The sequence below is a fragment of the Trachypithecus francoisi genome, unplaced genomic scaffold, assembly GCF_009764315.1.
Source record: "Trachypithecus francoisi isolate TF-2019V2 unplaced genomic scaffold, Tfra_2.0 Lachesis_group17, whole genome shotgun sequence".
In the NCBI taxonomy this organism is placed as follows: Eukaryota; Metazoa; Chordata; class Mammalia; order Primates; family Cercopithecidae; genus Trachypithecus; species Trachypithecus francoisi.
Genome location: NW_022681462.1, coordinates 37,739,706 through 37,990,037, shown reverse-complemented (window position 1 = coordinate 37,990,037; position 250,332 = coordinate 37,739,706). Strand labels below are relative to the sequence as shown.

General features: G+C 39.7%; 3 protein-coding genes, 1 long non-coding RNA gene and 1 other non-coding gene across 10 annotated transcripts; 3 read left to right on the top strand and 2 right to left on the bottom strand.

Moving 5' to 3' along the window:
* The first annotated feature begins 54,660 nt into the window (after window positions 1-54,660).
* RNF103 (ring finger protein 103) lies at window positions 54,661-75,204 on the top strand. Its single transcript, XM_033175374.1, has 4 exons — window positions 54,661-55,844; window positions 58,025-58,164; window positions 66,218-66,333; window positions 73,191-75,204. Exons 1-4 carry the CDS (start codon window positions 55,619-55,621, stop codon window positions 74,761-74,763), a joined length of 2,055 nt encoding a protein of 684 aa, XP_033031265.1. The 5' UTR covers window positions 54,661-55,618; the 3' UTR covers window positions 74,764-75,204.
* LOC117062161 lies at window positions 59,709-116,719 on the bottom strand. Of its 2 annotated transcripts, XR_004428230.1 has the most exons (4): window positions 116,631-116,719; window positions 73,174-73,366; window positions 68,427-68,580; window positions 59,709-61,305 (listed from the first exon to the last, which is right to left on the bottom strand). It is a non-coding gene; the product is annotated as an uncharacterized LOC117062161 (long non-coding RNA). The 2 variants fall into 2 exon arrangements; XR_004428231.1 differs by lacking the exon at window positions 68,427-68,580.
* Window positions 115,290-185,632, top strand: CHMP3 (charged multivesicular body protein 3). Of its 2 annotated transcripts, XM_033175375.1 has the most exons (6): window positions 115,290-115,556; window positions 140,991-141,051; window positions 159,370-159,549; window positions 178,628-178,749; window positions 181,502-181,616; window positions 183,166-185,632. In XM_033175375.1, the coding sequence occupies exons 1-6, from the start codon at window positions 115,305-115,307 to the stop codon at window positions 183,306-183,308; spliced, it is 873 nt and encodes a 290-aa protein (XP_033031266.1). In that variant the 5' UTR covers window positions 115,290-115,304; the 3' UTR covers window positions 183,309-185,632. The 2 variants fall into 2 exon arrangements, with proteins under 2 accessions (XP_033031266.1, XP_033031267.1); XM_033175376.1 differs by lacking the exon at window positions 140,991-141,051 and having other exon boundaries at window positions 115,359-115,556; window positions 183,166-183,668.
* LOC117063118 lies at window positions 173,309-173,410 on the top strand. Its single transcript, XR_004428738.1, has one exon. It is a non-coding gene; the product is annotated as a U6 spliceosomal RNA (small nuclear RNA).
* Window positions 185,633-197,093: 11,461 nt separating the features above from the next.
* KDM3A (lysine demethylase 3A) lies at window positions 197,094-249,594 on the bottom strand. Of its 4 annotated transcripts, none has more exons than XM_033175371.1 (26): window positions 249,298-249,594; window positions 248,538-248,753; window positions 240,901-241,056; window positions 239,757-239,867; window positions 235,458-235,560; window positions 234,098-234,222; window positions 233,859-233,931; window positions 233,665-233,753; window positions 226,532-226,695; window positions 223,885-224,399; window positions 220,383-220,587; window positions 216,013-216,227; window positions 212,945-213,097; window positions 212,712-212,807; window positions 212,267-212,394; window positions 210,640-210,835; window positions 208,927-209,099; window positions 208,330-208,566; window positions 206,789-206,960; window positions 205,921-206,008; window positions 205,116-205,246; window positions 200,367-200,486; window positions 200,145-200,284; window positions 198,751-198,927; window positions 198,539-198,673; window positions 197,094-197,779 (listed from the first exon to the last, which is right to left on the bottom strand). In XM_033175371.1, the coding sequence occupies exons 2-26, from the start codon at window positions 248,721-248,723 to the stop codon at window positions 197,699-197,701; spliced, it is 3,969 nt and encodes a 1,322-aa protein (XP_033031262.1). In that variant the 5' UTR covers window positions 248,724-248,753; window positions 249,298-249,594; the 3' UTR covers window positions 197,094-197,698. The 4 variants fall into 4 exon arrangements, with proteins under 4 accessions (XP_033031262.1, XP_033031260.1, XP_033031261.1 ...); XM_033175369.1 differs by having other exon boundaries at window positions 249,254-249,588; XM_033175370.1 differs by having other exon boundaries at window positions 212,945-213,092; window positions 216,056-216,227; window positions 249,254-249,588.
* Between the last annotated feature and the right edge of the window lie 738 nt (window positions 249,595-250,332).

Genomic DNA, 250,332 nt, shown 5'->3' with positions numbered 1-250,332 from the left:
TATTTGGGAACACTTTGAGGCCTATGGTGAAAAAGGAAATACCATCACATAAAAACTGGAGAGAAGCATTCTCAGAAACTGCTTTGTGACATGTGAATGCAACTCACAGGGTTACACTTTTCTTTTCATTGATCAGTTTCCTAACACTGTTTTCTTGATATCTGCAATGTGATATTTCTTAGCATAAGGAAGCTTATGGTGACAAAAGAAATATCCTCAGATTAAAACCAGAAAGAAGCTTTGTGAGAAACTACTTTGTCATGTGTGCATTCATCTCACAGAGATTCACCTTTCTCTTCATGAAGCAGTTTTCTAACACTGGTTTGTTGGAATCTGCAAAGTGATACTTTGGAGCACGTTGAAGCCTATCGTGAAAAAGGAAACATCCTCAGATAAAAGCTGGAAAGAAGCATTCTGAGAAACTGCTCTCTGATGTGTGAATACATCTCACACAGATACACCTTTCTCTTCCTGAAGCAGTTTGCTAACACTGTTTTCCTGGAATCTGCAAAGTGATATTTGGGAGCACCTTGAGGCCTATGGTGAAAAAGGAAATATCCTCAGATGAAAACTTGAAAGAAGCTTTCTGAGAAACTCCTTTGTGATGTGTGAATTCATCTCAAAGAGATATACCTTTTTCTTCATGAAACTGTTTCCTAACACTGCTTTTGTGGAATCTGAAAAGTGATATTTGGGGGCGTCTTGAGGCCTATGGTGAAAAAGGAAATATCCTCAGATAAAAACTGGAAAGAAGCGTTCTGAGAAACTGCATTGTGATGTGTAAATGCACCTCATAGAGTTACACTTTTCAATGATTAGTTTGCTAACACTGTTTTCTTGAATCTACAATAGGGTATTTCTTAGCACATTGAAGCTTACGGTGACAAAGGATATATTCTTAGTTAAAAAGCAGAAAGAAGTTTTCTGAGAGACTGTTTTGTGATGTGTGAATTCATCTCACAGAGATACACCTTTCTATTCATGAAACAGTTTGCTAACACTGTTTTTGTGGAATCTGCAAAGTGATATTTTGGAGTGCATTCAGGCTTATGGTGAAAAGGAAATATCCTTAGATGAAAACTAGAAAGAAGGTTTCTGAGAAACGGTTCTCTGATGAGTGAATTCGTCTCACAGAGTCACACTTTCTTTTCATGGAGCAGTCTGTTACCACTGTTTTTGGGGTATTTGAGAAGGGATATTTTGGATCACATTGAAGCCTACGCAGACAAAGGAAATATCCTCAAATAAAAACTAGAAAGAAGCTTTCTGAGAAACTGCTTTGTGATGTGTGAATTCAACTCATATAGTTACACCATTCTCTTCATGAAGCCGTTTGCTAACACTGTTTTCGTGGAATCTGCAAAGTGATATTTGGGAGCTCGTTGAGGCTTATGGTGAAAAAGGAAATATCGTCAGATAAAAACTGGAGAGAAGCGTTCTCAGAAACTGCTTTGTGATATGTGAATGCAACTCACAGGGTTACACTTTTCATTGATCAGTTTGCTAACACTGTTTTCTTGAAATCTGCAATGAGACATATCTTAGCACAAGGAAGCTTATGTTGACAAAGGAAATAACTTCAGATAAAAACTAGAAAGAGGCTTTCTGAGAGACTGCTTGTTATGTGTGAATTCATCTCACAGAGTTACACCTTCCTCTCCATGAAGCAGTTTCCTAACACCGTTTTCATGGAATCTGTAAAGTGATATTTGGGAGCGATTGAGACATAGGGTAAAAAAGGAAATATCCTCAGATGAAAACCAGAAAGAAGCACTCTGAGAAACTGATTTCAGTTGTGTGAATTCATCTCACAGAGTTACACTTTCGTTTCATGGAGCAGTCTGTTACCAGTGTTTTCCGGGAACCTGAGAAGGGATATTTTGGATCGCATTGAAGCCTACGCTGACAAAGGAAATATTCTCAAATAAAAACAAGAAAGTAGCTTTCTGAGAAACTTCTTTGTGATGTGTGAATTCACCCCACAGAATTACACCTTTCTCTTCATCAAAGAGTTTGTTAACGCTGTGTTCCTGTAATCTGCAAATCCTGTAATCAAAGATATTTGGGAGCACACTGAGGCATATGATGAAAAAGGAAATATCCTCAGATGAAAACTAGAAAGAAGGTTTCTCAGAAACTGTTCTCTGATGTGTTAATTCGTCTCACAGAGTTACACTTTCTTTTCACGGAGCAGTCTGTTACCACTGTTTTTGGGGTATCTGAGAAGGGATATTTTTTATCGCATTGAAGCCTATGCAGACAAAGGAAATATCCTCAAATAAAAATTAGAAGAAGCTTTCTGAGAAGCTGCTTTGTGATGTGTGAATTCATCTCACATAGTTACACCTTTCTCTTCATGATGCCGTTTGCTAACAATGTTTTCGTGGAACCTGCAAAGTGATATTTGGGAGCGCATTGAGGCTTATGGTGAAAAAGGAAACATCGTCAGATAAAAACTGGAGAGAAGCATTCTCAGAAACTGCTTTGTGATGTGTGAATGCAACTCACAGAGTTACACTTTTCATTGCTCAGTTTGCTAACACTGTTTTCTTGAAATTGACAATGGGCCATATCTTAGCGCAAGGAAGCTTACGGTGACAAAGGAAATAACTTCAGATAAAAACTAGAAAGGCAAGATGGCCAAATAGGAACAGCTGCAGTTTCCAACTCCCAGTGCCAGCGACACAGAAGACAGGTGATTTCTGGATTTTCAACTGAGGTACAGGGGTCATCTCACTAGGGAGTGCCGGACAATCGGTGCTGGTCAGCTGCTGCAGCCTGATCAGCGAGAGCTGAAGCAGGGCGAGGCATCGCCTCACCTGGAAGCGCAAGGGGGAAGGAAATCCGTTTTCCTAGCCAGGGGAACTGAGACACACAACACCTGGAAAATCGGGTAACTCCCACCCCAATACTGCGCTTTAAGGGAACAGGCACACCAGGAGAATATATCCCACACCTGGCCGGGAGGGTCCCACGCCCACGGAGCCTCCCTCACTGCTAACACAGCAGTCTGCGGCGATCTATCTGCAAGGCAGCAGCGAGGCTGGGGGAGGGGCGCCCACCATTGCTGAGGCTTAAGTAGGTAAACAAAGCCACTGGGAAGCTCCAACAGGGTGGAGCTCACAGCAGCTCAAGGAAACCTGCCTGTCTCTGTAGACTCCACCTCTGGGGACAGCCCACAGCTGAAGTCCAATCGGGGAAGCAGCGGGGGCCGGTGCAGACGCAAATGACTCTGTCTGACAGCTTTGGGGAGAGCCATGGATCTCCCAACGCAGACGTTGAGATCCGAGAACGGACAGACTGCCTGCTCAGGTGGGTCCCTGACCCCTGAGTAGCCTAGCTGGGAGACATCCCCCACTAGGGGCAGTCTGACACCCCACACCTCACAGGGTGGAGTCACCCCTGAGAGGAAATTTCCAAAGGAAGAATCAGACAGGTACACTCACTGTTCAGCAATATTCTATCTTCTGCAACCTCTGCTGCTGATACCCAGGCAAACAGCGTTTGGAGTGGACCTCAAGCAATCTCCAACAGACCAACAGACAGTCCTTCTGACTCTCAGACGGAAAACTATCAAACAGGAAGGACACCTATACCAAAACCCCATCAGTACGTCACCATCATCAAAGACCAGAGACAGATAAAACCACAAGGATGGGGAAGAAGCAGGGCAGAAAAGCTGGAAATTCAAAATATAAGAGCGCGTCTCCCCCTGCAAAGGAGCGCAGCCCATTGCCAGTAACGGATCAAAGCTGGTCAGAGAATGACTTTGACGAGATGAGAGAAGAAGGCTTCAGTCCATCAAACTTCTCAGAACTAAAGGAGGAGTTACGTACCCAGCACAAAGAAACTAAAAATCTTGAAAAAAGAGTGGAAGAATTGACAGCTAGACTAATTAATGCAGAGAAGATCATAAACGAAATGACAGAGATGAAAACCATGACACGAGAAGTACGTGACAAATGCACAAGCTTCAGTAACCGACTCAATCAACTGGAAGAAAGAGTATCAGCAATTGAGGATCAAATGAGTCAAATGAAGGGAGAAGAGAAACCAAAAGAAAAAAGAAGAAAAAGAAATGAACAAAGCCTGCAAGAAGTATGGGATTATGTAAAAAGACCAAATCTACATCTGATTGGGGTGCTTGAAAGTGAGGGGGAAAAAGGAACCAAGTTGGAAAACACTCTTCAGGATATCATCCAGGAGAACTTCCCCAACCTAGTAGGGCAGGCCAACATTCAAATTCAGGAAATACAGAGAATGCCACAAAGATACTCCTCGAGAAGAGCAACTCCAAGACACACAACTGCCAGATTCACCAAAGTTGAAATGAAGGAAAAAATCTTAAGGGCAGCCAGAGAGAAAGGTCGGGTTACCCACAAAGGGAAGCCCATCAGACTAACAGCAGATCTCTCGGCAGAAACTCGACAAGCCAGAAGAGAGTGGGGGCCAATATTCAACGTTCTTAAAGAAAAGAATTTTCCCAAGATATAAATGATGAATTGATGGGTGCTGACGAGTTGATGGGTGCAGCACACCAACATGGCATAAGTATACATATGTAACAAACCTGCACGTTATGCACATGTACCCTAGAAATTAAAGTATCATAAATAAAAATAAATAAATAAATCCCCCCCCAAAAAAAAAAGAAAAGAAAAGAATTTTCAACCCAGAATTTCATATCCAGCCAAACTAAGTTTCATAAGTGAAGGAGAAATAAAATCCTTTACAGATAAGCAAATGCTTAGACATTTTCTCACCACCAGGCCTGCCTTACAAGAGACCCTGAAGGAAGCACTAAACATGGAAAGGAACAACCGGTACCAGCCATTGTAAAAACATGCCAAAATGTAAAGACCATCGAGGCTAGGAAGAAACTGCATCAACTAACGAGCAAAATAACCAGTTAATATCATAATGACAGGATCAAGTTCACACATAACAATATTAACCTTAAATGTAAATGGACTAAATACTCCAATTAAAAGACACAGACTGGCAAACTGGATAAAGAGTCCAGACCCATCAGTCTGCTGTATTCAGGAGACCCATCTCACGTGCAGAGACACACATAGGCTCAAAATAAAGGGATGGAGGAAGATCTACCAAGCAAATGGAGAACAAAAAAAAGCAGGGGTTGCAATCCTAGTCTCTGATAAAACAGACTTTAAATCATCAAAGATCAAAAGAGATAAAGAAGGCCATTACATAATGGTAAAGGGATCAATTCAACAGGAAGAGCTAACTCTCCTAAATATATATGCACCCAATATAGGAGCACCCAGATTCATAAAGCAAGTCCTTAGAGACCTACAAAGAGACTTAGACTCCCATACAATAATAATGGGAGACTTCAGCACTCCACTGTCAACGTTAGACAGATCAACGAGACAGAAAATTAACAAGGATATCCAGGAATTGAACTCATCTCTGCACCAAGTGGACCTAATAGACATCTATAGAGCTCTCCACCCCAAATCAGCAGAATATACATTCTTCTCAGCACCACATCGCACTTATTCCAAAATTGACCACATAATTGGAAGTAAAGTACTCCTTAGCAAATGTCAAAGAACAGAAATTATAACAAACTGTCTCTCAGACCACAGTGCAATCAAACTAGAACTCAGGACTAAGAAACTCAATCAAAACCGCTCAACTACATGGAAACTGAACAACCTGCTCCTGAATGACTACTGGGTACATAACAAAATGAAAGCAGAAATAAAGATGTTCTTTGAAACCAATGAGAACAAAGATACAACATACCAGAATCTCTGGACACATTTAAAGCAGTGTGTAGAGGGAAATTTATAGCACTAAATGCCCACAAGAGAAAGCAGGAAAGATCTAAAATTGACACTCTAACATCACAATTAAGAGAACTAGAGAGGCAAGAGCAAACACATTCAAAAGCTAGCAGAAGGTAAGAAATAACTAAGATCAGAGCAGAACTGAAGGAGATAGAGACACAAAAAACCCTCCAAAAAAATCAATGAATCCAGGAGTTGGTTTTTTGAAAAGATCAACAAAATTGACAGACCGCTAGCAAGACTAATAAAGAAGAAAGAGAGAGGAATCAAATAGACGCAATAAAAAATGATAAAGGGGATATCACCACCGACCCCACAGAAATACAAACAACCATCAGAGAATACTATAAATGCTTCTATGCAAATCAACTAGAAAATCTAGAAGAAATGGATAATTTCCTGGACACTTACACTCTCCAAGACTAAACCAGGAAGAAGTTGAATCCCTGAATAGACCAATAGCAGGCTCTGAAATTGAGGCAACAATTAATAGCCTACCCACCAAAAAAAGTCCAGGACCAGATGGATTCACAGCTGAATTCTACCAGAGGTACAAGGAGGAGCTGGTACCATTCCTTCTGATAATATTCCAATCAATAGAAAAAGAGGGAATCCTCCCTCACTCATTTTATGAGGCCAACATCATCCTGATACCAAAGCCTGGCAGAGACACAGCAAAAAAAGAGAATTTTAGACCAATATCACTGATTAACATCGATGCAAAAATTCTCAATAAAATACTGGCAAACCGGATTCAGCAGCACATCAAAAAGCTTATCCACCATGATCAAGTGGGCTTCATCCCTGGGATGCAAGGCTGGTTCAACATTCGCAAATCAATAAATGTAATCCAGCATATAAACAGAACCAAAGTCAAGAACCACATGATTATCTCAATAGATGCAGAAAAGGCTTTTGACAAAATTCAACAGCCCTTCATGCTAAAAACGCTCAATAAATTCGGTGTTGGTGGAAGGTACCTCAAAATAATAAGAGCTATTTATGACAAACCCACAGCTAATATCATACTGAATGGGCAAAAACTGGAAAAATTCCCTTTGAAAACTGGCACAAGACAGGGATGCCCTCTCTCACCACTCCTATTCAACATAGTGTTGGAAGTTCTGGCTAGGGCAATCAGGCCAGAGAAAGAAATCAAGGGTATCCAGTTAGGAAAAGAAGATGTCAAATTGTCCTTGTTTGCAGATGACATGATTGTATATTTAGAAAACCCCATTGTCTCAGCCCAAAATCTCCTTAAGCTGATAAGCAACTTCAGCAAAGTCTCAGGATACAAAATTAATGTGCAAAAATCACAAGCATTCTTATACACCAGTAACAGACAAGCAGAGAGCCAAATCAGGAATGAACTTCCATTCACAATTGCTTCAAAGAAATAAAATACCTAGGAATCCAGCTTACAAGGGATGTAAAGGACCTCTTCAAGGAGAACTACAAACCACTGCTCAGTGAAATCAAAGAGGACACACACAAATGGAAGAACATACCATGCTCATGGATAGGAAGAATCAATATCGTGAAAATGGCCATACTGCCCAAGGTGATTTATAGATTCAATGCCATCCCCATCAAGCTACCAATGACTTTCTTCACAGAATTGGAAAAAACTGCTTTAAAGTTCATATGGAACCAAAAAAGAGCCCACATTGCCAAGACAATCCTAAGTCAAAAGGACAAAGCTGGAGGCATCACGCTACCTGACTTCAAACTATACTACAAGGCTACAGTAACCAAAACAGCATGGTACTGGTACGAAAACAGAGATATAGACCAATGGAACAGAACAGAGTCCTCAGAAATAATACCACACATCTACAGCCATCTGATCTTTGACAAACCTGACAAAAAGAAGAAATGGGGAAAGGATTCCCTATTTAATAAATGGCGCTGGGAAAATTGGCTAGCCATAAGTAGAAAGCTGAAACTGGATCCTTTCCTTACCCCTTATACGAAGATTAATTCAAGATGGATTAGAGACTTAAATGTTAGAACTAATACCATAAAAACTCTAGAAGAAAATCTAGGTAGTACCATTCAGGACATAGGCATGGGCAAGGACTTCATGTCTAAAACACCAAAAGCAACGGCAGCAAAAGCCAAAATTGACAAATGGGATCTCATTAAACTAAAGAGCTTTTGCACAGCAAAAGAAACTACCATCAGAGTTAACAGGCAACCTACAGAAGGGAGAACATTTTTGCAATCTACTCATCTGACAAAGGGCTAATATCCAGAATCTACAAAGAACTCAAACAAATATACAAGAAAAAACAAACAACCCCATCCAAAAGTGGGCAAAGGATATGAACAGACATTTCTCAAAAGAAGACATCCATACAGCCAACAGACACATGAAAAAATGCTCATCATCACTCGCCATCAGAGAAATGCAAATCAAAACCACAATGAGATACCATCTCACACCAGTCAGAATGGCAATCATTAAGAAGTCAGGAAACAACAGGTGTTGGAGAGGATATGGAGAAATAGGAACACTTTTACACTGTTGGTGGGATTGTAAACTAGTTCAACCATTATGGAAAACAGTATGGGAATTCCTCAAGGATCTAGAACTAGATGTACCATATGACCCAGCCATCCCACTACTGGGTATATACCCAAAGGATTATAAATTACTCTTCTACAAAGACACATGCACACGTATGTTTATTGCGGCACTACTCACAATAGCAAAGACTTGGAATCAACCCAAATGTCCATCTGTGACAGACTGGATTAAGAAAATGTGGCATATATACACCATGGAATACTATGCAGCCATCAAAAAGGATGAGTTTGCGTCCTTTGTGGGGACATGGATGCAGCTGGAAACCATCATTCTTAGCAAACTATCACAAGAAGAGAAAACCAAACACCGCATGTTCTCACTCATAGGTGGGAACTGAACAATGAGATCACTTGGACTCGGGAAGGGGAACATCACACACTGGGGCCTATCATGGGGAGCGGGGAGGAGGGAGAGATTGCATTGGGGAGTTATACGTGATATAAATGATGAATTGATGGGTGCTGACGAGTTGATGGGTGCAACACACCAACATGGCATAAGTATACATATGTAACAAACCTGCACGTTATGCACATGTACCCTAGAACTTAAAGTATAATAAAGAAAAAAAAAAAAATAAAAATAAAAATAAAAAAATAAAAAAAAGAAGTAATAGCTAAAAAAAAAAAAAAAACTAGAAAGAAGCTTTCTGAGAGACTGCTTTGTTATGTGTGAATTCATCTCACAGCGTTACACCTTCCTCTCCATGAAGCAGTTTCCTAACACCATTTTCGTGGAATCTGCAAAGTGATATTTGGGAGCGCATTGAGGCATAGGCTGAAAAAGGAAATATCCTCAGATGAAAACCAGAAAGAAGTGCCCTGAGAAGCTGATTTCAGTTGTGTGAATTCATCTCGCAGAGTTACACTTTCGTTTCATGGAGCAGTCTGTTACCAGTGTTTTTGGGGAATCTGAGAAGGGATATTTTGGATCGCATTGAAGCCTACGCTGACAAAGGAAATATCCTCAAATAGAAACGAGAAAGTAGCTTTCTGAGAAACTTCTTTGTGATGTGTGAATTCACCTCACAGAATTACACCTTTCTCTTCATGAAGGAGTTTGCTAACACCGTGTTCCTGTAATCTGTAAAGTGATATTTGGGAGCACACTGAGGCATATGGTGAAAAAGGAAATATCCTCACATGAAAACTAGAAAGAAGGTTTCTCAGAAACTGTTCTCTGATGGGTGAATTTGTCTCACAGAGTTACACTTTATTTTCGTGGAGCAGTCTGTTACCATCGTTTTTGGGGTATCTGAGAAGGGATATTTTTTATGACATTGAAGCCTACGTGGAAAAAGGAAATTCCTCAAATGAAAACTAGAAGAAGCTTTCTGAGAAACTTCTTTGTGATGTGTGAATTCATCTCACATAGTTATCCCTTTCTCTTCATGAAGCCGTTTGCTTACACTGTTTTCGTGGAACCTGCAAAGTGATATGTCGGAGCGCATTGAGGCTTACACTGACAAAGGAAATATCCTCAAATAGAAACTAGAAAGAAGTTTCCAAAGAAGCTTCTTTGTGATGTGTGAATTCATCTCACAGAGGTACACCTTTCTCTTCATGACGCTGTTTCCTAAAACTGTTTTTGTGGAATCTGCACAGTGATATTTGGGAGCGCATTGAAGCATAGGGTGAAAAAGGAAATATCCTTAGATGAAACCAGAAAGAAGCTTTCTGAGAAATTGGTTTCTAATGTGTGAATTCATCTCACAGAGCTACACTTTCTTCTCATGGAGCAGTCTCTTACCACTTTTTTGGGGGACTATGCGAAGGGATATTTATGATCACATTGAAGCCTACATTGACAAAGGAAATATCCTCAAATAAAAACTAGAAAGAAGCTTTCTGAGAAACTTCTTTGTGATGTGTAATTCATCTCACAGAGTTACACCTTTCTTTTCATGAAACAGTTTCCTAACACAGTTTTCATTTAATCTGCAAAGTGATATTTGCGAGGGCATTGAGGCTTATGGTGAAAAAGGAAATATCCTCAGATAAAAACTGGAAATAAGATTTCTGAGAGACTGCTTGTTACTTGTGAATTCATCTCACAGTGTTACATCTTTCTCTCCATGAAGCAGTTTGCTAACACTGTTTTCGTGGAATCTGCAAAGTGATATTTGGGAGACATTGAGGCATATGGTGAAAAAGGAAATATCCTCAGATGAAAACTTGAAAAAAGCTTTCTGAGAATCTGCTTTCTGATGTGTGATTTCATCTCACAGAGTTACTCCTTCTTTTCATGAAGCAGTCTGTTGCCACTATTTTTGGGGACTCTGAGAAGGGATATTTAAGATCGCATTGACGCCTACGCTGACAAAGGAAATATCCTCAAATAAAAACAAGAAAGAAGCTTTCTGAGAAACTTCTTTGTGATGTGTGATGTCCTGATTCCATGTGTTCTCATTGTTCAATTCCCACCTATGAGTCGCAACATGTGGTGATTGTCCTTGCGATAGTTTGCTAAGAATGATGGTTTCCAGTTTCATCCATATCACTACAAAGGACATGAACTCATCCTTTTTTATGGCTGCATAGTATTCCATGGTGTTTATGTGTCACATTTCTTAATCCAGTTTATCATTGATGGATATTGGGTTGGTTCCAAGTTTTTGCTATTGTGAATATTGCCAAAGTAAACATACGTGTGCGTGTGTCTTTATAGTAGGATGATTTACAATCCTTTGGGTATATACCCAGTAATGGAATTGCTGGGTCAAATGGTATTTCTACTTCCAGAACCTTGAGGAATCACCACTCTCTTCCACAATGGTTGAACTAGTTTACATTCCCACCAAGAGTGTAAAAGCATCCTATTTTTCCACATCCTTCCCAGCATCTGTTGTTTACTAACTTTATAATGATCGCCATTCTAACCGGTGTGAGACGGTATCTCATTGTGGTTTTGATTTGCATTTCTCTGATGGCCAGGGATGATGAGCTTTTTTTCATGTGTCTGTTGGCTGCATAAATGCCTTCTTTTCAGAAATGTCTGTTCGTATCCTCACCCACTTTTTGATGGGTTTTTTTTTCTTGTAAATTTGTTTAAGTTCTTTGTATATTCTGATATTAGCCATTTGCCAGATGGGTAGATTGCAAAAATTTTCTCCCATTCTGTAGGTTGCCTGTTCACTCTGATGGTAGTTTCTTTTGCTGTGCAGAAGCTCTTTAGTTTAATTAGATCCCATTTGTCTATTTTGGCTTTTGTTTCCATTGTTTTTGGTGTGTTAGTTGTGAAGTCCTTGCCCATTCCTATGTCCTGAATGGTATTGCCTAGGTTTTCTTCTAGGGTTTTTATGGTTTTAGGTCTAACATTTAAGTCTTTAGTCTATCTTGAATTATTTTTGTATAAGGTGTATGGAAGGGATTTAGTTTCAGCTTTCTACATAGGGCTAGCTAGTTTTTGCAGGCCCATTTATTAAATAGGGACTCCTTTCCCCATTTCTTGTTTTTGTCAGGTTTGTCAAAGATCAGACAGTTGTAGATGTGTGGTGCTATTTCTGAGACCTCTGTTCTGTTCCATTGTTCTATCTCTCTGTTTTGGTACCAGTACCATGCTATTTTGGTTACTGTAGCCTTGTAGCATAGTTTGAAGTCAGGTAGTGTGATGCCTCCAGCTTCGTTCTTTTTGCTTAGGAACCTGTTGGCAATGCAGGCTCTTTTTTGGTTCCATATGAACTTTAAAGTAGTTTTTTCCAAATCTGTGAAGGAAGCCATCTGTAGCTTGATGGAGATGGCATTGAATCTATAAATTACCTTGGGCAGTATGGCCATTTTCACAATATTGATTCTTCCTATCCATGAGCATGGAATGTTCTTCCATTTGTTTGTGTCCTCTTTTATTTCGTTGAGCAGTAGTTTGTAGTTCTCCTTGAAGCGGTCCTTCACATCCCTTGTAAGTTGGATTCCTAGGTATTTTATTCTCTTTGTAGCAATTGTGAATGGGAATTTACTCACGATTTGGCTCTTTGTTTATCTGTTATTGGTGTATAGGAATGCTTGTGATTTTTGCACATTGATTTTGTATCCTGAGATTTTTTTGAAGTTGCTTATCAGCTTGAGGAGATTTTTGGACTGAGATGATGGGGTTTTCTAAATATTCAATCATGTCATCTGAAAGAGGGACAATTTGACTTCCTCTTTTTCTAATTGAATACCCTTTATTCCTTTCTCTTGCCTGATTGCCCTGGCCAGAACTTCCAACGCTATGTTGAATAGGAGTGATGAGAGAGGGCACCCCTGTCTTGTGCCAGTTTTCAAAGGGAATGCTTCCAGTTTTTGCCCTTTCAGTATAATATTGGCTGTGGATTTGTCATAAATAGCTCTTATTATTTTGAGATACATTCCATCAATACCTACTTTATTGAGAGTTTTTAGCATAAAAGCTGGTGAATTTTGCCACTTTGAATTTGTTTACCTACTCAAGCCTCAGCAATGGCGGACACCCCTCCCCCTGCCAGGCTGCTGCCTTACAGGTCGACCTCAGACTGCTGCGCTAGCAGTAAGCAAGGCTCCATGGGCGTGGGACCCACCAAGCCAGGCATGGGATATGATCTCCTAGTGTGCCATTTGCTAAGACTGTTGGAAAAGCGCAGTATTTGGGCAGGAATGTCCTCATTTTCCAGGTACAATCTGTCCCAGCTTCCCTTGGCTAGGAAAGGGAAATCCCCTGACCCCTTGCCCTTCCCCGGTGAGGCGATGCCCTGCCCTGCTTCAGATCGCCCTCTATGGACTGCACCCACTGTCCAGCCAGTCCCAATGAGATGAATCAGATACTTCAGTTGGAAATGCAGACATCACCATCTTCTGTGTCAATCACGCTGGGAGCTGCAGACTGGAGCTGTTCCTATTGGGCCATCTTGGAATGGAATTGCCCTTTTTTCTTTTAAAACTATATATGCCTATAATCCCAGCACTTTGGGAGGCAAAAGTGGTTGGATCACCTGAGGACAGGAGTTCAAGACCAGCCTGGTCAAAATGGCAAAATCCCATCTCTATCGAAAGTACAAAAATTAGCCGGGCATGGTGGTGCATGCCTGTTATCCCAGCTACTTGGGGGGCTGAGACAAGAGGATTGCTTGAACCTGAGGATTCCTGAACCGGAGATTGATGTGAGCTGAGATCGTGCCACTGCATTCCTGCCTGGGTAACAGAGAATATATATATCGCTGGGCACAATAGTGAGCACCTGTAGTCCCAGCTACTTGAGAGGTGGAGGCAGTAGGCTCCCTTGAGCCCAGGACTTTGATTCGAGCCTGGACAACATAGCAGGACACCATCTCAATCGATTGATAGGTAGATGGATAGATAGATAGATAGATAGATAGATAGATAGATAGATAGATAGAAGCAATTTTACAAGATCAACAGCAAAAAAAAAAATATGCTATTGATTGCTTCATCTTTCCTTGAGTAGGCTTTTCACTTCTATTTCTTTTCTTCTATTTTTATCTTTTGGTTAATGTTTCATGCTCCTCAGCTCGGGATAAATCCATCTGCCTTGACCTGATTACCCGAAGTTGCCTACCCTAATCCCAATTTAGATGTACAAAGTAACCCCATTTGCATAGTATTTGACTGCTTGAAGATTAAAAGGTATACACTAGTAATACATGAATTTATTACAGCCTCCCCTTATGGATTTTATCTTAAAGTAACAGTATGTGCTCTGACAGTGAGAGTTGCACAGCTTCATTGATGGGAAATTGGAAATGCATCAAAAAATCTTTAAAAAGTTCCGACCCTTTGACTAGGCAATTTCTCTTCTAGACAGTTTCCACTAAGAAAATTGTCAGTCATGATAATTTGTCCAATCATGTGGTAGAATTAAAGATGGTGAGAAAAGCCCCGTTAGAATATCAAATAATTGGAAATGTCCACAATTAGGGGGTTAGTTAAATAGATGATGATATACCTATACAAAGATTAATGGTGTTTCAGAAATGCATCAATTAAAATGAAAAAAAATTCAGATTCTATCGTCAAGTTAAAAAAAATCAATTTACAAACAATACATATGTGTGCCATTATCCCATTTTTGTTTCTTGTTAAAACTGCCTAGAAAAAGTTCTGGAAAGATATCCATGAAGGCATTAATAGATAGGTGGGCTTGTAAGGCTTCTGTACTCTCATCTTGTTTGATCACATTTTTCTGTTTTTCTTTTTTTTATTTTTTTTTATTTTTTATTATACTTTAAGTTATAGGGTACATGTGCATAACGTGCAGGTTTGTTACATATGTATACTTGTGCCATGTTGGTGTGCTGCACCCATCAACTCGTCAGCACTCATCAATTCATCATTTATATCATGTATAACTCTCCAATGCAATTCCTCCCCCCTCCCCCCTCCCCATGATAGGTCCCAGTGTGTGATGTTCCCCTTCCTGAGTCCAAGTTTCCTCATTGTTCAGTTCCCACCTATGAGTGAGAATATGCGGTGTTTGGTTTTCTCTTCTTGTGATAGTTTGCTAAGAATGATGGTTTCCAGCTGCATCCATGTCCCTACAAAGGACGCAAACTCATCCTTTTTGATGGCTGCATAGTATTCCACGGTGTATATGTGCCACATTTTCTTAATCCAGTCTGTCACAGATGGACATTTGGGTTGACTCCAAGTCTTTGCTATTGTGAATAGTGCCGCAATAAACATACGTGTGCATGTGTCTTTGTAGTAGAATAATTTATAATCCTTTGAGTATATACCCAGTAGTGGGATGGCTGGGTCATATGGTACATCTAGTTCTAGATCCTTGAGGAATCGCCATACTGTTTTCCATAATGGTTGAACTAGTTTACAATCCCACCAACAGTGTAAAAGTGTTCCTATTTCTCCACATCCTCTCCAACACCTGTTGTTTCCTGATTTTTTAATGATTGCCATTCTAACTGGTGTGAGATGATATCTCATTGTGGTTTCGATTTGTATTTCTCTGATGGCCAGTGATGATGAGCATTTTTTCATGTGTCTGTTGGCTGTATGTATGTCTTCTTTTGAGAAATGTCTGTTCATATCCTTTGCCCACTTTTGGATGGGGTTGTTTGTTTTTTTCTTGTATATTTGTTTGAGTTCTTTGTAGATTCTGGATATTAGCCTTTTGTCAGATGAGTAGATTGCAAAAATGTTCTCCCATTCTGTAGGTTGCCTGTTCACTCTGATGGTAGTTTCTTTTGCTGTGCAAAAGCTCTTTAGTTTAGTGAGATTCCATTTGTCAATTTTGGCTTTTGCTGCCGTTGCTTTTGGTGTTTTAGACATGAAGTCCTTGCCCATGCCTATGTCCTGAATGGTACTACCTAGATTTTCTTCTAGAGTTTTTATGGTATTAGGTCTAACATTTAAGTCTCTAATCCATCTTGAATTAATCTTCGTATAAGGAGTAAGGAAAGGATCCAGTTTCAGCTTTCTACTTATGGCTAGCCAATTTTCCCAGCACCATTTATTAAATAGGGAATCCTTTCCCCATTTCTTCTTTTTGTCAGGTTTGTCAAAGATCAGATGGCTGTAGATGTGTGGCATTATTTCTGAGGACTCTGTTCTGTTCCATTGGTCTATATCTCTGTTTTCGTACCAGTACCATGCTGTTTTGGTTACTGTAGCCTTGTAGTATAGTTTGAAGTCAGGTAGCGTGACGCCTCCAGCTTTGTCCTTTTGACTTAGGATTGTTTTGGCAATGCGGGCTCTTTTTTGGTTCCATATGAACTTAAAGCAGTTTTTTCCAATTCTGTGAAGAAAGTCATTGGTAGCTTGATGGGGATGGCATTGAATCTATAAAACCTTGGCAGTATGGCCGTTTTCACGATATTGATTCTTCCTATCCATGAGCATGGTATTTCTTCCATTTGTGTCTGTCCTCTTTGATTTCACTGAGCAGTGGTTTGTAGTTCTCCTTGAAGAGGTCCTTGACATCCCTTGTAAGTTGGATTCCTAGGTATTTTATTCTCTTTGAAGCAATTGTGAATGGAAGTTCATTCCTGATTTGGCTCTCTGCTTGTCTGTTCTGGTGTATAAGAATGCTTGTGATTTTTGCACATTAATTTTGTATCCTGAGACTTTGCTGAAGTTGCTTATCAGCTTAAGGAGATTTTGGGCTGAGACATGGGGTTTTCTAAATATACAATCATGTCATCTGCAAAAGGACAATTTGACTTCTTCTTTTCCTAACTGGATACCCTTGATTTCTTTCTCTTGCCTGATTGCCCTAGCCAGAACTTCCAACACTATGTTGAATAGGAGTGGTGAGAGAGGGCATCCCTGTCTTGTGCCAGTTTTCAAAGGGAATTTTTCCAGTTTTTGCCCATTCAGTATGATATTAGCTGTGGGTTTGTCATAAATAGCTCTTATTATTTTGAGGTACGTTCCATCAATACCGAATTTATTGAGCGTTTTTAGCATGAAGGGCTGTTGAATTTTGTCAAAAGCCTTTTCTACATCTATTGAGATAATCATGTGGTTCTTGCCTTTGGTTCTGTTTATATGCTGGATTACGTTTATTGATTTGCGAATGTTGAACCAGCCTTGCATCCCAGGGATGAAGCCCACTTGATCATGGTGGATAAGCTTTTTGATGTGCTGCTGAATCCGGTTTGCCAGTATTTTATTGAGAATTTTTGCATCGATGTTCATCAGGGATATTGGTCTAAAATTCTCTTTTTTTGCTGTGTCTCTGCCAGGCTTTGGTATCAGGATGATGTTGGCCTCATAAAATGAGTTAGGGAGGATTCCCTCTTTTACAATTGATTGGAATATTTTCAGAAGGAATGGTACCAGCTCCTCCTTGTACCTCTGGTAGAATTCAGCTGTGAATCCATCTGGTCCTGGACTTTTTTTGGTGGGTAGGCTATTAATTGTTGCCTCAATTTCAGAGCCTGCTATTGGTCTATTCAGGGATTCAACTTCTTCCTGGTTTAGTCTTGGGAGAGTGTAAGTGTCCAGGAAATTATCCATTTCTTCTAGATTTTCTAGTTGATTTGCATACATGTGTTTATAGTATTCTCTGATGGTAGTTTGTATTTCTGTGGGGTCGGTGGTGATATCCCCTTTATCATTTTTTATTGCGTCTATTTGATTCCTCTCTCTTTTCTTCTTTATTAGTCTTGCTAGCAGTCTGTCAATTTTGTTGATCTTTTCAAAAAACCAACTCCTGGATTCATTGATTTTTTGGAGGGTTTTTTGTGTCTCTATCTCCTTCAGTTCTGCTCTGATCTTAGTTATTTCTTACCTTCTGCTAGCTTTTGAATGTGTTTGCTCTTAGTTCTCTAGTTCTTTTAATTGTGATGTTAGAGTGTCAATTTTAGATCTTTCCTGCTTTCTCTTGTGGGCATTTAGTGCTATAAATTTCCCTCTACACACTGCTTTAAATGTGTCCCAGAGATTCTGGTATGTTGTATCTTTGTTCTCATTGGTTTCAAAGACATCTTTATTTCTGCTTTCATTTTGTTATGTACCCAGTAGTCATTCAGGAGCAGGTTGTTCAGTTTCCATGTAGTTGAGCGTTTTGATTGAGTGTCTTGGTCCTGAGTTCTAGTTTGATTGCACTGTGGTCTGAGAGACAGTTTGTTATAATTTCTGTTCTTTGACATTTGCTAAGGAGTACTTTACTTCCAATTATGTGGTCAATTTTGGAATAAGTGCGATGTGGTGCTGAGAAGAATGTATATTCTGTTGATTTGGGGTGGAGAGCTCTATAGATGTCTATTAGGTCCCTTGGTGCAGAGATGAGTTCAATTCCTGGATATCCTTGTTAACTTTCTGTCTCGTTGATCTGTCTAATGTTGACAGTGGAGTGTTGAAGTCTCCCATTATTATTGTATGGGAGTCTAAGTCTCTTTGTACATCTCTAAGGACTTGCTTTATGAATCTGGGTGCTCCTGTATTGAGTGCATATATATTTAGGAGAGTTAGCTCTTCCTGTTGAATTGATCCCTTTACCATTATGTAATGGCCTTCTTTGTCTCTTTTGATCTTTGATGGTTTAAAGTCTGTTTTATCCTAGACTAGGATTGCAACCCCTGCTTTTTTTTTGTTCTCCATTTGCTTGGTAGATCTTCCTCCATCCCTTTATTTTGAGCCTATGTATGTCTCTGCACGTGAGATGGGTCTCCTGAATACAGCAGACTGATGGGTCTGGGCTCTTTATCCAGTTTGCCAGTCTGTGTCTTTTAATTGAACCATTTAGTCCACTAACATTTAAGGTTAATATTGTTATGTGTGAACTTTATCCTGTCATTATGATATTAACTGGTTATTTTGCTCGTTAGTTGATGCAGTTTCTTCCTAGCCTCGATGGTCTTTACATTTTGGCATGTTTTTGCAATGGCTGGTACCGGTTGTTCCTTTCCATGTTTAGTGCTTCCTTCAGGGTCTCTTGTAAGGCAGGCCTGGTGGTGAGAAAATGTCTAAGCATTTGCTTATCTGTAAAGGATTTTATTTCTCCTTCACTTATGAAACTTAGTTTGGCTGGATATGAAATTCTGGGTTTAAAATTCTTTTCTTTAAGAACGTTGAATATTGGCCCCCACTCTCTTCTGGCTTGTCGAGTTTCTGCCGAGAGATCTGCTGTTAGTCTGATGGGCTTCCCTTTGTGGGTAACCCGACCTTTCTCTCTGGCTGCCCTTAAGATTTTTTCCTGCATTTCAACTTTGGTGAATCTGGCAGTTATGTGTCTTGGAGTTGCTCTTCTCGAGGAGTATCTTTGTGGCGTTCTCTGTATTTCCTGAATTTGAATGTTGGCCTGCCCTACTAGGTTGGGGAAGTTCTCCTGGATGATATCCTGAAGAGTGTTTTCCAACTTGGTTCCATTTTCCCCCTCACTTTCAGGCACCCCAATCAGACGTAGATTTGGTCTTTTTACATAATCCCATACTTCTTGCAGGCTTTGTTCATTTCTTTTTCTTCTTTTTTCTTTTGGTTTCTCTTCTCACTTCATTTCATTCATTTGATCCTCAATTGCTGATACTCTTTCTTCCAGTTGATTGAGTCGGTTACTGAAGCTTGTGCATTTGTCACGTATTTCTCGTGTCATGGTTTTTATCTCTGTCATTTCGTTTATGACCTTCTCTGCATTAATTAGTCTAGCTGTCAATTCTTCCACTCTTTTTTCAAGATTTTTAGTTTCTTTGTGCTGGGTATGTAACTCCTCCTTTAGCTCTGAGAAGTTTGATGGACTGAAGCCTTCTTCTCTCATCTCGTCAAAGTCATTCTCTGACCAGCTTTGATCAGTTGCTGACAATGGGCTGCGCTCCTTTGCAGGGGGAGATGCGCTCTTATTTTTTGAATTTCCAGGTTTTCTGCCCTGCTTTTCCCCCATCTTTGTGGTTTTATCTGTCTCTGGTCTTTGATGATGGTGACGTACTGATGTGGTTTTGGTGTAGGTGTCCTTCCTGTTTGATAGTTTTCCTTCTGACAGTCAGGACCCTCAGCTATAGGTCTGTTGGAGATTGCTTGAGGTTCACTCCAGACCCTGTTTGTCTGGGTATCAGCAGCAGAGGTTGCAGAAGATAGAATATTGCTGAACAGTGAGTGTACCTGTCTGATTCTTACTTTGGAAGCTTCCTCTCAGGGGTGTACTCCACCCTGTGAGGTGTGGGGTGTCAGACTGCCCCTAGTGGGGGATGTCTCCCAGTTAGGCTACTCAGGGGTCAGGGACCCACTTGAGCAGGCAGTCTCTCCGTTCTTAGATCTCAACCTCCATGTTGGGAGATCCACTGCTCTCTTCAAAGCTGTCAGACAGAGTCGTTCGCGTCTGCTCAGGCCTCTGCTGCTTCCCCTGTTGTCATTTTTCTGTTTTTCTCAGAAGATCACAAATAACTGTGTAGTCAAATGACAACAAAAAAAAGTCTTGATGACTAGAAGGGAAATACCTTAAGTGAAGAGTTAATGTCCTGCCTATCCAGACAAGTAGTCACCTGCTTCTCTCAGACCAGTAAAGAGTGTTACACTGTGGGCCTGCCCTTCTGATAAAAGGAAATATGTCTTCAGAAAACAGATCTTCTCATGTTATACGCTGACCAGCTCCACTGTTATAACTGTGAAGGTGTGGGGAAGTACAGGTTTCTCATCTGGAGGCCCTGATGTGACAGTTTGGTCCTAATTCAGTAGCTTTGCCTGTTTCCTAAAGGAATGAAATATGCATACTTTCCTGCCTGCCTCCGGAATTCAATAATATTTTATTAAAATTTGTTACTGTTTGTTTCCTTACAAAACAAGCTCTTTATTTTTAACTTCTCTAAAATACATGGCAAAATATGGCAAAGAATCCTATATATCTTAGTCCTCTTAATTCTAGTCTCTGTCTACATGAATTTGGACTATCATTGCCCTACTATAAAATAACCATTTTCAGCGGCATCATCAATTATATTATTGAGAATATTCAACGTGCTCAGCACTGGACCGGGTACTCCATATGCACTATTCAATTTGAAATTCCCAACCCATTTTGAAGCAGGTGCTGTTATTGGCCCAGTTGGTGAACAGGTGTTAAGTGGCTAACTCAACACCTCCCCACTTCCTAACAATATTCTGGAAAATAAGGATATGGAGGCTACTTACTTATAGGATGGTTGTGAATTTTATATAAGTGAATACATGGCTGTAAGGACATGACTGCACTGCGGCCAGGCAGGCGTAGGTGGAGGCAAACATCCTGCATGACTCAGCAGGATTGGAGCACAGGCACACAATTTAATGCATTATATAATCACAGAAGATGGGAAAGCTCATCACCTGGCTCTGAGCCATTATTTTCTGTGAGGTGTATAAATGCAGCACCAACACTGTGACAGCCGGGCTGAATAAAGCCATGTCCCATTTACCTGCTGTGTCTTCCAGTTCCCTGCCCTCCTCTTCCCCACCTCATCCACCCATTCCCATTGGGCCTCAGCTGGGGCTTGAAACTGACAATGGCTAACACAAATAAAGCTGTTATGCACATTTATGCAAGTCTTTGTTTGGATATATGCTTTATTTTCTCTTGGGAAAATATGCAGGAGGGGAATGGCTGGTTGACACAGTAGGGATAGGTTTAACTTTAAAAGTAAAAAATAAATAAAACCTGCCAAGTCGTTTTTCCAAACTGGATATCCATTTTATAATTCCACCAGCAGTGTGTGAGAGTTCCAACACTAGGAACAGTGAGTTTTTTTTATCTTAGCCATTCTAGTGAGTATGTAATGGTATTTCATTATGGTTTTAATTTGTATTTTCCTAATGGCTAATGATGTTGAAAACCTTACTATATGTTTATTTGCCAACCATGTGTCTTCTTTAACTAAGGGTCCATTAAAATAGTTTTCTAACTTTTGCATGGGTTGTTGGTTTGCTTATTACTGAGTTTTGAAAGCTTTTATACAATCTGGATCCACAACTTTTTATATCATATATATATTTATTTATTTATTTTTGAGATGAAGTCTCACTAGGTCACTCAGGCTGGAATGTAGTATAGATCTCAGCTCACTGCAACCTCCACCTCCCAGGTTCAAGTGATTCTCATGTCTCACCTTCTAAGTAGCTGGGACTACAGGTGTGCACCACCACACCTGGCTAATTTTTGTATTTTTAGTAGAGATGGGGTTTCACTATGTTGGCCAGGCTGGCCTCAAGTGATCTGCCCACCTCAGCCTCCCAAAGTGCTGGGATTACAGGTATGAGTCAGTGTGCCCGGCCCAGATATATGATTTTAAAATATTTTCTCTCAGTCTGTGGCTTCTTTTTTCATTCTCTCAATGGTGTCTTCCAAAGAGTAGAAGTGTTTAATTTTAAGTCCAATTTATTAATTTGGGTTTTTTAAAAAATGAATTCCACTTTTGATAATATACCTAAGAAATGTTTATATAACCCAAGATCACAAACATTATCTACTTTGTTTTTTTTCTGGAAATTTTATAGTTTTAGATCTATTTTGAGTAAATTTTTATATATGGTACAGGCATGGATTGAAGTAGTTTTGTTTTGTTTTGTTTTTGCATCTGAATATCTCCTATTGTTCTAGCACCATTTGATGGCAAGGCTTTCCTTTCTCCACTAAATTGCGTGTACCTTTGTAAAAAATCAGTTGTCCTGGGTTTATTGCTAGTATCTCTATTCTGTTTTACTAATCTATTTTTCTGATTTTGTGCCGATACTACACTGCCCTAATTACTATAGTTTTATAATAATTTTTGAAATCAGGTAGTGTTAGTTCTCTAACTTTATCATACTTTTTCAAATGTTTTAACTATTTCAGATCCTTTGTATTTCCATATTAACTTTAGAATCAGCTTGTCAGCTGAGTGTGGTGGCTCATACCTGTAATCCCAGTACTCTGGGAGGCCAAGGTGAGTGGATGACCTGAGGTCAGGAGTTCAAAACCAGCCTGGCCATGGTGAAACCCCATCTCTACTGAAAATACAAAAAATTATCCGGGCATGGTGGTGCGCACCTGTAATCCCAGCTACTCAGGAGACTGAGGCAGGAGAATCACTTGAACTCAGGAGGCAGAGGTTGCAGTAAGCCAAGATCATGCCACTGCACTCCAGCCTGGGGGACAAGAGTGAAACTCTGTCTCAAAAAAAAAAAAAAATCAGCTTGTCAATTTTTATCATTAAAAAACTTGCTTGGATTTTTAAGATTCCGTTAAACCTGTAGACCAATTTTAGGAGAAATAACATCTTAACAATATTGAGTCTTCTGACCCATCAACACAGTGTATCTCTCTATTTTTAATTTTTAAAAATTTCTGTCAGTAATGTTTTATAGTATTCAGTGTACTGGTCTTTCATATCTTTTGTCAGATATATCTCTATTTGATTTTTTAAAATATTATTGTAAATGGTAACTTTTATTTCAATTTCCCATTGTTTACTGCAGGACATGTAAGATTTTAAAAAACATTGATCTTGCATCTTATGACCTAACTAAGCTTACTTTTTCTAAAACCACAATAGAATTAGATTCCCTATGTAGACTATGATGTCATCCCAAATAAAGACAATTTTACTTCTTCCTGACCAATCTGGATGCCATTTATTTCTTTTAATTGTTTATTGCACTGGCTAGAACCTCTAGCATAGTAAGGAATAGAGTGGAAAGCATCACATTAAGTGTGATGGTAGCTGTAGGTTTTCCAGATGCCCTTTATCAGGTCGTGGAAATTCCCATCAATTTCTCCTTTGCTGAGAGTTTTTATCACAAATGCTTCTGCTGTGTCTACTGAGATGAGAATATGGCTTTTCTTTATTAGTTTGTTAATATGACAAATAACATTGACTAATTTTTCAAATGTTACATCAACCTGCATCCCTGGCATAAATCCCATTCGCTCACAATATATTACCTTATTATTATTATTATTATTATTATTATTATTATTATACTTTAAGTTCTAGGGTACAGGTGCATAACATGCAGGTTTGTTACATATGTATACTTGTGCCATGCTGGTGTGCTGCACCCAAAAACTCATCAGCACCCATCAACTCGTCATTTACATCAGGTATAACTCCCAATGCAATCCCTTCCCCCTCTCCCCTCTCCATGATAGGCCCTGGTGTGTGATGTTCTCCTTCCCGAGTCCAAGTGATCTCATTGTTCAGTTCCCACCTATGAGTGAGAACATGCGGTGTTTGGTTTTCTGTTCTTGTGATAGTTTGCTGAGAATGATGGTTTCCAACTGCATCCATGTCCCTACAAAGGACACGAACTCATCCTTTTTTATGGCTGCATAGTATTCCATGGTGTATATGTGCCACATTTTCTTAATCCAGTCTGTCACAGATGGACATTTGGGTTGATTCCAAGTCTTTGCTATTGTGAATAGTGCCACAATAAACATACGTGTGCATGTGTCTTTATAGCAGCATGATTTATAATCCTTTGGGTATATACCCAGTAATGGGATGGTTGGGTCATATGGTACATCTAGTTCTAGATCCTTGAGGAATTGCCATACTGTTTTCTGTAATGGTTGAATGAGTTTGCAATCCCACCAACAGTGTAAAAGTGTTCCTATTTCTCCACATCCTCTCCAGCACCTGTTGTTTCCTGACTTTTTAATGATTGCCATTCTAACTGGTGTGAGATGGTATCTCATTGTGGTTTTGATTTGCATTTCTCTGATGGCCAGTGATGATGAGCATTTTTTCATGTGTCTGTTGGCTGTATGAATGTCTTCTTTTGAGAAATGTCTGTTCATATCCTTTGCCCACTTTTTGATGGGGTTGTTTGTTTTTTTCTTGTAAATTGGGTTGAGTTCTTTGTAGATTCTGGATATTAGCCCTTTGTCTGATGAGCAGATTGCAAAAATTTTCTCCCACTCTGTCGGTTGCCTGTTCACTCTGATGGTAGTTTCTTTTGCTGTGCAGAAGCTCTTTAGTTTAATTAGATCCCATTTGTCAATTTTGGCTTTGGTTGCCATTGCTTTTGGTGTTTTAGACATGAAGTCCTTGCCCATGCCTATGTCCTGAATGGTATTACCTAGGTTTTCTTCTAGGGTTTTTATGGTATTAGGTCTAACATTTAAGTCTCTAATCCATCTTGAATTAATCTTTGTATAAGGGGTAAGGAAAGGATCCAGTTTCAGCTTTCTACTTATGGCTAGCCAATTTTCCCAGCACCATTTATTAAATAGGGAATCCTTTCCCCATTTCTTCTTTTTGTCAGGTTTGTCAAAGATCAGATGGCTGTAGATGTGTGGTATTATTTCTGAGGAGTCTGTTCTGTTCTATTGGTCTATAGCTCTGTCTTGGTACCAGTACCATGCTGTTTTGGTTACTGTAGCCTTGTAGTATAGTTTGAAGTCAGGTAGCGTGATGCCTCCAGCTTTGTCCTTTTGACTTAGGATTGTCTTGGCAATGCGGGCTCTTTTTTGGTTCCATATGAACTTTAAAGCAGTTTTTTCCAATTCTGTGAAGAAACTCATTGGTAGCTTGATGGGGATGGCATTGAATCTATAAATAACCTTGGGCAGTATGGCCATTTTCACAATTTTGATTCTTCCTATCCATGAGCATGGTATGTTCTTCCATTTGTGTGTGTCCTCTTTGATTTCACTGAGCAGTGGTTTGTAGTTCTCCTTGAAGAGGTCCTTGACATCCCTTGTAAGTTGGATTCCTGGGTATTTTATTCTCTTTGAAGCAATTGTGAATGGAAGTTCATTCGTGATTTGGCTCTCTGTTTGACTGTTACTGGTGTATAAGAATGCTTGTGAAGATGGCTGAATAGGAACAGCTCCAGTCTCCAGCTCCCAGTGCGAGCAACACGGAAGACCGGTGATTTCTGCATTTTCAACTGAGGTATTGGGTTCATCTCACTAGGGAGTGCCGGACAATTGGTGCTGGTCAGCTGCTGCAGCCCGACCAGTGAGAGCTGAAGCAGGGTGAGGCATCGCCTCACCTGGGAAGCGCAAGGGGGAAGGGAATCCCTTTTCCTAGCCAGGGGAACTGAGACACACAACACCTGGAAAATCGGGTAACTCCCACCCCAATACTGCACTTTAAGCAAACGGGCACACCAGGAAATTATATCCCACACCTGGCCGGGAGGATCCCACACCCACGGAGCCTCCCTCATTGCTAGCACAGCAGGCTGCGATCTAACTGCAAGGCAGCAGCGAGGCTGGGGGAGGGGTGCCTGCCATTGCTGAGACTTAAGTAGGTAAACAAAGCCGCTGGGAAGCTCGAACTGGGTGGAGCTCACAGCAGCTCAAGGAAGCCTGCCTGTCTCTGTAGACTCCACCTCTGGGGACAGGGCAGAGCTAAACTACAACAAAAACAACAACAACAACAACAACAACAAAAAGCAGCAGAAACCTCTGCAGACGCAAATGACTCTGTCTGACAGCTTTGAAGAGAGCAGTGGATCTCCCAACACGGAGGTTGTAGATTTGGTCTTTTTACATAATCCCATACTTCTTGCAGGCTTTGTTCATTTCTTTTTCTTCTTTTTTCTTTTGGTTTCTCTTCTCGCTTCATTTCATTCATTTGATCCTCAATCGCTGATACTCTTTCTTCCAGTTGATCGAGTCGGTTACTGAAGCTTGTGCATTTGTCACATATATCTCGTGTCATGGTTTTCATCTCTGTCATTTCGTTTATGGCCTTCCCTGCATTAATTATTCTGGTTATCAATTCTTCCACTCTTTTTTCAAGATTTTTAGTTTCTTTGTGCTGGGTACATAATTCCTCCTTTAGCTCTGAGAAGTTTGATGGACTGAAGCCTTCTTCTCTCATCTCGTCAAAGTCATTCTCTGTCCAGCTTTGATCTGTTGCTGGCGATGAGCTGCGTTCCTTTGGAGGGGGAGATGTGCTCTTATTTTTTGAATTTCCAGCTTTTCTATCCTGCTTTTTCCCCCTCTTTGTGGTTTTATCTGCCTCTGGTCTTTGATGATGGTGACGTACTGATGGAGTTTTGGTGTGGGTGTCCTTCCTGTTTGTTAGTTTTCCTTCTAACAGTCAGGACCCTCAGCTGTAGGTCTGTTAGAGATTGCTTGAGGTTCACTCCAGACCCTGTTTGCCTGGGTATCAGCAGCAGAGGCTGCAGAACATAGAATATTGCTGAACAGCGAGTGTACCTGTCTGATTCTTGCTTTGGAAGCTTCCTCTCAGGGGTTCACTCCACTGTGTGAGGGGTGGGGTGTTCGTCTGCCCCTAGTGGGGGATGTCTCCCAGTTAGACTACTCAGGGATCAGGGACCCACTTGAGTAGGCAGTCTGTCCGTTCTCAGATCTCAATCTCCATGTTGGGAGATCCACTGCTCTCTTCAAAGCTGTCAGACAGTCATTTGCTTCTGCCGAGGTTTCTGCTGCTTTTTGTTGTTGTTGTTGTTGTTGTTGTTGTTGTTTTTGTTGTAGTTTAGCTCTGCCCTTTCCCCAGAGGTGGAGTCTACAGAGACAGGCAGGCCTCTTTGAGCTGCTGTGAGCTCCACCCAGTTTGAGCTTCCCAGCGGCTTTGTTTACCTACTTAAGCCTCAGCAATGGTGGGTGCCCCTCCCCCAGCCTCGCTGCTCTCTTGCCCTTAGATCGCAGACTGCTGTGCTAGCAATGAGGGAGGCTCCGTGGGAGTGGGACCCTCCCGGCCAGGTGTTGGATAAAATCTCCTGTTGTGCCCGTTTGCTAAGACCCTTGGTAAAGCACAGTATTGGGGTGGGTGTTACCTGATTTTCCAGGTGTTGTGTGTATCAGTTCACCTGGCTAGGAAAAGGGATTCCCTTCCCCCTTGCGCTTCCCAGGTGAGGGGATGCCTCGCCCTGCTTCAGCTCTCACTGATCGGGCTGCAGCAGCTGACCAGCACCGATTGTCCAGCACTCCCTACTGACACGTACCCAGTACCTCAGTTGAAAATGCAGAAATCACCTGTCCTCTGTGTCGCTCGCGCTGGGAGCTGGAGACTGAAGCTGTTCCTATTTGATCATGTTGCTCCGCCCCCTCTATCTTTTTTTTTTTAAGAGTCTCACTCCAGACTGCAGTGCAGTGGCATGATCATAGCAGGATCATAGCTCACTGCCACCTTGAACTCCTGGGCTCAAGCAATCCTCCTGCCTCAAACTCCTAAGTAGCTGGGACTACAGGCACATACAACCATGCACAGCTAATTTTTTTTATTCTTTGTGGAGACCAGGTCTTGCTATGTTTCCCAAGCTGGTCTCAGACTCCTGGCCTGAAGTGAGCCTCAGCCTCTCAATATTAGCCTTTTTTTAATTGTTGGATTTGATTTGCTAAGATTTTGTTTAGAAATTTTATGTGTATGTTCATAAAGGATATTTTTCTGTAGTTTTCTTTTCCTGTAAAGTCTTTTTCTGGTTTTGATATCAGGATGAGTTTGTACAATCCCAATATTATTTACTTCTTACATATTTGGTAGAATTCAGTAAAGTTATCTGGGTCTGGAGTCTTCATTTTGGGAAGGCTTTTAACTACAAATTCCATTTTTAATAATTAGTTATTGTTATTTTTGAGACAGAATCTCACTCTGTTGCCCAGGCTGGAGTGCAGTGGTGCAATTGCAACTCTTTCAGCCTTCACCTCTTGGACTCAACTGATCCTTCCACCTCAGCCTCCCAAGTAGCTGGGACCACAGGTGCATGCCACCACACCCAGCTAATATTTTTTCTATATTTTTTTGTAGAGATGGGGTGTCTTAATATGTTGCCTAGGCTGCTCTTGAACTCCTGGGCTCAAGCAAACGTCCCACCTCAGCCTCCTAAAGTGCTGGGATTACAGGTGTGAGCTACATCTGGCCCAAATTCAATTTTTTAAAGAGAGCTAGTAGCATTATTTATTTCTTCTTGAGTAAACTTTGATAGTTTGTGTCACTCAAGGAATTTGACTATTTCTTCTAAGTTGTTGACTTTATTCTAAAGGTGTAAAGATGTTTATAATCTTCCCTTATTATTTTTAATATCTGTAAAATATGTTGTGATGTCACTTCTTGCTCTGTGCTGTTGTTGTCATACATTTTACTAATACACATGGTATAAACCCCCTCATGCATTTTTATTATTTCATTACTTTCATCTACAAAGTTGTCTTTTAAAGAGATTTAAATTACAATAAAAAGTTATATATTTACTGTATAATGTTTCTAATGTACTCCCTTCCTTTGCATAGATCTGTATTTCTATCTGGTACCATTTTCTTCTGCTTCAAGTATTTTCTTTATCATTTCTTGCAATGCAGGTTGGTTCATGATAAATTCTTTCATCTTTTTTGTGTCTGGAAAAGTCTTTATTACGTTTTTCATTTTTAGCTTCTAAAAATTGAAATATAACTCATATCATCAAATTTACCATTTTTAAACTGTATAATTCAGTGGCTTTTAGTATGTTCACAAGGTTGCCCAACTATCATTACTATCTAATTCTAGGACATTTATCCCCCCAAAACCCTATAATCATTGATAGCCACTGACCATTCTCCCCTCCCCACAGATCTTGTCACACTAATCTATTTTCTGTCTCTAAGTCCTTCATGTTTGAAATATACTTTTGCTGGGTAAAGAATTCTAGGTTGACAGTTCTTTCCTTATAGTTTTTAAAATATTTTTAAAATTATCATCTCATCCTACTTTCAATAAGAAATCTGCTGTTATTCTTATAAATGTTCCTCTGTAATGTGTCTTTTCCCTCTAGCTGCTTTTAAGATGCTTTCTTTATCAATTTTTGTTTAGCAATTTGATTATGATGTGTCCCAGTGCATTTTTTTTCATATTTATTGTTTTAAAGGTTTACTGAGCATCTTGGATTTGTGGGTTTATAGTTTTCATCAAATATCAGAAAATTTTGGCCATTATGTCTTCAAATTTTTTCAGCTTTCCAGTTTCTTTCCCACTTCCTCTGGAGATGCCAATTACATATATATTAGGCTTGAAGTTGTCCACAGCTTACTAATGCTCTTTTTCTTTTCTTTTCTCTTTAATAAATCCACTTTTCCCTCTGTATTCCATTGTATAGTTTTTAGTGCTAGGTTTTCAGTTCACTAATCTTTTTTTCCAGCAATGTCTAATCTGCCATTAATAGCATCCAGTGTATTTTTAATCTCAGACATTATAGTTTTCATCTCTATATATTCAATTTGGGTGGTTTTATATCTTCATGTCTCTAGATAACTTTGAGCATATAGAAAGCAGTTATAATAACTGTTGTAATGTTATCGACTGCTGATTCTAAAAGTTGTGTCAATTCTGATTCATTTCTGATTGATTGATTTTTTTTAAAAATCCTCATATGAGATATATTGTCCTGCTTCTTTCCATGTCTGACAATCTCTGATTGGATGCCAGACATTGTAAATTTCACCTTGTTGGGAGGTGGGTATTTTTGATTTCTATAAATATTCTTGAGCTTTGTTGTGGCATGTAGCTAAGTTACTTGGCAACAGTTTAATACTTTGGACCTTGCTATCATGATTTGTTAGGTGGAACTGGACAGGTGCTCAGTTTGTAGCTAATTATTCCCCTATTGAGACAACATCCTTCCCTGTATGTGAGCCAATGCTCTGTAAATCATAAACTTTTTCAGTCTGGCTGGTGGTAAGAGGGACTACTCCCAGCCCTGTATGAATGCCAGTCACTGTTACCTCTAATCCTTTCAAGTGGTTCCTTACCTGACCTTGGGCAGTTCCTTCACAGGCTTGTGCTGATGAATACTCAACTAAATGCTTTAGGAGAACCCTTTGAAAATGTCTGGAGTAGTCTCTCCGTGAAATTCTCTTCTCTAGTACTCTGTCAGGCAAACTCTAGTCCCTTTGGTCTTCACATATTCTGAGCATCATTTCCTCAATTTAGGGAGACTGCTTGTCCCTGCATTAGCTCTACCTCGCTATGTCATGGCCTTCACATTTTCTTCACACAACCATCTGGGACAAGCATAGTGCAAGGAATACCCCATATACACACAATTGGTAAACTAAATGTTTAAGGACATGTAGGTGGCCTTCACATTTTCTTCACACAACAATCTGGGACAAGTATAGAGCAAGGAATAGCCCACATACACACAACTGGTAAACTAAATGTTTAAGGACATGTAGGTGGTTCTGAGGTATGGACTTAGCCAGGATGGGGATTCAGAAAAAAAATTGATAGCATAGGCTGACACAGCTGCTGGTAACTCAATGGATAACTATGTTGGTCTCAAAGGAAGAAGAGTATATTCCTTCAGAAGAGGTTGTCTCCTGGTGGGTAATACCATTAGCTGAGATGCCAGAGGCAGGAGAAGCAGCAAGAGAAGTACCTGAGTAGCTTCAGGGAGAAGAGAGGGAGAAATAAAAGAAAAAGCAACCTCAGGAATTATAAACCTGTAAATCATATAAACAATGAGGCTGCCATTATGTTTATCTCACAGTCATTAACGCCAGTTCAAAATACAAATACAAATCAGTGTTATCATTTCAGAGCCACATCTCCATCAGCATCAAAAATCTAGGTATCTCTTTTGTTTACCAATTTTACCTGGTAGACTTCATGTCAGATGAATTGTGGCTATTTCCAGAAATCAAAGCTGCCCTAAAAAGAAGCAAGATGAGATTCTGCTGAAGGTGTGTGAAATAATACAATGAAGTCATGTTCTGAAACAACTTCTCAAAAAAAGAAAGTCATGTAAATTCAACCAAGATGATTGACTATCTTCAAGAGCACAACTCTTGATTATATAAGTTCCAGCATAAAAATAATAAAAACTGTTATATGAAAAAAAGAAAGAAAAAAAAGCTGCAAATTTAAGAATGGTTCTGATACGGACAAATGGAGAGTAACGGAAGGGTATTCCAAGGAAATGGTTTGGAGACATGCTAAAGTGTGGCAAAGTAAAAGGTGAATGGAAAGGCGAGGTCACGTGTGGGAGACATTTCCAAGGAAAGCTCTGTGGGATGGAGGGTTGTGTTTGATATGGCCTATGAAGAATGAAAAGACAGTGGTGATTCTGATATTCAGAATTTTGTGCATGCCTGGGGAAGTCTTTGAGGTAGCTCTCCATGGCTATCCAGTTCAAGACACCATGGACCACCCACGGTAGCTGAGCAAAGAGTAGGCCTAGTATGGATGGGACACATTCAACTAACCAAGAGCTGGCAAACAAACCTATGCCTTAAAATAATTCCAAACATCAGTCTTATACCCCAACTGAGAATTTTCCCCCTCATCGGTCATCTCAGAGTAGCATGCACATGTGATCTTTAAATAAATTCTGTTTGAATTAAATCTGTTTGTATTAAATTTGAGGAAAAAAATGTCCCCAACATTTTTGTCATTGGCTTCATCAGTAACAATTATCTATGTGGAGCACCTTTAGTTTTTTCTCTCTTTTATTTGTTTCTAGTAGAATAATCGAAAACATAAATGTCCAGCTGAAAGCTGGAGGAATAAAGGATGTTCTATGTTGTGATAAATATATATTATGATATAGTGTGACAAACAATGGCCGTACATGGAATTCATACAGTGCTTGCTGTGAACTGACCAGTCCCCTACAAGTTTTCCATGGATCATTACTTGACACTTGCAGCAACCTTGTGAAAGAGATGCAGATATTTCCAGTATTACAGGGGTTGGTAACAGGCACCAAGGTAGTGTGAGTGCTTCTACATCGACGCATTTCACTCACAGGCTGCTCCCTATGTGATCCCTTTCATACCTCAGAGGCTTCTAAACAAGCCCAAGGTTCCGTGTTTTTTCCACTTCTATTTCCCATGGACCAGTATGTGGTTTTCATCTCCTCCCCCATCTCCTTGATTATTGTCTCCTTTCTTCTATTTTGCTTTAAGTATTTTTATTTTATTTATTTATATTTTTTTGTGGCAGCAAGGGCTTTGAACTCAGATAGACCTTGGTTTGAATCCCAGCTCTGCCACTTGCTAGTTCTGTGGCTCTGGCAAGTAACTTTCCTGATCCAAAAAGTAAAAGCAGACCTTGTGCTAAAACCTGAAAACAGCCCCAGGCCTTGTTGGCTGTCAAGGTTCTTATGAAAGCACAGATTATGCTTGGCTCATAGGATTTGGCTTTTCTGAACACCAGGAAATTTCTGGAGCAAGTATTTCAGAAACATTACTCCCTTTCATGTACTCACCAAGTACTTGAGCCAGGTATTGTTCTAGGTATTGGGGATAGAGCAGTGAACTAGCCAGGCCATTGCCCTACCTTTTAGGAGTCTGCATTCCAGTTGTGGGATGTCAGATAATACACAGTAAAATAATTAATTAAGGATGGTAATAAGTGAGATGAAAGAAAGAAAACAGGGCACCATATTAGGAAGTAACTTGAGGAAGACGGAAGACAGGGAGAAAGTTACTTTAGCCAGGGTGGTAAGGAAAGGCTGTTGAGAAGGTGATGCTTGAGCTGAGTGGTGAAGGATGAGAGCGAGCCAGCCATGTGTGTTTGTTACCTATTGCTGCATAACAACTTATCCCACAATGTAACAGCTTTAAATTACAAATATTTGTTCTCACAGTTTCTGTGGTTCGGTGATCGGGGCATGGCTTGCCTGGGTTTGCCTGGCTCAGGGTTTCTTTCTCATGAGGCTAAATTCTGGGTATTAGCTGGGTCTCCAGTCATCCCAAAGCTGTCCTGGAGGAGAATGGGCTTCCAATTACACCCACGTGGCTGTTGGCAGGCTCTGGGTTCTCACTGGCTATCGGCCAGAAACATCAGTTCTTTGTCATATGGGCCTGTCCACTGCAGCTGACAATAGGCAGGAGGCAGTTCCCTCAGAGCAAGCCAGCAGAGTGAGACACAGAGAAGGCAGCTTGAATACGAGTCGCCTCGTGGATGTGTTTGAGGAAGTAAGAGGAGGCTGATGGAAGCAGAATGTACTAAACAAAGTTGGGGGAAAGAAAGATAGGAAATAAGATAGTTAGAAGGCAAACCATGCAGAGCCTGAAAAATTTTGATTATCCTAAGTGCAGTGGGAACCAGTAAAGGGTTTTAAGCAAGGGACTTAGTGATGCAATCCAACCATTTGAAATTTTCCAGACGGTAATGGTTGATGTAGCCCCACCAGGGCCTGAAGGTAGAAGGTGAAGAGAAAAGATTCTTTTGCTTAAAAAAAGTCAGTGGCATGCAAATGCCTATCCAACTAAGTATAAAGATTTTAGGGTCTTATAAATATTCTCCAAGATATCCTTATAGCCTTATCTCCCACTACTTCCCAGAACTCCAGTCAAAATGAAGTTCCCCAAGCATACACTATGTTTTCCTGTCTCAGCTTATATACTGTTTCCTCTGGAGGACTCTGGAGGACTGCACCTACTATCTCCATCTGTCAAACTTGAGCTCTTTTTGTCCAGATCCTTCTCAAGTGCCACCTCCTAGGTGGTACCTTTCCTTATTTTTCCCTTTTTTGAATGCCCATTGCTCTTTGTTTAATCCGCTTTTTGAACTTACCATGTCTTTCCTAGTTGTAGTAGTTCATGTCTAGATTGTAAATTCCTTGAAAGCAGACACTTTGCTTTCCTTATTTTTGTAATCCACTCAGTAGTGAGAGCTTGAGCATTTGTAATCCGTGTTCAACCAATACTTGTCAATTTGAATTAAACTGGGAACTAAACCATGACAACAGCTTTGGTTGGCTGTGAGGGCTTCCAAGAAATAAGATAGTAACCAGTTAACACCCTATCACAACTCACAAATTTTAAAATTTTGCTTTCTAATGTTCAAGAAAAGTGTTGAGTGTATGCTACCTTTCATGTGAAAAAGAAAGGTTTATAAGAAATATACATGACCTTATTTTTGCAAAAAGAAATAAAGTAAGGATGCACCATAAACTAACTGCAGAGAGCAGGTGGGACCAGGACAGAAAGAATGGAGGAGGAAGAACAGGATAAGGGATTGAGGAGAAGTCACACTTCTCTGAGTATACCTTTTTGTATAGTTCTAACTTTTAGAACCATGTTGAGATTCCACACACTAAAAAATAAATACACTAAATGAAATTTGGGATATTCATACAATGGGATATTATTCAACTGTAATAAGAAATGAAGTACTGGTGCATTCTATAGGGTGGAGAACCTTGAAAACATTATGCTAGATGAAAAATATATAACATATCCAGATAGACAAATCCAGAGACAGAAAGCAGATTAGTGGTAACCAGAAACTGTGTTGGGGGTTGGGGGTTGGGAAGGGTAATATGGAATGACTGCAAATGGGTACTGGGTTTCTGCATTAGTCCGTTCTCACATTGCTATAAAGAAATAGCTGAGACTTCGCTGGGCATGGTGTCTCACGCCTGTAACCCCAACACTTTGGGAGGCTGAGGAGGGCAGATCATGAAGTCAAGAGATCGAGACCATCCTGGCCAACACGGTGAAACCCCATCTCTACTAAAAATACAAAAATTAGCCAGGCATGGTGGCACAAGCCTGTAATCCCAGCTACTCGGGAGGCTGAGGCAGGAGAATCACTTGAACCCAGGAGACAGAGGTTGCAGTGCACCAAGATGGCACCACTGCACTCCACCCTGGGTGACAGAGCAAGACTTTGTCTCAAAATAAAAAAAAAATAAAGAAAAATGAAAAGAAAGAAAGAAATATCTGAGACTGGGTAATTTATCAAGAAATGGCATTGGGAGTTATACCTGATATAAATGACGAGTTGATGGGTGCTGACGAGTTGATGGGTGCAGGACACCAACATGGCACATGTATACATATGTAACAAACCTGCACATTGTGCACATGTACCCTAAAACTTAAAGTATAATAAAAAACACAAAAAATTAAAAAATTAAAATTTATCAAGAAAATAAATTTAATTGACTCATGATTCCACAGGCTGTACAGGAAGCATGATGCTGGCATCTGGTGGCTTCTGGGGAGACCTCAGGAAACTTACGGTCATGACAGAAGGCAAAGGGGGAGCAGATAGTCACATGGCTGGAGCAGGAGCAACAGCTGGGGAGGTGGTACACACATTCAAACAACCAGATCTCACAGAACTCACTCAGCATTGCAAAGACAGCATCAAGAGGATGGTGCTAAACCATTCATTAGAAACCTCCCCCATGATCCAATCACCTCCCACCAGGCCCCACCTCCCACACTGGGGATTACAATTCAGCATGAGGTTTGGGTGGGGACACAGATCCAAACCATATCAGCTTATTTTTAAGGGATGAAATGCTCTGGAATTAGATAATGATAGTGATTGGCTAACTTTGTGAACATACTAATAACCACTGAATTGTATACTTTAAAATGGTGAATTTTATGGTATGTGAATTGTATCTTAACATTTAAACTAAATACATGATTAAAATCAGCCACAAGTGTCAGAGGAAATGCAAATAGGTACAAATGATAACAAATCAACCTAGCTGTATTATGTATGAATAACAATATTGAAGGTGTTAGGAAAGAAAAGAACTAACATACGTAACTGGAAAAGAGTATTTTGACTAGCTACTGTAAGGCCGACAGTAAAAGGAATACAAATATTGCATTCTAATTAGTAAATTTGTTTTTCACAGAGAAACAGATGAACAATTCTAAAACTACTTTATGGGTGTTCTAGGACTACAAAAATAAATAAATGTATTATGGATGATGACAGCCAGATTTCTCACTGTCAGAAGAGGGAAAAAGGAAACAGGGGAGGATAGAATGAACTTAATAGTGTTGGACTGGCAGTGAAGGTTTCAGAGTGGACTGTTGGTTTCCAACATGCATGCAAATAGATGAGTATAGAAATAAATGTAGATGTGTGCATATGTATGTGCAAACATACATATATTTCTTAGTTCTCTCTGTTGAATCTAGAAACAATGACACCCTAGAAGCAATGAGCACACCTAGAATTGAGATCTTGGTTTCAAAATTCCATTCTCCACTAAAGGAAACCAGGGCTTCTCAGAGAAATGTCTTATTCCAAAGTGAGGACAAAAAGTTACAAAAGCCTAGAACATCTTCTGGAAAAAGAAAGTAAGAAAGTGCTGTATTGGGAATACTGAAAAACATAGATGAGCCAATGTGAAGGTGCTCCCAGTGACCAAATCTGGGACAATGTGATCAATAAAAATTAGTAATAAATGTGACCAATAAAAAATCATAGAATAAAATAAATACCCTTGAGTACATACTAATATAAAAATTGAATAAGTAAATAATTGGAGGAGAATATACAGCTCTTCCTTGAAGGGGAATTCCAATTAACAAATGTAGATAGAAAGATGAAGACAGAAAATCACCATTTGGCAAATACCACAATAATAACTGTTGCAGACAAGCATCATTTTAGCAAAGAATGCTAAAACTCATGGACAAAGTATAATGAGGGTGTGGTGGCAGGCAGCTGTAGTCTCAGCTACTCAGGAAGCTGAGGTGGGACGATCACTTCAGGCTAGGCGTTTGAGTCCAGCCTAGGCAACATAGTGAGATCTGGTCTTCTAAAAAAAAAAAAAAAAGTGGGGGAGGGGATGGCAGGTGGCTCACACATGTAATCCCAGCACTTTGGGAGGCCCAGGTGGATGGATCACTTGAGGCCAGGAATTTGAGATCAGCCTGCCCAACGTGACGAAACCCTATCTCTACTAAAAATACAAAAAAAGAAAAATTAGCCAAACCTGGTGGTGCACACTTGTAATCCCAGCTACTCAAGAGGCTGAGGCAGGGGAATCATTTGAACCAGGGAGGCAGGGGTTGCAGTGAGCAAAGATCGAGTCACTGCACTGTAGCCTGTGTGACAAAGCAAGACTCTCTCACAAAAGAAAGAAAGAAAGAAAGAAAGAAAGAAAGAAAGAAAGAAAGAAAGAAAGAAAGAAAGAAAGAAAGAAAGAAAGAAAAGAAACAGGATGGTTTTTAAGTATCTCTCCACAGATAATTACTAATTACAAAGAGAACAATAACAACTTTTCATTTAAAAAACCTGACAGACACCAGCTTAACCAAGTGATCTAAGTTCAAAGTAAAAGAAGAGAAAACGATGAACCATAAGAAAGCTAGAATACTTGAACTAGTTTCAGACTAAGTAGATCTCAGAACAAAGAATATCACTGTGGACAATGGTTCATTTCATAATGATAATCAAAATGACGCACTTAGTGACAGAGCTTCAAAACACATGAAACAAAAATCGATAGTGTCAAGTAGACAAATCCACAAGTTGAATTGGAGATTTCAATACTGTTTGCAGAAATTCAGCAAGGATAAAGCAGATGTAAGTAATATTAACCAACTTGACTTGATTATCACTTACCAAACACCAATAACAGTCAAATACATGTTGTTCCCAAGTGTGTATGGAACATTCACCAAAATAGATCATATTCTGGTCATAAAACAAGTCTCAATAAATTCAAAAAGAGTCAAGCCATGCAAAGTATGTTCTTTGACAATAATGGAGTTAAATTAGATATTAATAACATATATTTTTAGATAAATTCCCAAATATTTGGATACTAAATGATATACTTCTAAATAACATATAGGTAGAATAAATTAAAAAGTGATTAAAATTATTTTGAATAGATAAAAATAAAAAACAAATTTTAAATTCAGCTGAAAAATTTTTAAAAAGAAAAACATAACAAGTCAGAACTTTTGAGATGTTGTTAAGGCAGTTTTTAGTGGGAAATTTATAGCACCAAACACTTATAGTAAAAGAAAGTTTTCAAATCAATAACCTCAGCTTCCACTTTTAAGGCACTAGAAAAAGCAGAGACAATTAAATAAAACTAAGCAGAAGAAAACAAAAATTAAGATCAAGGCAAAATTAATGAAATAGAAAACAGAAAAACAGGCCAGGTGTGGTGGCTCACATCTGTAATCCCAGCACTTTGGGAGGTCGAAGCAGGCAGATCACCTGAGGTGAGGAGTTCAAGACCAGCCTGGCCAACATGGTGAAACTGTCTCTACTAAAAATACAAAAGTTAGCCAGGCGTGGTGGCAGGCACCTGTAATCCCAGCTACTCGGGAGGCTGAGGAAGGAGAATTGCTTGAACCTGAAGGTGAAGGTTGCAGTGAGCCGAGATTGTGCCATTGCACTCTCGCCTGGGTGATGAGTGAAACTCCATCTCAAAAAAAGAAAATAGAAAAACAATAGATAAAATCAATGAAATCGAAAGATGGTTCTTTGAGAAAATCAATAAAATTGATTTAAAAATGTTGCTAGACATATTAGTGAAAGATGAATAAGCAAATGACAATGAGAGGAATAAGACAGGTGACATCATTTCAGATGCTACAGATATTATAAGAATAATAAGGGAATATTATGAACAATTTAAGCCAATAAATATGACAATTTAGATGAAATTAATAATTTCCTTGAATGTCACAAATTACCAGAACTCACTCAAAAAGAAATAAATAGTCTAAATAGCCCTGTGCTTATTAGAGAAAATGACATAGTTCAAAAACCTGTCACAGAAAACTCCAGGCCCAGATGACTTCGTGGGTGAATTCTATCAAACACTTAAGGAAAACAAGTAATCCCAATTCTACACAAAGTTTTTCAAAAATATTTAAAATAGGGGAATAGTTCCCAATTCTTTCTCCAAGGCCAGGATTACCCTTAAAACAAAATCAGACAAAAACATTACAGGAAAAGAATACTATAGACCAATATCTCTCATAAATGAGCCATATACAAAATGGTAGCAAATTGAATTCAACAATTATTAAAAGGACAATATATCATGTGGCCAAGTGAGATTTATCATTGGAATGCAGGGTTTAACATTTGAAAGTTAATCAATATAGGCCGCGCGTGGTGACTCACGCCTGTAATCCCAGCACTTTGGGAGGCCGAGGTGGGCAGATCACGAAGTCAGGAGATCGAGACCATCCTAGATAATACGGTGAAACTCCGTCTCCACTAAAAATACAAAAAAATTAGCCGGGCATGGTGGCAGGCGCCTGTAGTCCCAGCTTCTTGGGAGGCTGAAGCAGGAGAATGGCGTGAACCCAGGAGGCGCCAGAGCTCTCGGTGAGCAGAGATCGTGCCACTGCACTCCAGCCTGGGTGACAGAGCGAGACTCTGTTTCAAAAAATTAAATAAATCAAAGAAAGTTAATCAATATAATTCAACATATTAACAAACTAAAAAATATTATATGATTATCTCAATAGATGTTGAGAAAACATTTAACAAAGTTAAACATTCATTCCTGATAAACACTCTCAGAAAACTCAAATTAAAAGGAATCTTCTTCAACCTGAAAACAGGCAGCTAAGAAACCTATGGCAACCATTATACTTAATGATGAAAGCCTAAATACTTTCCCCCTATCACCAGGAACAAGTCAGGAATGTCTGCTATTAGCACTTAAATTTGACATTGTACCAGTGGTTTTAGCCAGTGTGATTGGGCAACAAAAAGAAATAAAAGGCATCAAGATTGAAAAGGAAGAAATAAAACTCTTTTTATTTGTAGGTGACATGATTGTCTGTGTAGGAAATATGATAGAATCTAAAACGAAATCTATTAGAACTAGTAATTGAGACTAGTACGATTTTAGAATAGAACAAAATACAAAAATCAATTATATTTTTCTATACTAGCAACAAATAATTGGAAATTGAAATGTTTACAAATATCACTTACAAAAATTAAAAAATGAAATACTTAGAGTTCAACTTCACAAAATTAGCAAAATACCTATACACTAAAACTTCAAAATATGGCTGAAAGAAATTAAAGAAGACCTAAACAAATGAAGAGATATGCCTTGCTCATAGATCAGAAGACTCAATGTTGTAAAGACATCAGTTGCTCTCAAATTGATCTATAGATCCTATACTATCCTACTCAAAGTCCCAGAAGGATTTTTTTTCAGAATTGACAAGCTGGATCTGAAATTTTTATGGAAATACAAAGAACCTAGAATAGCCAAACAATTCTGAAAAAGACAAGGTTGGGATGACACAACCTGATTTCAAGAATTATTATAATGCAGCATTAATGAATACGGTATGAAATTGATATAAAGTTAAAAAATAGCTCAACAGAACAGAATGAAAAGTACATAAATAAATCCACACATATATTGACAACTGATTTTTGACTGAGGTGCAAAGGTAATGAATTAGAAAAAGGATAGCCTTCTCAACAAATGGTGCTGGAGCAATTGCATAAGCACATGGGAAAAAGTGAACTTAGAACCAAGCTCATACTACATGCAAAGATTAACTCAAAGTGGATCATAGACCTAAATTTAAAAACATAAATCTATGCAATTTCTAGAAGAAAACATAGGAGAAAGTCTTTGTGACCTCAGATTAGGCAAATATCTCGTCTGCAGAAGCATATACTAAAGTGTTCAACATTATTAGCCATTAGGAAAATGCAAATTAAATCCACAATGAGATAGCACTACACACTTATTAGGCTAAAATTTAAAAGATTGACATACCAAGCATTATGAAGATGTGGAGAACTGCACTCTTGTGAACTTTTGTTACAATGTAAATGTTAGAACCACTTTGGAAAACAATCAGGCAGTTTCTTAAGAAGTTGAACATGGCCGGGCGCGGTGGCTCAAGCCTGTAATCCCAGCACTTTGGGAGGCCGAGACAGGCGGATCATGAGGTCAGGAGATCGAGACCATCCTGGCTAACACGGTGAAACTCTTGTCTCTACTAAAAAATACAAAAAACTAGCTGCGCGACGCTGCGGGCGCCTGTAGTCCCAGCTACACGGGAGGCTGAGGCAGGAGAATGGTGTAAACCTGGGAGGCGGAGCTTGCAGTGAGCTGAGATCCGGCCACTGCACTCCAGCCCGGGCGACAGAGCAAGACTCTGTCTCAAAAAAAAAAAAAAAGAAGTTGAACATGTAATGACAGCATGATCCACTCATTTCACTCCTGGATATTTACTGGAGGAAATTAATATATATAACCATATAAATACTTTTATGTAAATATTCATAAAGACTTTATTTGTAATAGCCGAAAGCTGGGAACAGCTCCACCGTCCATCAAGAGGTGAATGGATAAACTATGGCATATCTGTAAAATGGAATACTACTCAGCCATAAAAATAATGATTGCTATATACAACATATGGAGGAATCTTAAAATTATCATGCTGAGTGAAAGAAGCCTGCTTAAAAAAAAGAGTACATACTATATGATTAAATTTATATAAAACTAGAAAATGCAAACAGTCCATAGTGACATAAAGCAGATCAGTGTCTGCTTAGAGGTGGGAGATGAGATGGTGTGGGAGAGAGGTATTACAATGGCTTATGAGAAAACTTTTGGGGGTAATAGCTATGTTCACTGTCTCAGTTGCAGTGAGGATTTCATGGGTGTATACACATGTAAAAATTGTAGACTTGGGCTGAGCACAGTGGTTCACACCTGTAATCCCAGCACTTTGGGAGGCTGAGGTGGGTGGATCACCTGAGGTCAGGAGTTCGAGACCAGCCTAGCCAACATGGCGAAACCCCATCTCTACCAAAAATACAAAAAATTAGCCTGGCATGGTAGCAGGCTACCTGTAATCTCAGCTAGTTGGGAGGCTGAGATAGAAGAATCGCTTGAACCTGGGAGGCAGAGGTTGCAGTGAGCAGAGATCGTGCCATTGCACTCCAGTCTAGGTGAAAAGAGCAAAACTCCATCTCAAAAAAAAAGAAAATTGTAGAATTTAAACATGCAGTTTACTGTAAAGCTTATATATATATATAAGGCTTATGTATCTGAATATAAAATTTATGTGTAAACTTTAGTGTGTGTGTATATATATACACATATGTCTATCTTTATTGAGATATAATTGATGTACAATAAAGTGCACATTTAGAAATAAAGTTTTTTTTTTTAACTTCAGCCCAGAAGTGAAAAATGTCACTTCTGATGTTTCATTGGCCAGTGAAAGTCCACATGTCCACACCTAACTCCAGGTGAGTCAGGAGAGTACATTTACAGTAGGATAATCAGTTAATATGAACTTGTTTGCTATATGAGAGTGGTGGGATTATGCATATTTTACATTTTCTTCTTTTTGCTTATGTGTATTTTTGAATATTTCTATAATAAATATGAATTACTTTTGTAACAAAATGTACCCTTTATTTTATTTTTTTTACATACAATACTTTTATTTTAGACATGCAAGGAAAGCTATTTCAGAATCTACTATTTATTATTTTTTTAAGACAGAGCCTCTCTGTGTTGCCTAGGCTGGAGTGCAGTGGCACAGTCTCGGCTCACTGGAACCTACACCTCCCTGGTTCAAGTGATTCTCATGTCTCAGCCTCCCTAGTAGCTGGAACTACAGGTGTGTGCCACCACACCCATCTAATTTTTGTGTTTTCAGTAGAGACAGGGTTTCACCATGTTGGCTACACTGGTTTCAAACTCCTGGGCTCAAGTAATCCTCCTCAGCCTCCCAAAGTGCTGGGATTACAGGAGTGAGCCACTGCCCCAGGCCACAAAATATACACTTTAATCTTCCCCTTTTAATTGAGAGCAATTTCGCTATCTTGATGTTCTCTTTCTCTTTCTCTCCTCCATGCTAACCAATTCCAATTTCCTTCCTCTTTCCTTAGAAGACCTACTTTTCATACTGAAATTATCTTTATCGGGCTTTTTAAGACTTTATTTTTGCCTTGTGTTTAGCTAAATTGAGTTTACTTTCAGAATTACTCTACCTTATGACTTGAATTTTTGAAAAAGCTTTTTCTAGTCTCTCTTTAATTTAATAGACTTATATTTGCACTACATTTCATTTAAAATATACATTAGCCAGATTGACACTTAAAACATGTTCACCCTGTGTTCTTTTGTCTAAAGATAGACGTATTAAGTATGTTCTGTGTACTCTGGTACTGTCCGTATGCGTCATAACAGAGATGCATTCCTATCAGTGTATGTGGGCACGTGTGTGTGTGTGTGTGTGTGTGTGTGTTCGCATGCATAAAACATGTGCCTTGGCCGGGAACGATGGCTCATGCCTGTAATCCCAGCACTTTGGGAGGCTGAGGCGGGCGAATCACGAGGTCAGGAGTTCGAGACCAGCCTGACCAACATGGTGAAACCCCCATCTCTACTAAAAATACAAAAATTAGCCGGGCATGGTGGCGTGCGTCTGTAGTCCCAGCTACAGGGAGGCTGAGGCAGGAGAACAGCTTGAACTTGAGAGGCAGAGGTTGCAGTGAGTGGAGATCATGCCAATGTACTCCAGTCTGGGTGACAGAGTGAGACTCCATCTCAAAAACAAAACAAACAAACAAAAAAACATGTGTCAGACTCTGGGCTAAATGGCTTCTAAGCTTTACTTCATTTGGTTCTCACAACACTTTTATGAGATTATTGTTATTCTGTTTTACAGATCAGGGTTAGAGAGGGGGGCTCTAACATGCTAGAGATTAGCCTGAAAGCACAGGAGCTAGGCTATGCAGATGGCATCCAGCAAGGAAAGAGGGTAGTATAGAAATAAGACTATGTACAAGGCAGTGTATGAGAAATGCTACACACATGTTTTTAAACACACATTTTCTGGACCTTCACTGATTTCAGTAATTTGGTTGCAGAGGACGGACTTCATGGGTATGCGAACAGTGCAGCTGCACATGGCCCCAGGTTCAGAGGAGCCCTGCATGCTTGGAGTTCAATGCTCTGCAGTTGCTGTCTTGATATTCTTAATAATTTAATCTTTGAATTTGTGTTTTGCAAGTGAAGTCCAATGGACATTGGAGCACGTGCCATTAGCTTACATGTGGTTCTGCCTGCTGCCAGCTCTCCACCTCCCTGAGAATAGGTCCTTGGCAGCCTGTTCTTCATTGCCTGGTTCCTGGGACCCTGCCCAGCCACCCCCTCTCCACATCTGCTCTCCCCACTATGGCCCCTGCCTGCCTTTACCTGGGATAGCAACTGGGTTGTGTCTGGCAGACATGGGGGTTGGGGGGTAATATTCTGCTGTCATCCTCTGATTTCAATAGGGACCTGGGTTGCACCCGGGAAGACTTGAGGCTGGGCATCCAGGGTCTCTTTGCAGCAGGGCCTGGTAGCACAACCGTTAGGGGGCAACTCGCCTCTGCCCCACCCCCAATCCAGGCACTGAGCTTGTCCTGGTACTGAGGTTTCAATCCCTTCAGGGTCAACCATCTGCCGCAGGTTGGCCCAGCGCCAAGCATTGGCCTGTGGCTGGAGAGAGGGTGGCCCCTGAGCCAGTGAGGACTCACACTTACCCTGGGAGTATCCCCTGCCCAAAGACAAGCTATATTAAAGAGCAAATTTTAAAAGCACACCATGACCGACAGGTCGAGAGAGATGGTGAAAGAGAGGAAAAGCTTTGTATTTTAGCACTTTTAATGGCACTTTTTCTTCCTAGCCTTTGAACAAGGGCCTGCACTGTCATTTTATACTAGGCTGGAAAATTATGTAGCCAGTCCTGCTGTCCCGTGGTTGGCTTCAGGCAATCAGAGAAGGGAATGGTTTACTCCATGAGGAACAGTGACTTCTTATTTGTTTATTCCACCCTTCTTTATCTTTGCCTTCTAAGTGTTTATTCAGGGAGTCCTACTGCTGTTACTGGTGTTGGGAGAAGATAGCAGTGGTGACTGTTTCCGGCAGAGGAAGCTGCCAACCACTGATATAATTTCTTCTTTTCTTTTATTTATTTATTTATTTATTTATTTGAGACAGAGTTTTGTTCTGTCGCCCAGGCTACAGTGCAGTGGCACGATCTTGAGTCACTGCAAACTCTGCCTCCCGGGTTCAAGCGATTCTTGTGCCCCAGCCTCCCGAATAACTGGGATTACTACTGGCATGCACTAGCATGCCTGGCTAATTTTTGTATTTTTGGTAGAGACGGGGTTTCACCATGTTGGCCAGGCTGGTCTCAAACTCCTGACCTCAAGTGATCCCCACCTCAACCTCCCAAAGTGCTGGGATTCTAGGCGTGAGCCACCATGCTCAGCACTGATATAGTTTCTTGACTGTGCATGGGAAAAGGTGGTGGGAAAAAGGGAAATGAGAAATCAGGAATTTGAGATTATTAAACTGTGTGACTAACCATCACCTCCCGTAACTGCAGTCCTGTAACTTTCTGTTTTGACGCTGTGTATTCCTCATTTCGGCAACCTCATCTTCAAGGAAATCACACAAAAAGTTGACTAGCAGGCTGGCTGGCCAGAGTAGAAGAGCTGTTTATTATCAGGATGGCAATGTACAAAGTAAGCTACCCCAGGGTGCATTCCTTTCAGCTTTATTGAAAGCCAGTTTTTGCAGGTATCTCTCTGGAGAAAAGGCAGTCCCGCTTTTGAAGACACCAGTTCAAGTGCCAGATAGAGCTCTGAATAAAGCACTTGGCATTGCTCATTCCTGCAGATAATGGCCTTAATGCATTGGAAAAAGCAGCTTGGGACCAATGCTGTGGGGAGTCAGTCAACAGGGTCATCTCCACACAGGAAGAACAGGAAAGAGGCTCACAATCGCAGCAGGGGCTGTGCCTGGAGAAGGCATTCTGGGGCAAGTTGGATTTTCTCACAGCACTGATATAGTAGGTAGCTGAGTGCTGACAGCTTAATCTTAACCCTCCTTTTTTATTGACCATAAATGCCATATTCAAATCAACTACAAATGATACTATTATATACTGCCCAGTGGTAAGCTTTCAAAATGTAAATCAGTCTGGGAATACAGAAATCAATTATACGAATTTTCAATGATCTTTGTTTAACTGTTTAGGGAACTCCCCAGAAGTGGGCTTGTGTAAGTGTGGGAAATGTGGGAGGAAAGGGCTAGAAAAGGAAAGAGGAGCTTGGGCTGAAAGGGAAGAATCCAGGGGGAGTGTAGGTAGCAGGGTGTGTGTGTGTGCACCTCTTGGCTTCACCTTTTAACAGCTGTGGAACTGGCAAGGGGCCCCCAGGGCGAACTGCTGAAGGGCGAACTTTTCTAAGTCAAGGGAAACACATATCATACTGTTTATTATTAGTCACTAATGAAATTAACATTTATGTCCCCAAAAGAAATATCAAATATGTCTATATGCTGGAGACAGACTTAAAGTCACTTGCTTACCTGCCTAAAATCTGTGCCTAGCTGTGTTTATCAGCTAGATCTAAGATAACAAACCAACCCATCCCATCTATCTAAGTAGGATGCAGATTTCTAGCCTTTTTTTTAATTTTTACCATTTCTAGCCATTTTTACACTTTTTTTTAACCAAAATGTGTTCTTCATAATGCAGTTAGAGAGTGAAGTGAAGATAATAGGGTCTTTTCCTTTGCCTCTGTCTGCCACTCTCCCGCCACAACAGAAAGCAAACTAGTGAAGGATTATTTTTCCTATGCTCCCAATTCTCAGGTTCCTGGGAGCCCAGGCCTTGCTCCCCTGGTACTCTGAAATTGACTGTGTCTTGGATGCAGAGAGCTCTATAGCAAATATATATGTATGTATGTGTGCGTGTGTGTGAGGGAGAAATATGTATATCTCAGCTAAAGATAAGAAGAAATCCCAGGGGCCTCAGGGCCCAACTCTTTCATCCCTAGTTTAAAGGGCCTGCTATAGAGCAAAGGTCTCAGGGCTGTGCTCTGGGCCCACCCCACTCCCTACAGTCTGGAAAGGACTAGAGGCTGTTTTTTAGGGCCAGGTCTGAAAGGGGTGGACATCACTCCCACTAATTACAATTCAGTCACTTATCCAACCTAACTGCAAGAAAGGTCATAAACTCTGGTATGTTTAAACTCCTGGGAAGACACAATGACATGTTGGACCCATCACATGACCTCTGCCACACTAACCAGTTAGTGCCACAGAACCCAGGAAAAGTCAGAAATTGGAAGCATAGCACTTTAGAAGCCCAGGGTGGAGGGTGAGGCCCAAACCTGAGGATTTGCTCAAAGTCTCATAAAGTGCAGTTGGGCCCTGTGCAGCCAGGCACTTGCCCCTCTCCTACCCCAGGGGAAGGTGGGGGTTTATCCTCTGAAATTAACAGATTGGCTCTCCTAACTCAGAGCTAAGCAAGGGAGAGGAGATGAGACACCCTACTGAAAACCATGGGATTAGGCACAAGCCTAGTGGCTAAGACTTGATAACCCCAGCTCCTTTCCCACTCAGTCCCAAAATGCTGGCAGCCATACTTGAACCCTCTAGGCAGGATTCCTCCCTTAAGAAGGAGAACAGCGTGGAGAAAGGACTTATAGATAGATCCTCCCAGTGAAATGAGCAGAGCTCTTCTCTTTTACCTACAGTGAGCTCCATTCACTGTCAGAGAATTTCTAATGAGCTTTTCAGTGCCTCATGTTTATGGACCTGTGAATACAGACCCAAGAATTACCAAGCAATTATAGGGAGCCTGTAATGTGAAAGGCAAAGTCAAAAGTAAACAAATAGAAAATTAATCCAGAGGCAATGCAAAGGGCAAAAGAAACCTCAGGGGGGACCACTATACTTAATATCTTCAGAAGGATAGGAGAATAAACATATTCTATACATAAAAAGAATAGGATGCCACAGAAAAGGCACATCCCAGTAACAAGAAAGCTTTTGAAAATGAAAAAGGAGTATAGACAAAATTAGAAAGTTAGGCAGTCATGGTGGCTCACGCTTGTGATGCCAGTACTTTGGAAGGCTGAGATGGTGGGATCCCTTGTGGCCAAGGGTTCAAGACCAGCCTAGGCAGCATAGAAAGACTCCATCTCAACAAGAGGAAAATTTTAAAATTGACTGGTCATGATGGTGCATGCCTGTGGTCCCAGCAACTTGGGAGGACGAGCCAGGAGGATCACTTGAACCCAGGAGTTCAAGGCTGCGGTAAGCTATGATTGCACCACTGCACTGAAGCCTGGATGGCAGAGCAAAACCCCATGTCTAAAAAAAAAAAAGAATTTAATAGAAGGGGCAGAAGATAAAGGTGAAGACATCTCTTAGAAAATGAAATGAATGGCAAAGAAAGAAAAACTGGAGAAAAAAGAGAATATAATTATAGGATCAATTTAGGAGTTCCAACATCTTGCTAATAGGAGTTCCAGAAAAGTAAGAAAATGGACAGAGGAAATTATCAAAGAAATTCCCAGAACTGAACGTCATGAGTTGCCATATTGAAAAGTACTCAACACAATTAAGGGAAGGAAACTTGGATTAAGGTACATCATAAAAGTTCAGAACACCAAAGATGAAAGAAAGTTCAAAAAGCATAGAGATAGAACAAACAAGTCACTTTTAAAGGGCAGGAGTCAGAATGATGCTAGCCTTCCAACAGCAACAACAGAAGCCTAAGGCTAATAGATCAATGCTTTCAAAATTCTGAGGGAAAATGATGTCCAGTTTAGATTTCTATATTTGGCCAAACTATCATCCAACGTAAGGATAACTGCAACTAATCCTCAAATGGTTCACACACAAAAAAAGTATGCACTTACAATTTAGAGAAAAGATGTGATTCAACAAATATGGCAAAATGTTAACAATTGGCGAATTGGTAAGAACACTTTTTGTAATATTCTTGCAAGTAAAGTCTTCTCTAAGTCTGAAAAAAAAAAAAGCCCCATACAACTAATGGGGGTAAAATAAAGGAATTTTTAGACATGTAAGGCCTCCAAAGTTTATCTCCATGACCACTTTCTTACTAAGCCACTGTAGAAGTGGATGTGCTCATGCAAACAAGAAAATGAAAGAACTAAAGTGCAACCATGGGATCAAGAAAACAGAATCCAGCACAGAAGAGAAAAGGCAGGAAGTCCTGAGACAACAGCTGTGGGTGGGTCTGAATAGGAGCCAGACTGACCTGGAGTGGGAGGACTGAGGACAGAAGGTTTATTTCCAGTAAAATATGAAACTAATAGATTATTGCATCTATTTGATTCTTCTCTCTTTTCTTCTTTATTAGTCTTGCTAGCTGTCTATCAATTTTGTTGATCTTTTCAAAAAACCAGCTCCTGGATTCATTGATTTTTTGGGGGGTTTTTCGTGTCTCTCTATCTCCTTCAGTTCTGCTCTGATCTTAGTTATTTCTTGCCTTCTATTAGCTTTTCAATGTGTTTGCTCTTGCTTCTCTAGTTCTTTTAATTGCGATATTAGGGTGTCAATTTTAAATCTTTCCTGCTTTCTCTTGTGGGCATTTAGTGCTATAAATTTCTCTACACACTGCTTTAAATTGTGTCCCAGAGATTCTGGTAATGTTGTATCTTTGTTCTCATTGGTTTCAAAGAACATCTTTATTTCTGCTTTCATTTCGTTATGTACCCAGTAGTCATTCAGGAGCAGGTTGTTCAGTTTCCATGTAGTTGAACAGTTTTGACTGAATTTCTTAGTCCTGACTTCTAGTTTGATTGCATGGTGGTCTGAGAGACAGTTTGTTATAATTTCTGTTCTTTGACATTTGCTGAGGAGTTCTTTACTTCCAACTATGTGGTCAATTTTGGAATAAGTGTGATGTGGTGCTGAGAAGAATGTATATTCTGTTGATTTGGGTTAGCTGTTTGAGTAATCTTAGAGTTCAGAGCGTTTGGGGATGAATAAGTGGCTGGGGCCATAGAAAATAGAACAAACCAAAATTTGAGTTAATTATTAACTCCAGGGGCAATGAACAATTGCACAAGAAAGGTTTCTTATATGGTTCAGCTATGAACAAGATTTATATGGGCATATTAATATAAAGATGAACATATAATATAATCATGTTGGGAATGAGCGGAGGGAAATGGTGTGTGAATAGAGGGCATAAAAGACAGAATTCCTCATCGTCCATAGTAAGAAATCAATAGATAATGTATAAAATGGAAAAATCAAGAAAAGCAGTAAAAACCTATTCTTTGAAAATATAGAGGTAAACATGAAAAAATTGCTAAAATAATTGAAGGCAATGTCTCTGAGGAATGGGAAGCAGAGATGGTAGGGAAAAGCGGTGGATGTGGTCTTTGTTTTGTTTTGTTTTGTTTTGTTGAGACAGGATCTCACTCTCTCACCCAGGCTGCAGTGCTGTGGTGGGATCACATCTCACTGCAGCAGCCTCAAACTCCAGGGCTCAAGCAATCCTTCTGCCTCAGCCTCCTGAGTAGCTGGAACTACAGGAGGGGGACCACCATGCCTGGTTTATTTGTTTATTTATTTATTGTATTTTTTTTGTAGACACAGGGTCTCACTATGCTGCCCGGGATGGTCTGGAACTCCTGGGCTGAAGTGATCCTCCTTCCTTGGCTTCCCAAAATGCTACATTACAGGTGAGCCACCTCTTCTGGCCAATGTGTTTTTTTATAAGTAGGGTTTATCAGGGACATTCTCAGTTTTTCCTCCCTAGTCTGGCATAATTTCATTACCATTGCCTCTTTTACTCCCAAAGTTGTCCCAGTTTTGTATGTAGCCCTGAAATGCTACTTCATTTTTTAAACTGTATGCATGATATTTTGATAATAGTGAAATAAAAAGAGAAGGCTCTTTGGACCTTAAATAAAATAACTCTCGTTCATCAAGCTCAAAGACTTTAATTTTCTTTTTTCTAAAAACTAATTCTTGGGTTTTTTTTTTTCAATTTTTACCCTCTGTACATTAGAATGTATCCAAAAACTAATTCTTCATTTTAAATTAATTACAAGCCATGTGTATTTCGAAGCACTTTTACAATCACTCACTCATTTAATCCTTACAACAGCTTCATAGGGTAAGCATCCTATCTCATTTTATAGATGATAAAAATGAGGGGCCGGGCACAGTGGCTCATGCCTGTAATCCCAGCACTTTGGGAGGCCGAGGCAGGCAGGTCACGAGGTCAGGAGATCGAGACCATCCTGGCCAACATGGTGAAACCCCATCTCTACTAAAATACATAGAATTAGCCGGGCGTGGTGGCACGTGCCTGTAGTCCCAGCTACCCAGGAGGCTGAGGCAGGGGAATTGCTTGAACCCAGGAGGCGGAGGTTGCAGTGAACTGAGATTGCGCTACTGCACTCCAGCCTGGCAACAGAACAAAACTCTCAAAAAAAAAAAAAAAAAATGAAGTTAAGGAGGTCTTCTGATTGCCTACTAAGGTGACGCTAGTCCACTGGGCCAGGCCCTCTAATTGTAGTATGCATGCTCTTGCCACAATATCAAATGATAAGGCATTTAAGCCATCCCACAAATGAACAGAATCTGAGCTATAAAACCAATAACCCAGATTAATAGCCTATTAGAAAAACAGATTATGAAAATGAATAATTCAAACATTCTTCTGTTTTTGAAAATAAATTCTAATTTATTTCTAAGCCTAGCTAGGCTTAGTGGAAACTGAAATCAATCTCATGGGAAGACAGCCCACACCCCTAACTCCTGTCATCTTTGGAGTCCCAGAGGATGAATCACTGCTGCTAAACCTCCGGACCAGGAAAACAGCCCTAGTGGTTTTTTTGTTTGTTTGTTTGTTTGTTTGTTTGTTTGTTTTTAGATTACAAAGTAATACATGATTATTTCCGAAAACATAAGAAAATAGAGATATAGGATAAAAGAAAAAATATTCTAAACCCCATCACTTAGAGGCGAATACACCTAACAATTTAATGTATACATCTCTGTCTTTTTGTAATACAAATACAAAAATAGGATCATATGATGCAAACTTCTCAGTTACCTGCTTTTTTTTCACCAAACACTATATTTTGGACATGGTTCCATGTCCGTAACCATGTGTCTACATTTTTCTTTTTAGTGGCTGCCTCACGGTTCATCATTTGAATTACTGTATTTGATCAATCCTCTGTCACTAGATATTTGGGTTCTTCCTTTTTTCTTTCCAGCATTAACTCTGCAACGACCACGAAATTCTATACACACATCTTTGTGCCCATGTCCAGTTATTCCTCAGGATAAATTTCCCGAAGATAGACTACTGTGCCAAAGAGCTTGTATTTTACAGGGGGCTTCTAACCCACATTGTATACCCTACCAACATAGAATGTGCTTGTCCATACTCTCATATTCAGATGACCCAATGTGTTCTCTTATCAATGCTTTTATCCCTCCTGTGGGTTAAACCATGAACGAAACAAAGCAAGGGGGTTGGGATGGGAGGCAGTTGAAACAAATAAGAAATTTCAAAAGAGTTTCTTAATTCCTTCTTTCTAGTCCCTCCCACACTCTAATGCTAATGTTTTTTTTCCAATTTGGAACTCTGGCCTGACTGGTTCCACCCTCAGCTCACACACCAACTTTCCCTGCCCATCCCTCTTCTGTATTTTTGAGATTGGGTCAGTCTCTCCTCACTAGAGAGTACATACATTCCTTTGAGGTGAGGGACATCACCTTAAGTGTCAAGGTTTGGACAACAGTATCATCACAGGGTCACCGTGACATGCCCAAGAATTCTGAAATTTCAGAACCAGGCTTGTTAGAATGAATTGTTTAACAGAATCTCCCACACCGATCTGCCAGCCATGAGAACAAAGCCACATGGAAGCTAAAGACAGAGCGGCAGTGTCCAGTCGCTGGCTGGACATTCCTACACCTCTTTCTCTGATTCTCAATGCTCCCTGGGCCCATCCCCTTCCAACTCCTCCCCCACTAGCCCGGCACTGAAATGCCCTTGTTCACTTTATTTTAAATGGGTACCATTCGGAGGCTACATTCTCACAGTCCATTCTTGGCTTCCCGTTCCTCACTTGCTCCATGACCCGGGATCATGATCCCTTTCTTTCTAAAACTGTCATCCCTAGTTTCGGATAGTTGACAGTTTTGCACAAATAGTCACATTTCCCAGTAATTTCTGCTTTTTGTTTGTTTGTTTGTTTTCCTTCCTTATCAAAAGCGGCTGGTCAAAGACAACCTGGTTCAATTTATGAATCCAACTCCTTCCCCCCTCAAGACTGACAGAGATTGAGGTAAAGAGTACGCTCAGCCCTGTTAAATTTATAAGCACAGAACTGGGTATCTCATGCTTGTCCATGTGACTATTTATTTTTATTTTATTTATTTATTTATTTATTTTTGAAACGGAGTTTTGCTTTGTCACCCAGGCTGGATGGAGTGCAGTGGTAGGATCTCGGCTCACTGCAAGCTCTGCCTCCCCGGTTCACACCATTCTCCTGCCTCAGCCTCCCGAGTAGCTGGGACTACAGGCGCCCGCCACCACCCCTGGCTAATTTTTGTTGTTGTTGTTGTATTTTTAGTAGAGGCGGGGTTTCACCGTGTTAGCCAGGATGGTCTCGAACTCCTGACCTCGTGATCTGCCCGCCTCGGCCTCCAAAAGTGCTGGGATTACAGGAGTAAGCCACCGCGCCCGGCCCATGTACAAAATAAAGCACCCAGAACTTTGCACCTGGACGTATCAACATTCAACAACCTTTGTCCTAGGAACTCAGGGAGTTCACACCAGGCTTTTAACACCCCTGAGACTGAAGGAGGGAAAAGGCTATAACTGGCAGCGACAACTGGGCCTAGGATAACGCTAACTCCAGTTTTGGCCAAACCTCCTCCGACACACACGTGCAAAGCCACATTCTCACGAAGAGGGGGCAAAACATTTACTTTCTGGGTTTAACCTTCTACCATCTCAAACCAACTATGCCAAAAATTTCCCTCTTCACCAGGATTCATCAAAAAACGTATATTTCTATTTTTACCGATTCTAAGAGAATAATTAACTGCTCTATTTTTACAGAAAATACACAAAGTGATACAGTCCAAAGACTAATACTCAGACGAAATCAATTGCTAAACATTGGCGGGGCAAAAGAGGAGACCACGCAACAAAAGCACGGACAGGCAACTTTCGGCACCGCGGGAAGGCCCGGACCAGGCTGGGGCTCCGCCTCTCCGGCTTCTTGCTCGGTAGTCCGCGAGCCCCGCGGCTCCCCGAATTCCCCGCCCTCCGCCCCTGCTGGCCCGCCCTGGAGGCCCCGCCCCAGCCCCGCCTCGTCGCGACGTCAGTTGTTGTGTCTCAGCCCGGCCGCGGCAGCCCCTGATCTACGGCTGTGGAGGCTACGGCCGCGGCCTCCGGAGGTGGCGGGGGTGCTGGGGACCCGTGCCGCGACCGGCGCCGCCCATCCGAGCGGGGCGGGCGCTGAGTGGCCGAAAGACAGCCGGGTAGCCGCCTGGAGGAGCAGTCTCGGGGCCTGTTATTGGTTTTTTTCCCACCGAGACCGATTCCCTCTGCGGAGACCGCGACGCCCATCCTGGGCCGGGCTGCGGTGCCCGCCTGCCTGAGAGGTGCCGCCCGCCTGCCGGCCCGAGCTAACGTGGAGCCGCCGCCGTGCCCGCCGTGCCCGCCGCGCTTCTCGCGGAGCCTGGGCGGTCGGCGGGGCCTGGGGCCTGGGCTTCGGGCGCGGCGCTGCGGCGGCCGCTCCTCCCCGCGCAGGACACGCTGGGCCCCAGGCCTGGCCCGGCAGAGCGCCGCGCCCTCCTGACCCGCGGCCGCGGGAGTCCGGCCCGCACGGCCCCTCGGGCCCGGGCCTGCAGCCCGGATCCCCGCCTCCTGGGCGAATCTGAGTTATTTTTTGGTCCCTCCCCCTCGAGATCGCGGCACCGGAGGGCCGACCCCGCAGAAGGAAGCGTCCCTCGTTTTGTTCTTCCCCGCGAGCTCTCCCCGCGCCCCCTCGCCTTTCGGTGCTTAATGGATGGCGGTTTTGAGTTTTCCTCATTTATTTTTGTCGCCTCTTGACTGGGAGGCCCGGCGCGAGGCTCTGCGCCTCTGCGTCCCTCGTCGCCACCTCACACCCGCGCAGATCCCGTCACCTTCCTCCCCGTCGTGGATGGCCGGCCAGTGACGGCGCCGGGTGGCCCGCGCGTGGACACGGGGCCCTCGCCCAAGCTGCCACCGAGCCGCGGCCTACGCCCTCGACCCTTCTCTCTCCCGTATTCCGAGCTCTCTGGAAAGAGAGGAGACGCCAGGGAAGATGTGGCTGAAGCTTTTTTTCTTGCTCCTTTATTTCCTGGTCCTGTTCGTCCTGGCCAGGTTTTTTGAGGCCATTGTATGGTATGAAACTGGCATCTTTGCCACCCAGCTGGTGGATCCGGTGGCGCTGAGCTTCAAGAAGCTGAAGACCATTTTGGAGTGCCGAGGGTTGGGCTACTCAGGGCTGCCTGAGAAGAAGGATGTCCGGGAGCTGGTGGAAAAGTCAGGCAAGTATCGAGCTTCCCCTAGGGTCCCCTCCACCTGGGAGAGGGGACGACCTGTACCTCCTGGTACCTGGCTGTTCCCCCAGAGTGAGGCCTTCCCTGGAAGGGTTAAAGCTGCCCAGGTTTCTTCGTCCAAGCTTTCTACAATCAAGTATGCGGATCCCAGCTTTGAGGAGGAGGCTGAAATTACTTGGAGGGGTGTTGGTGTATCCTTTTAAGGTTATCGTAAAATGACAGTTTAAAGTGTGGCTTCTTAGCATTGTTTACTAAGTTGAGTGATTTTCTCAAAATTCAGGAATATGAACTAGTTACAAACTGGAAAGCATTATTTGTCAGTTGAAGTTCATAAAAACGTAAGAAAAACTCCAAAACGTTGTCTATCAATAGTAGTATTTGTCACGATAGTAATAATAAGGTACCCAGAGTGGGGACACATCTTTGGAATACTTACTTTCAGAGGCACTTGGGCCTAGGATTTGAATGTTAAATCATGAGTTTGAATATAGACAGTGTACACCGACTTTAAGTCTGAGAAGGTGAGTAAGTCTGAGTAAGACAAGCATTTTGTGTAAATGCTTGCCATGTTCGAGTTTATATTATATTTCTGTTAGGATTATTTTAATTTGCATCTTGGATGTAAAAGAAAGTTTTTTTTTTGTCTTCTGTGTCACAGGCACCCTTGCATTGTTTAATGGGTTGAGAAATATAAGTGAAATAGTGCTGAGAGAATATTCAATGTCTTAATGTGTTTTTAGTAATTGTGGGTTTTGGTAGGATTGGGTGAGAAATATGATTACTTTTTTTCACTGCTGGACAAAGTATATCTTTGTTTGGATATACTTCCTGAAAGTGGAATGTAATTTGAGAAAGGCTTTCTGCCTTGCTGTAGGGAGCAGCTGAAACTGATGGTTATCTTTTTTTGTTGTTTCAAGTATTTCTGTCAGCTGTCTTTTACAAAACAAATCTTTTCCTTCTTTAGTACGCTATAGACATGTAGCATGATAGACAAGAATATGAACTCGCTAGCAGTTTAACACTTGGATATTTGTAGGTTGTGGGTTATAAAACTCATATCTCACTGTTAGGATAGAGGAGAGGAACCCACTCTGCAAAAGTGATAAATATTTCTTTAGAGAAAATATAAAATCGTGTATTATTCTTGCCCCTTGTTTGCTGACTGGTTTATGGTGATTCTTATTTCTACCATAGGGGGAAGAAGTGGAGTAATTAGGGTAACAGATCTCTACTAAATAAACTCTCTTGGTTTAGAGATGAGAAGTGTCTTAATTACTAAAGCCATCATTTTTTTATGGAAAATAATTTGATCACACTTTTTTTTTCTTTTGACAGTTATTTATTATTGCCTTCTTTCGGGACTAAAAATACTTGGCACATTGAATGTATTAGGAGTCCACATAAAACTTTAAGACGCACAGCCCAGTATGACACAAATCACACATTTTATGGCAGAAAAGTCATGGTATAGCTGTTTAAAAATTTAAGTGTTTATTGTGAATGGTTTTGCTGCTATCATGGTGCAGTGCTTGGTTTCTCACTGTTTAATATTTAAGGCAAAAGTTAAAATAATTTGACTTTAGTGTTTTCCTTTCCTTTTTGTTTAATGATACAAGCTCTAAATTTACACTGTAAATTTGTATATGAATGTGAAGTTTGTTCTAACCGGTAAAGTTCTAACCTCCAAGTCATACAAACCCTGTTGCTCTTTTAAGCAGGGCTGATGGCAAATTCTGTGAACCCAATTCTACATCTTTTAAGTAAGAAGCATATGAGCCATACTGTTTAAAAATGTATATGAAGCCTGTATGTGTCATACGTAAAACTACATAATTAATAAAGTGGTGCTTTTTTGGAGTGGTACAAATTTGGTAATTTCCTAATAATTTTGTGATAACCCCACTAAAATATAAGCCCTATTCTATAAGAGATAGATTTTTTTCTATTTTGTTCACTTTTGCCTGACACGTAGGAAGTTCTTACTATATACTTACTGAATGTATGACACCTAAGTGGGTATATCCAGGTTCTACTAGTAGCTCTTGTCTATAGAATACAATGAAAGTACAATATCATGTGATTCTTAACAGTGTAAAAAATGGAATTACTGAAATTGGGAATCTAGGATTCTTGCAACCTTATTGGTGTTACTCTTTTCCTTTCTTTAGGTGACTTGATGGAGGGTGAGCTCTATTCTGCTCTCAAGGAAGAAGAAGCATCCGAATCGGTTTCTAGTACCAATTTCAGTGGTGAAATGCACTTCTATGAGCTTGTGGAAGACACAAAAGATGGCATCTGGCTGGTTCAGGTATGAAAAGCAGTGATAATTTGATATTTTGAGAACCCTAAAAAAATTATTTTTACTAAAATAGTATGTACCAGCCAGTGACACTTCCGTGTACTTGTGTCTTGTTTCTCACACATAACTCAGTTCTCTTAGGGAGATTCTAGTATCTTCTTAAAAAGGTTTTGGAGACTGAGGAAAATGAAAATTGACTAGTGGGAAAGAGAAAGTTGGGGGATGGGGGTCAATTTTTTGTTTAGAATCCCCAGAAGCAAATCTATTTTAATTATTGGACCTTTGTTGAATTGAGAAATACACATATATATCCCTTTTATTTAGTGATTTGCACTGTTTCTCTCAGTTTTTGTTACCTCCAGTTTTTAATTCAGTGGCCTGAATAATTTTTATATGTAAGTAAGAACCCTAAAGTAAAAGTAAAGGAATCATTTATTAGGGAAATAGCCAATTTGTGACTATAGAGAAGCTGTTGTGGAAAATGGTGGGGGTGCTCATTACATAACTCATGATGATGAGATTATAATTTTTTAACCCTCGTTTTTATGATAGCAAAACTGTGAGACTTACTTAGCATATTAGAATTTTAGAGCTATGAAGGACCTTAAAAATATTTTATACTTTCCAAGATGTAATTTATGGCGAGTGGGCATGCATTAATTATCGTTTACATATTTTAATTTAAATTAGAAAAATTATATTAACATGTAAATTTCATAAATTTTGCTTAGGAAGGACTAAAGTTATTTACATTTTAAAACTGTACATTCACTTAAAGTGATATATCAAGTAAATTAACAGCATGAATGTGGCTAAAATTATTAATGTAGTCTGTGAATGGCTGAAGCTTGGAAATTGTATCAGACTAGCCTTTTCTGAGACTCTGAGAGGTGAAGTAGCTTGCCCAAGGTCATGGAAGTAGTTGGTAATATTGAACCAGGGTGAAACCCGGATCTTCTGATTTCTTGTCCAGTACTCTTGTCATTTCACCCTGGAGTAGGCAAAGTTTGATTCAGGGCATGAAAATTAAAATAGTTTCTTCATGTTTCTTTCTGAGAGTAAAGACTGCAAATATGGTAGGAAAAGCTTTGAGTTCAGAGACCTTAGTTGCAGGTCTGGTACTGTCACTGACTAGCAGTATGATTGTGAATAGGTATATTTTTCTGTTGTACATGACCTCAAATAAATACATATACATCTAAAAAGGATAAAATATTACAGTAGTCCTCTGTGCTAAAGGGTTGAGGTTTGGGAATTCTTCCAGAGATGACATTGTTTATCCATGGCCTTTCTTTATTGTAACCTTCCTATTGCATTTGTCCTTTTACCTTCCAGATAATCTAATCCAGTAATTTTAAGTTCAGCAGTGGGAGAGAATGCGAGGGTATAGGTGTAGTCCATACATTATCTGTTTAAATTTTAATTTATTTCTGTGTTAATGAAGTTGAAAAATAAGCTGTAGCTTTTTTAAAGCTTTAATTTATAAGTATATTGTTATTCCATTTCTTTTCTCTGGTACTTATTTCTAATAGTCTGATTGAGAAAGACACTGGTTTTGATAATTTTAGATTTTATTACTGAGGATGAGTTGAATAGCCAGTCCCACTGCCCTGCGTTCAGTGTCTAAATGTTTGTCATCCACATTGACTGATCCCATGGAAATAAATGGTGAGGATGTTGCACACCCTTGAAACTTGGAAGGGCCATGTCAAAAATCTTGAGTTCTTTTGCTATATAGGCTGCTGCCTATAGACAACAAATACATTCTGGTTCAATAGTTAGCAGTATATTCTTGGCTTATAAATGATCTACTGTTTTTGATGTCCTGTTAAAGATATTCATGAATTAAGCTCCTATAATAAATATGTGACAGAATTCATCAAAAGTTTATTTAGCAGTTGTGGGTGTGTCAGGCCCTGTTCTGGGCCCTAAAGATATACCAGAAACACATACCAAGCTAAGTCCTTGCTCTGTCAGGTAGCTCACATTCTAGTTGGGAGAGGCAGACACCAAATAAATATCTAATATAACATCAGTTAGTGGAAAGTACTAAGAATAAAAATAAGCAGATTAAGGAGAGGAGAGTGGCAAGGAATTCTCTGGTAAGGTGGCAAATGAAGTAAAGAACAAATAATGATAGTAAATGGTAGCATTGTAAATTCTAGTTGCTAAATTTTTTTTTCTGAAAATATTTTTAAACCTCATAGGTATTAATAGCTGAAAAACAACTCTTAAAAAATAGAATGTATTTCTATGGTTTTCTGTATATGGAAATGATGCAGTAGGACACCTACTTAATTTTTCCAATGATGCTCAAGGTTTGCACTGACCACCACTGTCTGGCTTGTGTTCCTTGAGGCCAGTGGCTTACATCTGTCAAATGGCTGGCCTGGTCTGAAATAACAATCTCTGTCAGGACAACTGAGAAGAATGAGATTGAAACCTTGTCCGTGGCACTGTGAACTAGCCAGCTAAGCCAATCAGCACAGCCACCTTGGTTTAAGCCCTTAAAAGAGGGTTGTATTTTTTTTTAAACTATGCTTAAAATTGAAAATATCTACTAGAAACAGAAGAGAAATGTCTCCATTGCTTGCCATTCTTTCAGCTCAGATCATATATATTAATCTATTGTAAAGGATAACTTTCAAGAATTCAGTTTTTAACAATTTGAATTGTTGTTATTTTCGGTTTACGGTATTCCCTCCTTATCTGAGGGGGATACGTTCCAAGACCCCCAGTGGATGCCTGAAACCATGGATAGTACCAAATCCTATATAATCTATGTTTTTTCCTATACATACATACCTGTGATAAAGTTTAATGTGTAAGTTAGGCACAGTAACAACAACAACTAATGATAAAAATAGAACAATTATAACAATATACTGAAATAACATTTATGTAAATGTGGTGTCTCTCTCTCCGAATATCTAATTGTATGTAGCATTTTCGGACTGCAGTTGACTGCAGAAAGTGAAACTGAGGATAAGGGGAGACCACTGTATTTTAGAAGAAGCTGACTAATTTGTTCTCTGTCATTTGTTTTAAGTCTATGAGGAGTGTTTTCATAGATGAAGATGCAAAGATGCCAGCCAGTTCAATCCTCTTCACATTTTCAAGCTTTTCCAGGTCCATTTTACAATATAGTCTCTGTAACGTGAACAGAATTAATTTTAGTTTTCAAGGTAGCAACATACGTATGACATCTTTACCAATGACACACTGTGATATACATGAAGAACCAAGTGCTCTTTTTTCTAAGTTATTTCTAACATTGTTTTTCTCCTTTGTTCCTAACCCAAGCTCGTATCTTTCATTAGCTATTCATTTAACAGTTTTGTGGATTCTTTGGCCCCAGTCTTCATAGCATTACAAATAGAAGATGGTTACTTTTCTTTCAAAAGACCCTTAGTCAGAGAGGCAGATGGCACATTAGATAGGCTTCTGAGGTGGAGAAGTTAGCATAATTTATGGGTTTTATGGATTTATCCTCCTCTTAACATTTCTATTTCTCTGTTTTGACTTTTGTCATAGTTCAAAGAAGGACATATTTGTTGCCTACTGGCTGTGTTACATCATACAGAATTTAAAGTCACTGGAATTGTAGCAGTGAGAAGCATCGTATGATTTAAAATAAAGCTTTGGGTCAATATTTACTGAAGTATTATATCAATATATTTCCTGTTTGGCTTACAAGAGTTAATAGCTGATTTTAAACTTGTTTATCTTTGCTCCTAGACAATAGTTTTGTTCGAGGAGATTCTAAGTTACGTATTTCTTTCTTGACGCTACTATGGAGGTGAAACACATAGCAAGCCACTTTATCTTATATTTTGTAGTGGTAAAAAAAATTTTATAAATTCATAAAGTAAGAATACAAAAAATTAAAAGACCACTGTTTTGTTTTTGTCAATCACTTGTCCTTACTCTTAATGATTTTATATAGTTTGCATGTATATACTAGGTTGCCTTATGATTTTGAAAGTAGAGACTCCCTATTATAATGAAATACTGAGAATGCAGAAAATATCATAGCACAATGCTCTTATTGTTCCAGGGAGTTATGTTACTTAACTAAACCTGGATGTTATTATATGGAGATTAACAATATTAAAAGGGGTATGCCACATGGTTTGATCAGTGATAAACCTCACCTCTAAATAATGGGCATTTTAAAATGCACTGAATTAGACATCTTTATGTCTGACTGAGGTCAAGAACATTAATATGCAGTTGCTTAGCAGAGTACTATTTATGCCACTGTTTGTCCAGAAAACATCTTGGTACAGGTTGCTGGGGAAGGGACTTTGATTATAACAGAACTCAGAAGCTTAAGAGTCTTTCCTTTAGAGACTCTGTGTAATCAGAACTAGAAGAATGAGTTATTAAACTGTAAGAAGCTGAAATTGTTCGGTTTGACATAAATAGTTACTGAGCACCCATATGAGTTGGGCACGATATTAGCTGCAGGGACCACAGTGGTGAGCAAGTGTGGGGATGCCAGAGGCAGATATCCTGGGAAAGGGAATGGAAAGATTGCTTCACTTCTAGCCTGTGTTGCCAGGTCTGTTCCAGACCTGGAACTCAAGCTGTACTTCTAGTCTTTGAAAATGTTCCCCACATACAGTGTTCCTTCCTGAGCTGCTGAGGAAAATGTCTCTCCTTTTAATGAGACCAGCCATATGAATGCTACTCAGAATCATCATGCATACTTCTAGGATATGAGCTATAAGTTGGGGACTCTTACTGGTATGACATAGTGTGTGTGTTTGTGTGTGTGTGTGTGTATATATATATAAAATACATAATATATAAGGCATATATATGTATATATTAGGCTGAGAATATTTTTTGTGCTCTGTGACTCAGCTAGATTAGTTATTTTGTGAAAATATTAGCATTTTTATAGTGGTTGGTTAATTTAAACTCCACCAGATTTAATTTCTGCTAAACCTTCAGTTGAATTATATAACTATATAGGACATTGGACAAATTTTTAATTGCATAAATATAGCTGTAAAGTAATATAAAATGCTTTCATGCAATGCCTACAAGATTTTTCATTTTTGTGTAGCTCAGTCAGGGATCCTTAAACTCTTCAAAAACAAATGCTAGAACAGGTTGCTGAATAAATAAGGCCCTGGCATTGAACATTGTCTTGTACCTGCCCCAGGTACAAGTATGTTCCCAACTCTTTTCACAGGAAAAGAGTATGTTCCCAACTCTTTTCACTCACTTCTGCTATCTCTGCTGGAACCAGGCCGTACCTGGGAAGAACCCCTCTCATTCCTCCTTCTTTTCCTAACTTTGGAGCTCTTATCACATGTCTCAAAGATACCTGTGCAGTGAACAGGGTCTTCACTGAAAGCTGCCTCCAGACTTAGGAACTAAATATTTACACTGGCGAGGCAACCTCTAAACTCCTTGGAGCAGTGTCATTCTGCACACAGACCTGAACTGTTTGAGTTATTTGCAACCTTGATCAAGAAATGGGATAATGCCTGAAAAGTGAGTTATTTTTGAAAGAGGGCAAAGAGTAAAGAGTATGGTAGTATGCTTGCACACATACTTCTTAATCTTCCTAAGGAATCTGAAAAATAAATTAAACGTGTCTTTGATTGGTTGACCAAAAGAACTACCAGATTGACTCTTGGGTGGTAGCAATAAAAATTAAAAAAAAGAAAAGAGGCAGCAGCAGTCTGCTTTGTTTGATCTTCCTTATTTTCTAGGTACAACCTTTTTTTCTTTCTTTTTTTTTTTTTTTTGAGATGGAGTCTTGCTCTGTTACCCAGGCTGGAGTACAGTGGCACAATCTCGGCTCACTGCAACCTCTGCTTCCCGGGTTCAAGTGATTCTCCTGCCTCAACCTCCCAAGTAGCTGGGATTACAGGTGTGCGCCACCACGCCTGGCTAATTTTTGTTTTTTTAATAGAGATGGGGTTTTGCCATGTTGGCCAGGCTGGTCTTGAACTCCTGACCTCAAATGATCCACCCACCTCGGCCTCCAAAAGTGCTGGGATTAAAGGCGTGAGCCACCGCGTCCAGCCTCCTAGGTAAAACTTATAAAGTACTTTGGGGCCAGAGAATAATGTAAAAGCTAGGGACTTACTGGGTAGGGTAACTGGTATAAGCATCCTTCAAAAGAGCTTTCACCTATTAAGTCCATGTCCCCCAGATTGCCTTCTTCCTGGTTACTTCAACTGTCTGACTATTTGAATAAATTGTATCTGCCTCAATAAGACCACTTATTTTCATTAAAAAGTACTATCAAAACCATGGTTGGGTGCAGAGGTTCATGCCTAGAATTCCAACACTTGGGAGGCCAAGGCAGGAGGATCACTTGAGGCCAGGTATTTGAGGCTGCAATGAGCCATGATTGAGCAACTGCACTTCAGCCTGGGGAACAGAGTGACACCCTGTCCCTTTAAAAAAAAAAGTAATATCAAAACCATTTGCTTAATGCCCTAAATTGTGTATATGTATTCATTAAGCTTCAGACTTACGTGATAAGGTGTTATGTATGCATGTGTGTCTTGGTAAGTATGAGGATGGTAGTGGAATGTCACGGGTTATTTGGCACTTCAAGTCACTTGTCATCACCATGTGCTGTCTCTTCTGCTGCCCTCTGACATTTGTTAGACGTTCTAGCAGAGAGACCACAGATGAGGTGGCTGCACCACCTCTTGTATCTCCCAAGGAGTTGACTGTCAGCACTCATTTTACTCACCTACCTGCAACTTCACTTCCTGGAGGCTTTGTGAGTGTGAAAATGGTCCTTCCTCCCAGAAAGATTAGAGGTCCCCAGAGTATTATGTTGTAATTTTGAATTGTATAGTATCAGTAATATAACATTTATGAAAATAAAATTGGCCTATATACCCTGGACTTAAACAGATGGTTTCATGATGACTTTAGACATTTTTGGCTTTCCTTTAACTTCCCATTTAGTTATTTTTTATGGTCTTGTTTTTAATGTTTTTTGGTTTTTACTGGTATCTGCATTGAAATTCTGCCTTCATTAAAGGCAGGAAGATTAGGAGATAAAGAGAAAGGTATTAATGATTAGAAAGGCTGACATTGATAAGAGAAGTCTTAACATATTTTGAAGGTCTTGCTCTGTCACCCAGGCTGGATTGCAGTGGCACAATCTCTACTCACTGCAACCTCCACCTTGCAGGTTCAAGTGATTCTCATGCCTCAGCCTTCTGAGCAGCTGGGACTACAGGTGCCTGCCACCACGCCTGGCTAATTTTTGTATTTCTAGTAGAGACGGGGTTTTGCCATGTTGGCCAGGCTGGTCTTGAACTCCTGGACTCAAGTGATGCACCTGCCTCAGCCTCCCAACATGAGATTACAGGCGTGAGCCACCACACCTGGCCTCCTTTTCTTTTCTTAAGATTCTTTTTCTTTTCCTAATCCTAATTGTGTTTGAAAACTCTTGCAAATTTGAAGTACAAGTTCAATAATGTAAAATTCATTATGGTAATTATTTTTGTATGTTAGAGCCATTCGTGATTGTTAAGCAAAAAGCCATAGAAGTAGTAGTATTTATTGGTTTAGTCAAAACATCCTTTAATAGAAAACATGTGTTTGACTCTTGGCTCCATAATTATACTTTTTAAACAGTGAAATTTGAACTTGTTGAACCTACATGTAATCATTTTTAGTAAGCTTTATTTGGATTATTGTTTAAAATTTTCTTTTCAGAGCAAAGAGAAATTATTCCAAGGGCCATTTTCTTTCTGTGTAACTTAATTAGAGAGAAGAGGCCACGTGGTGGAGAACATGGCTAGCTTTTTAATACAGTTTTGACTTCCTAACTCTCTTTGTAACTGCCACAGAGTGTGGGAGAGTTTAATTTACTTTTCAGTGTTTTAAGTCTTTTTTCCTATTGGATAGTTGCTCCTTCTATAACAATTGTAATGATAATGTGATGATACAGTAAACAATAACTGGGAACAGAATATCTTTTTTTTAAGTGAAATTATATTGTTGATATAAATGGTTGGTTTGACTCCATTTTAGGTAATTCAAGTTCCTTTTTCTCTTTTTTTGGGAATAGGTCATAGCAAATGACAGAAGTCCCTTGGTGGGCAAAATTCACTGGGAGAAAATGGTTAAAAAGGTGTCAAGATTTGGAATACGTACAGGCACATTTAACTGTTCCAGTGATCCCAGGTAAGTTGATTAGGCAATTCTTAGAATTTGAGTCCTGACCAGCATCTTTCTTGTTTGAAAAGGACAATGATACTAGAAGCCTGCTTGAACTGAAAGCTTATTATAATGTGTAGCACACTCTTAGTTACACAGGTGCTTGATTAATAGTTTTTAATAAACTGGCAGTTAATTACTTTTACTCTAAGATCTGTCTCTGTCTTCTCTATTTCCCTCTCTCTCCCTGTCCCTTTCTCTGGCTCTTCTGTGTTTTTTCATGGCTTTAGGTGATATCTCTGTGCTGATCTAAATCTTCTTCTATCATTCTGACCTCTAGTTTGCATTTCTTTGCTTATTTCCATTGGCTCTGCAAGTATCCCTAGATATTTTCTTTTCCCTGAAACCTAGTATCTGAAATCAGATTCATTCTCTTTTTCTTTAATCATCCATGTATCCTTCTACCTTTCTTTTTTTCTGTCCTTCGCTGGTTTTCCCCCCATTTTCTCAAATAAGAATCCTCAGAGGTGTTTTTGTTTATGTTTTGTTTTTTTGTCATCATTTCCAGTATTCAGTCTGTCACATTATTTCTTGTTTTATTATTCTATTATTTCTTCTTTGAAATGCCTTTTTTTTCCATTTCTCATGCTAACAAGTTATAACTTAGACTCATTAATTCATTTGATTTTCCATTTGGTGAATATTTAATGAAAGATTAGCATGTACAGCATGTTTTTGTTTTGTATGGACGAGGAGGCATATATATATATATATATGTCAAAAACCCCACAATATTAGCTAGTTTCTAACGTAGGTAGATATGCCTGACTTACATCCTTTATATGTGTTAGCCGTAATGGGCAACCCATTGGTTGTAGAAAACTCTCCTAAACCATGACTATACCTCCCTTCCTTAGCCTTACATTTACTTCTCTTCTGCTTAGAACCCCTGTTTTGTCTGCTAGTAATATAAGGTGAGATCGATGGTAGAGTTCCCCTAAGAGTTGGGAATAGGAGGGAAGTTCCTGCATCTCTTAACTCACATTTAGTCTCCTCATCTACCTGCAAAGCTCTCATGCTCATCTTCACCACAGAGTCTTTTTTTCTTTTCTTTTTTTGAGACAGGATTTGGCTCTGTGACTCAGGCTGGAGTGCAGTGGTGTGATCATAGCTCACTGCAGCCTCCAACTGATGGATTGGCTCAAGTGATCTTCCCACCTTAGCATCCCAAGTAGCTGGGACTATATGCATGCATCACCACACCTGGCTAATTTTTATTTTTTTTTTTAGAGATGGGGTCTTGCTGTGTTGCCAGGCTGGTAACCACAGAATCTTAATCACATCCCATTGACTTTTTGTTGAAATGTCCAAAATAGCTTAAGTCTTAATGCTCTTTTGAAAAGGAAATCATTCTGATCTCCATCCATCATTTACCAAAGACTTAGGATTTGATCTGATTCCATCATTTCCAAATAGAGTCTAAGTGAAAGGTCTTTGTCTCCCTCACTGATTTTTACAATACTAGAACAAATGATAATGCTGATATTTAGATTTTTAAATTTATGTCAAAAGTCAGTATTCATATCACTATCTTCTTTTAAAATACTTAATGTATTTTTAAAAACTCAATGGAACTAAATAATATATTTCAAACATAGTTTATAAATATATTAGAAAACATCAAATAAAAACACATTTTAAAACTATATAAAGTTGAATACATTAATTAAAGTCTAATGTTATTAGATAATAAAGAATTCAAAAACACAAAGTAAAAATAATTGTTAAATATGAAAAACTGAAAGAATGATTAGGTGAAGGCAGACAGATCATAATCTTATAAATCAGAGTGCATCAGAAGTGTCATAATTCAGTCTAGTGGATTTTAGTGCAAATTTGTTTAGCTCTTCTTTTAAAAAGCTCTGATTCTGTATTAGCTGAGAAATGGTGAAGAGATACATATAACCTAGCTCCAGATGGTTTCCTCTAAATCCTTCATCTTCAAATAATCCTAGCTCTTATTTACAATTGAAGCAATGTTTTTTTTTTGAGTAACTTTTTGCTTTTTTGTTGATTGTAGCTATAGTTTTTGTTATTTAAAAAAAGTACTTCTACTCAACTTCATCAGAAAATGATTTTGTTGCACAGTGACTTGTACCAGTTCCAATAATGTGTCCATGACTCCTCATTTGGAAAGTCCTCCAACTGGAATAACAACTGTTCTTGCCATAGAAGCTATGCTTAGTCAGGGTCATTTTTTTCTTCTTTTGATGACTATGGAGATAGAGAAGAACAAAATTTAGAGATACAGAAAAGAATGTTCAGAATTTCAATGCAGGGTATAAGTGGGCAGAGAATAGTGTTATTCAGGAAGTGTTTTAATCACATATTTTGAGTAATTGAGTCATCATCTTGATTTTGGAGTTTTAAAAATACCAAAAGTCTGTGCTGCATTCTTTGACTGTAGTCCCTTCTCTGGGGTGGCCTCTGGGCAGCTGACTTCAATATGCTGGTCCCACTGTAGAGCTATACTTTCCTTACCTGTTTAGCTCTTGCCTTAGTCTGTTTTGTGTTGCTCTATAAGAATATCTGAGGCTGAGTGGTGGCTCATGCCTGTAATCCCAGCACTTTGGGAGACCAAGGCGGGTGGATCACCGGAGGTGAGGAGTTCAAGACCAGCCTGGCCAACGTGGCGAAACCTCGTCTCTACTAAAAATACAAAAATTAGCCGGGCTTGGTGGTGGGTGCCTGTAGTCCCAGCTACTCGGGAGGCTGAGGCAAGAGAATCGCTTGAACTCAGGAGGTGCAGGTTGCAGGGAGCTGAGATTGCACCACTGCACTCCAAGCCTGGGTGACAAGAGCGAGACTCTGTCTCAAAAAAAAAAAAAAAAAAAAACCTGAGGCTGAGTAATTTATAAAGAAAATAGATTTATTTAGCTCACTGTTCTGCAGGCTGTATAAGAAGCATGGTGCCAGCATCTGCTCAGCTTCTAATGAGGCTTCTGTGCTGCCAGAACATGGTAGAGAAGGTCAAAGGGGAAGTGACCACATGTGAAGGGCATGTGGCTTTATGTCAACCCACTGCAATTCAGTCTTGCCAGAGCTAGCACTCACTAACTTGAGAGCAGCACTAAGTATTCATGAGGGATCCGCCTCCATGACCCAGACACCTCCCACTAGGCCCCACCTCTCAACACTGCCACACTGGGAAGAAAATGTCAACATGAGGTTTGGTGGGGACAGACAAACCGTAACCAAACCAGAGCAGCTCCCTTAAGAACATTCAGGACTACCACTTCAGAGCAGCTTCTGACTCTGTCTAGTTGTAGCAACTTTAATTTCTTTCCCCATATACCCAAAAGGAGTGGCCTTGCCTGGCTTTATCTCTTCTCATTCCCTAACCAACAGATCGATTTCAGAGAGCTTTTCCTATGAGGTTCATACTCTGTAATTTTTTTGAGAAAATAGGAGATGAGGTGGTAATGATGTGTGTGGGTAGGGTTGGGGAGATGGGGGTTGGTAAAGAGAAGATAGAGGACATGGGAATTGCAGGAGGTGAGTGGTAAACAGTAAGCCTTATGGCAAGAGTGTCAGGGATAGTGGCCTGTGGAAAAAATGGGGAAGGAGAAGAGAAGGGATTGCAGAGAGAGCCAGGAAAGCCAAGGAGGCCAATGACCTTGTCTGAAAAAACAGCATACATAAACAGAAATGTTAAGGTTTCCCTTCCTTCCTTCCTTCCTTTCTTCCTTCCTTCCTTCCTTCCTTCCTTTTTCTTTCTTTCTTTCTTTCTTTCTTTCTTCTTTTTCTTTCTTTTTTTTTTTTTTGAGATGGAGTCTCACTGTATTGCCCAGGCTGGACTGCAGTGGCACGATCTCAGCTCACTGCAACCTCAGCCTACTGGGTTCAGGCGATTCTCATGTCTCAGCCTCCCAAGTAGCTGGGATTACAGGTGCACGCCACCATGCCCAGCTAGTTTTTGTATAGTAGAGACAGGGTTTCACCATGTTGACCAGACTGGTCTCAAACTGCTGGCCTCAAGTGATCCGCCTGCCCTGGCCTCCCAAAGTGCTGGGATTACAGATGTAAGTCACCGAGCCTAGCTCTTTTTAAATATAGCATGCCACATCAGCAACTGGAAGACCAAAACTCACAAGCCATGTTTCCTATCATTTTTAGTCTTAAAATTCTCTAAGAGATCTTAAAAGGTCTCTAAGAGAACTCAAAAGGTTTAGTTTAAAAACTAGAGGATATTTTCATGGTATTGTCATTGAATTTATTCAGATTGTAAAAAATAAATTTGAATTGGCAATAAAAGTTTTTATATTGATGTAAGGTAATACAACATTATTCTATCTGGAACGATAAAATTCTTACTTAGCTCTGAACTGAAAAGAAAGCACATAATATGTTTGTTTTCTTATATGAAGAAATGTCTGCACTTAGAACTTGTTCATTTTACAAAGTAAGTTTTCTGTCAGAAAGTCATCTAATTTATGACACAAATCAGAGGCCACAGTAGGAAGATAAAATGGATGGCCAAGAGTTGAAATGTGTCATCACAAATATCATGTGCAATGAAAACGTTAAAGATACTTGAAGATATTTAAGATATAAATAAGACAATTGTCCATATGCATTTGACTTGTAACTTTTTTGGGATAGGGTAAAAATAGAATTCATGTCAATCAATGAATTATTATTTTGCATTGAGTAGAAGATATTTATTTTGTAGGAATATATACTTTTCAGACCATTTCAGTTAAAACAGTAATGATATTAATGGAATCTGTCTTATTAAGGAAGTGAATCAACTCAACAAGAAGCTAAGAGTCACGGTCTGTGATTTTGAGTCACCTAGACAGTTTTCCAGAATCATCACTAACCTTGTCTTAAAACATAGCATCTTGTCATCATTTATCTTAAACTATATCACAAAATCCCTGAGATAAAATTAGTCATATTATCATTATAAAGCCATATGCTACCTACGTCAAGACTCTTCTCTCTTCATCTGATTATATCATGTGTAATATGCTTATTTAATAAAATATAATCCATGCTAAGTAAAGCATAATATCTATGAGTTTTACATCAATATTCTTAGTAGCAAAATGAGAAGTCAGATATTTATTACTATGCATATACAAATCTGTAACAAATAAAACGTATCCATGTGGTAGATTGTCTTTTTTTACAATTTTATTGAGGTAAATTTTACTTAAAAATTTCACATGGTAGGTTTTGGGAAAAAAAAATACTTTCTAAAAACGAAAGATTAACTCTTCTGTGTGGTACATGAAAAAAGAAACTAAAACGAGCTAAAACTAAAAACAAAAGGCAGCCTGGGCAACATAATGAGGCCCATCTCTACAAAAAATTATTTTAAAACTTAGCCTGGGATGGTGGCGTGCATATATGGTCCTAGCTACTCAAGGAGGCTGAGTCAGGAGAATTGCTTGAGCCCAGGAGTTCAAGACTACAATGAACTGTGATTGCATCAGTGCACTCCAGCCTAGGTGACAGGGAAAGACCCTGTCTCTTAAATAAAATAACTAAAAATTTAAAAATAAAAAACAAAAGGAAAATACTTTCACTTACAATCTCTTTACTGGGATACAACAGCTGTTTTCATTTTTCTTTTTTTTTTTTTTTTTTGAGACAAAGTCTTGCTCTGTCGCCCAGGCTGGAGTGTGCCAGTGGCGTGATCTCAGCTCACTGCAACCTCTGCCTCCCAGGTTCAAGCAGTTCTTCTGCCTCAGCCTCCCAAGTAGCTGGGATTACAGGCGCGCGTTGCCATGCCAGCTAATTTTTGTATTTTCAGTAGAGATGGGGTTTCACCATGTTGGCCAGGATAGTCTCAATCTCCTGACCTTGGCCTCCCAAAGTGCTGGGATTACAGGTGTGAGCCACTGCGCCCAGCCTGTTTTCATTTTTCAATATTTCTTTTCTCTCATTACCTAGTTTTCTAAGGGGAGATGGATGTCACAAGTCTCCTAGCAAGAACCTGTCAATAGACAGGTTTCCAAAAGGAAGACAGTCCTGACCCTACTAGATAAATCTAGTAAACGAATGATTGAATTTTAGTTAAATTCTTCTGAATATACTCTGCTGTAAAATGGGGATCATTCTTGAAGTGAACCTCTTAATCTAAATACTTCCTGTTTTTGTTTCCTCTTGTTAAATACTCCTCTTCATGATCTTCATTGAAGAAATAAGAGAATACAAACATATATGGGGCTTGCAGTTGCTCTTTTCTTGGTTGGCTTTTGTGCAGATTACTTTGTAGCAGTCAGGCATTGTGGTAGTTGTTAATTAAATGAGTCAGCATGACTGCTACCCTCAAGGAGCTTGTACCAAACCAATGACTCAGCCTTAGGATAATCTGTTTTCTTCTCTTTTCTCCACCCATCTGGATTCTAACCATCCTTCAAGACCTAGTTCAATTCCTGAACCATTCATGAAATCTGCACCATCCCAAACTTTGAACTTCTTTTGCATTATTTAGCAACAGAATATATAAAGTTTTATCTCTCTTTTGTCTCCTTAATAGGATTTTAAATTCCTTCTGAGCATGAATTATTCTTATCTTCTGGATCTTAGCACATAACGCAGTTGTAGGTACATAAGAGATGCTGAAGTAATTGCTGATTCCTTTGAATCAGGCTTTTCAAGATACACTTTATTAAAAAAAAAAAAGAAACATAGAAATACAAAACAAACTAAAACAACAGAGCTTGCTTTTCACAGCTGCCAAGTAGTGGTACTACTTTTTGATTATTTGGAGATTATTTGGTTTTGGGAACAGGTGCTAAAGAAATTTATCAGGGAAGATAAATTGATTGCATTATAGCCTAGCTGCTTACTTACAGTTTCCTCTCTTATAGATATTGCAGGAGAAGAGGCTGGGTCCGATCCACACTCATTATGTCTGTTCCACAAACAAGTACTTCAAAAGGGAAAGTCATGCTTAAGGAATACAGTGGACGCAAGATTGAAGTAGAGCACATTTTTAAATGGATAACTGCTCATGCAGCTTCTCGGATCAAAACCATTTATAATGCTGAACATTTGAAAGAAGAATGGAATAAAAGTGATCAGTATTGGTTAAAAATATACCTATTTGCAAACCTTGACCAGCCCCCAGCTTTCTTCTCTGCACTAAGTATAAAGTTTACTGGAAGAGTTGAGTTTATTTTTGTTAATGTAGAAAATTGGGACAACAAGAGTTATATGACAGATATTGGCATATATAATATGCCGTCATACATACTTAGAACTCCTGAAGGAATTTACAGATATGGAAACCACACAGGCGAATTTATATCCCTTCAGGCCATGGATTCATTTTTGCGCTCATTACAACCTGAGGTAAATGATCTGTTTGTTTTGAGCTTGGTTCTAGTTAATCTTATGGCTTGGATGGACTTATTTATTACACAAGGAGCTACCATCAAGCGATTTGTGGTTCTCATAAGCACTTTAGGGACATATAATTCTCTATTAATTATTTCCTGGCTACCTGTGTTGGGCTTTTTACAGCTACCTTACTTAGACAGCTTTTATGAATATAGCTTAAAATTGTTGAGATATTCCAATACAACCACACTGGCTTCATGGGTAAGGGCAGACTGGATGTTTTACTCTTCACACCCAGCCCTGTTTCTCAGTACATACCTTGGACATGGTTTACTAATTGATTACTTTGAGAAGAAGAGAAGGCGCAACAACAATGATGAAGTCAATGCCAATAACTTAGAATGGCTATCAAGTCTGTGGGACTGGTACACCAGCTACCTCTTCCACCCGATTGCTTCTTTTCAGAACTTTCCTGTAGAATCTGATTGGGACGAAGACCCTGACTTATTCTTAGAGCGCTTAGCTTTTCCTGACCTTTGGCTTCACCCTCTGATACCAACTGATTATATTAAAAACTTACCAATGTGGCGATTTAAATGTCTTGGAGTCCAGTCTGAAGAGGAAGTGTCAGAGGGATCTCAAGATACTGAAAATGACTCAGAAAGTGAGAACACAGACACTTTGAGCAGTGAGAAGGAAGTATTTGAAGATAAGCAAAGCGTACTTCACAATTCTCCAGGAAGAACAAGTCACTGTGATGCTGAGGCTTGTTCATGTGCCAATAAATATTGTCAGACCAGCCCATATGAAAGGAAGGGGAGGTCATATGGATCATATAATGCTAATGAAGATATGGAACCTGATTGGTTAACTTGGCCTGCTGATATGCTGCACTGTACTGAATGTGTTGTTTGCCTAGAGAATTTTGAAAATGGATGTTTGCTAATGGGGTTGCCTTGTGGTCATGTGTTTCATCAGAATTGTATTGTGATGTGGTTGGCTGGGGGCCGACATTGTTGCCCTGTTTGCCGGTGGCCTTCTTATAAAAAAAAGCAGCCATATGCACAACACCAGCCCTTGTCGAATGATGTCCCATCTTAACCATGTGCAATTTGTCCTTTATAAGCTTTGAGTATCTTACAGCTTGCCTTTTTAATGTTAGTCACAATGTTTTTGTGGTTTGAAGTTGTTTAATGTTAGTGCAGTGACAGGAAATACACATTATGCTAATGTTGATGGCAGAATTTATGTGGTTGCCTTGTGTGTTAATTGAATGCATACTTAATTGTAAAATTTTTTATTTACAACATTGGAAATTCAGAAGTTAATGTTTTTTGTAAGCACAAAAGAAGTATGATAGAAATTTATCCTAGCAAGACTTTACAAGATAGGATCAAATTCTAATGGAATTGAGCCGGTTTCTTATCCTAAATGTTTCCTCCCCTTTTACAATCTCTGTCCAACACCTCTTGGTTAAATAATGTATGCTGTGAGACATGAAATTAAAACAGACCTATGAAATAAATTATTTTAAAACCAGAAGATTACAGATTTTCCAATGTTAAATATTTTTTGATAAGGTGGCTGAATGATATAGGTGTTTTGCTGGTTTGTTAATTTCACAGGTAGATCAAACATGATTCTTGACTCGTTGGGGAGGAAGACAAAATGTTGCTGGCACTTGCTGGAAGTGACAGTTCACCTTTTAGCTTGGTTAGCTTTGATGGGAAAGAATTTCATGGTGGGCTTTTGAAAAAGTACTAAATAATTTATTAGTACTTAGCACATTCATCTAAATAAAATCAACTGTAGCATATTAGCCATGCATAAATTATGTTTTTTCTGACTTCTACTTTTGAAAGTTTTTAAAGCTACAGAAAGCTATAAACATAGTACAGTGAACATCCATTTCTTTTTATCTAATTTCACCAAGTGTTCATATTTTGTTACATCTGTTTTATCTCCTGTCTCTTATGTGTGTATTTCTTTTTTTTTTTTTTTTTTTTTTGAGATGGAGTCTCACTCTGTCGCCCAGACTGGAGTGCAGTGACACGATCTCGGCTCACTGCAAGCTCCGCCTCCTGGGTTCCGGTAGTAGCTGGGACTACAGGCGCCTGCCACCATGCCCAGCTAATTTTTTTTATTTTCAGTAGAGACAGGTTTTCACCATGTTAGCCAGGACGGTTTCGATCTCCCGACCTCGTGATCCGCCCGCCTAGGCCTCCCAGGTGCTGGAATAACAGGCATGAGCCACCGCGCCTGGCCACTGATCCTTTAGAAAATAAATTTCAGTCATCATGATGACTGAGCCATAAATATATCACCACATATCTAAAAACAAGGACATTCTTTTATGTAACCACTATACCATTATGACACTCAAGACATTTAACATTGACTGAAAAATAGCTAATGTATATAAAAATCGATACTCCCCAATTGCTCCTAAAATATCCTTTATATCTAAATGTTTTTGCTTTATTTTTATTGTGAACTCAGACATAGTTGATACATTAGGTTTAGTCTCCTCCTTTACATCCTTTCCTCTACAGTAATTCCCCCTGCCCCCACCTTTTTCTTTTTCTTTTTTTTTTTTTTTTTAAAGACAGTTTCACTCTTGTTTCCCAGGCTGGAGTGCAGTGGCACGATCTCAGCTCACCGCAACCTCCGCCTCCCGGGTTCAAGCGATTCTCCTGCCTCAGCCTCCCGAGTAGCTGGGATAACAGGCACCCGCCACCACACGCAGCTAATGTTTGTACTTTTAGTAGAGACTGAGTTTCTCCATGTTGGCCAGGCTGGTCTCAAACTCTCCACCTCAGGTGATCTGCCCGCCTTGGCTCCCAAAGTGCTGGGATTACAGGTATGAGCCACGGCACTTGGTCACTGCCCCCCTTTTAAAAAAGTAGACTTCTTTGATTTCTCTCTGGTGTTCTGTTTTATTTTTATTTTATTATTATTTTTTCTTTTTTTGAGACAGAGTCTCTCTCTGTCGCCCAGGCTGGAGTGCAGTGGCAAGATCTCAGCTCACTGCAACCTCTGCCTCCCTGGTTCAGGCGATTCTCCTGCCTCAGCTTCCCGAATAGCTGGGATTACAGACATGCACTGCCATGGCATGATCTCAGCTCACTGCAACCTCCGCCTCCCTGGTTCAGGTGATTCTTGTGCCTCAGCCTCCTGGGTAGCTGTGATTACAGACGTGCACCACCATGCCTGGCTAATTTTTGTATTTTTGGTAGAGACGGGGTTTTGCCATGTAGGCCAGGCTTGTCTAGAACTCCCAGCCTCATGTGATCTGCCTACCTCGGCCTCCCAAAGTGATGGGATTACAGGCATATGCCACCACGCCTGGCCAATTTATTTATTATTTTATTTTATTTTATTTTTATTTTATTTTTTAGAGACAAGGTCTTGCTCTGTTGACCATGCTGGAGTGAAGTGGCATCAGCATAGCTTACTGCAGCCTCAAACTCCTGGGCTCAAGGGATCCTCCTGCCTCAGCCTCCCAAGTAGCTGGACCTACAGGCTCGAGCCACAGTGCTACATTTGTTTGTTTGTTTGTTGTTGTTTTTTTCAAGAGTTGGAGTCTTGCTCTGTTGCCTAGGCTGGTCTTAAACTCCTAGGCTCAAGCGATCCTCCCGAGTAGCTGGGGTTACAGGCACAAGCCATCATGCCTTGCTAGTTGCCTTTTCTGTTACTAACATTTTTGGAGACTACAGGATGGTTGACTTACAGAATGCTCCACATTCTAGATTTGTTTGTTTCTTTCATGATTAGATTTAATTAAAGGATCTTGCACTAGAAGATATGTACTTTCCATTTATATGGCATCAGAAGGCACATGTGAGTTTCTCCCATTATTGGTGACATTTGGTTAAAGTGATATTTGCCTTATCTTCCCATTCTAAGATACTTTTTCACTTTAAGAAGGAGTCTGTTGAGACTATGCAAATATCCTGTTCCTCAACAATCTAGCCCAATGACTTTAACATCTGTTGATTCTTTGCATCAATCAGTTATTAAATAGAAGTTGCAAATGGGAATTTTATTTCTTTATTTCAAGACAGGGTCTTGCTCGGTCACACAGGCTGCAGTTGCAGTGGCATGATCACAGCTCCCTGCAGCCTCAAATTCCTGGGTAGCTGGGACCACAGATGTGTGGCACCACATCCAGCTAATTTTTGTATTTTTTTTAGAGACAGGGTTTCGCCACGTTGCCAGGCTAGTCTCAAACTCCTGGGCTCAAGTGATCCACCCGCTTTAGCTTCTCAAATTGCTGGGATTATAAGCATGAGCCACCGTGCCTGGCTAAGATGGGGGGTTTCTAATACCATCATTCATTCTACATTTATTGGCTTTTTGTGAACAAGAACTTTCCATTTTTCTTTCACACTTTTGATTCACAGATTTTTTTTAAATACCCTATGTGTTAGAATTTATTATTATTCTTGATTTTCAAATCATCCCAGATTTGGCTAGAGGGAGCCTCTCTAAGCCTACTCTTACTTCCTATTGACAGTCCCTTTAATCTTGAAGCACTTCCTTGACACAAGGTATCCTAAGTTCACTTTGTATTTTCCCTGAGCCAGCCCTGTAATCAGCCATTTCTTCAAAGTGCCCATTTCATGGTAGATTTTTAAAATCCTTAATTGGATGCCCCCCAAAATGTCAAGAAATTTTTTTCGTTCTGAATTGCTGTTGGACTACTAACAAACATTTTTTCCCCTTCAAAACGCATTGTGTCTCACTTTCATATGCTAAGGAATAATAAGGCCTAGCAGTTACTTTGTATTAATATTTGGGAGTTTTTAAATAAAAGTACAAGCACTGCTTCTTGTGCTCTAATTTTACTTTTGAAAAAAGTAATCATTCACAGTTCTTAAATATGAACAAAAAACAAATTAAAAAAATTTTAAGTGCCCATATTATTGTAAATGTTAGTGTTTCCCAAGATTCTGCCATTGGTTCATTGACTTTTTTTCTCTCTTCATTGGATGTCTCCTAAATCTACATATCTAAGCAAAGGTCCCTCCTAGATCTTCACTTTCATTTATAGCTATCTGCTGGACAGCTCCTCCTGGATGTTTTTAAGTACTTAATAACCCTAAAAGAGCTTTTTTATTCATTTATCCCATTCCCAGTCATCCTCTTAATTAAGGTCCTTATTTCAATGAATGAAAAATTATATACACGTGTGTATGTACATGTGTGTGTGTATTTATATACATATATACACACACATGCATGCATATGAAATGTACACAAAAGCATAGAAATTTTTTAAGAGAATTAAAATTTCTCCAGGATTCCAGGACATACGTTGGAGACTACTAACTTGGAAGATAAACCAATCTCTAACACTGGCTTTCAAGGTTCATAATCTGCAACTGGCCTACCTCTTATACTCATCGTGACACTCTATTCTGCTTGTGGCCCAGGCTCATGCTCTGATTTTTCCCCAGGTTGGTGCTTTGCTATTCCCTCTACCTGATATTCTCACCCCTTCCTCTGTGCTTTGCCTGGCAAATTCCCACATTCTCCAGAAATTCTGTCCCTTCCTACCCATCTTCTCCTTCCTCACCAGGCTTATAAAGAGACAAAAATATACAATGGACACTCAGGTGAATGTCACCCAAGTGATCAGACTTACCATCATCCTATGTGTGCCCTTCCTCCATATCCCAGTGATACCATGTACATGCCTGTCACGCTTAGGTGCATTGAATTAAAACTCTTGTGTATTTGGTGAGCTCCTTTATGGTAGGAACTGTTTTATCCATCCAAGTATCCACAGTGAAGGCACAAAATAGACATAATACATTTTCAACGTTAGATAAGCAATAAAAATACTACAATGAGATCACAGGGAAAATAATTGCCAAAGTTACATGTCTCCAGGCGAGCTTGACTCATCGCTTAATTGTCAAGCACAACAAGTAATAATGCTTTTGTCAGATTTTCCTGGAGGTGGAGCACTGAAGGAAATACTTAAGGTTGACAAACTCTAAACTTTAGCTGTGTTTAAAAGAAAAGTTTGAATTCTTAGAACAACCTATTTCATGTAATAAGCTATGGATTTCAAGTATGTGGGCTATGTAGTTACTGAACTCTATGGTTAACTCTAATAGTAGGTAGGACAGATTTCTTCTGATCAAGAGTCTTTCTTCCGTCTTCTCTAATAATTTCTTGTGTAGTCTTTTCTTTCTTTAAGGATAAGCTCCCTGAGGGCAGGAGTAACACTATAATCTACTCTTATATCCTTAACATATTAGACTCAGAGTAGATATTCAGTCAATAATTGTTGGCTTGAAATTTAAGAATCTATTTTATTTTTTCCCTTTACCAAACTGTTATTTATTTATTTATTTATTTTTGAGATGGATCTCACTCTGTCACCCAGGCTGGATTGCAGTAGCACGATCTTGGCTCACCACAACCTCCTCCTCCTGGTTTCAAGTGATTCTCCTGCCTCAGCCTCCTGAGTAGCTGGGATTACAGGTGAACACCACTGCACCTAGCTAATTTTTGTATTTTTAGTAGAGTCCCCCGATGTTGGCCAAGCTGGTCTTGAACTCCTGACCTCAAGTAATCAACCTGCTTCAGCCTCCCAAAATGCTGGGATTACAGGCATGAACCACTGCGCCAGCATTTGCCAAACTTTTTTCTATCCATTTAGAATAGGTGGAAAAGATTGAAGAAAACAGATTGTATTTTTAGTGCCCATTAAAAGTGACAAAAATATTTATGGCCTGTTCCAAGACGAAAATCTTAATTTTTCCCCATAGTTACATATTTCTTTTTATTTATTCCTTACATTGTTTGAGAGCCTAGCAGATTATTTATGTGATCTTTCTCCTTGTTCTCCCATGTTTTTCTCCTTGGCCATTTTATTATTCCTTAACATTCTACCAAAGGGACATGAGGTAGAGAAAGATGAGATGTTAGGTCCTTTTTGCTATTGGATCTGATTAAAAACTCAGAGAAGAATAAATTGAAATTTAATTGTTAAAATATTTTTGAATCATCTGTGTTTTAATCATTCTTGTTCTTTGTTGTCAATAATTAAATTTATTGACATGATCAGTTTAGGCAATCTTCTCTTTTCTTTTTTTTTTTGAGACAGAGTCTGGCTCAGTAGCCCAGGCTGGAGTGCTGTGGTGCCATCTCCGCTCACTGCGAGCTCCGCCTCCCCGGTTCACGCCATTTTCCTGCCTCAGCCTCCCAAGTAGCTGGGACTACAGGCGCCCGCCGCCACACCCGGCTAATTTTTTGCATTTTTTTTTTTTTTTTTCTTGAGGCGGAGTCTCCCTCTGTCGCCCGGGCTGGAGTGCAGTGGCCAGATCTCAGCTCCCTGCAAGCTCCACCTCCCGGATTTACGCCATTCTCCTGCCTCAGCCTCCCGAGTAGCTGGGACTACAGGCGCCCGCTACCTCGCCCAGCTAGTTTTTGTATTTTTTTAGTAGAGACGAGGTTTCAACGTGTCAGCCAGGATGGTCTCGATCTCCTGACCTCGTGATCCGCCTGCCTCGGCCTCCCAAAGTGCTAGGATTACAGGCTTGAGCCACTGCGCCCGGCCTAGGCAATCTTTTCATTTAATTTTTTGATAATTAAGTGTAATGATATAAAGTCATTTTTTTGTAATGATGTAAAATCTCATCAAAATATTTTATTGTTTTATATATACTAGATTATTCTACTTCATAAAATCCTTGTGCAACAGGTTGAGTAGAAGAATTCCCACTTTATAGATGATTAAGAACTCAGGACAATGCAGATAGTCACAGATGTGACTAGGATGCAGCTTTCAAATTTGCATGTCTTCAGGGTCCCAGGAAAGTTTAAGTCAGGAGTGATGAGAGCAGAAATGTGTATGCTCTACTTTTAATTTTTTTTTTTAGGTGGAGTCTTGCTCTGGTGCTTAGGCTGGAGCGCAGTGGCATGATCTCAGCTCACTGCAACCTCTGTCTCCCAGGTTCAAGCGATTCTCCTGCCTCAGCCCTCCGAGTAGCTGGGATCACAGGTGCCCACCACCACGCCCGGCTAATTTTTGTACTTTTGGTAGAGACAGGGTTTCACCAGTTTGGCCAGGCTGGTCTCTAACTCCTGACCTCAGACAATCCACCCGCCTCAGCCTCCCATAGTGCTAGGATTACAGGCGTGAGCCACCACTCCCGAATTGCATTGTGTCTTTTAAAATGTACATACCTTAATTTAAAAATATTTTATTGCTAAAAAATGTTAATGATCACCTGAGCCTTCAGCAAGTCATAATCATGGGCTGGTGCACAATGTTGATGGCTGCTGACTGAGCAGGGTGGTCGTTGTTGAAAGTTGGTGTGGCTGTGACAAGGAAGTTGACCCTATCAATTGACTCTTCCTTTCACAAAAGATTTCTCTGTAACATGCGATGCTGTCTGACAGCATTTTACTCACAGACCTTTTTTAAAATCGAAGTCAGTCCTCTCAAATCCTGCTGCTGCTTCATCAACTAAGTTTATGTACTATTCTAAGTCCTTTCTTGTAATTTTAACAATGTGCACGGCATTTTCACCAGGACTACATTTTATCTTAAAAAGAAAACAAGTCACTTTGCTCATCCATAAGAAGTGACTCCTCATCCACTCAACTTTTTTTTTTTTTTTTTTTTTTTTTTTTATTTTTTTTTTTTTTTTTTTATTATACTTTAAGTTCTAGGGTACATGTGCATAACGTTTATATCATGTATAACTCCCCAATGCAATCCCTCCCTCCTCCCCCCTCCCCATGATAGGCCCCAGTGTGTGATGTTCCCCTTCCCGAGTCCAAGTGATCTCATTGTTCAGTTCCCACCTATGAGTGAGAACATGCGGTGTTTGGTTTTCTCTTCTTGTGATAGTTTGCTAAGAATGATGGTTTCCAGCTGCATCCATGTCCCTACAAAGGACGCAAACTCATCCTTTTTGATGGCTGCATAGTATTCCATGGTGTATATGTGCCACATTTTCTTAATCCAGTCTGTCACAGATGGACATTTGGGTTGATTCCAAGTCTTTGCTATTGTGAATAGTGCCGCAATAAACATACGTGTGCATGTGTCTTTGTAGTAGAGTAATTTATAATCCTTTGGGTATATACCCAGTAGTGGGATGGCTGGGTCATATGGTACATCTAGTTCTAGATCCTTGAGGAATCGCCATACTGTTTTCCATAATGGTTGAACTAGTTTACAATCCCACCAACAGTGTAAAAGTGTTCCTATTTCTCCACATCCTCTCCAACATCTATGTTTCCTGACTTCTTAATGATTGCCATTCTAACTGGTGTGAGATGGTATCTCATTGTGGTTTTGATTTGCATTTCTCTGATGGCGAGTGATGACGAGCATTTTTTCATGTGTCTGTTGGCTGTATGGATGTCTTCTTTTGAGAAATGTCTGTTCATATCCTTTCCCCACTTTTTGATGGGGTTGTTTGTTTTTTTCTTGTATATTTGTTTGAGTTCTTTGTAGATTCTGGATATTAGCCTTTGTCAGATGAGTAGGTTGCAAAAATTTTCTCCCATTCTGTAGGTTGCCTGTTCACTCTGATGGTAGTTTCTTTTGCTGTGCAAAAGCTCTTTAGTTTAATGAGATCCCATTTGTCAATTTTGGCTTTTGCTGCCGTTGCTTTTGGTGTTTTAGACATGAAGTCCTTGCCCATGCCTATGTCCTGAATGGTACTACCTAGATTTTCTTCTAGGGTTTTTATGGTATTAGGTCTAACATTTAAGTCTCTAATCCATCTTGAATTAATTTTCGTATAAGGGGTAAGGAAAGGATCCAGTTTCAGCTTTCTACTTGTGGCTAGCCAATTTTCCCAGCACCATTTATTAAATAGGGAATCCTTTCCCCATTTCTTGTTTTTGTCAGGTTTGTCAAAGATCAGATGGCTGTAGATGTGTGGTATTATTTCTGAGGACTCTGTTCTGTTCCACTGGTCTATTTCTCTGTTGTGGTACCAGTACCATGCTGTTTTGGTTACTGTAGCCTTGTAGTATAGTTTGAAGTCAGGTAGCGTGACGCCTCCAGCTTTGTCCTTTTGACCTAGGATTGTCTTGGCAATGCGGGCTCTTTTTTGGTTCCATATGAACTTTAAAGCAGTTTTTTCCAATTCTGTGAAGAAACTCATTGGTAGCTTGATGGGGATGGCATTGAATCTATAAATAACCTTGGGCAGTATGGCCATTTTCACGATATTGATTCTTCCTATCCATGAGCATGGTATGTTCTTCCATTTGTTTGTGTCCTCTTTGATTTCACTGAGCAGTGGTTTGTAGTTCTCCTTGAAGAGGTCCTTTACATCCCTTGTAAGCTGGATTCCTAGGTATTTTATTCTCTTATGGAACGTACCTCAAAATAATAAGAGCTATTTACGACAAACCCACAGCTAATATCATACTGAATGGGCAAAAACTGGAAAAATTCCCTTTGAAAACTGGCACAAGACAGGGATGCCCTCTCTCACCACTCCTATTCAACATAGTGTTGGAAGTTCTGGCTAGGGCAATCAGGCAAGAGAAAGAAATCAAGGGTATCCAGTTAGGAAAAGAAGAAGTCAAATTGTCCCTGTTTGCAGATGACATGATTGTATATTTAGAAAAACCCATCGTCTCAGCCCAAAATCTCCTTAAGCTGATAAGCAACTTCAGCAAAGTCTCAGGATACAAAATTAATGTGCAAAAATCACAAGCATTCTTATACACCAGTAACAGACAAGCAGAGAGCCAAGTCAGGAATGAACTTCCATTCACAATTGCTTCAAAGAGAATAAAATATCCACTCAACTTTTAACATGAGATTGCAGCAATTCAGTCACATCTTTAGGCTCCTCTTCGTGTTCTCTTGGCATTTCCACCACATCTGCAGTTACTTTCCCAAAGTCATCCATAGGATTGGAATCATCTTCTTCCAAACTCTTGTTAATGTTGATATTTTAACCTCCTCCCATGAAGCATGAACGTTCTTAATGACATCTATAGTAGTGAATCCTTTCCAGAAGGTTTTCAGTTTATTCTGCCCAGATCCATCACAGAAACCACTATCTATGGCAGCTATAGCCTTAAGAACTCTATTTCTTTTTCTTTTTCTTCCTTTCTTTTTTTTTTTTTTTGGAGAGGGGGGGGATGGAGTCTCTCTCTGTCGCCCAGGCTGGAGTGCAGAGGCGTGATCTCGGCTCACTGTAAGCTCCGCCTCCCAGGTTCATGCTATTCTCCTGCCTCCTACTAGCTGGGACTACAGGCGCCCGCCACCACGCCTGGCTAATATTTTGTATTTTTAGTAGAGAAGGGGTTTCACCGTGGTCTCGATCTTCTGACCTAGTGATCCGCCTGCCTTGGCCTCCCCAAGTGCTGGGATTACAAGCATGAGCCACCGCACCCTGCCAAGAACTATATTTCTTAAATAATAAGACTAAAAATAAAAATTACTCCTTGACCCACGGGCTGAAGAATGGATGTTCTCATACATTAGCAGGCATGAAAACAATCTCCTTGTAGTGTTCCATCAGAGCTCTTGGGTGAATAGGCACATTGTCAAAGAGCAGTAATATTTAGAACTGAATGTTTTTTTCTGAGCAGTAAGTCTTATCAGTGAGCTTAAAATATTCAGTGAACCATGCTGTAAACAGATGTGCTGTTGTCCAAGTTCTGTTGTTCCATTTATAGAGCACAGGCGGAGTGGATTTAACATAATTTTTAAGGGTCCTAGGACTTGGGGGATGGTTAATTAATGAACATTGGCTTCAACTTAAAGTCACCAGCTGTATTAACCCCTAACAAGAGAGTCAACCTGTCCTTTGAAGCTTTGAAACCAGGTATTGTCTTCTCTCTGGCTGTGAAAGTCCTAGATGGCATCTTCTTCCAATAGAAGGCTGTTTTGCCTATGCTGAAAATCTATTGTGTAGTGTACTCACCTTCATCAGTGATCCTAGCTAGATCTTCAGGATAACTTGCTGCAGCTTCTACATCAGCACTTGCAACTTCACCTTACACTTTTACATTACGGAGACGGCCTCTTTCCTTAAACCTCGTGAATCAACCAACCTCTGCTAGCTTCCAACTTTCCCTCTGCAGCTTCCTTACCTCTCTCAGCCTTCAGAACTGAAGAGAGTTGGGGCCTTGCTCGGGATTAGGCTTTGGCTTAAGGGAATTTTGTAGCTGGTTTGATCTTCTATCCAGACCACTACAACTTTCTTCATATCAGCAATAAAGTTGTTTCATTTTCTTATCATTCATATATTCACTAGAGTAGCACTTTAAATTTCCTTCAAGAACCTTTCCTTTGCATTCACAACTTGGCTGTTTGGCACAAGAAACCTAGCATTCAGCCTATCTCAGTTTTCAACATGCCTTCCTCACTAAGCATAATCATTTCTAGCTTTTGATTTAATGTGAGACCTGCAACTCTTTCGCTTGAACACTGAGAGGCCATTGTAGGGTTATTAATTGGCCTAATTGGAGATGTCTGGCCAGTGTAGCAGCCAGAATACATGCAGCATTTATCAATTAAGTTCGCTGTATTATACAGGATCAATTCATGATGCCCCAAAACAGTTACGATGGTAGCATCAACAATCACGGATTACAGATCACCATAACAGATATAATCATAGTGAAAGAGTTTGATATATTGCTAGAATTACCAAAATGTGACATGGAGACACAAAGTTAGCACATGTTGTTGGAAAAATAACACTGATAGAATTGCTTGACACGGGATTACAACAAACTTTCAATTTGTTAAAAACACAGTATCTGGCTGGGCGCAGTGGCTCACGCCTGTAAGCCCAGCACTTGGGGAGGTCGAGGCGGGTGGATCACCTGAGGTCAGGAGTTCAAAACCAGCCTGTACAACATGGTGAAACCTTGTCTCTACTAAAAATAAAAATAAAAAAATTGCTGGGCATGGTGGCACACACCTGTAATCTCAGCTACCTGGGAGGCTGAGGCAGGAGAATCACTTGAACCAGGTAGGCAGAGGTTACAGTGAGCAGAGATCTTGCCATTGTACTCCAGCCTGGGTGACAAGAGCAAAACTCCATCTAAAAAAAAAAAAAAACCCACAGAATCTGTGGTGCACAGTAAGGTGTGAAGTGCAGTTAAACAAGGTATCCCTGACACTGACACTTATTACTGTCAAATTCCCTTCGTTTATGTGCATAATGGGATAGTAGACTCCTTACATTAGATGTTAAATGGTTTTCGAGTACTCTTATTTACAGCCTCTTTTAAAATACACTCTTGGTGTTGACATAAGAGGATACTTAACTAAATTTATAGCCTATTTATCTAATAATGAAGAACAAAAGTAAGCTTGAAAATAGAGAAGCACCTAAAGAGATGTCAAAGGTATGCAGACATTTTCTTATTCATAAGCATCTACTGAATGAATGAGGAGCCAGAGAGAATTTATTTTTACTTTGCATAGATTTCAGTGAGCTTATTGATCTGGCTTCCCAGTCTTCAGGAGTCACACCTATAGAAGCTATGGAGTAGGGGAGGGGCATGCCAGAGGCAGGCCAAAGAAATCATAGTTACACAACCTTTGACGTAAAGGATGGAAGTTATGAAGAAACAAAACAAAAGACAGTAGTTTGTGGCCAGGTAGTGTAGTAACAAATAATGTCTTGAAAGAATGTCATTATCTTGCCAACAATGATTCTGTGTCACCAAGAAAAATATTTTACCAGTATCATCTGCACAAGAAGTCAGGAAGATTCATTTTATAAAATTCAAAACAATTAACTTTGAAATGTTTTGGCAAAGTGAAAAGTTTCTGTTTCTAGGAAAACTCATTTTGGGTGGTGGAGTGAGAAGGACAGAAATCTTGTTCCTAGATTCCCTTATAAAAGGTTAATGGAGGCTGAGGTGGGCAGGTCGCATGAGCTCAGGAGTTCAATGCTAGCCTAGCCTGGGCAACATGGTGAATCTCAGTCTCTAAAAAATACAAAAATTAACCAGGCGTGGTGGCGCACTTCCCTGTAGTCCCAGATACTCAGGGGCCTAAGGCAGGAGAATCGCTTGAACGTGGGATGACAAAAAAAAGGTTAATGGTCGAACAGTCTCACCAATTTTGCCTTAAACCGTGCCATCAGTTGTATAATATAAAAATGATGTTCACATACAGTGTGTATTTAATGTCACTACTGTTCTAAAATTCTGTGAACTCTTTTCATTGGGGAAGTTGCTTTGACAATGCTGTCTATTTATCGACAAAACAGAGCCTCGGGCCATGTTTCCACATGCATAACTTAGTTTTGTGAAGTCTTTTCACAAAGATGAAGTAGTAGGGTTTCAGGCACAGCAAAAGGAAAATTAGAACTTCTTGATATTTTCAGGGTAGCTTTTGTTTTTTTGGTTTAAGTGCGCTTCATTTATTTTTACTTAATTTCTGAGCCAAGTGGCTAAAACAGTAGGTTTCTGGAACAGAATTCTTCGAGCTGACTCTTCGCTTTGTTGCCAGAGGCTTAGGTAAGAGATAACTCTCAAAATGCCAAACATGGCAATATCTTGGAATTTTAAAACCATCTTGTTAAAATTATTCATTAATTTTGAATGTGGTAGACTTGGTGTCCAATCTTGACATACATTGCTTTGTTTTAAAAGCATCTAGGTTTGTTTGGTGAGGAAAAAAAGAATGTGATTCTTATAGTTTTTCTGTTTAAAATAATAGAATCTGAGTGTCAGAAGCAAATGTGAAGGTCATTTAGTACAATTTTCTCTATGAATTTAGATTCTTTTATGTCCCAGTTACAAATTGGCACACTTATCATCTCACAAAAGGCATGCTACATTTGCAAAAATCTATAAACATTCCACCTGCCAGGATCCACAGAAAAGCGTGCAGTGAGCTGGCAACACAGCAACAGCAAGTGCTGAAAGCCCAGATCTGGACGCTTTGTTGGACACCTCCCAGTCATCATCTTTGGGAGGCAGGATGAGTCAGGAGTTTATCTTTTTAAAAAAGCTAGTCCTAATAGAACCTACTTGCTCTGAAATATATTTCCATTATTCATCAAAATGGCTCATAGTTAACCAGGATTTTTATTTAGAGAGAAATCTGTGAATGTAAGGCATTAAAGATCATCCTCATGAGTTCAGCACTAAACTCATTTTACTACCCTGAACATCTCCATAAAAGGGAACAGGAGGCATGAGAGCAGCTTTCTTCTGCTTCAGCAAGCATACTCTCTGCCATTACTGAACAAGGGCAGATTTACACGACTTCACTGTATTTCTGTGGCTATGGGAAGGATGAGAAGTAATACTACCAAAGCATGGAAAGGATGAGAGGTAACACTACCAAAGCAAAAGAGAGTTTGTTGCATAATATGCACTAAATTGGGCTATGCAGAAATTAAAGACCCTTTACAATTTCAAATATTTCTAAGGATGAGAAAAGCCTGCAGTAACTCATTCAGTTGTATTCCTTTAACCTAAGCAGAAATGTATCTAATTAACCTATTCTGCAAAAACATGTCTTCAAAGTCCTAGATTTTGTTCAAGCAGCTTGGAGCTTTTGTCAAGGAACATGTGATGTTAACTATAAGCCACATATTATCTGAGAATTATTCCACAGTCTGAATGGAGTAGTAGTGTTTTCTGAAATAATATTCCTATAGGGCAAACCACATGTAGGAAGTGGAAAGAGCTTTTGATGCCTCATAGCATGTATTCATTAGCTAAAAAGGAGAGGGCTGGGACAGGAAAGGGATGGAACAAATGTGCAGCATCCTTACCAACTCTTGTTTGGCCATTTCCAGCCATCTAAGGAAAATACATTATTTTATCCCTTTAGTTAAAGCTTTCATTGAAGGAAAATATATCTTCATGAAAGTATACAAGTTTCAAATATGAAGATCATTAATTTGTCACAAAGTCAACACCCTCATGTAACCCATTACCCAGTAAAAGAAACAGAACAATTGCACATTCAGAAGGAACCAGAGGGAAGTTCTACCCTTCATATTTCTCCCCAAATGTAATCTCTATGATAACTTCTACATTCATAGATTCATTTTGCCTCTTTTTTATATGATTTAACTCATATAGGATATAGTCATTTGCCTATAGTTTCTTTTATTTACAGTTGTGAGGTTCATCTCTGTCATATGTAGTAGCAACTTGTTCATCTTCAGTACTGTGTAGAATTGTATGAACACACCACAATTTATAGTTATTCATTCTATTATGGTGAGCAATCTAGGTTATTTTCAGTTTTTGGCAATTATAAATAGTACTACTATAAATAAATATAATGAAAAAATAAAAACAACAATAAAACAAAAAAACTACTATATGAATATTCTTGTATATAATTTTGGCTCATGTATATTCTATATTTCTCCTGAGGGTGTTGTGTTATTGAGTGTGCTATGTTCATTTTTGGTAAACATGAATAGTTTTCCTGTACCAATTTACATTTTCTTCAGTGGTATAAGAGAGTTCCAGTGTTTCATATTCTTACTAACATTTGATGTTACATATATTTTTTCATACTAGCATTTCTGGTGACTGTATAGAGGTATATCTCTTTGTGGTTTTAATTTGCATTTCTCATTCCTATACACCAACAAGAGCCAAGCCACGAGCCAAATCAGGAATGTAATCCCATTCACAACTGCCACAAAAAGAACAAAATACATAGGAATACAACTCACCAGGAAGGTGAAAGATCTCTACAATAAGAATAACAAAATACTGCTCAAAGAAATCAGAACTGACACAAACAAATAGAAAAACAGTCTATGCTCATGGATAGGAAGAAAAATATCATTAAGATGGCCATACTGCCCAAAGCAATATATAGATTCAATGCTATTCCTATCAAACTACCAATGACATTCTTCACAGAACTAGAAAAAAAAATTTTTAAATTTACACAGAACCAAAAAAGAGCTCGAATAGCCAAGGCAATCCTAAGCAAAAATAACAAAGCTGGAGGCATCACGTTACCTGACTTCAAACTATACCGTAGGGCTACAGGAACTAAAACAGCATGGTACTGTTACAAACATAGACACATTCTGTTGAACTTCTGTTGTACTACTCTACCTGATTTTTACCTAGTTCTCTGATCTTTCCTTCATAATTTCCTTCCTGAAATTTTCTTCCTCCCCTGCTTCTTCGGAGTTATTGTTTTCCTAGAGTTTTGTTCCAGTTTTTAATTCATTTGGGTGATTTCATCAATACTCATATCTTTGACTCCCACGTACATGCTGATGGCTTCTGAATCTACATCTCCAGTCCAGAACACTATTTAAGACCAGATCTGCAAGTAGACTATCTGCTGGAAGTCTCACTTAGATGACCCACAGGCATCCAAGACAGACTGCTGATTGCCTCACCCAGCTCCAATCCATTCTTCCATTGTACTAGATTTCAACGATTTTTAAAATTAGAACTTTTTTAGAGCTGTTAGGTTCACAGCAAAAGAGAGAAGGTATAGAGGTTTCCCTTACATGCCATACCACCACACATGTATAGCCTCCCAGGTATCAACATCCCCCACAGAGTGGTATGTTTGTTAATATTGATGAACCTATATTGACATGTTATACTCACCCAAAGTCCAGAGTTTACATTAGGGTTCACTCTTGGTGTTATACATTCTATGAATTTGGACAAATGTATAATGGCACGTATCCATCATTGTAGTATCATTCAGAGTCATTTCACTGCTCTAAAAATCCTCTGTGCTCCACCTGTTCAACCCTTCCTCCATCCAACCCCTGGCAACCACTGGTCTTTTTACCTCCTCCTTAGTTTTGCCTTTCCCAGAATGTCCTGTGGTTAGAATCATACAGTATGTAGCCTTTTCAGACTGGCTTCTTTAAATTGGTAATATGCATTTAAATTTCTTCTACCTTTTTTTTTTTTTTCAAGATGGCAACTGGCTTTGTCACCCAGTCTGGAGTGCAGTGGTGTGATCTCGGCTTAGTGCAACTTATGTCTCCTGAGTTCAAGCGATTCTCCTGCCTCAGCCTCCCTAATAGCTGGGATTACAGGTGCACGCCACTACGCCTAGCTAATTTTTTTGTATTTTTAGTAGAGATAGGGTTTCACCATCTTGACCAGGCTGGTCATCAAGCCTGACCTCAAGTGATCCACCTGCCTCAGCCTCCCAAAGTGCTGGAATTACAGGCATAGTCACCGTGCCTGGCCATCTTCTACATCTTTTCATGGTTCAATAGATCATTTCTTTCTAGCACTGAATAAATAGTTCATTGTCTGGATGCACCAGTTTATCCATTCACCTACTGAAAGACATCTTGCTTGCTTCCAAGTTTTTGCAATTATGAATAAACAGCTATAAACATACATGTGTAGGTTTTTGTTTTTACCTTCTTTAAATAAATACTAATGCTGGATCTTATGCTAAGAGTGTTTAGTTTTGTAAGAAACTGACAAACTGTCTTCCAAAGTGGTTTCCATCTTGGCTTCCCATGAGAGTTCTTGTTGGTCCACATTCTCACCAGTGTTTCCTGTAATCAGTGTTCCAGATTTTGGCCATTCTAATAGATGTGTGGTGGTATCTCATTATTGTTTTAACTTGCATTTCCCTGATGACTTAAAATGTGGAGCATCTTTTCACATGCTCATTTACCATCTGCATATCTTCTTTAATGAGGTGTCAGTTAAAGTCTTTGAACTATTTCTTAATTGAGTTGTTTGTTTTCCTATTGTTGAACTTAAAAAGCTCTCTTTTTTTGAGATAGTATCTCTCCATGTTGTCCAGGCTAGTCTCAAACTCCTGGGCTTAACAGACTTTCTTGCCTCAGCCTCCCAAATACCTGGAATTATAGCCTCATGCTACCATCCGCAGCTGAATTGAAAGAATTATTTGTGTATTTTGGATAATAGTCCTTTATCAAATGAGTTTATTGCAAACATTTTCTCCCATTTCCTACAGCTTGTCTTTTTACTCTCTTGATTTTGTCTTTTACAAAGCACAAGTTTTTTCTTTTAATGAAATTCAGCTTATCCATTTTTTTCATGCATTGTGCCTTTGGTGTGATATCATCACCAAGTTATACCATCACCAAACCCAAGGTCATCTAAATTTTCTCCTGTGTTATCTTCTAGTAGTTTTATAGTTTTGCATTTTACATTTAGGACAATGATCCAGTTCGAGTTAATTTTTATGTAGGGTGTAGTCTGTGTCCAGATTCCTTTTTTTTTTTTTAATGTGGATGTCCAGTTGTCCCAGCACCATTTGTTGAAAAGACTATCTCTTCTCCATAGTGTTGCCTTTGCTCCTTCATCAAAGATCAGTTGACTGTACATTCAACCTTTCATATTCGTGGGTTCCACATCCATGGATTCAACTAAACATCGATCAAAAATATTAGAAATATACTGAACACATTCCCTAAACAATACAGTGTAACAACTATTTATTAGGTTGGTGCAAAAGTAATTGTGGTTTTTTACCTTTGAAAGTAATGGCAAAAACTGCAATTACTTTTGCACCAACCTAATATATAGCATTTATGTTGTATTATTACAAGTAATCTAGAGATGATTTAAAGTACCCAGGAGGATGTGCATAAGTAATATGCAAATACTATGCCATTTTAAATCAGAGAATTGAGCATCTGTGGGTTTTGCTATCTGCAGGAGGTCCAGGAACCAGTCCCCTGTGGATACCAATAGACTACTTTATTTATATGGGATTATTTCTGGGCTCTCTATTCTGTTCCATTGGTCTATTTGTTTCTTCTTTTGACATTATCACACTGTTTTAATTGTGATAGTATTATTGTAGCTTAAAAATAATTCTTGAAGTTGTGTAATCTTAGTCCTGCAACTTTGTTCTCTTTCAATATTGTGTTGGCTATTCTGTCTTTTGTCCTCTACATAAATTTTAGAATTTGTTTGTTGATATTCACAAATTAACTTGCTGGGATTTTGAAATTTCATTGACTATTGATCAAGTTGGGAAGAACTGACATCTTGACAACATTGAGTCTTCCTATCCTATAGAATATCTCTCAATTTATTTAGTTCTTCTTTGATTTCTTCCATCAGAGTTTTGTAATTTTCCTCACCAGGAGGTTTTATATTTTCTCTCTCTCTCTCTTTTTTTTTTTTTTTTGTCGGTTTTTCTGGATTTTCTACATAGATGATCATGTCATGTTCAAACAAAGGCAGATTTATTTCTTCCTTCCCAATCAGTATACCTTTTATTTTCTTTTCTTGTCTTACTGCATTCACTGGGACTTTCAGTAAAACGTTGAAAGGAAGGATAAGAATGGACATCCTTGCCTTGATTTTGATCAGTATACTAGAAATTTAGCTGAACAAATACCCAGTTGTCAACTGTAATTCTCAACCCACATTGTAGCTAGGTATGGGCATTGTCACTAATTCTTGCCAATAGAATGTAAGCAAAAATAATGCATGCCGCTTTGGGGTTTTGACTTAAAACATTGGGTATGTGTGTTACCACTTTCTCTTCCTACTTCTAATCTGCTAGATATGTTAATAATGGATGCAATCTTGAAAGTTAGATATGACTGGCGGACAGAGTTGCTTAGTCAACCAATGTTTCTGCATGACTTCACAGAGCAGAGCTGCCCTACTATGGACATTACTGGATTATTCCACAAAACAGAAATAAACTTCTATTTTATTTAAGTCATTGTATTTTGAGGTATCTGTTATAGTGGCTTAGCCTTTAACTATGACAGCATCTTAGTCACACCATATCCAAAATTTGCTAGTCATCTTTCCACCATAGTATGCTATAATGCCAGTCTGAGTAAAGGCTCCTGTAGTCATCTAATCTTCATTCTGCTCTCAACCCCAACATCCAGTTTTCCTAAGTGCCGTTCTACCTCTTAAAAATGACTCAGGATTTCTACTTCTGGCCGTGATGAAGTAATTGGTACTGGACTAGTCCTCTTGCTACAAGTAAATGTAAAACTGGACAAAAATACATGAGGTAGTTGTTTTCAGGCAATGAATAATAGGAAGTACAAGATTGAGATCTTTGAGAGAAAGGAAACTAACAGGGTAAACTCTGTGATTACCTAGCTGTCTGCATAGGGCAGTTTTCTTACTGCAGTGCAAAAAGCTTGAGTCCAAGCAAAGCGTGGTGGTCCCTATGAGATTCAGCCATAATGCTGCATGTATCCATAGTTCTTTCTTTAAAAACTAATATTGTGTATATTATATTGTATAAATATCCCACAATTTATGCATTCATTTTGTGGCTGATGAACATCTGATTCCAGTTTTTGCTATTATGAATAAAACTCCCTTGAATATTACTGTACATGACTTTCAGTGGATATAACCACTTATTTATGTTGAATATATGTAAGGAATAGAATTGTTCTAGCAGAAGATTTAATATGTTTAGCTCTAGTAGACTCTGCTAAAGAATATTCCAAACTGCTTGTACCAATGTACACTCCAGCTAGCAGTGTATGAGTCCCTGTTGCTCCATATCATTTTCCAACATTTGATATTGTGAGTGCTTTCCATGGTATTTCAGTATGGTTTTTATTTTTATTTCTCTGATGAATATGATGTTAATCATCCTTTCATACTGTTACTGGCACTTTTAATATCTTATTTTGTGGAGTTCCTATTTAAGTATTTTGCTCATTTAAAAATTATGATGTTATTAATTTGTAAGAGTTCTATATGTATTCTTGATATGAGTATTCTGTTGGAAATATGTTAACAGTCTCTGGCTTCCTGTTTTACTCTCTCTCTCTCTCTCTCTTTTTTTTTTTCTTTTTGATATGGAGTCTCACTTTGTTGCCCAGGTTGGAGTGCAGCAGTGTGATTTCAGCTCACTGCAACCTCCGCCTCCTAGGTTCAAGCAATTCTCCTGCCTCAGCCTCCCAAATAGCTGGAACTATAGGTGTGCACCACCATGCCCAGCTAATTTTTGTATTTTCAACAGAGATAGGATTTTACCATGTTGGCCAGGCTGGTCTCGAACTCCTGACCTCAAGGGATCCACCTGCCTTGGCCTCCCAATGTGCTGGGATTACAGGCATGAGCCACCACATCCAGACCATTTTTACTCTCTTAATGGTGTCTTTTAATGAATAGAAGTTCTTAATGTTTAAGAAATCCAATTTAACAATTTTTATAGCTAATTAAAATTTGTGTTCTGTTTAAGTCACCTTTGCCTACCTCAAAGTCATGAAAATATTTTCCTGTTTTTGATGCTTTGTCTGTTTACCTGTCTTATTCCAGTTTGCAACCCATCTCAGATTAATTTTTTTTTTTTTTTTGATGGAGTCTCACTCTGTTGCCCAGGCTGGAGTGCAGTGGCATGATCTCTGCTCATTGCAACCTCCGCCTCCTGGGTTTAAGCAATTCTCCCGCCTCAGCCTCCCGAGTAGCTGGGACTACAGGTGCATGCCACCATGCCCAGCTAATTTTTTGTATTTTAGTAGACACAGGTTTTCACTGTGTTGTCCAGGATGGTCTTGAACTCCTGAAATCAGACAATCCACCCACCTCAGCCTCCCAAAGTGCTAGGATTACAGGCATGAGTCACCACACCCAGTCCATCTCAGATTAATTTTGTGTGTGGTGTGAGGTAGAGATTAAAGTTCACTTTTTCTTGTGAATATCTTTTTTTTTTTTTTTTTTTGAGAGGGAGTCTAGCTCTGTCACCCAGGATGGAGTGCAAGGGCGCGATCTCGGCTCACTGCAAGCTCTGCCTCCCAGGTTCAAGTGGTTCTCCTGCCTCAGCCTCCCAAGTAGCTGGGATTATAGGCACATGCCACCACACCCAGCTAATTTTTGTATTTGTAGTAGAGACGGAGTTTCACCGTGTTGGCCAGGCTGGTCTCAAACTCTCAACCTGGTGATCCGCCTGCCTCAGCCTCCCAAAGTGCTGGGATTACAGGCATGAGTCACCACACCCGGCTTTCTTGTGGATATCTAAATAGACCTAACAAAACTTAATGGAAAGAATATCACGGCTTCCACTAAATTGTGGTAGCATTTGTTGTAAATCAACTGACAGTGTTTATGTATCTTTCTGCTACTGGATTCTCTATTCTGTTCCATTGTTCTATACAATAATTTCACAACACTATTGAATTTTAGTTTTCAGAATTCAAAAATACCACTGATATCAGGTATCATGAATCTTCTGACTTTAGTATTTTGCATTTCCACATAAAATTTGTGAATTAGCTTATCAAAACCTACTACCAAAAGCCCTTCTGGGATTTTAACTGGATTGCATTAAATTTGTAGATCACTTTTGGATTGAATTGTTACCTTTACAATATTGAGCCTTCCAATATGTAGTATATTTCTCCATGTTTTTAGATCTTTAATTTCTATCATCAGTGTTTTGTGGTTGCCTGTAAAGGAGTCTTGTATATCTTTCTTTCAATTTATTCATAGGAATTTGATTTTTCTCATGCTATTACAAATGATTATGTTTTATAAATTTCATTTTGTAATTATTACTTGTGTATAGAAATACTATATATATATAATTTTTTTTTTTACTGGCTTTTGTTGGTAGAAATTATGTTAAACCTATATATGTCAATGTGGGGAGAACTGACATCTTTACTATGTTGCATTTTCCAGTCCATTAACATAGTATGTGTCTCCATTTTATTCAGATCAATAATTTCTTTCATTAGTGTTGTGTGATTTTTAGCATAGAAGTCCTGTACCTGTTTAGTTAGATTTAGATCCAAGTATTTCATTTTTGAGCCATTGTAAATGGTATATATTTTAAATTTTGGTGCTCGTGTATTCATTGCTAGTACATAGGATGATATATAAAATTATTATTTTTTGTGTAAATTTATCTTTATTCTGCAACCTTACAGAACTCATCTTTAGTTCTAGGAGTTTTTGGTAGATGTCTGGGAATTTCTACATAGACAATCATATTGTCTTCAAACAACAAAAGTTTAATTTCTTTCTTTCTGGTTGGTATTTTTAAATTTCCTTTTCTTACCCTATTGCAGTAGTTACATCTTCCAGCACTATGTTGAGTGGTGGAAGTGAATATTCCAATCTTTTGGGAAAACTTTCAGTCTTTCACCATTAAGTTTAATGTTAGCTGTGTTTTTTGTAGACAATCTTTATCAAGTTGAGAAAGTTCCCCTCTGTTTCTATTTTCTGAGAGATTTTTGTTTTGTTTTAGTTATGAGTAGGTATTGCATTTTGTCAAATGCTTTTTCAGCATCAGTTGATACGGTCATGAGATATTTCTTCCTTAGTCCATGAATAAGGTGGCTTACACTTATTTTTTAAAAATAGTCTGGGTGCAGTGGCTCACACCTGTAATTCCAGCACTTTGGGAGGCCAAGGTGGGAAGATCAGTTGAGGCCAGGAGTTTGGGACTATATATACATGTCTATCTATCTATCTATCTATCTATCTATCTATCTATCTAGATATCTATCTATCTATCTATCTATCTATCTATCTAGATATCTCTAGATCTCTCTAGATCTCTGGATATCTAGATATCTCTAGATCTCTCTAGATAGGTATCTATCTCCCTAGATCTCTCTAAATAGGTATCTATCTATCTCCCTAGATCTCGCTAGATAGGTATCTATCTATCTCCCTAGATCTCGCTAGATAGGTATCTATCTATCTCCCTAGATCTCGCTAGATAGGTATCTATCTATCTATCTCCCTAGATCTCGCTAGATAGGTATCTATCTATCTCCCTAGATCTCTCTAGATCGGTATCTATCTATCTCTCTAGATCTCTCTAGATAGGTATCTATCTATCTCCCTAGATCTCTCTAGATAGGTATCTAGATATCTCTCTAGATCTCTCTAGATAGGTATCTAGATATCTATCTAGCTATCTATCTGGATATCTATCTGTCTTATCTCTAGATAGATGGAGGGATCTAGATAGATAGCCAGATAGATAGATAGATAGATAGATAGATAGATAGATAGATAGATCTAGATAGATAGATAGATAGATGTATCTTTGCATCCCTGAAATAAACTCTACTTGATCATGGTCTATAACTCTTTTTCTATGTTACTGAATTCTATTTGCTATATTTTGTTAATTTTTATGCCTATACCACAAGGGATTTTAGTCTGTAGTTTTCTTATTTTATACTGTTTTCTGTATCTAGTTTTGATATAAGGGTAATATTAATTTCCTAAAATGAATTGGGAAAGGCTCAATTTTCTATTTTCTGGGAGAGATTTTGTATAACTGGCATTAATTCTTCTTTAAACATTGGTAGAATAACTATCTGTGCCTAGAGATTTCTTTTTGGGAGTTTTAAAATTATAAATTCAATTTTCTTAATTAAATATCATCTATTATATTATCAATATCTATTATATCACATATTTCATATTGGATAGTTGTGGTAGTTTGTGTTTGGGGAAAATCAGTCCATTTCATCCTTTAGTATTCCTTTTGTGTGTGCAGGATCTGTAGTGATATTTTATTTAATTGATAATGATCATTTATGTCCTCTCTCTTTTTCTTTGTCAGTCTTTTTAGAGGTCTGTCAATTTTGTTTGTCTTTTCAAAAAAACAGCTCTTTGTTTCATTAACGTTCTTTGTTGCTTTTCTGTTTTCAATTTTATTGATTTCTGCTCTTATTTTTCTCTCCTTCCTTCTGCTTGTTTTGGGTTTATTTTGCTCTTCACTTTTATGTTCTTGAGGTGTAAACTTAGATTACCGATCTGAAATTTTTCCTTTTTTCTAATATATGAATTTAGTACTATACATTTCCCTCTCAACACAGCTTTAGCTGTACCACACAAACATTGATATTTTTATTTTCATTCAGTTCAATGTGTCTTTAAAATTTCCCTAGGGGCTTCTCTTTGATTCATTGATTATTTAAAAGTGTATTGTTTAGTTTCCAAGTGTTAAGGGGGATTCTCCTGTTATTGATTTCTAGTTTAATTGCACTGTGGTTGAATAACATACTCAGTATGATTTCAATTCTTTTAATTTCTGGAGGTTTGTTTCATGGTTCAGGATAGAGTCTATCTTGATGTTTTGTGGGACTTGAAAAGAATGTGTATTCTTTTGTTGTTGGGTGGAGTGTCCTATAAATTTCAATTTGATCCTGTTGGTTGATGATGTTCTTCTATATCCTTGTGTATTTTCTATCTAGTTATTCTATTAATTGGTGAGAGAAGGGTGTTGAAGCAACCAACTATAACTATGGATCTGTATATTTCTTCATTTCAGTTCTATCAAATTTACTTCACATAGTTTGCAGTTCTGCTATTGGTGTATGCACATTTAGGATTGGTGTATCTTGGTGCACTGACACTTTTATCATGATGTGTGTGTCTCTTTGTCTCTGGTGAGTTTCTTTCTTCTGAGGTCTACTTTATCTGATACTAATATGGCCACTCACCTGTAATCCCAGCACTTTGGGAGGCCGAGGCGGGTGGATCGCTTGAGGTCAGGAGTTCGAGACCAGCCTAGCCAACACAGTGAAACCCCGTCTTTACTAAAAATACAAAAATTAGCCTGGCATGGTGGCAAGCACCTGTAATCCCAGCACTCAGAAGGCTGAGGCACGAGAATCGCTTGAATCTGGGAGGTGGAGGTTGCAGTGAGCCGAGATTGCGCCACTACACTCCAGCCTGGGGGAAAAAGTGAGACTCCATCTCAAAAAAAAAGAAAACAACAACAACCAAAAAAACACACACATATATATAGCCACTCCTGCTTCTCTTTGATTAATATTTACATTATAAAGTTTTTTTTCCATCCTCTTATTTTCAACCTTCTCATATCATTATATTTGAAGTGAGTTTATTGTAGATGATATATAATTGGGTCATATTTTTAAATCTACTCTGCCAATTTCTTCTATTGTTATATTTAAACCATTTACAATTAATGTGATTATCAACATGATAGGATTAAATATGTCTTTTATATTTTGCTTCCCATTTGTCCTCTTTGTTTTCTTTCCCTGTTTTCTTGTGTGTAACTTGAACATTTTTTAGAATTCCATTTTGATATATCTACAGGGTTTTATAATAGATTTATTGAGAGATAATCCACATACTGTACAATTCACCCATTTAAAGCATACAATTTAATGACTTTTAGTATATTCACAAGGTTGTGCAATCATTACCACTATTTAATTCCAGAACATTTTCACCACCACCCAAAAGAAACCCCATATCTTAGCAGTTACAATCCAGCTGGCCTTCCCCCAGGCCCTGGAAACCATTAGTCTACTTTCTCTCTCTGTGGTATCTATTCTAGATAATTCATATAAATGCAGTCATATAACATGTGTCATTTGGGTCTGGTTTCTTTCACTTAGTGTAATGTTTTCAATTTTTCATCAGTGTTGTAGCTTGAATCAGTACTTCATTTCTTTTTATGGTTGAGTAATATTCCATTATATGGATATACCACATTTTATTTATCCATTCATCAGTTGATGGACATTTGTGTTGTTTACACTTTTTGGCTACTTTGAATAATACAACTATGAATATCTGTATACAAGTTTTTGTGTGAGCATACATTTAAATTTCTTGGCAGTATATACCTAGTGTGGAATTCCTGGATCATGTGGTATCTCTATATTTAACTTTTTGAGGAACTGCCAAACTGTTTTCCAATATTACTGCAACATTTTACCTTCTTGCCAGTTTCATACAGCAGTGTATGAAGGTTCCAGTTTCTCCAGGTCCTTGCAAACACTTGGTATTATCTGTCTTTTTAAAAATTATTATACAATCCTAGTGTGTGAAATGGATCTTATTATGGTTTTGATTGCATTTCCCTGATAGTTAATATCTATGACATTTTTTAGTGTATGTCTTTGTATATGCTTTTTAGTAGCTGCTGTAGGTGTTACATTATATATACAAAATTTATTACAATCTACTAGTGCCATCATTTTACCAGTTTGAATGATGTATAGAAACCTTACCTCCCTTTAAGTCCCCCTTTTCTTCTCCATTTACAATATAATGATCTTAACTATCTCCTTTATGTATTTTTAGAACCACATTAGGTAGACAGTGTTAACATTTTTGCTTCAGTTGTCAAATGCATCTTAAAAAATTTGAAAGCAGAATAAAAACCTATGGTATTAATATTTATCCATATTTTTACCTACTGTGTTCTTTCTTCCTTTCTAGTGTTACTGGGTTCCTTCTTTTATCATTTTTTTTCTGTTTAGAGAACTTTCTGTTTAGAGACTACCCATTCTTTTAGGGTAGTCTTCTGATGACAGATTCTCTTAGTTTACTTTTATCTGAGAATGTCTTGATTTCCCATCAGTGTTCTCCAAAGCAATGGAATCAATAGGAGGTAAATTGATTGACTGATAAACACACACACACACACACACACACACCACACACACACACAAATACATACATAGATGGATGAGAAGTGATTTATAAGAAAATTGTCTCATGTGATTATGCAGTCTGAGAAGTCCCATGACAGGCCATTTGCAAACTGGAAACCCATGAAAGCTGGTGGCATGATTCAGTCCAAATCTGAAAGCCTCAGAACCAAAGAAGCTGATGGTATTAACTCTCGGTTCAAGGCCAAAGGTCTGAGAACCCAGGGAGCCACTGATGCAAGTCCTAAAGTCCAAAGGCTGGAGACCCTAGAGTTCTATGTCCAAAGACAGGAGAAAAAGGGGTCCCACCTCCAGGAGACAGAAAGAGTGAATTCACTTTTCCTCTGCCTTTTTATTCTATCAAGGTCCCCAGTCAACTGGATGGTGCTTGCCCACATTGAGGACAGATTTTCCCCACTGAGTGCACTGACTCATATGTCAATCTCTTCCAGAAACATCCTCACAGACACACCCAGAAATAGTGCCTTATCACCTATCTAGGTATCCCCTAACCTAGTCGAGTTGCCACCTAAAATTAACTACCACACCTTCCATTCTTGAAGAATATTTTCTCTGGATACAGGATTCTAGGGTGACTAGTTCTTTTCTTCTAGTACTGGAAAAATATTGTATCTCTTCCTGCTGTCCTTTACGGTTTCTGATGAGAAATCCACTGTCATTTGAACTGTTTTATTCTGTAGAGGTAAGGTGTTGTTTTTCTCTTGCTGCTTTCAAGTACTTTTTTAGCCCTCCCTCTTTCTTTTCTTCTTCCAGTTTTCTGATTGTATAAATGTTATATCTTTTGTTATAGTCCCACACATTGCTGAGGCTCTGTTCTGTTTTGTTTGTTTGTTGTTTTCCAGTCCGTTTTATTTCTGTTGGTCAGATTGGGTGATTTCTTTTTTCTTTTTTCTTTTTTTTTTTTTGAGATGGAGTCTCACTTTGTCACCCAGGCTAAAGTGCAGTGGCATAATCTTGGCTCACTGCAACCCCTGCCTCCCCCACCTCCTGGATTCAACTGATTCTCTTGACTCAGCCTCCCAAGTAGCTGAGATTACAGGCACCTGCCACCATGCCCAGGCATTTTATTTTTATTTTTAGTAGAGACAAGGTTTCATCATATTGGCCAGGCTAGTCTCAAACTCCTGACCTCAAATGATCCACCCACCCTGGCCTCCGAAAGTGTTAGGATTACAGGTGTGAGCCACTGTACCCGGTGGGTAATTTCTATTGTTCTATCTTCTACTTCACTGATTTTCTCTTCTGTCTTCTCCAATATACTGTTGAGCCCATCTACTGAGCTTTTTTATTTTGGTTATTGTATTTTTCAATTATAAAATTTTCATTTGGTTTTCTTTATATATTCATTTTCATTGCTGAGACTTTGTATTTTCTTCAGGTTTTAAGCATATTTTTAATTGCTTGTTGAAACTTCTTTTTTAATTGTAGCTGTTTACACCTTTGTTAGAGTACAGTCATATGGAAAACAACAGTATAGAGGTTGCTCAATAATTAAAAATAGATCTACTATTGGCTGGGCACAGTGGCTCACACCTGTAATCCCAACACTTTGGGAAGCCGAGGCCGGCCAATTACTTGAGGTCAGGAGTTCGAGACCAGCCTGGCCAATGTGGTAAAACCTCATCTGTGCTAAAAAAAAAAAAAAAAAAAAAAATTAGCCAAATGTGGTGGTGCATGTCTGTAGTCCCAGCTACTCAGGAGGCTGAGGCAGGATAATCGTTTGAACCTGGGAGGTGGAGGTTGCTGTGAGCCAAGATCATGCCACTGCACTCCAGTCTGGGTGAAAAAAAAAAAAAAAATAGATCTATTATCAACCCAGCAATCCGCTATTTGATATATATCCAAAGAAAATGAAATCAACATGTCAAAGAGATATCTGCACTCTCATGTTCATTGTAGCATTATTCACAACAGTCAAGATATGTAATCAACCTAAGTGTCTACCAAGGAATGAATGGATAAAGAAAATGTCGCATATATACACAATGGAATACTATTCAGACTTAAAAAAAAAAAAAAGAAAGAAAGAAAAAACAACAACAACAAAAAACAAGGAAGCCAGGTGCAGTGGCTCACGCCTGTAATCCCAGCACTCTAGGAGGCTGAGGTGGAGGGATAGCATGAGGCCAGGAGTTTTGACCAGCCTGAGCAACAGAGTTACCTGATTTCCTAAAAACAAAAGAAGGACATCTTGTCATTTCTGACAACATGGATGAATCTGGGGGACATTATATTAAGTGCAATAAGTCAGGCACATAGATATACTGCATGATCTCACTGATATGTGGAATCTGAAAAAACATCAAATTCCTAAAAGCAGAGAATAGAATGGTAGTTACCAGGGATTTGGGGTGTGGGGAGGAGGATGGGGAGATGTTAGCTAAAGGATCCAAAATTTTAGTTATATATGAGGAATAAGCTCAAGAGATCTATTGGACAATATAGTAACTATAAGTCAATAATAATGTATTATATACTTGAAAATTGCTAAGAGAGTAGATTTTAGGTGTTCTTGGCACACACAAAAATGATACAAATGAGGTAATGCATATATTAATTAGTTAAATTTAGCAATTCTACAATGTACACATATTTCAAAATATTGTTGTACACATAAATACGTACACTTTTTATTTGTCAATTAAAAATACACTTTAAAAATCTTTATTAGATAATTCTAATATCTCTGTCATCTAGGTCTTGTCACCTATATTAGTAAGAAATTACTATAAACTACATGGCTTAAAATATATCTATTTATTCTCTCATGGCTATTAAGGCTAAAAGTTTGAAATCAAGTTGTTGGCATGGTCATACTCCCTGTGAAGGTGCTAGGCAAGAATCCTTCCTTGCCTCATCTAGCTTCTGGGGGCTGCAGATAATCCCTTGGTGTTCTTTGGCATTTAGATGCATCACTCTAGTCTCTGCCCCTGTCTCTACATGGCTTTCTTCCCTGTGTGTGCGTAGCCAAATTTCCCATATAAACTCACCAGTCATATTGGATTTATGGTGCCACCATGCCTGGCTAATTTTTGTATTTTTAGTAGAGACAGGGATTCACCATGTTGGCCAGGCTGGTCTCAAACTCCTGACTTCAAGTGATCCACCTGCCTTGGCCTCCCAAAGTGCTGGGATTACAGATGTGAGCCATCGCACCTGGCCCTGTATGACATCTTAACTTTATTTATCTGCAAAGACCCTATATCCAAATGAGGTCACATTCATGGGCTCCAGGTGAACATGAATTTTTAGGAGACATTATTCAATCCGCTAAAGCATCTATTGATTGTCTGTTTTCATTGAGTTTGAAATCTTCCTGGTTCTTGGTATGATGAGTGATTTTCATTTGAAATCTAGACTTTCATATTATGTCCTGAGATTCTGCATTCCATTCAAACTTCAGTTTCTGCTGCTCTGACGCTGCTTTGGTAGGGGAAGTTGGGGAGCCACCTTGTTGCTTCTAGGCAGACATAGAAGTCCAAGTTCCCTGCTTAGTTCCAGTGAGATCTTGGAGAGCTTCCTGCTTAATGCTGAGCAGAGGTGGGAGCTCCAGTTCTCTACACATTTTCAAAAGTCACAGTGGTAGGGATGCTCTCATTACCACTGGGTGATGGTGAAAGTTCTGGGTCTCCACTAGCCCTCTCTGACACCACCCCATGGTTGTCTCATTACTACCAGATGTGGTAGAAATCCAGGTTTCCCAATTTCCATTATTTCTTTGACTTTTGAGTTATTTGGCAATGTGTTTTATGTTTACAAAATATTTGTTTTGATTTCTTTTTTGTCATTGATTTCTAACCCAATTGAAACGTGGTCATGAAATGCAATGTGTATTAGAGTGATTTATTCACTTCCTTTATATTCTAGTGTGCAGTCCATTTTTATAAACATTCCGTATGTGGTAACTTATTATTTACTTGATGTGGACAGGATGTGACAATTCAATGAAGCATATCTTGTTATCATGTCTTCTCTGTACCAAATGTTTGTCTTCTTGAGCGATTAATGAAAGAAAAATTTAAATATTTCCCTTCATGATGGTGGGTGTTATGGACAGAATTGTGTACCCCTGAAATTCAGATGTTTAAGCCTTAACCCCCAATGTGACTGTATTTGCAGATAGGGCCTTTAGAGAGGTAATTAAGGTTAAATGAAATCATAAGGATGAAGCCCTAATCTGATAACTGATGGTGCCCTTATAAAAGGAGGAAAAGATTCCCACAGATCTCTCTCTCTCCATCCCTCCCCCCCACCCCTTTGTGGGTACACAGAGAAGAGGCCACATGAGGTCACAGTGAGAAGGTGGTCATCTGTAAATCAGGAAGAGAGCTCACACCAAAAACCATATCGCTGACACCTTGCTTGTTATTGCTAGCACCTTGCTTGATCTGGGTCTTCCATCCTCCAGAATTGTGAGAAAATAAATTCTTGTTGTTTAAGCCATTCAGTTTTTGGTATTTTGTTATGGCAGCCTGAGAAGACTAACACAGTGGGCTTATATTTCTCCTTGAAATTCTGTCAGTTTTGCTTCACTTTTTTTGAGACTACATGATTAGCATCTGGGTAAACTGAAAAATTTATCATTATGTAATACTTTTTTATCCCTAAAAAGTTATTTTGCCTGAAACTCTATTTTATCTGATAATAATATAGCTATAACAGCTTTATTTTGGTTAATATTTGTCTGGTAAATATGATTTTTCATGTCTTTCTTTTTTGGTTTCAGTCTTGCTGTATCCTATGTTGCATGTGTGTCTCTTTTAAATAGCTTAAAACTAGATGTAAATAAATATCTAGTTTGAAAACCTTTTTACTGGAGAATTTAGTCCATTTTGTTATGAATACAAATGTATCTTTAACTTAATTAATTTAATTGTGTAATTGTCTTTTGTGTCTTCCACTTTTCTGTATTGTCCTTCTTACCTTACTTAGAGTAATATTCTTAATTCCATTTTTTCTCTACCATTTGGAAGTACTGATTTTATTTTAGCAGCTATCCTTAAAATTCTAACAAACTTAATATATAAATGAGTCAATATCTTTACCTTTTCTCGAAAAAATTAGAGTCCAGAATCATTTTAACTTCAATGACTTCTCATCTATGTTTTCATATGATTGTGGTAAAATGCTTTACTTCTCTCTCTTTGAACTTCTCGAATTAGATAATTTTTATATAATCAACTTTTTAAAGATTAACCACAAGTTAACTAAATGGTCATGATTTCTTCTTATATGTAAGGGCCTTTTTTTCTGAGATCATGGTTATTACTTCTAAACTACATTCTTTAGAATTTTGTTTAGTGTTGATCTGTTGGTTTGTGGGGTTTTTGTGTCTGTTGTTAGGTTTTTGTCCCCATTAAAGATGTCTTTATTTTGCTTTCACATAGGGGTGATAATTTAGCAGGGCATGACTATAAGTTATTATTTTGAGGATTTTTAAAATGTTTTAATTTTTAATTCTTGTGAGTACCTAGTAGGGTATATATAGTTACGGGACACAAGAGATGTATTGATACAACATGCAATGTATAATAATCACATCCGGGAAAATTGGGTATCCATTCCCTCAAGCATTTATCCTTTGTGTTACAAACAATCCAGTTATACTCTCTTAGTTGTTTTTAAATGTACAATTAAATTACTACTGACTGTAGCCACCCTGTTGTGCTATCAAATGCTTGGTCTTATTCATTCTTTCTAATTTTTTTTGTACCCGTTAACCATCCCCACCTCCCCCAAGCCCCTCACTACTTTTCCCAGCCTCTGATTACCATCCTTCTGATCTTTATCTCCATGAGTTCAATTACTTTGATTTTTAGATCTTTGGGGATTTTTTCTCCTCAGTAATTTGAATACGCTCTTTCCCTTTATTTTAGCTTCCATTGTTGCTATTGAGTAGGATGTTGACAGTGTGTGTTGTCTTCTTGTATGTATTCCATCTTTTCTCTCTGGTTGCTTTTAAAATCTTGGTGTCTTCGATGTTCTGCACTGCCACTATAATGTGTAGCTGTTTGTGTTGAACCTGCCTAAGGTTTATGTACAGTTACACACTGTATGACAACCTTTCAGGCAACAGTGGTCCCATAAGATTATAATATCATATATATTTTTCCTCTATCTTTTCTATGTTTAGATACACAAATACCATTGTGTTACAACTGCCTACAGTATTCAGTATAGTAACATGCCATATATGTTTTTAGCTTAGTAGCAATAGGTTATATAGCCTAAGTATCTAGTAGGCTATATGATCTAGATTTGCGTAAGTACACTCTATGAAGTTTGCACAACGATGACATCACCAATACATTTCTCAGAACGTATCCCCATCATTAAGTGATGCATGACTACTTCCTGAATCTTCAAGATTAACATCTTAATAAATTTGGGGAAATTCTTAGCCATTATCTTTTCAAAATCTTGTCTCTTCCAGTTTCTCATGTCAATCTTTCTGGAACTTCAATTAAACATGTAATTGATATCCATATTCTAACATCTGTATGTCATCTTCTTTCTTATATATTCATGTCTTTGTGTCTTCAGGCATTATTATTATTTTGGATAATTCAGATCTATCTTCTGATTTACTTATTCTTTCTTACGTGTAATCTGTTGCTTAATTTATTCCTTGAGGTTTATTTGGTGACTATGTTTCTTATTTCAATTACTATATTTTTCATGTCTACAAATTCTTTTATTTTTAATTTTACCTGGTCAATTTTTGTTTGTTTTTTCTTTCTTTTACTTTGTCATTTTTTAATGGTCTCTTGTTTCTTTCAAGTCTCTCTTTTATTTCTGTGAACATTTTAAGCATAACATTTTATACTCTACATTTGAGAATTCTAATATCTGAAGTGCTTTGAAACATAAATGTGATGCTTTTAAAATTTACTCCTGGCCATTAATGTTTATCTCATATATTTGGTAATTTTTGTTGGCCATAATTTGTAGAAATACTACAGTGTCTGGATTTGGGGTATGTTCATTCAAAAAGAGTCTGTACTGCTTTCACCAGATCCCCAGGATGTTATCAACCTAAGAACAGTTTAAGATTTCCAATACCATGAAAGTAGAATAAATTTAGACGTAACAAGAGGACAGCCTTATGATTGTGGTTTCTCAAGGAAACCTGTATTTTTATTTTTTCACCAGAGCTACACCCTAAAACAAACATTTTCTGGTTGGCTCCCTTTGTTGGCAGGTAAGTATTTTTTTTTCCTCTAGCTTGTCTTTTCACTGAGAATGAAGTCTTCAAAACTCCCAGCTTTAGGGCATCTCAATTTTGCTTCACCATTTTGCCCAGCCAAAAGCCTTGCCTCTTGTTCCCCTGTCCAAACATTAAAACCAAGCACTATTTTATTTTATTTTTATTTTTATTTTTATTTTTTTGAGACGGAGTCTCGCTCTGTCACCCAGGCTGGAGTGCAGTGGCGCGATCTGGGCTCACTGCAAGCTCCGCCTCCCGGGTTCACGCCATTCTCCTGCCTCAGCCTCCCGAGTAGCTGGGACTACAGGCGCCCGCCACCTCGCCCGGCTAGTTTTTTGTACTTTTTTTTTAGTAGAGACAGGATTTCACCGTGTTAGCCAGGATGGTCTCGATCTGACCTCATGATCCGCCCGTCTCGGCCTCCCAAAGTGCTGGGATTACAGGCTTGAGCCACCGCGCCCGGCCTTTATTTTATTTTATTTTTTGAGATGGAGTTTCGCTCTGTCGCCCAGGCTGGAGTGCAGTGGCACGATCCCAGCTCACTGCAAGCTCCGCCTCCCGGATTCACACCATTCTCCTGCCTCAGCCTCCCAAGTAGCTGGGACTACAGGCGCCTGCCACCACACCCTGCTAGTTTTTTTTTTTTTTTTTTTTTTGGATTTTTAGTAGAGATGGGGTTTCACCATGTTGGCGAGGATGGTCTCGATATCCTGACCTTGTGATCCACCCGCCTCGGCCTCCCAAAGTGCTCGGATTACAGGCATGAGTCACTGTGCCCAGGCAAAACTAATCTACAGAGGTAGAAATCAGAATAATGGTTATCTTTGAGGGTACTGCCTGAGAATGGGCATGAAGGAGCCAGTTTAGATTTAGAAAATGTTTTAAATATTTACAAATATTACACATTTGTAAAAATTAATCGTGTTTTACACTTTAGATCTGTGCATTTTACTGACTATAGGCTTTATCACATCAAAAAAAATATGCAAACAAGGTTCTGGGTTCCTGTTATTGGCAGATATTCCTGATTTCTCTTACTTTTTAAAAAGAGATCATCCATGCACATAAAATAATTCTGGTTATATTTTACCAAAATTCTGTGTTTGTAGTGGGTTTTTCATCCACTCCACCATAATGGTGATGTGTATCTCACATGCCACTCTTCTAATTCTGATACTGTTTTTGGAGACTTTAGTATTGTTTAAATATTCCAGTTGGATTTTTAAATTAAACGTCAGGCTTTTTCTCTGCTGTGAGGGAAATAAGGCAAGGTGTGTGAATCCTCCATGAGAGGACCTTTAGTGGTAGAAATGGTGCTCTACAGGGCAATGTGAGGCGGCCACAGTGATTTTTATAATTCCCAGGAGAAGGTGCCACTTCCAAGCTAGGGTCAAGCCTGACAAATCGACTTTCCCTTCACAATCATGGAGGACAGAGGTCTGTTTATTTTAGAAGGATTCAGCTAACCATTCTCCCCTCACCCTCTATCACCCTCTTTTTTCTTTTCTTTTCTTTTCTTTTTTTTTTTTTTGAGATGGAGTCTCACTCTATCTCCAGGCTGGAGTGCAGTGGCGCGATCTCAGTTCACCGCAACCTTTGCCTCCAGGGTACAAGCAATTCTTCTGCCTCAGCCTCTTGAGTAGCTGGGACTACAGACATGCACCACCACACCTGGCTAATTTTTGTATTTTTAGTAGAGACAGGGTTTCACCATATTGGCCAGGCTGGTCTCAAAGTCCTGACCTCAGGATCCACCGGCCTTGGCCTCCCAAAGTGCTGGGATTACAGGTGTGAGTCACCGTGCCTGCCCACCCTCTTTTTCCTTTAAAGTGAGGCACCCATGTATGTCTATGACAGTTGTTAATAGATTGAATTGTGACCTGTTAAGATTATGCTGAAGTCCTAACCCCTAGTACCTTTTAATACAACCCTTATTTGAAAATAAGGTATAATAACTGCAGATGTAAACAGTAAGTTAAGGTCATACTGAATTTAGGATCGGCCCTTAATCCAGTATGACTGGAGACATATGGGGAGAACATATAATTGGGTTATATGTTCACAGCAGATTGGAGCGATGCAGCAGCAAGCCAAGGAATGCTGATGATTGACAGCCATCACTAGAAGGTAGGAAGAGGCAAGGAAGAATTCTATTCAGAGTGTCAGAGGGAGCATGGCCCTGCTGACACCTTCATTTTGGACTTACAGTCTCCAGAACTTTGAAAGAATACATTTCTATTGTTTTAAGCCACCCAGTTTGTGGCATTTTGTTATGGCAGTCCTAGGAAATCAACACAAGGATTATTGTAAGTTTGGTGGAGAAAGGTTGCAAATGGACAGGAGGTGACTCAAGGTCTGTCTTTGCCTTATCTCAAGTCATAAGTTGTGGGTTGGGAGCCCCTTGGTCCTGAAGTTTAGTCAGGAACAAAGATAAATCCACTCCAAAATTATTACATAAGTCATGGGAGAAAGTTCAATTTCCAAACATTGATTTATATCTAACATTTCCAGGGTCCATCTGTTGTATAAAACAAGGTGTATCTTGGCTTTAGAAAGCCAAAATTCTTGCCAGGAATTGGGTTATGATTTTCCTGCCCAAAGCATTTCATTCAACAATCTACCTGGCAAATGGGGAACAGTTGTGAGCCAGGAAGCTCCTAAGGCTGGATATCTTTAGTGAAATGAACAAGGAAAACTGGAAAGTGGAGGAAAAACAGTCCTTTCTATTTTTCATTTAAAATTCAGGGAAGGATTTAAAGCATAGGCATTGAAGTACCTCTCAAGGATACACATCTATTTATATTTTTCAGAGATCAGGAGGAGAATGCACATAAAGCCTTTGAAAATGTGTGTGAACAAACATCTATGTGAACATATGGCAGGGGAGTGTGATCCTGTTAAACACTCGCTGTGTTTGGTAGGAGTAAAGAGCTAGCATGCCTGCTCACTTAGTTCCTCCCACCCCCTCAGATGTGTGAGTCTTAGCAGGTGGGAGGATCTGTGGTTTGCTTCCTGAGGTCCATGTAGGAAGGACAAACTTCAGCCCTAAACTCAACTAAGGAGTGCTTTGTCCAATGCAAAAGCAGTATCAGGACACAAGTGGAGAGTACATGTTACTCTAAAGATAGAGCCTAGAAAATGTGTGGAAGCAAGCTGCACAGTGCAGAGGAACTGCACTGATGTGTTGATAGGGCTGTCAGTACCTATGAGCTCTGTATGACATTGAGACGCCATGTGCCAAGTCAAACCTTCCTCCACACCCTGCCAGGCCTCTCTGCCATTGATGGCCAGCTTTAGAACAAATGCAGCTTTAGGATCTGAAATGGCTGTGACCTAAAACCTCCACCCAGAAACTGGGAAGGCTCTTTGACACATGCTGTTTCTTTTACTCTGGATACTCTTCCTCTCTCTGCTAGCTCATCCTTCAGGCCTCAGCTTATTTGTCATCTGCTCAGGGAAGAGTCACTGATCAGCACGTTCTTCTTATAGTCAGAATTTTGCACATCTGTAGTAACACAATTTCGTTTACAACCATTGTTTAATACTATTGTCCTTCTCATCAGATTGTAGGAGATTCTTTTCTGCTCACTGCCATTTTCCTGAAGCCTATAGAATGCCTGACATATAGTAGGCATTTGAGAAATACTGTGGACTAATTGGCTATCCAGTATCCACCCACTTGAAAAAAATGCTTATAGTTTATTCTCAAAAAAAGGAAGAAGGGTGTGGTGAAAGAGACTTAAAAAAATTCCACATTTTCAAAGAACTCCTTCACCTTTAAAATGGAAGGAAGAAAGGAAATAAGGAAGGGAAGAAGGGAGATAAATGGAAAATGAACAAGGGTTATGAAGAAGCAAGTCACAGAAGAAATTCAAATGGCCAACAAATATATAAAAAGATGCTTATCCAGACTAGTAGTCTGGGAAATTAAAGTTAAAAACAATATTTTATGCCCTTAGATTGGCAAATTAAAAATATCGATAACATTCACTTTTAGCATGGATTTAGGGAATAAGATTGCTGGTATACACTATTGGTAGTTCACAATAGTGCAATGTATATGGAAGATACTGGTATTAAGTTTAAAATTTTTAACTGTGCCTATATTTACAGGATTATTTACTAGGGAAAAACTAGAAACAACTTAATCTTATATAATAGGGAAGTAGTTAAATAAATTATGGTACATTCTTGCTATGGCTTGCCAAAGGTATTGATACTGATGAAAATCTCTATAAAATTTGTTTAAAAGGAAATTGTAGGACAATGTATACAACATAATATCAATTAAATAAAAATAGGGCTGGGTGAGGTGGCTCAATGTATATAATATAATCTCAATTAAGTAAAAATAGGGCCGGCCAAGGTGGCTCACACCTGTAATCCCAACACTTTGAGGGGCTGAGGTGGGAGGATCACTTGAGCTCAGGCATTTGAGACTGGCCTGGGCAACATGGCTAAACCTTGTCTCTACAGAAAAACTACAAAATCAGCTGGGCGTGGTGGCTGGCATCCAGCTACTCAGGAGGCTGAGGTGGGAGGATCGCTTGAGCCTGGGAGGTGGAGGCTTCAGTGAGGCAAGATCCTGCCACTGCACTCTGGCCTGGGTGACAAAGTGAGACCCTGTCTCAAAAACAAATACATAAATAAAAATAAAAGTATATTTTCCAAAGGAAAAGGTTTCAGAAGAGTCACACTATATTTAATAGTTGATGTGAATCCTTTGAGACTTTTTCCCCTGAGGAAGTGAGAATGGGGGTTTAACTTTTCACAATGAACAGGTAGTGCTTTTTTAAAAGAGAACTTTATTGAAGTATGATGGACATAAAATAAATTGCACATACTTAGTGTCCAACCTGTTAAGTTTTGATATTGTATACATCTGTGAAACCATCATCACAATCAAGATATTATCCATCATCCTCCTCAACTTCGTGTCTCTTTGTAATCCCTCTTTTCTGCCCCTTTCTGACCCCACTCCTATCCGCTAGCAACCGCCAATGTACTTTCTGTCACTACGTATTAGTTTGCATTTTCCAGAATGTTATATAAATGGAATCACACGATTCTGGCTTCTTTCGGTTGGCAGAATTATTTTGAGATTCATCCATGCTATTGCATTTATCAATAGTCTATTCTTTTTTATTGCTCAGTACTATTCCTCCGTATGGATCAATCACAACTGATTTATCCATTCACTTGTTGACAGACATTTGGATTGTTTCCAGTTTACGGCTATTACAAATAGAGCTGCTATGAGCATTTGTGTACAAGTCTTTTTAAGAACTTATGCTTTTTTCCCTCTTGGGTAAATAGCTAGGAATGGAAGGCTGGCTTTGTTTAGCATTTTAAGAAATTGCCAAAATGTTTTCAAAGCTGCCGAACCATTTTATGATTCCACCAGAGACAGGAGTATGGGGCTGAGGTAACAAATGGTCCCTTCACCATCCTCGGATGAGGTAATGACAGTAACCATCAGCTCACCGTATAGGCCTAATCAGGGACTGTCCGTGCTAAAATGTGTCTAGTTCTCTTTAGTCAGATTCCTTTGAGAGTGTGATTACGCTCACGGTCGGTGTGGCGTGTAGGACGGCACACACATGGACAAATGCTAGGCAGGAATCGCCCACACTGTAAAGGGCGATGCCTAAACAAAAACTACCTCAGTTGGGATGGAAAGGAGAGGGCTGAAGTTCAGACATACTGAAGTTAGAATGGTTGGGAGTTAGTAAGAGGGGAGAGAGGGGGACGCCTAGGGTTTAGTGACCAGGTGATGGTGGTGCAAGCAGACGGGAGGAGTGGGTTGGCGGGAGGAAAAAGAGGCTATTTTTGGTTTGTCACCTGTGAGTCGCCTACTGGACACAAAGACGAAGCTGTCAGGAAAGTAATGGTAAGTGTACACGTTTGCGTGGAGATCCAGACTTCTGGTGCAACATCTAGGTTTAGGTGAAGTATGAGAAGCAGTTATAGTCAACACATTCGTATCTTTCAGAGCAATCATTTCTACACCCCACGAAAAACACCGAATCCGTGGTCTCCCCTACATAGACTCGCCCAGAACATGCACAATGACGTCAGCCTTGTTGACTAGTCTCCCACGCACTCAATTCTGCGCATGCGTACAGCGCACGCGCACCATCCTCTACTGCTGCCTTTCCCTACTCTGGGCGTCGGGACTACCTCCCTCTCCGCGGGCCCCGCCCAGGCGGCTGCCCGTGACCTGCCTGGGCGCGGGGAACGGAAAGCCGGAAGGGGCAAGACGGGTTCAGTTCGTCATGGGGCTGTTTGGAAAAACCCAAGAGAAGCCGCCCAAAGAACTGGTAAGGGCTATGGCGGCGGCAGATAAGCGGGTGGATCTGTGTGGGGCGAACTGGAGTTAGTAATTGACAGGACACTCTTCTCCCCACCGCCTGCCCGATACCGACCGGCCCCCATTTCCGGGGCCTCCCACTCGACGGGGGACCCGGAGGAAGAGTCTTTAGGAGTTGGCTTTGGGGAGCGAGAGCTCCTGGTGCCACCTCTCGACCAGGTAGCCGAGGGGTGGATGAAGAGTTTCTTCACCTCGCCACCGAGCGCGTAGGCAGCGACACCGTCCTGGCCTCGGAAACCCCTTCCCCCTGCGCGCGTTGGTACGACCCGCCCGGAACCTTTTCCCAGCGTAGGCCCCACCCCTCACGCCCGTCTGCTGACCACCGGGAGAACCTTCCCCTACCCGGAACGTTGTTTGGAGCTGGCCGGGTCGCCTCTGCCGGAGGAGCCTGGCACCTGCCGCCTGTTCTCGGTCCTCCCCGTTGTATTGAAAAGGAGACTGTTTCCTCTTTCCCCAGCCCTACAACCTTGTGTTGACCCTAGTTACATATTATAGCAGGGCAGGGACCCGAGCCAGAAGAATGTTACAGAAGATAGCTCTGGACCCAGCTTCGAATTCTCGTTACCTATTAATGGAGATAATATTGGGAGGCAAGCAGTTGAAAGTTCCCTGCAGTCAGTCAACCTAAGTTTGAATCCTGCCTTTCCACATCTCAGCTCTGTGATCTCTGGAAAGTTCACTTCTCAGTGCCTTAAGTCTTCTCGTCTGTCAAGCCAGAATAATAGTAGTGTTATCTCAGAGTAATTGAAGATTCAGGGATGTAAAGTTTTCATATTGGTAGTTAGGGCTAATTCTTTAAATACGGCACAGCCTTGCTACTCAAGTGCCAACCAGCAGCATCAACATCACCTGGGAGCTTGTTAAATCTCGGACCCCACTCCAGACCCACTGAGTCAGATTTTGAATTCTGACAGGCTCCCTAAGATGGGTGTGCACATCAGTGCTTTCAGAAGCACTGCTCTACAACACTTAGGCTTCTCCATAATGGAAAAAAATTCTGAAATCCTTTAATAAATGATCTTACCTGTTCAGCTCTAGCAGGCACATTTTAAAAACCAATCTTATGCATCTTGCAATTCCTGGCACGTAATGTGCGTTAATGTAAATTATTTGTTGTTGTTGTTAATCAAAGGCCCTAGAACAGTAGACACTCATTTTCGTCAGGAAACACTCAGTTTTGCTCCTTGGTAAAATAGAAATTGTGGCGCTTAAATGAAATAACAGTGTAACATCACTTTGGAAACTGTAGAACATTATATAGATGCACATTTTGTGACATCTGTATATTCTAAGATTCTTGTTATTGTAGAAGTGTGGTAGGGAGAGATTATTTATTGCCTTCATTGTTTGACCTTGGCATTGCCATTCGTAAATTGAGTTAAGATTATGGAGAAACAAAAAGATCATGGGGAAATGGTTGCTTTACTGTTTAAACTAGTCTCTAGTATATGTATTACTATACTACTATAGTATATTATACACTTAGATTGCTTTTAAATGATAAATACAGTTCCTAAGAACACGATGTTAGTACACTCTTCAGTAGGGTAATCTACCTGAGAAAGCTGATTGACACTGGAAAATGGCAGGGTTGATGCATGAGATTGGTTTATAAAACTATGCTTGCCAGAGCCGAACAGGTAAGATCATTTATTGAATAAACATTTTAGGTTTTTTTTTTTCCCCATTATGGACAAGTCTGGGTATTGTAGAGCAGTGCTTCTCAAGCATTAATATGCACACTAATCATTAGGGATCTTGTCAGAATTCAAAAATCTGATTCAGTAGCTCTTGGATAAGGCCTAAGATTTCCAATAAGCTCCCAGGTGATGTTGATGCTGCTGGTCTGCACTTGAGTAGCAAGATTGTAGAGTGAATTAAGATTAGCCCTAACTACCACCACCTTTACCTAACATATTGAACCAGGCGTTGTGTTAAGCATTCTGCAGTGTTGTGAATTAGGAACTATTATTATCTCCACTTTACAGGTGGCAACCGAGGCATACAGTATTTAGGTAATGTGCCCAAGGTCATATAATTTGTGAATTACAGCACCAGAGGTTATGTATTCTAAGGCCTGTACTTAGAACTACCATGCCATTTATGCTGCATCCCAAAGAGGGATTATAAAGGTGAAATAAGAAGCCAAAGAACTTAATTTCTAGCAAGTAAGATAAGCATTTTAAGAACAAGTTTGGATAGGGCACCTGATACGGTTTGGATCTGTGTCCCTGCCAAATCTCATGTCAAATTGTCATCCCCAGTGTTGGAGGTGGGACCTGTGTATGAGGTGATTGGATCATGGGAGCGGATTTCTCATGAGTGGTTTAGCACTATCACCCTTGGTACTGTCCTTGAGATAGTGAGTTCTCATGATATCTGGTTGTTTAAAAGAGTGTGGCACCTTCCCCCTCATTTTCTCTTGCTCCTGCCATGTAAGATGCCTATTTCTTTGCCTTCCCCCATGATTGGAACCTTCCTGAGGCCTCCCCAAAAGCAGAAGCTGCTGTGCTTCCTGTACAGCCTGCAGAACCGTGAGCCAGTTAAACCTCTTTTCTTTCTTTTTTTTTTTTTTTTAATTTTACTTTAGGTTCTGGGTTACATGTGCAGAACATGCAGTTTTGTTACATATATACACGTGCCATGGTAGTTTGCTGCACCCATCAACCCATCACCTACATTAGGTATTTCTGCTAATGTTATCGCTTCCCTGGCCTCCCACCCCCAACAGGCCCTGGTGTGTCATGATCTCCTCCCTGTGTCCATGTGTTCTCATTGTTCAACTCCCACTTATGAGTGAGAACATGTGGTGTTTGGTGTTCTGATCTTGTGATAGTTTGCTGAGAATGATGGTTTCCAGCTTCATCCGTGCCCCTGCAAAGGACATGAACTCATCCTTTTTTATGACTGCATCATATTCCATGGTGCCACATTTTCTTAATCCAGTCTATCACTGATGGATATTTGGGTTGGTTACAAGTCTTTGCTATTGTGAATAGTGCCACATTATTTTTTTGTTTGTTTTCGAGATGGAGTCTCGCTCTGTCGCCTAGGCAGTGCAGTGGCACGATCTTGGCTCACTGCAACCTCTGTCCCCCAGGTTCAAGCAGTTCTTCTGCCTCAGCCTCCCGAGTAACTGGGACTACAGGTGTGTGCCACCACACCTGGCTAATTTTTTTTGTTTTTAGTAGAGACAGGATTTCACCGTGTTAGCCAGGATGGTCTTGATCTCCTGACCTCGTGATCCACCTGCCTTGGCCTCCCAAGTGCTGGGATTACAGGTGTAAGCCACCACGCCTGGCCCTCTTTTCTTTTTATGAATTACCCAGTCTTAGGTATTTCTTTATAGCAATGTAAGAACTGACTAATACAGTACGACATACACAGGTATAGGAGTTCAGTGGTTGGAGTGATTATCTCCAGGCTGCGATGGTCAGAAACAGTTGACCTTTCACCGTTGTGTGTTCCGTCCCCTTCCTGAATGGGTTCTTGATTATTTAGTAGAATTTTTAGTGTTAGATGATCCACTTTATCTGGTGCTGGAGATATCCAGCCCAAGATTTTCTTCAAGTTCCTCCTCAGTTCTTCAAGGTACCCCTTCAGTTTTGATGATATGTTTTAGTTTGTTAGAAGAATGTCCATCTGCTTTAGGGTCAGCTTCTACCAAGTGCTGCTAGGCTTTCTCTCACATTTGTGACTTGTGACCAAAGAAAGCGTTTTGTCACCAGCCGTGGTTACTTAGCATGAGTCTGTAATTCAAGAAAGTGCCAGTAAAGCAGGGATGGTGTCTTAATCAGGGTTTTCCAGAGAAGTAGAACCAACAGGATGGATAGATAGATAGGTAGTTGAGAGGGAATTTAATATGGAAATTGGGGATTTTGAAGGCTGAGAAGTACTGTGATATGCTTCACACCCAGAGAAGCCAGTGGTGTAGCTCAGTCCGGTGTTGAAGGCTGGAGAACGTAGTGAGTTGGGGTAGCACTGATGGAGGTCCCAGAGTCCAGAGAGTAGAGAGCCTACGGTTCTGATGTCCAAGAGCAGAAGCAGGCTATCCCAGATTCAGAAGAGAGCAAGAATCTGCCTTCTGCCTTTTTTTATATCCAGACCCTCAACTGATTGGATGGTGCCCACTCACATTGGGTGGGGGCTGATCTTTAGTTCACTGATGGAAATGTCAGTCTCTTCCAGAAACACCCTCATAGACATATTCAGAAATAGTGCTTTACCGGCTATCTGGGTATCCCTCAGCCCAGCTGAGGAGATACCTAAAATTAACCATCACAGATGGGAAATACTTTTTTCTCTGTAGAACTGCTGATGCACTGATAAAGTATTGAGAGCTGTATATGAATAAGAAGCCAAGTAATGTTAGTTTGGCTTTTTTTTTTTTTTTTTTTTCTTTTAAGGGAGAAAGAAAATACTTAAGAGGCCAAGTGAAGGAAACTTTTTAAAGATAAGAAAAAGTTGGCAGAAACAGAAGAGGCGTTAGAGAGAGAGGGAATTGACTAAATGCTGTAGTCTCAGCTGGGCATTTTTGAGTTGGGATAAACTTATAAGACAGCTCCTTCCGTTGGGGGCTGAAAGATGCAGACATGTGGGTCTGGGTCCTGGCACAGTATAAGCAGAGGCTAGGTGTAGTCATATCACACCATATGATTGTCACACATGGTACCATTTAGGCCATGGTGACAGGTCAATTCGGGCAAGTAAGATACATTATAGGTGGTTTCTCCAGAGCTCTGATATAACATGCAGCATACAGTGGGTGCTAAGTAAATATTTGTTAAATGACGAGTCAGTATCAGAATAAAGTTTAGTAGGGTTTAAGGTCAGGTAGTCCCAAGATGAGCAATATTTCAAGGAACTCTCTAGGGAAACATTAACTATATTAGGAGTCTCTACAGACTAAAGTCTCTGCCCCTGCACAAACTTTGATGGAGACATCTTAGTGGTGAAACCTATTTTGTTTTAAAGGATGCAAGTAAAGATCAGACAGACTGGGCCTGCTGAGGATGAGGATGCTTTAAAATCCATTTAGAAACCTGTGACAATCTTGGGGTGGGAATCAGGAGGACGTGGAATTCTGCTGGAAAGAGATTCTTCTCTTAGACTTGAGGTTCTGCTGGGAAAATTGTTCTGTCTTAGGGACCTCACTAATTTAGTCTTGGGGTAGAGAGAGTGCCCCCTTCCGTGTCATCCGAATTCTTAAATCATGTGACTAACTTATGTTCTTAGACTGGGTCGTGACTCGTGGTTGTGGGATTCTATCAGAAAAGGGAAGAAAATGAGAAGGGGAGATGGAGAAAAAGATAGAGCTTCATTCACTTAGTTCGTACAACAAATATCAAGAGATTTTGGTGTGCATTGGATTGGAATAAGGTTTACAAAAATAAGACACTATATAATGACTTAAAAGAATGTAGTTTACTGGAGGAGACTGACATGTAAATAAACACTGTAGGGAGATAGGAGCAATAATTTAAGCATGTACAAAGTCTTTGATGCCATAGTGGAGGGAGTGATTATTCAGAACGGGGAAGGGAAGCTGGTCAGGGAGGGTCTCTGGGTCTTGTCACAAGTGGCATTCACCAGGTGGACAGGTAGGTATAGGATCAGGAAAGGGGAGGCATCCCTAGTAAAGTGAACTGAATATGCAGGGTTTAGAATTGTGGAACATATGTTAGAGGAACTAGGGAAAAAATTCAGAATGGTTGGAGGATGAAATGCTATTCTGAGTGGAATGCAAGAGGAGTGACGATAGTGGTAAGATGTAACATTGGAGAGGTAGTTAGAGGGCAGATTAATAAAGGTCTGTGTGTCATGCCTACTAAAGATAGGGAGCATTCAGAACAGTGGGTTAGGGCAAAAACTAGAAGTAAGAGATTTAGGTAGGGAGGCTGGTTAGTGGCCCAGGTGATAGATGATGTGAGCCTTAGGATGGCAATGGGAATGGAGAGGATAGGATGAGTTTTAGAAATATTTAGCATAGATAGTCAGAATTTGCTGAACTACTGCATGTGGGATGAGTGCAAAGATGATTCTTAGGTTTCTGTTTAACCCTACCCCAGTCAAACCTGTTCATCCCCCTGAATGGCAGTGCCATGAGCTGAAATGGAGAGAATTCAGGAAAGGAGCAAGTTTTATGGGAATGGTGATAGTGGAGAAGGAGCCAGAGCTTAGTTTTGGACAGCATTTAAGAGATGAGAGAAGATAGACACAGGGAAATCCTGAAAGAATATTTTTCTCTTCTGCTTTGTGTCCTCAGCAAAATTACAAACTTCTTAAGAGCAAGGATTATATTTCTATTTATTCTCTGTCATCCACTGGGCTGGCATAATGTTGAACTTTCTCAGGAAGAGTAAAGTGCTCGTCAGGTGCTTGTTTCATGGACAGAAGTAAGGATGTCCCACATAGCCAGGATGTGCCGTGTCCCACCCGCGTATCCTGGCCAAACAACGGATGAAAGAATGCACTCGGACACAGGTATCCAGTGAAAGAGCCTAGGGGACCAGGCTGCTCACAGACCCTGAGGAGGGTGTTGTAGTAACCGCGGCCCTGACAAGCCGGCCCTGCAGGCATTTCACTACAGATTTAATGACAAAGGCTTTGAGCCAACACACTTGTGAGTAATTAACACCCCCACCTTCCTGGAGAGAGCAGTTCTGCTGGCGGATGATTAAAGGCCAGCTTCCCAGCTCTAAGTAAACTAACTTATCTAGATCAGTTTCTTTACATCCCCTTGTTCTAGATCAGTTTCTTTACATCCCCTTGTTATCTAAACTAAGCTTTCAGGCACCAGATAAGAGAATCTGGCTGCCTTCAGCCAAATCCTTTTCTGAAGCTTTTGTAAAACCTCCCGACCTTCCATGAAGGTTTGTGTCTTTTTGCAATTTTTCCCACCACCGTGACCGTTCTCCTACAATGGTGAGAGAAAACACTTGGACAATTGAAATATAGCATGATCAAGCTGATATATACTCAGCTGACAGTGACAGGAATAGGCAGATTTTGATCTAAGATCACTTGTATTTGTTGCTTTTGGCTGATTTCTAGTTTTATGTATATTTTAGATTGTCTTGAAAGATATACAAAATCCTACATTGCCTCCAGGAGAGGAGCTAGGTAGCTGAGGGTCAAAAATAGGAAGGAAACTTACTTTTCACTATTTGCCTATTGAATTTGTTCCATTTAAATGCATTATCTAGTCTGAAATTGTCTTAAAAATGTTTTCTGGAGTCAGTATTTTCCTATTTTAAATTGATTTTATGTATTTCTGTTTTTTTTTTTTTAAGGATTTGCTTGTTATATTTTTCCAGTCCTTTAATTTCGCTCTTAAATATGTAAAAAAAACTTTACTATTTTAAATTAAAAAAAACAGAGGATAACATATCCATTGTGGCAGGCTGAAAAATCCCCCCACCCCCAAAGAGATCAGGTCCTAATCCTTGGAACCTATATATGTTCCTTATTTGGAAAAAGGGTCCTTACAGGTATGAATAAATTAAGGTTCTTGAGATGGGGAGTTATTCAGATGGCCCCTAAATGCAATTACCTGTATCCTTATAAGAGGGATTTAGAGGGAGATTTGAAATACACAGAAGAAGAGAAGGCAATGTGAGGATGGAGCAGAGAGACAGCATTGAAGATGCTGGCCTTGAAGATTGGATGATGAGGCTGCAAACTAAGGATTACTGGTAGCCATTAAAAGTTGGAAGGCAAGAAATGGATTCTTCCCTAGATCCACTAGAGGAAGCATGGCCTTCCTGCTACCTTGATTTTGGCTTAGTGCTACTCAGATTTCTGGCTTTAGAACTGTGAAACAGCACATTTATTATTTATTTATTTATTGAGACAGTCTTGCTCTGTCACCAGGCTGGAGTGCAGAGGTGCCATATCAGCTCACTGCATTCCCCACCTCCCGGGTTCAATTGATTCTCATTTATATTTTAAGTACTTTGTTATGGCAGCCTCAGGAAACAATACACTTATATACATGCTTACTCTCTTTATCCCATTTTCTTACATCAGCACACAGAATGACAGTCACTGTCCTAAATTTGGTATGATTCCTTTCTGCTCAGCATTGTTTGTGTATTTTGAAAATGAAGTTTATTCATACCAATATATGTAGATGTATTTCATGTATTTTAACTCCATGAAATTTGATTGTATAAATTTATGACAATATATTAGTTCTAAGGCCGGGAGTGGTGGCTCATGCCTGTAATCCCAGCACTTTGGGAGGCTGGGAAGCGGATCACTTGAGGTCAGGAGTTTAAGACCAGCCTGGCCAACATAGTGAAAGCCCGTGTCTACTAAAAAATACAAGAATTAGCTGGATGTGGTGGCAGGCGCCTGTAATCCCAGCTACTCAGTAGGCTGAGGCAGGAGAATCGCTTGAACCCAGGAGGCAGAGGTTGCAGTGAGCCGAGATCACCCCACTGCACTCTAGCCTGGGCAACAGAGCGGGACTCCATGTCAAAATACACACACACACACACACACATTTATTCTATTGATGGACTTCTAGGTTGTTTCCTTGTGTAATACAACAATGCAGTGAACATTCTAATACCTGTATGCTTGTGTATTTGTGAGAGAGTTTCTTTAGGCTATATACACGGGAAGTTATTGGATCTTAGGATATGACTTCTTTGTACAAAAATACTGCCAAATTGGTTTCTAAAGGGTTGAACTGATTTATACATTTACCAGCAATGTATGAAAGTTGCTTGTCTTTAGATCTTCTCTAGCACTTGTTATTAACTGAATTTTTGACTTTTGCCAGTCTTAGAGGAATGAAATGAATATCAGGCTTTTTCCTGATTACCAGTGAGCTTGAACATCTTTCTATTCTCCAATTATGTGGCTTGTCATTTCACTATTGTATATATTATCATAGAGACCTTGTCAAGTTTAATTTCTTCTTAAAATAGAACACCTATGAAATGCCAAGTACTTTATTTTAAAATTTTATTATGAAAATTTTTAAATTTTTAGAAAAGTAGAAGTAATAGCAGTTGTTAGTACATTTGGGCTGCTATCACAAAATACTACAAGCTGGGTAATTTATAAACAACAGAAATTAATATTCTACAGTTATGGAGACCAGGAAGTCTGTGATTAAGGCAGTGACAGATATAGTGTCTGGTGAGGGCACTGCTTTTTGGTTCATAGATGATGTGTTCTTGCTGTCTTCACATGGTTGAAGGGGCAAAAGAGCTCCCTTGGGTCTATTTTATAAGGGCATTAATCCCATTCCTAAGGGACCTAATCACCTCTCAAAAGGCCCCACCTCCTGATACTATCACCTTGAGGATTAGGATTTCAACATACGAATTTGGGGACATGCACCAACATTCATACCACAGCAAATAGTATAGTGAAAACCTGTATAATCAACTGTTGATAGCACTTTGCTGTTATTTGATATATATTTTTCAGCTGAGTCATTTTGAAGTAGATTATAAATATAACACATTTTGCAACATTTCATATTGTATCTCTAGAATATATGGAAATTCTATATAATGAAAATACCTTCATATCATTGAATATCTAGTCCCTATTTAAATTTTTGCAAGTGTTCCCAGTATGTCTTTTATAACTTTTTAAAACTTAGGATTCAGTGAGGTTTGTGTTTGGCTGTTACTTGATTTTATTTAAAAATCCCCTGTTTTGGGTCAGGCTCGGTGGCTCACGCCTATAATCCCAGCAGTTTCGGAGGCCGAGGCAGCTGTATCATGAGGTCAGGAGATCGAGATCATCCTGGCCAACATGGTGAAACCCAGTCTCTACTAAAAATACAAAAATTACCTGGGCGTGGTGGCGCACACCTATAATCCCAGCTACTCGGGAGGCTGAGGCAGGAGAATCGTTTTAACCAGGGAGCGGGAGGTTGCAGTGAGCCAAGATTGCACCACTGCACTCCAGCCTGGCGACAGACCAAGACTGCATCTCAAAAAATAATAATAATAATAATAAATAAAAATCCCCTGCTTTCTACTTATAGCATTGTAAGAATAAAGACTTGTTTGTAAAGTAGGGCATTTGTTTTGTAGAATGTTCCTTGTTCTGGATTTGTCTGTGTCTTGTGGTTAGTTTTTTTTTTCCCCCCAACTTTTAAGTTCAAGGGTATATGTGCAGGATATGCCGGTTTGTTACATAGGTAAACATGTGTCATGGTGGTTTGCTGCACACATCATCCCGTCACCTAGGTATTAAGTCCAGTATCCATTAGCTGTTCTTCCTGATGCTCTCCCTCCCCCACGACCCCTCAAACTGCCCCCCTCCCACCGGCTGACAGGCCCCAGTGTGTGTTGTTGCCCTCCATGTGCCCATGTGTTCTCATCATTCGGCTCCCACTTATAAGCGAGAACATGCGGTGTTTGGTTTTCTGATCCTGCATTAGTTTGCTGAGGATAATGGCTTCTAGCTCCTTTCATGTCCCTATAAAGGACATGATCTTGTTCCTTTTGTGGTTAGCTTTTTTCTCTACCCTTTGCGTTTTCTATGAAATGGAAGTTGGGTCTACGTTTGACAAGATCCAGGTTAAACAATTTTAGCAAGAATGTCTCACAGGCAACCTGTGTACTTCATAGTGTATCACATCAGGAGGCATATAATGTCTGTTTGTCTCGTAATTAATGATGCTAATAACTTTGGCCACTTGGTTGAGTTAGTGACACACCAGATCTCTACATTATTTTCTTCCTTTTTATGCTAGTAACTAACCTGAGGGGTGATATTTTAGCGCCATGTGAATGTCCAGTTCTTCAGTAACCCTTCACTTAGACACATTAACGTTTATAGATGTCCCTTTCTGGAATCAGCTATTCTAGAAGAGTTTTTAGAGTGGTTATTTTTCTAATTCTCTGATTTCTTTCTCATTTTTAGCTGGCAGTCTTCTGTAAAGATCTGTCTCTTATTAACTGGGGCTATTTGGTTACCTTGACATATAGTTTCTATTGAAAATGCAGGATAAGTGCTTAATGCTTTTTATTTAATCACTAATATTTAGAATAAAGACTTGGTATGATAGTATCTGGTGGTATCAAATGCATTCTCTCTCCACCCATGCCTCTCAGAAGCACCATTTTGGACTCATGGATTTTTGTATATTTAGTGTGTTATAGCCCTAACCATTATTCTGTTTGATGCTGAAAAACTTACACATTTGGTCAGCGGGAGCTATTTCAAGCCAGTTCCTATCTGCTTTAGCATAACTTTACTAATCTTTGAATACTTCCTTGTTTTCTAGCATATATCCTGGTGTGATTTATGAATTCCTTACCTGAGACCTGAAATCGGCCATTTCTCCAAGATGCAATGGTTTCTTTTAGCGGGAATGCTATTTAGAAACCAAAATTTGAGTGCACATGATGCTTCTTGCTACTTGAGTGTCCCTGCTTCTAAGCCTTTTTATGGAACAGAACTAGGAAACATGTTCTTTAAAAAATCATGAAGGTGTTTATAGACCAAGTTGCTTTGAACCAACCCTTTGCCAAAAATAACTAAAAGAGCTAAACAAAAAGTGTAACTATTTGAAATCACTGAAAGCTACCAGGGCAGTGAGAAATTGCAAAATCAAGATCTCAGCGAAGAGGGAAGCTCAGTTACATGAGCCCAATCTCTTGGAACTACCTTCACCCTAAAGAGATCCTCTAATTCCTAATGCAGTGGCTGGCAAATAGAATTTGAGTAGAGTTTTTGACAAACCCTGTGATTGGGGAGTATAAAAATTGGAGTTCATGGCCGGGCGTGGTGACTCACACCTGTAATCCCAGCACTTTGGGAGGCTGAGGTGGACAGATCCCCTGAGGTCAGTAGTTCAAGACCAGCCTGGCCAACATGGTGAAACCTCACGCCTACTAAGAATACAAAAAGTAGTTGGGCATGGTGGCGGGCATCTATAGTCCCGGCTACTCGGGAGGCTGAGGCAGGAGAATTGTTTGAACCTTGGAGGCAGAGGTTGCAGTGAGCACTACCGCACTCCAGCCTGGGTGACAGAGACTCCATCTAAACAAATAATAATAAATAATAAATGGGAGTTCATAAGTAGATATTCAGGGCTTTTGGTTGGGACTCTGAAAGAATCCCCTTTAGCAATAATAGTGACCTGGAAATAGACTGACTTTCACAAAGACTGAAGACCAGTTTCAAATAATCTCTATCCCCTGATAGGATTAATTATGATTAGTTAAGAACCAATTGCCAGGACACTTAAGCTGTATGTTTGCCAGAAGCAAATGTAATTCCTCTTTGGGAGAAGACAATATCATTCAGAAACTTAAATTATCCCGCAGATTTTCATATGTAGTTGTTTCTCAATATCTGAGGAGGATTGGTTCCAGGATCCCTCCACCCATACCAAAGTCCATAGATGCTTAAGTCCTTGATTTAAAAAGAAAAAGGTAATATTTGCATATAATCTATGTACATCCTCCTGTGTACTTTAATCTCTAGATTACTTATAATACCTAATATCTTGGGGACCGTGCTGGGGGTGGTGGAGAATGAACAGACACAAGAGACAAAGACAAACAGAGAACATGGCGGCCGCACCTAGAGCCTCCGCCTCACTTTATTTATACTCCATAAATCCCACGTCAGCAAAAATAACACAATGCAAAACAAACTTTCTGCACCCAGATATAACCTTCTGCTTAGTTCCTTGTCTCTAAGTTCTTTCTTATTTTGTCTGCCTTCTTGGCGCCTACTAGAGTTCATTAAAAGTTCAACTAGAGATACTGTCCTTGGCTACTGGAGTTCATTGAAAGTGCAACTAGCTAGAGATACTGTCCTTGAGCCTTATCTATTCTTAGCATATTATTTTCAATGGCCCCTGCATAATACAATGTAAATGCTATGTAAATAGTTGTTGCACTGTATTTAGGAAATAATGATAGGATCTACATGTTCCATACAGATGCAGCCAACCATTTTTTTTTTTTTAATATTTTTGAACTGTAGTTGGTTGAATCCACACCTGCAGAACCCATAGATATAGAGGACTGACTATATTGAGAATTCCATTCTTAAAAAATAAGTAAATGCCTTTTATTTATTACCATTTATATGGTTACAAATATTATCTCCCAGTTTGTAACATTTTTCTTTTTTTTGTTTGTTTTTTGAGATGGAGTCTCGCTCTGTCACCCAGGCTGGAGTGCAGTGGCGCGATCTTGGCCCACTGCAAGCTCCGCCTCCCGGGTTCACACCATTCTCCTGCCTCAGCCTCCTGAGTAGCTGGGACTACAGGCGCCCGCCACCACGCCTGGCTAATTTTTTGTATTTTTTAGTAGAGATAGGGTTTCACTGTGTTAGCCAGGATGGTCTCCATCTCCTGACCTCGTGATCCGCCCGCCTCAGCCTCCCAAAGTGCCGGGATTACAGGTGTGAGCCACTGCGCCTGGCCAACATTTTACTTTCTTAATGGAGTCATGGTGAATAAAAATTTGTAATTTCTTTTTTTTTTTTTTTGTAATTTCAATATAGATAAAAATAACAAGCCTTTTCCTTTTGGTGGTTATTGCTTTTGTGTCTTGTTTAAGAACTCCTTCTCTAACCTGAAATCATAAATGTGTTCTCCTGTACTGTCTTCTTAAAGCACCACAGTTTTGCATTCCATATGTTTTCAGTCCACCTAGAATGAATTTCAGTGAAGGATGGAACAGGAATTCAATCATTTTGTTTTCTATTTGTCTTAAGCCGTCTCTCAGCATTATTTGTGGAAAATACCCTCTTAATGGTGTTAGTTTCCTTTGCCTAGTTTGGCATATAATAGACTCTCTATGAATGACTTTGAATAAAGGATAATATTTTGGTAGTGTGAAACTCTAGAGGTTCCTTGTGGTTTTCAAATATATTGTATAATTTACTAATTGATTTTTTATTCTGTACTCCTTATGTTCTGTTTTACTGATTAATTATAAGGGCGTCTCATACTACTGAAATCCTATTGGCACCAAATTAATATTTGTCGAATTTTCTTTACATTTGTTTTAAATTTCCTGTTGTTTATTGTAGTGGTCTTTACAGTTATGAGACTTGCTTGATACATTTTCTTGAGCTATTTGTCTTAGACTGTGTTTCTTAACTCGAACATAACATTACAGTCAACTGAAGAGATTTTAAATGCTACCTGTCATTTGGGCTCTACCCCTGGTCCAGTTAAGTTAGTATTTTTAAAGGTTCCCAGTTGACTTTTGTGTAGTTCAGGTGGAGAAGCACTGGTCTGAGACATGACTGGATACTTTGGTTCTTCAGATTTCTCTTAGGTAAGTTTTTCTTTTTTGTAAGCCCCTTTTGATTTTATAAGTTTAAGAGGAATTTCTCTTTTTGACGGATTTTATGAAACTTTTACTCTTTGACATTTAAAAACATACATAGAAAGTTTCTGAAGATTGTTACATAAGTGTTATTTATGGCTGAAATTTTTTGTCCCATCACATTTTGTATTCCATGCAATTAAATTCAACAGATATTTATTGTCCTTTGTGCCAGGTATTATGCAAGGGCTTGGTGAATAAGAGAAGGTCTTTGACTTTCTGGAGCTTATAGTCTATACTTGTAAGTAATCATAAGTACAATGAGCTCTCCAAAAGAGGTGGGGGTATAGGGTGCTGTGCAGTTGTACTGCCTGGAGGGTTGAACCTATTCTGTGAGTCAGGGAATGTCTCCCTGAAGTAACATTTAAGCTGAGACTTTAAGAACAAGTTCAGAAAACACATTCTTTAGATAACCTGCACTTTTTCAAAGTTGAAAACTTTTGTGTTTCAAAGGACATTATCAAGAAAGAAGACTTTCTTGAATGGAAGAAAATATTTGCAAATCATGTATCAATGAAAGGTCTACTACTATCAGAATGTATAAAGAACTTATACAGCCCAACAAACAGACAACTCAATTAAAAAATGGACAGAAGATACGAATAAACAATTCTCCAGAGGAGATATAGAAATGACTAACAAGCACATGAAAAGATGTCCAACTTCAGCCGGGCGCAGTGGCTCATGCCTTTAATCCCAGCACTTTGGGAGGCTGAGGCAGGAGAATCACTTGAATGCTGGAGGTGGAGGTTGCGGTGAACTGAGACTGCGCTAACGGAGGAAACCACCCCTCATATCGTCTTATGCCCAATTTCTGCCTCCAAAGAAAGAAGAAGTAAAAACTAAAAGGCAGAAATGAAATCCACAGGCAGACAGCCCGGCGCCATACCCTGGACCTGGTAAAGATTGACCCCTGACCTAATCGGTTGTGTTATCTATAGATTACAGACATTGTATAGAAAGCACTGTGAAAATCCCTATCCTGTTTTGTTCCGATCTAATTACCGGTGCATGCAGCCCCCAGTCACGTACCCCCTGCTTGTTCAATCAATCACGACCCTCTCACATGCACCCCCTTAGAGCTGTGAGCCCTTAAAAGGGACAGGAATTGCTCACTCGGGGAGCTCGGCTCTTGAGACAGGAGTCTTGCCGATGCCCCTGGCCGAATAAACCCCTTCCTTCTTTAACTTGATGTATGAGGATTTTTGTCTGCCGCTTGTCCTGCTATATTTCTTGGTTCCCTGACTGGGAAGCAAGGCGATTAGTGGATGGTCAAGGCAGCTCCTTAGGCGGCTTAAGCCTGCCCTGTGGAACATCCCTGTGGGGGACTCTGACCAGCCTGAGTGACGCGGATCCTGAGAGCGCTCCTGGGTAGGCCTTTGCCCCAGTGGGACGCTTCGCCAGAGCAGTGTGTGGCAGGCCCCCGTGGAGGATCAGTGCAGTGGCTGAACACCAGGAAGGAGTGGGCACTTGGAGTTTAGACATCTAAAACTTGGTAAGACTAGTCTTTGAAACTTGCCCACTCCATTTGAGTGGAAGCATGGCCTGATCACCCATGGCGTGCCTTTATTGGCACTTTGGTTTTGGTTTTGACTTGGTTTGAATTGCTTGACAGGATTTGTCTTGGGAACCTGCCTACTCCATTTGAGTGGAAGCGTGGCCTGATCACCCACAGTGTGCCTGTACTGGCACTATGGTTTTTGTTTTTGACTTGAGTTGGATTGCTTGATACTTTGGTTTTGGTTTTGACCTGGCTTGAATTTCCAGATACTCTGATTTTGGTTTCGATTTGGGTTTGGTGTAAACTTTTGTTTGGTTTCTCTTCTCTCTTCATTTCATTCATTTGATCCTCAATTGCTGATACTCTTTCTTCCAGTTGATCGAGTCGGTTACTGAAGCTTGTGCATTTGTCACGTATTTCTCGTGTCATGGTTTTCATCTCTGTCATTTCGTTTATGACCTTCTCTGCGTTAATTATTCTAGCTATCAATTCTTCCACTCTTTTTCAAGATTTTTAGTTTCTTTGCACTGGGTACGTAACTCCTTCTTTAGCTCTGAGAAGTTTGATGGACTGAAGCCTTATTCTCTCATCTAGTCAAAGTCATTCTCTGACCAGCTTTGATCCGTTGCTGGCGATGGGCTGCGCTCCTTTGCAGGGGGAGATGCGCTCTTATTTTTTGAATTTCCAGCTTTTCTGCCCTGCTTTTTCCCCCTCTTTGTGGTTTTATCTGCCTCTGGTCTTTGATGATGGTGATGTACTGATGGGGTTTTGGTATAGGTGTTCTTCCTGTTTGATAGTTTTCCTTCTAATAGTCAGGACCCTCAGCTGTAGGTCTGTTGGAGATTGCTTGAGGTCCACTCCAGACCCTGTTTGCTTGGGCATCAGCAGCAGAGGTTGCAGAAGATAGAATATTGCTGAACAGCAAGTGTACTTGTCTGATTCTTACTTTGGAAGCTTCCTCTCAGGGGTGTATTCCACCTTGTGAGGTGTGGGGTGTCAGACTGCCCCTAGTGGGGGATGTCTCCCAGTTAGGCTACTCAGGGGTCAGGGACCCACTTGAGCAGGTAGTCTGTCCATCCTCAGATCTCAACCTCCGTGTTGGGAGATCCACTGCTCTCTTCAAAGCTGTCAGACAGAGTCGTTTGCGTCTGCACAGGTTTCTGCTGCTTTTTTGTTGTTGTTGTTTAGCTGTGCCCTGTCCCCAGAGGTGGATTCTACAGAGACAGGCAGGTTTCCTTGAGCTGCTGTGAGCACCCAGTTCGAGCTTCCCAGCGGCTTTGTTTACCTATTTAAGCCTCAGCAATGGCGGGCGCCCCTCCCCCAGCCTCGCTGCTGCCTTGTGGTTAGATCGCAGACTGCTGTGCTAGCAATGAGGGAGGCTCCGTGGCCGTGGGACCCTCCCGGCCAGGTGTGGGTATAATCTCCTGGTGTGCCCGTTTGCTTAAAGTGCAGTATTGGGGTGGGAGTTACCCGATTTTCCAGGTGTTGTGTGTCTCAGTTCCCCTGGCTAGGAAAGGGGATTCCCTTCCCCCTTGCGCTTCCCAGGTGAGGCGATGCCTCGCCCTGCTTCAGCTCTCGCTGGTCGGGCTGCAGCAGCTGACCAGCACCGATTGTCCGGCACTCCCTAGTGAGATGACCCCAGTACCTCAGTTGAAAATGCAGAAATCACCAGTCTTCTGTGTCGCTCGCGCTGGGAGTTGGAGACTGGAGCTGTTCCTATTCGGCCATCTTGCTCCGCCCCCGGGTTTGGTGTAAACTACAAAAGTGTGTGTGTGCCCTTTTTAACCATTGTTTTGTGATGTGTGTGTGGTGTGAGTGTGGTGTTTTGTCTCAAGGAAACATGGGTAAGCACAAAGTAAGCCCACCCCACTAGGAACTATGTTGAAAAATTTCAAAAAAAGGATTTAAGGGAGACTATGGAGTATATGAAACCAGGAAAACTTAAAACTTTGTGTAAGATAGACTGGCCAGCATTACAGGTAGGTTGGCCATTAAAAGGAAGCCTGGACAGGTCCCCTGTTTCAAAGATATGGCACAATGTAACCTGTGAGCCAGGGCACCCAGACTAGCTGCGGTACATAGACACTTGGTTACAGCTGGTTTTAGACCACCCTACCCCCAACACACAGTGGTTGAGAGAACAGCAGCATAAGCGGCTGGCAGAGGCAAGGAAAGACCAGCAGAGAGAGAGAAAGGAAAGAGACAGAGGAAAAGAGGCAAAAAGAGAGAGAAAGAGACAAAGAGGGAGTCAAGGAGAGAGAGAGAGAGATTAAGAGAGGCAGAGAGAGAGAGAGAGAGAAGGACAGAGGCAAAAGGAAAGTCAAAGAGAGAAAGATGATTTAACATTAACCACTGAAAATTCCCTTAACCCAGCAGGCTTCCTAACAGGAGATCTAAATCTTAATTGCCATACGGGTGTCTGACCGGACCTAGGAGGAACTCCCTTCAGGACAGGACGATTGATGGTTCCTCCTGGGTAATTGAAAAAAATAAATAAATAAAACTAAAAGTCTTTTAGCACATACACCACCCCTAGAATTTCTAGTAAACCAGCACCAGCCTGAAGATCACATTCTCATCAAAGGGTGGAAAGAAAAAAACTTGAGCCAGCCTAGGAAGGACCCTACCTTGTGCTGCTAACCACCGAGACTGCCGTTCGTACAGAAGAAAAAAAAAAGAGAGGATGGACTCATCACACCTGAATCAAGAAAGTGCCACCCACTCCAGAGTCGTGGGCCATAGTCCCAGGGGAAAACCCTACCAAACTAAAGCTAAGAAAAATTAAACTCTTTTCATCTATTCTATTACTCTTTCTTCTTTCCTTGTTCTATTGCTGACCATCTAGTCAGCAACATAACCAAGTCAATTTCACCTCAAACTATTGCATTTAATGCTTGCCCTGTTATACCCTGTGAGGACTTGCCAAGTCAAAGACAGCTTTCTACTTCAGAAAAGCACTTTTGTCCCTCCTGACTCTCCTCAGACTGGGCATTAGTAAACTAGGACCATTTAATCCGGGGAGATTTTGATAAAGACCCCAGTGCCAACCAGGAGTCTTGCCCCCCAATGTAGAGCTTTCATGCCATAGTTGGTCCAGCGTTCGATGGCCCACTGAAGAGCAAGGATGGGTAAACTGGGACCATTTAATCAGGGGAGATTTCGATAAAGACCCTAGTGCCAACCAGGAGTCTTGCCCCCAATGTAGAGCTTTCATGCTGTAGTTGGTCCAACGTTCTATGGACCACTAAAGAGCAAGGATGGGTAAACTAGGACCATTTAATCCAGAGAGATTTCGATAAAGACCCCAGTGCCAACCAAGAGTCTTGCCCCCCGATGTAGAGTTTTCATGCTGTAGTTGGTTGAACGTTCTGTGGACCACTAAAGAGCAAGGATGGACCGCCCCAGCCGGTTTTTGTAATTTCCCTAAAACCATACATTCATTTTACTAGAGGATCATAGAAGTTAAAGACTTAAAACAAACTTTAGCAATTAAGACAGGATACTAAGATGCAAATACTTAGTTAAAATGGATCAAATATTCCATCTGCATGTTAAACAAAAGCAATTGTTATGCTTGTGCACATGACAGGCCAGAGGCCCAGATTGTCCCCCTTCCACTAAGGTGGTCCTCCAGCCGACCAGGTGTAGGCTGCATGGTAGCTGTTTTCCAGGATTCTATAGCTTGGAGTAATAAGTCATGCCAGGCTCTCTCTCTGCTATATCCTGAAGTCCGGCACCCTGCGGTTCAGCCCCTGAGGGCCTCTAGCTTCCATCTCCCAACACTAAGTTCAGTTCGTGTCTCTCGACAGGGAGGAAATGTAGCATTCCTGGGAGACCTGAAGGGATGCGATGAGCTTAAGAATTTTCAAGAGCTTATCAATCAGTCAGCCCTTGTTCATCCCTGAGCAGATGTGTGGTGGTATTGTGGTGGACCTTTACTGGGCACTCTGCCGAATAACTAACGTAGCACTTGTAGTTTAGTCTAATTGACTGTCCCTTTCATCCTGGCATTTCATCAACCAGAGGGAGAAAAAATAAGACATTGTAAAGTGAGAGAAGCCCCTTGTGGGCCTTTCGACTCTCATGTCTATTTAATACAATTGGAGTCCCATGAGGAATACCAGGTCAATTTAAAGCTGGAAATCAAATAGCTGCAGGATTTAAGTCAGTATTTTGGTGGGTGACAGTTAATAAAAATATAGATTAGATAAACTACATCTATTACAACCAACAGCAACGAGGTTTTCATGAGTTAAAAGAAAAACTCATATTGGCCCTGGCCCTAAGGCTACCTGATCTGACAAAACTCTTTACACTCTATGTGTCAAAGAGAAAAAATGGCAGTTGGAGTTTTAACCCAGACTGTGGGACCCTGGCCAAGGCCAGTGGCCTATCTCTCAAAACAACTAGACAGGGTTTCCAAAGGCTGGGCCCCATCTAAGGGCCCTAGCAGCAACGGCCCTGTTAGCACAAAAAGCAGATAAACTAACCCTTAGGCAAAACCTGAATATAAAGGCTCCCTATGCTGTGGTAACTTTAATAAATACCAAAGGACATCATTGGTTAACAAATGCTAGATTAACCAAGTACCAAAGCTTGCTATGTGAAAATCCCCACATAACCACTGAAGTTTGCAACACCCTAAACCCCACCACCTTGCTCCTGGTATCAGAGAGCCGAGTTGAACATAACTGTATAGAGGTGTTGGACTCAGTTTATTCTAGCAGGCCCAACCTCCGAGACCATCCTTAAACATCAGTAGACTGTGAGCAGTATGTGGATGGGAGGAGCTTCGCCATCCCCTGCAAAGTGACTCTGACGAAGACGACAAGCCCTGCTCCAATCACACCCAGAAGCTGACTGGTCCATGCATGGCCGAAGCATGAGGAAACTCATCATGGGACTCATTTTCCTTAAAATTTGGACTTACACGGTAAGGACTTCAACTGACCTTCCTCAGACTGAGGGCTGTTTCTAGTGTATACATCAAGTCACTGAGGTAGGACAAAAGGTTGCTATGGTCCTATTAGTTTACGGTCATTAGAAGTGTACTAGAACTCTAAAAAGAACTTGTTTGTATAATGTTATTCTATGCAAGATATGTAGCCCAGGGAATGACCAACCTGATGTGTGTTTTGCCTCATCTGAGCCTCCCATGACCACAGTTTTTAAAACAAGATTAAGAACTGAAGACTGGTAGGTACTCATAAATGATATGAGTAAAGTGATAGCCAAAACAGAAAAAAAAAAAAAGGGTGCCCAAACAAGTCACCTTGAAATTTGATGCCTGTGCCGTCATTAATAGCAATAAGTTAGAAAGGGGATGTGGCTCTTTTAGTTGGGAAAAAGGCTATATGACCAAAAATAAGTATATTTGTCATGAATTAGGACTGTGTGGAAATGAATGTGGATACTAGTCTTGTGTCATTTGGGTCACTTGGATAAAAAAATGAAGAGGATCCAGTCCACCTTCAGAAAGGAAAAAAATGGCCCTTCCTGTACTAAGGGACAGTGTAACCCCTTAGAGCTAGTAATAACCAATCCTCTGGATCCTCTCTGGAAAAAAAGGGGAGTGTGTGACCTTAGGAATTGATGGGGCCAGACCGGATCCTCAAGTAAATATCTTGGTTCGAGGAGAAGTTCACAGACGCTCTCCTGAACCAGTGTTTCAAACTTTCTATGATGAACTAAATATATCAGTACCAGAAATTCCAGGAAAAACAAAAAATTTGTTTTTGCAATTAGCCAAGCATGTAGCCCAGTCTTTCAATGTCACTTCATATTATGTATGTGGAGGAACTGTAATGGGAGATCAATGGCCATGGGAATTCCGAGAATTAGTACCTACAGACCCAGTTCCTGATGAATTCCCAGCTCAAAATAATCATCTTGATAATTTCTGGGTCCTAAAAGCCTCAATTATTGGACAATATTGCATAGCTAGAGAAGGAAAAGAATTCACTCACCCTGTAGGATGACTTAGTTGTCCGGGACAGAAACTGTATAATGGTACCACAAAAACAGTAACTTGGTGGAGTTCAAATCAAACAGAGAGGAATCCATTCAGCAAATTCCCAAAGTTGCAAACCGTGTGGACCCACCCGGAGTCCCACCGGGACTGGACAGCCCCCCACAGGATTTATATTGGATATGTGGGCATAGAGTTTATGCCAGATTACCTGACTAGTGGTCAGGTAATTGTGTTATTGGCACTATTAAACCATCTTTCTTCCTACTGCCCATAAAAACAGGCGAACTCCTGGGCTTCCCTGTCTGTGCTTCCCGTGAAAAGAGAACATAGTTATAGAAAATTGGAAAGATTATGAATGGCCCCCTCAGAGAAGCATACAATATTATGGGCCTGCTACTTGGGCACAAGACAGCTTGTGGGGATACCAGACCCCCATTTACATGATCAAACGAATCATACGGTTACAAGCAGTCTTAGAAATAATCACTAATAAAACCGGCAGAGGCTTGACTATTCTGGCCTGGCAAGAAACTCAGATGAGAAATGCTATCTGTCAACATAGATTGACTCTCGACTACTTGCTAGCAGCTAAAGGAGGGATCTGTGGGAAATTTAACCTTACTAATTGCTGTCTACAAATAGATGATCAAGGGCAAGTAGTTGAAGACATAGAAACATGACAAAACTGGCACATGTGCCCAGGCAAGTATGGCATGGATTTGATTCTGGGGCCATGTTTGGAAATGGTTCCCAGCGCAAGGAGGATTTAAAACTCTTATAATAGGAGTTATAATAGTAATAGGAACCTGCCTACTGCTCCCTTGTTTGATACGTGTACTTCTTCAAATGATAAAAAGCTTCATCACTACCTTAGTTCACCAAAATGCTTCAGCACAAGTGTGCTATATGAATCACTATCAGTCTGTCTTGCAAGAAGACATGGGTAGTGAAAATGAAAGTGAGAACTCCCACTAATAAAATGAGGGAGAGTCTCAAAAGGGGGGAATAAGGGAGGAGACCACCCGTCATATCATCGTATGCCCAATTTCTGCCTCCAAAGAAAGAAGAAGTAGAAACTAAAAGGCAGAAATGAAATCCATAGGCAGACAGCCTGGCGCCGCACCCTGGGCCTGGTAGTTAAAGATCAACCCCTGGCCTAATCGGTTATGTTATCTTACAGACATTGTATAGAAATGCACTGTGAAAATCCCTGTCCTGTTTTGTTCCAATCTAATTACCGGTAAATGCAGCCCCTAGTCACGTACCCCCTGCTTGCTCAATCAATCACAACCCTCTCACATGCACCCCCTTAGAGCTGTGAGCCCTTAAAAGGGACAGGAATTGCTCACTCGGGGAGCTCGGCTCTTGAAACAGGCGTCTTGCCGATGCCCCTGGCCAAATAAACCCCTTCCTTCTTTAACTCGGTGTCTGAGGATTTTTGTCTGCCGCTCGTCCTGCTACAGTACCACTGCACTCCAACTTGGCCAACAAAGAGCGAAACTCCGTCTCAGAAAAAAAAAAAATGTCCAACTTCACTGGGCATTAAGAAAATGTGAATCAAAACAGTGAGATGCCACTTCACACTCAGCAGACAGCTATCATAAAAAAATTAGAAAATAACAGGTATTGGTGAGATGTGGTAGAAATGGTAACCAAAAGGTATAAACAACCCAGACATGCATTAACAGTTGAATGGATAAACGAGTTGTGTTATACACATATAAAGAAATAATACCCAGCCATAAAAAGGACTGCAGTACTGATACATGCTACAACATGGAGGCACCTTGAAAACATCACGTTAAATAAAAGAAACCAGAAACGAAAAGTTAACACATTGTGTGATTCCTTTCATATTCAGAATAAGCAATCCCATCGAGACAGAAAGCAAATTAGTGGTTGCCAGGGAACTGGGGAGGGGGGGATAGGAAGAGATTATTTAAAGGGTATAGGGAGGTGGTGGTTGTATGACATTGTAAATGCAGTAAATGCCAGTGAATTGTATACTTTAAAATGATTATATAAATTTCACTTTGAAAAAAGTACATAAACCTGATTAGATTTTTAAAACTTGTATGAGTATACAGTTTTAAGTGCTTAAGTATTTCTTCTGAGTGGAGTTGGTCAACCTAAATAACAAGCAGGGAGAGGTTCCCTAGAAGAAAATGATGGTTCTTTGGCAACAGCATTGCAGTGGGAATGTGCTTGCCATGGTAAGCTATGTATATATTCAAGGATGGAAAGGAAGGCAAAGATTTTTAAAGGGAAAAGGAGGGTTATGTAAATGTATTGAAATGATTATCCTTGGCTACAGAGATCAGTAACAAGAGTGATGCCAGTCCAAGGTTGGACAGGCAGTTGCTGGGCAGATGTCCTTGCGAAAGTATTTTTTGTGTAAGATTGCAGTGCCTCTGAGCAAGCAAGGCTGTGGTTTTTGCAGAGTCTTTTGTGATAGTTTTTGTCTAGGTATACAAGTGTGAGAACCCTCTTAGCCTTTCCAGCTGTATATGTCAGATTTTTTAATACACTAGTGACTTCATTTTGATTCTGACAGCTTTCACAAATTATTACAGTTGTTGTTGCATAATAGTTTACAGGTTTTGTTCAATATTAAACATTAAAAATGAAATTTATTGGAAATACATCTTCTAATGGTATGGACTTTTAAAAAATGCCATTTAGTCTGTATGTCCATGGATGACTGCTGCATGAATGAATGCTACAAGGGTTCAGCATAAATTCTGTTCCTGTTTTATGATTTATTAGACTCAAGTGCTGAGAAACCTTGTTGATGTAATAAAAGGGTAATGGAAGGAGTTTAGTTATAGCAGTGTCACTCATTTTTTTGAACTTCTGAGTCATGTACTACTAAAAAGCACATAGTAATTTAGCATAAAATTGACTTTTAATGATTGACTCACAACTCAGGTTTTCCTACAGGGTTTTTGAAATGTGAAGAATTGGAAAACAGTTCACTTGCATAACAATTTGGTAATCATTAGAGTAATTTACTACTTCCACAATACCTCCATCAGCATTTCCAGTCCACCCTCTGTTTAGTGCTTCAGAAATGTTTGCCTGTCAGGGAACTACCATGGTAATAAGAGACATAGGTTAGGGGAATGCTTTTCTTTTGTAAAATGGAAAAGCATTATTGTTAAAGGGAAAAAGGGAAAGATGAGTTCTCATGATACAGGCAGAGTAGTTTTTGAAATGATTACCTGTGAAAGATGAAAATTTTCTGATGCTCTTAAAGCTAACTGTGCACTTGGACTTCTTCAAATCTTTGTGTACCTAGAGAGTATCATACTCTTTCTGAGGTTTTATATAAAGTGCTGCTTACAGCCTGCTCTCAGCTATGAATCTTTGAATAAGTTGAAACTCCTGTGCACTGTGAATAAAAAGAGGTGAAATTTTTAAAAAAGTAAAATTTGACCCTAAAGCTCTGTCTTTGAAAATGGCTTTTTTTTTTTTTTTAATTTTGTATCTGGAATAAATGTGGAGCTAATACAAAATTCTCAAATTAGATTGAGTTAGGAGTTTCAGCTTTTCTTCTCATTGCTTTTCTAAAAATTTTCCCAGGTCAATGAGTGGTCATTGAAGATAAGAAAGGAAATGAGAGTTGTGGACAGGCAAATAAGGGGTAAGTTATTTTATGTCTTCTATTTTTTACCTTCTTGGTATATTTTGCTTCAGTTCATAAAAATAAACTGCATTTATATATCATAAGACATAGTTTATTCCTATATCAGTTACTTATAGCTGTCTGACTTATTTTGCTTTTTAATTCTGTAATGAGTATTAAAAAAAAGATCATGAGTTAGAAGAAACTTTATGTTTTGGAAGAGCAAAAGAAACCTCTTGCTACTTATAAAGAATTGTCTTTTATGGAATTCAAATTAAATAAATTATATATAAGTAAGGGATACAATTCCATTGTCACTGCTCTGTTTATCTTAGCATGACTGTAAATTGAGGACAGTATGTTTATAAATAAAGTTGATTTTTTTTTTGTTTAGTACCATTTAAGGTGACTTACAAAGGGATGGTAATATTTAAAACTTTTAAGGTTTTTAACACTCTCGTGATTGGAGAAGAGTTAATATCATAAAGGTATCCCAGTATCACTTTCTTTAAAAAGAACTGGAGAGGGAAATTCCACTCCCAGCCATGAAGGAGTAATTGCTTTTCAACTTGCATTCTCATTGTAAATAAAAATTTGGACAAAGCAAGAGAGAAAAAAAACTGGACAAAAATCTGTGAAACAGCTGTTTTCAAACATTGGACAGCTGGCAGTACAGGGTTGTGATCACTGAGAGAATAGAAACAAAGACAGAGAGCCTTAATATGACCCTGTCATTCTGCTTGGAGATACTTTCTGGATTATAGCCCATGGAAAGACATTCCAAGCAGAGCATAGTGGTTTCACTGGGTTGAGAATAGAGATAAGGGTTCAGAGAGTGGCTGGAATTTGTGGGGCAGAGTATCAGAGAGAAGGGAAATACTCAGAGAAAGAACTTCAAATGTCTCCATAGGATCCATTGGAGTCTTTGACTGAATACTAAGCTGTGCATGCTTAGAGTGAAATTTTGAGAGACTGGGCAAATAACAATTACTAGGAACAGAACAACTACCAGGAAGCTGTAAGGTGAATAATTCCTAGAGCTAATAAAGGATTGAGAAGTGGTTGAGTTCTGATCAGACACAGAAAAGAGACTTTGTTGAACCTCTGGGATGTTCAGTAGAGACCTCAGAAGAGTCACACCTTAATAATAAGGATCAGGTAGGTAGTCCTAGAAAAAAGGCTACCACAAGCCCATACCAACTAACCAACAAGACTTAAAAGACTTGAAGGCTGATTTGCAGGTAATTTGCCTGCCAAAGTAAAGATTAACACTCTTTAAGGGAAGACTACAAAATTCAGACACCCAACAATGAAACATACACAGTGGCCAGCTTCCAATGAGATGCTATTATGAAGAAGCAGGAAAATGTGACCCCAAATCAGGAGAAAAGCCAGGTAATAGAAATAGATTTTTTTAAAAAAACAAAAATCCAAAACCCCCACACAAAAAACAGATGATTGAATTCACAGTCAAGGATTTTTAAGCAGCTGTTATAAATATGTTGAGATTAAAGGATAATGTATACATAATGAGGAGATAAATACAAAATACAGAAAATAACAAAATGGAATTTCTAGAGGTGAAAGATCTGAAATGAAGTGAAATTAAATGAAGGCTCACTAAATGGTATTTAACAGCAGAATAGACACTACAGAAAATGAGATAAGTGAAATTGAAGAGACACAAAATCTAAAATGTTCAAATGAGCATTTCCCTGGAGTGTCCTATCAGCAACCCAAATATTTCAGATTTTGGATTTCGGATTTTCTGATTAGGGATATACAACTGGTATGATGCAAACCTTCCAAAATCTAAAGCCTGAAAGACATTTGGTTTCCAAGCATTTTGGATAAGGGATATTCAACCTGTAATACAAATTATCCAAACTGTAGTACAGACAGAAAAAAGAAAAAAAACACAGAGCTTTTAATATCAAGTGAGCTAATGTGTGTAATTTGAGTCTCAGGAGGAGAGGGGTCAGGAAGGGATCATATGAAATAGTAACTGAATGTTTTTCAAACAGGATGAAAGCTGTTAAGCTTGCAGATCCAAGGAACTCATCTCCAAATCGAATAAACACAAAACCATACAAAGGCAAAGCATAATCAAATTACTGAAAACCAAAAAGATAACCCCCCAAAATAGACAAATTTAGGTCCAATAAACAGTGATAAGAATGAATTTTAAATTCTTATCAGAAACAATGCAAACTAGAATATCTTTCATATGGTGAGAAAAATCCAACAAAACAACCCCATTTTATCCTAGACTTAAGTCCAATGAAAATAACATTTATAAGTGAAGGTGAAATAAAGATAATTTCAAACAAAAGCCAGAAAGAATTTGTTGCCAATAAAATAAAGTTAAAAGAGGTTGTAGGCTGAAGAAAAATCATACCAGATACAAACTTGGATTTATGTGAAGGAATAAAGTATGCTGGAAATGGTAAATATGTAAGTAAATATAAATTATTTTTTCCTCTTAAGAATGTTTTTAACTTACTGACTCTTGAAAGTAAAAATAATAATGTATTGTGGGGCTTGTAACATGTAGAGGTAAAAATGTATGGCAATTACAATAATTGATTTGTGTCAAAAATAAATGTTAGAAACCTCATAAGTTTCATTAGTGTCTCACAGCATCGCATATTCCTTTTTTGTGCTATGCTCACTGTATTTCTTCTCATATCCATAGCTCATTTTGCCTTTTAAATGACGATCTTCAAGCCCAATATCTTTCATGTATGTTTCCTATTATTTGTCATTAATAGTAATTTATTAATTTACTAACTCTAACATGATATCAGAAAAAGATCATGGATTTTGGAGTCTTAACATTACCAGGTTTAAACTCTGATATCACCTGTCCTTATATAAAATTCTTTGAATCTCATAGAATTGTTGTGACAGTTTACATATGTAAAATGTTTAGGGCAGTACCTGGCATACAGTAGAGACTTCACTACTTGATGTTGATACCAAAAAGGGGGATGGGGCACTTTGATAAAGTGTGACTCTGAAGTAATGTGATTGCTAAGCATATGAAGGTTTATCATAGAAACACTATCAGGATCTTTCATTTGGTTTTATACTAGCAGTCAAGGTGAATGGATTTAAAAAGAAATACTAGTATAAAAATGAGCAACTGCAAAATGAATTTATGTTCTCAGAAGTCAAGCTATTGGCTATGCTTATTGGGGGGGAATGGTGGATTAAAGGTGACATAAGGGGGCCTTGTGGCATATTGGTGATACTCTGTTTCTTGATCTTGGTCCTGGTTACATGAGCATGTTTAATTTGTGAAAATGTATATAGCTGTACAGTTATGTTTACTTTTCTCTATATATGTTATACTTAAATAACAAGTTAAAGAAAAATAATAGTAACTTAAAGCAAAATGTAACTATAGGGTGTTCTCAGCTTCTCATGGAAGATTTATGGTAGTCCACATGTTTAGCTTTCAGTCAAATGTAACACATTTTGAACACTCATTATAGGCAATAATTGGAATGAATTTAGGTAATTCATTTCATCCGCGCCTCAAATGAAAATAGCTTGGGTGAGTACTCATGACTATAAAGGTGAAATATACACATGTGAAAATTCAGAAAAGTAGAAAGAAGAAAGTTAAAATCACTCTGAAGTTCGACCACTTAGAGATAACCACCACAAATACTTTTTATGATCATCCTTTTCCAGATATATTTCTCTCTGTTTTTGTATTTATACCCAAACGTTTGTTTGTAAGTGAGTCATACTAGTCTTGCTGCTGATTTTTGTTTTTATTGTAAAATTTACATAAAATAAAGCTGACCATTGTAACCATTTTTAAGTGTACAGTTCAGTGGCAGTAAGTGCATTCATAATGTTGTGCAACCATCATCACTATCCATCTCCAGATCTTTTTCCTCATCCATACTGAAACTCTGTACCTATTAAACAATAACTTCCTATTTCTCCCTACCCCCAGCCCCTAGTAACCACTATTCTACTTTCTGTATCTAAGTATTTGACTATTCTAAGTACCTCATATAGGTAGAATCAAATATTTGTCTTTGTGTCTGGCTTATTTCACTTACCATAATAGTTTTAAGATTCATCCATGTTGTAGCAGGTATCAGATATTCATTCCTTTTTAAGGCTGAGTAATATTCTGTTGTCTGTATATACCATATTTTATTTATACACTCATCTGCTGATGGACATTTAGATTGTTTCTACCTTTTGGCTATTGTGAATAATGCTGCTATGAAGATGGATGTACAGATATCTGTTTTGCTTCCAATTCTTTTCAGTACTTTTGCATACATAAACGAAATCATTACTGGATCAAATAATAATAGTATTTTTAATTTTAGGGGGAACCATTTACTGTTTTCCATGGCCATTTTACATTTCTGTCATCAAGAGCTAGGCTACTCAAAAGTAGCTGTATATATGAGGGAATATGGAAGTCACTGTGCTTGCCCAGGGAATGGTACAGGCTCATAAAATAGCTCAGAAGACCTTGAGTTTATACCTTGTGCTGATCTTTACCACAGAAACCCTATGCCAATTTTAGAAAACAAAACTAAACCTGACGAGCCCTGGGGAAGAGGCAGCATCTGATCTCCAGAGTTATCACATTAGAAGATTCAAACATTCAGTAAAATCAAAGAAACAGGAAAATATGGCCTCCTCAAAGCAGGGAAAAATAAGTCACTAGAAACTGTTGCTGAGAAAGACTAGATGGTAGATTTTCTAAACAAAGACTTAAAGCACGTATCTTACAGATGTGCAAAGAACTAAAGGAAGAGGTGGATTAAGTTAAAAAAAAATGGGAACAAAATGGAAATATCAATGGAAAGATAGAAAACAAGAAAAGAAACACCAAAATTCTGGAGCTGAAAAGTGTAATAACTGAAGTGAAAACCTTACTTGAATGATTCAAAAGCATATTTGAGCAGGTAAAATAATCAGCAGACTTCAAAATAGAACAATTGAAAATATGAAGTCTGAGGAACAGAAGAAAAAACTGAGACTGGCTGCATAATCCTAACGCTTTGGGAGGCTGAGGCAGGTGTGTTGCTTGAGGCTGGGAGTTTGAGACAAGCCTGGGCAACATGGCAAAACCTCATCTCTGCAAAAAATAAAAACAAAAATTAGCTACGTGTGGTGGTATATGCCTGTAGTCCTACCTACCCAGGAGGTTGAGGCAGGATCACTTGAGTCCAGGAGCTTGAGGCTGCAGTAAGCCATGATCATGCCACTGCACTCCAGCCTGGGCAACAGAGCAAGACTCTGTCTATAAAAAAGAAAAGAAAAAAGAAATGGACAGAGCCTAAGAAACCTGTCAGACATCATCAAGTAGACCAACATGCATTGTGGAAATTTTAGGAGAAAAGAGAGAGAAAGGTGCAGAAAGAGTATTTGAAGAAATGGCTGAAAACTTCCTAGATTTGATGAAAGATATGAATATAAACATCCAAGAAGTTCAGTGAACTCCAGGTAGGATAAACTCAAGTGAGATCTTGCCAAGAAAGACACATTATAATCAAACTGTAGAAAGCCATAGACAATGAGAAAATCTTAAAAGGAGCAAGAGAGAAACATCTTGTCACATACAAAGGATCCTCATAAGATTTTAGAATATTTCTCATCTGAAACATTAGAGGCCAGAAAGTAGTGGGTTCAGTCGCTTGAACCCAGGGGACGGAGTTTGCAGTGAGCTGAGATCTTGATACCACTGCACTCTAGCCTGAGTGATAAAGTGAGACTCAAAAACAAAGAAGCTCATGCAAATTCACATTAGAGTGTTATAAGTTTAGGATGTTAAGTGTAATCCCTGTGGTATCCACAAAGAAAATGGCGATATAAAAGGAAATAGGAAGGGAATTAAAACATTTCATTATAAAAAAAATCAAGTAAATACACAAGAAAACATTAATGCAGGAAATAAGAGACAAAATAGCTATGACATACAGAAAATAAATGACAGGTTGGCAGAAGAAAATTTGTCCTTATCAAGAATTCCTTTTTTTTTTTTTTTTTTGAGATAGGGTCTTGCTCTGTCACCCAGGCTGGAGTGCAGTGGCATGACACAGCTCACAGCAGCCTCGACCTCCTGGACTGTAGCAATCCTCCCATCTCAGCCTGCCAAGTACCTGGGACTATAGATGCATGCCACTGCACCAGCTAGTTTTTGTATTTTTTGTAGAGATAGGGTTTCATCATGTTGCCTAGGCCAGTCTGGAACTCCTGGACTCAAGCAATCCTGCCTTGGCCTCCCAAAGTGCTAGGATTACAGGCATGAACTACTGTGCCCAGCCCACAGTAATTACTTTGAATGTAAATGGATTTAAAGTCTCCAATCAAATAACAGACATTGGCAGAATGGATTTTACAAAACATAATCTTATATTTAAAAACATATATGCTGTCTACAAGAGTAAGACTTTAACCCAAAAATGCAAATAGATTGAAAGCAAAAGGATGGAAAAAGATATTTTATGGACATAGTAAGTAAAAGACAGCAGAAACGGCTATGTTATTATCAGATAAAACAGACTTTAAATAAAGATTATATGAGACAAAGAAGGATATTATATATTAATAAAAGATTAAATACAGCAAGAAGATAAAACAAGTGTACATATTTTTGTATATAATAACAGACTGTCAAAACATATGCAGCAAAAGTGGACAGAATTAGAGAAATAGTTCTTCCGTAATAGTTAGACAATACCCCACTGTCAACAATGGGTCTATTAACTAGATAGGAATTAGGTAGGAAAACGGGGTCCTGAAGAATGAAGGCAGAGCACAGTGGCTAACACCTGTAATCCTAGCACTTTGGGAGGCTGAGGCAGGTGGATCACCTGATATCAGGAGTTTGAGACCAGCCTGGCCAACATGGCAAAACCCCGTCTCTACTAAAAATACAAAAATTAGCTGGGTGTCATGGTTTGTGCCTGTAATCCCAGGTACGAGAGGCTGAGATAGGCAAATCGCTTGAACCTGGGAGGTGGAGGTTGCATTGAGCCGAGATTGTGCCACCACACTCCAGCCTGGGAGACAGAGCGAGACCCCATCTCAAAAAACAAACAAACAAACAAAAACGGAAATAAAACAATTAGATCTAAAGATGTATACAGAATACTACCCAACAGCAAAATACACATTCTTCTCACATATACATGAGACGTTCTTTAGGACAGACCATATGTTAGACTTAAGTCTCAGTCAAATGTAAAAGATATATAAGCTATCTTCTCTGACCACAACAGGATGAAATTAGAAATCAGTAACAGAAAGAATACTGGAAAATTCACAAATGTATGGAAATTAAGCAACACATTCTTAACCAATGGGTGAAAAAGGAAATCACAAAGGAAATTAGAAAATACTTACAGACAAGTAAAAACCAAATCAGAACATACCAAAAGTTAGACGGTGCCGCAAAAGCAACACTCAGAGGAAAATTAATAGCTATAAATGCTTACATTAAGAATGAATGCCAGGTGTGGTGGCTTAATCCCAACACTTTGGGAGGCCAAAGCGGGCAGATCACTTGAGCCCAGGAGTTTGAGGCCAGCCTGGGCAACATGGTGAAACCTGTCTCTATCAAAAATGCAAAAATTAGCTAGGTGCTGTAGTCTATGGGTAGTCACAACTACTTGGGAGGCTGAGGTGGGAAGATTGCTTGAACCCAGAGGCAGAAGTTACAGTGAGTTGTGATGGTGACCCACCTTGCACTCTAGCCTGGGTGACGGGAGTGAAACCATGTCTCAAAAAAAAAAAAAAAAAAACCTCAGGTGAATAACCTAGCTTTCAACTTAAAGGAAATAGAACAAGAACAAACTCAACCCAAATCTAGCAGAATGAAGAAAATAATAAAGATAAAAGCAGAGACAAACAGAACAGAAAAAGAATAGAGCATTAACAAAGTCCATAGTTGGTTCTTGAAAAAGACAACAAAATGTATACACCTTAACTAGATTGACTAAGGAAGAAGAAAAGGTTGAAAGTACTAAAATCAGAGTTGAAAGTGGAGACATTTACTACTGATTCCACAGAAATAAAGATTATAAGAATACTATGGACAATTGTAATAAATTGTGTAACCTAGGTGTGATGGACAAATTACTAGAAACATAAAACTTACCAAGATTAGAACATGAAGAAATAGAAAATATGAACAGATTTATACCTAGCAGGGAGAGTGAATCAGTGATCAAAAATATCTTGACAGAAAAGCCGTGGACCTGATGACTTCACTGGTGAATTCTATCAAACAGTTAAGAACTAACACCAATGCTTCTCAAACTTCAAGAAATTGAAAGAAAACGCTTCCTAATTCATTCTGTGATGCCAGTATTGTCTTGATATAATATCAGACAAAGATGCTGCAAGAAAACTATAGACCAGTACCTCTTACGAACATTGGTGCAAAAATCTTCAATAGAATACTAGCAAACCAAATCCAGCAACACATTAAACACATCATGGCCAAGTGCGATTTATCCTGGAATGCAAGAATGATTCAACATACAAAATTTGATCAGTGTAATATATCACATTAACAGAAAGAAGAGGAAAAGAAACTCACATTATCATCTCGATTGACGCAGAAAAGGCATTTGGCCAAATTCAGCACCTTTTCATGCTAAAAACAACTAGGAATAGAAGGAAATCACCTGAACATAGTAAAAAACCATGTATGAAAAAAACCACAGGGACTATCATAGTAAATGGTGAAAGACTAAAAGCTTTTCCTCTAAGATCAGGAACAAGGCAAGGAGACCCACTTTTGCCACTTCTCTTTAACATAATACTGAACTTGGACAAGAAAAAAATAGTTAAAAGTATCTAAATTGGAAAGGAAGAAGTAAAAATCTGTTTGCTGCTGATACTATAAGTGTAATACCCTAAAGATTTTTCAGAAAAGACCTATTAGAACTAATAAATTCAGTAAAGTAACAGGATATAATATCAGCACCAAAAAAATCAAGTGTATTTCTCTGTATTAACAATGGACAATCTGAAAAGGAAACTAAGAAAACCCATTTTCAATAGCATCAAAAATAATCAAATACTTAGGAATTTACTTAACCAAGGAGGCAAAATACTTGTAAATGAAAATGATGAAATATTACTGAAAGAAATTAGATATAAATAAATGGAAAGATATCTCATTTTCATGGATTGGGAGATTAAATATTGTTAAGATGTCAGTACTACCCAAAGCAATCTTATACATTCATAGTGCTATCCTTATCAAAATCCCAATGACATTTTTTGTAGAAATAGAGATATCTGTCCTAAAATTCTTATAGAATCTTAAGAGACCCTAAATAATCAAAATAGTCTTAAAAAAAGAAAGTTTGACAACTCTCTTCCTGGTTTCAAAAGTTGCTACAAAGCTACAGAGATAAAATCAATGTACTTAAACTGACATAAAGACAGACATATAAACCAATGGAATAATATAGGTATCCAGAAAAACTGTGCCTGTTGTCAACTGATTTTTGACAAGGGTAGCAAGACCATTCAGTGGAGGAAAGGACAGTTCTGAACAAATGGTGCTGGGAAAACTGAATATCCATATGCAAAAGGATTTACTTGGACTTTTACCTAACAATGTATACAAAAATTAACCCAAAATGGATCAAAGACCTAAATGTAAGAGCTAAAACTATGAAACTCTTAGAAAAAAACATAGGACAAAACTTCACAACATGAAGAACAAACTGCTGGGCATGGTGATGTGTGACTGTAGTCCCAGCTACTTCGGAGGCTGAGGCTGGAAGATCAGTTGAGGCCAGGAGTATGAGGCTGTAATGTGCTATACTCATGCCTGTGAATAGCCACTGCACTACACCCTGAGCCACATAGATCCATCTCCAAAAAATAGAGTAGACAAACTGGACTTCATGAAAATAAAAAATTTTCATGCATCTTAAAAAGATTACCTGGGAGGGCACAGTGGTTCACGCCTCTAATTCCAGCACTTTGAGAGGCTGTGGTGGGTCAATTGCTTGAGCCCAGGCGTTTGAGACCAGCCTGGGCAACGTGGCAAAACCCTATCTCTACAAAAAAAGAAAAAGAAAAATTGTATATTAAAAAAATAAGAAAATGTTACCAACAGAGTAAAAACGCAACTCATAGATTGGGAGAAAGCATTTGCAAATCATTTATCTGACGAGAGATTGTATTCAGAATATACACACAACACCTAAAATGCCACAACAATAAAACGACTTGACTCAAAAAGAGGCAAAGGACTTCAATAGACTTTTGGAATTTCTCCAGATAAGCTGTACAGATAGTAAGCACATGAAAAGATGCTCAACATCACTAATCATTGGGGAAATGCAAATCAAAATGACCTCATACCCATTAGAATGACTACTATTAAAACAACAACAAAACCCCCAGAAAATAACAAGTGTTGGTGAGTATGTAGTGAAATTGGAACCTTTGTATACCGTTAGTGAGAATGTACAATGATGTACCATTGTGAATAAAAGGAGGGGGTGGAGCAAGATGGCTGAATAGGAACAGCTCCAGTCTCCAACTCCCAGCGCGAGCGACACAGAAGACCGGTGATTTCTGCATTTTCAACTGAGGTACTGGGGTCATCTCACTAGGGAGTGTCGGACAATCGGTGCTGGTCAGCTGCTGCAGCCTGACCAGCGAGAGCTGAAGCAGGGCGAGGCATCGCCTCGCCTGGGAAGCGCAAGGGGGAAGGGAATCCCTTTTCCTAGCCAGGGGAACTGAGACACACAACACCTGGAAATCGGGTAACTCCCACCCCAATACTGCACTTTGAGCAAACGGGCACACTAGGAGAATATATCCCACACCTGGCCGGGAGGGTCCCACGCCCACGGAGCCTCCCTCATTGCTAACACAGCAGTCTGCGGCGATCTATCCGCAAGGCAGCAGCGAGGCTGGGGGAGGGGCGCCCGCCATTGCTGAGGCTTAAGTAGGTAAAGCTGCTGGGAAGCTCGGATTGGGTGGAGCTCACAGCAGCTCTAGGAAACCTGCCTGTCTCTGTAGACTCCACCTCTGGGGACAGGGCACAGCTAAAAAACAACAGGGGAAGCAGCAGAGGCCTGTGCAGATGCGAACGACTGACAGCTTTGAAGAGAGCAGTGGATCTCCCAACACGGAGGTTGAGATCTGAGAACGGACAGACTGCCTGCTCAAGTGGGTCCCTGACCCCTGAGTAGCCTAACTGGGAGACATCCCCCACTAGGGGCAGTCTGACACCCCACACCTCACAGGGTGGAGTACACCCCTGAGAGGAAGCTTCCAAAGTAAGAATCAGACAGGTACACTCGCTGTTCAGCAATATTCTATCTTCTGCAATCTGTGCTGCTGATACCCAGGCAAACAGGGTCTGGAGTGGACCTTAAGCAATCTCCAACAGACCTATAGCTGAGGGTCCTGACTGTCAGAAGGAAAACTATCAAACAGGAAGGACACCTATACCAAAACTCCATCAGTACATCACCCTCATCAAAGACCAGAGGCAGATAAAACCACAAAGATGGGGGAAAAGCAGGGCAGAAAAGCTGGAAAATCAAAAAATAAGAGTGCATCTCCCCCTGCAAAGGAGCGCAGCCCATCGCCAGCAACGGATCAAAGCTGGTCAGAGAATGACTTTGACGAGATGAGAGAAGAAGGCTTCAGTCCATCAAACTTCTCAGAGCTAAAGGAGGAATTACGTACCCAGCACAAAGAAACTAAAAATCTTGAAAAAAGAGTGGAAGAATTGACAGCTAGACTAATTAATGCAGAGAAGATCATAAACGAAATGACAGAGATGAAAACCATGACACGAGAAATACGTGACAAATGCACAAGCTTCAGTAACTGACTCGATCAACTGGAAGAAAGAGTATCAGCGATTGAGGATCAAATGAATCAAATGAAGGGAGAAGAGAAACCAAAAGAAAAAAGAAGAAAAAGAAATGAACAAAGCCTGCAAGAAGTATGGGATTATGTAAAAAGACCAAATCTACGTCTGATTGGGGTGCCTGAAAGTGAGGGGGAAAATGGAACCAAGTTGGAAAACACTCTTCAGGATATCATCCAGGAGAACTTCCCCAACCTAGTAGGGCAGGCCAACATTCAAATTCAGGAAATACAGAGAACGCCACAAAGATACTCCTCCAGAAGAGCAACTCCAAGACACATAATTGTCAGATTCACCAAAGTTGAAATGAAGGAAAAAATCTTAAGGGCAGCCAGAGAGAAAGGTCGGGTTACCCACAAAGGGAAGCCCATCAGACTAACAGCAGATCTCTCGCCAGAAACTCTACAAGCCAGAAGACAGTGGGGGCCAGTATTCAACGTTCTTAAAGAAAAGAATTTTAAACCCAGAATTTCATATCCAGCCAAACTAAGTTTCATCAGTGAAGGAGAAATAAAATCCTTTACAGATAAGCAAATGCTTAGACATTTTCTCACCACCAGGCCTGCTTTACAAGAGACCCTGAAGGAAGCACTAAACATGGAAAGGAACAACCGGTACCAGCCATTGCAAAAACATGCCAAAATGTAAAGACCATCGAGGCTAGGAAGAAACTGCATCAACTAACGAGCAAAATAACCAGTTAATATCATAATGGCAGGATCAAGTTCACACATAACAATATTAACCTTAAATGTTAATGGACTAAATGCTCCAATTAAAAGACACAGACTGGCAAACTGGATAAAGAGTCAGGACCCATCAGTCTGCTGTATTCAGGAGACCCATCTCACATGCAGAGACATACATAGGCTCAAAATAAAGGGATGGAGGAAGATCTACCAAGCAAATGGAGAACAAAAAAAAGCAGGGGTTGCAATCCTAGACTCTGATAAAACAGACTTTAAACCATCAAAGATCAAAAGAGACAAGGCCATTACATAATGATAAAGGGATCAATTCAACAGGAAGAGCTAACTATCCTAAATATATATGCACCCAATACAGGAGCACCCAGATTCATAAAGCAAGTCCTTAGAGACTTACAAAGACACTTAGACTCCCATACAATAATAATGGGAGACTTCAACACTCCACTGTCAACATTAGACAGATCAACGAGACAGAAAGTTAACAAGGATATCCAGGAATTGAACTCATCTCTGCACCAAGCGGACCTAATAGACATCTATAGAACTCTCCACCCCAAATCAACAGAATATACATTCTTCTCAGCACCACATCGCACTTATTCCAAAATTGACCACATACTTGGAAGTAAAGCACCCCTCAGCAAATGTCAAAGAACAGAAATTATAACAAACTGTCTCTCAGACCACAGTGCAATCAAACTAGAACTCAGGACAAAGAAACTCAATCAAAACCACTCAACTACATGGAAACTGAACAACCTGCTCCTGAATGACTACTGGGTACATAACGAAATGAAAGCAGAAATAAAGATGTTCTTTGAAACCAATGAGAACAAAGATACAACATACCAGAATCTCTGGGACACATTTAAAGCAGTGTGTAGAGGGAAATTTATAGCACTAAATGCCACAAGAGAAAGCAGGAAAGATCTAAAATTGACACTCTAACATCGCAATTAAAAGAACTAGAGAGGCAAGAGCAAACACATTCAAAAGCTAGCAGAAGGCAAGAAATAACTAAGATCAGAGCAGAACTGAAGGAGATAGAGACACAAAAAACCCTCCAAAAAATCAATGAATCCAGGAGTTGGTTTTTTGAAAAGATCAACAAAATTGACAGACCACTAGCAAGACTAATAAAGAAGAAAAGAGGGAGGAATCAAATAGACGCAATAAAAAATGATAAAGGGGATATGACCACCGACCCCACAGAAATACAAACTACCATCAGAGAATACTATAAACACCTCTACGCAAATCAACTAGAAAATCTAGAAGAAATGGATAATTTCCTGGACACTTACACTCTCCCAAGACTAAACCAGGAAGAAGTTGAATCCCTGAATAGACCAATAGCAGGCTCTGAAATTGAGGCAAAAATTAATAGCCTACCCACCAAAAAAAGTCCAGGACCAGATGGATTCACAGCTGAATTCTGCTAGAGGTACAAGGAGGAGCTGGTACCATTCCTTCTGAAACTATTGCAATCAATAGAAAAAGAGGGAATCCTCCCTAACTCTTTTTATGAGGCCAACATCATCCTGATACCAAAGCCTGGCCGAGACACAACAAAAAAAGAGAATTTTAGACCAATATCCCTGATGAACATCGATGCAAAAATTCTCAATAAAATACTGGCAAACCGGATTCAGCAGCACATCAAAAAGCTTATCCACCATGATCAAGTGGGCTTTTTCCCTGGGATGCAAGGCTGGTTCAACATTCGCAAATCAATAAATGTAATCCAGCATATAAACAGAACCAAAGTCAAGAACCACATGATTATCTCAATAGATGCAGAAAAGGCTTTTGACAAAATTCAACAGCCCTTCATGCTAAAAATGCTCAATATATTCGGTGTTGATGGAACATATCTCAAAATAATAAGAGCTATTTATGACAAACCCACAGCTAATATCATAATGAATGGGCAAAGACTGGAAAAATTCCCTTTGAAAACTGGCACAAGACAGGGATGCCCTCTCTCACCACTCCTATTCAACATAGTGTTGGAAGTTCTGGCTAGGGCAATCAGGCAAGAGAAAGAAATAAAGGGTATCCAGTTAGGAAAAGAAGAAGTCAAATTGTCCCTGTTTGCAGATGACATGATTGTATATTTAGAAAACCCCACTGTCTCAGCCCAAAATCTCCTTAAGCTGATAAGCAACTTCAGCAAAGTCTCAGGATACAAAATTAATGTGCAAAAATCACAAGCATTCTTATACACCAGTAACAGACAAGCAGAGAGCCAAATCAGGAATGAACTTCCATTCACAATTGCTTCAAAGAGAATAAAATACCTAGGAATCCAACTTACAAGTGATGTAAAGGACCTCTTCAAGGAGAACTACAAACCACTGCTCAGTGAAATCAAAGAGGACACAAACAAATGGAAGAACATACCATGCTCATGGATAGGAAGAATCACTATCGTGAAAATGGCCATACTGCCCAAGGTTATTTATAGATTCAATGCCATCCCCATCAAGCTACCAATGAGTTTCTTCACAGAATTGGAAAAAACTGCTTTAAAGTTCATATGGAACCAAAAAAGAGCCCTCATTGCCAAGACAATCCTAAGTCAAAAGGACAAAGCTGGAGGCATCACGCTACCTAACTTCAAACTATGCTACAAGGCTACAGGAACTGAAACAGGATGGTACTGGTACCAAAACAGAAATATAGACCAATGGAACAGAACAGAGTCCTCAGAAATAATACCACACATCTACAGCCATCTGATCTTTGACAAACCTGAGAGAAAGAAGAAATGGGGAAAGGATTCCCTATTTAATAAATGGCGCTGGGAAAATTGGCTAGCCATAAGTAGAAAGCTGAAACTGGATCCTTTCCTTACTCCTTATGCAAAGATTAATTCAAGATGGATTAGAGACTTAAATGTTGGACCTAATACCATAAAAACCCTAGAAGAAAATCTAGGACATAGGCATGGGCAAGGACTTCATGTCTAAAACACCAAAAGCAACGGCAGCAAAAGCCAAAATTGACAAATGGGATCTAATTAAACTAAAGAGCTTCTGCACAGCAAAAGAAACTACCATCAGAGTGAACAGGCAACCTACAGAATGGGAGAACATTTTTGCAATCTGCTCGTCTGACAAAGGGCTAATATCCAGAATCTACAAAGAACTCAAACAAATATACAAGAAAAAAACAAACCACCCCATCAAAAAGTGGGCAAAGGATATGAACAGACATTTCTCAAAAGAAGACATTCATACAGCCAACAGACACATGAAAAAATGCTCATCATCACTGGCCATCAGAGAAATGCAAATCAAAACCACAATGAGATACCATCTCACACCAGTTAGAATGGCAATCATTAAAAAATCAGGAAACAACAGGTGTTGGAGAGGATGTGGAGAAATAGGAGCACTTTTACACTGTGGTGGGATTGTAAACTAGTTCAACCATTATGGAAAACAGTATGGTAATTCCCCAAGGATCTAGAACTAGATGTACCATATGACCCAGCCATCCCACTACTGGGTATATACCCAAAGGATTATAAATTATTCTACTACAAAGACACATGCACCCGTGTGTTTATTGCGGCACTATTCACAATAGCGAAGACTTGGAATCAACCCAAATGTCCATCTGTGACAGACTGGATTAAGAAAATGTGGCACATATACACCATGGAATACTATGCAGCCATAAAAAAGGATGAGTTTGCATCCTTTGTAGGGACATGGATGCAGCTGGAAGCCATCATTCTTAGCAAACTATCACAAGAAGAGAAAACCAGACACCGCATGTTCTCACTCATAGGTGGGAACTGAACAATGAGATCACCTGGACTCGGGAAGGGGACCATCACACACTGGGGCCTATCATGGGGAGGGGAGAGGGGGGAGGGATTGCATCGGGGAGTTATACATGATATAAGTGATGAATTGATGAGTGCTGACGAGTTGATGGGTGCAGCACACCAACATGGCACAAGTATACATATGTAACAAACCTGCACGTTATGCACATGTACCCTAGAACTTAAAGTATAATAAAAATAAATAAAATTAAATAAAATTAAAAAGTGCAGCTGTTCCTCAAAAAATTAAAAATAGAATTACCATGTAACCTAACAGTTGTACTTTTAGGCATATGCACAAAAGAAATCAGAGTCTCAAAGACATGTTTGTACATTCATGTTCTTCAGAATAGCTAAAAATTGGAAGTAACCCAAGTGTCCATTGACAGATGAATGGTTAAGTAAAATGTCGTATATACATACAATAGAATATTATTGAGCCTTAAAAAGAAAGTTCTGACGTATGCTACAGCATGGATGAACCTTGAAAATATTATGCTTAGTGAAATAAGCCAGTCAGAAAAGGAAAAATATTCCACTTAAAGGAAGTAACAAGGGTAGTAAAATTCTTTTTTTTTTTTTTTTTTTTTTTTTTTTTTTTGAGGCGGAGTCTCGCTCTGTCGCCCGGACTGGAGTGCAGTGGCCGGATCTCAGCTCACTGCAAGCTCCGCCTCCCGGGTTTATGCCATTCTCCTGCCTCAGCCTCCCGAGTAGCTGGGACTACAGGCGCCCGCCACCTCGCCCGGCTAGTTTTTGTATTTTTAGTAGAGACGGGGTTTCACTGTGTTAGCCAGGATGGTCTCGATCTCCTGACCTCGTGATCCGCCCGTCTCGGCCTCCCAAAGTGCTGGGATTACAGGCTTGAGCCACCGCGCCCGGCCGTAAAATTCTTAAAGACAGAAAATAGAACGGTGGATGCCAGGAGTTAGGGGAAAGGGGAAATAGAGAGTTACTGTTCAGTGGGTGCAGAATTTTAGTTTTGGGAAAGTTGAAAAAAGTTCTGGGCCGGGCGCGGTGGTTCATGCCTGTAATTTCAGCACTCTGGGAAGCCAAAGCAGGCGGATCACCTGAGGTCAGCAGTTCGATACCAGCCTGGCCAACATGGTGAAACCCCATCTCTGCTAAAAATACAAAAATTAGCTGGGCATCGTGGTGGGTGCCTGTAATCCCAGTTACTTGGAAGGCTGAGGCAGAATCACTTGAAACCCAGGGGATGGAAGTTGCAGTGAGCTGAGACCGCACTGTTGCACTCCAGCATGGGCAACGAGTGAAACTCCATCTCAAAAAAAAGAAAAAAGTTCTGGGTGGAGGTGATGGTTGCACAACAATGTGAATGTTACTTTATTCCACTGATTGTACACCTAAAAATGGTTAAGATGGTATATTTTATGTATTTTGCCACAGTTTAAAAATTGGAGAAAACACTAATGATCATAAAGCATATAATAAAGACATATCTTACCTTTAGCTGATGCTGGTATGAGACTTATAATATGTTCAGGCTTTCCTTAAGTTGCAGGTTTCTAGAAATGATTAGTGACTGTATAGAAATTGTACTCTTATGATTGTGGGAATATTACTTATTGATTATTGGAGCAAGCTCTGGAATGCATTTACAGTATTTTTTTTTTTTAAGTTCTTAGGGCCAGTACCAACAAATGTAAGAAGGGTGTTTTGAAATTTTGTCAAGTGTAATAGGATCGTACTTTTCTTTTAAACTACTTTGATGTTGTTTCTGGAAATGATGAATATGTTATTTTGATTTTATGTTTGTCCTTCTATATGTTTTTCTACTTAATAGACACATTTAGATCACAATAAGAATGTATTTGAGTGCCAATAAACCTGACTTACCCTTGATTTTTGGTGTTCTGTTCTAAATTTAGATATCCAAAGAGAAGAAGAAAAAGTGAAACGATCTGTGAAAGATGCTGCCAAGAAGGGCCAGAAGGATGTCTGTGTCGTTCTGGCCAAGGAGATGATCAGGTCAAGGAAGGCTGTGAGCAAGCTATATGCCTCCAAAGCGCACATGAACTCAGTGCTCATGGGGATGAAGAACCAGCTGGGTAAGGCTGCACTTAACCTTACAGTCAGCTTGTAATGCCAGTGTTGCTGTTATTATCAACATGGGTTCCTTGAATAGGAAAAACTCTACTCTGGTTTTTATTCTTTGTATTTTCTTAGTGTTGAGTGTCGTACAAATGCAAAATACAATAATGTTGATTTCTTTTGTTAGTATTTTCTAAATAATAATGAAATCTACATATAAATCTGCTTTGTTTAGAAGTTAGAATGTATTGAACAATGTTATCAAGTGACCTGAGAATTCAGTTGTAGAAGTAAGGGGCCAGCTTAGATGTTTGGAGGGAGACTGAAGAAAAGAGCTTTCTACCTTTGTCCTAGTCCCAGAGCAGCCCCAGGCAAAATGTTACAACAGGCTGTGGGGCTTTGGCTCATCTCCTTTTCTCCTTCATCTCTGTCTACCTAATGCTTCGTCACATCTTAGGAATCTGTAAACCACATTATGGGTATTCAGCATACATGTGAACTGTCCATTTTCGATGACTTTTAGGAACTCATGATATTTAAAATAGGAATAAACATTGTTTCCTTTCAGTGTCCAGTACAGTACTGTTTGTGGTCATTCATCTAGTTGGTTTCTTTTCTTAATTTCCATTAAATTATGAAGTAGTTCTAACTCAGAACTATAATTCTTTAGTAATGGCAGCAAATGACTGTCAGATACTTAGATTGAATACAGACTCAGAAATCATGGAGAGCCAGGCATGGTGGCATGCAGTTTTGTAGTCCCAGCTGCTAAGGAGGCTAAGCAAGGAGAATTAAGTGCTTGAGCCCAGGGGTTTGAGGCCACAGTGAGCTATGATTACACCTGTGAATAACCATTGTGCTTGAGCCTGGACAATATATATAGCAAGACTGTGTCTGTAAAAAAGAAAGAAATTATGGAGAAATTTTTCACTAAAGAATATTTTCAACTCTCTGTCAGATACTTCATTGATCACACTCAAAAGAAGTTAGAAGATGAAGTGATTTAATTTATAGAATGGTGCCAAATGAGTTTCTAATGCATTATTTGGTTGTATTTCATTCTGAAGGTATTTTCTTCACATTCAATTTTAACATTCAAATGTGGCTTTAAAATATGCCTAACCATTAATGTATCATTAGTTTCTTTCTCCAGATACTGAAGAGAATAATCATGGGGTGGGAAAGAGTAAAGAAAATGACAAAATGTTTGTACCACATCATCTTTTAAAAAATCTATCAAGATTATCTTTTATTTATTTACTTTTTGTTTTTTGAGGTGGAGTCTGTCACCCAGACTGGAGTGCAGTGGTGCGATCTTGGTAACTGCGACCTCCACCTCCCAGGTTCAAGCGATTCTCCCGCCTCACCCTCCCAAGTAGCTGGGATTACAGGTGCCCACCACTACGCCCCCCTAATTTTTGTATTTTTAGTAGAGATGGGGTTTCGCCATGTTACCCAGGCTGGTATCAAACTCCTGACCTCAGGTGATCTGCCTTCCTCGGCCCTGCAAAGTGCTGGGATTACAGGCATGAATCACCACTTCCAGCCTATCTTCACTTTTAAATACCATGTTATTTCAGCCCTAAAGTGATGATTTTAGGTTCTTGAAATACTGGATATATCACCTAGATATGACTTTTGACCAAACTGAGTATCAGTGCCATAAAGAAATAGTTTAATCTTGTCATGTTTGAAAGCTCAAGTATTCTTGTCTTTTATAGCCAGCTTGAAAGTTTCAGATTTATTCTCAATTTTTCCTGCAACATGCTCAAAAGACACATGTTCAGTTGACCATGATAAGCTTGTTTAAAAATTTTTCACTCTTTCCTTATTGCTTATTTTGCCTTTTTTCCTCTATGAATAAAGCAGTGTATGCACAGCCTCTTTTTTCCAATTGTGGAGATGAAAGCAGAGGATAATGTAATAAATCTTTATGTACCTATCATGCAGAACTAATAAAATTTATATTTTATTTATTTATTTTTTTGGTGGAGACAGGGTTTCGCCATGTTGCCCAGGCTGGTCTTGAACTCCTGAGCTCAAGAGATCCACCCACCTCAGTCTTCCAAAGTGCTGGGATTATAGGTGTGAGCCGCTGCACCTGGCCCAGAACTAATAAAATCTAACGTTTTGTTGTATTTGCCTGCTTCTATATTATAAAAGAAATAAAGCATTATTACAAAAGTTGAAGCTCCTTTACTACCCCTTTCCAGTTTCATTCTCTTCTCTCCCATCCTCTCCAGAGAAAACCACTGTTGTGAATCTTAAAATTTATATGAATGGTATCATACTATAGATACCATTCTGCATCTTTTTTCTCCATTTATCATTGTTTTTGAAATATGTTCATATGGATAAATGTAGGTGGGGTACAATGGCTCACACCTGTAATACCAGCCCTTTGGGAGCCTGTGGCAGGAGGATCACTTGAGCCAGGAGCTCAAAATCAGCCTAGGAAACATAATGAAACCCTGTCTCTATAAAACAAGACAAAAAAACCCAACAGCAACCACAATAAAATGATCTATGTATATATAGAGAGAGAGGGAGAGCATGCTGTAGTCCATTGATTTGAACTACTAGATGAAATTACATTGGTGTATCACATTTTATTTTTCTGTTCCCCTTTTGATGGATATTAAGGTTATTTTCAGGTTTTGCTATGTGTAAAGATTTAGGACAGTTGTATACTCAGAAGTAGAATTGCTAAGTAAATAGTTGGGTTTAAATTTTACTAGAATTACAAAATTGCTCTCCAAAGAAGCTTTACTAATTTATATTTCCAGCAGCAGTTCATGAGTTCTTTTTTTCATACCTTTTTAATTGGTATTGTCATACTTTTTTATTTTTGAGAAATGTTATCTTGTGTTAATAGTTCTCTCAGAGCTACTAAACTAGAGCATTCTCTTTTCTTTGCCCTTTCTTCCTGTATCCTGATTCCAAAATACCTTTTCAGCCAGTGATAGTAAGTAATCATTAGTCTGCATGGAAAAAATTCTTTTATCATACACTTTCAGCAGTATACATAACAAAAGCTCCCCTGTGCACTGCACATAAGAGCCTATTGTTTAAATATACACCCATAACAATATGTTGTTTGTTTCATATATACTGTAGCTTTACCAGAATTGAAAAGTGAAGTATTTGCTCTTTGGCCTCTGAATGTTAAGGTGCTAGGGTTCTATTCTAGATCCTCTGCTCCTTTCCATCTTTACTCCCACTAGTTGATCTTATCTAACCCCATGCCTTTAAATGCCATTGATTTTTAAATTTGGGTTCTATTCTAGATCCTCTGCTCCTTTCCATCTTTACTCCCACTAGTTGATCTTATCTAACCCCATGCCTTTAAATGCCATTGATTTTTAAATTTTTATCTTCAGGGCTGACTTTATCTCTAAGTGCATAATTGACATCTCCACTCAGATGTCTTAAGGGGTATCTCAAAATTGATATGCCTATAAAAAAAATCTTGATTTTCCTTCTCCCACCACTTTCTCTTCTTCCAGTCTTTCTACTATGAGAATTTTTTTTTATTTTAATTTTTGGCATCATTAAAAAATTAAACATATGTATAGTCTGGGTTACATTATAATTGATGAGTTTCATGAGACTTCAACCCCCCATTTGCATTTTTGTTTTTGAGGTTTGGTGTCAAATTTCACTGTGGCAATCCAGTGTGAAAAGAGGAAAACCCAACTTACTATGTAAATGTCCTTACCAAAGAAATCCCATCTGATGCAAGGATTTTAAGTAGTCTTTTTTTTATTTTATTTTTTGAGACAAGGTCTCGCGCTGTTGCCCAGGCTGGAGTGCAGTGGTGCCATCTCGGCTCACTGCAACCTCAGTAGTCTTAATGGAGAAAAGTGGGAAAGGAGTCGCCAGACAGATAGATGAGACCAGTATATATATATGCATAGTTCTCAAGTATTTTATCTGTAGCATAACCCACATTATAAGTGGTGTTTTAGTTCAGCAAAGTATCACATGAAATTTATGTTGTTAATGTGAATTTTATTGATTTTGAAGTTTTTTTTTATATTTAAGTTTGTTTTTGAAATAGTTTTATAATTGTACAATTATAGGCATTGGGCATTTTTACCCAATTAGTAAAATACACATCAGTAAAGCCAACAACAGAAAGTTGTTTGTAACAGGGGAACTGTTAACATTTTATTTTTCTTCAGTGAAGGATTGAATTAGTAAATTATGATTTATTCAGGTTTCAGCATAGTATTCAGCTATAGAAAGATGTTAATGATGCATCATTTAATAAATCAAGTTGCAGAACAGTATTATAGCATGATAGCACTCTGTAAATAAGTAAATAGAGGATGTGTTTGTGTAGATGTGTAAATAAATAAGTGGATAAACAGAGGTCTGAAAAAGGTTTATTCTCAGGAGAGAAGTTGGATTGTTTGAATTGTCCTTATTGTTTTCTCTTTAACTTCTTATCATGGAAATTTTAAGCATATGCAAAAGCAGAGTGAATACCCAAATGAATCTCTATGTACCTATCACTCAGCTTAAACAATTTTCAACTCTTGGCTGATTTTACTTAATTTATATTTATCTCACCTAGTCCCTATGTTTTTGCCTGGGAATCCATATACATTTATCCCTCGGTGTCCACAGGGGGTTGGTTCCAGGATCCCCACAGATACCAACATTTGTGGATGCTCAATGAAGTAGTATTTGCATATAACCTACGCATATCCTCCTGTATATTTTAACCGCTAGATTAATTATGTAATATCCAATACAATGCAAATGCTATGTAAATAATTGTTATACTGTATTGTTTAGGGAATAATGACAAAAAGCTTATCCGTGTTTGGTACAGACACAGCCTTTCATTTTCATTGTGGTTGAATATTTTTGATATTGAATATTTTGTTGTCTTTGGTTGGTTGAATTTACAAACACTGAACCCACAGGTATGGAGGACGAACTGCAATTTCATCTATAAGTATTTCCATATGGATTTCTAAAAGAAAAGCATTGTCTCCTTCTATTCCTTGGTGCATCTTTTCAGTCCTGGGGACTTCTATCCTACAGTGCTTGGATGTGTGCATGTACATTGCCTTTGCACTGTTATTTTCTGTTTCTTTCTGAAAGCAAACAGTCTTAGTTATTGGATTTCTCAGACTAGTCCTTTAATTTTCTTATCTTTTCCATGTTCCATTTTGAGGATAATAATAGTTAGTGCCTTCCTCATAAGCAGGTTGTGAGGCTCACTTCATTGTCTGGCATAGTAATTGCTGTATAGATAGGTTTTAAATATTATCATCATTATCATGATCAATTTTGTCTGTGTAATTACTTTTTGCAAAATTTCCTCAACTTTATTTTCCATTTTTTCTCATGAATTCTTTATTTTGGCTATCTTAACTTTAATTTTCAAGAAAGAGTTCTCAGTTTCTTATTTTAAAAAAAAAATCATTCTGTTCTTCCTCGTTGGTGCAGTATTTTCTTTTGTTAATGATAGTTGTCTTTTTGAAATTTTCATACGTTCCGTATACTGTTTCTCAGAACTTCTCCCAATCATCCTCTTCTTTCCTATCCCACTTCTCTTTTTAAAGAAAGAGGTGGGTGGGAGGGAGGGAGGCAGAGGAGAGACTGGAAGGGAGGAGGGTAGGGGAAGCTAGATTTAAGTATAGGCTTTCTGAGTACCTGCCCTCCCTAGTCTTTTCAGGCATATAGACTGAATTACAAAAACCAAAATGTTAATTCATTTAATAAATATCTCTTAAAAGCCCTATTATGTGCTAGGCATACTGCTGGGCACTGGGGTTAAAATCGTGAATATTACAGGCACAATCACTGCCCTCTAGGTATGGGGTAAATTGCAGATAATTGAAGAAATATAAAAATTAAAAATAATAAATTTAATAATCAAATGGATATTTATAATTGCAAACTGTGATATGCACTGGGAGAATGTAAAAGAGAAATGTAGAATCAGGGATGGCTCCCTTCAGGCACTGATGAATCCTGAAGGAAGATGAACTATTAAGTTTGTGGGGGCGTGGGAAGCGGTATGCCAAGTTGGATGGCTAGCGTGTGTGAAGGCCCTGGGGCCAAAAAGAACTGAGCATTCCTGACACAGAAGGAAGGTCTAGGAGGTTGAGTACTGAGCAAGTGGGAGGGATGGCTGGAGAGGATGAGCAAGGAGGTGAAGATGACAGTTTTTACAGCTGTTAGAAGAGCAAGGTTTCTCAAAGACAAATTCAAAATAAGACGTGCTGTAGCAATGCAGATAAAGTGCAATGCGAGTTAAGAGGAAAAGTATTTTGGGGAGAATCAGGGCAGCATCTGAGTCTAGAAGGATTAGGTGTACTAAGGCACAATTGAAATATTTCAGGCTGTGTTCAGGAAACAGTTTGACAGGAATGCATGAAGGGGAGCAGTGAGAGGTGAGGCTGGAAAGGTAAGTTGGAGTCAGAGTTCTGAGATATCAGGCTGAGGAATTTAAATTATTTTGTAGACATTTGAAAGCTTTAGCACATTATAAGCACAGAGCACAGGTGCAGGGCGGGACAGTCCATTGTGATTGGAGGCAGTGGGACCTGAGAGGTAAAGGAGTGGAGTAGGGGAATGGTTAGTCTAGTGAGAATGGAGTAGAAGACACAAGAACAGGTGCAGAGTGAAGGTATAAACAAGGCTGAGATGCTCTGAGCCTTTGAGCCTGGAAAGAGACTGCAAGGCCATTAACAGACACTGGAAATACAGGGAGAGGAACAGGTCTAAGAGAGGAGTCTTCACTTGGGCTGATCAGACTAGCCCCAGGAAATCAGTGGCTATTTGGTTCACCTGGCCTCTGCAGCACCTAAGCTTTTGCTGGCAGGAAGGATTCCTAGACAGCATTGTTGCGTTGGTTAATAGTGGAATGTTGCTTGTTGGGAGATTAAATACAGCAGAGTAGGTACCAGGATAGAACTTGGGACAGGGCAGGAAGGAAAAGACTACATTTTGGGAGTGGAAAAAGAGAAAACTAACCAAAGTTCCTGAGATGTCTTTGCTGTCTTTCCATGGCCCCATCCCACCCCTAGCCTGTTGCTGCTTTGAAAAGCCAAGATTTAACAAAGTCATTCCTCTTTCTTAAGATGTTCCCCTATTAAAATGCAGATGCCTCTGGGGAGGGGTAATCTGTTCAGCCTTGTCACGTATTAATACATTGTCATGATTAGATGCTTTCCAGGTGACAGCTTTCTGACAGCAGCTCCTTGTAGTGTAAGACAGATGATGAGTGTGTTTTGATTGGAAGAGAGGGTTAAGGGAGAAGTTCAAAGGTGGGGCAGGAAATAGAATTACCATATGCTCCAGCAATTCCGCTTTTGGGATCTACCTGAGAGAATGGAAGGCAGGGACTCAAATAGGTATTTGGATGCCAGTGTTCATAGCAGCAGCATTCACAATAGCCAAAAGGTAGAAGCAACCCAAGTGTCCATTGACAGATGAATGGGTAAACAAAATGTGATGTATCTGTATAATAGAATATTATTCAGCCTTAAAAAGGGAGGAAATTCTGACTTATGCTACAACAACATGGATGAATCTTGAAGGCATTATGCTAAGTGAAATGAGCACTTCAAAAAAGGATGAATACTACACGATTCCACTTACATGATGTACCTTGAATTCTCAAATGTAGATGCAGAAAGTAGAATGTTGGCTGCCAAGGGTAAGGGGAAATGGGGATTGAGTTGAGTGACGGTACAGGGGTTCAGTTTGGGAAGATGAGAAAAGTTCTGGAGATGGATGGCGGTGATGATTACACAAAAATGTGAATGAATGTACCTACTTCCACTTAACTATATACTTAAAAATGGATACATTACAAATTTTATGTATAATTTTGGGTTAAAATAATGTATGTATATTTTACCATTAAAGCAGTGGGGCAGGTGTGAGTGCTGAACTATGGTGGGATTTTGAGTGGCAGAGATGCATGAGAGCTCCAAGTTCTTATATATTGATGACAGTGTGTCTAGAGGGGCAGGCCATGCAATAAAAGGGAGGCCCAGGTAGGGTAGTACATCCACCTAGCTACCTTTGTCCTTTTATTTTGTTTTCTTCTGTGCTTTGATTGGAGTACCTGAAAGTGAGTTTGCAAGTTATGGATCTTTGGGGTCAAGCATAATGTTTGTGAAGTTTAAACCAATTTGTTGAATCAAAACACATTTTTAAATAATTTTCTAGTATTTTTAACTTAAGTGTTACAGATTTTGATATGATGTGGCTCTGTGTCCCCACCTAAATCTCATGTTGAATTGTGATCCTGAGTGTTGGAGGTGGTCCTGGTGGGAGGTGATTGGATCATGGGGGTGGTTTCTAATGGTTTAGCACCATCCCCCTAGTGGTGTCTCATGATAGAGTTCTCATGATCTGGTTGTTTGAAACTGTATAGCACTTCCCCTATCTGTCTCTCTCTCTCTCTGTCTCCTGCCTGCCATGTGAAGATGTGCCTGCTTCCCCTTTGCCTTGTACCATGGTTGTAAGTTTCCTGAGGCCTCTCCAGAAGCCAAAGCCTATACAGCCCACAGAACTGTGAGCTGATTAAACCTCTTTTCCTTATAAACGACCCAGTCTGAGGTGTGTCTTAATAGCAGTGTGAGAACATACTAATATAGACTTACTGTTTTTTAAAATGCTATAGAAATATGTAAAATAAAAGTAATTGTTCACCAGTTTCTTTGTCTTGGCCTCAGCCCCCTTACCCACTGGTAGCTACTATTTGAGTACTATACGAACTGTCCTGCAGTTTGCTTTTGTTAGTCTAACATTATGTCATTTTATACATACCACACACATTTATTACTCAGGTCTACAAATTAGAGCCCTTAAATAAACAAATTTTGCATTTAATATTAAATTATGATCTAGCATATGCAAGATTAAAATTCAGTTTCTTTAAGGCTTGCTGAATAATAAGTAATCTTCTAAAATAAATACATATCCGTGTCATGTGTTGTTCATGATGGTGTTTATTCAAGGATTTTAAGTTTTCCCCTCCAAAACTTTTACAGATTTCAATTCTATAGTGCATGATTGTCTTTTTCAAATGAAATATTTGCCCCTACATAAGCAAAATACAACATTAAATGAAATTTTTAAAGGGAGTGAAAAAGTCATCTACCTTCCTCACAAATTGATTGTTTCATATTTAATTTTAGTTGTTATTCATATGAATGTTTATTTTATACTCTGTAAATACCATATAAAAACACATCATTGGCGTTAAGTGAGAGTGACACTAGGCAGTCATCCCTCTAGAATTTTAAAGTCCAATTCCTGTTAACAAGCTGGATCCTCAGAAACCCTTCTCCATCCTCCTGTTTTACTTCCCACAGCAGTGCCTTTGCTGAGCTGTTTTCATAGTATTCCTTTGCTTTTTGTTGTTGTTGGCATTGCCCAGGATGGAGCACAATGGCACAATCTGCTCACTGCAACCTCTGCCTCCCGGGTTCAAGCTACTCAGCCTCCCAAGTAGCTGGGATTACAGGCACCCGCCACCATGCCCAGCTCATTTTTGTATATTTAGTAGAGACGGGGTTTCACCATGTTGACGAGGCTGGCCTTGAACTTCTGACCTCAGGTGATCCACCCGCCTCGGCCTCCCAAGGTACTGGGATTACAGGCGTGAGCCACCCGCCCAGCCCTCCTTTGCGTTTTTGTGGTGGATAAGAAAACAGCCACATGAAGATTATTTCTATAACTTCTATACAATTAGTGGTGCAGTCAATAAAGATTATATACTTTAATATTCCTTAATATTAAAAGCCATGGAAGAAATTTATCTTAGAAGCTAGCCTGAAAAAAAGTCTTTCCTAGTGAAACAGTGTTGCTTTTACCAGTGAATGTCCTACAGCCCAAAACATGATTAACTTTTATGTTTTAGCTGTTGATATGCTCACAGCTAAACTTAATCTCAGTTGCAGTAGCTTTTATTAGCCTAGGCCACTGATTCTCAACTGGGGCTTGGGAGACATTTGACAGTATTTGGGGCCATTTTCAGTTGTCACAACTAGGAGGAAAAAGGGTGCTGCTACTGGCATCTAGTGGGCAGAAACCAGGGTTGCTGCTGAACACCCTAGAATGCATAAAACAACTGCCTCCAACAAAAGAATTGCCCAGTCCAAACTGTCAATAGTGTGGTTGCTGAGATACTCCAGCCCACATTTATGGAATCGACTCACACTTTTGAGCGTTTTAAATTTATTTTATTGTATCTGCCATATACATCTTTTTGATAAACTGCTTCAAGTTATTTTTTTCAAGTGGAGCATGTAAGTCATAAATAAACATGACTTTAAATTTTTAAAGTTTCTGAAATGTACATGGTTTCGATACTCTTTTGTGACATCCTTTTGGTTTTGGTTTACCATATTATAGAATGTTTGTACTATCTCCTTTTAATTTTTATCTTTCTGTTCAATATTATTATGTGTTAGAGATTTTTTGGAAATCATGATGTACCCTTAACTGTTTTTTTTTTTTTTTTCTTGTTACAAGGAAAAAGTGTCTTACTCTCAAGGGATTTTTACTTTTGAGGCTCAAATGTTTTTAATATCCCTTCTCTGAGCTTTCATTTATCATTATTGTGAAATGTTATAAGATTTCATATTTTCTTATAATCTGATTCATTGTGTTTGTAAATGCCGGTTTTAAGTTGGCTTTTAAAACCCACACTGTTGGTCTATTGAGTCAATGTATTGCTCCCCTGGGCTCTTGCTACCAATGAGCTGCATGTTTTTGATGCTGTTTTTAACATTATTTTTACTTCATTTTATTTTTATTTTATTTTTGAGATGGGGTGTGTTGCCCAGTCTGGAGTGCAGTGGTGCGATCATGACTCACGTAGCCTCAACCTCCGTGGCTCAGGTGATCCTCCCACCTCAGCCTCCTGGGTAGCTGGGACTACAAGCATGAGCCACCTTACCCAGCTAGCTTTTTGTAGAGAAAGGGTTTCACTGTATTGCCCAGGCTGGTCTCAGTCTCCTGTGCTCAAGTGATCCGCTTGCCTGGGCCTCTCAAAGTGCTGGGATTACAGGTGTGAGCCACTATGCCTGGTCCCATTTGTATTTGCTAATTTTAAAAAATTTTAACTAAAATTTTAATAATTCCCATGAGAGCCTGTGATAGGTAGAAAGAGTTCTCTGTTTTTGTTGCTTTCATTATTGGTGACCAGATTATTTTCAGAATATTTTCACTGGGTTCCACATCTACTGATTATGAAACTAATTTTTATTTTTAATTTTATTTGAGATGGAGTCTCACTCTGTCTCCCAGGCTGGAGTGCAGTGGCACGATCTCGGCTCACTGCAAGCTCCGCCTCGTGGGTTCATGCCATTCTCCTGCCTCAACCTCCCGAGTAGCTGGGATTACAGGCACCTGCCACCACGCCCAGCTAATTTGTTGTATTTTTAGTAGAGACGAGATTTCACTGTGTTAGCCAGGATGGTCTCAATCTCCTGACCTCGTGATCTGCCCGCCTTGGTCTCCCAAAGTGCTGGGATTATAGGCGTGAACCACCGCGCCTGGCCATGAAACTAATTTTTTAGTTACGTTGCTTCCATCTTTAGTTGTTGATATTATAACATGGTCATATTTATAGCAGAAATTGTTTTTATGTGTATAATATCCCTTTTTCATTTGTATCAGGTGTGGGGTTGTAATGTAACTTCATTTTTACATGCTTTAATGTTTTTTAAATTAAGGTTTGTGTTTTTAGAAACTACTAGTAGACTCACATACATGTGGTATACCTGTATTTGCAAGAAATAATACAGAGAGATTCTGTGTACCCTTCACCTACTTTCCCCCCATGGTAACATCTTGCAAATCCGGAGTACAATCTCACAGTCAGGATATTGGTATTGATGCAGTCAAACTACAGAACATTTCCATCAATACAAGGATCCCTCATGTCACCCTTGCATAGCCACACCTACTTTCCTCCCATCTCTGCCTTAGCAGCCACTAATTCTCCATTTCTATAATTTTGTCATTTTAAGAATGTTGTAGGCCGGGCGCGGTGGCTCAAGCCTGTAATCCCAGCACTTTGGGAGGCCGAGACGGGCGGATCACGAGGTCAGGAGATCGAGACCATCCTGGCTAACATGGTGAAACCCCGTCTCTACTAAAAATACAAAAAAACTAGTCGGGCGAGGTGGCGGGCGCCTGTAGTCCCAGCTACTCGGGAGGCTGAGGCAGGAGAATGGCGTGAACCTGGGAGGCGGAGCTTGCAGTGAGCCGAGATTGCGCCACTGCACTCCAGTCTGGGCAACAGAGCGAGACTCTGCCTCGTAAAAAAAAAAAAAAAAGAATGTTGTATAAATGGAGTTATATAGTTATGTAACTTCTTGGGATTGGCTTTTTTCACTCAGCATATTTCTATGGAAATTAACTCAAGTGTTTACATGTATCCATAGTTCATTTCTTTTTATTGCTGAGTAGTATTTCATTATATGGATATACCAGTTTATTTAACCATTCACCCATTGTAGGACTTCTGAGTTGCTTCCAGTTGTTGGCTATTATGAATAAAGCTGCTGTAAAAGTGTACAGGTTTAAATTTCCACCAGCCAATGTATGAGTGATCCTGTTTTTCTGCATCTTCTCCAACATTTGTTGTTGTCACTGTTTTTCATTTTAGGCATTCTGATAGGTGTATGGTGCTGATTGTGGTTTTAATTTGCATTTCCTTCATGGCTAATGATTAAGAACATCTTTTCATGTGCTTATTTGCCACCCGTATCTCCTGTTTGGTGAAATGATACTTCTTTACTTTTCTGTGTCTTCAAAATTCTCTTTGATGAAATGTTTAAAAGTGAACCTTTTTTATTTCTGGTTTTTAATTTCTTTTCCTACATCAGTTGCTTTTTGTCATCAGTATGTGGATGTTCTGTCTATAATTTAAAACACTGGGAGAATGAGCTTCTATTTCCTTCTCCCTGCTATTTGTCATATGAATTTTTGTTTGTTTGTTTGTTTGTTTTGTTTTTGAGACAGAGTCTCACTCTGTCATCAGGCTGGAGGTGCAGTGATGTGATCTCGGCTCACTGCAAGCTCCACCTCCCAGGTTGAAGTGATTTTCCTGCCTCAGCCTCCCAAGTAGCTGGGATTACAGGCGCACGCCACCACACCCAGCTAGTTTTTGTATTTTTTAGTAGAGAGAAGGTTTCACCATGTTGGCCTCTATCTCCTGACCTCGTGATCCACCCACTTTGGCCTCCTGAAGTGTTGGGATTACAGGGGTGAGCCACTGCACCCAGCCGAAACTTTTTTTTAAATAAAGAAATGTTCTGGAAGTTTTATGATCAATACAAGAAAGAAAAAACATATTTCTGACCCAATACTAAATCTTTCATTCTATGTAGGAGCACTTGAGTCTTTATAAAACCACCTCAGTGTTAAATTCATTTATTGGTTTTTTCAACAAATGCTTGATTGTCGGCCGTGTCAGGCACAGTGCTAGGCACTGGAAATAAAATAGTGAGTCTTCCCCCAAATGAATCTAGTGGCCAGGCACAGTGGCTCACGCCTGTAAATTCCAGCACTTTGGGAGGCTGAGGCAGGTGGATCACCTGAGGTCAGGAGTTCGAGACCAGCCTGGCCAACATGGTGAAACACTGCCTCTACTAAAAATACAAAAATTAGCCAGGTGTGGTGGCATGTGCCTGTAATCCCAGCTACTTGGGAGGCTGAGGCAGGAGAATCGCTTAGAACCCGGGAGACAGAGATTGCAGTGAGCTGAGATCACACCACTGCACTCCAGCTCTCTTGGGCAGCACATATACTAAAATTGAAACACTACTGAGAAGATTAATGTGGCCCTGCACAAGGATAAATACAAACTTTGAAGCATTCCTTTTTTTTTTTTTTTTTTTAACTTTGTCCACCAAGCCTCTACAGTATGGAGCTGTCAGTGGGACTGGCACTCCACACTGAGGGAGGACCACGTGGAAAGGCCCTGAAGTTGGAGAAAGCCTGAATCCAGAGAGATCTCCAGACAGGCCTGGGGTAGGGAAGGCATTTCAACAGAAAGAGCTGTGACCAATGGAATGCTGCTCAGTTTATTTCATATTCCTCTCTGTGTAACTTTGATCTCTGTAGTTTTAAATGTGATCAACTAATTTTTACATTGCTGACTTCGTAATGTTTTCTGTAGAATTTTAACCTATTTGGGGGGATGTGGGAGAAGTTTTTTATTATAGTTAAATATACATAAGAAAATTTGCCATTTTAACCATTTTTAAGCATGAAATTTTGCATTTTAATTAAATATATAATGATACTTTGAATGCTGTGGTCTTTTGAAGATTTTAGATAGGAATTTCTTTTTCAGTCTAACACATGCTTTCTGGGACTTTCTACCATTAAATGATGCTTTGTTTATGGATTGATTCATTTATTCATTCAGCATCTATTTGTTGATTGCATTCTGTACATTCAGCATACTGTTAACATAGTGGGACGCAGTCACTACTCTGCCATTTATATTTTAGTATATAATATGTGTTCTTGGTTTTTGAATGTGGTATTTTTAGATTAAACCACCCATGCCTATTGAATGTGAATCTACTTTGGTCTTAATGGGTTTCTACAATCTATTTGAGGATAGTTTTAGTATTTTAAATAGCACCTGAGTTCATTAGAATACTATCTGGCAACTCTATGATTAGGGTTTTGTTCAAACTTTAGAATTAGTGTTACATATACTTCATAAAATATAATGGGTGATATTTTTGCTTTTTTTTTGTAGTATTAGCTAAAGAATATGTTCGGCAGCAAATAACAGAAAACTTTACTACAGTGGCTTATATTATAGCAGAGTTGTGGAACTAGGCCTCTTTCACCTCTCATTGCCTGTCCCTGCTTCAAGCTGGTTATCTTGTACGTGTGACATGGGCCTTTCCATCAGTGCTTTCTCAGAGTCAGGAGCTGACCAGCAGCACACCAAGGTGTGGTCATGCATCCTAACCAATTCCCACTCATCTGGGACATTCTTAAGATACATTTATAAACCGCTTCAGCAGTAGCACTTTATATTTGTATGTGTGTGAGAATTTACAAAGCTCTTTGACATGTGATCTCATTCAATCTTCACAAATAAGGAAAACAGTTCAGCTTGCTGAAGATGACAGTGAGGAAATGGCAGAGATGGGGTTCAAACCCAATTATCTCTAGTCTAAGTAATATGTACACTAGAACAACCAGGCAGAAAAAAGCCCAACGACTCTTTGGCATGTTGGTTTTGTAGATTCTGGAGGAAACGCCTGATGCCAGGTGTTGCTGCATTCTACTGATATTAAGGACTGGAGTCCTTCCAGTCTCATCATACAAAATGGCAATCTTGAATACAGACGGCCCTTCTATTACTCTTGATTTCACCTTCAGGGTGTAGTTGTTTTTATTTTTTAGTAAATTTATTTTTTGAACAGTTTTAGATTCAGAGCAAAATTGAATAGAAAGTACAGAAGATCCATGTACCCCTGCCCTCACACGTGCATAGCCTCCATCACTATCAACATCCCACACAAGAGTGATACATTTGTTACAATTAGTAAACTTCTATTTACATGTCATTATCACCCAAAGTCCATAGTTTACATAGGATTCACTCTTGGTGGTGTACATTCTATGGGTTTGGACACATGTATAATGCTATCCACAATTATAGTATCAGTAACTACAAAGTAGTTTCATTGCCCGAAAAATTCTCTGTGCTGTCTTTATTCATCTTTTTTCCCTACTAACCCTTGGCAACCACTGATTTTTTTTTTTTTTTTACTGTCTCCATAGTTTTGCCTTTTCTAGAATGTCGTATAGTTGGAATCATACGATACGTAGCCTTTTCAGATTGGCTTCTTTCACTTGGTAATATGCATTTAAGTTTCTTCCATGTCTTTTCATGGCTTTTAGAGCTCATTTATTTTTAGTACTGAATAATATTCCATTGTCTGAATGTACCAGTTTGTTTATCCATACACCTGCTGAAAGACATCTTGGTTTCTTCCAAGTTTTGGCAGTTATGAATAAAGCTGCTATAAGACATCCGTGTGCAGGTTTTTCTGTGGACATATTTTTAATTCATTTGGATAAATACCAAGGAGCACACTTGCTGGATCATATGGTAGGTGTGTGTCTGGCTTTGTCTTCCGAAGTGGCTGTGCCATTTTGCATTCCCATCAGTAATAAATGAGAGTTCCTGTTGCGGCACATTCTCACCAGCATCTGGTATTGTCAGTGGTCTGTATTGGGCCATTCTAATGGGGTTTTGGTGGTATCTCATTGTTTTCATTTACAGTCCCCAAATGACATAAGATGTTGAACATCTTTTCATATGCTTACTTGCCATTTATATTAATATATCATCTTGGTGAGTTATCTGTTCAGGTCTTTTGACCATTTTTAAGTTCAGTTATTTTCTCATTATTGAGTTTTAAGAGTTCTTTGTATGTTATGGATAGCAGTCCTTTATCACATATGTCTTTTGCAAATATTTTCCTGCAGCCTGTGGCTTGCCTTCTCATTCTTTTGAAGGTCTGGCTATTTTTATTATGAAATAATTTTTACCTGCCATACCTTCTTATTTCATTTTTCCTTTTGGAACATAGGAAATACATTTTTTTTATACCTTAGTTTGTTTTGTGCTGCTATAGCAGAATACCTGAGACTGAGTTATTTATTCAGAGTAGAATTTTATTTTATGCAGTTCTGGAGTCTGGGAAGTTCAAGATCCAGGTGCTGGCAGGGTTGGTTGTTTGGTAAAGGCTGCATTCTCTGGAGGGTAGGCATACTGTGTTCTCACATGGCAGGAGGAAGGGCAAGGGAGAACAAACTGCCTCCTGCAGGCCCTTTTCTAAGGGCACCTGATCCATTCACGAGGGTGGAACCTCATGGCCTAATCACCTTTTTTTTTTTTTTTTTTTAGTTACCCCTATTTTTATTGTTGCATACAACAGTAAAACAACATAATTTTAATAGTGTTAAGTTAAAAAATTAGAAATGGAGTTAAAAGATTTTTAAAAAGTGAAAAGACATATAATTCCCACTACTCAGCTGAATCTGTCATTTGAAGCTAGAGTATCTCAAAAGCTGATTTTCTCCCCTTCTAGGCAGTTTGTACCAATATTTCAACAAATCTTGAAGATTTGAAATGACTTATCTCCCACAATTATCAAATCTTGAAAGTGTTTGCAATAAATTCTAACATATTGTGCTTTGCATGTTTACTTCTTTACACTTTCTTTCTTTCCAACGAATTATTTACCAAGTTCACTGCTTCTGCACTGTTCCGAGCTGAGCTGTAAGCATACACCATCGCCCTCTGCTAGGTGAACATTTAGCATCCTGTGAAGAGTAAGGTCTGATTTCCCTGAGTTCTAAAGTTAAACTTTATATTATGATTAACTCATAAAATATCAGTATTATTAAAGGCTCCACCTCTTAATACTATCACAGTGGCAACACCTGAATTTTGGAGGGGACATATTCAAACCATAGCAACCACCTTTGTCTTGAGTTTCAAGTGTACAACATAAAATTAGTCTGGCCTTTTAAAAATCCACTTACCTAATCCATTTTGATTGGTTATCAACTTGAATGTTTTTGTAGTAAGTTTTATTTCTAAGTTTATTTTTGTGTCCTCTTTTTCCTACAGCATTGACTCTTCCTTTCTTGTACCTTCTAATAATGAGAAATTTATACCTTTTTCAAAATACAAATGACTCAGTGTTTAAATACTTCTCTAGTCATAGTTTTTTCCATGTCTCCCATCTGTTTACTTATTTTCACTAATTCAGCTCAAAGAAGTTTATTGAACACATACCATGTTCAGGTACTCTCTCTGGGTTACAGACTCAGGATGCAAATAATAATGCAACTTATAATATATATAAGGATGTATCAGGACACAAATTATAAAATAATACAATTACAGGCTCATGTAGACATCAGGCTTTATAAACAAAACTGTATGGAATTTGCTTTACTTTTACCCTTTTCTTCCCATCTTTATATAATCAATAATAACTTTTAACATTCTATAACTTTTTATATCATCTTAATGGCATATGTAATTTATTGCTTATTTCAGCCTCACAGATTCTTGACACTTCCTCTGTCATTCTACTAATATTAATAAATATTTTATTTTCCCATGTCAGTGTTAAGAGAAATGAAGTGTTCTTTGCAACTAGCAAACTCCCTTACTCCTTTAGAAAATACATAGTACTATAAATGTCAGACAGGCATTTCTCTGGTCACTCTTGCTTTCCCTTAGATGTGAAAGCTTCCTAGGGTCTGGATTCCACCAGAGGTAAACCTATAGTGACTCCTGATTTAGCCAGGAGGAAGGAAGTCTGTGCGCCAGTTTTAGGGAACAGCTTGTATATGACAGCTCTCAGAACTTCAAGTCTCAGAAATTCCAAAACAGGTTTGGATGGTTGCCAACTCTTTGACATGTTAAAGACATTGAGGGTGGGGCAATGATCTTTTGATACTACCATGATTTCTTATAAAGAAGATTGTAGTAGGCATATAATCTCAGACTACAGAAGGTTTTTCTCTAGTAAGGAACCACCTCACACTGACACACATACACATATTCACTGTATCTATCCTAGTTTCTCTCATTTTTCTGAGGAACAGTGATAAGCTGGCTCCATACCAAACAGACACTGTCCATAGGCTGGTGAATGGGGAGCTCTACTTGGGTTCTAAAGCCTTCTCTTTTCTAGTGTGGCCTTTACAAGGTCTGGAGCTGTTCCTCCTATTTGTGATTTTCCTGGGTGTCACAGTTACTCCAAGCTGGTTTCTTTTCCTAAAAGTCAAGAGTGGCTTCAGGCCACTCTCCAGATTGGTCATCTGGTGTGCATGCTCACTGAATTCACATCAGTAGTAACCCAGATAGCATACAATTTAGAAAAGTCAGTCTCTTGGTCAACAAGGACAGTAATTAATGTAAAGGCACACAAATAACCTTGGGAGTCCATCTGCTACTGCTGTTATTTATTGGAATGGCTCATAATTTGGCTGTGTCTCTTTATTCCATCCTGTTGAACAATCCTGACTGTACACATTATCTTTCAGCGGTCTTGCGAGTGGCTGGTTCCTTGCAGAAGAGCACAGAAGTGATGAAGGCTATGCAAAGTCTTGTGAAGATTCCAGAAATTCAGGCCACCATGAGGGAGTTGTCCAAAGAAATGATGAAGGTGACTTAGGGCTAACCCTGCTTTCCTTTCCAAACCCCGGAGTCACTCTAAGCAAGTAGCAGTGGTCCAGGGATGAGGGTGGGTGGGGATGAACAGACTACACCTGCTAGACAGAATTAATTTTAAGGAGTAGCTGTTAACATTGATCGAAACCATTTGAGCTCAGCATGGCAGAGTCTGGGTCAGATTGCCAGAGTGTTCTGTAGAAATAGCAAAAGTCTACCCAGAGCTCTAGAGGAGGTGGGGGATCCAAGGAGCAACCATTTAGGGATCAAGGAAATAAAGTTTGTGGGCTCCAACATAGGCAAGGAGATGGAAAGAAACTTGATTTACAAAAACAGGCAGAGACCATATTTGGCCTGCAGCAGCTGTAGTTTGCTGATCCCTGTTTTAAACTAAAAAGGGAGAGACTGAGAATCAAATAGAAAGCATGTAAATACCTGCCACCCCCAGGATCAGAGTCTGGCAAGGACCTGTACTCGTGGCCTTCAGACAAGGACAGGGATAAAGAAGGCATTGCCGCCAAGCCCCAGCAGCCACATACTGTCCTATCTCCTAGTCTGTTCTTCTAGCCATCTTGAGAGGCAGGGATTTTTGTCCTCTTTTTACATAGACAGAAACTGAGCCTTTGGGTCATCAGGTAGTTTTCCTAAGGTCACCTTGGTTGTAAGTGAAGATCTGGAGTTGGGGCACTGATGTCTGATGTTGTCACCGTGGAAATGAGGATGGGAGGTCCCTCACACAGATGCTGTTTCCTGCTGCAGACCTGTGGCTGACAACCAAGAGTGTACACCTCAAATCTTGTATAGAGGCTGTGCATAGAAATCGCCTCCCTTCGTCTCAGTGAATTTCATTTATGAACTTGAATTGTATACAGGGTTTAGGGCATGGGAGAGAGGGGCTGGAAAAGAAAATTGCAGAAAAACAACATAGAAAGCCCAGGGCCCAGGTTGTTTGAATGAGAAGTCCTTGGGCAGTAGCAGTAAGGAAGGAATGGGTCAGGAAGGTATGTCCTTTACAAATAGCATGTGTCTTGCCCCCAAGTTGGTGATCACTGTTCATCTAGAACCAGATAATAAGATCATTCTTGGAGTACCTTCAGGCTTGTTCATTTTAACTCAGAGCCACCAGGATCTGAGAGGGAAGCCTTTTTCAGAATCTGGGATCTTTTTCATAATGGTTTCTGAATACTGGGAGTAATACAGATTTGGAGGAAGGCTTGCGTCTGGTAGATTCTGAAGGCCCCAGTAGGGGCTCAGCTTCACAAGGGCAGGAACACATCTTAGTCATTCTGTTTATCCCCAGGCCTATTGTGTGGCACAGAGCAGGACTTTGATGAATCGTTGCTGATTGAATGAATAAAAAAATGACAACTTCTACCTCCAGAGTGTGAAGGGCTATTACAGTTAGGATTCTGGTGGACTCTGTTTAACCAATTAACAAGCATTTATTGCACTTCTTTTACAGTAGCTCCCAGTACTAAGATGATCCCATTCAGGAAGGCCCTAGGGTTCCACCTGGGTGAACATGAATTTTAATTTATTTGTTCATTTTGGTTGGACAGAACGGATATGAGGATGGGCAGAATAGGGTGCTAGTTAGATTCAGGCAGGCAGGATAGAGGGTTGCTTTAAATCTGAACCCTTCAGCATAGTCACTGAGAACTGTATCCTGGCTGAGTACAAGGGAGCCAGGGCCGGAGCTGCTACATGTGACTTTCTGCTCCTTGAATCACCAGAACGTCAAGGTACAAAGCAAGGGACTTAGTTTTTTCAGGTGGCAAGACAACCAGGATTTTCTTTTTCTAGCAGCTTCTCAGAAACCTGAACCCATTCCCTCCACCACAGCCACTCAACCCCCCAGTACCTGTTCTGCCCAGGGATGTCAGCAGCCCCCTTGTTGACTTTGGAGGTTGCTGTTCCAACCCTTTGCTTCAGTAACAAACAAAGAACATTCAATAGGGCCCTATCTGGGAGTTGAGGAACTGCTGAGCACAAAGACTGCAGGGCTAGGTTGGGTTGGGCCAGTGTTAAAGCCATTTGCTTGTGTCCTGCAGTGGTGCTCTGCTGCCTTGAGAACAGAAGAGGCTAACTGGCTGGCTCCTGCATGCTGCCAGGCACAGGACTTCCAGAAAAGTGTCTGGCCTTTACCTTGTTGGGTCCAGAAATATTGTCTTAGTCCTCCCAGGAGTGGGTGATCAGATTTTGGTTAACTGATCCTTGCAGACCTACCAGATTACCCCATTCTGGCAGATGTAACCTGGACAAGTTGGAGTCCTCTCCAGGCCTTTTTTGGCTTCTGCCCTGCTGTTGGCATTTGTTATCACAGCGTCTACTACGGCTCCAACTACTTTTCATACCATATTCCAACCCCTGCGTTCACGGATTATATTTGTAGTGTTAGGGCAGATGCTTTCCAAAACGGCACTGGAAATACACTCATCTGTCAGCGAGCTGTTTCTCAGGTGCTGCCATTATATTGAGTCTGGGTTACTTGAGGAAGCTCTGCTGACAGCCAGTAGTAGCAATCCCCACCCCTAGGGTGTTAAATTTAGAGAGCCGTTTCCCTTTGGGGCTTTTGCATTTCTGCAGAGAGGACAACATCCAGTGTTTCCTTTGGCCAGCTGTCTTGTGTGACAGCCCTTAAGAGGATGGACTAGACTTAGGCTCAGCTCAGTCTAGGTGATGTGTCGGGTGTCTGATGGGAACAGATTTAACAGTTGACCGAAGTGACATATTTATTCTGTGTTTAGGCTGGGATCATAGAAGAGATGTTAGAGGACACTTTTGAAAGCATGGACGATCAGGAAGAAATGGAGGAAGAAGCAGAAATGGAAATTGACAGAATTCTGTTTGAAATTACAGCAGGTATGACCATGAGATCCCTCCTTTCTTCTTTTATGGCCATTCTTCCTGCATTCACTAAATTAGCTAGTAGCTTTTTTATTTAGGCATTAACTCCCTTCTACATTTTTAACATTTTAGAGTATGCAGCTTATTTCTTGAAAAGCAAGCACAATATCCATAACCCTCTTTTAAAAAAACACAAATAATTCTTTAAATTTTTAGAGTTTTCATGATTTTAAAGGAAGATACTGCTCTCATATACTGCTGTTGGGATTTTAAATTGGTATAGACTTTCTTGAAAGCAATTTGACCGTAGCCATTCAAAAGCCCTTGCCCTCGCCAGGTGCAGTGGTTCACGCCTGTTATCCCAGCACTTTGGGAGGCTGAGGTGGGTGGATCACTTGAGCTCAGGAGTTTGAGACCCGCCTGGGCAACCATAGTGAGACCCCATCTCAAAAAAATATGTATTAAAAAAAAAAAAAAGTATTTGACCTAACAGATTGACTTCTGGGAGTTTAATGAAATAATTAAGAATGTGCTGAAATATTTAACTCAACGATGTCTGTAGTAGCATTCTTTATAACAAAAGTTTGAAGGCCAGGTGCAGTGGCTTATGCTTATAATCCCAACACTTTTTGAGGGAGGCCGAGGCAAGTGGATTGATTGGTTGAACTCAGGAGCCCAGCCTGGGCAACATGGTGAAATCCTATCTCTACAAAAAATATATAAATTAGGTGGGTGTGGTAGCACATGCCTTAGTCCCAGCTGCTTGGGAGACTGAGGTGGGAGGATTGCTTGAGCCCAGGAGGTCCAGGCTGCAGTTGGCCATGATCATGCTACTGCACCCCAGCCTGGGTGACAGAGAGACATCCTGTCTCAAAAAAAAAAAGAAAAGAAAAAAGAAAAGTTCGAAACAAACTAAATGCCTAATAAAATCATTTGTGTTATATTTATTTTAATGGTATACTATATATTGTGATAGATGATATAGAAATATACTCATTAACATGGAAAGATACTTACAATATGTGATTAAAGCCTTTTTACTGAAATACATACTTTTGTGTAAAAACATGTCTATAGAAGTCTGGAAGGGAGATGATAAAAATAGTAATCTCCAAGTGATGGTTAATGAGTTTTTAAACTTTTTACTTGTAGATTTTCTGAGTTTTATGTTTAACTTTAAATATGGTGGGGTTTAATTTTTATTTGTTCATTGTTGGTTTTAAGTTGTTGGGGAAAGGAAGACAATTACTCCAAGAAAATATTTTGTGAAGATTTACAAATAGTTTAGTTTTATTCAGAAAGAAGATTTAAAGTTTTCAGTAGCATTTAGGAATTTAGATTAGGAGCTTCAGAACCAAGATTCTTATACAATTATTATGACTTTGGCATCATTACAGGTAGCTATTTGCACATTTCCCAGAGTGAGTAAAACCCCCCCAAAACAACTTGATTTACGGTCCCATTTTTGTATCTGGTCAGATTGGTCCAGGAATGAAAGGCAGGGAAGATTGAGGGGCTGCTTCCTTAAGCCAATGTGGTGTTCATCTTTGCTCTTTCTTTTCAGGGGCCTTGGGCAAAGCACCCAGTAAAGTGACCGATGCCCTTCCAGAGCCAGAACCTTCAGGAGCGATGGCTGCCTCAGATGAGGAGGAGGAGGAAGAGGCTCTGGAGGCTATGCAGTCCCGGCTGGCCACACTCCGCAGCTAGGGGCTGCCTACCCCGCTGGGTGTGCTCACACTCCTCTCAAGAGCTGCCATTTTATGTATCTCTTGCATTACACCTCCATTGTGAGGACTACCATTTTGGAGAAGGTTCTGTTTGTCTCTTTTCACTCTCTGCCCAGGTTTTGGGATCGCAAAGAATTTGTTCTTGTAAAGGTGGTGTAAATAAATGCATCATTTTTAGGAGTATAGACAGAAATATCTTATTTTGGGGAGGAGAAAGAAATCCATCTTCTCATGAAGCAGTTCTGAAAATACAGGTGATTGCGTGAATGTCGAAGATTCTACTTTTGTCTATAAAACACTGTATAAATGAATTTTAATAAATTTTTGCTTTAGCACTTGGCCCCATTGTAGATTGCCCTGTGCAGTAAACTTTCAAGGTGTTGGCTCTCCCAGATTGCTTCATTTGTTGGGCGTGGAAAGAGTTGTGATGGCCAGGCATATGGGATTTGGAAGCTCAGCAGAACTGATTTCTGCTCTGTGGATGCTGCTCCCCAGCCTTCACAGACATGGTATGGCAGCCATTCTTTTATCTGTTTAACCAAGAGGATGCTTGGGAATTGTGCTGCTTGTCCTGTTGGCTGGTGGCTGTATTATGTCCTGGGGTGTGTATGTGGGTCTATTTAGAGCTTCTGTCCCTTCCTTCCCATTGCAAGTTGCACCCAGATCAGACAGCTGTAGGACTAGGTCTCTTTCACCTCTCATTGCCTGTCCCTGCTTTGAGCTAGTTGTCTTGTGCATGGAACATGGGCCTTCCTCTCCGTGTTTTCTCAAAGTCAGGAGCTGACCAGGAGCACACTAAGGTGTGGTCATGCATCCTAACCAACATTCACTCATCTGGGACATTCTTAAGATACATTTATAAATCATTTTAACAGTAACACTTTGTATGTGTTGAGAGTTTACAAAGCTCTTTGACATATGCGATCTCATTTAGTCTTTACAAATAAGGAAAACAGCTCAGTTTGGGAAGTATCAGAGCTGGGATTCAAACCCAGATCCTCTGGTCCAAGTTGTATGTGCACTGAACTAATCAGGCAGGAAAAAAGCCCAGCCACTGTCTTCACAGATCGGTTTTTGTATATTGTAGCAAAATCCTGAAACAATGGGGTCCTTCCAGCCTCATCATACAAAATGGCAATCTTGGCTGGGTGTGGTGGTTCATGCCTATAATCCCAGTGCTTTACAAGGCTGAGGCAGGAGGCTGTCTTGAGAATAGGAGTTCAAGACCAGCCTGGGCAACATGGCAAGATCCTGTCTCTACCAAATAAAAAAAAAAAAGAAGTCATTCTTGAGTCCAGAGGACCCTCCTATTACTCTTGATTTCATCTTTAGAGTATAGTTTAAAAAGTTTTTTAAATAAAGGATTTTTTTAAATCAGTTGTAGATTCACAGCAAAATTGAACAAAAAAATCTCATATATCCCGTCCTCACACATGCACAGCCTCCCACCACTATCAGTATCCCACACCAGACACATCATTATCGCCTGAAGTCCGTAGTTTACATGCGGATTCACTCTTCGTGTTTTACATTGTATGGACTTGGACAGATGTATAGTATCTTCTACAATTATAGAATCATATAGAATAGTTTCACTGCCCTGAAGCTTCTATGTGCTTCACCTGTTCATCCCTTTCTTCCCTAATCCCCCAGCAACCACTTAAAAAAAATTACTTTAGGTTCGGGGGTACATGTGCAGGTAAACTCATGACAAGGGGGTTTGTTATACAGATTATTTAGTGACCCAGGTACTAAGCCTAGTCCCCAATAGTTATTTTTCTGGTCCTGTCTCTTTTCCCACCCTCTACCCTCAGGTAGGCCCCAGTGTGTTACTCCTTTGTGTCCATGTTATTTCGCTCCCACTTGTAAGTGAGAACATGCAATATTTGGTTTCCTGTTCCTGCATTAGTTTGCTAAGGATAATGGCCTCCAACCCATCCATGTTCCTGCAAAGGACATGATCTCATTCTTTGGCAACCACTTTTTACTGTCTCCCTAGTTTTCCCTTTTCTAGAATGTCATATTAGAATCATACAATATGTAGCCTTTTCAGAATGTCTTCTTTCACTTAGTAATATGCAATTAAGGTTCCTCCATGTCATTTCATGGCTTAATAGTGCATTTATTTTTAGCACTGAATAATACTCCATTGTCTAGATGAACAGTTTATCCATTTACCTATTGAAAGACTTCTTCGTGGTTTCCAAGTTTTGGCAATTATGAATAAAGCTGTTGTAAACATCTGTCTGCAGGTTTTTCTGTGGGCATGTTTTTAATTCATTTGAATAAATACCAAGAGCTTCAGTGCTGGATCATATGATTTGTCTCGTTTGTCAAAGTGCACCATTTGCATTCCCGCCAGCAATTAATGAGTTCCTGTTGCTCCACACCCTCACGAGCATTTGGTGGTGTAGGCGTTCTGGGTTTTGGCTATTCTAATAGTTGTGTGGTGGTACCTGATTGATTGACATTTGCAGTCCCCTCATGACATGTTGAACGTCTTTTCATATGCTTGCTTCTCAGTAAGTTGTCTTTTCAGGTCTTTTGCCTATTGTTTAATTGCGTATTTCTGATTATTGAATTTTAAGTATTGTCTATTTTGGAAAACAGTCCTTTATCAGATGTGCCTTTTGCAAGTATTTTATCCCAGTCTGTGGTTTGTCTTCTCATTATCTTGACAGCGACTTTCACAAAGCAGAAGTTTTTAATTTTTATTGAAATCCAGCGTATCTGTATTTTTCATGGATTGTGCCTTTAGTATTGTATTTTAAAAAATCATCACCAAACCCACAGCCATCTATATTTTCTCCTGTTATCTTCCAGGAGTTTTGTGTTTTACATTTAGGCCTGTGATCTACTTTAATTTTTATGAAGGGTGTTAAAGTCTGTGTCTAGATTTGTTTTTTCTTGCTTTTTTCTTTTTTTTATTTTGCATGTGTGTGTCCAGTTGTCCACCATTTGTTGATGTTGAAAAGACTTCTTTTGAGACAGGGTCTCACACTCTGTCGACCCATGCTGGAGTAGCGTGATGCCACTTTGGCTCACTGCAATCTCTGCTTCCTGGGCGCAAGTGATCCTCCCCCGGTGCATGCCGTCATGCTCAGCTAATTTTTAAAGGTGTTTTTGTAGAGATGAGGTTTCACTATATTGCCCAGGCTGGTCTCGAACTCCTGGACTTAGGCGATCCTTCCTCTTTGGCCTCCCAAGGTGCTGGGATTAGACATGAGCCACTGCCTCTAGCGAAGACTGTCTTTTCTCCATTTATTGCATTTGCTTCCATGTCAGAGATCAGTTGACTGTATTTGTGTGGGGCTATTTCTGGGCGATTTGTTTCCAGTGATCATGTCTGTTTTTTCACCATTACCACCCTATCTTGATTACTGTAGCTTTATAGTGAGTCTTAAAGTTGGGTAGTATCAGTCTTCTGACCTTTTTCTCTTTCAACATTGTGCCAGCTATTCTGATTTTTTGCCTCTCCATGTAAACTTTAGAACCAGTTTGTCAAGATCCACAAAATAACTTGCTGAGTTTTGATTGGGATTGCATTGAAACCACAGGTGAAGTTGGCAAAAACTGACATACAGCAATGCCAGGTTGTTTTATGATAGCCTTAATCCATCTAGTTTCTTCACAGGATGATGTTGGAATTATGGGATGCTCATAATCCCTGAATATTTTTTAGGTGGATAATTAAACTTTATCTCGGTAGATGGTTGGATAGCCAGAATAGTGATAACCTCTCTTCCAGCCACTCAAATAAAATGATCTAAACATAGGGTTGGTTTAATTGTTGAGAGGTCATGTTTTTTCCATTCTTGCTCTCAGGTAAGGAAAGAGCACTGTTGGTTCATGCATTCCTTTATCCCTCGTACACTTTGTTGGGCACTGATGCGGTTTGGCTCTGTGTCCCCATCCAAATCTCATGTTGAATTGTGATCCTGAGTGTTGGAGGTGGGGCTTGGTGGGAGGTGACTGGATCATGGAGGCGGATTTTCCCCTTGCTGTTCTCATGCTAGTGAGTTCTCATAGACGTGGTTGTTTAAAAGTGTATAGCACTTCCTGCTTCACTGTCTCCCACTCCACCATGTGACGAAGGTGCCTTTGCCCTTCTGCTGTGACTCTTAAGTTTCCTGAGGCCTTCCCAACCATGCCTCCTGTACAACCTGCGGAACTGTGAGTCAGTTAAACCGCTTTTCTTCATTAATTACCCAGTCTCAGGTAATTTTTTATGGCAGTGTGAGAACGGACTAATATAGAAAATTGGTACCAGAGAAGTGGGACATTGCTATAAAGATACCTGAAAATGTGTAAGTGACTTTGGAACTGGGTAATGGGCAGAGGTTGGAACAGTTTGGAGGGCTCAGAAGAAGACAGGAAGATGAGGGAAAGTTTGCAGCTTCGAGACTTGTTGAATGGTTGTGACCAACGTGCTGACAGTGATATGGATGGTGAAGTCCAGGCTGAGTTGGTCTTAGATGGGAGATAAGAATCTTATTTGGAACTGGAGTGAAGGTCACTCTTGGCTGTGCTTTAGCAAAGAGAGTGGTGGCATTGTGCCCCCGCTCTAGAGATCTGTGAAATCTGAACTTGAGAGGGTACCTGGCAGAAAAAACTTCTAAGCAGCAAGGTGTTCAAGATGTAGCCTGACTGCTTCTAAAAGCCTATGCTCATTTGCATGAACAAAGAAATGACCTGAAAGTAGAACTTATATTTAAAACGAACGCTGAGCTTTTATAAAAGTTTGGAGAATTTGCAGCCCAACCATGTGGTAAAAAAGAAAAACCCATTTTCTGGGGAAATTCAAGGCTGCAGAAATTTGCATAAGATGACTCTCATGCTAATAGCCAAGACAGTGAGGAAAATGCCTCCAGAGCATTTCAGAGACCTTCACAGCAGCTCCTCCCATCACAAGCATAGAAGCTTAGGAGCAAGAAATGGTTTTGTGGGCCAGGCCCAGGGCCCCACTGTTCTGTGCAGCCTTGGAACATGGCACACTGCATCCCAGCCACTCCAGCTCCAGCTGTGACTAAAAGGGACCAAGGTACAGTTTGGGCTGCTGCTTCAGAGGGTGCAAGCTCCAAACCTTGGTGGCTTCCATGTGGTGTTAGGTGGGTGTACAAAGGCAAGAGTTGAGGTTTAAGAACCTCTACCTAGATTTCAGAGGATGTATGGAAACGCCTGGATGTCCAGGAAGAAGTTTGGTGCAGAGGCAGAGCCCTCATGGGTAACATCTGCAAGGGCAGTGTGGAGAGGAAATGTGGGGTTGGAGCCCACATACAGAGTCCCCACTGGGGCACTGCCTAGTGAAACTATGAGAAGAGGGCCACCATCCTCCAGACCCCAGAATTGCAGATCCACTGACAGCTTGCACTGTGCACCTGTAAATAATGCCAGCCTGTGAAAGCAGCCATAGGGGCCATATTTAGAGCCACAGAGGCAGAGCTGCCCAAGGCCTTGGGAGCCCACCCCTTGTGTCAGTGTGGCCTGGATGTGAGACATGGAGTCAAAGATCATTCTGGAGGTTTGAGATTTAACGACTGCCCTCCTTGGTTCTGGACTTGCATGGGGCCCATAGCCCCTTTTTGGCTGATTTCTCCTGTTTGGAATGGAAGCATTTACCCCTATGCCTGTAGCCCCGTTGTATCTTGGAAGTAACTTGTTTTTTATTTTACAGGCTCATAGGAGGAAGGGACTTGGCTTGTCTCAGATGAGACCTGACTTGGGACATTTGAGTTAATGCTGGAATAAGAATTTAGGGGGCTGTTGGGAAGGCATGATTGTGTTTTGAAATGTGAGGACATGAGATTTAGGTGGGGCCAGGAGTAGAATGATATGGTTTGGCCGTGTGTCCCCACCCAAATCTCATGTTGAATTGTGATCCTGAGTCTTGGAGGTGAAGCTTGGTGGGAGGTGATTGGATCATGGGTGCAGATTTCCCCCTTGCTGTTCTCATGATAGTGAGTTCTCATGAGATCTGGTTAAGTGTGTAGCAGTTCCCCCTTTGCTTGCTCTCTCCTTCTGCCATGTGAAGAAGGTCCTTGCTTTCCCTTCGCCCTTCTACCATGACTAAGTTTCTCGAGGCCTCCCAGCCATGCTTCCTGTACAGCCTGCAGAACTGTGAGTTAATTAAACCTCTTTTCTTCATAAATTTTCCAGTCTCAGGTAGTTCTTTATAGCGGTGTGAGAATGGACTAACGCACGCATCACTGGGGACAAAGTGAGTCGGACACTTAGTCCTAGAAGGGCATATAATGTGGAAGGCAAATAATGGTTGTATAGACGTGCAATAAAAGTTTCTCTATCTTCAGGTACTCAACTTGAGTCCAGCAATAGCAGCATCAGCTCCCGCCCACCCTGCCTCGCATCTTACCCCAAACACATATAGGATCTACTTGGTGCCTTAATTTTATTCATTTCCAAGGGCACTCAAAATATCATTCCATACCACCATCACATTTGTTTTGAAACATAGCTTTTTAAAAATCACTTTTCAGCTTGAGGTGGTCACCTAGTAGTTCACTCCAAGCAGGCTATAACCTGACTATCCCTGTCTCATTTATCAAAGATGTCTTCCACAACACTTAGCAATCATACAGCTCATATGGCTTTAGGCACCTTGGTTTTATGTATTTCCAGGTGTTTGTCTTGGAACTCCTGGAGAGATGGGGTTCTGACTCATTTGTTTCCAAATAGTACTAGTCATGTCTGCTTTGGGCCTTTTTCCAGTCCCACAACTGACAAATCATACAGCTTTCAAAGCGCTCACTAACTGGGACCATTTTTCTTGTCCTACTGTAGTGACAGGTGCTCTTCAAATGGTAATCTTTATTATCAGTAATAAAAGGATCTTAGACTTGGAAATGTTTGGTTAAAATAAACATAAAACAGGTTTTCTTGAAAACTTTTCTAAGGCTTTCATATGCTTTTCCCAAATTTATTTGACTAATACAGTTTTGAGACATCAGAATTAACATCCCCCAGCCACTGAACCATCTCAGAAACGCAGATCTAGGCCATAGTGGGGAAATACCTTGTTTTTTAGAGTAAGGAAGTTCTTTCCTGTACATAATTATAGTTTCAAAAATAGATTTATAGAATATCAGCAAGATGTTGGAGTAGACAGCTTCAAACACCCATCCTTCCAGAGAGGGGAACACCCCTGAACCCAGTTTGTCAGAGCTCTGGAAAACAAAGGTTACTATAAAGCAACCAAGCAAATCTGGATTAAGAAAAAGGAAACTTAATAATGGTAAGAAAACTTTGTGTCATTTTTACTTGCCCCTCCCAGCATGGCAGTGGTCTTGAATACAGCAGCCCACAGACCCTGGTTCTTGGTTCCAGAGGGAACAAAGCAGGCCTTATTCACAAGTTATATGTGTCTGCCGTAAATCTGTCTGGGAGACTGACACAAGGTGTCATCTCTGGTTTGCCTGAGAACCTCCTTGGCAGAAAAGCGCAAGCATTGCTTGAAAACACGGTAAGGCAATGAGGAAGAAAGTGCACCTTTTATCTGAGGTGAAAGATTAAAGTTGAAACATACAATGGACTGCCTAAAACCTGGGAAGAAAAGCTGGGGAGGTAAAAGAAAACCATGGACAAATGAACTAAAAAGGAAACCAGGAAAACACTACTAATGAAATGAGAATATCAATAAAGAGACAGAAAGTGTAAAATAGAACCACAGAGAAACACTGGAGCTCAAAGGTATACTAACTGAAATTTTTGAAAATACACTAGAGGGGTTCAACAGCAGGTTTGAGTAGGTACAAGGGGGAATCAGCAAACTTGAAAACAGAATAATTGAAAAAAATACAGTCTAAGGCTGGGCTTGGTGGCTCATGCCTGTCATCCCAGCACTTTGGGAGGCCAAGGCAGGAGAAATGCTTGAGCAGAGGAGTTTGAAACTAGTCTGGCAACATGGCGAGACCCCATCTCTACAAAAAATAAAAAATTAGCCAGGCATAGTGGCATACACCTGTAGTTTCCACCAACTTGGAGGCTGAAATGGGAGGAGGATCACCTCAGCCTGGGAGATTGAGGCTGCAATGAGCTATGATCATGCCACTGTACTCCAGCCTGGGTGACAGAGTGAGACCCTGTCTCAAAAAAATCAGTCTATGGAATAGAAAGAGTTAAGAATGAAGAAAAGCCAAAGGACTTGTGGAAGCCCATCAAGCTCACCAATATACACATTATGGCAGTGTCAGGGGTAAAAGAGACAAAAGGAGAGTATTTGAAGATATAATGGTTGAAAACCTCCAAAATCTGAAAGATAAGAATCCAAGAAACTCAATTCCAAACAGGATAAACCCAAAGGGATCCACCATGAGACACGATAGACAAACTTAAAAAAAAAAAAAAAATTTAAAGCAGCAAGGGAGAAGTGACTCATTATGTACAAGGGATCCTCAATGTAATTTCTTATCAGAATCCACGAGGGCCAGAAGGCTGTAAGGATAACATATTTAAGGTGCTGGGGAGTAAAAAAGCTATCAATGAAGAATTAATTATATTCCAGGGAAATTATCCTTCAAGAATGAAGGAGAAACTGAGACGTTCCTTGAAAAGCAAAAATGAAGGCAGTCTATTTCTTAGCAGATCTGCCACACAATAAATACTAAAGTGAGACCTTAAGGCTGAAATGAAACAACACTAGACTAACAAAGTCATACAAAAAAAGTAATAATTACGAACACTAGTACAGATAATTCTAAGTAAATATAAAAGCCAGTTATACTTCTGGTTTGTAATTCATTTTTTCCTATTTTTTGCCTTAAGGCAAATATGCATAAATAATTTAAAATCTAGGCCGGGCGCAGTGGCTCAAGCCTGTAATCCCAGCACTTTGGGAGGCTGAGATGGGCGGATCACAAGGTCAGGAAATCAAGACCATCCTGGCTAACCCGGTGAAACCCCGTCTCTGCTAAAAAATACAAAAAACTAGCTGGGCGAGGTGGTGGGCGCCTGTAGTCCCAGCTACTCGGGAGGCTGAGGCAGGAGAATGGCGTGAACCTGGGAAGTGGAGCTTGCAGTGAGCTGAGATCCGGCCACTGCACTCCAACCTGGGCGACAAAGTGAGACTCCGTCTCAAAAAAAAAAAAAAGAAAAAGAAAAAATCTGTGTTAATGGCCACAATATATAGAGATGTAATCTGTGACAATAACACTATAAATAAGGAGAGATGAAAATGTATAGGAGCAGACTTTTTGTATACTATTGCAGTTTGTAAGCCAGGCACAATGGCTCACGCCTGTACTCTTAGCACTTTGGGAGGCTGAGGTGGGTGGACTGCTTGAGCCCAGGAATTTGAGACCAGTCTGGGCAACAGTGAGACCTCGCCTCTACAAAAAAATAAAAAATAAAAAAATTAGCTGAGTGTGGTGGTGCATGCCTGTAGTCCCAGCTACTCAGGAAACTGAGGTGGGAAGATCACTTGAGCCCAGGTGGCAGATGCAGTGAGCCAAGACTGTGCCAGCCTGGGTGACACAGTGAGGCTCTGTCTCAAAAACAAAACAAGAGAAACTCCTGAAGTTTGTAAAGCTTAAGATGTTAGCTGCAGTTCCTGAGGGAATAACCAATAAAATAACTTAAAAATATACACAAAAGGAAAGAAAAGGAGGTACAGTACAAAGTTTCAACTAAATATGAAATAAAGCAGTAATGGTGGGATTTTAAGTAACAAAAACCAGATAAAACATACAGAAAACAGCTAAAAAGCAGAAGTCAGTCATCTAATTACTCTAAATGTATTAAACTCCAATTAAAAGGCAGATTGAAGGGATAAAAAACATGATCTAGCTATATGCTGACAATTTAGATACAAAGAAAAAAAGGTTAAAAGTAAAAGGATGGAAAAGAGCCCATAGAAATGGTAACCACTAGAAAGCTGGGGTTATCTATATAATTGTCAGACAAAACAGATTTCAGTTTAAGATTTCAAGACACCAAAGAAGGACATTATATGTTGATAAAAGGACCAATCCATTAAGAATATATAATAAACACATATGCAGTTATAAACATATATGCACCTAACAACAGAACTTCCAAAAGACATGAAGTAAAAATTGCCAGAACGTTCTACAGTAATAGTTGCAGACTTCAGTATCCCACTTTCAATAACAAACATGACAACCAGGCAAAACATCAATAAAGAAACAGAGGGCTTGGATGACACTATATACCAAACAGACCCAACAGACATACAGAATGACCCACCCAACAACAGCAAAATATACACTGTTCTCAAATGCAAATGCGACAATCTCCAGCATAAACTATATGGGCACAAAACAAGTCTCAAGAAATTTAAAAAGACTGAAATTATACAAAGTATCTTTGCCAACCAGGATAGAATAAAATCAGAAATCAGTAACAGAGGAAAACTAAAAAATTCACAAATATGTGGAAATTAACAGTCTTAACCAAAGGGTCAAGGAAGAAATCACAAGAGAAATTAGAAAATACCTGAGACATGGCTCACGCCTGTAATCCCAGCACTTTGGGAGGCTGAGGCGGGCATATCACGAGGTGAAGAGATCGAGATCAGCCTGGCCAACATGGTGAAACCTCGTCTCTACTAAAAATACAAAAATTAGCTGAGCATGGTGGCATGCACCTGCAGTGCTAGCTACTCGGGAGGCTGAGGCAGAAGAATCGTTTGAACCCAGGAGGTGGAGGTTGCAGTGAGCCAAGATCACACCACTGCACTCCAGCCTGGTGACAGAACAAGACTCTGTCTTAAAAAAAAAAAAAAAAAAAAAAAAAAACCTGAGATAAATGAAAATGAAAACACAACATGCCAAAACATAGGGGATGCAGCAAAAATAATGCTCAGAGAGAAATTTACGGCTATAAATACCTATATTAAATGAGAAGAAAGATTTCATATCAATAACTGTCATAGTCCATTCAGACTCCTATAACAACATACTTAAGACTAGGTAATTTAACAAACAAAAAAAATGTATTGCTCACAGTACCACAGGTTTTCCAGAGGCTGGAAAGCACAAGACCAGGGCAGCAGCAGATTTGGTGTCTGGTAAAGGCTTGCTCTCTGCTTCATGGATGGTGCCTTCTAGCTGTGTTTTCACATTCCCGAAAAGTTAGAGGAACTTGCTTGAGCCTCTTTGATAAGAACTAATCCCACTCATGATGTTCATGTGAAGCCCTAATAACTTATTTCCCAAAGGCTCCACCTCTTACTACTATTTTTTTTTTTTTTTTTTGAGACGGAGTCTCGCTCTGTCGCCCAGGCTGGAGTGCAGTGGCCGGATCTCAGCTCACTGCAAGCTCTGCCTCCTGGGTTCACACCATTCTCCTGCCTCAGCCTCCCGAGTAGCTGGGACTACAGGCGCCAGCCACCACGCCCAGCTAGTTTTTTGTATTTTTTAGTAGAGACGGGGTTTCACCATGTTAGCCAGGATGGTCTCGATCTCCTGACCTCGTGATCCGCTCGTCTCGGCCTCCCAAAGTGCTGGGATTACAGGCGTGAGCCACCATGCCCGGCCTCTTAATACTATTACATTGGGCATTAGATTTCAATATATGAATTTTGAGAGTCAACAACATTCAGACCATAGCAATAACCTAACTGTACACCTTAAGGAACCAGAAAAAAAGAGAAACAAACTAAACCCAGAGCTGGCAAAAGGACAAAGATTAGAGCAGATATAAATGAAATTGGAAACAGAAAAACTACAGAAAATCAACAAAATCAAAAGACAGTTCTATAAAAATACCAACAAAATTAACAAGCCTAGAGCTAGACTGACTATAGGAGGATGAGGATGAGGGCAGAAGTTACTAAAATCAGATACGAAATAGGAGAAACCACCACTACACAAATAAAACGGATTTTAAAAGAATGCTATAAACAATTATATCTCAATATATCAGCAATATCCTGATACCAATTTCAGACAAAGATACCACAAGAAAAACTACAACAAACCCTTATGGTTACAGATGCAGACATCCTCAAAATACTAGAAAACCGAGTCCAGTAGCCTGTTAAATGAAGTATACACCACAACCAAGTGAGATTTATCCTCGGAATAGACAGGTGGTTCAACATATGAAAATTATTCAGTGTATATGCCACATTAATAGAATGAAGAACGGAGGAAAAACGTGATTTCTACTGTTGCAGAGAAAAACATATGACAAAATCCAACACCCTTTCAGGATAAAAAAAGAACAATAAAAAATAGAAGAGAACTTCCTTAACAGTATAAAAGCCATAGATGAAAAATACACAGCTAAGTCACTCTGAAAGCTTTCCCCTAAAGATGAGGAACAAGACAAGGATGCCCACTTTTACTACTTTTATTCAACATGGAACTGAAAATTCTAGCCAGAGCAATTAGGCAAGAAAAAGAAAGGTATCCAGATTATATACAGGAGTAAGTAAAATTATCCCTGTTCACAGATGGCATGATTTTATATGTATAGTTGCAAAATACAAATCAATGCCAAGAATCGGTTGCATTTATAAATGGTAGCAATACAAGAAGAAAAATAATTTCACTTATCATAGCAAAAAAAGAATAAAATACCTAGGAATAAATTTAACCACGAAGGTACAAAACTCATACAACTGAAAACTACAAAACATTGCTGAAAGAAATTAGACACCAATAAATGGAAACACAACATCCCATGCTCATGGATTGCAAGAAGTAGACTGTTAAGATGACACACTACCCAAAGCAACATACGGGTTCAATGCAATCTCTATCAATACCCAGATGGTGTTTCTTGCAGAAATAAAAAAACCTATCCCAAAATTCATATGGAATTTCCAGTGACCCTAACTAAATCAATCATGAAAAAGAAGACCAAAGTTGGAGAACTCACAGTTCTTGATTTTAACTTACTACAAAGTAACAGACATCAAAACAGTGCAGTATTGGCATAAAGACAGATACACAGACCAATGGAATATGAGAGCCTAGAAATATGCTTTCCCATCTGCGATCAATTGATTTTTAACTAGAGTGCCAAGACCATTCAATAGGGGAAAGAACAGTGTTTGACAAATGTTGCTGGGAAAACTGGGTATCCATATTCAAAAATATGAAGTTGAATCTTTACCTTACACCATATTTAATTATTAACTCCAAATAGGTCAAAGATTTAAGAGCTAAAATTTTAAAACTCCTAGAAAACATAAGAGCCAATCTTTTGACCTTAGATTTGGCAATGGGTTTTTAAATTTAATACTGATCCTCTGGCCTCCTACTCAGCTCACAAGTTAAAACTCAGGTTCTAGGGTTTGTCTATGTACTACCTGATTTCAATGTTTAATTCCTTTTTTTTAAAGAAATTAAATGAAAGAGTGGCCTCGGAGAATCAGTGGGCTAACAAAAGGTGCTTCTTTGTGAATTTTTTTCCTTCACAGGTAGTACTGTCATAGAACTTAATTTCATTTTCCTTCATAAACTTACATTATGAAGGGCCAGAAGACAAAGTGTTTCATTACTTACCTTTTTAGAACCATTTAACCTGGCACTACTTGGTTTCTTGGTTAATTCCTGTTTCTAAATTTAACTGGTGGTGTTTCCTTGACAAAGTGTGACAGGGTTTCTACCTGGCTGAGCAGGAATTTCCATGTTAGCTTTGTAATAATCACTCAGAAAATCACTACAGCATCAAACTTCTTCACTTTTGAGAAGAATTCTTGGAGCAATTCATTACACCTGCATTTGAAGAAAGTTGTGTTGAAACCACAATGAGAGGATAATGCCAATAAACTGAGCCAAAATATTATACGAATATTTTAATGCAAAATGCTTAACACTTAAAATTAGCAAAGCTTCATTTAAATTAAAATTCCATTTAACTAAAGATGGTTAAACCCAAGAAATTGTACAGTAGTTGATTTCTGCTATATAATCCCAATCCTATGCCATACAATAAGAACTGCAACATGAGCTGTCACTTCCTCCATTGCTCTTCTGGACCCTAAGGGATGAGGGAGAGGGGACTCAGACACAAAACAAAATACAACCCAAGTAAACTGTGCAGTGATTCCTAATAGTTATAAACCCAATCTAAGTTGTCCAAACAGCTGGAGAATAACTGCAGGTATTGTTCCAGAGCTGATATGAGGTTTTGCTTTTACAGCCTGGTAAAAGTTCTGCACTAGGTGAGAAGTCACAGTTTAAGGATGCATGTTCTGTAAATAGTTACCACATATACACATTTACTGTCTGTAAACACTAGAAATATACGTTAGACAGAGTACCCTCACAAGTTGGGTACAGTTTAAAAAAGAAGATGAGGTAACATGAATCTCAAAAGTCCACAGGAATCCTGCCTGAAGAGTTTGAACAGCTGCCTGTAATTCATTTCCAATGTGCAGGGAGATTAAGGTTTGCCAAAACTGGATTCACTGGCCTTTAGCATAGCAACTGCATCTTTCACTGCATGGTAGATAACATTCTTCACCTAAAAATAATAGAAAATATGGTCATTTTACATTTAAATCTGAAACCTGTCACTAAGAATAAACTTCTACCAATTTTATTACCTTCTCGCAAAATTTAAAATTCAATATTCGTATGAGATGTCAACACTGCAAAGGTCCCTGGGCTCCTTCAGACCAGTATTTCATATACATTTTAAACCCATTAATTTCAATAACTTAAAAAGCTCATTTTCCCCCTTTTAAAGGTTTTGATGCCACGTAGACCTACTCACAGTGAGTACAGGGAGAGGCAACTCCAAGGTACAGCTTTATTATTTTTCCCTAATTTTCCAAACATGAAATTATGTTACATAATTCATTACTGAAATCCTTTTGAAAATACCACCCCTTCAGACCTCTTTCAGTCTCAGAGATTCAGTTCTGCTCTACCTAAGGGTGATGAGAACACTGCAGCACTGAAGGTTAAGAACTGTGTTCATGACCCCTGACAGGCAGCTGGGCCAAGGTCAGAAGACAAATCTATCCATTTTCAGTACTAAGGCCTTTCTCTGTGGGGACAGTTCCTTACAGATTCTAAACAATATTAAATCAAACCAAGGTGAGATTTCCTCTTGTTCCTCCCTCACTTAAGCAGATAGTGGTACTAGATATAAAGTAAGTTCATCAACTCACTGTGCTACTAAGTACGATATGGCCAAGTCCACTGACTCTCTTTAAAAGGTCAAGAATGGGCCATGAAGCCATAGCCAGAGAATGCTAGGAATTGGTGCTATTTTTACCTGTAATTTATCTTCATGATTGGTATGAGTCTGTGACAGATAGCGGAATTCCTGAGTAAGCCAGAAGCAGTGTTTAACATGCTCTGGAGAAACAAAATCTTCAGCCACTTTGATGCAGCTATACAAGTTATGAACCTGAAAAACAGCAAGTGATATCAGTAACCCAAAAGTTCATACTATAAAGAGAATAAAGAAAAAGTAATGATTCTTGCCTGATGTGGAGCTCCTGCTGGGATAAACACCACATCCCCAAGAAACTGCACAATAGCCCAGCCTTGAACTCCATACTCTTGATGAAGACGCTTTCTTAATGATCGGTCTAAATACCAGCTTTGATCATGAATAGGATCGTGGTCTGCTGGGTTTTCTTGACCTTGCTCTTCTGACACCTAGAATACACTCAAAATGTTATGCAACAGTAACATGCTAAGGCCCAATAAGCCATTTTTTTCCTCTAAACAGTGTTGGCAGTTCATAAATGTCAGGCCTTCTTCAACTTAAGTGCCCCCATTGGCAGAAAAAGACAAGTAGTACTGGAAGACTTCAGCTGAATGAACCAACAGAAGGAGGACGAGGAAAATGTGGCTTCTCTGATGTCAGTTCCCATAAACCATGACTGGCAGGCTCTGTATAAGTTTGTAAATACTGTATTTAAACAATATTTTAGTCTAGACTTTTAAACATAAGTAGGCTCAGGCTCCTTATAAATGAACTTGTTTTAAAGTTATTAGAAACCTGTCTTCACTTAATCTGACTTATGAAACAGTCCCAAAGACAGCTGCAGATTAGACCCGTTTATCCTTGATCCAGTAACTGGTAAAGCAGAGACTCAGAGTGACAATATCAAAGGAACAATATGGTGACCAAGCCAGTTTCCTGCAAGAGCCAAATGATCCTTAGCCAGAAACACTTTGATTCAAACAAATGCTTGTTAAAGACATACTTGGGGCCAGCTAACAGGTTAGGAATGTTCATATCCAAGACTCATGAATGACTGAAGCATATTAGCCAAAGACACCCGGGTTGCAACTGGCAGCCTCAGTGCCAAACAAGTTTAAAACTGAACATGTCTCATCTTTCTAGTTGCCTAGAATTTCCACACATAGCCCTTGCTGAAAAAACCTGCCAACTACAGGGGAAACCTAGAATCTTCTGAATCCCTGCATCCCTTGCTAATGACAAGTAGGGTCACTTGCTACATAAGAGTGGACAAAACCAAACTTAGTAACTCACTCAGAACATGGTCACTCAGGGCCAAGGATACATGCACCTCTGAAGTGCTCAGATTCTTAAGGCAGTAAAAACAAATACATGCTGGGAGATGATCAGATACAGTAACTTGAAAGCAGAGAACAAAAATCTCTAAATGCACTGTAACACAAAACACAGCCATAAAAGACAAGGCCTGCTTTTTTTTAGAAGTGTAACCCTAATCATTTAGAATCCTTGTTCCTTAGCAACCACCTTCAGCCTATTCAATCTGACAGGTACAGATTTAACTTTTCAGGTCGTGACAGTTCCCCTAGCCAAGCCAGTCAGTTCACCACATGTAACTTAATACTGCTATTCTCTATTCCTCTGTTCACACATGCCATAAAAAGCACACCTTTTTAAGAAATTCCCTTATCTTCTCTGTGTCCTTCGCAGCATATATGTGCCACAGTGCTCCCGGCTTCTCTTTTCCTTCAATAAATCGCTTTATTGTGAGTTCGTCAGAATCTCCATCTTGGATGGTCTTAAGGACTTCTAGAGCAAGAAGAGAAAGCAAATATCAGACCACAGGCCCTGGCTCAAAGAGTAAGCCCTCCTTTTATGCTCAGCACCCTACCTTCTTCTTGCTCACACTGTCCTTTGGGAATTCCCACATAGACCATGACATTAGCTGCATCAGATACATCTAAGTGAAGATTTGTTGTTCCATATTTCCGATCTTCAGGAGTAATTAATCCTGCAAAAACAAAATGCCTTAAGTTTACGGAAGACAACAAAGGCTGCCATAGTCTTTCCACTACCTGGGGGATGGTAGGTCCCTGATTGACTCTTCTGCTGAGAATAGAAATTCTGGATCAAACTATTGCAAAAAAAAATCTTTAACCTATCAATGTGCTAGCAAGAAAAGAAGGAATACTCAGAAGCCAAAAACAGCAGGAAATGGAAGTGGTAAAGCAGGCTTCTGAAGGTGGGATTTGCCAAAAGGACATCTGCTAAATCAAGTGAGCTCAGGCTCTGATTGTTGCCATTGCCTAGGAGTTCTGGGACAAGAGGCAAAGCCCAAGGACCACTCAAGATGGGGAGTCCAAGGGAAAGCCCCCACCCACACACACACACATAAACCTGGAACCTCAAATGGCTATCATGAGTATAAGAAGGAACACTGCCCAACGCATTCCTTGGTTCTCTCAACTGTAAAAGAGGAGGGGTGAGGAGTGATTCAGAACGACAGGTCCCTCCAATGTTCATAATCTGTGGCTAATTCCTTGCTCACAGGAGAAGGCTCACCTTGCTCAGCAATCATCCTGAAGCTTACCCTGCAGTCACGTTGGGTAACCCATTCTAACACTAGGACTCTGCTTCTTAGGCTGGGCAGTAGAGAGAAGCACAGCTTGTAGTGAGCAAGCAGCGGCTGTTTTCTAACCTGCCAGCCTCTGAAAACGCCCCACAATACTGTTTTGGAGGAAGGCTTTATCTCTGGCTTGCTGGGGCTGTGGTTTTAGAGGGGCTACGCTTTTGAGAGGGCACATTTCTTCATTCCAAGTTGGGACCAGGGCCCCAGAACCCTGTTGTACTTTTTCTTTCCAGCTTGCTGAAATATCAGCCCTAGGAATAGGTAAAGCATTTGGTATTAGGGTGAAATCAGTATAGATGAGAGGATGATGAAAAAATTTAAGGAGAGGAGACAATGAAACAATTATGGCAAAAAGCTGAAAGCTCTTACATAACTGGGTGATGAGTTATATGGAGTCACTACTATTGTGAGAAGTCAGGGACCCCCAACGGAGAGACTGGCTGAAGCCATGGCAGAAGAACATAAATTGTGAAGATTTCATGAACATTTATTAGTTTCCCAAATTAATACTTTTATAATTTCTTATGCCTGTCTTTACTGCAATCTCTGAACATAAATTGTAAAGATTTCATGGACACTTATCACTTCACCAATCAATACCCTTGTGATTTCCTATGCCTGTCTTTACTTTAATCTCTTAATCCTGTCATCTTTGTAAGGTGAGGAGGATGTATGCTGCCTCAGGACTCTGCGTTAAGTACACAAGTTGTTTGCAGAGCATGTATGTTTGAACAATAAGTGCACAAATTGTTTGTAGAGCACGTGTGTTTGAACAATATGAAATCTGGGCACCCTGAAAAAAGAACAGGATAACAGCAATGTTCAGGGAACAAGAGAGATAACCTTAAACTCTGACTGCTAGTGAGCTGGGTGGAACAGAGCCATATTTCTCTTCTTTCAAAAGCAAATAGGAGAAATATCACTGAATTATTTTTCTTAGCAAAGAACATCCCTGAGAAAGAGAATGCGTCCCTGAGGGGAGGCCTCTAAACGGCCCCCTTGGGGGCAGCTGCCTTTTGTGGTCGAAGCTGAAGGGATGACATAAGCCCAGGTCTCCTATAGCACTCCCAGGCTTATAAGGACGAGGAAATTCCTGCCTAATAAATTTTGGTCAGACAGGTTGTCTGCTCTTAAACCCTGTCTCCTGGTAAGATGTTATCAATGACAATGCGATGTTATCAATGACAATGACGATGTTATCAATGACAATGGCAATGTTATCAATGACAATTGCGAACTTCATTAGCAATTTTAATTTTGCCCCATCCTGTGGTCCTGTGATCTCACCCTGCCTCCATTTGCTCTGTGATATTTTATTACCTTGTGAAGCATGCGATCTCTGTGACCCACACCCTATTTGTACACTCCCTCCCCTTCTGAAAATTGCTAATAAAAACTTGCTGATTTTACAGCTGGGGGGCATCACAGAACCTGCCGACATGTGATGAGTCTCCCCCAGACACCCAGCTTTAAAATTTCTCTCTTTTGTACTCTTCCCCTTTATTTCTCAGACCAGTCGACACTTAGGGAAATAGAAAAGAACCCACGTTGAATATCAGGGGTGGGGTTTCCCCAATACACTACCAGACTCTCAAGTTTTCAGTGTGTTTGAAAAATAGTTCCACAGTAAAAAGCCAAATTTCAGAAAAAAGCAATTAATGTAATAGAAATAAAATGAATAAAATGAACACATGAATGATATATTATTATATGACAGCATGGGTGAATATAAAAAATCTGATTCTATTTATATGAAGTTCAAAAGCAGGTTAAAAACAAAGAATATTGTGCAGGAATACAAGTATATATGTTAAAAGTATAAATATAAGTGAACGATAAACACAAACTTGAAGATGATGGTTAAGACTAAGGGCAATAGGAAGAGGATGGAGCTGGGAAGAAAAGTAAGGAAAGGAGACTAGGAGGCAAAGCCTTGGCAGGGACTGGCTGCTTGCTGATCCGGCCAGTGCCACACTGCAAAACGGGGAAGGAAAAAACTGCTGTCCAGCCACTGGCCCAAAGTCCATCAAATCCCAGTCATGGGTAACTGTACATTGATAAAACCAGACTCTAAACTATGGTAAACTCAGATGAAACCAAAATTGTAAAAACACAATGGTCAAAGGGAAAGGAGTGCTAGACAACAAAACATCCTGAAACAAAACACCATGGACTTTTAAGGGAGAAAAAAGCTGAAATAGTAGGGGCTGTTGGGTGATGGGGAGTTAGAGTAGAGGAAGAGTAGGAAAATGGGCTCTAGCTTGGAAATTAGGAGATCTAAGTACTAGTCTCAGACCTGCCACTAGCTGCCCCCTAGAGATCCTGAACAGGTCAATGTCCCTTCTACTGTCCTCAAGTCCTGGTCCTCATTTGCAAAATGGGCGGGGGGGTGTTGCAGGAGCTGAAGAGAGGCTGGATTATATGATCTCTCCAAAGAGCCTTTGCACTTACTCTGATTGAAGAGTCACAGCTCAATCACCCAACCTTTGAAAAGACCACTCTTCAATGATGTTTACAATAAGATATAAGGTGTTTGAAAATGAACACATCTTCATTATTTTCATTCCCTGAATGCTTACTTCTGGATGGGAACCCTTTTGTCATAGGAAAAGCTTTTATAGAGTAACATTGCCATCTATTAGTGTCTAGGGGAAAAGACCTGCTGCCAAGCTAGTTAAACCACACAAGCAATTCTTTTGAAAATTTCTCAGATACCCACCTTTAAAGCTTCAGGATTTCTACAATGCATGGATAAAACTACAATATCACATGATATTGGAAAAATGCTCTCATATACGTAAGTTTGCTCAAGATCCCAACCAGCTGCTTTAATCAGTCTCTGAAGGGCTCGAGGGACAGGACCTCGAGAGAGCACACTGCAGACCCACAGCACATGGAGGACTCACTGAGACCTGAGAAGTGAGGAACAGGCAAAAGGCTTTGTGCCCACCGAGTCTTCTGACCCACACACCATTTCTCACTCTATCCCTGCCCTGGCAGAACTATCTTGGGCATGGAGACTGCTGGGATCTTGCAAACAAAAACACTCCCCTGTCACAACAGTCCCCAACTACACTCCTGGCGGTTCCCTGAGCTGACTCAACATAACAGAATTGTGGGGCTGGAGTCCTTGCCCCTCTTCTTCTCCCCTCCCCTAACAGTCTTTGGAGAACACGGTGAAGACAACAACAGACCTTGTCCTTTTTGAAAAGGACACCCACAGGTCTAAGGCTAGAAATGGAAAGTGACATGAAAGTAATTATGGGAAGAATAAATAAATAATTTCCAAGAGGACTGGAAAAGTAGGGGCCAAATAGTAAAAATGAGTAAATAAAATTCACTGAAATATTCAAACAACTAGAGCTGCATTCAATAACAAATAATTCCTTCAAAATGGCCAACTCGAATCCAGCCCTAATTAAAGGCCATGTGTAAAACTGATAAAGATCACAGTTATAATGATGAAAGAAGGCTCTGATAAATGGAGAAACCAATCTTTATCCCAGGCATCCTCGTTAGACAGTATTGAGTCATGTCAAAAGAATAAAAGTCCAATTCAAAGGGTACTTTGAATCCTAAGTAACTAACTTCTACTCACCAATATAGAACACTGCATTTAATTGTAGCAGATGTTAAGACAGCTAGAATGCTAGCAGACTGACCTAAATGTCCGAACACTGAAATCACTAATAAAAGTACATTCTTTCAATGATGTATCACACACCATTAAAAGTGATCTAAAGACTATTACGTAACATGTCAAGAGTTTACAATGTAAAATTAGGTAAAGGGAAAAACACAAAATTGCATATGCCCTACAACTGCAACTATGAAAATGAAATACACAAACATGTGGCCAGGGAATGAAAAGAAATATGTAAAAGTGAAGGTTGTGGCTGTATTAAGCATTAAGATTATGGGTGTTTTCCACCTTTCCCTCCCACAAAATCAATTTTCCAAACATTTTCAGTTGTTTTATTTCCAGTTTAAAGTTAGCCATCTCCTCCTTACCATAAGCATTATACATCTTGGGACCCAGATCTGGCCGAACAAAGTAGTTGGGCAGCCTAGAGGCCAAGTTCAGTTTGCCATCTCGCCTTGTGTACTCGGGCAGTGGAATGTTGGCCATCAGATCATCAAACCTAGAACAACAGAACCAGGAATTTGCAAAATAAGATTGCTTTTCTAATTCATTATTGTGTAACCTGTTTTGTTCCTTTTACACCAAAAGGAACAAATATATCTGTGATCATGTAGACAGAGAGAGCCATCAAATATTTAAGATTAGAATTACAGTAGTTACAAACAAACATGTCTTCTCTCCTACAACACACAAATGTGTCAAAATCGGCTGTAACAGTTCAGACAAAAGATGTCAGCAATAAATTCTAGACAAAAAGTTACGCTTAGAGATACATCATTGATTAGTTATGATACCCTTTTCAAGGTTTCAAGCTCAATCAGGAAAATAGATCCACCCAATAGATGTCTTCTTGTCTAACTCAGTGCTGTGACTATACTGTTCTGACCCTTACACATCAGATTCCACAACTGCCTCCAAATCAGCCTTGTAAGAAAAAGTGAGCCTCTTCTCTAGTAGGGCCTACCACGGAAAATGTGTGGTGTTCCATTAGCCAGGCCTAAAAATAGGCCTCATCTCATCTAAAAATAAACATGCCTCCAATGACTACAGACTAGAAATGAAAAATCAGCAGCAGTATAACTACAGAACTTTTGTTATTTCCTTGAAAACTATTTTCTCACTATCCTACCAAGTCAAGGACAGAATCATCTCTCCCCACCTTCATAATCATACCTGGAAGGCATCATATCTCTAAAATCTTCTCCTGGTGGCCAGTCCTTAAGTTTCAACACCATTGGTTCTTTTTCATTTTTCAAACGATCTGAAAGGTAACCAGAATGAACTGTTACTATTTATGACTCAGAAACAGACCAAAATAAATGACAAAGTAGCATTTTATGCTTCAACAATACAAAGAAATTTATCTCTGCAAAATTTTCATAACCTGATAAATTTAGTATACAAATATTATTACTCCTTATTTTTCCCCTCTTACCAACTATCCACCATTTTATTTCTGCAGTGTAAAGAAATCCATTTGTACCCAGAAGGCAGCAAGGTGCAGCAAAATAAAGATCACCAACTAACGGATTTGTGTCAGTGCCTTGTCTTTCCTAGAAGCTTATTAAGCTGCTACTCGTTCTTGGGAGATTCAGCCGCTCCCTTTTGCCCACTGCAGGTAGGTGGTATTTCGACAGCTGTCATCGATCCAATCTGCTCCTCCTCTACAGTGTTCTGGAAGAAGTGAGCAGCATCCCAACTAATCAACAGCAATGCACATCAGCAATCAAAGGTCACAGGTGTTTAGTAAACCCAGTTTTCTGAGGTCAGCATGGAACAAATTACTTATTCTGCTCGGAGAGAGAGAGTGACCCTATCTGATGTTCTGTCCAGGGACAATAAAGACAAACAGAACAGGTAATAATGCCTCAGAGTTTAAAAGCATAAACATTGTAACAAGGAAGGGGAGGAGAGATGTTAATTTTAAACTCCAAAATCCTGGGAAATGCTGCAGCTGCCACTGATGGGTCTCAGACTCCTGCCATTCCTGTGTTCCCTCCTTTCACATCCTCAACCCCCTTAAAAGATCTTTTATACATACTTGGAACGTCTTCAAATCCATCCCAGAAGTCTCCTACTGTGGCTCCTGTGATGATTTCATTGGTCCTACAATTAACTAGGTCTACTTCCTGCTCACCAAACTCTTTCCTGAAGGATTCAGGTTTCCAAAGTTCAGAGTTCAATTTGTGATGCACTCCAGACACCATCACTGGCTAAATGAAGAGAAGACAACTTTAGTCTGAACTCTGGCAGCTCTGTCCCCACTCCCGAAGGCAGTCCCTCTTCACACTGCTATTGGTGTATTTCCATGGAGCTGGTGCTCCATCTCAGATGGTGATGTGACAGTTTAGGCTTAGTTCTCTGAGCTCCCGAAGCACCTCCAACCTTCACCATTCATCTGCTTACACACCTCTTGCTCTCAAAACTACATGGGTAAGCATCTAGGACAAAGGATCACCTTTCCATTACTCACAGCAAGACGGACTGTGAAGAAGACAAGGGCTGGAAGGAGTGTCCAGTGACACCAGTCACTGGTGAAACAGGGTGACCCCACTATACTTGAGCCTGTTACTGCCAAGCAGGAATATGGTCGGTGACACCCCTCACTACTACTGGCTGTGTGAGGGTGCCAAATCTTTTGGCTGTCTAAGACAACCCAGAAGCTCTAACCTTTATGAGAAATAGTCTAACTTTAAATGAAATAGTCTAACTTTACGTGACTTTATAGTTTAATTTTATGTGAAATAGTCTAACTTTATAGTTTAACTTTATGTGAAATAGTCTAACTTTAAAATATTGGCAACAAGCAAGAAAGCCTGCTGATGCACTGTATTCAGCTCATCATTTTGTTTCTTGTCTATATATGATTAAAGGAGCAAATCCTATTAGTACACTAGATGGAGAAAAACATTTTTGAAAATTTATTTTTGGTTAAACACTCACATTTTTCTGTTGGGCAATTCTCCCAAATCCTTGTCCAAGAGAGCAGAGTATTCCTTTAGCAAAGACCCTATCTGGCCAGAGAAGCCAAAGATCCAGAAAACAGAACCAAAACAAGAAAGCACAGAAGCAGGCCTAGAAATTCCCCTAAAGATATTAACCAACACTTAAGATCCAACAACACTGCCCTTTAAAGCAGGCAAATGGGGACTATATGACACTACACGGCCCTAGCCTACCTAGAATTGCCTTCAGCACAGGCTTTCCATTCAGGTAAGAGGGGTGTATGATTTTCTACCACATTTTGTCTAATCTCCCAAATCCCATCAGCCTGTAGTCACACTCACTTCCTCTGCTGAGGTTTACCATAGGAATCACCAAGCCTGGATGCCCTCATCAAAAACCCAACGGGGACTGGTAGGAAGCAATAAAAACCTGAATGGAAAAGTCAATTTAGGACCATCTGCTTTAAAAAGGAAGACCCACAGCCACATCCTGACCTGATTATATTCACCTAAACAATAAAGAATAAAACAGAAGGCGAAGGGGTGGGAGAAGGCTGGGGTGGTGGTGTCAGAAGTCTGCCAAAGGAACTGAGAAGGGGGTTCTGAATAGGGCTGGAGGAAGGGAGGCCTACATTACCTGTCCTTGTTTCCAGCACTCCCTAAACACATTCCAGTTGCTCTTATTGTTGGGGTCTTGCAAGCACAGCAAGCGATTATCACAAAGCCAATAGTGAGGAGTGTCAAAGCCCAGAATGCTGGGCTTGATCGTCAGTCCTTGAGGCCTCTTAGACAAATCAGAAGAAGTCTTATTTTGCACCAAAGAGGCAAAGATGTCATCAAGGATTTTTGGTGTATTCTTGAGTCCATTTTCTGTCTGAATTGGAGAAAGAACAAAAGTCTCAAATATGTCATTCCCCTACCATCAAGAAACCCCATTCCCATAATGATGAGTATATATTACACATCCAGAAGATTCTAAGCCAGGTCCCCCAGGCAAAGAGGCACGTCCCCTGTCCCCACTTGACAACTCACAGAAGTGAGGTAACATGAGAAAGTGGCCTGGCCCAGAACTATAGTCCCATAAAACCTATCCTCCAATGACTCAAGCCTTCTGAACCCACAAAGGTTAAGTATGTGATTCAGTCTCCTTTCTACTTTCAGTTCCAATTTCTCTACTCTCTTCCTGTTCTGTTTTCAACTTTACAACATGTAGTACCAACAAACAAACATATACCTTTCCTGTAGAAGAATTCAAGAGATTCCGGAGGAAACCAGAATTATTGTTGCTTACGGGTGTCAAAATTGTGCTGTTAAACGTTTGGAGGACTGTGCTGGATTTGCTTAAAGGCGGGAGGGGTGGAAGGCATTTGATTTCATTCTTTAAAATTGGCATCGTTGGTTGTTTTTCTAAAATAAAACCAAAACATCCAGATGAAAACATATTCTGAAAGGCAAATCCCTTATTAGTATTCTACAAACAGAATTACTTCAGAACTTGCTTTCTATTTACTGGAACAAAAAAAAACTTTAGGAGATAAGTATGAATGATATGACTTACTTAGACAAGGATTCCTCATTGAGGTTAAAACAATAACTATCCAGTACAACGGAATTTTGTAAATTGACCTTTGTATCTAGCAACCCTGACAAATGTTTAGTAAATGTAGATTCTTTTGGATTTTTTGCTTGTACTGTCTACAAATACTGGCAGCATTCTCTTTACACTTTTTTTTCCCTCAATGCACTGACCAGGACTTCCAGTACAATGCTTAATAAAAAGTGGTAATAAATATCCTTTGTCTTGAACATAGAAACTGTTAAAATAAAACAAAACAAAAAAACCTCAAAGACCAGCTTGGCCAACATGGCAAAACCCCGTCTCTACTAAAAATACAAAAATTAGCAGGGCGTGGTGGCAGGCATCTATGATCCTAGCTACTCGGGAGGCTGAGGCAGGAGAATCACTTGAACCTGGGAGGTAGAGTGCAATGTGAGCCAAGATCGTGCCACTGCACTCCAGCCTGGGTGGACAGAGCAAGATTCCGTCTCAAAACACCTCAAAAACAAATTTTTTAAAAAATTCAATGATTATTTATGATGTCTCCAGTTTTTTTGCTTAAACTCTTAAGAATGTTCTTAAGTTTTTTGTAAATCATAAACAGGTACTGAATTTTACTTAATGTTTTCTTGCATCTTGTCCCGTGATTCTTCTATATTTTTGAATGTCAGACTACATCTTCATTTCTGGAAAAATCTTGAAAAATTTAAATTCTTTTCCAGCCACTTGCTAATTGTCTTACTTCGGCTCAAATGTGCTGGTTTCTATGCTTCAGCTTCCTCATCAGTAATACAGAAATAATAACAATACTGATGATTGAGCATCATGGAATTACATCACATGTAAAGAGAGGGCCTGGACCACAACAGGAGTTTGAATATTCTTTTTCCTCTTTCTAAGGTATATATAAACTCACCAGCTGTGCTCTTGCTAGCTTTTCAAATTATTTTTTTCTACAACAGTCCTCTTAGACCTGATTTATGAGTTCTTTTAAGAGCTCCTTATCACATTTTTAAAACTATATAAAGGTTTTTCCAGAAATTCAGGTGTAGTCTAACATTCAAATATTCCTTCATTTACAGTGTCAAATTTGATTCATTACGATTTTGTTCCAGATCTTTATATGAAAGAAGTGGCCTGCAATTCTTCTCTTCTGTAACACAGCCAGAAGGTAGAAGTCTCTACATTTTAATGCAGAAAAATTTCTCCTCTTTGGTACTGCATTTCAAAAACACTTTCATTTGTGGCAGGTTCCAGGATGACTCCAGAGAAGCACTTTCCATTCCACAGGACTTCTAACCACTGTCCTCCCGGCAACTGAGGTTGCCAAGTCCTTCCATGAATGGACTAAAATACTCAGCAACAAACAAGAAAGCAGGAAACACTCACCCTTGTTTTCCTTGTTGACATTCCCACTGGTTAGGTCTGCCAGCCAGTTTAGAGGAGATGTGCTGGCTGGACAGGCAGGCTTCATGCTGCCGGCTGGCTTGGAGACTGCTTCCCCACCCACAGCTGCTGGCTCCAACACTGAGGGATTCTGCTGGAGCACTGTACCAAGAGTCGGTTTTTCTCCAGCTAAAGAAGTCTGTGTTAAGCATTAAAGGACGATTTTACATAAGCTGAAGAATGACAGCTTCCTTTTCTTTTGTTCTCTCCTAATAGCCGACTGACAAGTGAGATAAATATCCAGAACAAAACCACCTAATAGCTAGCCCTGGGTATCCCCACAGCTGCAGTAATCCTGCACTAGTAGAGAGTAACTACAAGGTAGAAGAGATGTTAGCAACTTAAAACACAGCAAGCTATTACCCCGCGCACTCTTTTACCAGCCCCTGCTGGTACCTATCCCTATTACTCTATGTACCATGCTGGTTTAAAATGACCAGTTTGTGCCTGTCTCCCCTATGAACTCATCCCAGAATCCAGGATAGGCACAGAAAACATGGTTGAAAATGAATAAATGAGGCAGGCAGGAAAGGTAAAGCTGTGATTTCAGAAGGAAATAGGATGCAGAGAAAGAGAAAATGCTATTTTGACTTAGCTTTAAAAATGTGATGAGGAGCTCTTAAAAGAACTCATAAATTAAATCTAAGATGACTCCTGTAGAAGAAAATAATTTTTAAAACTGGCAAGAGCCAGTTTATATATACATAAGAAGGAGGAAAAAAAATATCCAAACTCCTGTTGTGGTCCAGGCCCTCTCTTTACATGTGATATAATTCTGTGATGCCCAATCATCAATATTGCTTATTATTTCTATATTACTGATGAGGAAGCTGAACCACATAGAAACCAGCTCACTTCAGCCAAAGTAACACAACTAGCAAGTGGAAGGAAAAGACTTCACATTCAGTTCTGACTCCAAATATTACAAGTCTTCTGTTCTCCCATCCTGCCTATGACACCACAGCTTTATAGAAATGTAAATTTCTGATTATTAAACACAATGCGGCATACTGATTACTGCAACAAGGGGGAGAAGGGACAGCAAGGCATACATGTGATGGTGGAGAGGAGAGGGATGCTACCCGGGAGACATATGAGGACTGAGAAAATTATCATTTTTTACATTGCATGATGGGCAACTAAAGGTTCATTTTATCATTATTTCCTTCAACTCTTCATAAACGTAGGCAAAATATATTTAGTAATTTTTAAAATGTTAAGGCTTATCTGAATAATTTTAATTCTGCAAAATACACAGAATTCTTTTTAAACCCTTTACAAACTCGACAGCTACTTATTAGATAGACTACTATAGAACCTTTTGCTTTTTGAAGAAACAAAAATGTAAAACCTACTAAAAGAGGCCACAGAAGAGTCTACAAAAGTAATGTGAAAAGTCAGAACAGGTCTCTGAACTGCCACATGAAATGTATGAATTATTTCTCTCTCTCTTTCCACTGATTACTATCCCCAGGTTCCTTTCAAACGCACTGATAGAAATCCTTGGGTTATTTGAAAAACACAAATGACAATTACAAGGGATGGTGAATTTAACATAAGCAGTAAATACCTGTTTTAGGTCTTCCTTTGAGGCTGGCTTTGAAAAGAGTTTGAATTGCCTGTTTGAACAAGGGCAGTTTGCCTTTATTCCCCATTTCGCTCTTACAGAATGAACAATGTCTCCAACATCATACAGGGCTAGAAAGGGCAGAGGCAAACATCTGAACAAGGGTATTAGGTACTTTCAACCTTAACGTTACACAGCAGAAGCTGGCATTCCCCACAGGATTACTTTTGCCACTCCCTCCTTTTCATCCTGCTCCAGAGGCCTTCCCCAAAATACATTTTCTTTTCTTCTACAAAATTATCCTACAAAACTTTAATCAAAAAGTGTTGGAGGAATTATTTAATACACTTCTGGACAAAAATAAACTTAAGCGAGTAATAAAGTAAAACCAAACTACCAGCCCCCATGAGTTAACCAAGACAAAGGGAAAGAAAAGCACATGAAATACCTTTTCCAGGAATGATCTGTGTGGGCATTAAGTTCTCTGGTTCATGTATCTGACTCTTCACGCATTTTAGCCAAGAGAAAGTCTTGTAAGCAGCACCTGCAAATAACTGATTTGTAGTAACTGTTCCTTATAGACTGGCTCCACATGCTTCAAGAAACCCACCAAACACAAATCAACAAAAAACTTGATTTAACTCTGTAGAGGGGCTGGAGGAGAATCAAATCGGTTCTCACCCTGTTGGCAATTCTTTCTCTTCATCCGATAGCAATCCACACATACTCCAAACCCACACCGAGGACACACCCAGTGCAGGTTGAAGATGGTGGTGTCGCACACATCACACATTTCTCGAACACCTTTGACAGCTCGCTTCCAAGCAACCTGTCCTGCAAAAATCAGTAAATCACTTAGTCTTTGGAAGGAGAGGGCCTCTGAAATCAAACATGAAAGGTAGGGGTTGTTGTCATTCCTCCCTGTGACTAGACTTTAGACTTCAAATTAACTTTGTTCAGCTTTCATTGCAAATGCTGTCCTCCGCCCCATGAAGTGCTCCGGGATCCCCTCAGCATTCCTAGTAACTTTAATTTGTACTTCAGATTCATGCCTCTTCTCACTGTATATATTCAGGCACAGTCTCACCTCCCTCCAGGAGACTGAACTCCAAGCAGAATCCCTATTCAGACTGTGCAGCAGTAGTTACACAAGTTGGAGCTCAGACACAGGTATCACACAACAGTGGTTCTTAACCTCTGAGTCATGAGTCACTTTCAGAATTTAAAGGCAGCATGTTCCAGGCTTTCTCCAAAGGAAAAAAAAATTTACTCAGATCCACAAACCCAGTAATCTGCATAGAGCATCAGGTTATTCAGATACCCTACATCCACTCAGACTGCCCATTAAAAACTCCAAGGTGCTCAGCGGGCCTGGAGGGAGTTGCACATTAACTTTGTGCAGGCACAATGGTCCAAGGTCAGTTCCTTCACCAGTCAGTCAGAAATTCGATTTAACCAGTGCCAGAAATGATGCAGGCACCCAGGACTGACTCACACTAACCAAACATCCAACAGATTAAGGCAGGATCCAGGATTCCACAAAGCAGCATTTTCTGTTCCAGTGGCCAAGACCTAATAACTGCAGAGAGAGGTCTTCCAAAACAGGACAGGCCATTGGACCCTTCCCCCAGATGGAGGAGTGCCAGATCAGGGAACCAAACCAGGTATCAGCAAGCTTTCAGAAATATGAGCAAAGGGAGGAAATTTTTGTGGGTCACAGAAAAGCCCAAGGTCTCCTGACTAGGAGACTCCTGGCAGTCAGTCTGTGTGTCTCTCCTGAACAACACTGGATCAATGCTGCTGTACTCCTGTCCTATGGAGAACATCTTCTTCCTAATCCAGTTTGGGGTTAACTCATTCCTTCTTCAGACTGAACAGTATCCAAATGACCAAGCTTTAGCTTATACAAAATCAATCCAATTGCTGAATGAACTTCTGTCATTACATTATAATGTAATAGCACAGGACACAATACATATAGCTTTAGGCATCTTATGAGATTTTATGAACTTCATCTTGGACACTTGGATTAGACTGTTTTATCACAAGTACTCTTAGATCTCTTAGCCACCCATTTAATGACTATTTGTCACTGAAAGGACAGAATAAAAGTAGTAATAGTCGAGATCTGCTCCCTAATCTCAGGATCAGAGGTAAACTCTTCTGGGTATGGTGGCGTATTTCAGTGTCACTCACAGTGGGTTTCTCTCTCCAATCTGACCAGCTTGTCACAGAGAAAAGAAAGAGCAACAGGATAATCAAAAAGGCAAGGAGGAAAGGTTAATCACATTTAAATCTTCAAGGAGGAGAGTTTCTTAATTATGTTCTAAAAGATAACTGTCTATGCCTTTTCTATATTAAAAAAAAACCCCACATTTTTCAGATGACTCACCATTATCGAAGACAAAGCCATCACTTGCTTAAAACAGCTCTGCTGATTCAGGAACAAAGCTACTAATACATTCCAAAAAAGTATTTCCACATTGCAGTCATGTATGTACCACTGCCAGATCAGTTACTTAGGAATTATTCTTTCGATCTACTACTCTTACTTAAATATATTTAATAAAGAAACTTTGTATCTCTACTGAAGTGGAAAACTAATATTGCTTGTCTTAAACAGACTACAGGGGGGGAAAGTATAATAAGACTTTTGACTTAAGAGTCTCCATCCACTACCCTAGCAGAATGAAGTAATTCTAAAGAATGACTCTGGTTGTTCCAGGCACTCACAATTCCCTTTCTCCCAGGCAGCTCTGGATTCCTACAGTTGGGAATGCCCTAGTCCTGTTCCTTGGACTCTGAGAGAGTATCCACATCTATTCACTAAGTTATTTTTGTGCTTAAGCTAGCTTCGGTTAGTTGCTGGTAATAAATCAAAATTCTTAAGACTGGCATGGATGCTTGTATTCAAACATACTTGGGAAGCAGAGTCTAAAAAGAGACATACTGGAGGAATGGAAAGGCTTCACTTTTAACTTTCAACCACTGGTAAAGATAAAATGATGGAAGAAAATATGAGGCTTACAAGACAGATAACCCATGGTGCTTCTGGCTGGATAACTCATTTCCACAGAGAGACATGGACAGGAAGAGGCTGTACTGTCCTCCAAACATCCTAGCTTAAGATGTCATGAAGGAGGTCTGGCTCTAATGTGGCACCTACCCTGATTCCTGTGGCTTAACAGGCTGCCAGATCAGCATAAGAGTGCTCCCAAAGAGCAGAGGACACAAGCACATGCCCATCTAGAACCTCCAAGTATTCCCTTCACACCTTGACTCTAACAATCATTTCCATTCTGAACCTGTTCTCACTCTCATGTCTGGGACCCAGCCCTGCAGACTCTAACCCAGTAGGTCTAAGAGTTAGCCTTCCCATTCTTTCTTTCCTTGAAATGTATTCATGATTAAGAACCTTTGTTTTAAAATAAACCAATCTGAGACCTCATCCCCTTGTAGTGTGCCTGCACTGCTGGTGAGGCTGTGCAAATTCCACCATTACTGTACCTTCACCTTTCCTAACAAAAAAGGAGTTCCACTCCTTTGGTAATTGGCCCAAAATAAACCCCAAAAATAGGTGGCTAACTCTGATCAAACCTGTTACAAAAGAAAAACTGCAACCTCATTACATCAAAGTTATCTAAATTTTTGGGTGGAAAAAAAAATCCAAGCAATTAGGACTTAGGTGTCACTCAGGAACAAAAATCAAGTTGGGCTCAAAAATCCTACCCCCTAAGAGATGCTCTTACTGTGTGGCTCAATAGTTGACATAGCTTCCTTTTCAGAAATCACCATTTGACAGAAGTGGTCTCCAATATTGGCCAAGATGTACTTTGCTGTGTCCAAATCAATCCCCACAACGTTTTTGGTTAAAGGTAACCACAAGCCAATTGCTTCATTGTCATACTTGTTTGGTGTTAAGAATCCTTCTACCCGCAACACACCATGTTTGTTGAATTGTAACCTAGGGAAGCAGGGGAAAAAAAGATATAATGCACAAACACACACACACAAAACTGATTTACAACTTGTAATTACTTTTTGGGGGGGCGAGGGGGAGATGGAGTCTCACTCTGTCACCCAGGCTGGAGTGCAGTGGTGCCATCTCGGCTCACTGCAACCTCCGCCTCCCAGGTTCAAGCAATTCTCCCTGCCTCAGCTTCCCCAGTAGCTGAGATTACAAGCGTGCGCCACCATCCTGCCTAATTTTTGTATTTTTAGTAGAGAATTTCGCTATGTTGGTCAGGCTGGTCTTGAACTCCTGACCTCAGGTGATACTCCTGCTTCAGTCTCCCAAAGTGCTGGGATTACAGGCATGAGCCACCGTGCCCATCCACAAATTGTAATTACTATTTAAATCAACAAAGTCCTTCCTAGTTTTCTGTAATCTCCATGGCTAATCACAGCCAATGATTATTTGGCAATGTCAGTAGGAAGATTAAAAACACTTTTCCCCCAAAAGACCAGCTAGACAGGGGGAAAGAGGAGTGAGGAGAAGGGAAGAGAGGTATATTTTGCACTCAAACCAATATAATCATACTGCCTCCAGGGATAGTTGTTCAACCTGCTGGACTTGGCACTTAAGAGCAGGAAAATCTTAAGTTACTACAAAGGTAAGTCGTTAACAAACAGAAGGTGATAAATAACCTGATCAGATTTAAATACAACTACTGCTTCAAGACAAAAGCTCAGCTAAAGAAGGGTAACCACTAGACAGTCACTGAAGCAATGGCCACACTGGTCTGTGAGGTACTTGGTGCCTATATGAATTCCAGCCGCACGTTACTGTCCAAGCTTCTAGAAAGAGAGAAGCATTAAAATGGGCCTCAGAACCTAAGAAGTGGAACAAAGGGCAGACCATTTGTTCATTATTTGCCTTCAATACTCTGTAACACTTCAATGTTTTTTTCATAAGCTATGTATTTTAAATTTTTAAAACACAAAATATTTTTGTCTTTTTTTGAGACAGGCTCTCACTCCAATGCCCCAGGCTGGAGTACAGTGGTACGAGTATGGCTCACTGCAACCCCCACCTCCCAGGCTTCAGCAATCCTCCCACCTTAGCCTCTCAAGTGGCTGGGAAGGCAGGCATGTGCCACCACACCGAGCTAATTTTCTTTTTCCATTTTTTGTAGAGACAGGGGTTTGTCACATTGCCCAAGCTGGTGTCAAACTCCTGGGCTCAAGCAATCCTCCCACCTTGGTCTCCTGAAGTGCTGGGATTACAAGCATGAACCACCATGCCCAGCCTAAAAATATAGTATTCTGGCTAGGCACAATGGCTCACTGTAATCCCAGCACTTTGGGAGGCTGAGAGGGATCCAGATCGAGACCAGCCCAGAGAACATAGCAAGACCCTGTCTCTACAAAAAAAAAATTTTTTAATTAGCCAGGCATGGTGGCAGAAGCCTGTAGTCCTAGCTACCTTGGAAGCTGAGATGGGAAGATCACTTGAGCCCCGGAGTTTGACATAACAGTGAGCTATGATCATGCCAATGCAGAATCTTACTCTGGGCAGCAGAGTAAGATTCTGTCTCTAAACATAAGTAAGTAAATACATACATACAAATATTTCTACTAGGAGACATAAGAAATAGACATAAAACACAATGAAGTAGCCTGTAACATATCGTAACAGTCATCAATTCTTGTTAAGAGCAGAGGACGAAGTGCTGACTGCTGACTATGAGTTTTGTGGGCCAATATGATGAGGACTTCACAGTAAAGAGAGTAACTGAGCTTGCTTCGGCAAGAAAAGGTAGACAATTACGTGAAAGAAGGTATGTCCAAAAGACAGTATTTCATATAAAAGCAAGAAAACTAAAGGTGAACAGGGTGACAATAGACTAATTAGACTAAAGGGTTTATTCAAATAGGTAAGAATCAGGAAGAAGTTGCAGAGGTAAGTCGGAGTCAATTGCTGAAGCCTTCAGTATTTCACTGGGGATCTTGACTTTGCTAGGCACTGGGCAGCTATCAAAAGTCATCATGTGAGACACACGCGAAGTTGTGTTTTAGAAAAACCATTCGTCCAAAAGCGTGTAGAATAAACTGGAAGGACAAGACACTGTTACCTAACATATGCGAATTATTTCAAGCAGTCCAAATGAGAGATGCAAGTTTTTAATTGACGGTCCAAATTAAAGATAGTCATAACACTAAAAAATAAATTTGAAAGCATTTCAAAGTGGGACGTAATGGCTACAGGACCTAGCAACTGAGCCTTACCACTGAGATCCTACCCCTACTCCTATTTTATTTGCAAAAGAGTTTAATGAGATACAAACTTGATGAGGAGGCTAATGACAACCTCAATCTTCACTCTAAACATCAGGAAAAAAGTTAAATTATGATATTCTTTTAACAAGATATGAGTTTTTTCTAGTTTCTACTACACTGGCTTCTACTATGCAGCATTAGACAAAGGTACTTTCCCCTTTAAAGAAGTCAAAAATGAAAAAAACAGCTAAGTCATAAAGTCAATGACTTCTAGACTGTTACAAAAATATAGTGGGTTTAAAAAATAAAGAGCTCTAATCATATTACAAAGAACAAAACAAAATAAATTATCCTTTCCCTAAAATACCTTTGCAACTTAAACCAATCTCTCATCCAATCCAGTTATACCTTTCATAGCAGAGGAGCCATAACAACATGAAATCAAGTGCATAATAGAAACACAAAGACCTGTACAAAGCACAACCATTTCAGTTTCTTCAAAATACATACACATACAAATGAACATGCACTGTAACACACCTGTTTAAGAAAAAAATTCTCGAGAGGAAGGGAAATAGAGTTACCCTCTACTGAGAGCTTATTCTGGGCCAGGAGTTATTCAGAATATATTAATATAAGCATATGTTAATATATGTTAACAGTATTACAGCTCTAAATGCTACTCACATGCTTTATGATGTGCTTTTGCAATTTACAAAGGGATGAATGGGGCAAACTAGTATCTAAAAAATTCTTATTTTGCTAAATAAGCCTGAATCTGAAAATTACAAGCATATATAATTAATGATCTAAATTCCCGGTGCATTTAATTCAGCTCATCAGCAATCTTTTCACTTAGATAAAATGAAAGGAGAGGGGGAGAATAGGAAGAAATTGAAGTCAACTCTTCTGTTTATGATTAGAGTTAGTTCAACCTGAAAGCACCTAGATTTCTGAGAAAGTGAATTCTACCTCAAGTTCAACTATGCCAACACTTCATTTCTATACGAACAAAAGAGAAGATAGGGCTGCTTTTTTCTTCACTCAGGATAGAAGAATTTAAAGAAAATTATTTTGAATTTATATGTATAAATATATATACACGAAAATTTTGCCTATAAAATTGGAAAAGATTTTTTTAAAAGATATGCCTCTCCCTGCTGCCAATGGTACAGAGACCATGGGAGCATGTTCAAACACTGCAGTGGGCAAGGACACAGGTGCAACCTTCCTGGAGGATAACTTGGCAGAACATGTGTATCAAAGTCTTAAAACACACACACCTTCTGATCCAGAAATGCCATTTCTAGTAATCCTCCCAAAGCAAATAATCAGGGACATGGACAAAAAGATCATTTCTGCATTATTTCCAGTCACAAAAAATACAAAATAATCTTAATACCAACAAGGGAATTGGTGAAATAAATTATCAAACATTAATATAACATGCTCTTACACAGAAATTCAAAAGTATTTTAAGAAAAAGGTTATGATCAAGTGGTCCCTACTACATAATGGGAAAATAAAGATTCAAAACAGAATGTGCAATATACCAACTAGGTATGCCTGAATACATTTTATGATCATACAATGCACTGAAAAGTTAACCGTAGTTATTTGTAGTGGTTTTTCAGAACCTTCAACATTTTTCTATAATGACTGTTACTTTCAGAAATAGAAGTTTATATTTTTAAGCTTCGTTACTTTAAAAAAAAACAAAAATAAGAATGAAAAGTCACATGCAATAAGATCTAGATTCTCCAACCTAGAGATTACAAATGCAACATCTACCACCTTTTTACTTCTAGATTTACTGTTGATAAGAGTAAAAAAGGTATGCTAGATGATCTAGCATAAAAAGTATGCCCAGATTATCTGAACTTTTCCCAAAATGCCTCACCTCCTGAAGTGAAAGAAGCGGCAAAACACAGGTGAGTCCTTCTGTTGCTCCTTATCCTTGCGGAGACTGTCCAAGCGACACTCTCGGCACTTAGGCAACTGTGCCACAATGTTCACACAAGAATCATCCTGTACGAAGGCCTCGCCACTCTGTTGCAGCTTTTTGAGTTTAGCTGGGTCTGTCAAAACCGACTTCCTGGATGGGGCTAGGAAAACAAAAGATAAAGGAGACAGGACCTCAAATTTTTTAACACCACATTCATATGCGACTGAATTCTATTCAAAAAGCCAATATTCCCTTAAAGAGAACTCCCTTCTCCATTCCTGGTTCAACTGTAATTTCCAAAAATGGCTCAACAGAAAATAACTATCAGAATAACTGGAAAAGTTTTACTCTCTTTATAAAACAATTCTTATTTGCTGAATCCATTTGGCAACATAAAACCCAAAATTAAACAGCCAGCCTCACGATTTAAAGTTAATGTATACTTCTATTCACAACCCTACATTTTACAATGTTTTCAAATCAGGTATTGAATTCAAACTCTGTTGAGGTTCACCTCCGCAAAGCCTGACTTTGTGGACGTCCATTCTGTCATGTTCCAAATGCAAAAAAGACTGGTTTAAGGTGTGTTTTTAAAAGTACAACGCAAAAACTAACCATTCTAAAAATAACAATAAACAAATCACTTTCCTACATAGCCCCTGGGTCTATGGGGTTAGAGCATCTTCTAAATGCCTGTCACTTGACTCCTGACATGTCTTCCACTTCTTCTGCACATGTGGTCTATGCAGGATTAAAAGCACTGGCTACAGACAGGATTATAATTCTAAGTAAATGCAGATTTTATGTTTTAACTTGTAATCAGCCAGAGAACTTGAAATGTTAATATGGTTTCTAAAGAAAGGTAGAGATGTATTAGGAAAGAGCAATCACCGTGTCAGAGAAAAAAGTAAGCAATCCATTTGTATGCCAAGAGCCTTAAGGAATATTTAATAGAAAACAGAAAAGACCTTTTCTTAGGGTCCAAGAGAGCTGAGAAGAGGGAAGTGGGTTTTTAGGCAAACAAACAAAAGTCAAACACCAACAACAGCTTCTGGGGAACTAGCTGAGAGATGGGTGGGAGAGGTCAGTCTTGGAGAAAATGCGAAGATCCCAAACCAAAGAAGGTTTTAAATAAAGTAAACATCTTCAATAATTACCTTAGAGGTGATCTAATCTTATCTCTCTTTTAAAGCAGGACTAGACCACATGTAAATTTCTACATGATGCTGTTAGTCCTTGATCCCTTAAACACTCTTATTCAGTTATAGTGAAAGAGAAGGTAAAGTAAGAAAGGAGAGAAAATAAAGAGATTAGTAGTTCAAGGATGTAATTTTAATTACTCAGATATTGAAAGACATCATCCTTTGAGTTGGGCCACGCTTCCACAGATCACAGGCAAAAAAGGTTATCTTACCTGTTCTATCTTGGCTCACAAGAGGAAATATCTAGAAATAAGACAGTTGAACTGTCTAAATCTAGCTCTTTACCGGGGAGAGCAACAGGTGCTACCAACGGGTGATTCTCTGAATTCAAAGCCAAGTCAAGAGAAAAATGCAATGCCCACTTCTGAGGAGCCACATTATCTATCTGAACAGAAAAAAAGGCAGCTGTTTGACTCCAGTTTGCTTTTATTTTCTAGACCCAAAGTGCAAGAAAGGAGCAGAAAAGTTTTCCAAGCCTTCTGTACCAACATGCATTACTAGTGGACACAGATTAGAAGTCACGGAAGGCTTCTGATCACACTCTCACACCTCAATCAAAAAAACAGACACAGTAGATAGCAGGATGTGCTAGTCCAGGATGTAAGTAGGTATTTCACTTCTTTTACAATCCATTTGGAGAATAGCTGCATAATATATTAAATGAGACAAAGCTGGACTCCATTAACTCACTTGTGTATCTATCATGTGCTTACTGCACTAGAATCTTTACTGCTTCTTCACATATTAATTTGCTTCAAAAACTAGCTGAGTGTGAGAGCTCATGATTCAAAAAGAATAAATAGAACAAGGATATGGTTATGAATATGTACTTTCTTTTGAGTGTTACATAATTTCTGAGAACACGATAATCTTATGCAATTAATTTTATGCAAATTAACAGCTATATTAACTAAAACCTCAATGAAGAAGCTAGGTTAGAAGTATTGCTAGGCAAAGAAAGTTCTATTCTTCCAATGCTATACTAAAAAGATTCGCAAGTCAAATCCAGCCATCTTGCCCTCTAATTTTACAGAGGCCTGCAATTAAAAAGGTCAAGTGTAGATATACTCATTTTTACTGATCCAAATAAATAAGTTGTTTTCGTAGGTTGTTTTCGTTCGTTTTGTTTTTTTTGAGCCAAGCTCTCGCTCTGTCACCCAGGCTAGAGTGCAGAGGTACAATCATAACTCACTGCAGCCTCCAACTCCTGGAGTCAAGCAACCCCCTTGCCTCAGCTTCCCCAGTAGCTAGGAATAACAGGTGTGTACCACCATGCCCGGTTGATTCTTTTAAAAATTTTTTGTGGAGATGGGATCTCACTATGTTGCCCAGGCTGGTCTCAAACTCCTGGTCTGAAGCAATCCTCCCACAGTGGCCTCCCAAAGTATTAGGATTACAGGTGTTAGCCACTATGCCCAGCCTAAAACATTAACAAAATCCATACCAATTTCCCACATAGCTAACAGTGATCAAAAGGCATCTTTAAATTCTAATAGCTCTAAACCTTTTGACATGCTGAAACCATTCTGTTCTTCTAACTCTAGTAAGAGCTTCTGAAACTACCACCATCATAATGCCTCCTCGAACTTCATGTAAGTAGCATCAAGTACAATGTACCATTTTTCCTATAAGAAGAGTAGTTTTAAACTGTGGGTGCAGCAGGACCTCCCCTTAAGCAAAGAGACTCTTCCTGGTATTTCAGCCCTATCCTTAACAACTTCAACCCAAGTCCCTTTTCCAGAAGTGATACAATTCTGCATCTTTTCTAAAATTTCAAATCTCAGCTACCTGTCACAGATCACCTCTTCTACTCCAACCTGGAAGTCACAGAAAGTGACAAGCTGAAATAAAGTAATCACTAGATTACTTTAGATTTTGTTTCAAAATTTTCTTAACCTAAAAACTGGGAACCACCTAATAGGAACCAGTTAAATCATATGGTAAATGAATGTAACAGAATCCTTGCTTTAAAATACTAATAGACATCTACACTAATTCACAGGGTAAAACTGTTGGCATGAACCCATTTGTGTAATACAGTTTATCTGTATTTCTATATACATGAAACTAGGTACACCAAAATATTAACAGTAATCGTTTCTGAGATTTGGGGATTATACCTTCAACTTTTCTGACTGCATAAACTATTTCTACAAAGTCATTTTCACATAGTTTCTCATAGGACAAGAAACAGATATATATATATATCTACCATTTCTTACCTTCTACCAATAAAGATATTGAGAAACACTCACCATTCTGGATTTTATTGTTGCTTCTTGTACAACAGCTTTCATTATCTACTTTTACTGAAGATTCCTTTAAATTCTGTGATTGGCAAGCTAAAGCTGAAGGTTCTACCTTTTTTCCTGAACAGTTATTTGGGCTATCACTATTGACACCTGCTTTCACTTCTGGTGTATTAGAAACATCCGATGGGGAAGGTGCATGTTCTAGGTGCTTCTGCCGTACAGGAGGATCAGCAATTTCCAATTCTGCCCTAGAAGAAGCCTTTGTAGGTAAGCACTCCTTAGGAAGGCCAGTCAATGGTTGTGGAACAGACTCCAATCTGTTTTCCTGATCAGTGTTTGTCTTAGGCTGAGTACAGCAGCTGCCTTTTGGCTCACTCAGAATTTTCAAGTCTCCAGTTCCAATCTGAGAGGACTTTGAGAGCAACCCTGCTTTGCAGACATCTGGTTTTGTTCTCAGAGCTTCAGACTTTGTATTTAGACAGGAAGAAATTTCCTCTGGTAAACTCTGTTTATGACATCTGAAAAAGATAATATAGAAAGCTAGCATCCAGGCCTCTTTTTCTCTCTCCATTATCTTCCCAAAACAAACTGTTTGGTTCCCTAATGAACATGAAAGAAAAAATAAAATTTCTTATATGTTACAGAATTTAGGATAGGTTTCTGTGAGCTGGAGTTAAAAGTCATCAGTCAACAGTTCTGCAAAAATATCATAACCACTCAGAAAAATACAACCCTAAATTCTGTCTGCATGTTCTCAGAAATCTTTAACTTCTTACATTAGCTCTACTTCTCACAGCACAACGAACCTTAGCTTTCTCTCAAAACAAAATATTGTATGAACCAAAAAATACACTCAGCAGATGAGCTCTGTGGTTTATAAATATCAAAACTAGAACTCTGTGTAGGGGCAATTCTGAAAGTTTCTTCTTTTTTTTCTTGTTAATTTCAGAGAAACCTCTGCTAACTTTTTTCTATGATGAAGATTACGTTTGAATTTCAAAGATAAAACTAGCATTCTTACTACTTGCCAAGAGTCAAAAATTGAACCTCTAGTAAAAGTCAATGTGTCAAGACAAAAATTCTAAAATATGTATGTATATAAGAAATGTTAGAAATCCCTTCAAAGATATTCACACAAAATCTAATTAAAAACGAACAATGGGCAAGGCACAATGGCTCACACCTGTAATTCCAGGATTCTGGGAGACCAAGATGAGAGCACTGCTTGAGGCCAGGAGTTCATGACCAGACTGGGCAAAATAGCAAGTCCCCCATCTCCACAAAAAAATTAAAAATTGGCCTGGTGTGGTGGCATGTGCCTGTAGTGCCAGCTAGTTGGGAGGCTGAGGCAAGAGGATCAATTGAGCCCAACAGTTCAAAGCTGCAGTAAGCTTTGACTGTACCACTGCAACTGCACTCCTCTCTGGGCAACAGAGCAAGATCCTGTCTCTAAAAAAAGAACCTCAAAAAACAAAAAATCTAACAAACTGGCAGCAGCACAAAACGCTTTTCTGCTATGAACATGTAACCAGCCCTAACAGGGAATAATTTCATTCTTGTTTGTTCAGTGATCAGGACACATAGCAAATAGAATAGCTGATTACTTGCTTATTCAAAGAACAACTTGGTATTTTCCCTGTACATCTTACTAGAGACAGTCTTGAAGAACTTTTGTTTCTTAGAAATTCATCCTAGAGTTCTTTCTCGAGAAAAATGCAAAGTCCTTTTTTTCTATTATACCTTTTTGTTCCTGCCTCTACCAAATGATTTCATTCCGGAGAAGAATTTTTCATTTAAACACTCAGATGAAAAATCTTTCCCTTGGATATCACTGAACTTCCTAAAGTTTCCTCCCTTTCTATTTTGAAGACTGCTCCTCCTCCTGTCTGACTGCCACATGGCCATCCTCCAAGCTCTATCCCAGGCTGCCTGCTTTTTCCCAGTGAACCAGTGTGCTCAGCCACTCTCCCACCTTCCAAACCTACTTTTCTATACCACAGTCTCTCTGACCTCTATCTTATGTCTGTATCAACTGCCTGCCTATATAGGCCACCACCACTTCCCAAAAGAGACCCTTCCCTTAAAACTACTTGCACTGTCAACCTTGTAACTACTTTAAATTTCTACTTAAACTTTACATTTCATACTCATTTTCTTCCTCTACAAGTTAGTAACAGTACCACCTACAGCTATTGCTTCCTCATCTCTATTCTTCTTAGAACCCTCTCTACTGCTATATTTCTCAACTATACTTGGGTCAACTCATGTACAGGCTGAGGAGAATCTCTCACTGTAACCACGTCTCACTGCTTCTTCACACTCCCACTGACCTCAGTCTTCCATGTACGACCACTCTGTTCCCTTTTCCTTCAAAGAAGACACCTGTTTTACAAATGTCTGTACTATTTCAATTGATCCTTCTCACTGTATCAAGATAGTCTCTTTTCTCATGCCCCCTTTCACTTCTACACCATTTTCCATGTTGCTCTGTGTGCCTTCTATACTTTTCACCTCCAAAAGCATTTATCTATCTTTTCTCGGAAACTCTAATGAAAAATCTCCCTGGACAACCAGGGATAAAAACAATGAGCCATGACTAAAATAATTTTGTATTATTATAATTAAACATCTTTAACAGATCACTACTCACCCTTGAGGAATTTTTGCTCCAAGGTTAGGTGGAGAGTTGGCAGCCTGGGGAGTACTTTGCTGTCTCGGGTCCTTACTAGGTGGAGTTGCTGCAGTACAGCCAAGCAGTATCTCCTTAAAAACTGTTGTAGGTACAGACTGTACAGGACATATACTGGGAGAGGCCTAGAAGATACCAAACCAACAGATATTAAAAGGAAGTCCCTAGTTAGGAAATAATAAAATGCTACCAAATTTAAGATCATTTGCTTAATACTAAACAAGCATAATACTACTGCCAAATAAAAAGAAAGAAGAAAGTGAAACAAGTGATAAACTATAAAATTAAGGGCTTAAGACTGTAAATATATCACTCCAACTTTTCACAAAAATTATGTCTCCCTACAAAGGATCACAAGCTTATCTTTTTCAGACCTCTGAACCATTGTGCCAGGAAAACAGGTGGCAATTACTTTAATAATGCAACGCAGAGGTGAACTTTTTTAAGTGACAATTTTAAACGGTGGCAGCTTCACATGCATTCACTTTGGTATGACTTGAGTGCCCACCACGCACTTACTGCGTAGTTTGGCAGGAGACTAGACCACATAGGACTCTTGTGTTAGGCAGTGATGCCTATCTGGTACCCAGAAAAGCCTATGCAATGCAATAAAAGTTGAGGACAGTTCTTGCTCTTATGTGGCTCATCAAGTCACAAAAGTCATCCCAAGCTGCAAAAAATATCAAGTTATGACAGGCCTGTGGGCAAAGCTGGGACACCTGTCCCCATTCCCTTTTCAGGTAATTTTATCTTCACAAAAACGTAAGTATTGAATCCACTTCTAAACAGTTTATACCATTCACAAAAATAAACTTCCCACCATGAAAAAAGAGCATAGATAAAATCAAGACAATGAGTCTATGGCTGAACCAGGCGAAACCAATTCACCCATCTCACTGGGCTCCTCACATGTGCTTAAATTTTTAAGTCATATACCTTAAATGTTTAAGTCATATACCTTTCTCAATCATCTTGCCTTACCACCAAATCTAAACTTGAAGAATCTCCAAAGTTTCTTCATCATCTAGTTACTAACTTCTAAAGTTTGATTACAACTTCCATTAACAGGTTTTTTGTTTTGTGTTTTGTTTTTTGTTTTTGAGATAGTCTCGCTATTATCACCCAGGCTAGAGTGCAGTGGCGCCATCTCGGTTCATTACAACCTCTGCCTCCCAGGTTCCAGCAATTCTCATGGCTCAGCCTCCCGAGTAGCTGGGATTGCAGGCATGCACCACCATGCTCGGCTAATTTTTCATATTTTTAGTAGAGACAGGATTTTGCTATGTTAAGGCTGGTGTCCAACTCTTGGCCTCAAGTGATCTGCCTGCCTTGGCCTCCTAAAGTGCTGAGATTACAGGCATGAGCCACTGCACCTGGCCAGCAGGTTTTTAAAACCTGGCAATTTTGAATATATTTATATGTACTCTACTTATGAATGTTTTTCTCAGAAATTTACTATGACAGCCTTGAAAAGACTGGCTAGCATATACTAAACAGATACATCTGAAAAATAAGAATTTAATCACTGGCAAAGTTTTGGCATAGTTTCAACTATTTTTAGGCACAAAATTATCTGATCATATATTATACTATTTCAGTCAACTCAATTTTGGTTAAATAGAACCTTAATGTTCTCCAGAAGGTGTTATGGTTGGTTTGGGGTGTTTTTTGAGTTTCCTAATCCTTTAAATGAGGAAATTAGTTTATTCCTAAAGTCCCTTTTGCTTATAATAGCTTACAATTCCCTGTTAATCTGAGGTTAGTCTCCCAAAGTTTAATGCCAAATCATTTTGAAATGCTTATTCAGGGCTCAATTTTACCAATTATCTTTCCTCATATAGGTCACCATCCTTATTTTGAATATGTTTAGAGTTGATACACTGATAACTTTCCTTACTCTCCCAAAAGCAACATACTTAAGAAATTTGGATTATAAACCTAAGCATAAATTTTTACTCTGTATAAAATCAAGCCGCTCAAGTAAAAAAAAAACCCTCCATCGCTCTAATTTCCCATATGTAATCAATGAACCAATAAATCTTGCCTCTATTTGCAAAGTATGTATTAAATCTACCCATTTCCTTCCATGTCACTACTACTACCATCTTTCCCCTAAGCTACACATCTCCTAACCAACCTTCCTTCCATTTGTGTTGAATCCTCTGCATCCTACCCAAGATCTCTCCTACCACAAAGCAATCTCTATAAAACATAAATCAAATAAGATCATGGCAGTCCACTGCCTACAAGAATCCCATGTGGTCCAGTCTCCTACCCACTCCTGCTCCTCCTCCCGCCATCTTTTTCACTGCCTCCCTTGCTCCCAGTACTCCAACTACACTTGCTTCCTTTCTCATCTCCTAGTGTTCTAAGCCCTTTCTTGCCTGGGCCTGTGTGCTTGTTATCTCTCCAGCTACATTGTTTCCAGTTGCTGGTTGGTTCTCTCTCTCCACCCTCAAGTCTGTTAAAATGTCACCCTCTCAGAATTTCTGATTACTCTTTCTAAAGTAGCATCCCAAAAGCTGTCCCTTACTCTTTATCATTTTTCTGTTTATACCTTTCATAGCCCTTATCACGCCATGAAAGTACCTTTCACTTATTTATTATCAGTCTCCTCACAATGGGACGCACACTCTTTATGGGCAGAGGCCCTGCTCTTATACCCACTGTTATACCTCATGAAACCAAACATACAGTGGATGTTCAATAAATAAGACTGGTGGAATGAACATACGAATGAGTGAATGCTGTTAGCACATAACATTCCTAAATAGCTATAAATCAATAAGTCTTATGAGTTACTTCAAGTGATAGGAAGTGATGATCACCACTGTAGATCAGTCTAGCATATACTAACTTGTTGGAAGGAGGGATGGAGGAACAGAGGGAAGGAGGGAAGAAAGGAGAAATCTGCTATTTATACAAAGGTAATTCACCACACCAAGGAGAAGATTTGGAGAGCAGTGGCAACAGCACAGTGATGAAGACTATTGGATTTTGGTGTTAGCCTTTGGTTTGAAATTCAGTCTCTAACACTTCCTAGCACTTTCTTCCTATGAAGTATACTTTACAGGGCTGTGCTTTACCATAGTGCCTGGTGCTAAAATAAATTTTAGAGATGAGCTGTCTTAAAGCAGAAAAACATTGTGAAAACTTTCTTAATTCTGTCACCGTGTGTTAGAATCAGCATAACTTAGCGTGCTTTTCCTTTAAGAAACTCAAGTATTTCCTTCTACAACTTTCCTAAGGTGTAGCTCAACAGGAACAGGATTCCAATTCCCAAACCCATGTTCACAAGTGCACCTCTGCACTGGCCTCTGACTCAACAAAGGGTCAAAGTTTCTTCTTACCTGAAGAGTTTTCCCTGAAGGTCTTCTATACCAGTCATGGCAATAGTTCCTCCCTGCCAGCAGATGGAGATAATATAATTGAGTGTATGATAAATTCTAAAAAGGACACTGCTGGCTCACACTCCTCAGCAGACTCTTTCCCAACTAATCAGGCAACATTGTAACTCTGAGGAATAGTCTGCTAGGCAGAGAAGACCTTCAAGGAGCCAGATATCACTGGCAAACAGGTTTAGCTTAACCAAAAGTATTCACCAAGAGAGTCAAGAGTCTTGACTACCTAATCCCAAATGCCTGTCTTCCAAAGACCACCCTAAAAGTGCCTGTCCAACACATCTAGGAAGTGCAAACACAGTAAGAATCGTGCTGAGTGTGTTACTGTACTCACCTTTCACTCATACATTTTCAAATACTTTCCTTCCCCACTGCTCCCTTTATCTTTCTAGCCCTCCTGAAATCTAGGCCAGGCCAGTGTATCCAAAACTTTTCTGATTACAAGAATCACCCAGAACGAAAGATATTTGCCGATATGGAATAATAGTTATAATACATTGCAAGGGAATCAAGGAGGCTACAAGACTATGGTTTTTAGTTTTAAAAAACTAACAAAAAAATCAGGTCTCTGTGATACATACGGGGGGGGAAAAAGAGATAGGAGATAAGTATTTCAAAATGTAAACAGAGAGTCTCTGAGAAGTATAATTACAAGTGATGATTCTATTCTTTACTATACTTTTCTAGGTTAACCAAAAATTTTAAAATGAGATGAGCTTAATAATCAAAAAAAATTTTCAAAAACTTCTAAAACCCAGGTAAAAATCCACCACTTTCAACTTCCTTTAGAATGACATGACTAGCATAAAGCTCAAGAGCTGCAACGTACATTTTTAAAACACTTTATTTAGTTTATCATTTTAGATACAGAAGTTAAGAAACTTATCTCCAGGCTAAAGTGCAGGCTTATTTTTTTTTAATAGCTTCTAATGTGCTCATCAATCAGCTCAATAGCACATTGGTAATATGGGCAACATGCTGAGAAAGATAAAAAAGTAATGCTCCCTGCCTTTTAAGAATTTGAGTCAAGGAGACAGGATCACATCATGTATGTCTATATACCCACATTTTACAAGTACCTCCTTGAAGGTTAGAAATTTACTTGCTCAAACGCCTTTCCCATTGCTGACACACTCAACACTCTGAAGGCACCTTCCCCCACAGGAGGTTCCCACTGACCTCAGTTCTGCTTGCACCCCAGACTGATCACTCCACCATCCAACAGGATATGCCATTCCTATTCCTGACCTCTCTTCCTCAGCACACCTCGCCGCTCACTCAGCTCTCCTTTTCATCATACTCCAATTTACACTGATACATTCCCCATGACAGGTAACACATAACCAACTTCTCCAAACTGATATTTACTAACTCTAGACTGCTAACAATTTCTCTAATGTTAAAACCTGACATAAAGAAATTATTATTCTATCCTGTTTATCTCTCAGCTTCTAATACTACGGATTACTTGACAATATTGTCTCTGAGCTTGACATCCTCTGTGTAGTCCTGGCCACATTACTTACCCAGAGCCTTACTATCTATTCCCTTCTAGACCAGGGACCCCTATTCCTCACCAGCTCAGCCCCTTTCTATACCGGGAGACTATATAGTATCATAAATAATTGCCTGACCATGTCACTTGGGATTCCTAAGTTAGAACTGTCATGTTCTTTGAGGCAGACATTCCATTTGTTCTACCTACTTCATTAGCTAGGTTCCTGTGCTTCCTCAGTCCTAACACCTAGTCTTCCACCAAATTCAACTAATGCTGTCTCCTAAATAGCTCTCCACCCCCTTAGCTACCGCCTCACCTCAAGCCTATTTATGATGTGCAATACAACCTAATCAGTGCCCTCATTTCTATTCTCACCTCCTTCTCTCATCCATCATCTACAAAGCTTAAGTCAATCTCCTGAACTTAAAACCCCTGAACACCCCAGACACCTTCTTCATCTGCAGCATAAAACCCAAACTTCCTATCTCTGATCCTGCTTCTCTTTTTCCACACCTCCTGTGCCCCAGCCACAATGAAACATTTGCCCTTCACCAAACAAGACATGTCCTCTCTGTCTCACAGGTTCTGCCCAGGCTGCTTCTTGAGGCACCTGCAGAGCTCCTGCCCAGAGCACTCCCCCTGCACTTGTGGGAGCCCTTTGGAAGTCTGTCTCCTTCACTATGCTATAGACTCTGAGACAGGAACTCCAGATACCTTTCAATCTCCAGGACCAAGTATCCACCACACAGTGAGTACTTAATACAGTAACTGTGGTTTCTTGGATGGATGTACTTGAAATTACCTTGTAAACTTTAAGGCAAAAATGAAAAGTAGTAAGACTAATTTCCGTAATTACTTCTTCATTCTTTCCTAAACAACCTGAGCCTCCACTCAAGAGGTTAAAGCCTATACCCTTTCAAAGGAGGACAGAGGCTTCAGACACAGGTTTACAAAGCTTTTGGTGAAGTATCAAAGTTCCTGTTGCCTGTACACAGGCAAAGATTCAAGAAAGCCAATTAACCATCCTAGCTACATAGACTCAAGTGTTTGTGTGGCACAGTGCTAGCTTCGGTTCCAGTAGATGCTGTAGTCCAGTCTGCCCTTAATCAAAAAACCTAGATTTATTCATTGGCTTCCTGGCCCACTCCTCATGCCATTTCTCCTGGCCTTGGTCAGTTTTTAAATTTTAAACTCCAGCCTGGGGCAGAGCATCATAAAGGAGTTTTTGATAATTATAACACAGGAAACTATCCATGTGACAAGTGCATTTGGATTCCGAAGGTGCAAAAAAGTTATCTGTACTGTAATAGGTCCTAATGATTTAATTCACCTAAAAAAAAAATAGTCTTGGTCCAAATGGTAACTATTTCAGAATAGAATTAAATGTGGTACGTGAACCCATGGTAGCATTCACAAAAGCCTATACTTTTCTGAGCAGAAATTAGTAATGGCAAACCAATCACTTCCCTTGAAATACATTTGTTTACCCAATCATAAACAACCAATTAAAATTCCTTATTATTCAGAAGGTGAGGGTCCTATTTCAACACCCAAACTACTCAGAATTCTAAGGCTCCTTCCCTTTTTTCATGCCAGGCACTGACACACACAACTCAATTTACCTTTAAGAACACTTCCACATGGTGAAATTGTCAAATCTATTGAGAATCTCCAGCAAATACCAAAAAATGAAATTTTTTTTAAATAAAATAGTAAACCATAAACTTATATTATCTCCATCTGCTTCAGCGTAGAAATTATGGCCAAGATCTGGAACTAGCAAAGAAGAGCAGACAGCAATATAACACTAAAAAAATTGGCCATGCAGCCAGGGGCAGTAGCTCACTCATGACTATAATCTCAGCACTTTGGGAAGCTGAGGCGGGAGGACTGCTTGAGCCCAGGAATTCAAGATCAGTCTGGTCAACATACCAAGACCCTGTCTCTACAAAAAACACAAAAATTAGCCAGACGTCGTGCATGGCACATGCCTGCAGTTCCAGCTACTCTGGAGGCAGGAGTTCAAGGCTGCAGTAAGCTCTGACTGCACCACTGCACTCCAGCCTGGGTGACAGAGTGAGATCCTATCTCTAAAACAACAAAAATAATTAAATAAATGATTAAAAAAATAAAAACTAGCCATGCAATGTTAGAGTTAAGGAAAGCTTTACACAAGTGACATAAATAAAGGTTACCTCAGAGCAAGATTTTGCTTGTTTGGAAACCAGGGTTCCATTATTCTCAGAAGACTTGCGTTTTACAGCTCCAATTCTTGCAGAATTACCTAAAATATTTAAAAATAGGTTAAGTTGGCTTCCCTGTTTCTCTTAATATGAGAAGAAAGGAGGAAAAGGAAAAGGAGAAGAAAGATTTTAATAACGTATCTTACCACATGTCACAAGGTTATCGTGCACAACTTCAACATGAATCAGTGATGGATCAACAATTTTCAGTGCTGGAATCTTAAAAATAAATGAAACAAAGATACAGGAAAATAAAAATGCTCAAGAACATACTGAAAATCAGTTTCAAATAATAAAGGTATTTAGTGCCTAGAAAATCATACATGCTTTGTATAGTTATCATACTTTGTCGAGTTATCTTACAAGGAGTTATTGTTGTCTTTACCTCCTCACAGTTGACTTGAAGAGTTTTTGATGCTGGGTTTCCACTTACAACGGTTGCTGAAAACCACTGAGTAGACGGGTCCAAGCTATAAATTTTTACTTCTGAACCAACTAAGTTTTTGTCACCTTAAAAAAAAAAAAAAAAAAAAAAATTAGAGCCATTTGCATTATCTCCCAATAGCAACATCATCCAGGACTATCTTTTCCTAAGTCCTTTTTTTAAAAAATGCAAAAGTAAATATTAAAAGAATCACTACAAACATAAGATGACTGACATTTCAGAAAAGATAAGAGAAGATTTAAACTTTTTATTTTGTATCAGACCAAAGTCGTATCAGACAATTCATCAAGACCTCACTCACTGTCCTGTGTAGTTTTAGAGGAATCAAATTCAGGAACCCCAACAGAAATACTATGTCTGATAATCTAAAAAACACAGAAAAAAATGTATGATTGTAGAAACTCAGTAACATAAATGGGAAGGTAAGGAGTATCAAATTAATGCCTTATCCGTTTTATATGGCTGATATTCCAAACATATCAAATTCCACATCGAAATATAGCTGAGCTTTACAAATATCTACTTTTTTTTTTTTTTTGAGACAGGGTCTTGGTCTCTGTCACCCAGGCTGGAGTGTAGCAGTGTAATCAGGGATCACTGCAGCCTTGACCTCCTGGGCTCAAGTGATCCTCCTGCCTCAGCCTCCTGAGTAGCTGGGATTACAGGCATGTGCCACCATACTGGGATAATTTTTTAAAAAATGTTTTGTAGAGATCGGTGTCTCCCTGTGTTGCCCAAGCTGGTCTTGAACTCCTATCCTAGGCTCAAGCAATCCTCCCACCTTGGATGTCCCAAAGTCCTGGGATTACAGGCTTGAGCCACTGTGCCTGGCCCTACTTTACTGTTAGTTTCATATAATCTCCAAACTTTCCCAATTTCAGAGGTTTTAGCAACACACACATTTTTTGAATTTCACATTTTAAAATTCTTAAAAATTTATTTGAGCAAAAAAGAAAGAAATGGCTGGGCGTGATGGCTCACACCTGGCAGGCAGATCACTTAAGGCCAGGAGTTTGAGACCAGTCTGGCCAACATGGTGAAACCTTGTCTCTACTAAAATACAAAAACTAGCCAGGTGTGGTGGTGCATGCCTGTAGTCCTAGCTACTTGGAAGGCAGAGGCTGCAGTGACCCAAGACAGCACCACTGCACTCCAGCCTAGGAACAAGACTCTGTCTCAAAAAAAAAGAAAAGAAAAAAAGAAATTTCAATGAGCAAATGAATGAGAGGCTAAACCCTAATTTCTCACAAGCTAATTATTGGTCAACTCATGAACTATCAACACTAGATAATGCATATACCTTTTAAAAGATGGCTTTCATCTAAATGCTTCACTATCAAAGCTTGAAATTCTTTGCTGACAATCTGATTATCCGTAAGAGAAAGTCGAAGACTGTTTACATCCTGAAAAACGAAAGATCATTACATGTTAAGGGTTAACAGTTAATAAGAAGAGTTATTTAAATTCCAGTGGGCTATTTCAATTGGTTAATCAAATGGGTTAAAGTAGTGTCAACAAACCATGTGATAGCCCAAATCATTCCAATTCCAGTAAACCAGATGGCTCAAAAAGTCCTAAACCATCAAATGATCACAGCTATAAGGCAGACTGAAGTAAAGTCATCCCAAGCTAGAAACATGAGAAATATTAAGAGTAGATCAAAGCATAATTTTAAATATGACTAACTTTGTCGACGGGAAAAAAGCAAGCAAACAAATAGCTGGTCAATCCAAGTAAAAAACACTCTGTATCCTAAATACTGCGGACTGGGAAATCACAATCCAAATCCAAGGGACAAAAAATACAGATAAGACACACAAGAGACAAATGTATATGGTCAATTCATTTCAATTACTGTTTGGGTTTTCTTTTATTTTATATAACACACTGCCTGCGCCATATAATACACTGTGTAACCTCCTAGCAGGGGTAGATGACCATAACTGAGAGTTAGTTTATTCATCAATCAGGTTTCCTTAATCAGTGTTCTCCAAACCTTTTGACACATCGTAGAGATTAACTCCAGAGGTTCACATATCTCTTTCCACCAAACTCCACTGATTATGGGCAGCCCTTTTTTCCATATTCCCATTAGTGAACCCATGGCTGTGCCCGGTGGCCACCCTGGGGATGAGCAAGCATGCACCCATGATGGCAATTTTAGGGAAAATCTTGAACCACATCTCGGCCTGGTTACCTAGGCCAAAACCCTATTTTCTAAGGCACCTTAAAGCTGACCAAGCTTCAGCTCCCCTCCTGGTAAGAAACTGCTGTTTTTATTTTTATTTTTTTTTTTGAGGCGGAGTCTCGCTCTGCCGCCCAGGCTGGAGTGCTGTGGCCGGATCTCGGCTCACTGCAAGCTCCGCCTCCCGGGTTCACGCCATTCTCCTGCCTCAGCCTCCTGAGTAGCTGGGACTACAGGCGCCCGCAACTGTGCCCGGCTAATTTTTTTGTATTTTTAGTAGAGACGGGGTTTCACCATGGTCTCGATCTCCTGACCTTGTGATCCGCCCGCCTCGGCCTCCCAAAGTGCTGGGATTACAGGCGTGAGCCACCGCACCCGGCAAGAAACTGCTGTTTTTAACAACTCAGTTCACACAGATTCATTTAACATAACTAGTATTACAAATGCATTTTTTTTTTTTTTTTTTTTTTTTTTTACAAAAAGGGATGTGGGGGGACAAACAGAAAATCTGAATGAATAGCCTCAGGCTTCAGAGTAAGCCAGTTCTGAAACATTCAATTCTTGGCAGCAGCTCCATGCTTGGCACTATTCCACAGTCTTCTGGCTTTGTGTGCATACCCAGTTATGATAAATGTAATACAGAAACTGTCAATAGGAATAACCTGCCAAACCGAATTCTAGCAGGGCAAAGAAAAAACAGTGCTAAACACAGAAGCCCTTCCAATATCAGGCCTTTATGCTTTTTTGCCACTGTGAAATGGTTAGTGACCAAGAATGGTTCATCCATTTTTCCCACTGGGAAGGATAACTAGTCTGTTAGAGAGAGAAGACGCACTGGGAAAATGTATTTCTTTTGCCAAATAACATTAGACAAACCTAGGGTCTCCATAAGAGATCAATATTAATTACCAGAATGTGTTCGTTTTTGTTTTTTTTCTCATGCATGTATTGTTTATACAATTTCAAAAAATTTAATTGTATTCTCCAATTCCTACTACAAGATGAAAGTACGTAATAATGGAAAGAACTGCAAAGGGCTTCAATAAAGTAGAAAAATATCAGGCTATCTAGAAGAGTTTTAGGGCTTACCAAAAGTGCAAGACAGTTATCCAGATATCTTATCTTTTTCTCACCCACAGATAACTGAGTGAAATTCAACCTAAAGACGGACCCTAACTTTCAACCCCAATTTTTGCATATGCCAAATGATATTCACATGCTCTGTGCATTATCTAGAGCAAGTATCCTACTGGGGTAATCACATCCCCCAATGTGGACTTTTGTACAGCCTACTGTGATCACCCATATCTACAAGATAATTCTCTGAAGTATGAAACTTTGACAACTCAACATCAGTAAAAGACCACACATTATATTTCTCCCAGTTAATTATATATTAATATTGCATTAATGACAACATTCACACTGATGGCTCACAGCCCCTCTCCCTGAGAATAAATATAAACTTACTAATTTAGATGTTTCTTTTTCAACCTCAAGAAACAAAACTAGAGTTCTACCTTAACTGAAAACCTTAAATACAGGAAAGATGTAAATTCAGAAAACATCACTAAGAATAAAAAATTCCTTTTATCACTCACTAATGCAAAATATCCACAACCTCCCTGTATGTTATTTGATCCCTGCAAGCAAGTCAGTCTTCCTTTTAAGGCAGGAAAAATATCAAGATGGGTATCTAACCTAAGAACTCGTGTCTGAAGTTAACTAAGTGAAAGCATCTTCCTCTGTTCCATTACTTAAACATTATAAAATAAGGTTCAGATTATGAATCCTGTTTTCACTCACTTTCCAGATATGGAAGTATGGATGAGACTCAAGCAGAGGGAAAGCCAGTGCTTTGGGCTTCCCAACACAGGCTTGGCAACCCGGTAACCACTGACCCCAAACCACTTTTAGCAAATAGGTTTCAGAGTTCTATACCACAAAGAAACAAGTAAGGTATGAAGTCACAAAACAGAAAGCGGTAAAGAAGATTATTCAGCTTTATAAATGATATCTAAAAGACGAATATTATTATAACGTGTGTTTGTGCACGCGCGTGAAGTCTATCCTCACCCATTTGCAGTATTTATGTTTTATCAAGTTGCAAAAAAATGTTTTATTAACAAATACTGAACCATTGCTCCTAGGCGAAATACAGGCATAGGTTCCTTCGAGCCTCTGGTCACATTTTCATCAACCAATTGACACATAATCTTGTTTTATGTGTTTCTACTGAAAGACATCTTATTTAACATATACTGCTTATGCACTAAACTTGAATTCACAGCCAAGAGCACTATAACTCACAGATGAATGAAGCTTATCTAACACATTTTGTTCCTAAGACACATCATGGCACTTCAGCACTGCTGCTGGGGACCATTTTAAACAGTGAAATCATCAAAAAAAAAAAAAAACAAAAAGCACAAAAATGCAGCACTAGACTGCAAGAAGCACACTTGTTTACAGCATAAGTGAAACAAGGTGGAACATCACCTATTTAACCTTAGCTAGGAGCTGGGAACCTGCATCACGCAACTCAATTGTTTGCAGCTCTGCAAGTACTGGTGAATGACCATGAGTCACCACAAGTATTGATTTGGGGTTACAAATATATTTTAGCAAGTAGATAAATTCACAAACATAGAATCTACAAATAATGAAGATTGCTTATATATATGTATGCATGACTGTATATATATGCATGCACATATATGTATATAAACAGTCTACTTTTAAACATTATTTTCATATTACCTAAGTGTTTTCCATACACACACACCATCAACTATAGTCCTTTCAATCATAAATGGACAGCACTAACCCAAAAGCTAACATTGAGGAATGAGTCTAACACCTAATTGATTGAATTAACATCCCACCTAATTGATAATGGGATGGGTTCTTTCCTGTTAAGTATTTAAATTAGAGCAACCAACATCAATACATTTGGCCACTGAACAACACAGGTGTGGACTTTGCAGGCCCCCTTATCAACAGATTTTCTTCCACCTCTGCCACCCCTGAGATTGCAAGACCAAAAGCCTACTCAACATGAAGACAAGGATAAAAACCTTTATAATGATCTACTTCTACTTAATGAATACTAAATGTATTCTGCTTACGATTTTAATAACATTTTCTTTTATCTAGCTAATTTTATTGTAAGATACAGTATGTAATACATACACAAAATATATGTTAACCAACTGTTTATCAACAAGGCTTCTGGTCAACAGTAAGTTATTAGTAGAGTTTGGAGGGAATCGAAGTTATATGTAGATGTTTTACTGTGCAAGGGGTCAGCATCCATAATACCCGCACTGTTCAAGGTTCAATTGTACTTTACTTCTCATGTTAAAGGAGTTCGTATTTCTGTTTCTAAGGTTTACTACTGTTTCTATGTTTTACCTGAATAGGCTTCAAAACATCTTTAGAAAGAAATACTCTTTGTTGATCTCCCAGAAAGCGAATAGAAGTTATGGATCCCAAACCAGCTTTGTCCAACAGAGGTTTGTACATCTAAAACAAAAGAAAACACGTTAGCATCATAACTGCTGTCGGCATAATTCTGAAAATAGGAACTGGCTATTTTCCATACACAGAGAAAGTGATAAAGCCATTAATTTTTTTTATTTACTGCAAGTTATCTCACAACTACTATTTATGCAGTCACAGATAATACAATTTTTATTCAAAGCCAATAATTTAAACCAGATAGACGTTTGGGAGTTATTAATATACAGGACTGGGTCCACAGATTCATGGTTTCCCAAAAATTTATGCAAAAACTGCTTGTATGCACACTTTTCTGGGGAGACAGGCCTGTGTTTTTACTCAGTTCTAAACAGCTGGAAAAAAAAATACAAAGAGCAAAATAAAACTTTAATCACAGCCCTCATCTCTCAAGAATCTCCATGGCAGCTCTTTTCACTTATGGGCAAAATCTGATTACAATCTGATCAGCCTTCAACTATTCTCCCGGCCTTTCCAAACTATCTAGATCCAAACTTTACTCCTTAAAGCACCAGCTCAAGACCTATAAAGACTAAAGTGCCCTCTCCAGACAGCGCTCACTCTTCTCTTTGCACCACACTTTACAATGTGGATAAAGCACAATCATATACTGACTTACAGTATCTTTAAAGCCAAAAAATATAATAATCCAGAGGGAACCTTAAAGATCATAAGATCAAGACTGGGGGTTGCTGTCTTAAGGCTCCAGTGCTGCCATTATCTTGTAGATTTTTTAAGAGACAATGGAAATCTAGATTTTTAGATGTATTCTCCACATTTTTTAAAGTAGTCAATTAATTCAAATGTTTTGAAAGTATTGCAAGGGCCAAACCAAACAGATCTATATGTTTGCATATGACTGCTAGTTCCTGCCTTCTGACCTAGACATTCCCACTACTACCTCCAGGGCTGGCAGGAGATCCTGGGAACTTTTCTGACTTTCTGGCATTACATTTATATATTCCTTGTTTTACCTACAATGGATCAATGGCTAAGACACCCTCTTCTCAGGAGTTCAATAAGCCCAAGTTTTACTCACTATTGCAGGCCACTGTACAATTCGTTCAGAAATTCCAGGTGACTTTCGTTCAGCTAAAACCAAGTTATGTTCTACTAAAAATGCTCTCCTTAGAAGACTGTAGACTTCTATCCATCTTCTTTTCCTCCAAGATTCCCCATCAAATTCCACACACACCTAGACAGACAAAATTGGGGGGTGGGGGAAGCAGATTCAATTTGTAAAAATAAGCATTACAAATGCCCCAGCTGAACTATACCTTCATTCTTCTATGTGAATCTTTTATCTGGATGTGCTTTCCCCCTTCCAGCTCCCTCACTTCCCGTCACAGCCCACAATACATAATCACACATGACCCACGCTTTGGCTCCCAACTCACTTCCGGATACAGAAGTCAAGGCTTTTTGGGCCAGTCTCTGTCCCTAAAGTAAACCCCTGGGAAGCCCAGAAACCAAAGAACCCCTACTTAGCAGGTGTTTACATACGTTAATTAGACATCTGAGCTTTTGGAATTGGAAGACAAAAATTTGAAACTCAAAAGATGTACTTAATAGAATTGCATTGTAATTCTCTGTTGACAATGTAAGTGGGCTTCAGACAACACCCCATCACCACAATCCACCACCTGCTTTTGAATTCCTCTGAAATGAGTAGAATTTAGCACAAGGTCTAATATATAGCACATCTTCAATATCCCTTTCAGTTGAATAAGCTAGGAAATTTACCACAGAATTTGGAGTCTAAAACTACTTGTTTGATAACATAGAAACAGATGATTAATATAATGACTACAGAGTTTTTCAGAACTATAACTTCTTTCATGAAAGTTAAACTACCTTGAAGTATTGTTTTCCAAGTAATTGTAATGTTTTCTGTAACCCTAAGGCTACAACTCTTATAATTTCTATACATATTTTAAGACATTAAAAAAATTCAGTCTAAAAGTGAGCTTCTGGGAGTGATCTATGAGTAGGAATTGTTTACAAAACCGTAAAACTCAAAGTCATATAAAAGCACTGAAACACTCCAGCTTCCTTAACCCATTATGAATATGTTACCCCTTAACTTATTCTAGGTCCTCTTTAACGCTTTTTGTATTCTACCAATGACAATAAACTCCCTCAATATTCAGTGTAAAAATCACTGTTTCTATTTGATTTAAAATTCCTCCTCTTACTAAAGAGGTCTCTCATTTTGGTTTCCAGGAATTAGTTAATACATCTATTATCTATTAAATCTGTTCACAATTTTACAGACATCAGTCATACATACATCCCTTTTCAAACTTAAGTTTATTAACTAGTTAACTTCATCTATCAGAACACAATACATATATCCTTTCCTCAAACCCTCCCTTACCAAAGTGCCTCTCTCTCCCAAGAGAGGTCCCCTTACTAACTGCACTCAAAGTTCTGTACTTTTCCGTCTTAGCTCTCATCCACACTTTGCATTATTTATTTGTGGTTAACTGATTGACAAATAAATTCTAATAGGTCAAAGTCTGTCTCTGCTTTTGTTTACCACCATATATCACTGGTATATGGAAACTAATCGGCACTCAAATACTTGTTGGAATAGATTAATGAATAAATTTCCCTCTGCACTGGGTTCTTATCTTGTTTCTCTCATCTGCTTAGAAGGCACTAAATTCCCACATTAGCCCCAATCCCAAATCTTCTCCAGTCTACAGGATAAAAATAAATGAAATCTAAGATCTACCCTACCCTTCTCAGCCAACAAAACATGCATCCCTAACTTCCCAGGCAACTTTACCTAGGAAACTACATATCTTCTTGCTATTTTAGGCTTTTAACTTTGCAGTTATTACTGAGTACTTTCCAAATCAGAATGAATGTAAACACCCACGTGGCAAGGCCCATATATGTTTCTCCCTGGTTATATATATGTTTTCTATCACTGTAATCAACCAAATGGTCTTTCACAAAGGTTGGCAGAGACTGCCCATCTTTCTTTCTGTTTCCTAGCCACAGAATCCGCATCTTCTGACATCTCCCCTAAATTGGCTAGTCTTTCTGCTCCATATTCACATCAACCTCAAACTCAACCAAGCTTTAGGTGGACAGTTTTCTCATTTATCAGCAATGTGGCATAAGAGGCATGAGCACCCACAAATTCCAGATCCACATTCAGAGATCTTGGTTTGAATTCCCAGCTATATTGAATCTCTCTTAGAATGATTTTACATATATAAAATAAAATATTTATAATTACAAAGGAAACCAACTAACCTGCACCCCAGGTTAAGAACCCTCACTTAGAAAATCTAAGTTCTCTCAACGTTTTTCAAAATGAAAAACGTTTTTCAAAATGAAAAATGTAACACCTCTCATTGCATAGTTGGGCATATTTTAAAAGACAGTATGTAAAGGGTCTGGCAAGACAACTCGGTAGTTTTAATACCTCCATGGTTAATTCAAATCTTATCAAGGTATCACCTATTAGGAGCAGGGGAAAGAGGGTCTTCAACATGATTAATATCTATTCAGCAAAAAAAAAAAAAAAAGTGCAGGATTAAGAAGGATTAAGATCTTAAGTGGTTTCCCAAAACTTAAGCAACATCACAGTTCTTACTAGATCACTATCTAAAGCTTAAGATAACCCTAAACCAAAAGTCAGACAGGTTCCCTATTCATATCCCAATTTCTGAGTGATGTGAAAAAAAAAAAAAAAATTCAGCTCCTTAAAAACAATTTAAGCTTATGACTTTCAAATATTAGGCTGTGTTGACCAAAAATTCACATTATCTTTGGTTTGGAAAAAGACGACTTTAAAAAACATATAATAAAACCAACAAGTTGTGAGCTTTCTTCAATATTGTTCAAAAGTTTCCTATCAAAACCATATATGTCAGTCAGGCACGGTGACTCACACCTGTAATCCCAGCATTTTGGGAGGCCAAGGCAGGAGGATCACTTGAGTCCAGGAGTTCTAAACCAACCAAGGCAACGTGTGGAAACCTCGCCTCTACAAAAAATACAAAAATTAACCAGGAGTGGTGGTGCACACCTGTGGTCCTAGATATTTGGGAGGCTGAGGTGGGAGGATTGCTTGAGCCAAGGAAGTTGAGGCTGCAGTGAGCTATGATTGCGCCACTGCACTTTAGCCTGGGTCACAGAGCGAGACCCCATTTCCAGAAAAAAACAAAGCATCTTTCATTTGTGCCTTGAGGTCTGAGATTTTACATTTAATGACATCCCCCCAAAAAGCCTCTTCTGTGGACATTTAAAGACACTTATTTTTTGAGACAGTCTCAATCTATTGCCCAAGTTGGAGTGCAGTGGTGCAATCTCAGCTCACTGCATCCTCTGCCTCCGGGATGCAGGTGATTCTCGTGCCTCAGCCTCCCAGGCAGCTAGGATTACAGGTGTGTGGCACCACACCTAGCTAATTTTTGTATTTTTAGTAGAGACTGGGTTTCACACCATGCTGGCCATGCTGGTCGTGAACTCCTGACCTCCACCCGTCTTGGCCTACCAAATTATTGGGATTACAGGCGTGAGCCACTGCGCCTGGCCTAAAGAGACATTTAAATTCAGTAAGAACTAAAGTGACTTGACCAAGCTCATGCAAGCTGACAGATACAACTAGTTTCTATTCCAAATTGTGTTATTTCACCCGTGCTCCTTTGGTTCACAATGAGATGTGTAACTTAGGCCACGTGACTTCAAAGGCCAGAGTCAATTATGATTCACTACCTATAATTTTGAAATCTGCTCTTCTTTTAACATGGTACTTTGCAAATGTGTACCTTATTAGTACCTATGAAACACCTTGACCAAATGCTCGGTATTTCAGATTTTTCAAGCTAATATTTTCCCAACAGAAAATCTCTGATATATGATTATATCTAATAAACTAATATCAAAATCTCCCACTCTTACCATACTCTCATCTCACCTGACTATATGATTATAAAAGCCATCAGAACGACCAAGGAAAATGTTTCCAAGTTTAAAAGTAGGAGCACAGAATGATATGGTTTTTAGGCAAGAAATTTTTAATTACACATCTATTTTGTGCCCTGTACAATGCAGAATACCACTTAATTCACTATCCCACAAAGAAATTAATTCCTTGTGCTTCCACTTATGTCTTCTTATGCCTAAATAAAATGTTTGTCTAAAATCCCAAGGTCCAGCATTCAATTAAAAGGGGCAGTTTTTATACTGTGCTAGGAGTTTTTTCATTTTACATGGCTTGACTGGGCAGCAGACTGCACTAACATTAAAGTTCCAATGGTGTGCAAAAATGGAAGGCTAGGCATTAGTCATGTCACCCAACTGCTGACAATAGCAGGAAATGGTACATACAGATGGCAAGGACTACTTACCTGCTAAGGACAACCCTAAGGACTAAGAAGGGGCATTAGACTCAAGGAAAAGCTAAGCTTCAAGGAAGAAAAGGACAAGTTAAAGAAGCAGGGCATTCCCAGCATGAATAATTATGTGAACAAAATCAGCTAGGAAGCAACTCATTTCATACTCAAGTAAAAAGAGCAGGATAAAAATAAGATTAAAGTGGTCTTTATAGTCACATCTAATTAGGATCTCTTGTCATTCCAGATGAAGAGAATGCTACTGCCTCATCAGTAGATTCTTTCTGAACTGTTGCTCCACAGGAGAGGTAATAATTTTACGATTCCTTCACTTATCCATTCAAATAGTTGAGCACACACTACATGCCAAGCAGTGTTCTAAGTGCTAGGGATATAGAGGCTAGCAAACTAAAATGCTCTAACCTCGCTCTACCTGAATATTAAAGCCCAGTGTTCAAGGTCTGGAGACAAACTTGGACAAGTTATTTAACTTCTTTACGCCTCAGTTTTTGACACTAAAAATGTAGTTTACCATCTAGGATATCTGTGAGGATTAAATGAAGTAATCCCCACATAACAACCATTAATGATTATTTTTTCTTTGCTAAATCCTGATGTAACCATTTAATCATAGTTATCTACTGCTATTATGTCTTCACCTTAACTTCTATGTAACCAACTACTAGACATACTTTTTTTTGTCATCTAAATAAGTGATTCTGTTACAAAGTCTCTCTAGATGAAACAAAATTAACAAGACTTGGCCTCAATAATATCATGCCTAGCTAAGCAAGCCAGTCTAGACAGACTTGTATTGGTCCTAATAATAGAATAGTTACATACTCCTTGAATGTTATTTATTGACATTCATCTCAGTTCCTCGCCCCACCCCCATCCCACCCCCGCCAAAACGTAATGCCCCCTAAACCCTAGTGCAAGTATGTTCTTAGTTACTTGGTTCCTGCCTGTATCTCATCAAGCACAAATTGGTTTTTGTGTTTTGAACCCAGGAGTTCCAGACCAGCCTGGGCAACAAGACCCCCCAACTCTAAAATCAAGGTAAAATAAAATCCTATTTTTTGTTAAAGGCAACTTAGCCCCCAAACTTAATATCTGCTACTCAACTAAGAAACACAGTGATAAATCATGACTAGAAAAGAGACAGTAGATTAGCATCTTACCTGAGGGTTGAGTTGTGATGTGTACAAAGTAAGGCAAAAATCCAACCTAGCCAAAATTGTTTTTGACATGAACTCCCAGTTGTCTTCAGGTTAGGCACCGAAGTGCAGTGGAGAAGACACTGGGCCAAATCTGGATTCGCAGCCTCCCTTAGTAGTTGATTATGCAAATCTGGAAAAGATTCCTTTTCCTAAATCTATTTCCTCATTCTGAAAATGAAGATATCACCACCTCCTCAAAGGTCGGGGGTGGAGGGAGGAGACTTAAAAATATATACATGTAAAGTTCCTCCTAGATTGCCTGCCTAACCCAACAGGTCCTCAGTCACTGCCAGAGAAGAGAAGGGAACGCCTAGTCTCTCAACATCTGCCAAAGAACTAAAGACTGTAAAGTTTAAATAAAATCTTGTTTCCATTCAAATCACATAAAAACAAATGCACTAGAGAAAATTTGATTTGGCAGGTGAAATAAACCACAACAAACACGACTGAAATCTAGTACACAGAGCCCATCTTATAGAAAGGTTATAAGTCCAAAGCAAAAAGGTCAGCCATTCTTGCACCATAATATATTATCTCTATAAACATCAAAACCTGATGTGGCAGAAAAATGAGTGGAATGGAGGAAAAAACCAAATCTCACAGCATATGACAGGAGCTCTGTTGTGGCTCTTGATCACTGGCCTGACGGTTAAGAGGGCAGCTTCTGGAGTAAAACTTCCTGGGTTAGACAGAATACAGGCTATGTCAATTCCTAGTTATGTGTCCTTGGCAAGATGCTTAACGTCCCTCAGGCACAGTAGTTTCATCCATAAAATGGGGGCAATATTAGTATCTACCCCCAAGAACTGCTATAAGGATTAAACGAGATCATAGTTCTGAAGTGCTTGGCACATGGTTAAATGCTCTTTGGTCACTCCTCCTTTTTAACATGAGAGAAGGCACAACGTTGAAGCTTTAAAACATGCTTAACAGCATACCCCTTTCCTACAACTCTTTGCAGATAAATACCAGTTTGGGCATACACTGTCCCCCCCAAAGTGTTCAAATGAACAGTGTTTCAGAAATCAACATAAAATCAACTGCCAACGCTACAACTTGCTTCCTTTATTTGAGCATAGTTTAAGAAAAAGCAAAGATGATGGCCAAGTGAAGATTTTGAAACATATCCACTACGCAGGGGGGAAATATCTTCTGTTCTGACAAGCTTCCTTCAAGTTATCACCACTCTGGAGTCTTTGTTAGGAACCTTTTTTCAGTTATTTTTGCACAAAGGAGTCTTTGTTGGTACAATGGCTTCCTCACTGCTTCTTCCCAGACAATCCTTTCACACCAATACTTCTATTAGGGAGCACAATCAGAATTCATCTGTCTTCGAAAAGATCTAACAGAAAAAGGTTCTGAGTGTCATCATGATTAAAAAAAAAAAAAAAAAACCTCACTGGCCGCACTTGTTCCCAATTCTCTCCCTCCCCTCATGCGTCCAAGTGCAGTATTTCTAAGCCAGTCCTCCAATATACCATATATGGGACAGCTCCACCCCATCCCTCCATATATGGTCATATCCCACACCCACCCACAGGCTCATCACAGACAACCAGGAACCCACTCCTGCCCTGACCCACCATATACGGACAAACACCCACCCTAATACGCCAAACAGAACTTAAGCTCCTCCCTCTACACTCACTTCATTTTTAACAAGTATGGAAGTTTTTTAAAAGTTGAGTGAATAACAGGAACAAACAAACAAAACCAGCTGAAAGTACTTCCAAGCACTAACCCTCAATTCTTAATGACTCCAAACGTCACCTACAGGCCCAACCTAACGCTAACAAAAATACTCCTCCTCCTTTGGAGTAAAGATGAGACAGTCCTAGTGGGACACAACACCGGCATTAATGCAGCGTGTCTGAACAACCCTAAGCCCATTATTAAAGCCAGGCAGACAGGAGCTGTGGGCCAAACACAACTCGGCTCTACATAACCATTCCAAAGACTTGCAAGATCTAGCTTCCTGCACCTTCAGATCATATGCCAACTTTCTGGTCTCCGTTTTCAGAAAACGGAAGGAGAGAACCGACGGTCGCGTTACCAAGGTAACTGCGAAACGTCCGGCGGCAGAGGCCCGGAGCCGCCTGTACCTTCAGATCTTTCTTGGTAACGTCGGTGTGGGAGACAGCTCGAATGGTCCCGGAGAGCCAGGGCCACTCGGAGACGCGCTCCACGTCCCAGCTGTCGTGGCTGCCGTCGCTGCCGTCTGCTGCGGACAGACTGAGAAATCGCTTCCCCACCAATACCGGCCAACTTTCTCCGAGCGTGAGCACCATGGTTTCCACGCCTGCAGGAAGGGCTCCTCCCTGCAAAAACACAAAAACAAAATGCGACGGGGGCGGCCAGTGGGAGGGGGCCGGGCCCAGACAGCAGGGAGGGCTGGCGAAGGGCGCCGAACCCGCGCGAGGACGCGGCCCCGGGCGGACCCGTACCGAGCCCCCCTCCCGCACCCCGGCGCCCTCCCCTGCCACACACCCGGGCCCCAGCGCCGCGTGACCCTCGCTCTCCCAAGTTTGGCTTTCCTAACAGCTCAAACGCAAACGCAGACAGAGTGAGGGAAGAATTATCTGCGGCTCGAGTGGATTTGAAAGTGTTCAGCCCTCAGCCCCTAAAAGAAAAGGCCCCCGGTGCAGAGCGCCGGTCCCGGGCGGCCTCGCGGGGGAGGGTGGGCGAGCCCGCGATTCCGCACTTGCCCCGCCGCCCCGCCCCGGCGCCCAGCTCCCCGGCCCCCGACCCCCGGGCGCCTGTCTCCCCGGGCCTGCGCAGCTGCCAACGGGCGGCGGGGCCGCGCGCTCAGCGCTTTCACCTTTCTTCCCCCTCTCCCGGCAGCCGAGGCCGCGGCGCTCTTACCCCGCCTCCCGTCTCCCTGAGTCACCGGCGGCAGCAGCCGTTTCCAGCCGCCCAGGCGACTCCAGCACTGACTTGGTTCAAGAGCTCTCACAAGACACGCACAGCCTCCCGGACCCGCCCCCTCGGAGCCGCTTCCGCCGCTCATTGGCTGAGACACAAGAGCTGGGCGAGGCTCCGGGGGGAACAGACCATCACCATTGGCCGGTCGGGAGAGGGCGGGGCCAGAGGAAAAAACAATTCCTTGGCTGCCTCCTCCCTTTCCCCTCCCCCTTCCGACTCCCGGGCGACCCCCATTAGGTTAAAGTACACAGAAAATAAGCCAGTGATCCCTCCGCCACAGACCCATTCTTTCCATTTGTTGCCTCACAGTATGCAAAAAAAAAGTCCCGCGAAATCGGTTATCAACTTTGGGACCTGGAGGAAAATTGCCGTGGCGCATAGATAAGACTGAATGGCGAGATCCTGAGCTATAATTGCCTATTGGATTGTTCTTCAAGTGCGTGGGCTGTCGACCGAAGATGAGCCTTCCACTTCGCGGAAGAATCTCACAGGAAAGGGTGAGGGCGGTGCAGAGTCAGCGGGGGAGGGAAGGGAAGAGAACGTGCGGTTTCAGGCGTAGTCAGCTAGAGGGAGGAGCGACAGTGCGCTGGAGTCTCGTGCGCAGGCGCCTCACGGAGGTTAGGCTGCTGGGCGAAATGGCTGCGGGAGGCGCAGGCGCACGTGGTGCTGATCGTGGAACGTCTAAAGTCCGCCATTTTGAAGGACAAATGAAGAAAGGCGTGGAGTTACTGGATAATGACGTTCATTAAATTTAGAGCAAAAGAGACCTTTACATAAATGTATAATGGGATTTTTTTCTCTAAAGGGGGATTGAGAAGGTATTCAGAGACTTACAAAGAAATTTAAAGTAGTTGAAGGCCATAATGAATGATGCAAGAGATGAAAGAGAAGGTGACTTTGAAGGACAAAGCAGTTAAGAGGTGATTGTGTGCCCTGGACCTGAAGTATTTTGAGTGAATGAAAAAGAAATGGAAT

Bases quoted from the DNA above. Each gene is read 5' to 3' on its own strand.
- RNF103 (XM_033175374.1), top strand. From the start codon at position 55,619: ATGTGGCTGAAGCTTTTTTTCTTGCTCCTTTATTTCCTGGTCCTGTTC. The intron at 55,845-58,024 runs GCAAGTATCGAG...TCCTTTCTTTAG, and splicing joins GGAGCTGGTGGAAAAGTCAG to GTGACTTGATGGAGGGTGAG. The intron at 66,334-73,190 runs GTAAGTTGATTA...CCTCTCTTATAG, and splicing joins AACTGTTCCAGTGATCCCAG to ATATTGCAGGAGAAGAGGCT.
- KDM3A (XM_033175369.1), bottom strand. From the start codon at position 249,442: ATGAGCGGCGGAAGCGGCTCCGAGGGGGCGGGTCCGGGAGGCTGTGCG. The intron at 220,588-223,884 runs GTGAGTGTTTCT...TTGTTTTCCTAG, and splicing joins CAACAATAAAATCCAGAATG to CCCCATCCAGGAAGTCGGTT. The intron at 212,808-212,944 runs GTGAGAACCGAT...AGTTATTTGCAG, and splicing joins GAGAAAGAATTGCCAACAGG to GTGCTGCTTACAAGACTTTC.
- CHMP3 (XM_033175375.1), top strand. From the start codon at position 115,305: ATGACGTCAGCCTTGTTGACTAGTCTCCCACGCACTCAATTCTGCGCA. The intron at 115,557-140,990 runs GTAAGGGCTATG...AAATTTTCCCAG, and splicing joins AGAAGCCGCCCAAAGAACTG to GTCAATGAGTGGTCATTGAA. The intron at 159,550-178,627 runs GTAAGGCTGCAC...ATTATCTTTCAG, and splicing joins GGGGATGAAGAACCAGCTGG to CGGTCTTGCGAGTGGCTGGT.